Source organism: Drosophila yakuba, chromosome 3L, assembly GCF_016746365.2.
Source record: "Drosophila yakuba strain Tai18E2 chromosome 3L, Prin_Dyak_Tai18E2_2.1, whole genome shotgun sequence".
In the NCBI taxonomy this organism is placed as follows: domain Eukaryota; kingdom Metazoa; phylum Arthropoda; class Insecta; order Diptera; family Drosophilidae; genus Drosophila; species Drosophila yakuba.
In genome coordinates, this window is record NC_052529.2 from 22884356 (window position 1) to 23157308 (window position 272953).

General features: G+C 41.7%; 40 protein-coding genes, 8 long non-coding RNA genes and 2 other non-coding genes across 91 annotated transcripts; 28 read left to right on the top strand and 22 right to left on the bottom strand.

Moving 5' to 3' along the window:
• Nucleotides 1-2482: 2482 nt before the first annotated feature.
• Nucleotides 2483-3416, bottom strand: LOC6535167. Its single transcript, XM_002095793.3, has 2 exons — nt 3329-3416; nt 2483-3264 (listed from the first exon to the last, which is right to left on the bottom strand). Exons 1-2 carry the CDS (start codon nt 3404-3406, stop codon nt 2758-2760), a joined length of 585 nt encoding a protein of 194 aa, XP_002095829.1. The 5' UTR covers nt 3407-3416; the 3' UTR covers nt 2483-2757.
• Nucleotides 3417-3565: 149 nt separating this feature from the next.
• On the top strand, nt 3566-4599 carry LOC6535168. The gene is made up of 3 exons (XM_002095794.3): nt 3566-3772; nt 3835-4149; nt 4257-4599. Exons 1-3 carry the CDS (start codon nt 3707-3709, stop codon nt 4470-4472), a joined length of 597 nt encoding a protein of 198 aa, XP_002095830.1. The 5' UTR covers nt 3566-3706; the 3' UTR covers nt 4473-4599.
• A 4511-nt stretch (nt 4600-9110) lies between these two features.
• Nucleotides 9111-9559, bottom strand: LOC6535171 (protein new-glue 3). Its single transcript, XM_002095797.4, has one exon. It carries the CDS (start codon nt 9535-9537, stop codon nt 9190-9192), a length of 348 nt encoding a protein of 115 aa, XP_002095833.1. The 5' UTR covers nt 9538-9559; the 3' UTR covers nt 9111-9189.
• A 1302-nt stretch (nt 9560-10861) lies between these two features.
• Nucleotides 10862-11310, bottom strand: LOC6535172 (protein new-glue 1). The gene has a single exon (XM_002095798.4). It carries the CDS (start codon nt 11284-11286, stop codon nt 10945-10947), a length of 342 nt encoding a protein of 113 aa, XP_002095834.2. The 5' UTR covers nt 11287-11310; the 3' UTR covers nt 10862-10944.
• Nucleotides 11311-16150: 4840 nt separating this feature from the next.
• On the top strand, nt 16151-16612 carry LOC6535169 (protein new-glue 1). The gene has a single exon (XM_002095795.4). It carries the CDS (start codon nt 16174-16176, stop codon nt 16510-16512), a length of 339 nt encoding a protein of 112 aa, XP_002095831.2. The 5' UTR covers nt 16151-16173; the 3' UTR covers nt 16513-16612.
• Nucleotides 16613-18776: 2164 nt separating this feature from the next.
• On the top strand, nt 18777-19312 carry LOC120321500 (protein new-glue 1-like). The gene has a single exon (XM_039374103.2). The coding sequence runs from the start codon at nt 18781-18783 to the stop codon at nt 19141-19143; it is 363 nt and encodes a 120-aa protein (XP_039230037.1). The 5' UTR covers nt 18777-18780; the 3' UTR covers nt 19144-19312.
• Nucleotides 19313-20745: 1433 nt separating this feature from the next.
• Nucleotides 20746-21401, top strand: LOC6539823 (protein new-glue 1). Its single transcript, XM_002086670.4, has one exon. The coding sequence runs from the start codon at nt 20750-20752 to the stop codon at nt 21110-21112; it is 363 nt and encodes a 120-aa protein (XP_002086706.2). The 5' UTR covers nt 20746-20749; the 3' UTR covers nt 21113-21401.
• Nucleotides 21402-23375: 1974 nt separating this feature from the next.
• On the top strand, nt 23376-23990 carry LOC120321448. The gene has a single exon (XM_039373941.1). It carries the CDS (start codon nt 23586-23588, stop codon nt 23937-23939), a length of 354 nt encoding a protein of 117 aa, XP_039229875.1. The 5' UTR covers nt 23376-23585; the 3' UTR covers nt 23940-23990.
• A 13970-nt stretch (nt 23991-37960) lies between these two features.
• LOC6535174 (translation initiation factor IF-2) lies at nt 37961-39471 on the top strand. Of its 4 annotated transcripts, none has more exons than XM_015195572.3 (3): nt 37961-38188; nt 38286-38477; nt 38543-39471. In XM_015195572.3, exons 1-3 carry the CDS (start codon nt 38110-38112, stop codon nt 39334-39336), a joined length of 1065 nt encoding a protein of 354 aa, XP_015051058.2. In that variant the 5' UTR covers nt 37961-38109; the 3' UTR covers nt 39337-39471. The 4 variants fall into 4 exon arrangements, with proteins under 4 accessions (XP_015051058.2, XP_039229724.1, XP_002095836.2 ...); XM_039373790.2 differs by having other exon boundaries at nt 38558-39471; XM_002095800.4 differs by having other exon boundaries at nt 38307-38477.
• A 939-nt stretch (nt 39472-40410) lies between these two features.
• LOC6535175 (ADP-ribosylation factor GTPase-activating protein 2) lies at nt 40411-43088 on the bottom strand. 4 transcript variants are annotated; one of them, XM_015195575.3, is made up of 6 exons: nt 42799-43088; nt 42397-42720; nt 42140-42247; nt 41890-42036; nt 40998-41832; nt 40411-40942 (listed from the first exon to the last, which is right to left on the bottom strand). In XM_015195575.3, exons 1-6 carry the CDS (start codon nt 42877-42879, stop codon nt 40797-40799), a joined length of 1641 nt encoding a protein of 546 aa, XP_015051061.2. In that variant the 5' UTR covers nt 42880-43088; the 3' UTR covers nt 40411-40796. The 4 variants fall into 4 exon arrangements, with proteins under 4 accessions (XP_015051061.2, XP_039229723.1, XP_039229722.1 ...); XM_039373789.2 differs by having other exon boundaries at nt 41890-42039; XM_039373788.2 differs by having other exon boundaries at nt 41890-42039; nt 42131-42247.
• A 525-nt stretch (nt 43089-43613) lies between these two features.
• LOC6535176 (serine/arginine repetitive matrix protein 1) lies at nt 43614-45745 on the top strand. Its single transcript, XM_002095802.3, has 2 exons — nt 43614-43770; nt 43865-45745. The coding sequence occupies exons 1-2, from the start codon at nt 43690-43692 to the stop codon at nt 45698-45700; spliced, it is 1917 nt and encodes a 638-aa protein (XP_002095838.3). The 5' UTR covers nt 43614-43689; the 3' UTR covers nt 45701-45745.
• A 901-nt stretch (nt 45746-46646) lies between these two features.
• LOC6535178 (gastrula zinc finger protein xFG20-1) lies at nt 46647-47627 on the bottom strand. The gene has a single exon (XM_002095804.4). The coding sequence runs from the start codon at nt 47565-47567 to the stop codon at nt 46686-46688; it is 882 nt and encodes a 293-aa protein (XP_002095840.2). The 5' UTR covers nt 47568-47627; the 3' UTR covers nt 46647-46685.
• Nucleotides 47628-48473: 846 nt separating this feature from the next.
• On the top strand, nt 48474-50523 carry LOC6535179 (protein maelstrom-like). Its single transcript, XM_015195583.3, has 5 exons — nt 48474-48671; nt 48734-48941; nt 49002-49203; nt 49255-49811; nt 49877-50523. The coding sequence occupies exons 2-5, from the start codon at nt 48822-48824 to the stop codon at nt 50393-50395; spliced, it is 1398 nt and encodes a 465-aa protein (XP_015051069.1). The 5' UTR covers nt 48474-48671; nt 48734-48821; the 3' UTR covers nt 50396-50523.
• LOC6535180 lies at nt 50431-52336 on the bottom strand. 2 transcript variants are annotated; one of them, XM_002095806.4, is made up of 2 exons: nt 52070-52336; nt 50431-52018 (listed from the first exon to the last, which is right to left on the bottom strand). In XM_002095806.4, exons 1-2 carry the CDS (start codon nt 52252-52254, stop codon nt 51082-51084), a joined length of 1122 nt encoding a protein of 373 aa, XP_002095842.1. In that variant the 5' UTR covers nt 52255-52336; the 3' UTR covers nt 50431-51081. The 2 variants fall into 2 exon arrangements, with proteins under 2 accessions (XP_002095842.1, XP_039229885.1); XM_039373951.2 differs by having other exon boundaries at nt 50431-52002; nt 52070-52209.
• Nucleotides 52337-52848: 512 nt separating this feature from the next.
• On the top strand, nt 52849-58630 carry LOC6535181 (transmembrane protein 64). Of its 4 annotated transcripts, XM_002095807.3 has the most exons (4): nt 52854-53820; nt 56842-56965; nt 57774-57935; nt 58107-58630. In XM_002095807.3, the coding sequence occupies exons 1-4, from the start codon at nt 53141-53143 to the stop codon at nt 58224-58226; spliced, it is 1086 nt and encodes a 361-aa protein (XP_002095843.1). In that variant the 5' UTR covers nt 52854-53140; the 3' UTR covers nt 58227-58630. The 4 variants fall into 4 exon arrangements, 3 of the variants coding, with proteins under 3 accessions (XP_039230238.1, XP_043062990.1, XP_002095843.1); XR_001454146.3 differs by lacking the exon at nt 56842-56965 and having other exon boundaries at nt 52850-53820; nt 58107-58208; XM_043207055.1 differs by lacking the exon at nt 58107-58630 and having other exon boundaries at nt 52851-53820; nt 57758-57927.
• On the top strand, nt 54576-56331 carry LOC120321537 (xaa-Pro aminopeptidase 3). Its single transcript, XM_039374300.2, has one exon. It carries the CDS (start codon nt 54589-54591, stop codon nt 56158-56160), a length of 1572 nt encoding a protein of 523 aa, XP_039230234.1. The 5' UTR covers nt 54576-54588; the 3' UTR covers nt 56161-56331.
• LOC6535182 (alanine--glyoxylate aminotransferase 2, mitochondrial) lies at nt 58003-66985 on the bottom strand. Of its 4 annotated transcripts, XR_005561183.1 has the most exons (5): nt 66693-66891; nt 63174-63498; nt 60190-61264; nt 59655-60012; nt 58635-58770 (listed from the first exon to the last, which is right to left on the bottom strand). XR_005561183.1 is itself a non-coding variant. In XM_039374302.2 (4 exons), the coding sequence occupies exons 1-4, from the start codon at nt 66712-66714 to the stop codon at nt 58636-58638; spliced, it is 1557 nt and encodes a 518-aa protein (XP_039230236.1). In that variant the 5' UTR covers nt 66715-66985; the 3' UTR covers nt 58003-58635. The 4 variants fall into 4 exon arrangements, 3 of the variants coding, with proteins under 3 accessions (XP_039230236.1, XP_039230237.1, XP_002095844.3); XM_039374302.2 differs by lacking the exon at nt 59655-60012 and having other exon boundaries at nt 58003-58770; nt 66693-66985; XM_002095808.3 differs by lacking the exon at nt 58635-58770 and having other exon boundaries at nt 59046-60012.
• Nucleotides 64374-66686, bottom strand: LOC120321538. Its single transcript, XR_005561184.1, has 2 exons — nt 66506-66686; nt 64374-65221 (listed from the first exon to the last, which is right to left on the bottom strand). It is a non-coding gene; the product is annotated as an uncharacterized LOC120321538 (long non-coding RNA).
• Nucleotides 66986-67412: 427 nt separating the features above from the next.
• LOC6535183 lies at nt 67413-69781 on the bottom strand. The gene is made up of 4 exons (XM_002095809.4): nt 68907-69781; nt 68048-68844; nt 67697-67875; nt 67413-67642 (listed from the first exon to the last, which is right to left on the bottom strand). The coding sequence occupies exons 1-4, from the start codon at nt 69559-69561 to the stop codon at nt 67531-67533; spliced, it is 1743 nt and encodes a 580-aa protein (XP_002095845.2). The 5' UTR covers nt 69562-69781; the 3' UTR covers nt 67413-67530.
• A 541-nt stretch (nt 69782-70322) lies between these two features.
• On the top strand, nt 70323-77954 carry LOC6535184 (ras-GEF domain-containing family member 1C). Its single transcript, XM_002095810.3, has 5 exons — nt 70323-71079; nt 74719-76208; nt 76288-76431; nt 76493-76695; nt 76761-77954. Exons 2-5 carry the CDS (start codon nt 74802-74804, stop codon nt 77044-77046), a joined length of 2040 nt encoding a protein of 679 aa, XP_002095846.1. The 5' UTR covers nt 70323-71079; nt 74719-74801; the 3' UTR covers nt 77047-77954.
• Nucleotides 77955-78955: 1001 nt separating this feature from the next.
• On the top strand, nt 78956-111376 carry LOC6535185 (calcium-transporting ATPase type 2C member 1). 5 transcript variants are annotated; one of them, XR_005561185.2, is made up of 5 exons: nt 78956-79524; nt 101141-102854; nt 107171-107486; nt 107539-108516; nt 109020-111376. XR_005561185.2 is itself a non-coding variant. In XM_039374305.2 (4 exons), the coding sequence occupies exons 1-4, from the start codon at nt 79156-79158 to the stop codon at nt 108236-108238; spliced, it is 3099 nt and encodes a 1032-aa protein (XP_039230239.1). In that variant the 5' UTR covers nt 78956-79155; the 3' UTR covers nt 108239-111376. The 5 variants fall into 5 exon arrangements, 4 of the variants coding, with proteins under 4 accessions (XP_039230239.1, XP_015051076.1, XP_015051077.1 ...); XM_039374305.2 differs by having other exon boundaries at nt 107539-111376; XM_015195590.3 differs by lacking the exon at nt 78956-79524 and adding an exon at nt 90715-90993 and having other exon boundaries at nt 107539-111376.
• Nucleotides 82941-83937, bottom strand: LOC26536150. Of its 3 annotated transcripts, none has more exons than XR_005561187.2 (3): nt 83272-83922; nt 83132-83207; nt 82941-83057 (listed from the first exon to the last, which is right to left on the bottom strand). It is a non-coding gene; the product is annotated as an uncharacterized LOC26536150 (long non-coding RNA). The 3 variants fall into 3 exon arrangements; XR_001454147.3 differs by having other exon boundaries at nt 82941-83207; nt 83272-83420; nt 83493-83899; XR_005561186.2 differs by having other exon boundaries at nt 82941-83207; nt 83272-83937.
• LOC120321539 lies at nt 91398-92668 on the bottom strand. The gene is made up of 2 exons (XR_005561188.1): nt 92314-92668; nt 91398-91812 (listed from the first exon to the last, which is right to left on the bottom strand). It is a non-coding gene; the product is annotated as an uncharacterized LOC120321539 (long non-coding RNA).
• A 3072-nt stretch (nt 111377-114448) lies between the features above and the next one.
• Nucleotides 114449-115471, top strand: LOC6535186. 2 transcript variants are annotated; one of them, XM_002095812.4, is made up of 3 exons: nt 114449-114527; nt 114592-114627; nt 114707-115471. In XM_002095812.4, exon 3 carries the CDS (start codon nt 114728-114730, stop codon nt 115346-115348), a length of 621 nt encoding a protein of 206 aa, XP_002095848.1. In that variant the 5' UTR covers nt 114449-114527; nt 114592-114627; nt 114707-114727; the 3' UTR covers nt 115349-115471. The 2 variants fall into 2 exon arrangements, with proteins under 2 accessions (XP_002095848.1, XP_039230823.1); XM_039374889.2 differs by lacking the exons at nt 114449-114527; nt 114592-114627 and having other exon boundaries at nt 114757-114865; nt 114997-115471.
• Nucleotides 115444-143280, bottom strand: LOC6535187 (zinc finger protein 768). Of its 5 annotated transcripts, none has more exons than XM_039374886.2 (6): nt 141836-143280; nt 126963-127790; nt 126150-126897; nt 125375-125572; nt 124923-125326; nt 115444-124517 (listed from the first exon to the last, which is right to left on the bottom strand). In XM_039374886.2, exons 2-6 carry the CDS (start codon nt 127416-127418, stop codon nt 123945-123947), a joined length of 2379 nt encoding a protein of 792 aa, XP_039230820.1. In that variant the 5' UTR covers nt 127419-127790; nt 141836-143280; the 3' UTR covers nt 115444-123944. The 5 variants fall into 5 exon arrangements, with proteins under 5 accessions (XP_039230820.1, XP_039230822.1, XP_039230819.1 ...); XM_039374888.2 differs by having other exon boundaries at nt 124926-125314; nt 141836-143278; XM_039374885.2 differs by having other exon boundaries at nt 126066-126897; nt 141836-143278.
• A 3189-nt stretch (nt 143281-146469) lies between these two features.
• LOC120321623 lies at nt 146470-146962 on the bottom strand. Its single transcript, XM_039374890.2, has one exon. The coding sequence runs from the start codon at nt 146960-146962 to the stop codon at nt 146657-146659; it is 306 nt and encodes a 101-aa protein (XP_039230824.1). The 3' UTR covers nt 146470-146656.
• Nucleotides 146963-147085: 123 nt separating this feature from the next.
• On the top strand, nt 147086-148105 carry LOC6535188. The gene has a single exon (XM_002095814.4). It carries the CDS (start codon nt 147086-147088, stop codon nt 147683-147685), a length of 600 nt encoding a protein of 199 aa, XP_002095850.1. The 3' UTR covers nt 147686-148105.
• A 2766-nt stretch (nt 148106-150871) lies between these two features.
• Nucleotides 150872-151771, bottom strand: LOC120321625. Its single transcript, XR_005561344.2, has 2 exons — nt 151200-151771; nt 150872-151144 (listed from the first exon to the last, which is right to left on the bottom strand). It is a non-coding gene; the product is annotated as an uncharacterized LOC120321625 (long non-coding RNA).
• LOC120321624 lies at nt 151444-154829 on the top strand. The gene is made up of 3 exons (XR_005561343.1): nt 151444-154101; nt 154166-154304; nt 154650-154829. It is a non-coding gene; the product is annotated as an uncharacterized LOC120321624 (long non-coding RNA).
• Trnal-cag lies at nt 153442-153524 on the top strand. Its single transcript has one exon. It is a non-coding gene; the product is annotated as a tRNA-Leu (tRNA).
• A 2372-nt stretch (nt 154830-157201) lies between the features above and the next one.
• Trnae-cuc lies at nt 157202-157273 on the bottom strand. Its single transcript has one exon. It is a non-coding gene; the product is annotated as a tRNA-Glu (tRNA).
• Nucleotides 157274-162871: 5598 nt separating this feature from the next.
• On the bottom strand, nt 162872-164229 carry LOC6535191. Its single transcript, XM_039373886.1, is given in 3 exon segments — nt 162872-163240; nt 163242-163863; nt 164220-164229. Coding segments are annotated over 3 exon segments (963 nt in total). The 3' UTR covers nt 162872-162909.
• On the bottom strand, nt 164217-165712 carry LOC6535192. Its single transcript, XM_002095816.4, has 3 exons — nt 165386-165712; nt 165147-165332; nt 164217-165098 (listed from the first exon to the last, which is right to left on the bottom strand). The coding sequence occupies exons 1-3, from the start codon at nt 165587-165589 to the stop codon at nt 164427-164429; spliced, it is 1062 nt and encodes a 353-aa protein (XP_002095852.1). The 5' UTR covers nt 165590-165712; the 3' UTR covers nt 164217-164426.
• Nucleotides 165713-167929: 2217 nt separating this feature from the next.
• Nucleotides 167930-171493, top strand: LOC6535193. The gene has a single exon (XM_002095817.3). It carries the CDS (start codon nt 170830-170832, stop codon nt 171277-171279), a length of 450 nt encoding a protein of 149 aa, XP_002095853.1. The 5' UTR covers nt 167930-170829; the 3' UTR covers nt 171280-171493.
• A 1877-nt stretch (nt 171494-173370) lies between these two features.
• LOC6535194 (single-pass membrane and coiled-coil domain-containing protein 4 homolog) lies at nt 173371-173771 on the top strand. Its single transcript, XM_002095818.4, has one exon. It carries the CDS (start codon nt 173494-173496, stop codon nt 173668-173670), a length of 177 nt encoding a protein of 58 aa, XP_002095854.1. The 5' UTR covers nt 173371-173493; the 3' UTR covers nt 173671-173771.
• A 216-nt stretch (nt 173772-173987) lies between these two features.
• Nucleotides 173988-175941, top strand: LOC6535195. Of its 7 annotated transcripts, XM_039374489.2 has the most exons (5): nt 174056-174375; nt 174550-174558; nt 175223-175276; nt 175331-175413; nt 175804-175941. In XM_039374489.2, the coding sequence occupies exons 1-5, from the start codon at nt 174058-174060 to the stop codon at nt 175865-175867; spliced, it is 528 nt and encodes a 175-aa protein (XP_039230423.1). In that variant the 5' UTR covers nt 174056-174057; the 3' UTR covers nt 175868-175941. The 7 variants fall into 7 exon arrangements, with proteins under 7 accessions (XP_039230424.1, XP_039230425.1, XP_039230423.1 ...); XM_039374490.2 differs by lacking the exon at nt 175331-175413 and having other exon boundaries at nt 173988-174375; XM_015195593.3 differs by lacking the exon at nt 174550-174558 and having other exon boundaries at nt 174068-174375.
• LOC120321567 lies at nt 174299-174725 on the bottom strand. Its single transcript, XR_005561266.2, has 2 exons — nt 174644-174725; nt 174299-174565 (listed from the first exon to the last, which is right to left on the bottom strand). It is a non-coding gene; the product is annotated as an uncharacterized LOC120321567 (long non-coding RNA).
• LOC6535196 (ER membrane protein complex subunit 4) lies at nt 175887-176670 on the bottom strand. Its single transcript, XM_002095820.3, has 3 exons — nt 176501-176670; nt 176311-176440; nt 175887-176258 (listed from the first exon to the last, which is right to left on the bottom strand). The coding sequence occupies exons 1-3, from the start codon at nt 176554-176556 to the stop codon at nt 175944-175946; spliced, it is 501 nt and encodes a 166-aa protein (XP_002095856.1). The 5' UTR covers nt 176557-176670; the 3' UTR covers nt 175887-175943.
• Nucleotides 176671-177821: 1151 nt separating this feature from the next.
• Nucleotides 177822-181171, bottom strand: LOC6535197 (ADP-ribosylation factor 1). Of its 2 annotated transcripts, none has more exons than XM_015195596.3 (5): nt 181036-181171; nt 178908-179216; nt 178734-178843; nt 178417-178542; nt 177822-178297 (listed from the first exon to the last, which is right to left on the bottom strand). In XM_015195596.3, the coding sequence occupies exons 2-5, from the start codon at nt 179053-179055 to the stop codon at nt 178133-178135; spliced, it is 549 nt and encodes a 182-aa protein (XP_015051082.1). In that variant the 5' UTR covers nt 179056-179216; nt 181036-181171; the 3' UTR covers nt 177822-178132. The 2 variants fall into 2 exon arrangements, with proteins under 2 accessions (XP_015051082.1, XP_015051081.1); XM_015195595.3 differs by lacking the exon at nt 181036-181171 and adding an exon at nt 180552-180692.
• On the top strand, nt 181169-183175 carry LOC6535199 (tRNA (cytosine(72)-C(5))-methyltransferase NSUN6). Its single transcript, XM_002095822.4, has 2 exons — nt 181169-181478; nt 181559-183175. Exons 1-2 carry the CDS (start codon nt 181395-181397, stop codon nt 182813-182815), a joined length of 1341 nt encoding a protein of 446 aa, XP_002095858.2. The 5' UTR covers nt 181169-181394; the 3' UTR covers nt 182816-183175.
• Nucleotides 183176-183394: 219 nt separating this feature from the next.
• LOC6535200 (myb-like protein Q) lies at nt 183395-188092 on the bottom strand. Its single transcript, XM_015195597.3, has 6 exons — nt 187942-188092; nt 187249-187332; nt 186762-187187; nt 185768-186699; nt 184439-185705; nt 183395-183770 (listed from the first exon to the last, which is right to left on the bottom strand). Exons 2-6 carry the CDS (start codon nt 187304-187306, stop codon nt 183673-183675), a joined length of 2781 nt encoding a protein of 926 aa, XP_015051083.1. The 5' UTR covers nt 187307-187332; nt 187942-188092; the 3' UTR covers nt 183395-183672.
• Nucleotides 188093-188564: 472 nt separating this feature from the next.
• Nucleotides 188565-190219, top strand: LOC6535201 (general transcription factor IIH subunit 2). The gene is made up of 3 exons (XM_002095824.3): nt 188565-188725; nt 188779-189120; nt 189172-190219. The coding sequence occupies exons 1-3, from the start codon at nt 188661-188663 to the stop codon at nt 190079-190081; spliced, it is 1317 nt and encodes a 438-aa protein (XP_002095860.1). The 5' UTR covers nt 188565-188660; the 3' UTR covers nt 190082-190219.
• Nucleotides 190220-194583: 4364 nt separating this feature from the next.
• On the top strand, nt 194584-205281 carry LOC6535202 (cationic amino acid transporter 3). Of its 3 annotated transcripts, none has more exons than XM_015195604.3 (3): nt 194584-194905; nt 202790-203920; nt 203990-205281. In XM_015195604.3, exons 2-3 carry the CDS (start codon nt 202792-202794, stop codon nt 204679-204681), a joined length of 1821 nt encoding a protein of 606 aa, XP_015051090.1. In that variant the 5' UTR covers nt 194584-194905; nt 202790-202791; the 3' UTR covers nt 204682-205281. The 3 variants fall into 3 exon arrangements, with proteins under 3 accessions (XP_015051090.1, XP_015051085.1, XP_015051089.1); XM_015195599.3 differs by having other exon boundaries at nt 194584-194839; XM_015195603.3 differs by lacking the exon at nt 194584-194905 and adding an exon at nt 199807-199932.
• A 5004-nt stretch (nt 205282-210285) lies between these two features.
• Nucleotides 210286-211448, top strand: LOC6535203. Its single transcript, XM_002095826.4, has 2 exons — nt 210286-210437; nt 210585-211448. Exons 1-2 carry the CDS (start codon nt 210435-210437, stop codon nt 211275-211277), a joined length of 696 nt encoding a protein of 231 aa, XP_002095862.1. The 5' UTR covers nt 210286-210434; the 3' UTR covers nt 211278-211448.
• A 1753-nt stretch (nt 211449-213201) lies between these two features.
• On the top strand, nt 213202-216897 carry LOC6540170 (putative ATP-dependent RNA helicase BoYb). Its single transcript, XM_039374003.2, has one exon. The coding sequence runs from the start codon at nt 213209-213211 to the stop codon at nt 216581-216583; it is 3375 nt and encodes a 1124-aa protein (XP_039229937.1). The 5' UTR covers nt 213202-213208; the 3' UTR covers nt 216584-216897.
• Nucleotides 216898-226086: 9189 nt separating this feature from the next.
• LOC6535204 (myb-like protein AA) lies at nt 226087-238525 on the top strand. 6 transcript variants are annotated; one of them, XM_039374142.1, is made up of 5 exons: nt 226087-227366; nt 227448-227847; nt 229222-230301; nt 231433-231609; nt 238352-238525. In XM_039374142.1, the coding sequence occupies exons 2-3, from the start codon at nt 227540-227542 to the stop codon at nt 230246-230248; spliced, it is 1335 nt and encodes a 444-aa protein (XP_039230076.1). In that variant the 5' UTR covers nt 226087-227366; nt 227448-227539; the 3' UTR covers nt 230249-230301; nt 231433-231609; nt 238352-238525. The 6 variants fall into 6 exon arrangements, with proteins under 6 accessions (XP_039230076.1, XP_039230072.1, XP_039230073.1 ...); XM_039374138.1 differs by lacking the exon at nt 231433-231609 and having other exon boundaries at nt 226088-227132; nt 227198-227366; XM_039374139.1 differs by lacking the exon at nt 231433-231609 and having other exon boundaries at nt 226088-226889; nt 226957-227366.
• Nucleotides 238526-240649: 2124 nt separating this feature from the next.
• Nucleotides 240650-265121, bottom strand: LOC120321506. Of its 4 annotated transcripts, none has more exons than XR_005561146.2 (2): nt 264805-265121; nt 240650-240977 (listed from the first exon to the last, which is right to left on the bottom strand). XR_005561146.2 is itself a non-coding variant. In XM_039374145.1 (2 exons), the coding sequence occupies exons 1-2, from the start codon at nt 246700-246702 to the stop codon at nt 240659-240661; spliced, it is 345 nt and encodes a 114-aa protein (XP_039230079.1). In that variant the 5' UTR covers nt 246703-246723; the 3' UTR covers nt 240650-240658. The 4 variants fall into 4 exon arrangements, 2 of the variants coding, with proteins under 2 accessions (XP_039230079.1, XP_039230078.1); XR_005561145.1 differs by lacking the exon at nt 264805-265121 and adding an exon at nt 246380-246514; XM_039374145.1 differs by lacking the exon at nt 264805-265121 and adding an exon at nt 246677-246723.
• LOC26536052 lies at nt 240972-241658 on the top strand. Its single transcript, XR_001454148.3, has 2 exons — nt 240972-241434; nt 241491-241658. It is a non-coding gene; the product is annotated as an uncharacterized LOC26536052 (long non-coding RNA).
• LOC120321507 lies at nt 245726-246610 on the top strand. The gene is made up of 2 exons (XR_005561147.2): nt 245726-246336; nt 246396-246610. It is a non-coding gene; the product is annotated as an uncharacterized LOC120321507 (long non-coding RNA).
• Nucleotides 265122-265231: 110 nt separating the features above from the next.
• LOC6535206 lies at nt 265232-271558 on the top strand. The gene is made up of 3 exons (XM_002095829.4): nt 265232-265521; nt 265913-266213; nt 269885-271558. The coding sequence occupies exons 1-3, from the start codon at nt 265368-265370 to the stop codon at nt 270738-270740; spliced, it is 1311 nt and encodes a 436-aa protein (XP_002095865.3). The 5' UTR covers nt 265232-265367; the 3' UTR covers nt 270741-271558.
• The last annotated feature ends 1395 nt before the right edge of the window (nt 271559-272953 follow it).

The window sequence follows — 272953 nt, forward strand, 5'->3', positions numbered from 1 at the left end:
AAGCGGAGGATTTTATAAGATTCGCTTGGGAAACTGTTACCCACTGTCGTCGCCTGTTATTTTTGGCAATCTGTTTGTTTGTCGATTGTCTGTCAGTTATGCTACTTATGCCTCATCCTTTATTCTGTTCCCATCAAAAGTCCCTCGGCTCGCCCTGATTTAATAAGTATCCTTTTCCCCCGGTTCCTCGCAATTAACATAATTTTATGAGTGGATTTTCATAGTTGAACAATCTTCGGCCCGCGGCATTTGCGAAAACTTTAAATTTCAATTCACTTAAGCTCTTGTGGGACGAGAAACTTCCGCCAGGCCATTGAACTCAGGACGGGCATAATTTTCGTCATAGGTCTCTGAATATACAAATATCCAATTCATAGACCCAAAGAGACTTCAAATATAGTTTAACACTCTTTCCCCTTTCTTTTTGCCGCCAGTGATTACCACCCGAGGGCGTCATTAGCATTCCATTTGTGTGCGGTGCAAATTTTGTGATTTCGATTGCTGATCGCTGACCAGTAAATCCGAACGAACCGTGCTAACCCACAGAACAGAGACCGAATTCACTCGATTTCGGGGTTGAGGTCTTGGGGAAACCCTATTAAGATGTAGAAGGCGTCGCTGCACGGCACGAAAGAGATAGAAGACTCCGCTGTAAATCAAGACTATCAGCAGGTCATTGAACCCACCTCATCATAACTGGGTAGTGTCTGTCATAATAGCCAAGAATCCATAATTGCGCCTGGGAAATTTTCGCAATCTATAAGCATATCTAACCCAACTTTACCGTCCCCAATTCGCGTTCTTTCAACTGAATTTATTTTCTTGCACAATGTATGCACCGATTATTCCAAAAGAACTCTATTTAAATGCAATTTGGAAACGGATTTCAACCGACAAAGGCAATAGAATCGGGTTTTTTGTTTTGGCACCTGAAGTGAATTTGAGATTTGGGCTTACCAAAAATTCCACCTCTTGCTCTGGAAGCCCCAATCTGAGAACCCGAATCAATCTGCGACAATGTGACAATAATAATTGATAACCTTAAAGCCGAAAAAGCGCGAACTCGCTTTTAATTCATTCGGTGGGCAAGCGTCGAAGGTGAAGCGAACCAAATAAATTCAATAAAAGTCACTCAAATGTCGATAATTGAAATGCGTATACAAGACCAGCCACAGCAAATGCAAAAAATAAGCAACTAACCGGAGCTGGACGGCAAAAAATTCATTTTTATATACAAATTTAATTTGGACAATTCGAGCGAATCGAAAATTGCATACATTTCATTTGCAGTCATCCGTTGACGGAAGGACACCAAATGGGAAGTGGGCTGGAAAGTGGAATATGAAAGATTTCGACGGCGAAAGGAACTCGCCAAATCTGTTAGCTGCTATGGACCCTAAACTAAGGCGAACGGCCCAACGAAGCTCCATACAAACCTGCGAGTGTTTGGACCTAGTGCCGAACGTATCTATTATTCAAAGTAACGCTCTGACGTGTACTGGTCGCGCAATTAAGCTTGCGCCCCGAAATTATGTACTGAACGGGAAGCTCAAAGGAGCCGCTCTCTTCTAAGTTATTGCACTTTCCTACTGAAGATTTATAGCGCGATGCGAGCTCGCTTAGATATATGATGTGGGTAGAAATTTTTGCTTATTTCCCTCTTATCGAGTGACTCACGGGCCTCAACGCAACTTTAGCTGCTGTCAACGACTCTCGTCGCGAGCGATGTGCAGTGCATCCTTAATTAAAGATTCAATGTGAAGTGATATGGAGAGGGCGCGGAATGCGGGATGCCAGAAGATGCCCCTTCTAGGACTGTGCTTCGCGAAAAATGTTAAATATTCGCAAGTTTTTATTATCGCGCTCAAACTTGTGGGAAAGTTCCTTCCCCTGATGTCGTACGCCTTATTACGTGGCCTGTTTGGGTAATTCGAGATAGTTTAACAAGGGCCAACCATGCGGCTGTGCACTGAGGAGAAAATGCCTGGTTAAAGAACAAAACTCATGATTCAAGACTGACTTTTATTTCAATATTTAATTTCACATAATGTTTAAAGGCTAAAGTCCCGTGGCATTTAGTTGCATACCCTATTTATACAGCAATTAAAGAAACCCACTTTACAAACGTAATTGAAAGATTTAGTGATGTCTTATAGATTTCTGTAATTATCACGTGTCGATTTTATCTGGTTATTCATAAAACTTTTATGATTTTATCATGCCAATAAATGCACGGCAGTAACATTCAAGACTTGAACGATTCTTGGGCAAACAGATCGCTCCAGATTTCTGTTGGAAGATGTAGCCCTGCATTTCTATCTCTGTAGGAACAATATAGCTACGACTATCGCCCCTACTGGTATCAGCCCAATCAGCTCGACGGAATATGCATTTGCATGGAGCTCCTCTGCGCTCCACACACACCCTAAATCATTGTCGTCTGTTGCTCATCAGCAGCCCCTCAGACGCCATTATCGTCGTCATCAATTGCGCTGCCAGTGGCTGCCTGCAGACAGCTTGTCACCGTCGGGTAAACATGCGAATTTCGCAGTCGAGCAGGCAAACACGTGACAAGCGGCTAAGGACGATTGCTGGGGGCTGTTAGATGGGAGGACAAGACTAGGCGACAATGACGACGTCAATGGGGCGACAAAAGGCAGTTTAAGTACTAAAACAAGGCAGTGTGGTACGCGCATCGAGGCTTTATTGGATCTCCTCCAGCCATGAGATTCCATGAGGATCATGTAGGTGTATATCTTAGCCGAGACTGAAGCGCTTTAGGTTGTCGAATCCCTTAGATTTGTCGATGCGGCCGTAGATGGTCGACCGTACGATCATGCCGCCCTTAAGCGTCGAAACCATCATGGCGAAGCGGAACTTGGCCTCCGGCAGGAAGCTGGGCAGCATCTCCTCGTCCACCTTGTAGTTGTTTAGGCTGTAGGTGCCGCTCCGGATAGGGCACTCCTTAAACAGGGTGCCGTGCTTGAGCAGGTCCTCGTAGATTGCGCGAACCAGCGGGTCCGAATTGCGCTGCTTAATCAGCTTGCAGAAATTGAGGGTACGGTTTATCAAGGTGGAGAAGTTGCCCTTGTCCGTCTCCAGACCAAAGTCTACCATCAGCTGAACGTCCTCTATGTCCTGGTGCGTCTTTATGTCTATGCTCAGATTTGACTCGCCCGAATCGTTTTGCAGATCTACCTTGACATCCACGATTTTGTCGTTGGCCTCGAAGTCAATGTTCGTGAGGATGACCTTGAAAGAGCGCTGGCGACGGCAATTAATCAGACCTCTGTTCAATGCGGTCCAAGAAAGTTTCTCCCCAACTCACCCACGCTCCAGCCAAGGGCATGAGCACTACCAGAATCAAGGCCGCGGCACAGCAGCTTTGGATGAACTTCTTGCGCATTTTGCTCCAACTATCCACTGAGACTGGCTCTTATTCAATTAGTCAGTTTTTATATGAATGCAATTAAAATTAGTTAGGCCCCACTGAGCCACAAAGCGCTCCGAACATTAGGCCCATCGACGTGGTCGTGGTGAATTAAATCAACTAAGTGGGTGGACTTTGGAAAAGCATTCAGCTGTTTCGAAACGTTGTCAATTTTCGATAGGATCGAACTCAAAATCGGCCAGCTCATTTTCATATAAATAGTGCGTCGCTTGACCAAACCAGACAGTGAAGTTAGTTTATTGCAGTTGGTCCACAATGTTGCTGTACACCGCGGTGCTGGTTCCCGTCCTGATGGCCATGTGGCATGGCTCCCAGGCTGAGGTGAGAGTGCGCAGAGTAGCGCTTTGCCACTGGACTAATCCCTCAGCTGTCCTTTATTCCAGAAAATGATGAGACCCAAGTTCAAGGACATCAAGATCTGGAGCGAAGAGAAGTTCGTCAGCCACAAGGTGGTCTACGACAACAGCGACCCCCATCTGAACTTCACCATGGAGGTGCACCAGGAGCTGCACGACGTAGATATCCACCTTGAGGTGCGCATCACCAACAAGCAGGACCCATACTACACCACCAACCTAAACACCACCCTGAACGTCTGCCGCATACTAGGCTTCGCCAACAAATCGCCGGTGGGCCGCTTTGTGCACGGATTCATCCGCGAGTTCGGCAACATAGTTGATAACTGCCCAATCGCCAAGGTGAGTGATGCACTCTTCTCGGGGTTCCAGCTGACCCTCCCCCACTCTCGGTCACTTTCTAGGGCCGATACCATTGGCACCACATTCATTTAAAACGAAAATTACAGGGCTCCTACTTCATCAACAAGTTCTGGTGGCCAGAGGACCCAACCACCGCCATGCTGCCCGAGCTGGAGTTTGAGATCGTCTGGCAAGCCATGCACGTGGACGCCAGCAAGAAACGCACGCTAATAATGAACGACCACTTCGGTGGGGATTTCGTCGTCCAGGACGTCAATAATCTGAAGCCCGGCATCTTCGCAATGCTGCCCAAGATCGCCTAGAAGCTGCGCTAGGTTAGTTCCTGCGCGTGTCCCAATGGTATTTACTTAATGTTATTCAGTGTCACTTGGTGTTACCCAGAAAGCAGCAAATAAAGCTGTCGCAGAAAGAGCAAACTAATGAAAATAATATCATGGAGTTCGGTGGAGCTGGTGCCTTTTTAATCTAATGCAAATGACCATCGGCTTTCGGTACTAGTACAAAAGCTGGATTGGTAAGTTTGACAAAGATAAAGAAGATAAAGAATTTTCCAACGTCCAGGTAAAAACATAGTCTTTCCAAATAAATAAAGTGCAAAGATTTATTTGATACCCGAGTTTTACACAAAGATTTAGTAAACAAATTGCCAGATTGCATTTTAACGTACTTCGAAAAATGATATTAAAGTTATACTAAGTATCTTTATTCTTAATCAGCTTTTTGTATGCTCTTCCAAAATTACATTGTAATTATTTTATTGAATTTATTATTTATTAATATTTATTTAAAGTTTTTTAAATATTAAAAAGCAGCTTAAAAAATGCTTGTGAAGCGCATATAATTGGACCAATTGTCAGTTTTCCGTACAACCATCAATGTCAATTAATTATTCCCGTTACTCGTGGAGTGAAGGGATATACTAGATTCGTTGAAAAGTGTGTAACAGGCAGAAGGAAGCGTTTCCGACCATATAAAGTATATATATTCTTAATCAGGATCAATAGCCGAGTAAATCTGGCCATGTCCGTCTGTCTGTCTGTCCATATAAACGCCGAGGTCTCAGGAACTGTAAAAGCTAGAAAGTTGAGATCCAGCACACAAATCACCAAAGCACCACAAACAAACAGCGACGTTCACACTTTTCCAAAACTTTTTATAATATTTTTTCATTCCTTTATTATTATTATTCCAAAAAACACTAACGGTCACCAACGCCAACACTTTAAAAATGATTTCATATGCTTACACATTTTTGTTAGTCTTGTAAATTTTTTTCTATTTTCGAAATCTCTTTTTGCAACGGCCAACAACTATCAGTGTGGAAATTTCTCCTTCGCGTTTTCACTAGCTGAGTAATGGGTATCAGATAGTCGGGGAACTCGACTTTAGCGTTCTCTCTTGTTTTATATTTTTCACGTGCTGCTCTCGAATTTCGACAGTCGTCGATTTCGTGTTTTTAAAGCATTTCCAAATTGAATTAAAATGGTACGGATTCGAGAGAAACAAGAGGCCCACAACATCAAATTATTATTCAATATAGTCGCAACGAAATGTTTGTGACTTGTGCCATGCCTTTTGTGATCGGACAGTGACAGTTTGCGAATTTTAAACCGCTTCCAGCGATTTTTGCCCTAATGAAGGTGCCACTTGGTATGATTTATGCGAGTTTGAGTTTCCCGAGCTTTGGATTTGCCTATTTGGTTATTTGTTGATTGGCATATTGATGCAGTGTTGCTGTTATTGAGGAAGCAATAAAACGACAGCAACAATGAGGAATGCTAAAATGTTCTCGGCGCCACTGCCTCGTTATCTGACTCGATGATTCCTAATAAAATTTCAATTACCGGGTATAATAGGTTCGGAATAGAAATATAAATCTCTGGAAAAAATCTGCCCCAAACAACTTTTATCAATTACCCGACCAGAAGCCACCAAAAAGAGGTGTTAAAGGTAAATGCCTTTGTGTTAAGTTCCCGACTCTGGACCATGCTCGATGTCCAATCCACACAATGCATTTGTTTTCACTTTGTTAAACCCGTAAAACTTTATCCAAGCCAAGAAAAAGTTCAGGGGTCAAGCCAGCGGCCATTTCCTCCGCTTTAAGCTCCATTAGACAGGCACACAAAGCGACATAACGCCCTAGAACCCAAGGAGCAGCCCGGTGTAAGGAAATTCATTGTCCAAGTCGTCCAGCTGTGCCTCTTTCCTCCGCTTTAAGGAACCCAAAGGGTTCCCCCTAATCTGATTACAGCCCAGTAAATCTTGAAAAAATGCCATTCAATGCTAACGTTTTTTATACATTCATCAATGGGTTAGCTGCAACTCAGACCAAACAATACGAATTGCCCTACCTCCAATTTGAGGTTCCTGCACTGTTAAACAATAATTTGTTCAACTTTGTTGCGTGGTAATCCAAAAGCCGATTTGGCCAACTTTTCTCTCAGTGAACGTCAGAGCAGCACATATGCCACTGAGGCCAACAGCCCAGCTGAGAAGCACTCCAGCCAGCCAGTCAAATCTTCCCATTTGGCTAATAAATCCTTGAGCAGCTTATGGAGCAACGTCTGCGCATAAATATTATGGCTGGCAACTGGTCAAGAGGAGGGCCGATGTCGAAGTACGAGGAATGGCACCAAGGAACCGCCTGCACTCACTTTACACTCGAATACACTCGTCTGCTGCCCACACCCTACAATTTAGATATTACTTCCCTATATCATTTGAGCTGTGCTTTCCAGGCTCGCCTCAAACGTGTTAAATAATACTCTATTCCCAGATAGGAATATGAGTTCACAGAGTAACACAACCACTGCATTGGGTACAATTTGTGTACATATTCTGTATAGTATCGTCATCTTTATCGGTGTCCGATTCCAAATAGATTTTCATTTGCTAGAAGAAGTACCGCAAAGGTAAAAACATGTTGATGCTAGCCCTTAAAGTAACATCAGTACAAGAAATCCCACCATTAGCCAAAATAAAAAACATTTATCGTTTTTTAATATTGAAACTGGGTACGTATAAGAGCGTGTGAGTAATACTTGGTAGGAATATTTTTACAAGTATTAATTCGGAAGATATCCTCCACCCTAGTTGCCGTATTTTTTAAGAGGGCCAAAATATATAAGAAACTCAGAGTATTGAAACCTCGCTTTGTGTTACAAGAAGTCCATCTGTTCCCAACCGGAGTTCTTGAGCTGACATTGGATTTCAGTTGACTGTCGTGTTGGTATGCCTGCTGTGGATTTCTTTGCCTTCTGCTATGGTTGTTGCTGATTTCTTAGATATACTCGCTGCCCTAAAAGGATATGCAAATTGTTTGAATAGTAAAGGACATGCTAAACAATTTCAGAGCCTCGAGTCTCTAGTTTAACAAACAAAAAAGGAAACTAAGCTAACCAAAACACTTCCCTTTCCCAGCTGGTGAATATATATATTTTTTTGGCTTTGCTCTTTGTTACTGTTTATCATTGCAGCTTTTTGTTGCGCATTAAGTTGTTGCTAAAGGAACGGAAAACAATCACATAGCTAGCAGCTGAGGACATGCCTTAGCATTTCACACTAGCCTGGTATAAATCACAGATCCCCATGTTATTAGGCATTCAATTCCTTTTTCCAATGTCCACAACATGGAACTGTTGCTCTGTTGTAGGTTTATTGAATTCGTTGATAATGCCAAGGGCAGTTTGGGTACCCTTGGGCGGAAAGTTTTTTCTTTTTCGGGGCAATAAATCTCCTGTTTCCAGAGCTTACTCCAAACAATTTCTATCGCATTTAAATATTTTACAATGCCTATGTCCTGTTGCGGTGGAAGCGTGTTTCTTCTAAGTTTCAATGTTCTCTGCAGTACAAATCCAGATTATTTGATTTACTCACCTAAAACCACAATTCGGTAAAAAATAAGCTCCCAGTGTTCCAAAAATGTTCGCTTAACACCGCGTAAAATCCAATGCAAGTGTTCCTGAGCCTTAAGATTTCTCATGCTAAACAATTTTCAAGAAGGAGTTAGAGTCTGAAGGAAATACTCTGATAAAAAGAACATATTACATTCCCTTTTGTGCTTGGAATCGGCATTGAAGGCAAAATGCAGTCAATCTGGAAAATGACAACAATACGAGCTGGGCCAGCCTAACGTACTTTAGCTTTTGGCTGGCGGCATTTTGGTTATTTTCGTTTCCCTCAGTTGCTGCCCAGTCTGCGGACAAAGTTAACTGTAATGCAATTTTGTGAAGAGCAAATCCGATAAGAAATTTCTTTAGGCTGGAGATTGCCTTTTTCAAGTTCTATTAACATATAAAAAGCTGTATGCGACGGATCTGGGCAATTAATGGACACAAGGAAGTAAATGTGGATTGAAATATTGTTAACCGAACTTAACCCCAATCCTGAACCCCCATCCTGAACTGCTCACAAGCAGATTTGCAAGGGCCATCTTCCTTCATTCTACCCGCAAAAAGGGCAAAAAGAATTACTTCCCCTTTTCATTTTCTGGTATCTTTGGCTTTATGAACCGACGAAGATTATGATGACGTGCCGTCGCCAAACCGCACACTTTATATTTGCACACATTCAGCTCAATTTTTATTCACATCCAATAGATTTAAGTATCTGCGGCTTGGGTCGCTCCATCCATTCGTGAACAGCAGCACATTTATGTACAGTTCAAAGATCAAAATGAATATTTTATTTGATTTGATTCCAGGCTGGCTGACTGCTGGGCTTGTCTACAAGAAAGCATTTTTTAGCGCACAATCTCTGGCATAATAAACTCCAGGGATAGGGCCAAATTTCTGCCGCCTTGGAAATGCGCGGATTCCCCACTTGTCGAATAGAATATGTAGATGTGCTTGGGTATGCCTGCGACAATGTCTTAAATGCTCTAAATAGCAGAAGAAATTCTTTCTCGAAAATACCTCAAAAAAACAAGTTCAATATAATAATCTGATTAGTTAGTGCAGGGCTTATATTTTTTCGAAGGAAGAGTCCCGAGGATTCTATCTTAAGTGCACAAAACCGCACTTATCCCTGAAGCTGATTGATCAGGCGGCGCTGCCTCGCAAGTATCTGCTCCATCCTGCGCCTCCTCTTTTCCTGGCGCTGCCTCCGCTCCTGGCGACGACGGCGCTCACGAGCCAGGCGACGGCGGCGAGCACGTCTGCGCCTCTTGGCCTCCGCCGAGGAAGAGGAGGCAGTGGTCGTGGTGGTGCTGGAGGAGTCAGTGGTGGTGGTGGTGGTTGCGGATGAAGCCGTGGTAGTTGTGGTTGTGGTCGCGTCTGTAGTTGTGGTTGTAGTTGTGGTACTACTGCCCTCCTGAGCCAGGAGCAGGCACAGGAGCACGCCGAGGACTAGAGCGAATAGGAACCGCATTGAAATGTGTACAATTTACAAAATCAAGCGTTCTTTTATACGCAATCTGGGGCAGACATGATTGTAGTACCTTGTAGTAATACCTTATTGCTGCTTGACAACTATAGCTGTTTGCACAGTTTTTCTATTATGACCATATTTTCATCATGACCTCGAATGCCCTTGGGCTCTTAAGCTTAACAGGGCTGGGTAAAAATGTCATAATTGGTAGTTTAAATAATTCCAATACTGCATGCATTATTTGGACAGAGTTTCCACTCCTATAATAAATATTTTCTAGATAGATAGCCGAATCGATCTAACCATGCCCATCAGTTCATCGGTCTGTATGTCTGAATCGTCACGAATACATTTTTATACCCGTTACTTGTAGATTAAAAGGGTATACCACATTCGTCGAAACATACTTTTCAGGCCAAAGAAAGTAAAGCGTTTCCGACCATATAAAGTATATATTTTTGATCAGGATCAATAGTCGAGTCGATCTGGCTATGTCCGTCTGTTTTTCCGTCCGTATGAACATCGAGATCTCAGGAATTATAAGGGTTAGAAAGATTCAGCATGTAGATTCTAGAGACATAGACGCAGCGCAATTTTGTTGACCCACGTTGCCACGCCCATTCTAATGTAGAGATCTATAGATAAGTGTTGAAATTCTTTTAATTTTTTCTTTTGTTCTACCCAGCTGAGTTACGGGTATCTTACAGTCGAGGAAATAAACTGTAGAATTCTCTTTGGAGTTGTATATTAAGTGTTTAAAAAGTAATTTTCAAAAATAGTTTTTTTTAATTTGCCCTTTAAAAAGATCGATTAGCCATTTTGCCGTTTACCATAATAGTCTTAAACTTTGGGAAAAAAAAGGGAGAACGAGTCGAGTTCCCTCAATTACAAGTTGAGTTGCTCAGCTAGTAGTGCGTTAGAGTTAGCGTGGTAAAACTTAAAAAAATTCTGCGTGGCATTTATGTTTTTGGAATCTGCATGCTGAAGACTTACTATTTATTTATATTTTATTTATAGTTTCTCGAGGCCTTTATACGGACAGACGGATGGAAAATGACTCGGCTAGTAATAAAGTGATATACATATATACATAATCGGAAACGCTTCATTTTGCCTGTTATGTACTGTTATTCGTTGTTCGTTGCTGTCACTCAGTCAATACTTTTGTCAATTTTGATCCCGAGATCGCGGCTTACAAGCGGGCCCACGGACAGACGGAACAAATCATTATTTTCAAGGAAATATTCTCATCTATTAACAACTTTATACCTCGCTACTTGGCCTCTAAGATAAAATATTTTAAAAATTTAAAGAAAACATTTTGTACGTTTTAATTTACATTGATTTAAGCGATTTTGAACAGCATATTAACAAACGAACGAGCTTTCAAATAAATGTAGAATTTTTTTATCCGCGCAACTGTTTGATCTGCCTGCGCCTATTCTCCAGTTGCTGGCGCAACCTTTGAGTCCTGCGCTGCCTCCTGCGCTCCCTGCGCTGGCGCTGACGGGCCAGACGGCGGCGACGGGCACGCCTGCGCCTCCTGGCCTCCGCAGAGGAAGAGGACGAGGAGGAGTCAGTGGTCGTGGTGGTAGCATCAGTGGTGGTGGTGGTGGTGTCGGATGAAGCCGTGGTAGTTGTGGTTGTGGTCGCGTCTGTAGTTGTAGTTGTGGTTGTGGTACTGCTGCCCTCCTGGATAAGCAGGAAGCATCCTAGGACGGAAAGAACAAATACAATCGAGAAGCGCATATTGAATGTCTCTGACGCATGGAACCAACTACGCATGTTTTTATATAAAATTTGGATAATGGTAGTTAACCAGATGCGTGTAAACTAACAGGCCTGCTGGTTTGTTAGCTTTAGCTATGGTAAATGTTGGTAATGTTTAATCAGATTGAAAAAATATGCCATATAGTTTAAACCTTACTATTGAGACCTAATACACATAATATATGTAATAAACATAATAGTTGCTCAACCAAGTTTCCGGGTACAGTTCATCCCAAATCAGAAATAAAAATTGCTTAGAATACGATTCACATTCGTTCTTGGTGTTGCTCTTGCTCTTGGCTCTTCTCGGCTGCCTTCTGCTCGCCCAGCAGGGTATTGGTACTGGTACTAGCACTAGCAATAGTACTTCGGACACCTCCACTACCGCGTCTTCTGACACAAAGACGCCAAAGACGCCGCCGCCTACAGCAGCGCAGAAGACGTCAGCAAATACAGCGCAGGGGATAGGCGAATATCCGAGCCGAGGGGACTTGCAGCAGATTTTTGCTAGTCCAAGCCAAAGAATGGCATTTTAAGTAATTTGCAGCTGGGTTGCTGTGGGATATTCCGCTGCTTAAACGTAAACATCGTAAAAAATAAACTGCTTGAATTTACAGCCACAGTTTAGATTACCACAGGTGGGATTATTGAAATGGTATTTGTTTTTAAAGTCTGTTGGAGCATTCTGTTGGCGCAAAACTAATTTAAGGCATGAACATATGTTATCTACTTTTTAAATTGATGATTGTGCTGTGTCTTAGTGTTAAGCCCACCTAACACTTTGTTTAACTCTAAAGCACTAACTATCTTAGAGTCTATAATACGGTTTACGAAAGATGTTAAATGTATAAAGATGTCCACCAACATTTTGCATCAGAAGATTTCCATACGGATTCCTTTCAAACTTGTCGATTGAGCACTAGCGCTAGTGATACAATCGTATCACAGAAATCTCGAAAAGCACCTTCAGCGGGTAAAGCAGCAACGTCTAACAAAAATAAAAAGTGAAAAAAAAAAATATAAACAATTTAAGTTAAAACTATACACTAAGAAAATGTATGAAAACTAAACAAACTCGGTATAGATTTTTTAATAACATTTTGAATTTATATCTTTACTTTTAGATATTTTTGAATAATTTAAGGCCTGAATATCGCACCGAAAGGTAAAACACGAGGAACACTTTATTAAATAATGGATGATACATTTAAAGTCAATTATTAAATATAAACTATAGTCAAAAAGCTAATTAAAACCATGAACCACTCGCTTAAGTTTTATTTGTATATTAAGGGAACTGAATGAAAGAAAACCTATTAAACAAAAAAATGCGAAAATAAATATTTCTAGAAGTATAGGCAGAATATTTAGCCGTTGTAGTATCTTTTTAGTAAAAATTTTTAATATTGTAAATTTTAATCGATTAGCCAAAAACTGTTTCCACGCATACTCAAACCGCCCTATACCGCACGACCACACTTTTGAAAAATGTTTTGATATTATTTCAAATGTTGTTAATCTTATATATTTCTCTCGATTCGCAAAAAACTGTCAGTGCTGAAATTTCATCTTCGCACTTCCACTAGTTGAGTATCAGATAGTCGGAGAACATAGCATTTTAAAGTGAATACCCCCATTGTTCCGGTGTACGACTTCAAACGGGCCAGAGTAGGGTGGCTCCAATGGCGTTTTAACAGCATTGGTCCGGATGAAAACATAATAGCAACTGTCTAATCCTTTTGGACGAAACATCTCCGCGGAGATTAGAAGTGGTTTTCTCATCGCAACGCAAGTGATCGGATCAACCAAAGTCTTCTTCTCAAAAAACGAATAAAAATCAAAACAAATCTTCAGAAGAAAGCAAAAACAAATTCTGCACATAAACCGTTACAAAAGTTGCACACCGAACGCCGCAGCCAGCCTGAGACTGCTGCATGGAATCGACCGACGGACTTGAACTACCCAGCACAGTGCAACCACGGTAACTTTGTCACCTTGTATATATTTTGTATCTTACGACCAAAATCATGCATGTCAAAGAGATCTGATAATGTAGTCGCGGATGTATTTACCAGGCTACGTGCCAGAAATGAAGAACACCACCATTGAGTAGTGCAGGACCTGCCTTCAATATAACTCCAGAGAAGATCACAGTTTCCAACGACAGATTTAACCACGTTCATCTCTACGTAGTTTCATAGCACTCCATCAATATTTTCGGTACTGCCTTACCATGATAGACAGATTGAGTCTGCGCTAGGAGGCGATGTAGGCAACGGTCATAGCCAAAGTAGAGTATGGTCTGTTTCTAAACTCCCAAAAGCATTTTGAACAAATTAAAAACACCGTTCAACCCCGCTTTAATAAATAACTCACTCTATGAAGCAAATATTCCCTCCGTTTAAATGAAACAAGGTCTTAAAACACCCAAACTACCTCAAAACCTTATTTTTTCAAAAAACACCAATTTACAGGATTGTCAAGCTTAAAATATATAAAAAAAAACAACTGCCAACAATAGACCAGATTGTCAAATTTAGCCTAGAGCTTAATCTGACCTACAAACAAAAAACTTAATAAATACAGACCATCCTGGTTCATCCCAGATTTAATAGGCACATCACCCCGAACCCATAAAAATACAGAAACATCTCCAGCATCATATCAAAAACTGACAGATCTCACAAAAAATAATCTAAAACCGAAAGTATGTGGTTATTTTCACTGATGGTTCAAAAATTATCTCTACAATAACAATTGTCATCCCAACGGAAACAAGCATTTTGAAATGCGGCATACTGCCCCCATATTCATTCGAATCGAACTTATTAAGAACGGGAAAGGCAAATTCATTATCTGTTCCGACACTCTATCAGCAGTAGACTCAATCCAAAACTCAAATAACACCAGCTATTAGCTTAACAGAACTAGATCACTAGTAACACAACATGCTCCTAAAAATAAAATAATGTGCTTTTCTGGAAATAAAAGGAAACGAATTAACCGATCAACCTGCAGTCAATATGCCACTTATCCGCACCCGACACTGATAATATAACACATCCATTTGGCAAAAAGGTTTTTGGCAAATTGAAACAAATATTTACAAGACTAACAAAAATATGAAAAAATATCAAAAACTTTTTCAAAAGTGTGGTCTCCGTATCGCCTATTTTTTTAGAAGAAACTTAGTCGCTGCCAACTTTTATAATGACGCCTCATCAAAAGCATTTCCTGTCTATCAGTTTTTGCTGTTTATCGGGCATGATTTCGGATGACATGCTCTCGAAGACTAGCTTTTTAGGAACAAGAAGTCGCAAGTTGTAGCGAGGTTTGCCGGGCTGTAGTGCTGGTAGCGTCACCTAAGTACTTATGTATGTATGTTATATGATGTTGTGTATTTTGCAAGATTTTAATTTAGCAAAAATACTGCTTTAAGCTCGATCACGTCGGGGACACCACTATAGTTACACGAATGGATGAACTTAAAAATGCATTTTTATAGCCGTTACACGTTTTGTAAAAGAATATACTAAATTCGTTGAGAAGTACGTAACGGGCAGAAAGAAGCGTTTCTGACCATATAAAGCATATATATTCTTAATCGGCCATGTCCGTCTGTCCGTCCATCTGTCCGTATGAACGCCTCGATCTTAGGAATTGAAAAAGCTAGTTGAGATTCAGTATGCAGACTCCAGAGACATAAACGCAGCGCAAGTTTATCGGTTCATGTTGCCAAGCCCACTCTAACGCCCACATGCCGTTCAATACTGTCACGCCCACTCTTTTGAAAAATGTTTTGATTTTTTCCGGTTTATTTTTTGTTTTGCCAATTTCTATCGTCAACTGTCACTTCCACACTTTTTCTCGTTAGCGTATACATACATTATTATTATGTTTATTTTAAGCTACGTTACTAGTTTTTATACCCGTTACTCGTAGAGTAAAAGGGTATACTTGATTCGTTGAAAAGTATGTAACAGGCAGAAGGAAGCGTTTCCGACCATATAAAGTATATATATTCTTGATCAGAATCAGTAACCGAGTCGATCTGGCCCTGTCCGTCCGTCTGTCTGTCCGTCTGTCGAGATCTCAGGAACTACAAAAGCTAGAAAGTTAAGATTAGGCATACAGACTCCAGAGACATAGACGCAGCGCAAGTTTGTCGATTCATGTTGCCACGCCCACTCTAACGCCCACAAACCTTCGAAAACTGTCAGTGTTTAAGACCTCCTTCGGACTTCCACTATCTGAGTAACGGGTATCAGATAGTCGGGGAACTCGACTATAGCGTTCTCTCTTGTTTTTAAATTTTTACAGTGGTGCTTTTCTTAGATACAATAAGTGTCAGCTCTATATCTGCAATTTTGAACTAAATGCCTCTTTTTTGTCAATTCAATCAATGTAAGCAATTTACCACAAAATTTGTCAGTACATAGCCGATTTCGAAGGGAGAAATATATTAAATTCAATAAACATTTTTTTTAAGTAAAGCAGCATTTGTTTTAGAAGTAATAATTGTTTTATTTTTTAAACCAAATAAACTTATGTACAATATATGATTGATTATGTTTTTTTTTTCAAAGTTCGTATGTACATACGTCATGGAAATTACAAAACACAATTTTTAACGGTAATCTTTCTTCAGAATTTTAATTTGGGGATATTTCTCCTGTACAATACCAATTCTTGTAAGAATATTATAGAAAAATATTTGACTGCGAAAAAAACAAAAGAATTTAAATGAAAAAGCTGAGCAAACATATATGAATGTCAAGTGTAAGAACCAAATAACAACAAACTCATGTACTGCACAGATAGGTAGCTATAAAAGCGCTCACTATAAGCACCTTAGATACACTCAGCATGCGTTTCTCGATCGTATTTGTTCTTTCCGTCCTAGGATGCCTCCTGCTTATCCAGGAGGGCAGCAGTACCACAACCACAACTACAACTACAGATGCGACCACAACCACAACTACCACGGCTTCATCCGACACCACCACCACCACCACTGACGCTACCACCACCACCACGACCACTGCCTCCTCCTCGTCCTCTTCCTCTGCGGAGGCCAGGAGGCGCAGGCGTGCCCGTCGCCGCCGTCTGGCCCGTCAGCGCCAGCGCAGGGAGCGCAGGAGGCAGCGCAGAACTCAAAGGTTGCGCCAGCAACTGAAGAATAGGCGCCGGCAGTTGCGCGGATAAAAAAATGTTAAAATTTTTTGAAAGGTGGTTCGTTGCTAATAAGCTGTTCAAAATCGCTAAAATCGATGTAAATTAAAACGTACAAAATGTTTTCTTTAAATTTTTAAAATATTTTATCTTAGAGGCCAAGTAGCGGGGTACAAAGTTGTTAATAGATGAGAATATTTCCTTGAAAATAATTATTTTTTCCGTCTGTCCGTGGGTCCGCTTGTAAACCGCGTTCTCGGGATCAAATTGACTAAAAAGTATAGACTACGTACAGCAGCCAGGCGAAAGTTTTATCTAAGTTTTTTATCTTTTAATTTTTCGTTGCGCAATGCCCTTAGAATGTTAATTTTGTGGAATATTAAAACAAAATGTATCTGCGACAGTTCAGTGGTTTGTAGCCTTTGAAGTCATAGAGGCCAAACTTCAATTGTACATGCATCACCACAATCTGCATGCTTAATCCTATAATCTTATTAAATAGTTCCCGAGATACAGAAATGAAGACTGACGGACGAATGGCCATAGTTAAAATGATTCGGCTATTTATCCAGAATATATGTACTCTATGGGGGCGGAAACTCTTCTGCCCTTATTTCATTTCTGACCTTATTGGAGACTCATGTAGATCCGTCAAACGAAAGGATGATAAAATGAATTACCAAAATGAAAAAAAAAATATTTTAAAGTGTTTGGCGTGTTAGTTTTGGACGGTTTCTGGGTGTTATAGTGGGTGCGGCAAAAAGTTGTTTGGCAAATCGTTAAAAGTTAACACGACTAATAATTAAACAAGAGAGAACGCTATAGTCGAGTTTCCCGAATATCTGGGCGTTAGGGTGGGCGTGGCAAAAAGTTTTTTTGCTTATAGATAAACATTTAGATAGATAGATAGATAGATAGACATTTAATACAAAAATTAAAAAATATCAGAACATGGCAACATGGGTCAAAAAACTTGCGCTGCGTGTATGTTTCTGGAGTCTGCATGCTTAATCTCTTTCTAGCTTTTATAGTTCATACGGACAGACAGACGGACGGACAGACAGGCATGGCCAGATCGACTCGGCTATTGATCCTCATTAAGAATATATACTTTATATGGTTGGAAACGCTCCCTTCTGCTTGTTACATACTTTACAACGAATCCTGATACAACCCGTACAACGAGTTACGGTATAATAAAAAAGATTCCAGTTGTGGCGGTTTGTGGGCGTTATAGTGGGCGCGACAAAAAAATTTTTGGTGTACCGATCGAAATTTACAAGACTATTACAAAATTAAAAAAAAAAACAAGAGAGAACGCTATAGTCGAGTTCCCCGACTATTTGATACCCCTTACTCAGCTAGTGTAAGTGCGAAGGACAGTTTTTGGCGGTTTGTGGGCGTTAGAGTGGGCGTGGCCAAAAGTTTTTTGGCAAATCGATAAAAATTTACAAGACTAATACAAAAATGAAAAAATATTAAAACATTTTTCAAAAATGTGGGCGTGGCAGTTTTGGGCGGTTTGTGGGCGTTAGAGTGGGCGTGGCAACCTGAATCGACAAACTTGCGCTGCGTCTATGTCTCTGGAGTCTGTATGCCTAATCTTAACTTTCTAGCTTTTGTAGTTCCTGAGATCTCGACGTTCATACGGACGGACAGACAGACAGACGGACAGACGGACAGACAGACGGACGGACAGGGCCAGATCGACTCGGCTACTGATTCTGATCAAGAATATATATACTTTATATGGTCGGAAACGATTCCTTCTGCCTGTTACATACTTTTCAACGAATCTAGTATACCCTTTTACTCTACGAGTAACGGGTATAAAAATATCAAATCATTTTTCAAAAGTGTGGGAGTAGCTGTGTTGGAGCAAATAATGGGCGTTAGAGTGGGCGTGGCAACATGGACCAACAAACTTGCGCTGCGTCTATGTCTCTAGAGTCTGGATGCTGAATCTTAATTTTCTAAGATCTGAGATCGCGACGTTCATACGGACATGACCGGATCGACGCCGATATTGATCCTGAAAAAAACACTATATGGTCGGTAACGCTTCTTTTTGCCTGTTAAATACATTTCAACGAATAAGTATACTCTAGCAACCAATTTATGCAGTACTGAAATGATTCAATCTACTTAAGGGCATTCGGGGTCATGCTGGAAATATGGTCAAAATAAAAAAACTGTGCAAACAGCTATAGTTGTCAAGCACCAATAAGGTATTTATTGATTACGTAGTACCACAATCATGTCTGCCCCAGATTGCATATAAAAGAACGCTTGATTTTGTTAATGGTACACATTTCAATGCGGTTCCTATTCGCTCTAGTCCTAGGCGTGCTCCTGTGCCTGCTCCTGGCTCAGGAGGGCAGTAGTACCACAACTACAACCACAACAACAGACGCGACCACAACCACAACTACCACGGCTTCATCCGCCACCACCACCACCACCACTGACTCCTCCAGCACCACCACGACCACTGCCTCCTCTTCCTCGGCGGAGGCCAAGAGGCGCAGACGTGCTCGTCGCCGTCGCCTAGCTCGTGAGCGCCGTCGTCGCCAGGAGCGGAGGCAGCGCCAGGAAAAGAGGAGGCGCAGGATGGAGCAGCTGCTTGCCAGGCAGCGCCGCCTGATCAATCAGCTTCAGGGATAGATCAGGCCGACACCAAAAGTTTTTAGCAAAAGAAAAATTAAATTGTTGAAACTCTTTTTTACTTTTAGAACTTTGATTACACATACTAATTTTCAAATGTTTGCAGTTACATACATATGTATATAAAATATAATATATTATTAAAGAATTCAAATTTTGTTGCTATAAATTGAACAGTCTTAACTAAAAACAAGAGGGAACGCTATAGTATATTTCCCCGACTATCTGATACCCGTTATGTAGCTAGTGCAAGGACGAAAGAAATTTTTGTGGGCGTTAGAGTGGGCGTGCAAAACGGTTTTTAGGCAAATCGATAGATATTTACAAGACTAATAAAATATGAAAAAATATCAAAACTGTAAAAATATACAAATAATTTTCAAATGTGTGGGCGTGGCAGTTTTGGGCGGGTTGTGGGCATTATAGTAGGCGTGGCAAAATGGGTTAACAAACTTCCGCTGCGTCTATGTCTCTAGAGTCTGAATGTTCAATCTTTTAACCTTTTATAGTTCCTGAGATCTCGTTGTTCACCTGACCGACAGGGCCAGATCGGCTCGATTCTGATTAAGAATCGGAAACACATCCACATCCTTTGCAAGAAAAATGTAAAAATTATTTGTTCGCACTTCCACTAGCTGAGTAACGGGTCTCTGATATTCGGGGACCAGTTACTCGTTACTCGTAGAGTAAAAGGTTATACTAGATTCGTTGAAAAGTGTGTAACAGGCAGAAGGAAGCGCTTCCGACCATATATGTATTCTTGATCAGGATGAATAGCCGAGTCGATCTGACCCTGTCCGTCTGTCTTTTCGTGTAAACATCGAGATCTCAGGAACTATAAAAGCTTGAAAATTGAGATTGAGCGTACAGATTCTAGAGACATAGACGCAGTGCAAGTTTGTCGATTTATGTTGCCACGTTCACTCTAACGCCCACAGAACGCCCAAAACTGCCACGACAAAAATTAAAAAAAAATGTTTTGATATTTTTCATTTTTTATTAGTGCTGAAATTTGTCCTTCGCACTTTCACTAGCTTAGTAACTGGTATCAGATAGCCGGGGAACTCGACTATAGCGTTCTCTCTTGTTGAAAACAGCAGTTTTTGGCGGTTTGTGTGGGCGTGGCGACATGGGCAACATGACACACTTGCGCTACGTTAATGTATCTGAAATCTGCATGCTTATTATTAATTGCCTAGCTCTTATAGTTCTTGCGATTTCGACGTTCATTCAGACGGACAGACGGATCACCAGACGGACGGACATGGCCAGAACATGTCTGTTATTGATCCAGATCGAAAATACTTCTGCTTGTTGCATACTTTTTAACGAATCAGTATACCCTTTCAATCTATGAGTAACGGGTATAAAAATTGTATCAACCAATGTATGCAGTATTGAAATTATTAAATTTATCCACAATTTTACCCAACTCTGTTGACCTTACAAGCCTAAGAGCACTCAGTCATGCTGAATATATTGTCAGAATAAAAAAAACTGTGCAAACAGCTATAGTTGTCAAGCACCAATAAGGTATTTATTGATTACGTAGTACCACAATCATGTCTGCCCCAGATTGCATATAAAAGAACGCTTGATTTTGTTAATGGTACACATTTCAATGCGGTTCCTATTCGCTCTAGTCCTAGGCGTGCTCCTGTGCCTGCTCCTGGCTCAGGAGGGCAGTAGTACCACAACTACAACCACAACAACAGACGCGACCACAACCACAACTACCACGGCTTCATCCGCCACCACCACCACCACCACTGACTCCTCCAGCACCACCACGACCACTGCCTCCTCTTCCTCGGCGGAGGCCAAGAGGCGCAGACGTGCTCGTCGCCGTCGCCTAGCTCGTGAGCGCCGTCGTCGCCAGGAGCGGAGGCAGCGCCAGGAAAAGAGGAGGCGCAGGATGGAGCAGCTGCTTGCCAGGCAGCGCCGCCTGATCAATCAGCTTCAGGGATAGATCAGGCCGACACCAAACGTTTCTTGCAAAATAAAAATAAAATTGTAAAAACACTTTTTTACTTTTAGAACTTTGATCGTACAATGTCAAGTTTTGGTCCTAATACATGTAAAAAGCTTAAAAATTTTCCAATTTTTGCAGTTACATATATAAAATATAATATATTATTAAAGATTAAAAAATATTTTATATTGTTTCTTGAAACTAAACGGTCTAATCCAAAAGCAAGAGAGAAAATACCCGTTCAAACGAACATAAAATTAAAGTAAAGCTAAGAAAATTTCAAAAATGGTGGGTTTATGGTGTATGGGTAAATGGGGTTTATGCGCTGCTTGTGCGCATTAGACGGTACAAAAAGATTTTTTTAGCAAACAGAAACTTACAAAACCCATAAATAACTGTAAAAATATACAAATATTTTTTCAAAAATGTGGACGTGGCAGTTTTAGGCTGTTTGTGGGCGTTACAAAATGAAAGGCAACATGGGTCCGTTCGTCTGTCTGTCTGTACACCCGTATGAACGTCGAGATCTCAGGAACTATACGAGCTGAATAGTTCAAGATTTTTAATTGATGTTGTCACGCTCACTCTAACGCCCACAAGCCGACCAAAACTTCCACGCTTACACTTATAAACAATGTTGTGATATTTTTTCTTTTTTTTTATCAATCTTTTTTACAATTTGTATAAAACTTTTTGACACGCCCACAAACCGCTCGAAACTGCGACGCCTAAACGTTTAAGTAATGTTTAAATCTTTTTTCATTTAATCCTTTTTTTTCCAATTTCTTTTGATATTCTAGAAATCGTTGAAATTTATCGTTCGAACTTCTAAAGGGTTATCCAATAGGGACGCTCAAACTTTGAAAGCTCACTGCGGCCATGTTGTTTGAGTGGCAGATGTCAAGTGCAGGGAAAATAGGACTTCAGTTGGATCAACGTTTCACATCGCCTGTATTACGGTCGCGATGATCGTCCTGCGTTCTGCGTCAACAAGCAAAATTTCAGTATTTGGGACCATAACAATCCACACGAGGTTTACCAAATGGCAATGCATCACCGTCGATGGTGAGCAATACCGGTCGATAATAACCAACTTCTATTTGGCCTGAAATCGAGAATATGGATCTGGACAACATGTGGTTTCAGCAGGACGGCGCTACGTGCCACACAGCACAGGTTACGATGCATGTTTTGCACGAACTCGACTATAGCGTTCTCACTTATTTTCCATCAATCTTTCTTTCACCTATAGCAGCTATGTTAGTTATGTGATGCTAGCTTTTAGCCGGCCCGTACCGATCTGTATTAGAAAAAATACTTTTGGCATAGTTTAATGAAGATACATTTAAACTAGTTTGCGTAGAAACGATCGCGCAGACGGACATGACTATATCGACTCGGCTGTTGATACTGACAATTGTTAAAAATATCTTCTTTACTTCTTTACTAGACTTCTAATTGACCCTTTGCAAGGGTATAAAACAGACGGACAATGGTTTAACTTGGATATATGATTTAAAATTGTACTATCCGAAAAAATTTCAATATTTTTAATTCATACTCATGGTAAAGATGGAAACAAATTAAAATGTTGCGCATCCCGGCATCCTTCGCTTGGAGCCATTTTTGTTCAAATCCATAAAAGCGGCGCCAGCTTGAAGGCCTAACCAAGCTATGGTGCATTTTACACGCTTCGCTGGAGTTCTGCAACACGAATTGGCACAAAGGATGACGAAGCAGCCAGGACGAAAGCTTGGGAGAGACAGGAAGACTGGAACCCACAACGACCGAGTCGAAAGTTTCGGCCTGCAGAGCTGGCAAAAAAGTTTTGCCGCCGACGATGAAGCTGCATTAAATTTGGAGCCAAATATGATTTTCTGCTTTAAGCGGAGAAAGAGTTTTAAGAAACTATGAATGAATTTTATCTCCAATGCTTATGTCACGGATCTCGTCCTTTCACCTAACTGCCGCCTAAATGCGCCTAAATGCAATTTTTGTTACTTGCTGAAACTTTACCTCGTCTGCTTTACCTTTTTGGCAAAAGTTTGTTTCGAGTTATGCCTGTGCCCAGGAAATAGCCATGGCTGTGGGAGTGGCTTGGTCTGAACTTTTGTAATTATTTGATTTATCATATAGCAAAGGCTGTTCATGCTGAGCAATAAAGACGGCCGTCTTTACTTTTGGCTTCAGTATAATTTTATTTAAAAGTATGTTTTTTCGAATATGGCCCTAATTCCTTGACACAGCCGCCTGGCACATATAATCAAAAACATTGCGACATTGGAAGGTCAAGGGTAGGGCTAAGCTAACAGCTTCAAAAGAACAGAAAACACCGAACTAAACAAAAAACACCTGTGAGGTATGCAAACGGAAAGCGAAACTGCAGCTGCCTATCTGTTTCGACGACAAAAACACCACAGAGAGCGTTCGCCAGTTGATCACAGACTGCCTACAACGTTCGAGGCGGGGAATGTCTTTGGTCTGGGTCATTTTGCTCGGTCTCCTGGCCTGTGAGAGAAACACCTTTGGAGCCCTACCCGGAGCCAAATCCACTCACTGTCGTCTACGTAGCACTAGCCTTCCGGAGCTCAAAACAACGGCCGTTGGGCGTCAGTCATCACAACGGGTTGTGCCCATTACCAATTCACATAAAACTGCCGTAACGGAAAAGAATCGGCTTGGTGAACCATTTAATAACTCTATTTCGACAAATGATAGGATTAAGTACAACATATGGCACGCACTAAGAGCCGATGGAAAAGAGAACCTCTATATACTCTTTTTTGCCATATATATTAGCTACCTAGTGTATGTGCTATTCTAAGTCCGTGATTTATGCAATAAAAATGAACGTCATCGGAGGTGCCTCTTGCTATCAACCTTCTTTTTATTATATCCAGGAAAAATGTAAATATTTTTTAATTCGACGTACATATAAGATTTTTGAAACCACATTCATGGCCTACCTAAAAGAAAAAATGGAAACAGCATATTTTCAAAAGCAGTGAATTTATATTTAACAAAAGAGAACGTTATAGTAGAATCTGCCTGTTTAATCTACATTTTCTAGTATTTATTGTTTCCCAAATACAGTTCATATTACAACAGTTTATTACAACATTCATAGAACGTTGTAATATTTTTTTCCATTTAAAATTTAATTTCACTTTTAAAATTAAATTCTTCTTACTCGCGGGTACTTACGGGTAATAGAAAAACTGTACTGTACCGTTTTTATACCCGTTACTCATAGAGTAAAAGGGTATACTAGATTCGTTGAAAAGTATGTAACAGGCAGAAGGAAGCGTTTCCGACCATATAAAGTATATATATTCTTGATCAGGATCAATAGCCGAGTCGATCTGGCCATGTCCGTCTGTCCGTCCGTCTGTCCGTCTGTCCGTCCGTCTGTCCGTCCGTCTGTCCGTCCGTCTGTCCGTCTGTCCGTCCGTCTGTCCGTCCGTCTGTCCGTCCGTCTGTCCGTCCGTATGAACGTCGAGATCTCAGGAACTACAAAAGCTAGAAAGTTAAGATTAGGCATACAGACTCCAGAGACATAGACGCAGCGCAAGTTTGTCGATTCAGGTTGCTACGCCCACTCTAACGCCCACAAACCGCCCAAAACTGCCACGCCCACATTTTTGAAAAATGTTTTAATATTTTTTCATTTTTGTATTAGTCTTGTAAATTTCTACTAATTTCTACTACTACCAAAAAACTTTTGGCCACGCCCACTCTAACGCCCACAAACCGCCAAAAACTGTCCTTCGCACTTACACTAGCTGAGTAACGGGTATCAGATAGTCGGGGAACTCGACTATAGCGTCCTCTCTTGTTTTTGTGTACTGCCGTGTATTGTACGGTTCGATTCGCGAGAATATACATGCGATATAATAACCAGAACACGAATGAGTAAATATATAAATATTAGTAAGATTTAATTAAGCGATAAAAAAGGTAGTTATATTGCTTTACAATTATAGTCTGTAGGAGTCATGCAACTCAAAGTAAATCTACAATGATTTCAGTTTCTAGTGTATCTGCTTGGAATAGCGGAGTTTAGCCCACAAACCAAGTCGGGACTATCAACTTCACCACGAATAAACTTTAAAATATAGACTATTCCAAGCATCGTCCTACGATAAGCTAGGGAGGGAAAATTAATTAACATTAGTCTTCTGGAATAAGGAGGTAACATAAGGTTTGCATCCCAATTTAGGCGCCGTAAGGCAAACAGTAATAATCCCTTTTGAACCGATACAAAGCGGTCCGAGTGAACTAAGTAATGTGGACTCCAAGCAGGTGATCCATACTCAAGAATCGTACGGACTAGTGAAATGAATAAGGTTTTGGTTATCTTTTTATAAGTTTATGATTTATGAAAATTTTACTTTAGGATCCAAAAGAAAACCGAGATCATAAACAAGTGTTATTCTGTCCAAAGAGCACACACTTACAGTGTATGTCGCGTGACTCGGGTTGACACGACAGAATAATAACATTACACTCCGGGCCATTTAAGTCTAGTACGTTATCACGGCACCATATTTATAACTATCTAGATAGGATTGTAAGTCCAAATGACAAGAAATGTCCTTATACTGGAGACATAATTTTACATCATCAGCGCACATGAGTACTCGCGAATGTTTTATTATTAAGGGAAGGTCGTTCATAATTAAGGTAAAACGAAGCGGACCAAGGTGGCTCCCTTGTGGGACACCGGATTTGGCTCGGAGAATACAAGAAAGATAATTTTTAAATAGGACCCCTTGCGTCCTGCCATTCAGATAACTTAAATCAATTTAGAAGATCAACAGGAAAACCTAATAAATCAAGAAAGAGCCAAATGCTTTACTAATGTTAGTGTAGATGACATCTGTTTAGAGATTGTTTTTGAAGCTCTGAATTACCAGTGAAGTTAGTTCCAAAAGGTTAATGGTTGTTGATCTGCGTTTCATAAAACCATGCTGAAATGGTGCTACAAATGAGGGGTGATAAGATTTTCAAAATGCTTTGGGATAGCAAATTTGGAGATTCCTCTGTAATTGCTTGCATCCGATTTGCTACCTTTTTTATGGAGAGGGATCACAAAGGACTCCTTCCATATATGGGGAAACTGCGAAGATCTTAGAGACAAGGTAAACAATTAGTGGTAACGAAATTATAAAACTGTTTCAGATCCTGCGCGAACTGGAACTTAAAACAGTTTTAATAGTTCTTATAACACTGAGAATTAAGCCTGGTAAAATTTAAACGAGTACTTCAATATTTTGAAAGGATAGACTGAAAACCGGTATTTTTAAATTTCGTATAAAGTCTGGACTTATCTTAGGTTTGTCAACTCTTTGTTAAACCAAGGAGGTTTATTAGAGATTGACGGATAGTACATCGGAACACAAGTGTTAAAAAATGATGCCAGAAACTATAAAAGGAAAAATGTTGAGATTAAACATAGAGACGCCAGAGACATAGACGCAGCGCAAGTTTGTCGATTCATTTTTGAAATATAATTTGATATTTTTTAATTTTTTATTTATATTGTAAATTTCTATCGATCTGCAGAAAAACTGTTTGCCACGCCCACAAACGGGCAAAAACTGTTAGTGCTGCAATTTCTCCTTCGCACTTCCACTAGCTGAGTAACGGGTATCAGATACCCGTTCTATACCATACTATACCGTTCTTCCTTTTTTTTTAGTTTTTTGGTTTATCGATTGGCATTTGCATATGGGACGTAAAAGTTGTAGGTTTGTGGTCCAATCTGGAGCTATGTTAGGTATTTTGGTATCTTCGGATGGGCACGGCAGGTGATCCTGATCAAATATCAAATCATTTAGTTTACATGTACAGAACCTATTGAATAATATTCGATTATAATAAAATACCCTTTTAATGACTGGAATAATACCAAAATCGCAGTACATACAAATACATTTTACTGAACTACACAGTGGTAAAGCTATTCCTTAAGATCGTCTTGCTTATCAAATGAAAAATAGGTGTATTTGACTTGAGTGCCTTCTGCCAAACATATTTAAAGCTTTTGGGATCCTCGGCTGTTCCAGCAGTGCATCAATTCCTCTGCATGTGTTGCTCGCACGAACATACACATGCAGTATGCTAAGTGACCCCGCAACCTCAACGCCTGTCCAAAGGCATTCCGTTCGCAGACGGGAGCTTCGCTGTTGCTTTCGTCAACTGCGACATAATTTATGACGCTTTCATTAAAAGCGACAAGCGAGACAAACGCCCACACAATCACGGCTGGGTAACGAATGGCCAAAGGAGTTGCCCGGTTCATGTCCCCAGTGTGGGTGTGTATTTTAAATTTGTTTCGGTGCAGACCTAGAAGACAAGCGTACTCGCATGGAACTTGGCTACGTGTGCCAGACAGTTGTCACAGGCAAAAACATCGGTCAGGATTGGGGTTGCCACGAGGAGGAGGGCCGACGCTGGCAGACATTTCACCCCAAACGGTGTCAATTTTTTAATGTCAAGCGTTTAACCGGCGTACCGTTGCACTCTGTTCCTAGTCGGAGGCTTCCGCACTTTGACATAATTAAAGGCCATTAATCACGTGTGCTGATTCAACAACGCCCACTTTGCAAGCAGGTGGGAGCAGGCCGACATGGAACGGAGAACGGGACCCGGTGACCTCTCGAGGGTTAATACAGCCACTTCAGCCTCCTGGTGGAATGGCTCAGGTCGGATCTGTTCGGCCCTGGGTGGTTGGGCGAATCGATTTGGAGGAACATTTAAATTCACCGAATCCCGTAAAGACACCGTATTGCTGTCCTGCCACAAATTGTGCCCGACTGAACAATTTCCTTTTTTTTAGTTGCTCCGCTTCGCTGGCGATTTGCTTTTCAGTTTCGCTTGACGTTTTGGTTTTTTGTACAGGAGCATTTTGGCGTCAATTAACGTTCTTTGTTGTGGCGCTACATTGGACACATTTTTGGGGCCAGAGCCATGGCCACGGTCATATCGTTGGACATGGTCGAAACCATATAGATGCCCTGTAGATTGGAAAGGTCGCGTATGTGTTGCGCTTCATTGCGCTTCAGCTTGTGGTGATTCCCATGCAGAATTACGAAAAAAATTTACAATGTAAAAAATGTAACAGGGCAAATGCGAATGCCGGATCCCCTGCTCACATAAATGGTAAAAATTCTGCATAGAACCATTCTCTGATTTTAATAAGAACTCTATACTTCTATATTTCTTTCACATTTAAATTAAAATATCCTTTTGTTCTTCCGTATTATCGCATTTAGAATTGAATATAATAAGCTTCAGTGTATACACTGCAATAAGGACGAGAGGTGCACGATAGCACAAAACAAATTCCCATTATTCACAAAAGCTCCCGGATACACACATACGCCCTGAAGCCAGAAATCCCAGCAGAGACACAATGTACATAGATACCAAAAGATATCCCGCCATGACGGCAGCCTCGACGCTTATGTATACTTACTTATAGTCGCGCATATTGACCACGAGGGTAGCGGTGGTGGTACACCTTTGCTGAGCCACACCTCTTCGTCCGACTCCCACCGGGGATTGATTTTTAACGAGCATGAACTCTGTGCGCTATCAATTCGTGTTTTTTACCGACCCTACGCGCTTTAATTCGGGCTCAACAAAATTATGGAAAAGCTATTTTTAATAAACCCAAATGGCTGCGGAATCGGACAGCAAGTGTGTTGGATAAAATGGTTAAGCGACATACATCCACACCAATACCAACCACAGAGTTAACTAAAAAGAAGTAACTGATCATTAATTATGAGTTGACATAGAGACTTGTCTCTTGAACTGGAAGTTCCAAAATCAACGTGACAGTCAGCCATAATCCCTGGGCAGGCCAATAAAATTTTAAACACTCAAAGGAGCCGTGGTGCGAAGTGTGTTCCAAGTGTTTTGGGGGATAAGCCAGCCCAAACATTTAAAATACCAGAAAACGAAGCCGCTTGCGGCTTTAAGAAACAACAATGGCTCTAAGTAGCAAAGTAAACATGGCAAAGATGTCGCACTCGGCCCAAAGGACCAAGAGCAGTTGAGGAGGAGAGTGCTGCGCGGAATGCAGAAAGCAGGACCGCCCAGTGAGAACTTTATGCAGAGAATGCCTCACGGCCAATCCATATATACATATGTACATACATATAAACATAGTCCTCCCGCCTTGCACCCTGTCTACGTGTTAATTGGTTTCGGCGTAATTGTAACTTGACATGCATGCTAGGACAGCGGTAGAGCTTTCGAGGTAATGGGGCGACAGGTGGGGAGCCCAAAGCTGCCAAAAGTGTTTTAATTGAATTATTTTCATTGTCGCCCCAGCTCTAGTTTGCCCGCTGGCATTATTAACTTTTCTTGTTGCTGCAATTTATGCAAACTTTCTCGAAAAAACACTCTCGCCCACACACATAGCCCTAAACCCAAGCACAACAAGTTAAATGAGTTAAACGAGCAATTTCACGAGCGTGACGAAAGTTTTGCAAATGTTCCAGAAATACGAAAACCAAAAAGAATACGTAGCGTTCGATTGCTTTGGGTGCTAAAAGTTTCTCAACGTGTAGCTAGGGGTCAACTAATTTCATTCCGCCAGAGTATGAAGTATACAGTAAATCTACTTTTGATCCGGAAACTTATTGTCATTGTTGAACAAGGTGCGTTATGTAGAATATCACTAGGTGCATCTACATTAAAAACGTATAATGGTATCTGAAAGACCAGACACTCGCCTTCTTGTTCATTATTTGGTGCCGGAGTTAGATAATTTGGCTGTGCTAGCAAAGATATTCGTGGGTCTAGCTGCATCCCTAGATTTGTTGTAAGGTCCTAAATATTTTACTTTATCAATAAAAAAATATTTAATTCTTAAATGTAAGAAAATCGACTAGTCGGGAGCCAAGTAGAAAGGGAAGAAAAAACATATTTTGCGCACACACAACAAAGTTCTTGTATTTATATACGTATATCCGTTACTCGTAGAATAACGGTCTTGTAAATTTCCATTGATTTGCCAAAAAACATTCTGCCACACCATAACGACCACAGACCTCTCAAAACTGCCACGTCCAATGCCAGTTGAAATTTAAAATTTTTTTTACATTTTTGTTAAACTTGCAAATTTGTCTCGATATTCCAAAAATCTTTTTGCCACGCCCACTCTAAGGCCCACAAACCGCCAAAAACGGTCAGTGTTTAAATGTCTCCTTCGCACTGCAACTAGCTGAGTAACGGGAATCAGATAGTCGAGAAACTCGACTATAGCGTTCTCTCTTGTTTTCTATTATATTTCGGCCAAATGATCATTGCCAATAAATGCGATAACATTACCCTAATAAAGTGCAAGTGAATTATTGACTTAAGACTCGAGGAGTAAACGCATTCTAACATGAAACATCGATTTGCCTAGATCAATCAATAACGAATTAAACAATTTACGTATTTTTTCAAAAAGTTTAGATATTTAAAAAAAATGTATTGCTCTTCTACTATTGTCCTTTCTTATCGCATCAGTCGAAAAACATTTTCAATTTCGATGGTCTAACCGGTGGCTCGCATTTCTTTTTTGCCGGGAGCATGGCGCTTAAAAATGTTGGTCCAAAAAGGCCAAATGCAAATTCCGAAAAGCAGCCAAAAAGGCAACAAGGAAATAAGCCATTCACACTCTGCTGATATGGAATATGGGCGAAGGCGAGTGGCAGGGAAGGCAGAAGGGCGTGTATGTGGGCTCTAATTCAAAGGCCAAACAGCAGCCAAACTCCCCATGCAGCCCAATTCCAAAAGGATAGAACCAGGGGGAGGAGATAAAGAAGAGCCAGCACGATGTGCAAAATGTTCTTAATTCTCAATTCATATGCAAATTTATTTTATCGCCAGCGCTGGCTGCCGGCTGGAAGCCCGACCGGGTGGATAGCTGCCTGCAACAACAGGGAAGGAGTTCGGGCAGACCCTATCCTTTAGCCCGTCGAAACCCACAAAGCCATTTCAATCATCCGACACTCGATTGGAAGTCGTGAACGGTTGTGGCCTGGAAGGGGGGTTCCGTCACGTTATTGCTTGTAATTGTGCTTTTCACAACCAGCTTTTGGCCACCACTTGATAATTGATCGCTTGCATTCGCAGTCTCCTATGCGTGTGCGTCTTGAAAGCACAACCAGATTTTTGGCATTTCAAGAGAAATTTACACGACTAACAAAAAGATTAAAAAAATACCAACATGTGCAATCCGTTGCCTGCTGATCTGGTCTCTTGGCATTATAGGATACAAAAATTAGCTGCTAGGCAAAAATGGTTGATTTTATTTCGCTTGTGAAGGGTCAAGTGAAGGGTCAGACCACCCTTGCCATCACCCCTTCCCTCGTTATAAGTAACCGGAAGCAACCGGAAGACATGTCGTGCTGCAATGGATGCCGCCACCGCTCTCAGACAATTTTTTCAAGCCATAATCATTGGCACGGACACTCCGTACTGGTTGTATTCCTTTACGTATACGCCATTTCAAAGCAATTGCTTCATTTACCAGGGCGCATACGAAAGTGAAGCGAAGTAAAGCGGAAGTGTTTTCCTGGCTTTCTGTGCCCGACTTTGTCGGCCTTTTTGTAGTGAAAGTCTTTTTAATTGAAGTGGCTCGGACACACACCAAGCTGCATATTTTGAACTCAATGATGCGGCAGGCGGTCAACGCCTTCGACTGTCTGCACGAAGTTGGCTCCTTTAAAAGGACACCAGCCGGCCAGCTGGTGAAAAAACTGCCGAGACCATGAGGAAGCAACTATGCCGTATATCATTAAAATTTACTACAATCTATTTTGCTTTCTAATTGGCACTTGGCCATCTCCAGCTCAGTCGCTGAGGCCATAATGGCCATAATCGTAACTTGCACCGGGCAATTAGTGCCAGCCATAGGCCAACAATGGCATGTGCAACACGACCTAGCACTTGCAGGCCATACAGGAACAAAACATTAACCTGGTATAGCCGAGAAGTAAATACAAGATCGCAGCATCCGCTTTTCACAAATCGAGTCAAGAGCGCGGCTAACGCGAACACTTTAAGTCCATTTAAAATGTGGATTTGCATATGTCGAGTCTGGCTGAGTTTACGCTTCATCTTAACCACATCCCATTGGTTGGCTTGTTTGTCGTGAATCCCGCCCAAGTACTTAAAGTGCGGCCTCGCACTGGATTCCATTACTAAAATGCTAATTACGTGGCGGCAGATTCCGCGACAACAGAAGCTGCGCCAAATAACTGAAGCATAATGAAATCGCGAACGGACCGCAATGTGAGTGCGAAACTTATTAGAAATTATTTACGGAGCTCTTCAAAAATACTGACTATTACACTTTGCAAATAATAATAGCAAACTAAAGTGTAATATCTCAGACAAAAACGGACACATTTTTAAAATGGAACGGAAGGTCACAGGTCTGAAGTATGATGCGTCCAGTCCCCATATGTCTTTGTTGCCTTAAAAACCGATTCTAAATCTACTTAAAGTGAAGTGCCTCAATTCAGGAAACATACATACGTGCTCTGCGGAAATAATACTCATGTAGAATCCCACGTTGAAATCCAAGTTATCAGCCCTTAAAGTTTTCCAGATCATAACACGTTCAATAGTGTGCCAAACCCAATACTATACATACAGGGCGTTGCTTGATACATCTTTGAAACAAGAGTGAACGCTATAGTTCCCCAACTATCAGATACCCAAATTTCTCTGGCATATCCATAGAAATTCAGGGAAATAAAATAATACAAAAACAATCTAAAAGTTTTTAAAAAGTGCAAAATTTTAAATGGGCGTGACCCTTTTGTGCGGTTTGTGGGCGTTAGAAAGAGCGGGGCCGTGTATTTCGTATATACCGATAGAAATTGGCAAGATAAGAAAACGAAAAAAATTCAAAACATTTTTAAAAAGTTTAAACGGGGGAAAACGTGTTTTGGCAAGTCACAGGAAATTTAAAAGACTAATAAAGAAATTAATAAAATAATAAAGACACATAGTCTTTACTCAAAAATACATATTAAATTTGTTTTAAGACCAAAAGTCTCACAGAAAATAAAATCTTAACCGCACTTAAACATAAAAAATGCTTGTCAAAATTTCGTCAAAATAATTGTAACTGCAGTGACTAAACGGAAACAACTTGCTTTATTATGGAATTTTTGTATCGGTCAAACTATCGTTCCATACTAACTTAATAAAATTCAAAGCCTCATTTTGCCTCGATTGGAAAGTTAAATACACTTAGTAAGTCCATTTGCTTTGCAAGTTTTTTTCCTAAAAGATGTTGGCATACCACCTAGGAGACACTTTGACAATGCAATTCCGAAAGCTTGACAAGTCAGCCCACCGTCCGAATGTGGAAAACATTGGCGGTCACTGGATCCTCCCGATGTGCCTTGCATTGTGGGCATCTGCGGCTTTTTTAGGTAACTTATTTGCCCTGCGGCGCAATCGCCATCCGTCCATGTCCTCTATCGCTGGTCCCGTAACATAGGCTCCCCGAGGGGAGGGTCGTGCCACAACCAGCAGCCGTTGAACAGGACACTTGCCGCAAAACCGATTGCAAGCGGCCCATTGTTTGTCACACTGCAGTGTTTTTTTTTTGTGCGGCGGGCTCTCCTCCACCTTCTGGCCACCCGGCCCCTTTCCCGGAACCAGCTCGACTTATATATGAGGCTTAGTTTCTTGGGCCTCTAACTCTCACTGTCCGAAAACCTTTCGTAATGAGCCTCGTACGGATTTGCGGTTTCTTCCACCCATCAGGAGGGGTGAATAGAAATCGGTGTGGAATGCCAGAACAAAAGGACAGTGTGATTGGCTTGGAAAAAGGTGCCACATCCGGCTTGCAGATACAAATCTTTGTCCGCACTCGAAACAATTCCAGCTCTAGACCCATTGTTGGTACCCGAATTATTTACACATTATCTGCGACCCCGGATCCAAAGGACGAGCACGGGAGCCCAAGAGGACTCTCACTCCACACGGAACAACATTAATGCTGGAGTCAGTAGTTGTTATTTTAATAGTTTAAGTAACCATAATATGTTGAGGACTTTTTAATAAACTTGAAACATGAGCGAGCGTGAGCCACAAGGACACCAGAGACCTGCACGATGTGGACCAGGACCGGTTGCACTCGGGCAGAGATTTATGCAAACCGAAATGTTGCCAAAAATTACAGTTTAATGGAGTAGACTCGAGGAGTGTGCGTTGTCCCGGCCATAATGAGCAGCGAGAAACTTGCAACAAAGCAAAGTTCGCTTTAGACAAAGAGCCCGGGGCCAAGCAGAGTTTCGGGGCCAGGACCAGTTCCAAATGTAAGCAAAAGCAACTTCTCTAATTTCGCAGGAAATATGAAGCCATTAAAGTGCAGCAGACAAGGCTAAACATGGCAACATCTTGACTACTGCGACACTCACATACTTAGAGGAGGCGCCTGCGAAATGGTGGAGAACCTGGTCGACGAAATCAGGAGTCGGACCAGGAAGCCTGGCTGCAGGATGGTCTTAACACTCAGGGGCCATGTGGCGCGGCCAAAGTTGTCCTCAAGAGTGTGAAAATAAATTCTGAAAAAGTCGTAGAAGTGAAAATGGCAACCGGTTAGCATGCGACAGCCGCCGCACTCCGTGTTGCTGATCCTGGGCAAGCGGTAAACAGCTGTGGCGCGTTTTTTCCTATTTCTACAATTTATATCCAAAAAAATACAAAGAGGTCCTCAGCGCTCATAGACCGATATATGTATGTGCATATCTTTAATTGCCAACTCGGCCACTAGCTGCGAGAAAAATGAGCCCCAGCAAGTTAAGCGCGGCTTTCTGGGCCAGCTGGAGTCCGATGTCCGGTGTTCGTCGCTAGTTGCACTTAATCACTGACCAGTCCAGTCGACATCTGGTGGGACCCAGACTTGGAAAAACGAGTGTACATGAAAATATATATGTACAAAGCTCTACATGCAGAGCTTAAAATGCGTTTGATTATTTTTTATTTTAATTTCAACCTTCACGTTTCTTTTAACCAGCAACCAGGTAATTATCCATATGCCTGGAAAAGTGAATGTTACAACAGGCGGCTTTCATCGAAATACGTTTAGAAGATATATATCTTTTAGAATGAAACTAGGACCACTAGAAGTATAATAATAATTTGTCAAAATTGGATTATATGTTGTAGAATATTTTTATCCATTCTGAAATGTCCTTTCACTCTAAAACAGCCAGTTAAAAGTAATTATTTTTATTTAGGAATATTTTTTAATGGAATAATTTTTAAACCAGGCTGTGGAGCACCGATGATCGTGAAACCAAATGCTTCTACAATCATTTGGGATTAAACCCAGTATGGAAGGCAGGATACGATGACTGCGAAGTCGAACTGCCTGAAATAAAATTAATTTTAATTTGCGATGATTAATTGCATTGTCCAAAGGGAAACCTTCTTCCAACAGGTTGGGGGTCTGCTGAAATCGCAAGGCAAGTGTTAAGTGTCGGAGCAACACTTAATACAATTTGCGGGCATATTGGCGTCAAGTCGACCCGAAATACAAAGTATTGTGTATTGCGCGGTGCGGATGTGATACCGGACAATGGGTTTTGGAGGCATAATTAACTGCGCTATCCATGAATATCAAAGTGTGGCGTTTTGCCACGGGTGCCTACTCGAGTTTCGGCATCCGCCCAATCGCCCATCGTCACCAAATGGCTTTTAATCTGCGCGCATTAAAATTCCGTTCGCATATCCACAATAATGTCGAACATTAGGCGGTTGGTTTTTTTGTGACCACTCTTCGCATTTTGTTGTATCGAGCTTCTACTATCTTGTCGTGCGGACATTCGATTTAATGATTTTTGGTGTTCCAAATTCTGAAATTAAATAGAACGTAAAAACAAGACTCCAAGGATGATCCCTCAATTTGCATAAATAACCAAAGAGGGTATGTTATAAGCAGGTGTCGAACAGGATATAAAATTAAATTATTTTTGTTTTATTTATATTTGTTTTGCTCTTCCTAAGATCATTTTCTGTTCGGGTATTTTAAATTATTTATTGAAAACATTAGTTACTATGGACCCAAGATTCTAACTTAAATTAAATTTATGCAAATGAGAATGATATGCGAATTCGACCCCTTTACCTCCTGTTCAAAAAATGATTTTTAAAAAGTAAATTTTTTACTCGTGATACTCGTTATGTAACTAAATTCGTTCAAATGTATGTAATATTTCATGTTTTAAAGATGCCATTTCTTGCATTGCGCCTTTTCTCAGCATACAAAATCAAAACAAATTGAAACCACATTAATAAACAACATTTTTTAAGTCCCCCAAAAAAAATGTGTTAGTCTTCCTCTGCTTGAGGGTTTTATTGTTTTCAATTTGTAAATGGCCAATGCCAACTACTTGCCAAATACTATATCTTTAAAATCGGAAAGCCTATGTGTTAGGGCATTCATACTGCGATACAATGACTTACCTCTTGTTTTCTATTTTGCTCCAGTCGAAATAGAATATTGCGTATGAGTAACACAATGTAGGTTTTTGTCATGCAAAGCACAAGTCACGAGTTTGCGTTCTAGAAATAAGTTAGAATTTTAATTTTAATTTTCTCTACAAATGCGCTATTGGGCACATGGGTGGTCTACCGATAGATTATTTCCTTAATTTTATTCAATTAAGTTATTTCTGGTAGTAACTTATAAGATGGCAATGACTATTCTTTCATTAGGCTGTTGAGCTAATTTGAATTTAGCAATCAATCCCGAGACATATTAAGTCATTTTAATATGCAAATAATCGATTTAATCTGCGAGTACCGAGCAGATGTCGCCGCCTTTGAAGTGACGGATATCAGAAGCCGTTTAAAACAGAAACTTAAAAATCGCTTATGATGAGTAATCAGAATTACATACTGTGCAGTTACCTAGTTACAGCCAATGTTGCACCACGCATTATTTTGTATATTCTCCACGTTAATATAAAGCTGTTGAATCAATACAAATTGGTTTTAACGTTTAATTGAAAAATAGCATTGTAATAGCTTAATTGCAATTTAATGTACTTGATAATTTACTTTACTTCAAATTATATATCCCTTTCATTATTCTTAAGATTTCATATTTTTTCATATTTCAACTCAAAATACCAGGTATTCAAATTAATCAAAGATAATTTTCGGCCTTCTGTCCCGCAGTGCGAATGATTGATGCCTCGAAGACATCACTTTTTCCTGCAAAGTGGAGCGGGGGAGTGTAGTAATTGACATTTGATATGCAGCTTCTGGCGCCTCCTCAAAACTTTCGTTGACTTCAACGAGGCGGTGAGTCACGGCCGGGATCCTTTTCCTCAGATTGATTATGCACCGCATGCCTCAAGCAGTCTACTTCAATTCTCTAGGCGGCGCTCTTATATCTCGGCGATAAAGGCGCACACGCACCCATAAACCTTAATTCCACCCGCCTTTCGAGTCTTCGAATGACCTTAAAACTAAATTGCCAATTGCGATTTTATGGCCCACATGTGTCCCCAGCGGTGTGTATATTTTTGCCGATCCAGGTCCGATCGCTTGGTCCGGTGCCACCCCCGCCGAGTTCCACAGACCGTCAGTCACTGGGATGGTGGATGGTGCGAACTCCACGTCATCGTCCAGCGATCGGAGTTGTCAGGCGGATGGTTCGCACGTTCCCGCGAAGATCCCCGTTGCATACTAAGCAGGGATCAGTCGCGTCTATGGGTATATCCGATTTTTTTGAGCCTCTCATTATGCTCGATGTGCTGGCCTTTTGCCTGGCTCGTCGCGTATATAAATCTAACGCGCTGTCCCGATCAGACATCACTTCTTTGGTGGAAACTTCAGTAACAAGTTTAGCTCCTGCTGTGATCAGCTCGCCATTCCGTATCCCATAATCGCAACCGTCGCCCGTAAAAGGATTTAAAAAACTACTTTTTCCCCTCCAAAACTAAAGTCAGTCCAACATGAAGTTCTGTGCTGCCGTGGCTCTACTACTGGTCGCCGGCATGTTGGCCAGCGGCGATGCCCTGCCCGCCAGGAAAAGTGAGTTCGCCGCCCAAAGGATTACCCATTCCGCTAGCACAATCACCCTCTAATCACATCATCTGCATCCATCCATCCCTTCGCAATCCTACTGAAGACCGGCAATACCTCGTTCCAGGAATGGTCTACCTACAGCAGCCCGCAGCCGCCGAGTGGTACGGATCCGCGCCCCATCAGCGCTTCATGTATATGCAGTACGTCCAGCCAGGTCGCACGCACGCCCGTTCCACCCAGGCAGCCAGTGCCCTCGTGGCCGGAGAGACCGTAGCCACCGGAACATACCTGAAGGGTAAGTAGTCTGCCCATCCGCCTCTCAATCCTCGCCAGCACTAACCACGCCCTTCCTAACCAAAGATTGCAATCACGCAGATTCTGATGTCAGCGCCGAAGGAGTCCCAGCTGAGGACGTCCTCGCTGCCGCCGGAGCCCACGGCGCCACCTCCGTGGCCGAGGCTTACCCCGACCAAGCCCCAGTTGTACAGGTGGCGAACGATGCCAATGTGGTGCCTCAGGTCGAGTCAGAGGCTGAACCCGAACCCGAGACTGCTGATGATGCCGCTAAGGTACCACGAGACTTCAACTTCGCCGCAGACGAAGCCTCCGTTGCTGCTGCTGCTGAGGAAGAAACAGCTCCTCTGCCCGTTTCCAATGCTGAGCTCCCAGTCCCCGCTCCCATTGCCCCTGTGGCCGCCGTGGTGCCAGTGAACCGCTACCTGCCCGCCAAGAAGAAGGTGATCGTCGAGCTAGACCAGGAGGAGGAGGAGGAGCCACAGGCCGCCGCCATTGAAGACGAGGAGGAAATAGAGAACGCTGTGGCCGACGACGTTGAGGAGGACGAGGAAGAGCTGTCCGTACCCGTACAACCTATTAACCCTGTGCGCGTTCCAAACGCCCGTCGTCCCGTAGCCCAGAAACCCGTAAAGGCAGCTTCTCCTGCTGGCAAGCCCTCCAAGAAGCCGGCGGCCCCCCTGCCCACTGGCACCTTCTTCCCAATCGACTTCGGAGGCACCAACGGCGGCGCCATTGCCATCGCCAACTCTTTCAGCACCGGAGAGGGCGGATCTGCCACCAGCCACGCCATCGCGTACGGCTCCCCCGAGTCCGCAGTCCGCCGTGCCCGCCCGAATCCCAGCAAGTTCCGCCACTAATCCTCGAACCGCATCTTGCTGGCATTCGCAACTGCGAGAGCACCCGAATCAAATCAGTCTAAAAGGATTCTCCTGTAATTATTAGCAAATTTGTCCATCTTTGAGCGCAATAAATTCAAATTTTCTGTTTTTAAATATTCCGCATTAACACGGACTTTTGTCAGAGGTAGAAAATCACCCGTTGACTTTCCTAAGCACATTCCTTAACATAGATTGGCTGATCTGCAACATCTAAGTGAAACAGCTAATAGTAAAATAAAAAATAAAAGTAGCAAAAATCAATTGAAGTTAGTAAACTATCAGCCTTGCGGAGGTCGACTATAACGCGCCACCTAGCGGTGGTTTCATTTATTAATTACCACTTCCCGTATTTCCCACAATTACCACTTATCGTATATCTCAATTTACTTGTAACGTGCAAAGTAATGGACTGATTCGGGCAGTTATGGTTCCTTCCACTCAAGAATACGTATTAATGCACTCAATGACTATTATCAATGTCAACCTTGTAAGCTGAATGACCTGTTTTGCAAACTACATCAGTTAAAATAATAAATGTGTCAATACCATGTCTCTAAACTTGATTGACAGCAAGGTCGTAACATTTTGAACAAAGTATAATAATATAATATAATAATAGAATATAATATAATATTATACAATTTTGTTTTTTGCAACAATTAAAGCTCAACATTTTCGTACCAAAGTGGAATTTTCATAATTTTTGAACAGATAGTAATGTTCGGATTGTCTGCCTAAAAATTCTAAGAATGCTTTTAATAAATAAAGAAAACCCAGTGAATATCAGGTCACAGTTAATGAAACTACCTTTAAAATGGTTTATATGCTCTAAATATTTGTATTTATACATTGATAACTTTCTAACTCCAGTTAAATGCCGACGTTATATAGTTCAAGTTAAATTTAAAAGATCTTTTCTAAACTCCATAACACAGAAATATTTCCTATGCAGTCAGTTTTTCTATGTCACACTCTTCGCTTAATTTCATGATAAACGGAAAACAAATTAAAATAAGCCGAAATATAAATTCTTATTTCAAAATAAAGGCTCACTTATGGTCCGCAATAGATGAAAACAAAGTAAAACAATTTTATTCAGAATACAGTGCACAAACATGCGCCGCCTGAAGTCCACATGATGACCATCTAATAAGACCGCTGTATTTATGTATATTTAAAAGACACTACGCGTTTTTGTACAGCTGGCTATACTGCATTGATTTCGTTTCAAATTTAGATGGATTTCGTGTTTCTGCTATTTGTTTACAAGAACGATATGAGGCATGCGAAGTGTTTCCTCCTCTGTAACTAGACTAAGTGGCTATCTGCTTGGAATTCTTCATAACTTTCTGCATAATTGCGACAACTAATATATAAACGTTAAAATTAGACTGCTCCCCGACACCGCTGCCAGCACTGCTTTGGGTGTTTCGCTGATATCAGTAACCGTACTTGTCTTGCCAAGAGGTCATCACGTCATTGGCCAGGTTGCTCAGACGGCCAGCCACTTTGTGTACACCTTGACGTACGCTTTCTTTTACGCTTTCCACATCCAGATCCGGTGTACTGAAGTTGACCGAAGATGCTGCAATACATCCCATTCAGACCTCATAACTCTAGATCCGCCTTATTTTACTCACCCCTGTTGCCCCCACTGCCACCAGAAGAACCGTCGCCAAAATAGTCCGATGAAGATATGGCTCGCGATCCCTGGAAGCGGTTCAGGCTTGCGCTAACGTCGGCCGAAGATTGATCGCTGGCGAAGTACTGGTCGGAGCCGAAACCCTTGGAGTTGCCAAATTTTTGCTGAGCGATCACGGGATCTGTGCTAGTTCCTCCTTTGGTGTTGGTTTGTGAGGATGCACTATTCTTCTTAATGGGCGCCGACGTTTTGGGTTTGTCGTAGTTTTTGCTGGCAGAAAACATCGACGTTATATTGCTCTGACTTCCCCCAATGGGCTCAATTGTCTCGTAGCCCAGCGCATCAAGTTCAAACTTATCCAGCTTGCTGGTGCCGCCAACAGAGCTCTCCTGCTTTTCGCTAGACCCTCCTCCGCTGCTGCTATTGCCATACAGCGAATAGTCAGTGAAAAAATTTTCGCTTTCCAATGAAGAAAGTTTTGCTTTAGGGGCTGCCGACTGCTGAATAGTCTCCATATCCCCCAACGCGGAGTGGGCCATGTCGGATCCTCGCAGGTTAAAGCCCATGCCCAGCCGCTCCATCTGTTTAGCCTTGGCAGGATCCATTGTCTTAAGCTTGGCCTCCTCGCGGGTCTTCTGCATGGATAGTTCTTGGTATGCCAGGCGCATGCTGGCGACCGTCTCAAGTTCTTCCTCGGTCGTCTGTGGCTTGACCACAGGTGCTGCTCCAGCTGATGTCTTTTTTTCGTTGGCCGCGTTAGCACGAGCCTCGATGTCCGCGAAATTAGTCTTTACCTTCGTGGCTCCCAGGCCGCCCACTTTTCGAGCACCCAGCTAAAAGATATGAAAGTTGATTAGGCAGTGCTTCTAACTGCTGGCGTCAGCACGTACTCCACCCTTCTTCGGCTGCACCTTTCGAGCACCTATGGACGACGGCACTGCTGCTGGCACAACGGAATTAAGCAAATCCACGCTTGGGGCGCCACTTAGTTGCGTTTCAATACTTATGACCGGAGAAACGGTGGGAGGGTTTTGATCCTGCTGAAACAGTGTAAATCTTGCATCAGTTAACGGCTACAAAACGGATAATCATAAGCTGGTGCGAGTCCCCTGGCTATGGGTGGCGGCATACCTTACTGACATTATTGTTCTGCACATTGAAGTCTGGCTCATTGTCGCACTGAGCGAAGAAGTCGTCCTCTTTAGCGGCTTCGTTGCCCTCGTTCTTGTCCGTCTGATCCAAATGCAGCTGGTGGGTGTAATGTGTACAACAAGGAGGAGGAACGGTCAGGGGCGGGAACGAGCGGGCAGAGCATTAAAGCAAAGCAATTATCAGTTAGTGGGCTTAAGTGTAAAAAAACTACATGCACATAAACACAACGTGTGGTTTAATCTCACCTTTGTGCCGTGCACCTTCATGGCCTGCTGGGCCTGGGCACACAGCTTGTCCCTGTACAGCTGAGCCGCCCGCGAGTTGTACTTGACCTGGGCGTCGGTGCTGCTGCAGTTGTGGGCCCGGAAGAACTGCGCCGCGTTGGCGTTGCCGCCCAGTTGCATCTGCCTGAGCTGCTGCCAGGTCCAGTTGGTGTCTAGGTTAGTGCTGCGCACGAAGGTCAGGTGCACACCCAAATTGCGGTGCACGGCAGAACAATCGATGCAAATAAAGATGCCATAGGTAACCGAGGACCATGTGGGAGCCTTGGCCGCGCAGTCAAAGCAGGACTACGGAGAAGAGGGAACGAGGTCAGAGTCCCATTAGTCGGAACCTCAAGGGCGAACTGGCGAAAGTAGGCCACTCACTTTGTTGGCTGGCTGGGCGCGCAGGCGACTGAATACCGACTCGATCTCCTGCTTGGAGGGTCCTGCTGCTGGACTGGCCATGTCAGATGGTTCGAATTGAAATTTCTCAACTGAAAGACGTGTAATAGTCGACGTTGCTAGACGGTCTTTGAGGGCGCTTTCTGACCGAGGGAAGCCCTAGATACAAAACTCAAACCTTTGCCAAATTGCTTGACTTTTCGGAACGTACGTGGACGAGTTTTCCTGTCGTAGTACTAGACCGAACGAACCTCTGGGTGCTGTTAATTCACTCCGTGCTGTATTGCGCACTAGTGCTGGAAAGCGCAGCGGATCTCGGAGATGCCACGTTTTGCTTTTCGCGCGGGCCAACGGTTTTAAATAATTATATTTGATTAGGGGTGCTCGATGATTATTAGCGAATGTTATCCGATTATTAATATTCTCTTATTCCACCAAAAGTTTTTATAAGCTAAATAAAAAAAGGGTTGCCCTTTTTGTTTTTTTTTTTCCAATTTTGTCTATTTATGCACTCTTGTAGTGGTAAGAACGGACAACGTTCGCATTTGTTGAAAATTATTATTTCTAAAATAATTATTAAAATAAAAAACATTGCGCACACGTGATTCATTCAGGTGATTTTTCCCTTTCTCCCTCTTCACTTATTTCAGGAATTAAATGTTACCCATATTGGAACAACATTAGTTTCGTAAATTACTCCACGTTGGGCAAAAATGTATTCGACGTTAAAATCCGACAAAAATAAACACAAGAACACCTCCAATAATTTCGATAGCTTTGCTATTTTAAAAGTAAGCTATCGAGTGCGTTCAACTATCGAATATATAAACGCCAATGTGAACAATATATTTCATTCAAACTTATGGCAATATAATGAGAAGGCGAAAAGGCGAAACAGTCATTTCGTCTGCTGTCGGCTCTGACTTTCCGAGTAAAGAAAAGCATCCTCGCAAGGTGTGTATATCAAACGGCTTCGTCCCGTTTGCGTTCCTGAAAATTTCTGTAAATTCAACAGTTGCCTAAACGAAATATGATTCCCCATGTATAGCCCCTGTGCCACCAGAGCAGCACGCACAAAGATCATAGACGGGATAACGGGGACACAAAGGCAGATCTCCAGGACGAAGGAGTCCTTAGCTCAGAAGCCAATGAGCAAGATGGACTTCCACAAGAAGTTTATATTAAGAGCGAACCCTTATGCGAAGATCTTTGGGATGTCTTGGACGAGCTGGGGGACATACTGGATGAAGAGCACGCCGATATGTCAATTAAGAGGCAGGGCAACATTATTAATATGAAGCAAGGCGACATTGTGGATAAGGAACAGGGTGTCAGTATCTATAAGAATGAGGACGAGTTGGATGAGGAAGAAGTGGACGTGCCACCGGCGCCCTCCATCTCGCTTACCGACGATTCCTCTTTATTCACCAGAAGATCCAGGCGAGAAGCTGATGTTTTTCCCTTCAGCTTTAATGGGTCTTTATACGAGTCGGGAGAAATTCTTTCAAGTAAAGAAGGTCGATCTGCAGGGAAGAAACCAGTTTGTAATAATATTTTACCAGAAATTGCCTTAGTCCGGTCCCAAAAATCTCCAGAACAGAGCTCAAAACGCTGCATTATCAACGCTTTTCTCGAACGACGGTTCTCCTCGGAGAATAGGATAAATCGAAGAAGCACCCGCAGCACATCCAATGAAAAGAGTGCCTCACAAAGCAAATCGGTTAGTAGCAGCCGCACCCCAGGACACAGAAAAAGAAGGAACTCTAGGAGCCCCAAAGTACCCAAGCAAAGCTTAAGTCCGCCCATCCACAGAAGACGAACCAGTCAATCTAGAGACCACAATAGGTCCCGGAGGCGGAGCTACTCTAGGGACCGACTCGAGCGGTGCCGCAGACTTCCATCTAGGCGCAAACTTAGCTCAAGGTCCCTGAGCCCAGATCGTAGAAGTCGTTCCCGTTATGTGCGAAATAGTCCTTTAGGTAGAGAGTCAAAGGATGCGTCTCCCTGCCTTGGGAGCCGTCACAGATCACGAATATCCCCAAACGTTGGATGGAGGCGTGCCTCGAGGAATTCGCCAGTACACCACTCTCGGTATCGGTCTAGAAGTAACTGTAGGCCAACCAATACTGCGGTACAACATCAAATAGAAACCAGGTCTTACCTGTGCGATCGATGGAGGAGCAGGTCCCGGTCAGCAAGGAAAACCCTCCGAAAGTGTTCCAGAAGCAAATCCAAATCTGCAAGAATCACGCAGCAGGAGCATTCGAAAAGCTCATCTAAGTCGCGATCAAAGAGTAAAAACAGGCCATCGAAGACCGTGGCTTGCCAACATTCAAGAATCCGATCCAACAGTCCCCAGAATCGCTCGAAGAGTAGCTCTCAGCCTGCACCCACCCAACAGCTGAATACATTTGAAAATAGGCCCAGGGTGCCAGGCATAGTTACTGGGATAGTCGACGAGAGACAATCTCTTGACCAACCATTCCAAGCCTTCTCACCGCCTTTGCCCGCAATATCACCGCGCCCCATTTCTCCATTGGTTACACTTCACGACAACCGAGCTAGCTGGCCAAAGGAGATGCTCCAGTACCTCCTTCCCACCCCAAAGGTTCCACAAATTGTCTTCACGCAGACGCACTACACCCAAACTGAGTACAGTTCGCATGCGGGAAACTTTCCCAGTTCCTACGGACAGCCTTTTCCGGAGCTGGGGCCGTACGATCTGCGCCACCGCTTGTCCACGACGCGTTCACTTTATTACGTGGGGCCCAACGATCTGCGGCACAGTATCGGAGAAATCTACTCGCCCCAACCCGCTCTTAATGGCTACACCGAGTGGCCCACGGGGGTAACTGAGCAGTACGACCACAGTAGTTACTTCTGAAAAGCTCCTCCATTTGATTAACATTAAATTTTATTACGTGCAACATATACGACATAGTTATTTTATTCTTAGATTAAGGAGTTTTCTGGTTGCGTGTGTGCACGTAACCTCTTTGACGACGGGTCAATCCAGGTCGTAGATTTTGGTCAGGCTGGACGGCAAATATAGAACGTGTAAAATTCCGTCCGCAACACTTCATCCAAGGATGGGGATCCTTCAGAGGTGTGTCCTCGCCCTTGGGTGCTGAGGCTGATTTCTGATGTGGATCCCTATCCTCCATGGATTCGGCACGCAAGAATGCTAGACGGTCGCTGCTCATACTGAAGTCACTGTCCAACGGTTCCTTCTTGTTCTCGTTTCTACCGAGATCTAAGATGCACCGGTCAAATAGTAAAGAGTAATGTGAATAATCCTGCCGCTGGTCTTCCTGATTTGTAGCCATGCTACAATATTTTTATAAGACGTTTACGTCCGATTTCAGTAAGCACTGAGCAAGGAATAAAAGCTACTAGTAAGCAGGAGATTACAGGTTCCGATAAACAAAAACATGTATTCGGTAAACCTAGCGGAGATGCATTAGAAGATCGGTGCTTGTACTTTCTAATGGAATACTACCAAGGAATAGTCCCGCAAGACGGAGTATGATAAGTGTTGGAAAAGACACACTACACTACTTCTACCACGGTATTATGCTAACAAAACGCTTAAAACATTCAATAAAAAGGTATTGCTGCATTTCATATTAAATGTAAGCCCTATGTATGTATGTATGTATGTACCAAGCTGAGAGTGGTGTCAATATTCAAAGTTAAGGTAAAAACCTTTCCAATTTCGTATATAAGTACGTATTAAAATAAGTAAAGTAAGTCAAACACAATTGATTGCTAGACAACACTCAGCTCTTAAGCAACTGTGCGTCAGTGTTGAGCTGCGAAAAAGCTAGTTGTTACAACAAATATTGGTTTATTTGGTCGTTTAAAAAAATTTACTTAATTTCCAAATCAGAATCCTGGATCTGCCGAAGCACCGGAAGCAACGAAGAGAGTTCCTTGAGCAGCAAAGGGTCCTGCACAGTCCCATCATCAATGCCGCGAACAAGCTGCTCCATTTCGACCAGAAAGCGACAGTCTTCTGCCTGCAGATGGCAACTGGACATACTGTGGCTCTCCAGACTCCACTTGCTGAAGGAGACCCGATCGCACTGAAGGTTTCGGTCGGTTTGCTCCGGACAGCGATGGGTGGCAAAAAATTCCTTATTGGATAGCAGACTTTGTTCCTTGTTCCTATTATCTTTACGGTCCTCCGTCAGAGTATCTGGTGTTCCATGCTTGCTGCAGCTGATATGCCTTTGTAGGGCGCCCAAGTGCTGGTAGCTTTTTTTGCAAACGAAGCACACATGTCTCCTCAAAATTATTGCGGACTGACTATCACTGATGGGTGGCTGCCTCCGCCGACAACTGTGAGAAACCAGCGCTGACTTCAGGCGGTATTGCTTCTTGCAGGACTCGCACGTGTGGAGTCCTGTCATGTGCCTCTCCTGGTAGTGACGTCGGAGCTTCCCGATTTGCCGGAAAACCTGTACCCCAGGGCCATGCTGGTGAAATCTACAATCGCTGCGTGGACAGTGGAAGCAGTTGAACCACTGATGCTCCGGCACAGGTAATTTATGGGTGTATATGATGTGGTTGTGATATCGGACAAGACTCTTGTAGACCTTGCCACACCAGTCGCAACAGAAGTCTAGCTTCCCCAAAAGGTCACCCACGGCAACGACGGTGCACCTCCTGTTCTCCATTTCGGATCTTTCCTCTTCCCATAGTAAAACTAAACTGAAATGGCGCCGAGATACTGCCAGTGTTGGGTACATTTTTGCAAGGCTCGGCCAGTGATAGTAAATGGTATTGCCTTAGGTATAGTAATTTAGTTTAAAATCGACAACAAGCTGTTGTCCTGTTACATTCGTCATGACTGAATATTCAATTAAAGAGTGCATAAACTATCAAATTTTATATAAAGCTACCTAATACTAGAAGACCTTAGTGTCTTTTTCAGTCTTTAAAGTAAACTTTCGCAGTCACTAGATTGCTTTATATTCACTTTTTACCTTTAAAATTCACGAATTCTCTTACGGAGAGACAGACGGACAGAAAGATCTTGGTCAAGAATATCTACACTTTCTTGAACCTATTACATACTTTTTAAAGGATGTTTCCTGACTTTTTTTTTTTGAAAGGCTTAATATTGATTTCAAAAAGTGTAGCAATAACGATGCTATGACTTAACGTTTTTAGACTTAAGCATAAATTGACCAATTTAGAAAAATCGTACAATTTATTGATGTACCATTATGCAACCCCTTTCTAATAAAGAATTATTTATAGGCTTGAATTTATTTATGGAATGTAGGCTTGTATACAACTGTTCACCTCAAATATTTATACTCTAGTTTTACGATAAAGAAATTCGGATTTAAAAAATACCGATTTTGAATGGTCGATGCTTGACTATTAGCCTTATATACAAGTTTAGCTTAATTAAGCTGTTTATAGATACAAAAAACTTAAAATTTTAAACTTTAAAGTCTCAGAAGTACACAGTTAATCCATGTCGAAAGTTTCTTAAGCTTTGTGCCTTTTATCAGCATGTTAAGTTATTATATACAAGAATGTTATTGAACTCTTTTAATAAATACCACTCATTTATATTGAATACCGATTCACAAATTTGTATTCCATTTTAAAGAATCGATAGTTTTGGAGTAATACTAGTGTTGCGAAACGCCGAAGCAGCAATTAATTGATATTTGAAGTGTCAGCGGAATTAAAGTCTGACAAAACATCTACTTACTTAATTTCCTTAGAATTGTGTTATATTCTCCGCAGATCAGATCATTAGATGAGAAACCAACCAGTGGAAGAAGCCAATTGAACCACCCGCAACATTTTGAGGTAACCAGTTATGTAGGGTCAACGTATGTATATACATACAAATTACATATAATTATTCGTGCTGTTCATTGGTTACCGTCTTCAGTCGCTATCTCGCTCGCACTTGCACACGTGCTCGACACTTACCCTAACCCTTAAAAAATCCCGCCCTTCTACTTGCCACACCCGTTAAGATGGCTCCTAAGAAGCATAGTGGGTTTATGATGTTTGTAAACGAGTGGAGAAACCATAACGCCGAGGGCCGCCGAATGACGCTGGCGCAGGCTGTTTCCCACTGCGGAACCATTTGGGAGGTAAGTTTTGGGCTACAGAATAGCGTTATTTCCACCCTGAAATAACGGCCGCCTTTTCAGAAAATGACCACCCAACAGCGGGGTCCGTACAACTCAGGCGCCAAGGACGCAGACGTGGCGGATCGCGGTAAAAGGGAGCGTCTCAACTGTTACGGCCAGGGCATCGCTCAGGTAGACCTGGCCCACAAGGAGGCCGCCGAGAGTTTAATGCACATGAAGCGCACCACCGAGCGCCTCGTGATAAACGCCAAGAAGTCCTATGGTAAGGCACACTAATAGATTTGTGTTCGACTAACTCCAACTACTGCCGCAGATCTGGAGAATGCCAAGTTTGTCTTCGCCACCTTTAATTACTTTACTAAGGCTTTGACCACCGACGTCTATGTGCCCGCCGAGTTTGCGGCATGCGAATACTCATTGAAAGAGGGAGTACGGTCCATCTACAGCACCATGATTGACCCAGGTCAGATCATCTTTGGGCAAGGTAGTGATGCCCTGCATCACTCGTCAACCACACACGACCTGCCGCTGCCGCCCAACGCGCTGGGCGAGAAGAACATGGCCAAACTGTACCGCAACATTGTTTGCTACTTAACCAAATGCCAGGGTGCAGACAAGCCCTTAATCGTCTTTACACCCACCGAAAATATTGCCATGGTAAATTCATGTTTTCGCTATTTGGAGTGCGAGGATGACTCCGGGGACGGAGGCAGAAAAATCCAGGTGTTTGATATCCAGTACTTGCTATTCATATTAAAGAAGGCGGTCATGGATGTCGCCGGTTTAAATGATGAGAAAATAAACAAATTTGTAACGGATGCATTTTTTAAGAAAGACTTTTTTGAATTTACCTCAGGGATTGCGTGCCAGGTAAGACTCTGTTCCCGTTAGTGATGACTCTTATATTGACTTCCTTTCCTGATTACTGTTTGCAGTACCACGAGGATAATGATCGAACTAAGTACTGTACCCAGAGTATGGTGACTAGATGGGCGTATACCTTTAGTGATTTTATGTGTGGAGACCTTGCCATAACTGTCCAGCCCGGAAAGCATATACCAGCCGAGACAAAACCCAACTACCGTATCATATGCTCGGACGCATCCTCACTTGCCCACGAGTCCTCCTTCGAATCCTTTTACTCGTGTCCTGGGTCTCGGGTCAAGAAGGAAACCCAATCCGAAGATTTTTCGCTTTCTAGCAGTCAAATTTCTGTCGCATCTAGGTCCTACACGCCCACGGACCACACCTCCTTTACCACGGACTTAACCAAAGTGTGTGAATTCCCCAGCCTCGGCATGCGTAAATCCAGTAAGCACACCGGCCCCTCCGTTAGTACTCAGCGGGAAAGGAACGCTGGAGCTTGGAACTTACCGGCGCATTCGCGTTCTATTCAGAAGTATTCAGACAACGACTTTAGCGTAACCGACTCTGTTAGGAAACTTAAAAACTAAGACACATTGGACTTGAAAACGATGATTCCTGAATATAATATTAAGTATTTTCTGTATTCCACCTAACTGAATTCGTAATTTAATTTTTTCTTTTTTAATTTAATACATTATAACTACTGCGAATCTAAGATTTGTCTTATTTAGTTTTGGCAGGCGCCGGTGTAGAAAAATCCAAATTATTAATATACTTATTTTTTCCAGGTTTTACATGTAGTTTCGAATTTCGACGTTCATACGGATATGGAAAGCCTCGACATTTTCTTTATTTTAGTTAAATGACTATTTTTAATATATTTTATGAAATGGCAAGGAAAGGGAAAGAATGATTTTGATGGCAAAAAGTCCTCATACTGAACTCACAAAGAGACTACACAAAGACAGGTAGCGTTTAGCTGAGTGGGGGCCTAGCTCCAAATAATCTACTTTTAATGACCATAGAAACTGCTGCTATTAAACCCGTCTTAAATATAATGACTAAAAATTATGGTACATTATACTAATAAAAGAACTTCATAATTTTGCATTGGTTTATTATAATGCAAAATTATTGCAAATGGCAAAACGGCCTCCACTACTTGTAGCTTTTTGCAGGCCTTTTCCTGAAAATTGTGTTACATTTTCCGCAGAGCGCAACATTTGTTGTTTATTAAATTACAAAGTTGCAATGGAAAAGTACTTATAGCTTTTCAAGAGGTCCGGCTTTGAGTGGAGTCTTTGGAGTTGCGCGCCACCGATGCGATACTTTGCGGATCTTGTTGAAGCACGAGACGAGTAAAAGCTAAGCTGAGAAGAAGTGCCTGGCCTAAAAGTTCGCGCTGGTAGCGCTCTTGCTGCGAAAATAGATGGCGTAGGTCAGCGGGAAAGTGGACCTGTTTGTGCAGATTTATTGAGGACTCTGTTTCGGGGATCTGATGTTCCACGTTGTAATGTGTCCGCATCATGGCCAATATCGTGTCCTCAGAGGACACGCGCTCAGTACCTACCAGGTGATTAAACAGTCGGGCTGAGAGAAAACGTCTCATGTAGTAAACGTTGTTCTTTTGGTTCTCGTGGCTATCTGAACGGGCCATCAAGGAAAAGCTCATGATTGCATACACCTGTGCCTTTTGTATGTTTACGTTCTGCTGATCGATGCTCCCCGGGTTGCTGCTGGCTTGCGCCATTTGTGGACTCTCCATGACGTAGCAATCTGCATCCGGTATCTGGTGAAAGACATAGAGGCAGCGGCGGGAAAGTTCTGACAAATGCAGCTTCTTGTCGTTCAGCTCATGGTGTTGCCAGTGCGTGAGCAGACATGGAGCTTCGTCGCCCCCAATCTTCAATCGTGCCCAGCTTACACTGGTCACTCCGATACGCACCCCTACGGCAGATGCTATCCGGGAACGCTGTCCCTCGTCCATGGCCGGTGTTATAAAGGGCGCGACTCGTGCAGCTTTTGTCTTAATTTGGAGGTCTTCTGTAATACTCCCAGTGCTCACTGGTGCAAGCAAACTTGTAAAGAATTTGGTGGTCACCTTCAGTCCGAATCCCTCTACATATAGGATGTCACTGAGTTTCTGCAGCGGTCCATGACGGTCCTTCCAATTTTGAAGCTTCGTGGCCCTCGCCTTGGATATGTCGTAGCTGGGCAGTATAATAAGTCTTTATGAAGGACTACATAGGGTGGCTACCTACCTGGCTAGCTCATTCATGCCGCTTTCATTTATCGTCTTGAGAATCTTTTGACTATCTGTATCCGAGAAGGCGTGCAAGAGGCCGCTGGCTAGGTCATTTTCAGGCTGACCAGATGTGAGTTGCTGCGTAGACGAAAGCCGTAGGCATCTAGTCGTTACGCCCAACAATGAGCGTCGGCACAACATAATTGTCCGCTATATGATATAGATTTGTTGCTTAATTTAATTGTTTCTAATCAGCTGTTTGGTTAGTAGGACCAAACTTATGTTACTTATCGATATACAATGGGGTTATCGAAGTACAAAAACAATTTATAGCAACCAATTGTTGAGTAAAATAAAGGCTGTCTTTATACTTCACCCAAAGAGGAAAGTGGAATGTATTGCACACATGCCATTACACCACAATTTTTTTTACAATAAAATTATAATTTTAAAGCACATATTTTAATTAAATGGAAAATACATAAATCAGAAGGGAAAAAGAGCCAGAAACCGCTTTTGCGCTGGCGACTAAATTTAATCTCTTTGAATTATGCATATTACATAAGTTGTCGATGACTACAAGATACCCCATAATTAAATTTATGGAGGTTTCCCGTGTTTATCGTCTATAATTATTTAATTACAAATAAGCTAGAGAACTCCGTAAAATTTAAAAACCTATGTTCATAATATGAACCACATATGTATATATTAACCTATGGCTAGGAAAAAAGCTAAAAGCGCAGCACTGCACTCTCTCTGTGCTCTCACATTGTTTTCGACTCTCGATGCGGGAAGTCGAAGTTTCAATCGGAACGTCGAGTGGCAGTCGTGTGTCGATTGTTGAGCGGCGGTCGCACATATGTGAAAAATAAATATCTTAATTTTAATTGAATTAAGACAATAACAACAACGATTTCTGGGACTCGGTTGCCTTGCCATATGTGACACACAGCACACACATGCGCCCGTAAAGTCAGAACTCTGTTTCAGCGCGAATGCGGGTGCACAACAGTGAAATTTCGCAGCGACAAGTGGAAAAGAAAACGGAGAAAGGTAGCACAAGAGCCAAACGAAAATCCTGGTCATGTCGTTGGAATTCGAGATCAGCAGCTCTTGCAACCACAACAACAACACAAACACGTATGGCCATGCGAACAACAACTGCATCATGCTGAAGTTATTGCCCGCTTCCTCCGCACCCGCCTTCCCTCAGCTGATCCAGGCCAGCTGTTCCAATGTCGTGGAGTTGGATTCACCAGATAGCAGTGCGGGGACAGCAAACATATCCGAAGCTCCCTCCGCCGCCCAGCGTACACCGGACACGTCGGAGGACAGCGAATGTGACTCGTTTCTCGCCACTCGGAGAGCTACCCGCTCCTCCTCTGTGCTACGCAACCGGAAGCGCAACTCGTGGTGGGGACGAGCCCACAGCATTCTTTTCCACAACTGGTATCTGGGCTGCCTGGTGCCCGCCTCCATTCTGGGGGTTCTCATCTTTATCGGATGGACGACGCGGGACTACGCCCGCCAATTGCTCTTCTGGATCGAAATGCAGAACGCCTGGATAACATTTGCCGTCTACATGGGACTCTTTGCTCTGGTCAGCTTCCCCGTGGTGGTGGGATACTTCGTACTGCTCATCACCGCCGGCTATCTATTCGGCTGCCTGCGCGGTTGGGTCACCGTGATTCTGGGTGCCAATCTCGGCATCGCCGTGGCACATGCCACCATTCGCGGCTGCCGGCACCGCATTCCCGTGCAAAGGTGAGTGCTTTGCAGAAAACACATTTTGGGATGCACGTCACTTTAGCGAACGTGTATATATGGTTACTCCTTCCGTGCCAGCAGAACCAAGAATGGTCTGTGAAAACTTTATTAATTAGTGTTTAGTCCAGAAAAAACGGTTCGACAATTCAGAAACTATTAACCAACTAATGTGCACTATGCCTCTGAACTTGTCATACAAAAGCAACGATTACTTTGGATAGTCATAAAGCGAAGAAGTTGAAATGCAGAAATGGTGACGTTGAAGACTCGAATCTCTATTGTAATGTAGAGTTTATTTATCTGTTCGTTGAGGAGTATTAAATACCACGCACACAAATACGAAACTGCGGAAAATTGGGTTTACGATCTTTTAAAGTCATGTGCTTTTGTCGTGGAGGTAGGCGGTATGTCGGGGTGCAGTTTCTAGTGCCGCTTGCAAAGCTCAAGTTTATTTTAAAACATCACCAACAGCAAAAACTTGCCACAACTACACTCGTTAAAAATGTTTGATTTGTTAAATTATAATACATTGATCTTGCTAATATCTACCTATCATCAGGAAACATCTTACGGAAAAATGTGGAAAACATTATGCGGCAACATGATCTTTATACTGATAATTGTTACAGAGCCCATATGGGCTTTTTACGACCAGTACATAAATTCAAAATTATCGCGATCAGGGAATCCTTTCCTCCATAAGTCTCGCTTTCTCGTATCAAACCAAATATTACCCTCTGCTCTGTGTGCTGTTTCTATTCTTCAATGCTGCGATTCCTTCGAAATTTTAAGTATTACGCATGGCATAAGGTGCGTCGTGGTTGTTCCGCAGTGGCCACATCGGATCTCAGTGATGTCCATCTGGTGCTGCCAACGGTCTGGCCCTCCGAGCTTACCAAGAGGATCCATCCGCTCCCAGTCCCCGACCTGATCGAAAAGTTTTCTTGCGACGCCCCCGGTGGCCAGTTCGCCACAATGTCTGAGTATCTGCGCACCGATCCACGGCCCGACGCAGTTTTCCTGCCGGAGGAAATTGATCTGCACCGAAAAATGTCCCTGGATGACCTTAATTCATATATGTACGCAAAGGACGCATTCAAAGAGCCACATAGAAAAAAACGGATATTTTCGCACGTTCTTGTGGTAGCTGGAGCTGACTCAGCTGGTAGTTACCCCTTTCGGCAAAGGCCCGAGTTTCTCTATTTTTGCGACTGCTTGAGACCAGGGGCGGCATTGGTTCTGACCCGCAGCAGAAAGCGAAGGACTAGTGCGTTGCTATTTCTTTCCCAGGAGGTGGACTCTCAGCTGTGTACCATCTTTAGCCATATGCACTACGTGGACGACGTTCTGCCCCTCGCCATGCTTAAGAAAAGTTTACAGTGGCTGTTAAGGGATCACTCGCCCGAGTTGTGGCACTTCTGCGAGCCATCGAGTCCTGTCAGCTTTATAGTGCAAGAGGTGGCTAATGAGGCCAAAATTGCAATGTGCAACCCCCGATACATCCTCCAGTACACACGCACCGTCAAGACGTCTCGAGAGTTGAGAGCGCTGCGTCGAGCTAACGCCATTGCTGCAGACTCCATGGCAGAGGTAATCGCCCAGAATCATCAGAATCCACAGGAGCTGGTCGCATTGTTTGACTACAAATGCCATATGCGCCACGCCCGCCCCGACGGTACGAAAATTTCGTGCGGAATAGATGGCAAAGGGCTGTGGCATATGGACGCTGGATGCCAGTACGGCGGCTACGAAGGCGGACTGGCCAGGTGCTGGCCAAGCTCGGGGCGTTTCACTCCGCCCCAAAAAATGCTTTACGGTGCGCTGTTGGACATGCGTCGGGACCTGTGCTCGTTGATACAGTCCGCTGGAAGTGAGGGTACCGTGCGCACACCTCTGGAACTGCATGCGGCCTATTTAATCCTTCTGGCTCGTCACTTGAGAGAGCTCCGCGTGTTATCAAAAGGTGTCAGAAGTGCAGCAGAGACAGTGGAGGTGGCCCGCAAGTACAACTGCTCCCCAGTCGTCGTCTCGCACGTGGGTCTGGGAAAGCGAGACACCAGTCGCAGACTCCTAGACTATCCCTTCGCTCCCGGAAACGTGGTTTCGCTGCGCCTGTCCATTTCTATTCCTGAGGATTGCTGCCAGGCCTACCCCGAGTTCCGGGGCATTCTTTGTCAGCTTGGCGACACCCTGCACATCCGGGATGACTCCGTGGAGCTACTTACCGCCGCTTGCCCCAGCGAGCCCCAGGATATTGAAGTATGTCTACCTGCAAGCAGAACCAGGTCCCACAGACTGCGAAATGACGGGGATCATGGTGGACCTTCTGACACGTGACAATAGAGCGAATAAAATTGCTCAAGAAATGCCTTATAATCGGCAGTTATTCCGCGAAATCGATATGGCATAACCACATCGTCGGCACATATAAGTGTGTTGCATGTTTTGTGTATACATATGTAGGTACTAAAACCTCATTTGTCATTAAACCTGTTTGCAATTAAGAAATACTTCTTTAGACAAATGCCACCTTTGTCGCTCGGCCAGATTTGAACTCCTTATCAGACATTTAGCGCACCTGATAGCAGCAAGCTTACATTTCCGGCAATTACAAAACTAGGTTCTCCGGGGTGCTTAGTAGGCACTGCCTACAAAATTTTTTATGAGGGAGCATAAACTGTTTCACCGATGAACGGTGGAACTTTTTGATAGCCCCAATTATCATTTCCTGATTGTTGGATAAACTCAATTAGAGCCCGTTTTAGTAATAGGTACCGTACAGTTAGGCCTAATTATGTGTAAACAAAGGACTCTAAAAATTAAATGCATAACAGACGGCCAAATGTTTCACAAATCGCATTCCTCGATTCCTCAATTTCAACCATTTAAACGGGGACGTTTCGAAATACTTTAATAATTTCAGATCTCAAGAGCTCGACGTTTATATGAATAGTGTAGTAATAGTGTATAATAACGCCATCCTTTTCATATATCTGATTCGATTGCATCTATTTGCAGGCTGATCAAGAATGACACGGGGCGAGCTATTCTCCGGGTGATATCTGGCCCAAAGGCATTTCGGGTCGTTCTCTTTACCCGACTTACCCCCATTCCTTTTGGAGTACAGAATGTAATATTCGGAGTAAGTTACTAGATTTTGTAAGATTTAAATTGTGCAAGGTTGAAATTGTTCAGAAAGAGGTGAATTCGAGATTTGGATATTCATTTATTGATTGATATTTTTATACCAGTTACTCGTAGAGTAAAAGGGTATACTAGATTGGTTGAAAAGGAAGGAAGCGTTTCCGACCATTTAAAGTGTATATATTCTTGATCAGGATCAATAGCCGAGTCGATCAGGCCATGTCCGTCTGTCCGTATGAACGTCGAGATCTCAGGAACTATTAAGAATTAAGATTAAGAATACAAATTGTAGAGACATTGACGCAGCGCAAGATTGTTGACCCATGCTGCGACGCCCATATACCGACCAAAACTACCACGCCCACACTTTTGAAAACTGTGTTGATATTTTCCACTATTTTGGTACTCTTGTAAAATTCTCTCGATCTGCGCTCACAAACTGGAAATTTCTCACTCGCACTGCTACCAGGTTAGTAACGGGTATCAAATAGTCGGCCAAAAAGTGTGTCAATTATTGTCAATTTATATGTATGTATGTATAGTTACTTATCAAAATATTTACTGAACTACTTAAAAAGCTAATTATACGGATAAGAAAGCGCGTTTAAATCCTAAAACTAAGAGACGTATACGATATAAAATTAATATATGTATGCATATTCGCATATTCGATTAATTTCACTGCAGTTCAACTAAACAAAAACCAGTTTTTCCTAAAAGTTCTCCCCGCCTGACTCTGTCGTTGTTAAAAAAATCATGAAACACTTAAACCATTATATTTCTATATCAGTCTATTATTTTCCCAGATCAGTTCCATTAATACAAGAGACTACCATGTGGCCACGCTGATTGGGTTGCTGCCAGCCCAAACCATCAATGTTTACTTGGGTTCCACGCTGAGGTCTATGCACGAAGTGCTTAGCGATAACGAAACCAAACTGACGGGATATATCAGCTTTGTGTTTGAGGTAGGTTTGCCTTGGATGGCAATGGTCCTTTTTTTAGGTAGTATGCTTTAGAATTAATACATTTGCATTTTTTTATTACTGTTGTTTTATTAGTTAACAGATTACAATAGTTCTTTAATTATCCTTTAGTATCTTAAAGGATATCTACTATATCTACTTTGTATCTTAAAGGTAATTTGTGGCGTGGCCTTGATGTTCTGGGTATTGCAGAAGGCAAGGAAGGAGCTGTCTGAGACGCTGCTTAACGCTGATTACAACAACGAGGGCAAGCATCCTGACGTACAAGTTTAACAGGACCCACTTGGAGAGCGGAGTCCCTCAGGACTCCCAGCCAAGGAGAACCTTCTGGACTTTTAAACAAGACTGCGTTTTTGCATTAACTAGTTTAAATTAAGGCGATCTTCGAGTTGCTTTTTATTTATGCTCAAGGCAATGCCACTGAAACCAAACGTTAAGTTAGTTTTAGCAGATACTGATTTGAATCACCCTCTTTCCCTAAAACTATGTACGATTGTGTAATGCGTCACATCACACATTACTTTTTACAACTCCTGAGATGTACATTTATAACTAAGTTAAAGCTTCGCTCGAAAATTGCTAGCTCTTAGACTCGATTGTTAGTCATAATGCTGCTCTATAATGTTGTTCAATTACTAGTTTGTAAGCAAAGCGAATAAATGAGCTCTGAAGTACAATTATTCTACATCATCCTTGGGCTGTTTCTCCAATTTCGAGGGGTTTTACCCATATGAAACTTAAAGGCTTCCTCCAGTGTTTCTAGGGTAAATTCCACGTCTTCTGCACATAGACATAGGGGTGGTCTCATACTTAGCACCTAAAGAAGAGAGGAAACTATAAATAATATCTGACAGTGTAGAAGCAAAAATGTAATCTGAATCTACATTGTACGCCACTTTTACACGTATTACATTTGCTATTATTTAGTGCATACTTTGTAGTTCACATTTTGTCGTCGATTGTGTCGATACTGCGCTATCCCTTATTTGTAATTCTTCCTATAGATTCATCAATAACTACTTCCTTTTTGATAGATTCCTATATAGTATTTTAAAATGGAAGCCCATTTGTTTTGGTAAAATCCAAATTTAATACACAGAGACCATTTGCGACCATTTAATATAAAATATGTATATTATTTATCAGGATCAATAGATTAAACATACAGCTTCCAGAGGCAGAGACGCAGCGCAAGTTTGTTGTCCCATATTGCCACGCCCAATCTAACGCCCACAAAGCGCCAATAACTGCCACTCCCACACTTTTGAAAAATGATTGATATTATTTTTATTAGTCTTGTACATATCTATAGATTTGGCGAAACAATTTTTTTCCACGCCACCGAACCGCCCAAAAATACCACGCCCCAATTTCAACCGATATTCTAGAAAATGTTGAAATTTTTCGTTTGCACTTTCACTAGTTAAGTAACGAGTATCTGATAATCTAGGAACTCCACTCTCTTGTTATTTTTTATAATATGTCAATGTTACTGGACTTTTTAAATAGCTTGGGAATATCTTCTGATGAGTATATAAACAAATGGTTATAACGATTATTAAGTTCCGAAGGAATAGAAGATTAAAGTCATATAGCCAATCAAAATGGATAGATATTATTATGATTTTAGAGCATTCAAGAGTGAGTTGTGTGTAAGTTTGGCATGAGCGTTTGAGGGATTAATATGGAAGAAATGTTTACCCGCAGTAGGTAATTGTAAAGATGCAAGATAATCTGGCTGGCAGTAGGCGGAGGGTTTTCTGGTGTGGTTTCCCCCGTCCACTTTCGCGCTTTCGGATCGCAGTAATGTATAAAAACCAATTCTTTTAATTTTTGAATAGTCGACGACTTAAGGATAAAAAAATGCATAAGACTTTGCTAGGAGTAACTACTTAGATAGATAAATGCAACTGGGACCATCCTACAAACACTCTCTCGTCTTCGCAAATCTTCGTTAATTATTCTCGGGTAGCGACTCCGTGATGGCCCGGGCCAGCACATCCACGGCGAAGTTCGCGTCAGCCAGCGTGATGCACATGGGAGGCTTAATGCGGAGAACCTGTGGAAATGGAAAGGAAAAAATGCACGAATAGAGACAGAAGGAGATGATTACGGAGTTGTGCTCGGCTGCGGACTCTTCAACAGACAGGTTTTTTGTTAGACAGACGTGCAGAACGAGGACAGACGAGCTCAAATGGATGAGGATGAGCTTAGCCCATAAAAAGGGCTTACTTACGTTTCCATGAAGACCCCCGCGTCCGAAGAGCACTCCTAGGTCCTTACACTTCTCCCAGATGTCCAGGACGTGGGGCGTAGCCAGAGGGGTACGCTTTTCTCGATTTCCCACCAGCTCCACGCCAATCATCAGGCCTTTTCCCCGCACGTCGCCAATGATCTCGAAGCGCTGTTGCAGTTTGGCCAGGCCTGTGAGAAAGTAGGTGCCCACTTCCAGCGAGTTGCGCTGCAGCTGCTCCTCCTCGATTACGTCTAGCACGGCAATGCCTACGGCACTGGCCATTGGGTTCCCTCCGTAAGTGTTGAAGTGCAGGGCCTGGCCCAGGGAGGCCGCGATCTCTGGCGTGGTGACAACAGCGGCTAGCGGGAAGCCGTTTCCAATGCCCTTGGCCATGGTGACTATGTCGGGTAAGTAGTCGTGGCCCTCGAAGCCCCAGAAGTGCTCACCGGTTCGCCCAAAGCCAGTCTGAACCTCGTCGGCCACAAAGAGTCCTCCGTTAGCCCTTACCAGAGCTGCTGCCCTCTTCAGATACCCTTTTGGGAACTGCACCGTTCCGCCGACCCCCTGGATTGACTCTGCAAACATGGCAGCCACCTTGCCGCGCGGCAAGGAATACTTAAAGGTCTCCTCCAGCTCGTTGTAATAGGCGTCGCTGGCCTGGCAGCCCACGGCGCACTGGCAGTCTCGGTTGGTCTGCACAGGCGAGTCCCGACAGTTTGAACCGCCCCAAATGCCCTGGTACGGATCGGGGTTCATCACGTGCACAAGTCCGTTGTTCACGCCCGGCAGGGGAAAGCGCCAGGTGGAGTGCGCCGTGAGGCCCATGGTGTAGGGGGACATACCGTGATAGCAGTTGCGCAAGGAAAGGATGTCCTGGTTGCCTGTGTGAAGGCGCGCCATTAGCATAGCCAGATCGTTGGCCTCCGAACCGGAGTTCACGAAGCACACGCTTTTGAGATTTCCTGGGAACTTGGCCACTAGACGCTCGGCATACTCGTGGATCTTGGGGTGCATGTAGATGTTAGTCGTGTGCCAAAGTTTGGCAGTCTGCTCGCTAAGCGCCTGGTTAACCTTTCTATAAATTAACAAAATATTTCATTAAATACACTACAAAAAAAATATATTCTAAAAAAAATAAAAACAAATATGTACTCGGTTTTAAGTTATACAAGAGATACCCGTTGTTCAGCTAGTCCGAAGGAGATACGAAAAAATGAATTAAATTAATAAAAAATGTTTCAAAAATATGAGCGCGACAGTAATGGGCGGTTTGTGGACATTGCAAAAAGTTGTTTGACAAATCGATACAAATTTACAATACTATAATAAAAAGACAAAATTTTAACACATTTTTCAAAAGTGTGGGCGTGGCAGTTTTGGGCGGCTTGTGCGCGTTAGAGTGGACGTGGCAACATGGGTCGTGTCACTGCGTCGATATATAATATATGTTATAAACTTTATTATTGAAGGTAATCTAACCAAACTCTGTCCATGTTCATTTATACCCGTTAATCGTAGAGTAAAAGGTCGAGTCGATCTGGCCACGTCCGTCTGTCCGTCCGTCTGAACGTCGAGATCTCAGGAACCGTAAAAGTCAGTTGAGATTTAGCATGTAGGCTCCAGAGATATATACGCAGTGCAAGTTGGTTGACCCATGTTGTCACGCCCACAAACCGACCAAAACTTCAAAATGTTTTGATATTTTTCCACATTAGTTTTGTAAACTTCTATCGATTTGCCTGCCCACGCTAACGCCCACACACAGCCCAAAACTGCCACGCCCACACTTTTGAAAACTGTTTTGATATTCTTTTTTAATTTTGTAAATATCTCTCGATTTGCCAAAAATGATTTTGCCACGCCCAAAAACCGCCAAAAACTGTCAGTGCGGAAATTTCTCCCTCGCACTTCCACTAGCTGAGTAGCGGTTATAAGATAATCAGGGAACTCGACTATAGCGTTCTCTTATGTTTTATTATACCCGTTACTCCTAGAGTAAAAGGGTATACTAGATTCGTTGAAAAGTATGTAACAGGCAGAAGGAAGCGTCTCCGACCATATAAAGTATATATGTATATTCTTGATCAGGATCAATAGGCGAGTCGATCTGGCCATGTCCGTCTGTCTGTCCGTCCGTATAAGCGCTGAGATCTCAGGAACTACAAAAACTCCAGAGACATAGACGCAGCGCAAGTTTGTAGATTCGTGTTGACACGCCCACAAACCGACCAAAACTGCCACGCCCACACTTTTGAAAAATGTTTCGATATTTTTTCATTTTTGTATTAGGCTTGTAAATTTATATCGACTTGCCAAAAAACTTTTTGCCACGCCCACTCTTACGCCCATAAACCGCCCAAGGCTGTCACGCCCACACTTCTGAAAAATGTTTTAATAGTTTTTCATTTTTGCATTAGTCTTTTCAATTTCTATCGATTTGCCAAAAAACTTTTTGGCACGCCCACTCTAACGCCTACAAACAGCCCAAAGCTGCCACGCCCACACTTTTAAAAAATGTTTTGATATTTTTAAATTTTTTTATTAGTGTTTTAAATTTCTATCGATTTGCCAAAAAACTTTTTGCCACGCCCACAAACCGCCAAAAACTGTCAATGTTTGAGACCCTCCTGCGCACTTTAATAGCTGAGTAACGGGTATCAGATAGTCGACTATAGCGTTCTCGCTTGTTTTTAATTTGTAATTAAAGAATAATAATTATCACAAAATTTGACTTTGGGCATTATCAGTGTTGACTAGCCTTGTATTTGTATTTGGTTTAATCGAAAAGACCATTCCGTATTTACTGAATCCGAAGTAAACCAAATTAATCTCATTCTCTCTTCGAAATTTTTAGCTATCCTTTTCTTTTTCTTGTAAAATAATAAATATATGTATAAAGATATGAAATATATGAAATTAATAATAAATAATATTATTTCCGTTTCCCGTATTAGATGCAACTAATAATTTCCCCTCCTTCTTACGGGTGGCAATGTCCAACGGACACAGTAACGATTCCGCCAAACATGTCCAGGTAGCGCCGGCCCTCGTGATCGTACAACCACTGCATGTGACCAGCGTGGATCACAAGTGGCTTTTTGAAGTGGGCCAGCAGATTCGGTGTCAGGTGATTGCGTCGGGTCTTGAGGATTTGCTCGTAGCTGGAGCCCTTGTAGGCCACCGGGCGGTGGTCGCAGTCGGGCATCTCACTTTGCTTCTGGGATATCATGGTGGGGGCTGCCTTTGATTGCAGCGATGAGCTGGAGCTGCTACGATCTAAGGATCTTGGAAGGACTCGCCTGGTCTGAGCTGTTAAGCGAAAGGGAGGAAAGGGCTCAATTGCAGACGATCTGGTTAAAAATGAATATCTCTTTCACTGAAAGGGAAATTAACCTTTTACTTTTAAAGCTAAGAGCAATATTACTCCAAACCACAGTTTAAAGTTTCTTTCTATCACTAGTACTAGATGAGTAAGGAGTATCTGACAGTTAAGGAAATCGTTTTCTTTGTTTGTACCTGTACTGCTAACTAAACACTCGAGGTTTAAATTCTTTTTGATACGATTCAACAATGAAGATACATGTGAAAATCACATTTGTCGCAAGCGAAAAAAAGTGGATTAGGTTGCTTATTTTTATGCGTTCTTATTTGAATATCGTGCTCAGAGGAACGATCTATGCCCTAGAGCTTCAATTTCAATGCAAGAAAATTATTAACTACCTTCTTAATATTTATTACGAAGGAAAACTCAATACAAAAGGAACGAAATAAACCGCAGAACACTTTTTGCCACTGGACGTGGCAGCTTCCGGCGGTTTCTGGGCGTTAGGGTGGGCGTGGCCACATGGGTCAACAAACTTGCGCTGCGTTTATATCTCTGGAGTCTGCATGCTGAATCTTAACTTTCTTTAGTTTATAGTTTCTAAAGTTCCCCAGATCTCGACGTTCATACGGACAGACAGACACGCTGACGGACATGGACAGATCGATTCTGCTATTGATCCTGATCAATAATATATATACTATATATACGAAAACGCTTGCTTCTGCCTGTTATATATGTACATTGCAATAAATCTAGTATACCCTCTTATTTGTAGAGTAAAGGGTATAAAGAGAGTTGAAAATGTTGTTTAATAAGAGAGTAAAGTCCTCTGAAATATTCTATACTTAATATACAATTGTTTAAGTTTTTAAGACATTTATTAGCACCAAATCTATAAATCTATCTTTAAGGGAGACTTATTTCTTATTATATATATTTAAATATATTAATATATCCCTTAGCAAAGCGCGCAATACGCGCTTTTCTTGATGACGTTGTTTTAGCAATTCAATGGACTAGTTTTCGTTTCGCTAAGAGTCTGTATTTAAAATTAATAACGTCAAAGAGGAATAATGTAGTTGGTTGCCCTCGGCTATAGAAAAAACTATTCCCTCTGTATAACATTTTTGGCAATTTATTTTACACCAATAAAGAAAATGGTAGTTACGATTGCAAGTTTTAATAGTTTAAATATCATTTTTGTGGCGAACAATGTTTCAACATTTGACCGAATTTATTTTATTTTTTTTTTATTTACATATATCAGTTGTAAATAAACAGTTTTAGTATGTTGATCTGATATCGTGGGATGTTGCTGTATTGTGAATTTAGGTGTTAGTTTGGTCTATGGATGATGTATTTTAATGAAGTGGGGATATTGTTTATAGAATTTTTATTGAACTCTCAAGAGGATGCCATCCATCTTTTAGGCCGGCGACGTTGATATGTGGAGTAACAGCTAATGGGTTAACGTTTTCTTTCCATGTCAGCTCGGTGTGAAGGGTATGTACATATGTATGTATGGGTATGTATTCTGTGGTATGACTGTGCCATTTATCAAAACAGGTGGAGAGATGCCTGCTCTTAGAGTGAAAGTGGTGTTTGTCGATTTGACTGCATTTATTACGATGTTCCATTTCAGTAACCAGGAGTGCAAATTATCCAGAGTCTGCTGCAGTTCTTGCGTTGCTATATCAAGCGTGTCAGCTGATAAAAAAAATGGTGTATCATCAGCATATGTGCAGTTTGGTTACTTTTAATAGTCATCGGCATATTAGCAGTGTACATGGAGTCCAATATCGGTCCCAGTACCCTGCCCTGAGGTACCCCAGCTTGCACTTCTTGTATAGGAGATTCTGCTTGGTTGAATCTTACATAGAAACTTCTATTATCAAATATCCTTTTAAGACCAAGTAGTAAGGTGTAGGAAGCTATTGCTGCAGCTAGTAATCAAGTAATCCTTGATGCCATACTCTGCCGAAGGCTTGTCTAACATGTAGAAAAACTGCAGCACAATACATTTTGTTTCAAAAAGCATCTAAATTCCTGCTCATATGACCCCTTTAAAAGCCAAACCGGCGGTCCGGAATGATATTTTTCTCTTCTAGTATTGGCATTAGTCTCTTTAAGAATAGCTTCTCCAGAATTTTTAACAGGATGATTGAAGGCCTGTTGGACGACAGTTTAGAATCCGGCTAGCCCGGTTTCGGGATAACAATGATTCATAATTACTGAATTAATATACATAGTTCATTTATGTTACTCACTACTCACTAAGTAGTAAGTAAAGTTTGATCAGGACATCTATATGCCTTATCACTAATTTCTGTATACTAATAAAATACTAATTTCCTGAAATATGCAAAGACCCCAACTCCTGTGTCTGCTTCAATTATTATTCATTGAAGCTTTAATGCCATTGTTTACTAATATAACATTGATTACATACTTGTAGTAAACTCCCACGGGTTATAATTTATCAATCATATGTATAAAAGATGTTTATTTTCCCAACTGGCAAGGTAGCACTGTTGATATTGGTAAAATTAAACTAAAACGCAATTTCCTAGTATACTTGTGTTTGATCGGCGTATTCACTCAATCAGATACAGGTTGGCTTCGAGTTTTAAACTATGCACAATACACAAAAAAGGGTCATTGACCGGGAATCGTTCTCCAATTGTCCGTATTCAGCTTCAAATGCGCAATTGGGACCACAATTGGGTTGTTTATTAGGACTAAGCAGATCTACGCAATTCAACTGATAAGAACTGGCCCCCCTGCCAACAGCCTAGGAATACCTAGTGAGATTGGGACCAGCAACCTGTCAAATTAAAAACTTCTCTTATCAACACCCTTATCTGAACAAACACTATATTTGACCAAACGTAGCGGATCAACAATAAAATGGTGTATAAATATTTTCTAAAATATCTATATTAGTATCTAATTAATATTATTTAATTTCTAAGCAATTGCATGTTTGATTACCAGACACCTGTTTTGTTGTGTTTAAATTACGGATCCAAAAACGTAACAAAGAACTATATTTCAACTCCGATCAGGCGATATTTTCCTTAGTTTAAATGGGAGGAATGATTTCATTTCCCAATAAATTTTGTATAGTGTGCAGCAGTCGACAAAAGAGGCCAAACGTATTAACCTGCAGAAAACTTACCCAACAAACACGTGGACATCATTTTTAGTTTCGGTTGTTTTTTTATCACACTAAAATTATAACGCTGTATTTAAATTATTTGGATTGAATGCACTATTGGAACTCGGATCAACCACGTGTTCTCCGCGAGGGCAGTCGTCCCCCAGTATCGGCGGTGGTGGAGCAACTGACAGGCGAACACGATTCCAATTCCAGTGCCGGCGGAGAAAGCTCGATCAACGGAGAGCTTTGGTCTCTGTTGTCGGTTTGGAGAGCAAAGTCAAGGCCGCGGATAAGCATTCTCCTTCTCCCAAGGGGAAACTGTTTGAAAAGCGATTGGAGGTGCCTTGCACAGTGGGTAAGCAGTTTGTTTTCTTTAATAATAATTTATTTCAATTTTTGCTTGCTACGTACTGAAGCACAAACTACTGAAGTGCACAGGTAATCCTTTGTTCCTAACAAAAAATATATCGCATTTGCGCTTCTTTTTAATAGCTGAGTGTCCTGCCCCGGATTAGATTCGCAGATTTTCTGGAGTGGCTGACATTTAACAATGCAGTGTATTCTCCACTAGCCGTTGATATTAGTTATTTTCTTCAATATGCTACATTGATTTATCAAGTATGAATTATATATTTTGCTTTATCAACCATCATCACGAGTTTGCGCTTTGATTCTCACATTGCCCATCCCCCCACCACATATAACCGAATGCAACAGATAATACGGAAACATAAAATGTTCGCGGGGTCATCTAAAAACAAGCTCTATGCGAAGCCGTGGGATACAGTGTTTACACAAAGAAAAATAACCTATCTTCGTATATAACGTCCACTTTAAAGACTTCATCCCGGAGTATTCATTTAAAGTCAGTGTACAGATCGGGACTTCTGGGCGATGCTGTTGGCTGGCCCGGTTGCTCGAGGCTAGCTGCCATCTGTCGCAGATTTTCCACGCCAGTTAACAATTGCCTGCAAGGAATGAATTATCATCTGTCATCGTCATCAACTGTTGGTGCAGCTTACCTCAGGTTCTGTTCAGCGGTGTCAGCCGCTCGCAGTAGATCCCTAGACAAATGGTGTGTTCTGGACGGTCGTTGTGCACTGATCCCGCTGTTGGTGGAGCTCTCACTGTCCCTAATAGGTGTCGCCACTGGAACTCCTCCTGTCGCACTTCCACCGCCTCTTAGAGAGCTAAGCTCCGCCTAAAAAAAACGTAAGAATTTTCGAATTGCTAATATTGCTGCATTTATACATTTTCCAAAATTTGGGATAAAGCGAACTATGCCAGATCGTTTATATGGCATTCGCCATAGTGAGTATTAGGTCATGACACTTTCAACTTTCGGGCATTACATTACCGATTGGGCCACTCACCTCTAGTTGGGCCAGCTGCCGCCGTAGAAGCTGCGTGGCTTGTGTATTGGTCGTAGTGGCCAGGGCCTCCCGGCGCCGTGACGTCTCTGAAAGTTGCAGTAGCTGCTGCTCAAACTCGCTGGCCCGTCTGGTCTGTATATTAAGTTCCGTACGAGCTTCCTGTAGCTCCCGTTGTAGACGTTCATTTTCCTGTCTCAGTGTTGACAGTTGCAACGTACCTTCGGACTCCTGGGGAGGCGAGTCAATAAAGTTGGAGGGCAGACCGATAGCTACGTCAGCTAGTCGCTGAGATGAGTGAATTATGGAACCGTCGGACAGAAAGTCAGGCAGCATTTTGACGGTAGAGCCGGCGGCTGGTTCGCCGGTCGGACCCGGGAGGGCGGCAGCACTGGGGCCTCTGGTTGCGTGCGAAGACGGTAGAATTCCCACTGCTCCGCTCGACGCTTCAGCTCCTCCCAGAGGCGAGTTTGGCGGAGAGCTCAGGTCATCCTGACCGGCGCACCAAGCATCCGGCAAGTGATCCTGCACGAAGTCTGGCAGGGCTGATGCTGAAGCACCGCCACCACAGGCTCCGCCACCCACTGTGTTGCATGTATCCAGGGGCAGGTCAATTTTTATCTTGCTGCCGGCAGATAGCACAAGTCTGGTGGGGCGTTGGTCACGGTTTCCGGACGGCCGACGTCGAGGAGATGACGAAGAGCACGGCAAATTATGAGGCATATCGTAGTTGGAGTACGAGCGTGGCACGTAGCGCGAACCAACGGAGGGTTGCTGGTTGGCAGCGGATGGAAAAATATCTGTCAATAAAAAGGAGTGAGTGAATGGGAGAAACAAATGGGAAGTTGTATTTCAAACTCACCGTCGTCTATTCTTTCATCGTAATGCCTGTTTGTGTTACGCACCTGGGCCAGAGCCACGTGGTCGTCATCGTCGTTATCCAGAGCATCCTCAACAGCGTCGTGCCCCAGCCGAAGATCTGGCCTCAAGCGGTGAGACTGAGAACCGCCGCTGCTACTGGTGGCGCCTCCCCCACATGCTGCGTACTCCGCCAGACTCGCCTGCGAGTCAAAACTGCTGAAGCGCGGAGATCGCTTCATCCTGGAGGATGCACTGCTGCCGTTCACATCAGGCGGCTGCATATGGGATGCAGAGGCTGACTGGGGTACCTTAGGTCGTGCACCCGTCGACGTCTGCACGGCGGCCGAAGTTACCGTGCTGGTCGGAGCCGTCACCGTTCCGGTACTGCTGAGAAAGTGTTTAAAGGAGAGCGATGACGAGGAAACTGATGCCGGTCCCGCTCCTCCCGTGGACGTGGAGGTCCGTGTGCTGGGGAACTCCACTCCGCGGCCGTTCATGCACACGTCCGCCACAAGATCGTTTACTCCCAGAGCGGCGGGCGCAGACTCTTGGGAACCCATTGTCGTCTCGATAAAGAGCGCTTGCTTTGTGGCTTGCGGAATCCTCTGCTGCGGGTTGGCCGTGGCCGCCGCTTCGGTCGCACTTCCATTTGCCATTTAATTGTAAACGCGGACAAGGAGCGGTGGACCGTTCTGGTTGCCGGTTGCCTTTCTTTGTTTCGGCCAAGCTGGGCGGTTTGTGAACGTCCTACTGTCTGTAGGCCGTGCTGTTTCACTGCCTCCTGTGGTCTTGTTCTCTCCTGAATCTCAGTTATTTTCGCATCCCATTTTGCCCTGCGACTTTTCACTTGGGGCTATTTCTGGAGTGTTGGAAAATTGTGGAAACTGTGCAGCGACTTACAGCACTGGCTCGTGTTTCACGAGCTATCGATTGAAATAGAGGAAACATGAATAAACATTTTTCAAACTTACACAAGCAAGGCTGCCATAAGCAGAGTCATTACGAATTATTAATTAACTTTCCGTAAGCTATAATAATTTCCTTCTTTTATGGTTATTATCAATAATTAAGATAACTAATAAATAAGGCATATAGATTCATAAGTTAACTTAAAATATAAAGAATATATACATATAAGAGTTTCATTTTAAAAAACGAGAATTTCTTGAACTGACCATGTCTTTCAACGAACTTGTTTTATAATGGTGGCCTATAAACACTGCGTGACTGATATTTATCAAGCCTCCAATCAGAAATGATTTTACGATCACGTGGGAAATTCTCGAGTTTTTGACCAAATTATCGAGTTATGTATGTTATCGATATGAAGTTCCGCTCAGTGGGGAAATCATTGAACATCCCTATCATTTCGCAATGGCATACGCAGTACTGTTGATAGCCCCGCGGACAGTGTTTGTAAACGCAGTCAGTCCAGCCATAGTAAACAAAACGCGACGTTTGGCACGCTGCGCATTTTTAATGCAATAAAAGCGAAAGGATAGCAAAAATCACGCAACTGCCGTTGCGTTTTCGTATTTTGCATTAAATGTGGCATTCACCGTTATATATCGGGGTCAGACTGCACGTCATTAAAGTGTGTTCTTGTCCAGCTTTTGAGGAAAGAAAAATCTGCGTAGCAAACAAACCGGTCGGTGCTTTTGTACATACATTATATATACACTATACACACAGACAAGTTCAGACGTGTACATGGCCGAGGAAAAAGCGTCGCAGTGCATTTTGTGTGGAAAATTAATTGCGCCGAGGGCGTCGAAAAACGGTGATTGCCTGCCGAGTTCTTAGTTTTTGGTGTCCATATGCAACCGCTCTGCCAAGCCTCTGCCGCGGGGGTGAGGGTGCATCCATGTGAGCCTACAACTGCGTGCGTGTGAGTGTGAAGTGGTGCGCTCAAACTACGCGTTTTGTGAATTGCCGTGTAAACACACACATACACACAACCAAACCGCCCGCCCACTGGAACACCCCTTCCGCTCCAGCAAAAACATCAACGGCGTGTGTTCCACTTTCGACTGTCCTGATTTCTCTGCAGCACTGCCAGGAGAGCAGCTTCTTTCGGGGCGTATTCTCCGTCCTGCCGCAAGTCCAGGCAGCGAAGCCGCCGATCAAAAGACTCCTGCCAGGGTCAATTGCAGCATGCACGGAGGCTGCGACAGGTAAGCGCCTTGGAGTCGGTTCCAATTAGACACTTTCAAATCCGATTAGAAAAATACATATTCTGTGGCCACGGCCCCATTTATCGACTCTCTCGTCCTCTCTATCCGTTTTACTCCGGATGACTTCTTTGCTGGCCTTTTGCTTTTCCCCTGCATTTCCACACGGCTCGGTCTTTGAGTTTCTTTTACCTTGCACAGTGGAGCTTAAAAAAAAGAAAAATCGGAATTCGATTGGCAGTTGCTTCTATACAAACTAACCTATCTACCTAAATACCATTTTGCAATAAGACAGCGAAAAGAAAGAACGAGGGAAAATCGATTCTCTCGACATTGCATGAATGCAATTGATATAATATGTTACAACCTATTCAAGAAATCTAATATATCTACTATATTGAACTACGAGAAATGGGTAATAAAATTTGTATAATTCGAGGAAGCATAAGTATCCTATCAAAGTATGTATGTCATTAAACCCCTATGGGGGAGATAAACGTTTATGTTTATAATTTAAAGTATAAGATTAACGAGTATCGCAATTTTATAAGTCGATTACCCATATGTATTTGAAAGCCAACCAATTGCCAAAAGAGTTTTATCCCTCCATTGAAATCTGATTTCACTCCACTGTGCCGGGCGACTTAACGTTTCTCGTCTGTCACTGCTGTCTCTGCTTTTTCTTCTTCTTGCTCAGTTTTGTATACAAATTATTGTGAGATGTTGTTGTAATTGTTTTTACAGTTGCTGTTGCTTTAAGCTTTTATGGGCAGTGAATTCCAGTTGTTTCTTGTTGCTGCTGCTGTTTTGTTGGCCATGTACAAACGTTTTAAATAAAAACGTTTCAAAATTGATTTTGTCTGGTCTGCAGTAAATAAATTTGTATCCCCTAGTCCTCCCCATGCTGTTACCTACTGTGCTGTGAAGCGTGCAATATATGAACTATATGTAGCAGGAAAAGTGAAAATGCGGCCCTTCATTTTTTTGTTTTCAGGCAGGTGGAACTTAGTTGTTGATGCTTGGACTGCTTTTTTGCCGTGCGTCTTAATAATTCTATTAACATGTTCAGACCACCCGTTCGGCCCCCACCTCCCACTTCATCCCCGAGCCCAACACTTTGTTGACCCATATTCGAGCGTTTTTGTATTGCTGTTAATTAATATTTGTAATTCTCTGGTTTCGCTTTGACTGTGAGACAGTCAAACACAGTGCTGTTCGCTGGCCTGTGATAAGCCACTATTGGGTTAATTTTCAAAACAAATTAGCAGTTAGTCGCTCCATAGGGCTTAATGAAGCTGGGTTTTTAAAATTGAAAACTGAAAATTGAATTGTATACGCAAGTTTACCCATCCTTTATAATTTTGAAGAAAATTTAAATAATATCGAGCTTATCAAAGAAATAAGCGTTTGCCCATATCTGAAAGTTAAATACCTTTTCTTTATAATAAATACTATTAACACCTCTTTTTCAATAAAAAAACGTTTGCCACCCTTTAAAAGTTGTCTTATCGTTTGCACACCCTTTAAAGTAATTAACTTAGTTTACCTCTTTTTAAAAATAATTAAATAATTTCGTTTGCCCACCTACTAAGCAACTACATTTACACATATGTATGTATTTTCAGTACGTTGTGGCGTCGTCTCATGTATTAAGATCTGCCTACGGGAACATATAAATGTACATACTTTAGAACTGCCCAAGTTTAAGATAATTCTGAAACTAGTATTTATACCCGTTACTCGTACAGTAAAAGGAAAAGGATGCGTTTCCGACCATATGAAGTACAATATGTATTCTTGATCAGAATCAAGACCGAGTTGCACGGGCCATGACCGTATTAAGGCCTCGAGCTCAACTCTAAAAGTTAGAATTTTGAGATTAAGTATGCAGATTCCAGAGAAATTGACGCAGCGCAAGTTTGTTTCCAAATGCTGCAACGCCCAAAACTGCCACACCCACAATTTTTTGATATTTTTTAATTTATTCGTTAGTCTTGGCATCAATTTCGAAAAAACCGTTTTCCCACGCCCTCAAACCGCCCAAAACGTCCGCGTCCACTTTTAAAAAATTGTTTGATATTTTTATACCAGTTACTCGTAGAGTAAAAGGGTATACTAGATTCGTTAAAAAGTATGTAACATGCAGAAGAAAACGTTTTCGACCATATAAAGCATATTGATCAAGATCAATAGCAGATTCGATCAGTCCGTCTGTCCGTCCGTATGAACGCTGAGATCTAAAAAAAAAAAGCATAGCACACAGATTAAGCATACAGACTCCAGAGACAGACGCAGCGCAAGTTTGTCGATTCATGCCCACGCCCACTCTAACGCCCACAAACCGCCCAAAACTGCCACGCCCACACTTTGGAAAAATGTTTAGCGCTCACAAACCGCTAAAAACTGTCAGTGTTGAAGAGCCTCCTTCGCACTGTCACTAGCTGAGAAACTCACGTATATACAAATGTTAGAATTTGTACTACAATTTATTATAAAAAACTTTTATTATTGTTATAAATAAATTCCCCGAATTTTAAAGATCGACATATTTTAATTTAATGGACATATATTTCTCTATTTATCACTCCCATTTTTATAAAAAATATTTTATTACATATATAGTAACTTACGTTCAAATATCAAATAATGATTCCAATTAACAACGATTTTTTTCCTTTTTTATTTGCATACTTTTCAAATAATCGAGTATACACTTTTAAATGAGGTGTCGATCGGTATGTTGAGAACAATATGCGATTATTAAATATTTATACCCGTTACTCGTAGAGTAAAAGGGTATACTAGATTCGTTGAAAAGTATGTAACAGGCAGAAGGAAGCGTTTCCGACCATATAAAGTATATATATTCTTGATTAGGATCAGTATCCGAGTCGATCTGGCCATGTCCGTCTGTCCGTCCGTCTGTCCGTCCGTATGAACGTCGAGATCTTAGGAACTACAAAAGCTAGAAAGTTGAGATTAAGTATACAGACTCCAGGGACATAGACGCAGCGCAAGTTTGTCGATTCAGGTTGCCACGCCCACTCTAACGCCCACAAACCGCTTAAAACTGCCACGCCCACATTTTTGAAAAATGTTTTTATATTTTTCCATTTTTGCATTGGTCTTGTAAATTTCTATCGATTTGCAAAAAAACTTTTTGCCACGCCCACTCTAACGCCCACAAACCGCCAAAAGCTGCCACGCCCACACTTTTGAAAAATGTTTCGATATTTTTTCATATTTGTATTAGTCTTGTAAATTTCTATCTATTTGCTAAAAAACTTTTGGCCACGCCCACTCTAACGCCCACAAACCGCCCAAAGCTGCCACGCCCACACTTTTGAAAAATGTTTTGATATTTTTTCATTTTTGTATTAGTCTTGTAAATTTCTATCTATTTGCCAAAAAACTTTTGGCCACGCCCACTCTAACGCCCACAAACCGCTAAAAACTGTCCTTCGCACTTACACTAGCTGAGTAACGGGTATCAGATAGTCGGGGAACTCGACTATAGCGTTCTCTCTTGTTTTCTTCTTTGATAGGCACTGCCTAACTAAGTTAAAAAATTGTCCCAAAATATTTAATCTGCACTTTCTTGGACTAGACTCATTTTTCTCTTTTGGTATTTTATTGCCGTAGATCTCCGCTCGGCTGTTCCACAAGTCCCGGACATTGATCACTTGCCTGCAGGATACGCTTGCCTTGGATTAGACGGCGTCCAGATGTCGTCAAGTAACGGTGGTCTCAGCAGTGCCACGAATGGCCGCAGCGGCAGCACCGGGAGCGCCAAAATTAACCTTAATCTGAAGGTGCATGAGAGGTCCATAGGAGGGGCTCTTGGGGCTGGGGCATCAAGTGCCACGACCACGTCAATTACTCACAAAACACTGCCAGACCTGAAGACGCAGAGAAGCAATAGCGCCTGCCACGCACACGAGTCGCTCTCCGCTCTTCGCCGTATCGCGCTGCCGGAAAAGCCGCCCGAAAAGTTGCTGAGCTATGGCGCAGTCCAAAGCCGGATCCTGGGCCAAGAGGCTAGCGAAGATTTCCTTGTATACAGCGAAGGACGATTGCACTCAGGTCCGCTGCAATCGCTTATCGCCCATATGGTTCCCACCCACGAATACTATCCAGATGAAGGATTTATCTTCGCTTTCCTTCTCAGCGCCAGGCTTTTTGTGCGCCCCCACGAGCTATTGGCGCAGATCTCACAAACCTGGGAGCATCAGCAGCAGGATGTGAGCACTGGCGGAGATGTTGTGGATGATGCCGGTCAGGTGCCCAGTCGCACAAAGATGCTCAGCATAAACTCTGCTTCACCGCTAACGCAGCGGAAAGGAAATGCAGCGGCCGCCGCACACAATTCGGAGCTTGAACCGCGTCTTCAACTGCGGACAAACACACAGCGCTCTGCTCAACACTGCATCAGACTCCTATCAGAATGGATAGAGATTTTCCCTTACGATTTTAGAGATGAAAGGCTTATGCAGCAAGTGCGCATCCTGGCGAGAAAGTGCGTCTACATTGATAATTCGCTGGGAAAGCAAGTTTCGCGGATCCTGCAGCTGCTCGTGTCTCGACTTACGACGCTAGAGCAGTATGAGGAGTTTTTGCAGACGCTTAGTTCCGAGGAGGCACAGAGTCAACAACAGCAGAACCACCACCACGGACACCACAATCACTTGCATAATGCCTTCCAGAGCTTTTTGGGGAGCTCTTTACATGCCAATGGAGCAAGTGGCGGCGGTGGATCTGCCAGCGGAACCTCTAATTCGTCCTCAAGTGGACCCACCTCATCCGCCTCCACATCTAACTCGATCTCCACAACACCCCAACCGGACGATGTGTTTGGCATCATGGACATTTGTCCGAGCTGTGCACACTTGGCACACCAGCTTACGGCCATCGAGCTGGAGCGCTTGTCGCACATTGGCCCAGAGGAATTTGTCCAGGCCTTTGCAAAGGATTATCAGCAGCAGGCCAAGGATGGAAGCAAGGAGGCCAACAAAAGCAAGTGTAGTGGAGGCGAAGGTGGTTCGTTGAACGACATGAAAAAGACTCGCAACCTGGAATCGTATGTGCAGTGGTTCAATCGGCTTAGCTACTTGACAGCAAGCGAGATTGTCAAGGTGGGTAAACAGTAAAATATTCATCAACGGATCAGACAAAATATATTAAATACTATTCTATTTATTGTGTGCTTTTTAGTACCCTAAGAAGAAACAGCGTGTGCGCATCATAGAGTATTGGATAGAAACAGCCCGCGAGTGCTTTAATATTGGCAACTTTAATAGTCTGATGGCCATAATAGCAGGTCTAAATCTGGCGCCCATAGGTAGACTGAAGAAGACTGTAAGTTGGATAAAATGGTCATGTTATTTTAGCTTTGACACTTTGTAAATTTAATACTTAGTGGGCCAAAGTGCAATCGGCCAAGTTCTCCGTGCTGGAACATCAAATGGATCCAACATCGAACTTCAACAGCTATCGCTCTACACTTAAAGCTGCGATGTGGCGCTCAGAGGGCGCTACTGAGGAACGCGAACGCATAATCATTCCATTCTTTAGTTTATTTGTTAAGGATTTATATTTTCTGAACGAGGGATGTTCCAACCGGTAAGTAGGACTTGTAGTTCTCTTTATGAGCGGACCAAATGTCTTTTTGCCGATATATTGAACAGGCTGCCGAACAATCATATCAACTTCGAAAAATGCTCCCAGCTGGCTAAACAAGTGATGGAGTTTAATGAATGGAAGAAAGTAAACTGTCCGTTCGAGAAGCTTCCCAATGTCATAGCCTATCTTCAACACAGCGCAGTACTCAATGAAAACACTCTTTCCATGGCATCCTTCGAGTGTGAGCCACCGGAGAACACGGAGGAGAAAGATCGCTACAAGACCGTAAAGGCAGAGACGAAGCAACAACTGCTACAGCAGCTGCAAGAGCAGCATCAACAGTCGCAGTAACCCCTATGCAGGGGGGTAGACTAAGCTACGCCTAAGCGCTTGCCATGATTATTTTTTCTACTAGAACCGTAAGACCGGAGATATTTTATCCTAAGTTAGTAACCCGATGAGTTCACTGAGTTACCAAGACTAATGCACTCATTAACCCCTGCCTGCAAAAGATAAGCTTTTGAAGCTAGGGTCGCCAAGTAATACTCTGTCAATCATTTTTGTTTTCATTTATTTCTGTTATTTTTGTGTTCCTGTTTCAAATGTGTATTGACGGGCGGCTTCAAGTCTTTTTAAGTTTATGCTGCGAGACGTTGCCAGTAATTGTATTTATTTAACTAGACTATTGGGAGGATGGAAAGAAAGAATCACTGTACTTAAAGCCTTATATGGCTAACAGCTAATACAAGTAATTTGGTTTTTAGCGCAAAATACTTGGTATATCATAGTTTATTTTTATTTTAATATAATTATGACAAAAATCCATTTGACAAAGCTGCATGAGTACGCGATATCCGTACGTGACCAGTATTTATTATTTATATATATGTATACAATTTTATAGCTAAATCAAATCTTTTTGATATTCCGTAATTACATCCGGGTACATTATAACGGATTTCATTCTGATTCTGTCTCGAGGCTTTTTTGCATCAGCAACATACATCGGCCTACTATCAGTCGCTGGGCATTAATACTTTCGTATAAGGAAACCAACAAGTAAGAAAGAAAACAAGAGGAAGTACACTTCGTGCTTAAACAAAGCTTCTTCTTTATAAGAATTTGATTTTTAACAATGCAGTTGTAATATTGTGGATAAAATCATAAATGATATTAACTATAACGGGACTAAACACACCATTAATGATCAAAACGGCTTTCGAATAAAATATATGACAGATCCAGTTCCCAAAACAAAACCTTGTATGCCTTTCTTTTTTGGAATTTTTAAGAAGGGTAAGAACTTTGCAGTTTAAGGTCAAACTATTTATTATAATTAAATTATCGTAAATGGTACACTGTGTTAATTTAAATTTCTGTTACATATAAAAAAAGGTATTTTAGACTCCTGATCGGCATCATCCGTTCATATCTCTGAGTCTAACACATCTATTAAATTCAAATTAGTTATTTGGATTATGGTACTAACATTTCTTTAACGCCTATAAATCGACAATTAATTTAAATACATTTTACAGCGTTTTTGGTACAGGCCAATTATATTTTGTAATCGAATATCCATATACTTACTTCTTTTTTTTAATGGGCAATTTTTTTGCCATCACGAATATTTGCGATTAAGAAGTAACAATTTAAATATAAAATATGTTCGAAGGGCAAAATTTCATTAACATACATAGTAGAATCCATTTTATAGATGAGCAAATTATGATATACATAAATTTGTTGAAAAGTTTGTAAAAGGTAGAAATTGTTTTAGGAAATACTCTCCTAGTCGATTTAGCCATGTCAGTCTGTCGATCCGTATGCCCGTCGAGATCTCTATAGAAATTTCGATATGCTAAAGCATTTTAGCCCACGTCCGCCCTAAGCACATATATATTTTTTTAATTTTATAACATCAGTTTATTTTATTTTCGATATGTAGAATATTGTCCAATGCAAATAGACTATTGCTTTAGATTACTAAATGTCTTAGATAACTTTGAAAAATTAGTAAACCCAAATTACTTGCAATAATAAGATCGTCTATCTCAGACTGTCAACAGTCAAGTTCCTCAACATGTTGTAAAGTAAAGTAAAATGAAGAAAATGGTTGAATGTATTCGTCCTCTTACAGTAAAATATCCCTATCGGGCAGTAACAGAAGTGAGTGGTATTTTTAAGGAATCCCATTTAGTACATTCCAGTCGAATGGTATATTGCCTCGGCCCAATAGTGGCCACACTAAAGCTGCCTGCGAACGTGTTGGACGCGACCGAGCACGCACTTCCATTCGAAAGCCTGAAGATGTGCCACCTTCCGGGCCGTTGTTGACGCGGTTAATCGAGGCGGAAAAATCGATTGTGCTCGTGTGATTATTTTTGTTTTGATTTGCGGCCTCCCGCTCTCGTAATCCCCGCGCGGCCTTGGCCACATGACTCATGCCAGGCTGGAACAATGAAAAACCACAATAAGTACATCAAGTTGCCCCAAGACCTTGATCTGAGTTTCCACAGTGATTTGGACCTGCTGCCGGATACGGCGGCCGACATCGACGTAGAACTAGACCCGGCTGCGGACACGGATGTTACCGCGCTCAGTGTGAACGTGCCTGCGTATCTGGGCCTGGACGAGGACGACGACGTGGTAATCATCGCCCCCGGCGGAGAAGGCCTTCGACTGGCTCCCACGACGGCGGAGGCAGTGTCCGCACGCAAGCAGCAGCTGCAAGGGCAGCAGCGCAAGCAGCTAAAGAATCAGCTGGATCAGCAGGAGATCCTGCCCAAGAGCAAGATCTGCGGACTAGGCAGCGACAGTATCTTCAAGGTGAGTTATTATCAGGAAGGAAGAGCACGATTCTGTTGAAAGTACAGGATTAGCAGTTTGGTGCTACATAAAATTATTTTATCGATTCGGGCTTCTCTGACGCCTGCTACTTGTGGCTGACGGAGATTCCTCGGCCCTAGGAAAACTCTGGGAAATTCGAGGCGTATCAAAACAAAACAAAGAGCGGAAAAATCGATAAGCGACAAAGAAGAATATTGTGACAACCCCGAGTTCCGCTGGCAAAGGTTTTCTCGTAAAACCCTGTTGACTTTTTAATCGGCGAGTGGAAACGAGGAGCACGGCGGATTTGTTCGAGTGAAGTTTTCTCTAATGCTAATGAGCTCTTATATTAATGGAATTTGTGTTGACACATTCTCTAAGAAGTAATTTGGCTTGGCCAAGCCGTCAATTAGAACAAGTAGGACGGTGTTATAGAAAGACTTAAAAAATCAATTGAAATATCTATAGTTCGCTCGCGTACCTAGTTTATAATTCATTTTGGCATGGGACGTACTGTAGTATCGACTCCTTTGCAATCAATAATGCGTCAGACCCGTGTCAATCATAACCCTGCCCCTCTACTGACGATAAAAAGCATAGTTAATTGTGTCGAGCAGTACTGTTTTGGTGAGAAGTATTATATAGAAAATGAAGTTAATGAGCTAATTTAAATTATTTCGCCTAGAACTGGGTCAATTCTTGAAAACCCAGTTTTTAAAGCCCATTTCGGACCATTGGGACCCGTTTTCAAAATCGTTTTTATTTCCAGCGCTGGTATTTATACTGGTTTCACCTCGAATGACACGTAAATAATATATAATTTGTTGTATACACCTTTTTTTTGGGTACAAAGGCTAACACAAGCCTATTAGTTTCATTGAAGCATATTTTGAGTGTTTAGCAGAAGGTGCTGTAATAGATATCAACTGTAAAGATTAAATCGAATCATTTGAAAGACTAAAGGTTTTAATAACTTCAGATCCGATACTGAAGTTTGTGATAGAATTTTTATTTGCCTTAGGAATCAACTTTTCCTTAAAATACTTATTTTTGGTCGAGATATATGTACATATATGTATATTATATATGCAGAATATGTAAGTAACAGTAGACACGATTGCCCTGCTTCATCAAAGACCTTATTTCTGCGTCGCTTCGTCCTACATTCAAGTTTGCAAAAAATTAAAGGACATTCGTGCTTTTACGCCCCATGTACCCCATAAATGTGGGTTTGTTGGGCCTCAAGTCACTGTTATCTAACCTAGTTTAAGTCACTTTTTATAACACGTATACGCCACGTTCATTGGGCTTAGTTTTTTTTGAGGCCAAGTTTTAAGCATCGCTCAGGTAAGCTGTTTTTCAATTTGTTTCCCACATAGTAAAATACTATGGGATACAATTTAGAGCGAATTAATTAATTTATTATTAATAATTTATAATTAATTGGTAGGTTAATAGTCGAGTTTTCCGACTATCTGATACCCGTTACTAAGCTAGTGGAAGGGAGAAGGAGACTTAAACACTGACAGTTTTTGGCGGCTTGTAGGCGTAAGAGTGGGCGTGGCAGAAAGTTTTTGGCAAATCGATAGAAATTTACAAGACTAATACAAAAATGAAAAAATATCAAAACATTTTTCAAAAGTGTGGCCGTGGCAGTTTTGGGCGGTTTGTGGGCGTTAGAGTGGGCGTGACAACCTGAACTTGCGCTGCGTCTATGTCCCTGAAGTCTGTATACTTAATCTCAACTTTCTAGCTTTTGTAGTTCCTGAGATCTCGACGTTCATACGGACAGACGGACAGACAGACGGACGGACAGACGGACGGACAGACGGACATGGCCAGATCGACACGGCTATTGATCCTGATCAAGAATGAATTTAGTATACCCTTTTTCCCTACGAGTAACGGGCATACATATATTAATCCATTAAAATCATTTTTTTTGCATACATTTTGTTTTTTGGGTTTTTTGCATACGAACCAAAAACAAAATCGTTTTGTGAATATTTGTTTTGGACAAATGATTTAAATAATTTTGTAACTAATATTTTTATATTTATTTTATTTAGTGAAAGTGCAGTTAAAAAGAGGTGGCTTACAGCTAAATGCTTTTACGGACTATCTATGTACATACAAGAGTTATCTACGTTTTTTTGGCAAGGCAATCGAGTTGCTTATCACTGTCTGCAATTACATCTTATATCATCGTTGTAAATTGTCGCTACAAATCAGCTCACAGTTTTCCCTTTCCAAATAGTAAGCAGCCAAAACATTCAAGGTTTGCTTTTTACACACAAAAATTGCGGGCAAAAAAAGATTACAAATTAAATTAATTGCGTTCAAAAATTCCAGAAAGCGTAGAGAGCACAAAGCCACTAACTGTTGGTTAACACCCTTTTCAGACTTCCACCATGTTTATCACCCCTTTCTTGTTGTCGCCCCTTTTAGAATTCTTAGAAAAATAGCTGCTAGGGTCCTTGGTTGAAGCGGCATCCTGTTAAAAGGTGTTTTCAGGGAAGTTATGAATGAAGGGCATCTAGAGGAGCACTGAGACGAAAGGCTGTGGAACGCTCGGAGAAGCAATGACTTCGACGAGAAAGCATTAGCATAACAACAGAAGCGAAAACGACTCCGAATCAAGGGAGAACGCTATATTCGTTTTCCTCGACTATCAGATACCGTTACTCAGCTGGTGAGAAAAACAAAAAATGTTGTTTGGATATCAAAATAGAAATAACAAGTAAAATATTACAAAAAAGTTAAATATGTTTTTATAAATTGTAGGCGTGACGGCGGCCAGATCTCACCATCTCACATCACCATCACCATGCATAAATATTTTTTAAATATTTACTCGTTTCCCGAAATAAGAGAGTTAGTTGTGTTCACGTGCCCCGCATTTTATGACACACAGCTCATCTTTCGACCAAAAGACACACATGTGTTAAAAAACTGAAAACTCTACATCTGGTTTTTATACCCGTTGCTTGTGATATTCAAGGAAGTAACCCATTCTCTCTTGATTTTTCCTTGATGGCTTTCCCTTTGCCTTATAAACATGCAAAATGTTTAATTACGGAACCAGCCAGAAGCCAAAACATGATGAAGAGGGATGGATATTACTGTAGGTCATCATTTTTTGAAGTCAGTAGGAATGGGCATCATTTTACCTTACGTCGCCGAGAATGCTCCCTGTCGGTCTGGATACTAAACAAATATTTTAAACATTTATTTCGTAGTCGGAAATGAAAAGCTGGCTTTTAAAATCAATGCCAAATGGTTGTTCCTTACTTAGCATTACATTAAGCAGTCACGTTAATTTGACAAAGTTTATATAAAACTGACAACATGTCAGCTAATTTATTTTGGATACGATATTAATAAGCTACTTAAATAACCTATCTTAACAAACCTTATATAATAAGTGATGTATCAATTTTTATTCGTTTTTTTTTCATTTATTTATATGTATGTATTATAGTTAATTAACACATTTGAGAACCCTACCGTTCTTCGCTTCAGGTGAATACAGTCTGCAAGCCAAAAGTTAAGAAACATAGGTTTAAACCAAATTATGTTTTGGTACCACATTTTCATAAAGCTGTACCTTTCTTTTTTTTTATCAAAAACGATACATTCTACATCAAACTCGTTTCGCAATCTCATTTCCAGTTTCAGCATTTCTGTAAGGTAAAAAAATTGCTGTTTCTTTAAGTTACAAGTACCCAGATATTATGGATTTCTTACAAGGATCTTATTCTAGGGCGCTAGACTGGGCGTTGCAATAGCCAGCTCCAAACAAGTTCCTTTTGACGGCTTAATAATTTCCAAGATGGGCCGAGGATGAAAAATGAATGTATTCCATTTCTCTTATGGCAATCTCTTGATATAACAAACTTAAATAGATTTTATTGAAAAAGCTCATATATCAGAATATATGTACACTGTCATTTTTAAATTCGTCATACCCAAAGTTTAATAGTATTTAGGGGACTTTTGCCATCAAAATGTTGAACCCGGAATATCTCCGTTAAGAATTTGTTGAAAGACAGGTGACAGCTGTCATTTTGGATACATCTCATAGTAACAAGTTGAGCGTTGACGGCCCTGCTGCTTTCAATAGTGACTTTCTCATAAACCTTGAAAAGTTCTCAGGGCGATATAAGAAGTCAAAAGTGCCTTAAAGAAAGGGAAGTAAAAGTTAATAGACTTATATTTTCTTCACTGTTGTTTTATGAATTGAAATATTCTACCCACACAAATGACTTACGCAAATTATGTATTGTGCTTTATATTCCCTTAAAATTTATTTTAGTCACTAAAGCTTATGATATAATATTATAATTTTTCAGAGGGTAGCATTTATGCGCTATTCAACTGAATTTTTATACCCGTTACTCGTAGAGTAAAAGGGTATACTAGATTCGTTGAAAAGTATGTAACAGGCAGAAGGAAGCGTTTCCGACCATATAAAGTATATATATTCTTGATCAGGATCAATAGCCGAGTCGATTTGGCCATGTCCGTCTGTCCGTCCGTCTGTCCGTCTGTCCGTCTGTCCGTCTGTCCGTATGAACGTCGAGATCTCAGGAACTACAAAAGCTAGAAAGTTGAGATTAAGTATACTGACTCCAGGGACATAGACGCAGCGCAAGTTTGTCGATTCAGGTTGCCACGCCCACTCTAACGCCCACAAACCGCCCAAAACTGCCACGCCCACATTTTTGAAAAATGTTTTAATATTTTTTCATTTTTGTATTGGTCTTGTAAATTTCTATCGATTTGCAAAAAAACTTTTTGCCACGCCCACTCTAACGCCCACAAACCGCCCAAAGCTGCCTCGCCCACACTTTTGAAAAATGTTTCGATATTTTTTCATATTTGTATTAGTCTTGTAAATTTCTATCTATTTGCTAAAAAACTTTTGGCCACGCCCACTCTAACGCCCACAAACCGCCCAAAGCTGCCACGCCCACACTTTTGAAAAATGTTTTGATATTTTTTCATTTTTGTATTAGTCTTGTAAATTTCTATCTATTTGCCAAAAAACTTTTGGCCACGCCCACTCTAACGCCCACAAACCGCCAAAAACTGTCCTTCGCACTTACACTAGCTGAGTAACGGGTATCAGATAGTCGGGGAACTCGACTATAGCGTTCTCTCTTGTTTTTTTTTTCAACAATTTGTTGTCCTGGAATTTTTTACATTTTAAATTTTCAAGGAAAAGTGGGAAGAAAAACCTTGAAAACCTCCTTATATGACTGTACGAGCCCCAATCACTATTAATTCGAACAGCATGTGATTTTTGCAGTGTGCAATGTTCAACACACGATAGTTTCGATACTATTACAGATAGCGTATGTCAATGTATTTTTTCTTAAAGAGAATTTTGTTCTCTTTACGATGATAATATTATTGTATTTATTTCTTGTATTTACAACAACAACAAAAATATGAGTACTTTATTCAAAACGTAGACTTAAGAGATAAGAAAAAATTGACCACTATTAATTCGAACGCTGCTTAATATAACAAATTAATATAAATTAAAATTGTGTAACGTCACCTTTGGCCTGTTTTACACATTTAATACGTTTTGGCATTGATTTCAACAAATTTTGGCAATGTTCTCGAGAAATCGAGTCCCACATCTCTTGCAATTTTATTTTAAGGTCAGAAATGTTCCTTTGTGGCTCATTGCGAAGCTTTCTTTTCATTAGCCACCAAATATTTTCAATGGGGCTTAGATCAGGACTATTTGCTGGCCAATCTAAAACCTCCATTTGTTTATATTGAAGCCAATTTTTTGTTGTTTTGCCTGTGTGCGATGATGCTCCGTCCTGCTGAAAGGTGAATTCACCACAGTCTGCCAGTTTTGGTATTGATGGCAGCAAACTATCTTCCAAAATATTAATATATTTTGCAGCGTTAACCGTTCCTTCAATAAAATGTAGTTTTCCTAACCCTTTGGCAGACATACATCCCCATACCATAAGGCTTGCAGGAAAATTTACTGTCCTTTTAAGGCAGTCTTTATGATATGCTTCTCCCTTTGTACGGATTACTCGTTTTCTTGTATCGCCGACACTTACATCAAATATGATGGTGTCCCATTGTCTTTGAGTCCAAGACATCCTTTCACGAGCCCATTGCAAACGCTTTTTTTTTTGACGAAGCGTAAGCAAGGGTTTTTCCTTGGCCTACGAGTCAGATAAGTTATTGGTTATGATATAAAAAGTATAATAAAACATACTTTATAGAATCCATATCCAATATTTTTTAACTGCTGTCGCGTCCATTCTCGTTTCACAGTTTTTCCAATTTTCTGCGACCACTCTGAAGCCAAATTTCTTAAAGATTGGCGACGATCAGACTTGACAATTTTGGCCAGTTCCCTTTTGTCACGGGGTGTTATTGCTGATGTTCGGCCTCTTTTTGCGATATTACTTTCAATGTTCCCAGTTTTCTTGAACAATTGAATAACCCCATGGACCGACGACTTAGACAAGTTAAGTTGTTTGCTTATATCTGTGATTGTCTTCCCAGATTTATAATCCCTAATCAATATTCTGATTTCGGTGCAAATAGGTTTACCACGTGCCATCGTTGCTAAACTTTGACTGATCTGCAGTAATTTAAATTTTTTTGCATTCTGCATTGTGTTATTATTTGCAGATTTTAACTAGATAGTGATTCCGTTAGATTGGTTGCTTTTGTTTTGTTCTTCTTTTGAGATAACGGTAAGCTTGCGCAGCGTTCGAATTAATAGTGGTCAATTTTTTCTTATCTCTTAAGTCTACGTTTTGAATAAAGTACTCATATTTTTGTTGTTGTTGTAAATACAAGAAATAAATACAATAATATTATCATCGTAAAGAGAACAAAATTCTCTTTAAGAAAAAATACATTGACATACGCTATCTGTAATAGTATCGAAACTATCGTGTGTTGAACATTGCACACTGAATAAATCACATGCTGTTCGAATTAATAGTGGTTGGGGCTCGTACTTTTCGAAGCTCCTGACAACCTATTTTGTTGGCCCACTTCATATCCTAACAAAAGCTTAAGCCAAAACCCAGAGAAAAATATTAAATCGTATATTGTTTATATTTTATAGCCCCTTTCTCTAAGTTTTCTCTTCTTCGTCGGGGGAATCACTTGTTTCCAGTTTACTTATGTGGGAATGGGTCTGGCATCACTGTTCAGCCGAACACATAGATGAGTTGTGACGAGGAAAGGAGATTGACGAGGAGATGAAAAGCGAGGGGTAAAAAACTACGACGAAGATATATCAAACGATGTTAAATTCTGTTCAAACTTACATTATATTCTAAAATATCTTATCCAATATATTTCGTTGATAATTTTTAGGGTGGTTGAGAATATCACTTTTTTGCCGATGATAGGTAGCTGTAATCAAGTGGTTCCTACGGCTTATTTTCATTCTGATAATGGTTTGATAATTTGTACAGTTTGCATTCGAACATTTTAATTAGCTATCCATTTTAATCTCCACAAAAGCATTATGGGCGAAATTGTGCTGGCCAGAATCATTGATTGGTTTTGGTGCGAAAACTTGAATCTGCGCGATACAGAGATTGTCCTTTGATTCCAAGCTTTTGGGATCATTGACGAGTAATCCCAGGTGCAGAGAGTGTACCTTCCTTTTCCCACTATTGAAAAGTGTATTAAATAAAATGAGATATTGGAGACGAATGCTGCGCAAACAGAACCCGAAGTAAATGTATAAAACGTGTAGAACGAACATAAGTACAAGACCTGGAATAATAAGGCGGCAGGAGGCCCCGCAGCTTGTGCAATGTAAAGTTACCACCACCACTACCAAAAGCCCTTCTAGCAGCAAGAGAACAGGAACCTGAAATCGTTTCTTATTATGAGCACTTGGAAACAAAAAATTATTATGCATTCAGAATAAAGTAGCCGCATATTCTTTATAAAATTTCGCAGGCGAATCCTACAATTTTCGACAGAGTTACCTTTAAAACTGAGGAATTTGCTGTTTAATTTTTTTAAGAATTTAAATATTTTATTAAATTTTTATTTTTTTACCTTTTGCAAAATGTAATCTGAAGTGTAATGAAAGTTGAAAAACTTCGGTGCAGGGGTGCAGGCTGTAAAAACAATTAAAATGGCCACATTTAAAGCGACATGTGAACATATTCACCTAGCGCCATTCCTGAGTCCAGTCATTTCATTTTGGCTTCTCTGTCGGAATGTTGATATGTGTCGCCTGGATCCGGTGTCTGCGTCAATAGCATAAGGCTCGTGTGGCGGAGGACATTGATCAAACCTCCCAGCTAATGTTTGACAAGCCTTTTAGGAGCTCCCGAGAGCATAAGCCCCATAGATTCAACGCGATATTTACTCAGTCCTGACGCGATTCTTGTGAAGATGCTTTGCAATGTACGGCAGATATTAAAGGATATTATATTTTTAGAGTTAGGAATCCGTTTTCCCTGTGAAGCCGTATTCATAATCAGATCGAGAGCTTAAGTCAAAGTAAGAAAGACATATGTATATCGCACAAGTACAATGCCGAAATGTACCCATAAGTATGTGCAAGGACTAACTGTTTACTGCTTAGTAGAAAATTAAATTCAAATACAGCCCAATGAAGCTTTTATAGTTGCTGATATCAAACTATTTAAAGTGAATATTAGGTTGAAATCTAGTACAGCTATTAAATAAATAGGAAACAATACAATATATATGGAATTTATTAATGGGCCATCTCTAGTGATTGCGAAATTTGTGTGTGGTAAACGGTAACCAAAAATGACTCGAGTTTCATTGGACTGGCTAAATCTACATTGTCTGCCCCGGATCCACAGCCAGATAAACGGACATCGGGCGAGGCGAAAGCGAGAAGTTATACAAATAACTGTGGCTCGTATCTGTCAGATACAGATGCACACAGTGCACCTTCTTCCTTTCCAGCTTGTGGGGAAAAATTCCCCTTTATGCCAGCAGTTATCTCAATTTTCGGATGTATTAGACGAAGGGGTGAGCAGTGAAGCAAAGTTGGGTGGTGGAGGTGTAAGCTGTGTTAATGTCTGTCAGCGGGGAACCGCACGCAGTTCCCCAGCTGATACAAATTTAGTAAGTCCTGTGTGGGAGGGTTGCTGTCTGGCCACGATCAGAATATTTTGGGATTTTTCTGTATAAGAAAATGTCATGAAGACTTTCTTAGCCATTGATGCGTTTGGCAGTACCTGCTTCAAAACGCAACTGCGAATACTAGATGTGGTGCATTTCAGCTGGATTTTTGGATACTCCAGCATGGGCTTTATATCTCCCCCGTTACTTTTATTTAAACACACCAGTCAACTTTGTGCGGCAATTACCCACGTTATGTTGGCTTATAAATCGAAATTAAAAAACTTTATTTGTCAGCTAGTAAGAGGAGCAATGCCTGTTAATGATTGCGCTTTATCTTTCGCCTCCAAACATCAACTTAAAACTTTTCCTGTTCGAGTTTCAAATGGTTTTTTTAACGGAAAGACTACTAATTAATGGGGCTTAACCTCTGACCATTTTAGAACAATCATAACGGTCAATAGTGTAGTTGTTGAGGCACTAATAGATTTGGGCCTAGGGAGAGCAATAATAAACAACCTTTAGTAGCGGTCACTTTATTATACCCGTTACTCGTAGAGTAAAAGGGTATACTAGATTCGTTAAAAAGTATGTAACAGGCAGAAGGAAGCGTTTCGACCATATAAAGTATATATATTCTTGATCAGGATCAATAGCCGAGTCGACTTGGCCATGTCCGTCTCTCCGTCCGTATGAACGCTGTGATCTTAGAACCTACAAAAGCTAGAAAGTTGAGATTAAGCATACAGACTCCAGAGACATAGACGCAGCGCAAGTTTGTCGATTCATGTTGCCACGCCCACTCTAACGCCCACAAACCGCCCAAAACTGCCACGCCCACACTTTTTAAAAATGTTTTGATATTTTTTTAATTTTTGTATTGGTCTTGTAAATTTCTATCGTTTTGCAAAAAAATGTTCTGCCACGCCCACTATAACGCCTACAAACCGCCAAAAACTGTGTTTAAGACTCTCCTTCTCCCTTCCACTAGCTGAGTAACGGGTATCAGATAGTCGGGGAACTCGACTATAGCGTTCTCTCTTGTTTTTATTTAATTTATTTTAGCAAAGCGAGCAGCTTTAAAAAACTTTGTTTTTTCTCCTTCGCCAGTGTTTCCTCAAGTGTCGTCCAAGTGTTGCCCTATCCAATAACCGCAGATCATGGGTAACACTTTTACCAAAGGTTTTCAGGGTTACGCCTTTTTCGCCTAGTTGGCGGTTGAATTTAAATTACGGCGGTAACAGTAGTCGTCACAGTATTTTAAAATGCTTCGTATAAAAGCAAGAAAGGAAGCTAGCTAGGACAAGCGGAAGCTTATATGTACTGCTACATCAATAGATTTCAATTATTTGCTTTGAAGGATTACAACCATTCTTATTCCATGATTTTTATTATTGCACACCATAAATCAAGACCACTTTCACATATGAATTTCGCAGATGTGCAAGCCCTTAAACACAGTCTAATATTGCTTGACACCTACAAACGGGGGGTATTTAATGGTCCCACCTCTGTATGTTTTAAACCCCTGCGCCTTGCGGCTCCGCAGCCGACGACCGCATATCTCGCAGTGGAACTTCAGTGCACGCAATCCACTTTTCACCCTCAAGGCTAAATAAATAACTTATCCTGTGCATATTAGAGAGTTGGACTGAGGCTTAGTGACGACCAACCATGTTCATAAAATGTATTCTTCAAAATTTAAACACATTAATTTTTAAAATATGTTAGGATATGCTAGTTTCCAATTCATTTTTTTCCGGTTTAGGCCTTGAAGTATAACGATTAAAAATACAGCTCCGGAGTGGATTGCTGTCCGGTATTTACTGTTCAAAACTAAATGGAGAATATGTTTCACCGGAAAGAAGGCGATTTTCCGTGGCGACGCCTAAGGGAGCTCACCCCTCTGTGTCCTGTCTAGTTAATAATTAGATTACGTATGGCCCCGAGATGGGTAATTCTATAAACCTTATTAACAGAAGAACATGCGTAGCACATTAAAGTAAATGGCATGGCAGTTTAGTACTCTTAAGGAGGCGGCGCCCTCTGCTTCATTGAGTCTTACTTCAGTACAAATTCACCCAAATGTCCCAAACTTCGACGCCCTTGACGTCCAAGCGTAGGACCTCGCCGGCAAGTCCTGGCTCCACGGTCCTGGTTGAAAGTCCAACAACTTCGAGTGGCGTACGCAATCGCCGTTCGAAGATCAAGGGCGTCAGCAGTAAGCTTAACCCACAAAGGACTATCAGCCACGTCAAGGACTCACGGTCTGCTTCACAGAATGTGAAGCCTCGCGTAGTAGCAGCCATGAAGGATTGCAAAGAGCCGGATGAGGACCATCTGGTTCAGGTGAGAGGCGATGAAAAAGGTGTTGAGCTTGGGTTATTTTTGACTACGTGGTTCGTTTAGAGAATTCATGTTCCTTGACCAATTCTAAATTTTTATTCTAAAATTTATGCTTCGGTAACCTTTTAATTAATATATTACTTTGATGGGATTTTGGTACTCTAACGTCCACAAACCGCCAACAACTATCATTGTGAAAATTTTCCTTCGCAATTCCACTAGTTGAGTAACGAGTAACAGATAGTCTGGGATCTCGACGTTCTTTCTTGTTGTTTTAATGTAATAGGTACAGGATTTTTTCGAATGGCTCCCCAGATTTCATCAGTGACGTGCTATTGAGGCATGTGATATATACCTACCTGTATTTTACCTTAGACCAGAGTACCTCCCTGCACAGATAGACATAATTGAAGGAACATCAATATTTATTTCGGTTCATCCAGGCGCGGCTTTTGTTTAAATACGCCTGTTTGGAGCGTGGCCTTAAATGAACACTTTTCCCAAGTCGATGAGAAACACCTCGTCCGTGGTCCCTCCCCCTGCAGGCATATTATTTCTTGCGGCTTCTCCGCCTTTCTTTTCTAATGGAGGTCTTTGCAACTCCTTGGAATGAGTCAGATTCTGGGAGGCACTTAACGGCTTTCGTTGCTTTGGATGAATGGCGTTGCCGAGACGTGCTAACGAACTTTATGGAGTTGCAAACTTGTTCCAGATGATGTAAGTGGCTAGAAATTACAGTTCACAGGGGCAGTTCTTCCGCTTACTTCCATCTTTTTTGTGCAATCGGGTGCATTGTGGGTTCTCTATCACCGTCTAAATATCCTAGAACGGAGAAAAATTGATTTTTCAATTTGGTATCTAGTTGCAATTCGTTGACCTGGATCTTGAATTTAGTACTTGCTTTTATCGAATACCACTCAAAAAGCAGTGTGTATATAAAAATGTGAAAATTATTTAACTCGCCTCGGCGTGAATTCATCTTTAATCCCAAGCGAGCAATTAAAATTAAATTCACTCTGATTGCACTTGTTGTCCAAAGATACTCGTTAAAACTAATTATGTATACTCCGGTCGATAAATTTAATATACGTGGATTTTTGCAATTACATTTAAGTTCATTTTATTTTTTTTTAGCCGCGGATTATTTATTGACCATCAGACTTGTTTTGTGCACTAAGCGTTTCTGCTCGCGGTGATTGAAGCATTTAAAAATGTATAATGTGCATCTCTGGTCTTAAATTGCACACATAATTATTATTTAATAAAAGATTCGGTTAAACTTTAATACATACATATAGATTGCATTCTTTAGATATACATTACCTCGGGTATCCGCATGTCCGCATGCTCCTATTGTTTTAAACTGTAGTAAAAACACCATAACCACCAAATAGTTCTGGCGGTTTTCGTTTTTTTTCTGTGTGTGTTAGCTGTAAACACGATTAATTATAGTGTGGGCAAAATTTTTTTTTGCTGTTGATTTTACTAATTGAAAAACAAAATTAAATGAGCCATCAAAGTCCAGCCTGCAAAAAGTGCACTTTTGATTGGAATGAAGGAAATAAAATCATTTGCGGGAAATAAAAAAAAAAGGTTGAAACAGCTACAGTATGCCACGCCCACACTTGAGAAATGTTTAGATATTTATTCATTTTTGTATTGGTCTTGTAAAATTCTATCGATTTGCCAAAAAACTTTTTACCCCGCCTACTCTAACGCCGACAAACCGCCAAAAATTGTCAGTCTTGAAGACTCTCCTTCGCACTTCTACTAGCTGAGTAAGGGGTATCAGATAGTCGGGGAACTCGACTATATCGTTTTCTCTTGTTTTTCTTTAAAATGTATTTATTTTTTGTTTTTAAAACATTAAATATGTACCATATTAGCATTTTCAGAGAAAACGAATGAAAAGTATTTGTCGAAATTGGATACAAATTGAGAAAACTTCCTCTAAAAACATTAATTTTCGAGTATAAAATCTACTATTTATCACACCATATTGTATGACCACTTAATCGAAAGGGTTATGATTTTAGTAAAGCAAAAGTAAAATTGAATGCGCCACTGGGCGACGCCTGGCCTTGTCACTGTAAACCGTCGTCTGTGCACTCCGAGAATGCGACTCCAGGACAAGATGAGGCAACCCCCTTTTCCTAGTTCCTATCTGCTAACGCATTCTGTTCGTCTGCTTTTTTTATCTCTTTGCGGCTCTCGATTGTCAAAGTCAAGCTGTCTTACTGCTGCAGGCGTGGAAAACAAATGTAATGGCCTTGCCACCCCATTCGCCCCCGCGATGAAACTTCTGTAGGATTTTGCTTGTTTTGTTATTTTCTTTAAACGCACTTTCTTTGAAATGCACATATTCGAGAGAGAAAAGCATCACGTGTTGCAAATATATCTGTCATTCAAGATTTATTCTTCCCCATAACGTATAAACGTATCCCCATTTGCATTAGCTACAACACCCTGCTCAAAAAGACATGCAAATTCCCAGACGAAACCCACCCAGATCAATCTATTTATGCTGCCACTGTATATCGCAATGTATTGAACCTTAAGTTTTCCCCTTAAATTCTGGGGCACTTTTTGACCAGTATGATGACAATGTAACTGACGAGAGTTATATAAAATGACAGGGGCTTTCTAAACTCACTGTGCAACCAAGAAGGTGCATATGCAGAAAAAACTCTCCCTTCTTACTTTGGACTTCCAACTTTTTTGCCTGCTTGCCACTCGACTTCCTTCCTCCGTTTTTAATAGAATTTCTGATTCGGGGCCAAAATTGACAGCCTGCAAATTATTAAGGGTTCCATTAAGGAGCTTCCATGCTTGCTATGAAGAAGGCCTCCTGCAAGGTGCTGGCAAGTTTGCAACGGCGTTACCTGGATTAGATTGCAAATCAAATTCGCCGCATTTGTTTGTCTTGGCTCGACTCTGCTGGGCTCGCAACACTGAAATTGATTCGGTTGCGGGTCCAACTGAGCCAAGTTAAAGTGGGCCGGCTTTAACTGCTTGCCGCTGGGCTGCACTTAATGATGCATAAAATGTTGGGATTCCGCCGTGGGATTGTCGACCTAAACAATGTTCCCGGTCGAAGCCATTAGGCTAAGCCGCTTACAAGCCATAAACTATGTGACTAAGATGGTAGCAGTAGACCACTTCACACTGAGGTCGTGTGGTCGGTTCACTGTATGCATTAGTGCGACCCTAGACATGCTCCAACTTCTAATGGTTTGTGATAAACCGTGAGTGCGTTACTTCAAGTTATTAAACGAAACTCAACCTTACATCGCGCGTCCGATCGAGTACTCATATCTCTTCTACCATCAAAATGTATGGCATTTCGCATTTGCATTTGCACTGGCATCTTTAAAGAGGCTATTTGCTCATCATTAGCGCCCGAGTCAGCACCTTTCATCCGAATATTGAATGTCGAATAAAATTTCAGTTGTCGAATTTCCGATCATCCCCCCATAGAAACTGCATTTTGCCGCCTCTTAGCTTGTCATTTCTGGGCATTCCTCAATTTTCCGTGCACATCCGGTAAGCTCGTTAGTATTCTCGTCCTCTGCGGGCGTTTTTTCATGAGGCATTTTGCCATGAGGCATTTGCTATGCAAACTAACCAGTGACCCAAGCCCTCCAGCACCGAGGGCAAGAATAATGCTCGCACTTGCTACCCATTTTTTACGTCCAGGGAGTCCTGCTCCAGCCCGTTAAGTAACCCACAGTTTGGGCCCGCAGTTTCGCGTTACGTGGCGTGGCCACGCCCTCAACTGCATCCACTGCTTCTCATCGTTGTCGTCGTCTGGCCAGCTGAGGTATTACATCAGGATGATGAATGCGTCCCATCTAGTGGTCAGTTTTTAAGTCAATCTGTAAAACTTATAACTGAAAGTATTGTGTATCTGCGTAGCCATTTCTGCAATTTCTGGGAATAGAAGGGAGCATTTGATATCTGACAACAATTTATTCGAGGAATAATTGTCTGTAAAATTCGGTGAGCGAAATAGCGTCACCTCCAACTACGGACTTAAAGTGATATATTTTAATCAAAAATATATTGCGAAATCTAAACGATTTAGTAAAGAGTCCAGCTTGCAAAACATCGGAACGCGAGTATATTTATAATGCTTTAATTAACTTTTATGTATCTCTTTAAAATCTTCACATTTTCTTATCTGAATAATGATATTTAGTTAACATTTTTATACCCGTTACTCGTAGAATAGTAAAGGGGTATACTAGATTCGTTGGAAAGTATGTAACAAGCAGAAGGAAGTGTTTCCGACCAAAAAGGGATATATATTCTTGATCAGGATCAATATCCCAGTCGATATGGCCATGTTCGTCTGTACGTCTGTCTGTCTGTCCGTATGAACGTCGAGAACTCAAGCTAGAAAGTTGAGATTTAGCATACAGACTCCAGAGACATAGACGCAGCGCAAGTTTGTTGATTCAAGTTGCCACGCCCACTTAAACGCCCCCAAACCGCCAAAAACTGTTAGTGTTGAAGACTCTCCTTCGCATTTCCAATAGCTGAGTAATGGGTATCAGATAATCGGGGAACTCGACTATAGCGTTGTTTGTACAGTGTACTAAAAATTGTAGACGTGGCACAGTCCCTTTCATATTTTGTAGTTTATAACTTTTTGCATTAATCTAATCTAACCAAAAAACAACTGACTTGGTGATATTGTTTGTATATAAAATTATTTTACAAAAGTTAAGAACAATAATAATACTAACAAGAGAGATACCAACAAGTCGAGTTCCAGTATTATCGGATACCCGTTACTCAACTAGTGGAACTGCGAATAACAATTTTCAAATTTTAGTGTTATGTTGATAGAAATAGGGAAAAACAAGAATTGAATGTAATAAAAATAAAAAATGTTTCCAACGAGTGGGCGGGCGGGCGTGTTAGTTTAGCGCGCTTTCTCGGTGTGGCATAAACATTTTTCGCAAATCGATAGAAATATACACCCTAATAATAAAATAAAATAGTTTCAACAAATTTTTTTCGAAACTGTGGGCGTGGCAGCTTTAGGTTTGTGGGCGTGGCAAAATGTATCAACAAACTTACGCCGCGTCTATGTATTTGAAATTTGCATGCCTAATATAAATTTTCTAGCTCTCATAGTTCCTGAGATCTCGATGTTTATACGGATGGACTCTAACGCCCACAAACCGCCTAAAACTTTTTTGATATTTTTATTAATCTTGTAAATTTCTATCGATTTGCTAATTTGAGATACATTTTCAAGTGTTGATGAATCAATAATGCAGTTCGAAGCCATAAGCTAATGGCTTATACAGGAAAAGTTCGCAAAATTCGAGGGCCTGGAAGCTCGATAAGAATGGTATTGAATGGTACTTACCCTGCACTGCCAGGTAATTGGTGCTAGAAAGTTGGTGCAATCATCGAGTAACCCTCAAACCCCTCGAAATGCTATAGCCCTTCCCCTGGTAAGCTTGTGTCCTTCCATGCACGCAACGTAAATTAATAGCAACGCGCAGAAACCGCAGTAATCCTCAAGAGGTTTCTTGTTGACGGCTTTGTGGTCGGCCGTCATCACGCCATCATTAGTCAATGTTGCATTCGCCCATAGAGGCGAAAAAGGTTAAAGTAATCAAAAAACCCGCTGTTTCTGCTGCACACACAGTAACTAGATCAATAGAATTTGAACTCACTGAATGCTCCACTTTTACAAGACCATCCCCCAACACATTATTAAGAAGATCTCCCTCACTCATTTTCATTGAGAAATGTTCCTCAACTGTTGGAAGCGCGAAGGCGACTCATCAACACTAACAGTTGGCGGTTGGTGGGCGTTAGAGCGGGCCTACATGCTAGTGAAGTCCCCATGCTTTTATAGTTCATAAATCTCGACGTTCATACGGACAGACGGACATGGCCAGATCGTCTCAGTGGTTGATCCTGATCAGGTATATATGAATATACTTAATATGGTAGGAAACGCTTCTTCTGCCTGTTACATACTATTCAACGAATCTAATATACCCTTTTACTCTACGAGTAACGGGTATAAAAAGACAGAATATTCAAGGCATACCACTATTAAATCATTTAAATATTGAAAATGGCTTGCGTAATCTGAATTATTGCTGGAATCACCTAATTGTCCTCGCTTATAACTGCTTATGCAATGCCGAGGAAGTCAAGCAGAGCCGAGGCCTCTGGAAATGCGATGCGATTGTTCGTTGTAATTATACATTCCACATTGGAAGGGTGCGATCAGAAAATTTCACATGCTGCCGCGTAGACATTTGCATATGAAACTGGCCGGTGTGGCGGCATCACATTGAACAGACTTTCCCAAAAAAAGCGATCGTTGCAGATAGCGCATTTATGTAATTGAGTTATCAGCTGTGGCGAAACAATTGTAAGGGAAACCGCCTATAAGTGCACGTCACCCGACTGAGATCATCCGATCATCTCACCAGCATTATCATATTTGATGTATCTACATATGTGTGAGCTTATATTATCAATTTGATCAATTATCTTGCAAAGAGCTGTAACAGTTCTGCAATAAGTTCGGAACGCAAGGAGAATAGTACTTCTTTCCGTCTCTTTATCTGTATTAAAAGTTGTCCATGTCCTTTTGAAGTTATTATTGGAATAGTTGGTAGACTGAGTGTTTTCATTCAATTCAGAAAGACTCAAATGTGAACTTGACCCACACAGCTTAAGAATCCAGCAGGAAGAATAACAGAGACCGGATTCTAATTGGAGAACAGCTGCATCGCGGCGGCTCTCGCGACTTTGGGCTTGCGTCACAACAGCACACACAGTGCTGTTAGTGGCTCCCTCTCGCTCGCGCACTCTCTCCCAGTGTGTACACGTCGCTCGATCGCATTCGTCATTTTTGCTGCGTTGCGTGTGTCTGCCGTCAAAATATCGGGAAACAAATAAGTGAAATAAGCGATACCTTTTTTGTGAATCCATGTGACACATATGATAAAGCCTCCCCCGCCCCCCTGCAAGTTGTCGCGTGAGTCTTAAGAAACGGTGCTGTCTGCGCCGCTGTTAGTAGTGTTGAGTCTCTCTCCCGTATTCTCGGGAACTGATATTGTTGTTGTAACGTGATTGTCGCCTGTTTTCCCTATTCTGCTACCGTATCTCACCTAGCGACATCTGTTGTTATTGTCGCTCCCACCCACTTCATTTCACCGCACTCCGGTGCTCCCACCTCCCGATTCGCAATTCAATCAATTCATTTCAATTTTCTAACAACCGGCCCCGATACCTGCTTGTTTAGTCGTGTTCCGAACTTCCGACGCAGCAATCAGAAAGTTACTCCGCGCGATCCCAGATCTCGAGCTTGTGTTCCGGAGAAAGTGTCCAGTGCAATAGTGTGGTGCAATATCTTCTCCTCTTGGTCGGTCACTCAAATAGCTGCGCATAGTCTGGGCCACGTTATCGGCTTCCTAACGAGCTGAAGAACTAGCCCACAATTCTTTAGAATTCTTTGTTAGGCTGCGTCGGGCATTCCAAGAGTCAGTACGCCGGTTCAGCTGAAAGAATTTTTTCGCCTGCTTTCCATGCCCCTTACGGTGAAAATTGGCTAAGACATATGTACATATGTAGTTTAGCGAGAACATCGCTACTAAAGATGTTTTGGTCAGTGTGTCAGTAATCTAAGTGATCAAATTGTATTATTAACTAAAAAATAAAAACATTTGAGTTATTCTTTATTCTCTTTACAACGTTAAAAAAACAAAAATTTGCCACGGATCTATTAAGACTTGTTTATTGTGGCCGAGTATTCACTGTGTAATACTCTAATGCTGTAAAACTTAGGCCTTTTGACCTTTTTTGGCCTTTTGAGTTATTTCAAAAAAATCAAATAAAACGGAGAAGCCACCGAGTGCTGTCAACGTCGCCCAATTGCGATATTTGATTTAATATTTCCTTATCAGATTCGCCGACCGAACACTTTTTACCCATTCGAGGGTACTTCAAACAGATAGCTATTGCTGACAATGAGAATTGCCACTGGGTGCCGCGGAACTGAGCGATCTCCCCGGCTGTAATACCGGAACCACTCGCTTCGCAAAGCTCCACCGCCGATCGAATCGCACGTACCATGTGCGGAGAGGTATTTGTGGCAGGCGAACTTTAGTATTCATGCTGCCACCTAGTTCGTGACCGAACAGGTAGAACAAGCTCCCACCAGGCCCAGAATCGATTGGCGTGCATCCCGAATGCGAATTGGCGGGAGGCTCAGAAGGTATCTAATCCCGCGCTAATAATAAGAATTCGTCCCATCGCAGTCTTTTTCTCTGTTTCACCGAAATGATAGTCATCAATGCCTCTGACGTAAGTGGCCCTCATTAACTTGTAAATGTACCTATTGTCATTTGTGTTCACATATGTTTGGCTAAGAGGTGGTGGTTTGGTTTAGGTAAATGTTCATCAGTCATCGCACGGATGTCTCCTAGTACTTAGTGTTCCTCTTCTTTTAGAAGCCCCGAAAAATGCTTTGACTTAGGCGCACTTTAAGTATTTTGATTGAGTAGCAGGTACAGAATTTTTAAGTGTTATAAGTCGTACATTTGAAGTTGTAAAGGCTGCTGAAATGGGGAATTAAAAAGTGTCGTAGTTGAAGTACTGGCTATAACTTTGCATTGCTAATCTAAGCCGATCTGTTAAAATTCATAGCCCGAGCCCTGGGTGCAAATTAGATAAGTGTGGCTTTTGTAATGATTAGTCCCCCTTCCATCACGTGAAGTCTATCCGGTTCTCCGGACAGGTATTGCTAGTACTAAGCGATTAACTTGCTTAGATATCCGGGTAACGTGGGAACTATTTACTATAGACGTTATTTGGTGAACTGTTTCTATAATTTCCCATTGGATTTTTGGACACGAAACGTTTGATCGCTGAAGCTCCAAATATAATATGTCAATCACGTTTCGCAATCATTTGTTCAGAGTGTCTGTTCTCTGAACCAATGCACTTCACAAGCCCTATTTATTTGCCTTTCAAAAAGCCAAAACTGTAAGCGAGTTTTGGTATTCAGTATTCGAATACACAACCCAATTATAATACCCAGTCTTAGGGTGTTGTAAAGATGCTAGCAAAAAGTAAGAGTCTGAGGCAAAATTTATTACAATAAAAAACAAGAGAGAACGCTATAGTCGAGTTCCCCGACTATCTGATACCCGTTACTCAGCTAGTGTAAGTGCGAAGGACAGTTTTTGGCGGTTTGTGGGCGTTAGAGTGGGCGTGGCAACCTGAATCGACAAACTTCCGCTGCGTCTATGTCCCTGGAGTCTGTATACTTAATCTCAACTTTCTAGCTTTTGTAGTTCCTGAGATCTCGACGTTCATACGGACGGACAGACGGACGGACAGACGGACATGGCCAGATCGACTCGGCTACTGATCCTGATCAAGAATATATATACTTTATATGGTCGGAAACTCTTCCTTCTGCCTGTTACATACTTTTCAACGAATCTAGTATACCCTTTTACTCTACGAGTAACGGGTATAAATATCAAAAATTTTTCAAAAGTGTGGGCGCATCTAGAGTTGTGGGCGTGACAAAAAATTTTTCTGCAGATCGATAGAAACTTACAATATTAATATAAAAATTTAAAAATATCAAAACAATTTTCAAAAGTGTGGGCGTGTGGGCGTTTTGGAGGTTTGTGGGCATTTATGTCTCTGGAGTCTGCATGCCTAATCTCAACATTCTAGCTTTTATAAGGCCTCAGATCTCGACGTTCATACGTACGGACATGGCTAGATCGACTCTGCTATTGATCAAGTTTTTTTCAATTAAAAAACTTTAATTTATTACTTTAATTTAAAAAAGAATTTATCACAAAAGTTGAAACCAAATTTAAGTATGTTGAAGGTGCGATTGTCACTAGTTTTTTTCTCGTTGGGAGGTGGTTTTGTTTGAGTGATCTAACATTTTGGTTTTATAATGTGCTAAAATATTAAGTGGGATATAAATTGTTTGATGACAAAACTAACTAGAAATCGGTATAATTCGCTACCAGGAATTGGTGGTCGAAAGTGGGCCTTGCACGTTGGGAATTCCTATCAAATTAAGCAAATACATTTTAAGAATTTTTAAAAAGTATTTAACTATCCCATTTGCTTTCCTCAGACGGGCCTAACCCTCACACCCGAAATGCTGTTATCCACCTCGGAATCATCGACCCACAGTGCCTCCGAGGTCGCCGGACGACTGCAGGTCGACGTGCGTACCGGACTCAAATGGTCAGAGGCCAAGTATCGAGCCAAGATCATCGGGCATAACGAGCTGCTGCTTGTGGCAGAGGATCCCACATGGAAGAAGTATATAGAGCAGTTTAAGAACCCGCTCATTCTGCTGCTTCTCGGTTCTGCTCTGGTATCCGTGATAATGAAGCAGTTTGACGACGCCGTAAGCATAACTATTGCCATCCTAATCGTGGTCACGGTGGCCTTTATCCAGGAGTACCGCTCCGAGAAGAGTCTGGAGGAGCTCAAGAAGCTGGTGCCACCTGAATGCCACTGCCTGCGGGAAGGTCGGCTGGACACCTTTCTGGCACGCGAACTTGTTCCCGGGGACATAGTCCACCTTAACGTGGGCGACCGGGTGCCCGCCGACGTGCGCCTTTTTGAAGCTGTTGATCTGTCTATCGACGAGAGCAGTTTCACTGGCGAAACAGAGCCGGCGCGCAAAATTACTGATGTTCTGTTGAACAATACGAACGTTAAGGACCACAGCAACATGAAGAACATTGCCTTCATGGGCACTTTGGTGCGATGTGGCAACGGCAAAGGCATAGTTGTCAGCACTGGGGAGCGCAGTGAGTTCGGTGAGGTCTTCAAAATGATGCAGGCAGAGGAGGCTCCGAAGACGCCACTGCAGAAGTCGATGGACATTCTGGGGGCTCAGTTGAGCTTCTATTCCTTCCTAATAATCGGTGTCATCATGCTGCTGGGCTGGCTACAAGGCAAGCCGCTCTCGGAAATGTTCAACATCAGCGTCTCCCTTGCCGTTGCGGCCATCCCCGAGGGCCTCCCTATCGTGGTAACTGTGACTCTAGCACTTGGCGTAATGCGAATGGCCAAACGAAATTCCATCGTTAAAAAGCTGCCTACTGTTGAGACTTTGGGCTGCGTAAACGTCATTTGCTCTGACAAGACGGGCACTTTGACCAAGAACGAGATGACGGCCACGATCATCATCACTTCCGACGGATACATGGCAGACGTTACAGGTGCCGGTTACAACGACCAGGGTGAAATCCACATACGGCATTGCAACAATGTGGAGATGGCCAAGACCAACATTACGAATCTTCTGGAAATCGGGGCGGTCTGCAACAACGCCTACATTCAAAATGGCACACTACTAGGACAGCCCACTGAGGGAGCACTTGTGGCGGTAGCCATGAAGAACGGAATGTACGCCACAGCTGAGAACTACGTTCGCATTCAGGAGTATCCCTTCAGTTCGGAGCAGAAAATGATGGCTGTGAAGTGCATCCACAAGTACAACAACAACAAGGAAGAGATTTTCTTCGCAAAGGGGGCTCTCGAGACCCTGTTGCCGCAGTGCACCAAGTATCAGTTCGGTACCCAAACGGTTCCACTTACCAAACAGAACGAAGCCGAGTTCCTAGCCGAGGCGTACGAGATCGGACGGAAGGGGCTTCGCGTGTTGGCGTTGGCCAAGGGCCGGTCAATGCAAGATCTGATTTACTGCGGCCTCGTCGGCATCACTGACCCACCGAGGCCCCTTGTGCGGGAGTCCATTGAAATGCTGATGCAGAGCGGGGTGCGTGTCAAAATGGTGACTGGAGATGCCCAGGAAACGGCCTTGGCCATTGGTAAGTAATTCCAAATTCTCGTTAGATACATTTTTTATAGTTTGTTTAATCGTTTTTAATAAATTTCTGGGTTGTGTAACATCTTCAAGAATCAGTTTTCCTTTTCTGGCGAGCTCTAAAAACATCATCTTTATCTCGACCATTAGATGATGACTAAATTCTATTATACGTTCTTTAGAAGCTTCTTTTTCGGACCAATCCATCCGCAATATTCTTGTTTATATCTATTGTGTTCATGTTGTAAACGAACAAGTCCTTGGCTCCAGCAAACCCTTAGCAAACCACACCGAGGACATGGAAGCGCGTGAAGAGCTCTTCTTAATGGATTGTACTCCACTAAACAGAATTAATTAAACATTGGCCGTTGACCAGCCAGACAAGCCAGTTATTCGACCAAAAACATTTTTCTTGTGGGATATTTTTTCAGAACAGTTAAATGTGATTTAATTTTTGAAGTTATCCACCCAAAGCTGTAGTGGAAGTAGGAATAAATTCTTCTTTCCAAATATCAAGTGTTTGTTAATGACACATGCGCTGGTTTAAGCATTCAACTCGTCAGGTTTTGGGAAATTTAAAATATTGCCTTTTGCCAAAAAAAACGGACAAATAAAATGCTAGCTTAGATTGGAAAGATAGCGCACACAGACCACAAAAGAAACCGTCAAAAGGAAAAAGGCTATGGAAGAAAACAATCTCTCGGCAGCAGTTCCCTTGCTCCTTGGCAAGGGAGGAGTTCCATATGAAATATCCTGTAAAACAGGAAAGAATAGGAGAGTGCATCGACGTCGTCGTCAGCAGTCAGAAATAATTAGTCTCTCTCCGCATCCCCCTAGAGCTATCACGAAAGCAACATCGTCTGCATCGTGGCTATCATATGCGCATCTGGGGCGGGCAGGATCCTGGCACTGTCCCTGAAATTTGTTTTAAGTAGTTAAAGCTTCAGCTTGAACCACCTCCATTGCTTTGCCGTTTTCATTTCTTGCCTGTTTCTGCCCCCTGTCATTGTGAAGGCAGTGTTGTTCAGTCCCTAAAAGGAACTATTTGTGTAAGGTTTTAGCTTGAATGTTTTTAGGGACTGACTATCCCAAGCACTTTTGACGAAATATAAAGTAATTAAAAGGACTGTGGCTTTTGAAAATGAATTAGAAAGCTTTTCTTATTTTAATACTTTTGCCTATTTCGGGACATTTGCTCGCTGATTAAGATAAATATATATATGTATATATATTTCCATGCATTTAGACTATACATATTGAACTTAATCTCCTTTAAAACAACAAAAAACTTTTCCCCATATTATCAGTCTAAATTTCCATTGCATGACAAACTTCCTTCCAATTAGCGAAGTGCGTTTTGATACGCAGCCAAATATACTCGTCCAAATAATCCTGTAGTTGATTGCGTGTGTTTTTCTCCCGGTATTTATAATGGCCATTTCCAAGAGTTGCAGGAAACAAAGCGGAAAACAAAGTCTGCAACCATCCGAATGAAGCCGTCACGTACATGAACTGACTGAACAATTTTGACTGATGTTCCCCCAGCTTGCAGGGACGATATTTGCAGACAAAAATGCAAACGACCGTGGCCAGTAAAACGCTCCTTACTGTTTCCAGACTTATACGATGGCTTAAATTACCAAATATGGTCTACTGTTTTTTCTCGACAACTTATGCTTGTTATACCCGTAACTCGAAAGGTATGTAACAGGCAGAAGGAAGCGTTGCCAACCATATAAAGTATATATATTTTTGATCAGGATGAATAGCCGAGTCGATCTGGCCATGTCCGTCTGTCCGTCCGAACGAACGTTGAGATCTCAAGAACTATAAAAGCTAACAAGTTGAGATTCAGCATGCAGACTCTAGAGACGCAAGTTTGTTTACCCATGTTGCCACGCCCACTCTAACGCCCTTAAACCGGCAAAAAGTGTCAGTGTTGAAGTCTCTCCTTCGCACTTCTACTAGCTGAGTAACGGGTATCAGATAGTAGGGGAACTCGACTATAGCGTTCTCTCTTGTTTTTTTTTAAATATTGGGCTAAATTTTGCTTTTATTTTGAACGCCAACTCCACTTTGAGCCGTTTTCAACTCTTATGCCGTGCGAAGTTTTCTTGTGGATGGCTGAGGTTTTAAGTGGGATTTCAAATGCTTATTGCACAGTTTTAGGCGCTTGCCATTTTCATACACTGCAGCTACTTTTGCACCCGGTTGCACCCACAATTCTTTCTAATCCGACTTTGGCTTGCGGTTATGCTGGGCTTTGTCGCTTTACATTTTTGCATCACATGCAATGCCCAAAATATGTTCGGATTAGCAAGTATGTCTTAAAATATGTTAGTATTTTTATTTTAAACCATCTTGTGAAGCGGAATTTGATTTATCGGTTTTTATACCCGTTACTCGTAGAGTAAAAGGGTATACTGGATTCGTTGAACAGTATGTAACAGGCAGAAGGAAGCGTTTCCGACAATATAAAGTATATATATTCTTGATCAGGATCAATAGCCGAGTCGATCTGGCCATGTCCGTCTGTCCGTCCGTCTGTCTGTCCGTATGAACATCGAGATCTCAGGAACTACAAAAGCTAGAAAGTTGAGATTAAGCATACAGACTCCCATGACATAGTAGCAGCGCAAGTTTGTCGATTCATGTTGCCACGCCCACTCTAACGCCCACAAACCGCCCAAAACTGCCACGCCCACACTTTTGAAAAATGTTTTAATATTTTTTCATTTTTGTACTGATCTTGTAAATTTCTATCGATTTGCCAAAAAACTTTTTGCCACGCCCACTCTAAGGACCACAAACCGCCCAAAGCTGCCACGCCCACACTTTTGAAAAATGTTTTGATATTTTTTCATTTTTGTATTAGTCTTGTAAATTTCTATCGATTTGCAAAAAAACTTTTTGCCACGCCCACAAACCAACAAAAAACCGTCAGCGTTGAAAACTCTTTCCCGCACTTCCACTAGCTGAGTAACGGGTATCAGATAGTCGGGGAACTCGACTATAGCGTTCTCTCTTGTTTATTCTGTTGTGATTGTCGGATCTGAATGAGTGGTACACCAATGGAAACTATTATTGAAATAGCATACAAAGAATTTTTGAATGGCATAGGAAACATATTCTGATGTTGTTGGTGGGGGTACAACGACACCGCATTTCATTTGTTAAAGTAATACGAATTTTATATAGTATTATGGTTTTTTTGTTTGATTTTAAAATATCTGTAAGAAAGAAAATATACATGTCTTGAGATCGTATTGGTTTTATATTTATATTATATACTACCGTTACACTTGACACATATACTATACTCCTATACTGGACATATATGTATTTACAAGTCCAGTGAAACATAACAGGACAAAAACTGTTTCTGCAAGCTTAAAGCAGTCCTACGGAGAAATGAAAAAGGGGAATATGGTGGGCAGACGGCTACTCTGCCCACCTTACAACGACGACGGGCTGCTTTTAATTGTTTGGGAGACGGGCGATTAGGGATTCGAGTCGCTAAATATGTTTTAATTACGAATCCCTTTGCTCATTTCACCGCGCATCTTTGCGTTGGGAAGACCCTGTTGCTTTTGTTGGAGATTTTTATTATTTACTTTAGTGCACTCTGACTAAAATTTTGCACAAACACGGCGTACACTGGGATAAGACAGGGCAGGACAAATACGAGGGCGCCATAATGAAAAATAGCGACGCGACTTTTCGCAGAAGTTCTGCTGATGCTATTTTTGTTCCTGTCTTCTACAGCTGCCACCCATTGAGCGCACTTCATAAACGCGCTCGAGTGCAAAAGGAATGGTGGCGGGAAAGGGTGCGGGGACGTAGGTCGTTCCTGCTTAAGTTTTTTAACTTTATTTCTGAGCTTCAATTGAATTCTCATGGAGCAAACAACTCGTTGCCTGCCTGCACACCCAAATTAACAATTGTTGTTAAGCTCTGCGGGGATTAAGATCCAAGTCGACGGGTTCAAGTTGTGCTGGTACACACGCGACTCTGAGCCTAGCCAGTGGCAGGTGGGGGCACCAGTTGCAGTGGTTTAGCCTGTTGCTCGACAAATTGCTTGGAAAATGCAATGAAAGGAGATTTACTTGACTGCCTTGGTACTACAGCGCCTGGCTCTAGTGCCAGGTAAGGAGGGTGCAAAGCATTAGAAGTGGGCCCACGAACAAAGGGAAGTGGATCGTAACTTGTGAACCGTGATGACTCACCTCTACAGTCTGCTTTAACACAGATTCGTTTCGATAATGTAGGACATTTTGTATTAGCTTGCGTTATTAAACAAGATGTGTTTTTTACTCTCAGCGAATCTCATCGGTATCGATACAATCCACCACCAGACGCTTTCCGGTCAGGAAATGGATCAAATGAACGAGCACCAACTGGACAAGGTAGCCAACAACGTGAGCGTCTTCTACCGCGTTTCGCCACGCCACAAACTGGAGATAGTCAAGTCCTTGCAGCGCAGTGGCAACATAGTCGGCATGACTGGCGACGGGGTGAATGACGGAGTGGCTTTGAAGAAGGCGGACATCGGCATAGCTATGGGCAAGAACGGGACAGATGTGTGTAAAGAGGCGGCTGATATGATTCTGGTCAATGACGATTTCCACACTATAATGTAAGCGGATTACTTAATCAGTTCAGTTTTGCCTAATTTTCTTTTCCTGCAGCGCCGCCATCGAGGAGGGCAAGGGCATCTTTTACAACATTCGAAACTTCGTGCGCTTTCAGCTAAGCACATCAATAGCTGCCCTGGCCCTGATTGCCCTGGCTACTCTGATGGACATTGCTAACCCTCTGAATGCCATGCAGATTTTGTGGATCAACATCATAATGGACGGCCCGCCCGCACAGTCTCTGGGTGTGGAGCCCGTCGACCACGATGTGCTCAAACAGAAGCCACGGAATGTGAAACAACCGATGATCACAAAGTCTGTGGTGGTGAACGTTCTGCTTAGTGCCAGCATAATTGTACTGGGCACGCTGTGGGTGTTCCAGCGTGAGATGGCCGACGGAACGCTGGGAAAGACCAAACGAGACACGACAATGACCTTTACTTGTTTCGTGTTTTTCGACATGTTTAATGCCCTGTCTTGCCGCTCGCAGACAAAAAGTGTCTTCACCATCGGACTCACAACCAATCGGATGTTCTTGCTGGCCGTCGCCTTTTCGATCATTGGTCAAATGCTGGTTGTCTACTTTCCGCCGCTGCAAATGGTTTTCCAGACGGAAGCACTTACGCCGTATGACATATTCTTCCTGGTCTCCCTAACCTCCTCTGTGCTGGTTGTTTCAGAGATAAAGAAATGGTTCGAGCGTACCATGGAGCGCAAAATGTACAGCTCCCGCTCCGAGCTAGATTTTGTATGACAAAACGCAAGCGCTAGAGAAGATTTGCACCCCAAAGCCGAGTAAATTAAATAACTAACAAAAAAATCAATAAAAAAGTAAAACTATGCCAAAACAAGCGAGGAGCGCGGCGAAGTAAAGTCAGAGAGTTGCAAAAGCCGAAACAAGAGCTATGAAGCAAGGATGTGTGTGTTTAATTTTACACTTGACTTGACCAGTTAAAAAAATTTAATTGTCATTGTGGATTTTCAATCAGGTTGCGCAGCAGAGATTTTCATAGATTTGAACTAAGATTGAAGGTTTGTTCTGAGCTCTGTAATTTTTGAATTGTTTTATAAATAGCAAAGAGTTTGGTTTTATTTTGATGTATTTACTATGTATGTAGCCGTATATTACTATTCTTTTTTAAGATTTAGTTATTCACACATGGTCACGTATTAAAAAGAAGGCGTACAATTTATTTGTTCTTTAATGGGCTGCAAAACTACTTTTTCTTTACCTTTATTTATATTTTATCTCTAAGTGCTTCTCTAGTTTCTTATGCTCATCGCGCAATTTGAGTCAATACGAAGTGTTTATTAATCTACAAAAAGGTCGGCGAAAACAGTTTAATGTGATATTATGTTAAGCACATGAACCATATCATCTCACTAGTGTGCAGAATGCAAATTTTTTATTTTTGTTTATTTGCATCTAAGCTTTTGAAACCAATTATTACAGTTTTGAAAAATAAAACTTTAACTCTGAAGAAATTTGTGAAATTTAATTAATCAAAATAGATATAACGTACTTTTTCCCACAGCTAAGCAACCGGATTATAAATCGAGTGAACACCTACTTCGAGTATGTTCACCTGGAAAATGCAATACCACTATGTCACAGTAAACATACATAAAACTAAAACGCAAGCGAGTCAAAAAAAGGCATGAAATGGACAAAACTAAGCGAGGCGTAGTAAAGTAAAACATGGTTTTTTTGGTATTATTGATCAATAATTTATTCGGTATTTGAAAAGCAAGCATTCAATTTGTGTGAAATTGAGGCAAATCAAAACAACTCTAGCGTGCTAAAAAAAATGGACAGTCAAGATGGACAAAAGATTTTTGTATGTAATCAAAAACGCTATTATTTCCTGTGGGTGTTAATTTGACGCTTTGGTATATAAATTGATAATTAATCGGATTACCAAAACGGAATAATACACCAACCATATGAAAAACTTTACAAAGCAAAAGCACCACATTTACTCGAATGTAAAGCAATTTTCGGTCATATATTTAAATAAAAATAAATGTAGATAAATGCATGGAAACTTGTTTAATTCTGTTGTTTCATGTTTAAATTGAACTCTGATGCAATAATTAGGTAAACGGCAACAAAAGTATACAAGTATAACTTATCAAAAAATGACAGATTGTAATCAAATGTATGCATCTCAACAACTAATCAATGAATTTTGAAAAATAAATTTGGATTTTACCGAAACTTGTCTAAACCTTATAAATAAACATTTTAAATATCATTAATAACATAATTCATATCATACCAACTCAGAGTTCACTGTTGCACTGGAAGCATATCACAATTTGTCCATGTTTTTATACCCGTTATTCGTAGAGAAAGAGGTAATACTTGATTCGTAAAATGTTAACCCTATTTAAGTATGTATATTCTTGATCAAGATCAATATCCGACTCTTGCCATGCCTGTCCGTCCGTAAGTCTGTTCGCATGAACGAAGAAATCTCAGCAACTACAAAGATGAGATTAGGCATGCAGTTCCTTGAGACGCCAACCCTTGAAAAGTATTTTAGTAACTTAAGCCTTGTCCATTTCTATCGATATGCAAAAGAAATTTCGGCCACGCCTACAAAGCGCAAGCAATTCTCACTCCGGCAATTTTCAAAAAATGTTTAAGTCTTATTATGATTCTAGACAAATTCTGTCGATATTTCAACACATTTTTGAAATATATTCCTCGTTCTCCCACTAGTTGGTTGAGTAACGGGTAACTATTATCCGAGGAATTCGATTATTGCGTTCTCTTTTTTTTATCCAAACGAGCTTACTATTTCAACATATTTCACACACTTCAAACTTTGCTGAAAGCTATTTGTTTTCACACCGCTGATCGTATTTAAAGGACCAATCATTAAAGAATTAATTTGATCACATTAATTTTGATCAGCTTACGCTCGAAAAAAAGCACTCATATATAACGGCAAAAAAAAAAAAAATGAAAAACCTTGCAAATACAAAAAAAAAAAAGGAAAACTAATTTATAAAAACAGCTCCTTCAACAGGGCCAGCCATTGAGGGCTACCATACCAAGCTAATAATACCAGCGCATTAAAGCATACTAAAAGTACATAAGCAGAAAACCAGATACACACAGACCCACACATGTTCACCCACATTTCATCCACAATGGTAACAATAATTAGAAAATTAAGCGTATTTATATAGAGTAAAAAAATATGAATGTCTAGAGGAATAAATAAATTGCATCAAATAATATGAATATATTAGTCAAAGCAGGTATACATTAATTTTTGAAATTTAAAATACACTTTACGCAATGCTCTGTGTAAGGCAAAGTCCGAAATTAGAATTATATTAAATGATGGTACTAAACGAATTCATAACCACAGAAATATTCATTGATCGTCTATTAATATATGTATGTATGTAAGTTTGAATGTCTAACTAGACCGCCTAATTTAAGAGCTCAAAAAATATGTTGCCTAATTTCAACATTTACCAAATATTAATTATTTTAAAGAAATGTACAACTGATGGCAAATGTACGAGTTCTTAAAATTCTTTTCTAAAAAACGCTTAACCTATATAAATTAACTATAACTATCTGTGCTATTAAATTTAAGCTATAATAAAGAAGTTCAATAGCAAGAGTAATGCAAGAGTACATATATACTGATATCGAGATAATACTAAGAACTTTACCGTCAGAAATGACAAAGTAAATTGAACTATCCTCGATTGTGTTTCACTTAAGCCATCTCCAAAAAGTTTATATCATTTTAAAAATTTTACCATATTGGGGCATAAAGTGAAGTATGCAGTGGTTACCATATATTTAATATTAATCTGCAGAATATCGTAAGTTTACTGAATATAATAAACTTTATGTAGTACATCATTTTTGAGCTCATTGTCTTTACTATTTTTTTTTTAATTGGTGTTTAGGCAGCACGATCTGCACCAATCGAAATTACTATACACCTATGCATATGAACCCTTAATAAATGAAATAAATTAATAAATAGAACGTTGCAGCTGTTTGTGGCAGTAAAAGTGTCAGATTTCGCATTATTATAATCTTGCCACAAGGCAACAAACCCCGTTCGCTTAAATTTGGAAGACAGAGATGCATTTTTTCTAGGTTTTGCAAGCTTCTAAACCTCCTCCAGAAATGTGCTATAAATCCTTAGAAATTTATTTTGGAATATCGATTAAATTCTTTATTCTTTCGGTCAGAAGCCTACAGCGCAGTTAAGAAATTGTTTACCATTTTTTGTATACATTTTGGATCAGTATTAGCCGAGTCGATGTAGCTATGTCCATCTGGGCGTCCGCCCGTCGATCCGTTTCTACGCAATGTAGTCCCTCAGCCTTAAAGCTATCTGTATGAGATCTGTCCAAAAGTCATGTTTTTTTAGCAGGTTGTATAAATTGTATAAATAGTATAAATTGGAAAGGACCACTTTATCATATAGCTACCTTAGGAATCGGAAAGCGTAAGGGTGGATAGATACTTATCCGGAATAAGCCAGTTGAACTGTTTGTGCAAGGATATTTTTGACTCCACTTTTGAATACACGTTGTAATTGCAATTACGATTTGATTTTATTTCTGCCGCGGATTTTTTTTTGACCATCAGACACGTTTGGAGTTTCGCTGGCGGCGCTTTTAAAAATAAATAATGTGGTCTGCGATTGCACATATAATTATTATTTAATAAAAGATTCAGTTAAACTTTAATACATGCATATAGATTGCATTCTTTAGTTTTAAATAAGCTCGGGTATCCGCAGACTGCCATTGTTTTAAACACCTATTTTTATAAACAAAAGACCATAATTTTTTGGCGATTTAGGCGTGGTAATGTTCTGAAACAATCTTTTGCCACGTTGGTAGCTCAAAAGCTTTAGACATTGCTCTACATTGTTGCTCTTTTGTGCTTGTCAATAGCCTGCATCGGACCACTTGTCCGAGGGGTGCAACCGTGCCACTGTTCGATGTCCATGACATTATGGTTACAAGTATACTGCAAATGACAAACGTTGCCGGCGACTAATAATTGCAGAATAAGTTTGGAGGAGTTCCGCACCATTCTAACCGTGTAGGTCGGCGGCACACCAAATCCGTCTAGTGCGTCTAGAATCCAGTCCCAACGCCCAATAATAACAGCTTTTCTAATGGCACGGGTGACTTTTATAATCCTGCTAGAGCGTCTACTGCAGACCGAGTTTGTTGGGTTAAACAGGAACCGGTACAGGCTTTCTTCGTAAATGACAGTGTGTTCCTTACGTATTACTCGCAAAGTAAAAGGGTAGACTAGATTTGTTAAATGAAGCGTTTCCCACTAACGTATTTTCCTGGCCGCATATACTTTTTATCGAATCTACTAAACCGTTTTACTCTATAGTAACAGCTCTCATGCCTTGCTTCCGAACGATACCTTAACGCTTAAAAAACTGCCACGCTTAGATTTTTTTAAAAGTTAAAATTTGTTTTTGAAAGAAGGAACGTCATATTCCTTTTTTCCATTTGTCAAAAGAAATCCGAAATCTCTTTCTCGCACTCCCATTATCTAAGTAACAGGTATTTAATACCTGTTTGATTAAAATGCAGTCTGACCCACAATATTAGTTAAATTAAAATACAGAGCATTAATATAACCAGAAAATATACCAAAACAAGAGAGAACGCTATAGTCGAGTTCCCCGACTTTCTGATACCCGTTACTCAGCTAGTGGAAGGGAGAAGGAGAGTCTTAAACACAGTTTTTGGCGGTTTGTAGGCGTTATAGTGGGCGTGGCAGAAAGTTTTTTGGCAAATCGATAGAATTTTACATGACTAATAAAAAAATGAAAACATATGAAAACTTTATATGGTCGGAAACCCTTCCTTCTGCCTGTTACATACTTTTCAACGAATCTAGTATACCCTTTTACTCTACGAGTAACGGGTATAATTAGTTTTTCTAATTTCAAAATAGGTAAAATTAAGTATTAAATAAGTTTTAGTGGCCAGAGATTTTTTTCGAGGGAACATTACTCCCTGGCAGGTCAGACGATTTTTTAGCGATGGTAGGCCCGATGGGCTTAGTTTGGTAGATGACGCTCTGAATACATTCTTAAAGAAATAAATAGTTTCGATTCAATAAGTCCTTATATTTAGCGTATTGAGGTGACCATCCACACGCACAGTATTCAAGAACAAAATAAATATACATATGTATGTATATGTGTTTCATGGTGTAGGGCTCCGGTAATTCCTTTGACTAGCGCATGACGAGTTTAAGAAGCCCTTTACCTTACTAACAATGAGATCGTCAAGGTATACATTGTGGTTGATTGATGCATTCAAAGTCTCACGTCCCATTGGATGTTTATAAACATCTCAACATTCTTTTAGAAATACCAGAATATATGTATATAAACCAGTTTGTGATTGAATTTTTTGTTAACATGGCCGAGAATTTTAAAAGTATATGTTTTTAAAAAGCCATAAAGCCGTCCTGTGCTAAGGCGATTATTGAGCTACACTGGTGCTGTAGCTGGGCTGGGCAGTGGTTTACATAACGCACCAGCACAATTTTTAGGAACACACGTTCGGGACAGAACGAAGGAAATCTTGGTTGCTTGAGGATTTTAAAAAACATCATCTCTATTGATTAGGGGCATAAATATACAGTTAGCACGAGGAATTGTCGAATCTAACAGACGAATACAAAGGAAAAAACATTTGCCAAATAAGTTTGCAATTCAGAGTCATTAGAAGTGGAAACAGTGTGATGATGATGAAAGGATGGAAATTGTTAAGATTTTCTTTTGAAATTGATACATGCACAACATGCACTCCACTGATTAATGATGATGATACTTGAATGTATTTATGTATATAGCTGGTAGATGTATCCAGGTAGCCTGGAAAACAGTTTTGTTTTCCACAGAAAACATACTGTTCATCACAAAATGCAATTTTGAAAGCAGCAACAAAATATTGTTTTTTGAGTATATTTCAAACGGATGTGAGCATCCTTCATCGCCCTCACACCTTCACTAGTTGAGTATTGGTATCTAATAGTCGAGGAAATTTTCTATAATCTATAATTTTATTTCTTGATAGTTTATACTTTTGGAAGGGCCAAATCCAAAATTATTGGTAAGCTAAGAAGGCCAAGCCTTTGATTTAGTTACATATATTAGTCGACCTTGTACATTAAATACATTGTTTGATTTAGCTTTTTTCGTATTGGCGAGAGATGAATGGCAACAGCCAAAAGTCGCTGGCGGACGATATGGCCTCGCCGCCTTACGGCAAGGAGGTGCTGATTGGAAACTGGGCGGAGCGTCGCTACGCTGTTGAGGAGCAAAGCAATGCCATCCTGCCAGGACTCCGGGTGAGTGGATGCGAGCTCCATAGGTCGCTCTGCCACGACACATACACTACTGCACCCTTCGTTGGCGCGGAGACAGTATCCTTGTTTGTGGATCATCGCAAGTTGGCTTATCAGAACTTTATAAGGAACAGGCAATCTTGCTTGAACCTGGTGGACGAAGAGCTACTCAAAAGGAACTTCACAACCACCAACACCCTGGAGTTTCAGGAGATTCCTCGACTGCGTCTTATACATGCGAATGGGGAAAAGGACAAAAGCGGTCCTCCGAAGCAACCGGCGGACGTGGACAGACTGCAGACTTTCGGCAATCTCACGAAGACACATAACTACCTCGTTCGGTTCAAGTGTGAGAAAATTCTGGAGGAGATTAGCAACATGCAGACCACCTACTCCGCCAGCTTTAACCGCCCATGGGAAAAAAAATCCATCTTTGAATTTGGTCCAGACTACGACGGAGTCGTAAAGTTTGACTTGACGTGCTAGCTACCATAACTATCTTTTCTCCTCAGATTACGTATGGGAATCTACAAATAACTTAAATAAAAATTGCAAGCGTGTTCCCAAAAAAACTCATTCCCTATATTACAAGATTCAATTTATTTCAAATCATTTTCTTGTATAATAATATGGGTTCGTATTTTAGTAGTTCTATATTTTGGATGCCAGAAATTCTTTGATTTTTTTTGTTGCACTCGTCGTAGCATTGATTTTTTCATTTTCATATTTGGTGAGCTATTTTAAATTGGTTTCTTCTTTCTTTTCGAAATTAGTAAGTTAATAGATGTTTACAATACTTTTGCGTTTACCATTTTTTTTTGTTTGTTACAGAATATATATTTAAATGTTAATTAATTATTACAAAAAGTAAAATGTACGACATTAAACTAGACGACGCAAGATTTTGCATAAGTTTACTTGCTTAAATATTTAATTTTTGACGCGGTAATATTTGCTTGCCTTAAAATCTTATTTATTTTTTGTGAGTTCGATTAATTTTGGACTGCCATGATAGGATTCTTTTTGTGTTTTTCTTCATTTTTTGGCTGACGATTAAGTTTAAAATGATGCTTAAAATCTAAACCAATGGAAGTTGTGTGGGGGTGAGTGTGTGGTGGATAATGTTAGTGTGTAATTTGGTGGTAGTTGCGTGTCCCATGGTGTTTCCTTTTTGTATATGTAATCTTAGGGATTACTTATAGTTTGGCTGGTGTAATGAATTTTCTGGATATATGTTTGCATATATTGTGCTTTTATTTGCTTATAACAATTATAATTTTGAATTTTATGTTTTTTTGGAGTTAGTAGTTTTTATTTTCGTGTGAACTTTCCTTATTCATTTTTCGTTTTCCTTCTAAAATTTTACTTTTCGATCAGGCTCAAAGTTGCTTATCGCTTTTTGGATGTCCTCTTTTCTTTCAAATAATTTTTGCTTACTTTAAAGACCTAGAGTATTTAATTGTATTATTACTTAATTTGTATGTAAAAAATGATGCTTATACATTTGGCTTAAATTTAATTTTTGGTTTTGGTTGCTCCGAAAAATGGAATTAAACGTGAATTGTCTTTAAATAGTTGCCCAGACTTGAATATACATTGTTTTATGCAATCAATTTTGCAATGACCGAGATTAGTGTTTTTCCGAGAATTTTATTTGAAATTTCGCCGAGAAGGTATACATCAATATATTTATAATTTCGATGTGTTACTTGTATCAATGCCAGTAGTTTAGTCACCATTTCTTTTTCAGATTTTGATATCTAAAGACTTCGGTTTTCGATTGAAAACAAGTTTTTGTTGCCAAACTTTTATTCGTAAGGTTTACAATGTTTTCTTTTTAAGTTCCTCTCTAGATTGTAATGTAGAATATGTTTTCTGAATAGTTTAGAGAAACATTTATTTTTATGCAAATTTGTATATGGTATGTCATGAACCTCATGAACCTCATTTTTGATTCAGCCGAAAAGAATATGATTTAAGCATTCGAAATATTTGCCAGGGGTGTTATATCTTATGAAAATCCTATCCGTTTGTTCCGGTTGTTGTAGTTGGAAGTGTAAAACTAAATCAACAATTTAACTATCAAAATATGATTGGTTTAGATTATAAAATTATACTGAAGATTGTACAAAATGCGAACAAAATTTTTACATCATGTGTTGGTATTGATGTCGGTAAGCCAGTTTTATTGTTTAGGTGCAATCTGTTTTTATTATTTTTGTACCAATTAATTCAATTTTTACCAGGAAAGTGAGATTTTTGTTCTAGTTTGTTTCTTGTAATATAAAAAAGATTTATATTCGTTTATTTTGATTTTCACTGCATAGATTTTGTATTTATATGTATAACTTGGTTTATACATTTTATCGATTCAAAATGATACAAACTCAAATATTAAAATGCTTAACAACTTTTAGCTATTGTTACTTCTGCTCTCGGTTTTACATTTGCCTTTTTAAAAAATATATGTATATAGGTATTAACCTTTTTTTTGCTTTACGTTTGTGGTATACTTAAAATTGCCTCTGTCGCTATTTCGGTAATCATTTTGGATTCAGTTCAATCGGCTTTGTATCTTGCTATCCGCCATCATAACTTCTATTCTCATCTTCTGCTGCTTTTTTATTATTTTTCAATTGGGTTATGTTGTTCCTGTCGGTTGTATAAAAGTCGGTCGATAAGAAAAATGTGTTATTATTGTACTATGGTTGCTGCTGCGGTATCCGTTGCATTTGTTGTATATCTTGTAAATTAAAAGATTTGTTCGGTTTATTGTTATTTACTTGTATCAAGCTATTGGCTATTGGCTGGCCCAGGGCAGGTACTCGTCCTGATCCTGGTAGTATAGTATCACTATTGCTTCGTTTGATTCTATTTTGGTTTTGATTCGGCTTAAGGTTTTGATTAAAAAGTTTGCTGTTTGAAATTCTCACTTTCTGATAAAAATAAATTAAAGTTTGTTCTGGGTGTTTCACAAAAACGTAATCGGCTATGGTAGCAGTGGTCAGTATTTCTGAATGGATATGTCGTTTTCAGCTGATTAACTCATAGCGAACATTTTTGAAACTCGATCGTACCTTCTTCATTCAGCTGAACGACTGTCGTTCTTGTGGTGATCGGTGATCTGTAATCTTCGTTTTCTTGTTGCATTAGCTATTTGTTAGCAAAATTAGTGAAATAATTGATTTACTTACGATGGTACTATTGCATTTGCAGTTGCAGTTTGTGATTGCTTATGTACAGTTTCAGTTGAGTTACAATTAACAATAAGTGCATTCCTGCTCGCTTTCGGGGCGGACGCTGATATTTGCATAAATAAAATTTGTTTCTATTGACACTGCTCAGTTAGTATTTCTATGGTAGTTATTAAATTGTAGTCCCTGTCAATCGTTCATAATAATTACAAACGTATATATAAAAGTAATTCCAACATAACAAATTGTGTTCGGTTCTTTCTTTAATCTGATCCATCCATGGGGATATTGAACTTATCGTATTTCATCGATTGTGATGATTGGGTATCTCTTCTTCGCTCGCAGGCAAGCGAACGTTTTAAAATTAGTTTTTCAGTTGCATACTTTACTTAACACTTAATGGAATACACTTTAATGTCTGTAAGTAAATGTTACTATATATTCTCCTTTTAGTTTGTTTTTCGGCGTTTTCGTCGACTTTTACTATTTTTTTTGCTGTTTTTCTCAGTTGTATGCTGTCTGATTGGTTTATTTTAGTACCACGGCTTGTGTTTGCTGACATTCTGTTTCCTATTTATTTAAGAGCTGTATTTACTTGTTTCGTTTGCTTGTAAAATTTCTGTAAAATATTTTCGGTACTATTTCTTTCGGTTTGTGGTTTGTTCCTGTTGCAAAAACAACTTCGTATATAATATAAATAATATATTTGATTTCTGTTTGCAATAAATTACTTGTTCTATGGGCACATGGTGTATATTGCAAAAAGTGAACGTACTCATAGGCATAGAATGAGTTTGGGGCCATTGCCTTACAAATTTAAAACGATGACTTTACAAGTGGTTCTTGCTTTTCGCCAAGATTCCAACAGAACTTCACTTTAATTGTTCGCTAGAAGTTTTAGCTATATGATTAGGTTGCGTATCTTTTCTTGATCTTTACAGCTTACTTTAAAAGAAGAGTAATTTTTTCACCACTTTTAGGACACTGAATACACTACTTTCTATGCCTTGTTCGTTCAGATTTTTTGCAATAATTTCAATATAGAGTTTTTATCAATATCGCCATAGGCGTAGTTAACAACTAACGAGGCTATTGTTGTTTTGTTTTGGATTTCATTTCGTCATTTTAATTCACTTTTAAGCCAAAAACAAGGTGTGGTTGAATTTCTGTGATCTGTTATTAGTTTTTTAACTGGCGTTCAATATAAGTGTGTAATTCCTTCTATTTACGCATCTTGCTGCTGTCACAAACTTTTAAGGGTTACGTTAAATATAAGTAGATATTTCATATATATATAGAGAGTATGCCTTAAATAGGTTTAAAAATATAATACACCATACATATAATTTAAGAGTTTAGGGTTTTCCATATGCTATACGCTATTTTCTTTGTTTTTTGTAATTGTTTTATTTTTGCTTTTCATTTTCCTTTTGCTTTTGAATTTGATTTATATTATTTATTATTTTGAGTGACATCAACCCATTTTCTTGATAGGTAATCGCTTCCCTTTTGGATATTTGGTAATTGAACTAAAAATATTTTTGTAACTCGAAATGAATCCGTACGCTTTGTGGTTACAATCTTTACAATCTCAAATCAAATCAAAAAGATGTTGAATGGGCTTTTGTATGTTTTTAGATATTATTATTTTTATTCTCATCAAGTTCTCAATCAGATTCAATTTTATTTTAATTTCTATTTCAATGTGTATTTGTCTATTTTTTTTTTAAACCTTGTTAGCTGATTCTCTTGAATTATATTTTGTTTGTTGGATGCTTTTATGCTTGGTGGTTGACTTAAAAACTATTATCACTATTGCAAAATGCTGTACTCAATTATAATGCATTCGCTTCTGGAAATTTTGGGATGAAGGACTGTGTTTTCCTAAGATTACACTGCCCTAACTATCCCTAACAGTTTTTGTGTTGAGTTTGCTTCATTGATGTTTGCATGTTGGTTGTGGGCATTTTTTTTATTAATATTGCTTGTATCTGGTATTAAGCTTGGTATGTATTTTCTGAGTCGGAAATGTAAGCTGGCAATGTAAGCCTGAAAAGTAATCACTTTTGAATTATTCTCAAATATTATCCTGACGTGTATATTTATTATTTATTGGTATTATAATTTGTTTAATTTTTAAGAAGAAAGGATTTTTCATGTGTTCTTCACTTTGGTTGTTCGTTTTGGATTTTCAGGGTGCCATGATTTCGTATCAAAACGCAGAGTCTAGATAAATTTACTTTTGTCATGTCTGATTTTTCTTTGTCGATTTTGATGTGCCAAGTTTAATATTTTTCCTTGCCTCCGTTATCTTGAGTGATTGTGTTTCTTGGGATGGTTACATGTTACTTAGGTTTAATTATTATGGCTCTTTGATACTGCTTTTAAAATTTCTGCTATAAAAATTACTTGTATTTGTACTCTTGGTTATTTAAATTGGGCTATTGTTTTTTGTTAGGTATGCTTGTAACATTGATTGGTTTTCCTATCTCTTTCTCAGTTATTATCTGTAGCATTTATTTCCTTCGACGGTTAATCCGGGATTTACATTAATATGATTCTGTTCTGTTTTGGTCTGGTCTATTCGGGTTGTCAAGTTTTAGCCCCTTTGTCATTCTAGGCTTGAGTCATCTCAAATATTTCCCCATCTTAGACATTCTCATATAGCTTAGAATGCAATTTCTATGTTTGTCACGGCCGGTGTGATCTTCGGTCTTTACTGACTGATGCTTCTTAGAAGAATTCTAAGAGCATGTTCCACTGAAGCAGTTGGTGTACTTCATTGTGCAGCTTTCTTATAACTCATGTTTTCTATTTAGTTTGGTCAGCAACTATTAAAATAAATAAACAATACAAAAACCAACCAATGATGTAAATAAAATCCAAATTATATTTAAAAATAAGAATTTGGAAAAATTTCGCAATTTACAGAACATGGTAGAACAATTTGTAGTCCCGGGATGTTCTGCAAAATAATTTTGGAGCATTTAAAATTTTGTTCTTAGTCTCTGTCTTTATGCTAGATTTTGTTCCGCCTAAATTTATGATTTTATTTTTGATTAAGAGTATGCTTTAAATTTTGCGTTAATGCCTAAAATGTACAAAAGTTTTACGTTTAGGTTTGTTTTTAATTTGCATTTATCACAGCGACATTCAGTCTAAATTTTGCTTTTATTGGAATTATAGCATAATTTGCCATAATTTTCTTTGATATAAACGTTCTCATAAACATTTTAATTTTTTTTTAACTAAAACTAAAAATAATTTTGATTTAAAGCCAAAAGGTTCTTGTGTGTTTTCGTCGTATTTTCATTTCATCGATTTTACATTTTCGATTTTTTTAAAGCCGAAAGGATTAATAAAATTTTGTCTAAAAGGCCTAAAGGTTTGCTACAGCTTAGAGTTAAACATTGTGTTTTTATTGCAAATCATGCTGATAATTCTGATCAAGTCCGTTTTGTCTAATTCCAATAAAAGCCACCATATTGGGTTCCATATCAAGTTTTGGATGTTAGTTGCCTGTGCCGGAGCATGCAATATTTTTGTAGTATTCGTATTGATCCGCTCTCAATTTTAGTTTAGATGTGCAATTTTTATAGGCCTAAAAAGTGATTTTAAAATTTTGACTAAATTTACCGTAATCGTAGGCGTTATTTTATACTTTACAATGTCAAACAATTTGATCAAACTTTTAATAAAACTTTTGCTGGTAGATTTACATTTAATATTTGCCAAAACATTCTATGTACAATTTTGAATAAACCATTCTTGCCGAAACTTTTGCAGCGACACTCGTATCACAAAAACCAGACGTTTGCCCAAGCCGAAAAGTCGTAGATTTATATAATGCCAGAATTTTCTGAGTTGCCCCTTTAAGAAAGGAAATCATAAGAAATAGACCTCGGGAAGGATAAAGGGAAATAAAAAAAATTGCAAAATAAAGTTTGATAAATCATATAGTTGTTTTATTGAAATAATTAAATAAAATATCCAAACATAATTGATAAACTTTAAATTTAAAACAGTGAAAACAAATCGTATTCGGAGCACTTGCTTTGATTGCAATAGAAACTTAATTGACTAAATATTAAATTTATAAAATAATGAGTAGATACTTGATAAGGTGAAACGCCTAACTGAATATATACATAAAATATGTATACTTCTACATAAATATGTATATATACTTTTACACAAAATATGTATACTTTTTAGGAAACATATTCTAAATATCAATTACAGTTATAAATGCTTTGACGGTACATTGGAAAATTTATTAAGAAACTAAATTTGTCGATTATATCCACACAGTTGGCAGGGAAGAACTTAGATGGTGGGGATCGGGTCTTCAATACGGTAGGTTATTCTGAGTAAAGGTTGGAGGATTGGTACGTGTTTACTCATAATATTTTGACTATTAATTATGTTTGTGTATGGCACCTGAAGAGTCACTTTCGAATTTGCCTGCTTGCTAAACAAGATGTTCCAGCTTATTCCTTTTGTCTGCCTTGTGTGTGCAACAGTGTGGACATATTTGGGTTAAACATATGCATGCCTAATTACTAAATAAAAACTCAACATAAATTACACATAATTAGTTGGGGAAGACAACAAATGAATCCTAGGTCAATTTACTTAAGGTTTTATAACATATTCTTGATTTATCGTATCATTAAATTGCATTCCAGTATTCATATATACACTTTAAAAATCACATATCAATTGAAATGAAAAAGAAATTTCTAATCAGAGTTTGGTGGTCTTGGCGGATCCCCTTGGCTTAGCCAAGCTGTTCCCCAGCGTAATTCGATCATGCTTATAAACAAAAACTCCAATACATCGAAATATCTAAAGTATAGAGCTAAAATTTAGATGCTGCTACGAAAATTATTAATTCATCGCCAACGCCTTCGTATCCCCATCTTCTTTTTTCCCATCAGAACTTTCCCCCTCCCACCTGCACCCCAAATAGCTGCCCTTTCTATCACGTCACATGTTACTCATTGTATCGGAGCTATCGTAGTATTACGCCTAATTCGTATATCCTCGATCGATTGTATCCAAAATTAAGGGTTACGAAATTCGACTGTTCTTAAGTGTCCATGTGCTTGTGTGTATATAAATATTTTATGTATTTGTAGTCTTAAAAGTTGTTGGGGTACTAAAACAAATAGAAATCGTATAACGTTGTGTTTTGGCTCTCGTTTCTCCTTTATTCTGCTCATTACTTCTCTTACACATTCCCCATTTGCATTTCATGTTCATGGTTTATTTCAAAGGAGTTTAGAGTCCTTTTCAAAAAGACTAGTACTCGTCCTGTTTGCGTTCTGTTCAGCTCCTCTCGGTTCGTTTGTTTGCCATAGCCAAACTGTATTTTGTGGTTTTAAGATTAGCTTTAAAAACTAGGAGAATTTGTTTTGCGTCTAATACTAAAGAACTAATCGAACCTAAGAAATATGATGAATAGTTTGTGTTCCTCAACTTTGAATTCTCGCCTCCTGCTCTAGTCTCTCTTACTGATGACATCATAGAGATCCGAATATAGAGTGTATGTGTGGATGAATGGGAATCGCGTGTGATAGAGTTGGCGGCGGAGGCGCTACTCCGTTAGCCACGCCCGAGTGGCCTGGATGTCCTGGGTGACCCGGGTGGACCGTATGAGGGGCCGGTGGCGGCGGCAGCGTGATCGAAAGCGTCACAGTCTGTGGCGCCGCAACTGGTGAGCCGTGGGCGGATGAGGGTGTGACCGCGGTGACAGTGGCGGCCGCTGCTGCAATGTGATGCGCGGACGACGTGGGCGGAGGTGGCGGCGGATGGTGTTGCTGCTGCGGTGCCGACGGCTGCTGTTGCTGCTGTTGTTGTGCCCCAGTTGCTGCAGTGGTGGGATGTCACTGGGCCACCACAGAGGCAGAGCCATTCTGCTGAACCACCACGCCAGATGCCACCGTATTGGCCACCGTCACAGTTACGGGCGGAGTGGGTCCTCCGTTTGCGTGAGCCACGCTGGGCTGCTGGGCCTGCTGGGCCTGCTGCTGGTGTGCCTGGAAGGGATGCTGAAAGGGTGGTCCGTAGCACTGCGGAAAATAGAGCTCGTTCTTTACCACCGACTGCTGCACAACCGCGGCTGCCGCAGCGTTGGATGCTATACTGCGCACCGGAAGGATGTTGGCCTTGTTGTCTACTGTCGATGGGTTATTGTTGTTGAGAAACTGCTGGGCCGCCAGGCTCTTGGCATCGTTCATTAGGTGATTGGCCACCTGGGTGACAGCGTTGTTCTGCTGCTGCTGTTGCTGTTGTTGCTGCTGCTGTTGCTGCTGTTGATGCTGCTGCTGTTGCTGTTGCTGTCGGCGCACCTTTGTGGTGTTGGGGTTCATGTGGTTGTCGATGTGCTTGGTAACCTCGTTCTCCGTAGCAAAGCGCCGACGGCAATTCGGCATCGGACAACAGAATGGACGATCACCCTGCGTGTGAAAGTAAATTGATGGGTTAGAGCTCTGACTAGAGTAGTTCATCCAGGAACGATTTCTCAATTTCACGAAATTTTAGTACGATCTCGAAAAGGGCCAACTAATATAATTTATAAAATAATTTATAAATTAATATATAAAACAATCTTATTTTTTTTTTAATAATTAAAATTGGGTTCTTTGGGTTTCCTTGTGATTTAGAAAAAGTTATAGAAGGATGTGAAAAAAGTTCAGTAAACTGTGCAAAATGTAAGTTTTCGAGGGTTTGATATACTTGTCTATAAGCATTAAGATCATCGAGGTCATTGAGGCTTACAATTTTGAAATTTTAAATTTGCGTTCTCCACTTAAATTGATTTTGAGAAATCGAGCCTAAGCAGACTAAGGCCAGGCTACAACTACCTGGTGGGTGCGCGTGTGTTGGTCCAGGATGGCCTTCTGACGGAAGTCCTTGCCGCACTGACCGCATTTGTACGGCTTTTCGCCGGTATGGATGCGCAAGTGCTGATTAAGAATAGTCCGCTGGCGGAAGAACCGTGGACAGTACATGCAGCCGAAGGGCTTCTCGTTGGTGTGGATACGCAGGTGCTGCGTGAGATGCGACTGCTGTCGGAAACGCTTCCCGCACTCCGGGCAGGGGTACGGCCGTGACTCAATGTGGATGCAACCGTGCTGCAACAGCGTTGTCTTTTGTTTAAACTCCTTGTCGCAGATGGGGCACCGTACGTAGAGCGGCATGTTTGCCGGTCTCACACCGATATGCTGCAGCACCTCAGGCAGTATCTTTTGGCCTGTGCGAGGATCTGATTAGAAGGTAGCCGCCTCCAAAAGCGCCTGACAGGAGTACTCACCCTTGCCGTCCTTGAAGTATGAGGGGTAGTGCATGCCACCGCTGCCATCAGGTGTTCCTTGGGAGTCCTCGTCGTGGTAGCCGCCGCCCGTGCCGGCGATATCCCCCTTTGTGTCGTTGTCCTCGCCAGGGAAGGGTACATCCGAGGGCCATAGGGTCGGGTGCGGCCCGTTCTTGAAAATAAGGTGTGGCGAGACGTCTGTGTGGGGGACGTGTTGATCAGCAGTGTCACATGGAAGTAATCAAGCGAAAGAAAGGTACTGTTAGCAGCGCTTAAACTTGGCGCGCAGCCGAGATACAAATTATCGAAAGAACTGCCTAGCTCTCAACTTGTTAACGGTCGAATTTTTCTGGCTGCCGACTGGCTGAGACGATAGAAAAGTTGGAACCTTGCTCTCCTGAATTAAATTGGTTTCAAAGCTGTTCGCTTTCCGTTTTTACGCTCAGCGAGTCCACATGCCAAATAGGTAATTCAATAGGGACAATTTCGATATTCGGCCAAAAAGTTCGCTTAATTGCATAGGGAACAAAATTTTGCAGGGAAATCGGGTGCCAAAGGGAATGAGATAAGCCAAGCTTGTGAATCAGCTGGCTAACCGGTGTCTGATCTAGCACTACTCCTATCTCATAAACTATTCGAATCTGTATCTGCATCTGCATCGGTATGTAATTTATCTGTATCTGTCGCTCGCCTTGGTGGGTGCGCACATGCTGATTGAGGATGGCTTTCTGGCGAAAGTGCTTGCCGCACTCGGGGCAGGCGAAGGGCTTCTCACCCGAATGGATGCGTATGTGCTGGTTGAGAATGGCGCGCTGCCGGAAGCTGCGCGAGCAATATGGGCAGGTGAAGGGCTTTTCGTTGGCATGGATGCGCAAATGCTGTGTAAGGTGCGACTGCTGGCGAAAGCGCTTGCCGCACTCGGAGCACGGGAAGGGACGTGCGTCCGTGTGGATGCGGTCATGCTGCAGCAACGTGCTCTTCTGCTTGAAGTCCTTGCCGCAGGTGAGGCACTTGAACAGCCGTAGATCGCTGTGAGGCTTGTTCTTGTGCGGGCGTCCTGGTCCGTTGCCCGTCCTTCCGCCGCTTGTCACGCCCACCGATCCTACTCCCGTGGCACCGCCTACTCCTCCGCTCCCATTGGCTCCCGCACCGCCTTCATTGGCATTGGTGTTCGCCGGTCCGGAGTTCTGCTGGCCGTTCTGCTGCGCCGGAAGCAGTTCGGGAAGCGCGTAGGCCTCACCCCCTCCGCCCCCACCGCCTCCGCCAGACTGTTCTATTGGCAAAACGCCCTTGTTAAGATAATGAAGCGGCGGGAATCCAGGCGGTGCCAGCATCCCTCCTTGCGGTGCCGCGTGGCGGGGGGCATAATAGTCCGAAGTCTGAAAACTGTTGGCGGGGTCGCCTTGCGTTCCGCCATTTTGCTGGACGTGCGGGTTGCCCGACTCGCCCGCGTTGGATCCCGAGTGCTGGGGGTCATTGCTGCTTTGGCTTTGATTGGGAGTCGGGTTTTGCTGGTTGGCGAGCTATAAGAAGTTCAAAGACGTTAGTCAAGCCGTTGTTCAAATATGCAACTGAAAATAAAGCCTACCTGGTGGTTCATGGGGTCCTCGTCGCCTGCCCCGTTTGCTCGCTGCTGCTGCTGGACAGAAGGATACGGGCTTGAGGAAGGCGACACCTGTTGCTGGCGGCCGTCGCCGCTGCCGTTGTCGCGGGCCTCCTGACCGCCAACCGGCGGACTTTGGGGCTGTCCCGCTGCCGCGGCCACAGCTGCCGCCTGGGCTGCTGCCTGCGCCGCGTTTTGCTGCTGTTGTTGCTGGGCGGTTAGGTGCTGCTGGGCCTGCTGCTGGATGTTAGGGTACATCTCGCTGCCCCACTGGGCGGGACTGGCACCTATGGCACCGGGGTTCCGTTCAGCGTCCTGCGAGTCCTTATAGAGCACGTATGGCTGGCCCGTGTCCTGGGTGATGCAGTACATAATCTGGCGCGGCACCTTCAATCCGGCTGCTATGCAAGCAGCAAAGGAAGCCGAAAAGTTGATGGCCATTGCTTGATTCACTGTTCAATTGGTAAGTGTTCAGGAAAGGGCTTCTGCTTTCTCAGATTATTAGTTGTTTGTGCCTGTGGCTTTAATGGCGTTTTAAACTATTTCAAAGTCTCCCTTTAATCACTTTTGATGCACATTATAAAGGGGTTTCTTGACTTTCTATGTGGGTCTTTTCGCCACTGTGGTATCTGCTGGTTATTTGTTTCTTTTCATGTTGATTCAATTTTAAATTCCTTTCTTCTTAAGTGTTTCATTTATTTATTTAAGTTTATAAACTTCTTTTTTCTTTAAAATAAAATGTTACCCTCTCCTTTGTTGGTTTAAAATTGGTTTCAAAGATATTTTAATTGATGCGAATTTCCTTTGGTTCAACTGAAAGATAAAAGGTAATTATTCAAAGATGTATCAAGAAGATTGGTTCAATAGGTCCACAATTTCTATTAACCGCCAATAGAAAAATCAACTATGTTGCTATGTGGTCGGTTGGCATGCAAAACACATCCATCCAACTCCCAACCTAACTTCAAACCCACAAAAAGTAAAAGACCGACGACATTAGCAAAAATGCCAGGCAAATTAAAAACAATGAAGATCACCAACGGCTGATTGGGAGGAGTGGCGCATAAATGCACACCGCATGCGAGGCAGGCGAGTTCCTCTCGCCGCCAAATTCCTCCAGTACCGCCTGGCTACCCACAAAGCGACTGTCCACATGTTTCCTTCTTTGTTGTCATGCCTTGCCGGTCTGACTTGACTCACTTGTCTCCCTGGTTCTCGTGCCTTTCGTTTTTGGTTTCGGTTCGGTTTTATCTTTGTGCCGCGTTATTTTTGTTGTTTAACGGCGGTGACGGCGACGTGCCAACTTTTTAATGCGGGATCAAGGTCTTGTAGAGCGTACGCCTCGCGCAACACAAGCAAAACGCAGACGCGGGTAGGGCGCAGACATACATGTATACCCGCATGGTGCCTGTTGACTGATCCACCATGCCCCATTTCCACGGCTTTTGTATCAATGTATGATTTATCAATAGCCAAATAAACATTTTTCTTTTATATAAGGGTGCTAAAAGAAATCCCGGGACACTTACGAGACATGTTAGTCTAAAACAAAAGTGTTTTAAGTTAAAATTGTTTCATTGTATACATTGTTAGAAAGAGACGTCAAAACTGCTTTACCAATTTCAAAAATTCTAAGCTCCCATATCGATTATATATAAGCTTGATCATCTGTCCGACCGTCACCCATCCGTTTCTACGAAAGGCAGTCGATCAGTTTTGAACAAATCTGCATAAATCTTTCTTTTTAAGTCGGAATCACTATACGATATAAGAGCTATTCTTATATACGTAAAGGGTGCTATATACTGGCCCTAACTTTTATAGCTGCGAGATATCAACGTTCATACGGACGGGAAGCTGAAGGTTATTTAAAAACGTTGTTTGTATTTTTAAATTTGTTAAAACAATAAAAGCTTTAGTTTCTATGTACTATGTACTAAAAATTACGTTCCCTTTACTATTATTTATATATTGATTTGTTTTCAATATTTTATTTTGAACGCTGTTCAAGAAAGTAATGAACAATAAATTGGAAATCCATTATCGGGAGTCGGCTATTGAGTAAAACGACGCCAAAAAGATCCAAGCTCCATTAAACTCAGGCACAAGTATGTACGTAGTACTGGTGCGCTGCTATTTGCGAGTTGCTGCGCTTCATTGGCAGAGCAACAGCATCTGCAATTTATGCGTTCGTTGTCGTCTTCCATTTCGATTCCTCGTTACACTATCCATAAGCTCTTAATGTTTTGTTGGCGGAATTGCCTGGCTTATAACCGGTTCTCTACAGATAAAATTGGTTTAGAAAATAGCCTTCCCTTTTCTTGATCTGTTATTTATCAAGGCTGAAATTATAAATTACATGGATTAAGCTCAAAGAAGAAATTTTGGGAGACAGATGTGTTTTGTACATCGTAAAACATTAGAGTCTCTAGAAATAACTAGATCTTAGAAGTTCGAGGAAAACTCAAGAAATCAGGCAGTATTATTTTATCGTGAAAGAAATAGTTGTCTTACATATAGTTGTTCTTATATAGTGAAATATGGCATTGAAAAGGGTTTGAAATTTGTAGATAAATCTCAAATGTTTCCTTCATTATATATAGCATATGTTCAGGATTTAAGGTGCAACTAAAACTTTACAATTATATATCTAAACAAGTTTAATTATACAACTTGAGCCGCTCGTTCTGAGCGTTTTTCATTATCCAATATCTTTTCCCTAAAAGGGACCCAAATTATACACATATAGTGTTTGACATGTCACGCACCGAAACTGCGTCTTGACCTGAAGCACTCATTAAAGAAGAAAAACATGAGAGTCAAAAGAACCGCGAAGGAAAAATTTCAACACCGACAGTTGGAGGCGGTTTGTGGGCGTTAGAGTGGGCCTGCCAGCTGCGCTGCGTCTATGTTTCTGAAGGCTGTATGCTTAACCTCAACTTTCTAGCTTTTAGCCTGAGATATCGACGTTTATTCGACGTTCCATTTTGAAAAGATAATAACTAATTTCAGAAAATACGGCATATCTCTGGAATTGAAACGACTTCTACAGGTTCTGACCTTATTATACGCTTATTATATGTCTGTAACCCTCAAATTTTTAATAACTTTTTATTTAGTGAGATCTGAAAAGTTTTTAATATAATTTTTGTAAATATATCTGACCGTGCAACACCAAAATTATAAGATTTTCAGTACCAATACGAAATACTTCCGTATCCATCCCCAGGTCCTTACACAACAATAATTATTAGTTTTAGATGCATATAAATCTAAATTGACTTGTGCACTAATGCGGGTATTGAAGATCGACTGTAAGTACTTTTGAACTCCATTTTTCAACCACTAATCGCCAGCGAAATTTCTGGCTCAGGCTGCGCTTGAAGTGAAAGTTGTCAACGAGCCCGTCTCCAGCTGCAGCAGTTTCCCCACCCACAAGTCGCCGTCTGCCTAAAGGGGAGAATGATATTTCAGTTTCTATTTATATTTGAATGGCGTCCAACAACGAGTCAGCCAATGGCGCCGCAGCTGATTGCCAATGGAGAAGCTTGCAGTTTTGCGCTCGTGTCTCCGTCATGTGCAATGCACTATTGTGCAGTGTGAAAATCTGGTGGTATATCTGGTGGTCGTGTTACTTGTATTATATATACTTAGCGTATATACTTGTTGCAGCGTGTTTCTTGTGCTTAGGCTGTTAGGTGTGAAGAAGGTGGAGCTTGTCCGCAATTGCCCGCCTAGATCTGCTACCATTTTTTGGTGAGGATGCATCTCGTTTGGCTAGGCTACACACTTATTATACGCATACCTACTATATGACTTTAAATGGACTGGTCTTCAAGATGCATTAGTAATCTAGATTTTGAACAATTAAAAGTTGTGTAGAACAACTGGATGAAATTTATTTTAGAATGTAATTTTAATCTCACATTCGAGTGTGTCGACTATCAGACACGCGTCACCTTAATAGAGAAAGTGCGAGAATACAAATTTGTAAGTTCGCTAAAAGCGGAGACGTACTAACCGGAGGTCCTTTCATATAACTTTGTATGGGGACCAACCAAGCCATCGAGTTTCTGTCGCAATAACCGGCTGACGCTATAAGCGGAGTCGTTATAACCGGATTATACTGTATTTTTTATTTGTTGGTCTTGTAAATTTTTATCGATATGCAAAAAAACTTTTTGCCACGCCCGCTCTAATGCCCACAAAACGCCCACTTTTTGGAGTCTGCATAAAGCACTCAACTTTCTAGATTTTATAGTTCCTGAGATCTCGACGTTCTTACGGACAGACATACGAACAATGCCAGATCGACTCGACTATTGATCTTATAGGATCGGAAACACGTCCGTCTACCTGTTACAAACTTTTCAACGAATCTAATATAATTATGCGTATTATGGGTAACGTGTATATAAGGAAATTTATAATCTTAATAAACCGAATTAGACTTATCAAAAGCCTCAACCTATCTGACCCTTTGACTTTTAGTAAGCTTTTACAAAAAATAAAGTATGTTACAGCTGAAAGTGCAAAAATATATTTTTTTTATTTTATTTTAAAATTTAAAATTTAAGCGCAAAATATATTTTTTTTATTTTATTTTAAAATTTAAAATTTAAGCGTCCAGTGAATCCCCAAAATACTTATGTACATATATGTATGTATACATAAACAATAGAAAACCTTTGTTCCAAACCACTTCAAGGTTAAGGCAATGAACAGAATTAAGCAGAGTACACAAATTGCCAAAAGTTGTTGCTGCACCAACAGCCACAAAAAATGAGCGGCAAAGCATTTTAGCGTAATTTGTGCAGCTATCTAATTCAATGTACAAAAAGCTCTGCCAGCGATACCCTCACACACACACACACGACGAAAAGCGGTACGCTTCGTCGAGGGGAAGGTGAGAGAAATGCGGAGGAGACAGCAAATTGAGAGCGGGAGCACGTAACTACAGCGACAGGTACAGAGATGTGAGAGTAAATAAAGTCAAAAAGAAAAATAAGGCAAAAAGTGACTCACAAAAACAGCAGAATGGGAATTTTTTGTCTATTTTTTTGTTTTGGAGAGCGTTGTGCAAAAAACTTTTCTGTTTTAGGTTATCTGCGTAGCTTTTTTGTTGCACACCAAAATAATTGAACATAGCCATTCAGATAAGCGCTCCAATGTTATGTGAGTTCTCCAATGCGGATTAATATCCTGGTTTAACGTTCGGACCTTAAAAGTGTAAGTGGATGGCCACAAGGCAATACCCCGACTCTGACAAATACCCTTGCATTTAATTGACGCCCAACAGAGGAGCTCTGTTGTGTGACAACCGACATTCAACCGGCAACGAACTTTTTGCAGAAGTATGTATGTAAGTTCCACAGCACGCCACACATGCATTAGGAGTTGGAGATGTACACATCTGTTAGATATACAAGCCGAAAAACGAAAGCCTACAAAAAAACTACAACCAAGACAGGCACACACGAACATACAACTAAGTGATTTTGCTTGTTTTGTTGCTAAACATTTTGTGGATTTTAGTTTTTGTGCAAAAACTGTTTTTGCTTATAATTCATCATATTCCTTTATGGCCTGACATTCGCACACATTCGCGAGTACGCAGACACACAAATGCCCTACTCTTTCGACCCCCGCCACCACTAACCTCCACCATCACGGCTCACACACTGGCGCAACACAGACACCAAAAATATAAATGAATTCAGCCCCAGGGAGAATTTCGCAAAAAATCGGAGAGCAAAAAAGCAAATAAAAATTGCAAATGATTTGTGGCAATTTTTGTTGTTGATATTGCCTTTAGTTTTTCGCTTCTGCTTTGGGCTTCTCTGCTCATTAGTGCCGCTTTGTGCTTGGTGTGTGCCCCCTCCGCGCCTCTTTATTCCGTCAGCGCCGAATTTCCTTTGCATTTGTCAACTTGATTTACGCGCAAGCATTTTTATTTGTATATCTTTAAAATTTTAGTTAGTTTTAATTCAATTTTTGCAACATCTGCCTCCATATTGCTTTCTTTTCTATGTGCGTTCCCTATCTGCAAGGTCCTAATTGGTACGGGACAGAATTCGGGTTTAGAAACTTTTTATCCCATCTGGTAATGTTCGGCGTCTCCCATATTATTATTTTCTAGCGCCAACCAGGATCTTCGGAGTTTTGTTTGCTACCCAAATAAAAACTGACTATCCCAGTTCTCTTGCCCATAGCTAAGAGCACCCAAAAATCATCCAGTTCCTCTGGGGGCTTGACATACTGTGGGTATATGTGGCCCAACGACTGTATTAGTATGTATACAGGGTATAAAGACACTAACCTCAAAATGCTGATTGCGGCAGGCAATGGCACGACTTGTCGAAGTTCAGAACAAGGGAGCCGGAGGAAGTAGGGGCGAAAAATTGCAAATTGCAACGGGCCGCGAACACAGACGCAGTTCCCAGCGCACACAGATGCACGTGCTCACACAGACACCCACGAAACGAGCCGAATTTCGCATAGATACCTCCACCAGCGCAGCAGCGTGGCAGATACACACAGATACGCAGCTGCAGTTGCAGTTTTAGTTGCAATGTTGCAAATAGCAAACTGCAGACGATCGCGAAATTAATTTCGAATCCGGTCAGCGGCTTTTGTTGCAATTCCAAAGGATCTGTCCTTTTTTTATTTGACGGTTCATCATTACACCTCTGTTTGCTCCTTGGACCCTCGACCTTCTGCTTTCTCTTCCCTCTAAGGGCGACGTTGCGTATACGCAGTGTTGTCCTGCACGTAAATTATGCGACGTTTATTCAACACTTGCCCTCCCGGCGATTGTTTTTGGTGCACTTTTGCGTTTTATTTCTGTTTGCGTCGCTGGCCGACGACATTTTTAGTTATTTTTGATGGCTGCCTCACAAGTTCTCGACCGGAGCGCTCTCTGCACATGTACGTACTCTGTGTACAGCTTTTTTATTAGATGTCGGCACGAAAAATCGAACAAAATGCCAAAAAATAACAAACCGAACGCGAACCAAACGCGAATATGAGTCCGAACACAAAACGAGACTCAACGCGACTCAACTTGACTCGCCTCTCAGCGATGCCTCGTTGTCTGAACGACTTCTCGTCTGCTGGCGTTGTGTGTCAGTGTCTTGCCTTTTTCTCTTTCTCTTTCTGTCCCTGTGCCTGTTCATGTGCCTGCAATAGTGTAGAGCGCTTGGGAGTCGCCAACCGGGAGAGGACAGGGGCCAAAACACGGAGAGCCTCTCTAAGCTTTTTTAGCCAAAACATTTGCGAATTTTTTCAACTTTTTGCCGGCGAGTGAGCGTGCGTGAGTGTGGGTGCCCCGCGTCTTACACAAACACCTTGGTGTTAGTGCAGTCTCTCGGAAAGCTCGCTCTCCAGCTCCGTTGTCATTTGCCTAGTGTTGGAGCAGCGGATCCGCAGTCGCAGTCTTTCTCTGCCGCAACACTCTCATAATTTCGAATGTAATGCACTTTTATTTTCAACATTAGCAAAACATAGAAACCTAAAACATATAGCAGTAAGAAGTAATATTTTATTCTAACTCGAATCAAATAGCTAGGTGTCCATTAAATGGGTATGTACAAATGTACCTATACATATGAAACTCTTTTTTATCTAGTAAAAAATCTTTAACTTATGTCTAAAAGCATGACTGCGCTAAAAACTCTCTGTAACCAACTATTTTCTTTTTGTGTGGGACTAGAAATGTAAATTCCAAATTCATCTGTAGGAAAATGCATACATACACATGTATATACTACTTGACCCTAGCCCAGTACACGTACTAAAAAGGCGCACGAGTGGAGCACTGGAACACTGCCGAATACCATTCATCAGCGAAGATTTTAAAATCTTCTATTGGAGTCCGAAAGAGGTAGCACAAAATTTTAAAAATGGCATACCAAGACTTAAAAAACTATATGGCTTAGGAGAAATAGCGGAGAAAAGGGAAAAGTACAACCATATGTACATTGAGGCTGCTAAAGCATCAGTCACAAAAAATGTTAAAGTAAAATTTAAAAAAAATGTAATTTTTAATATGATAATTTTTTGTCTGTTTATATAACCCATTATATTAGAGACCTGCCAAAATTGTGGCTATGCTGAACACCTAGAAACTATGTTTTAGTATAAATAGCTAAATAACGTCTAAGTTCCCAAGACTTGTGCATTTTACAATAGATAATTTAAAACATTTTTATTTCACTTTTTGTTTGAATTTTTGAATAAATTCTTTACAAAAGTTGATACAACAACCTGTTTAAAGTGCGAACTTTATTTTTACCTCGTAAAACAAATAACAAATTACATATAAAGTCGCTCCTGTTTGTGGGGTGAGGTACTTTTAAATTTGCCTAGAATGTTTAATCCTTCAATCTCTATAGTTGTATAGTCATACTTATAGTTACATATACATATATACGTATTGTTTTTATCTATCTATGATATAATAATAATACTTTAATGAATTTTAATATATCCCATTTAGAGGGGTACCAAACTTGGCACTTAACCTACGATACCCCAAACTCAGATTGCGGACACATGTAGTGCCTGAAATTGCAATACTCATTGGATTTCTCAGCTTTCCGGGTTAAAAGCGGCTTCCCAGCAACTGCGAGTGACAGGTGTGGTGAGGGGAGCAGAGTGGGGGTGGCAGCGTGTTAAAATAAAAAGTAAATTATTGTATGATGTGTTTGCATTATTGTATAAATAAACAGCGCTTTTTTTGTTTTCTTCATAAACAACAGACACAAATCGAGCAGATATAATAGCACCCCTTCCCGCGATACTTTTATACATATGTACATATGTATTCGGTGCTGACATTGTCTTTAGTATTTTTTGCTGGTTATTTAGTTTTGAGTTGTTTTTGATCTATTTTACAGTACCTGCATCGTTGCAGAAATCGAAAAACACGAAATATTACAAGTTATTTTTTAAGTTTAAGTTATGCTGCTCGAAAAAATAAAATTCAAAATGTCACTACGAAAGAGAACGAAGAATGGTTCGGAGTTCAAGATGGCACTTTGATTGAGATGGCCAAGAATAAACGAAAGATATATGTAATTGTATCTCTCTGATTTGCTTATTTTGCTCTTCTCTCTCTGTTTGTGCATGTGGTGTGCAGTTTGTAGTTTAAATTTAGCAGTTTTATTGCATTGTTGCTAAGATTTCTGCTTCTCTTCACCTCTTCGTTGTTCCTTTAAATTGTTTACCAATGCATTCAGCTGTTTTGCTTTCCGAATCCGCCTATGGGTCTGTAGTTGTACCCTGTAGGTGTCTTTGCGCCCAGCTTTTTGGTTCAGTAACCTATCAATTTGATTTTGTTTACCTTTCCGACTTGATAATCAGAAGCGGTGAGAAATTCGCTAGTCTGTAAAAGGACCTGAGGGAAGGAAAACGCTCTGTTTTGTCTTTGTCGAAAATATTGCCATATTTAATCATTCGTTTATAAGGCTCTAAAGGCAAGTTTGTACATAATTATTAGTAGTTTTGACTTTTTAATTGAATTACCACTATGGCTTGTGACAGCTTGCCTTTGGTTGTGTATTTCAAAAAAATTAATTCAAATCTTTATAAGCAACACTCCTGATTTATTTGCAAATTTACGAATAGTTCATGGTTTTATATGGGTGTTTCCCCTTCCACCGCCAATGTGCCCGATGCCGCTCTGGGCTCAAAGCAACATGTCAAACGAGTCTAATGCAATTACCTTAAATGACAGCAAAAATGCAATTTAGCGAAATATGCTTAAATCTGGGGAAACAGCGAATGGCCAACAGCTTAGGTGCCACAAGTATTCAAGAAAAGGGCCGACTCAACAGCCCCAAGTACAGTTGGCAAGTGTCAATAAATGCAGCCCTGCGTAATTCCACTGCGCCCAGGCTTGTCGTCAGTCGGTCCGCCGATCAGTCCATGCGTAAAGTGTGAAAATCCGCACGCACCCGACAAAAGCTCCTCAACGCAAACAGGAGCTACCAGCTAGTTCTGAGTCCTCGGCCCCACTTTAACGGACCGACTCATGGGTCTTACGTTTAATGGCATTATTGTAAGTAATAGGATTAGAGACCGAGGGTCGCACACCTTTTTACAGACCCTCAGTATCTAGTTTCAACGGAATTTCAAAATATAAATGCACCTGAAATCACATAACAAAATCACATCACAATAAAATAAAAGTATCTTTTATTTTTTTAATTCCTAAAAATGTGGCTGTACAGTGTACAAACACAGGCGCATTATTAGTTTATACATATTGAGTCGAATGTAGACGACTAACAATACCTATGAACGTACAGTATTCCCCATTTTATATGTATTCATAAACATGGCATTGCATAAACGAAATTGGGCGAATGTGTGGCCCACCTATTACCAAAATAAAACTACCCTAAGTTAGCACAAGAAAAGTGTACTATACATTTCAAAATAATATTCTTAATTAATTAATTCTTAATTATAATAATCTTTAATAGAGTCTTTTTAAATAAAACTTAATTCAGTTATAACCCGTGAAAGTTCTTCCCAGTGTATGAGGCATTTCCTTGAACACGGTTTCCCTTAATACCCCTTCCACTGCCACTTCTACTCCCAAGGCGTAAACACTTTCAGATGTTGTGCCAAAAATAACGTGGAGAACAAAATGTGTTTTGACATAGTTTCTCGGCTGCACAGGGTGCGGGGCGTCAACTGCCAACTTTTAAGGGTCATTTTGGGGAGTGTGTCAAATTTAAAGTGAACTAGGAATGTTTTGTATTTTTTTGAGCCTGTAATATTTCCTTCTACCTTCCAAGTAAAAGGCTCTATGAATATATTTTTGTTTTCCCAGTCACTGCCGCCTGGAAACTCTATAGCCTTTCTTAATAAGCTTTATCGCCTTTTCTACCTTGTTTGCCTTCCTTAAAAGTAAAAACTGCGGCATACGACTTTGAGTCTTCCCTTTGTTTATTTTTTCCACGCAGTTTACCGGCGGAAAAGTTTTTTTAGGCAAAAATAGTTGGACTTTATATTCATATTTGTGGGAAAAAGTTACATCGCAAGAGGCTAAAATTTTAATGCTATAGCATGTTTCAAATGGTTTGACTGCCTTTCCAACGCCCTCGCAACGTCCCTCTAGGCGGCAGTCTGCAAACTTACGAGTGTTGGGGCTGGGTTGGATTGGTTAGAGTCTGGCTGCATTTTCCCCGTTTTTCTGTAGTCGGGAAGAAGAAGAGTATTTCTGTGCGAGCACTCGAAATTTCAGAGAAACAGTGAAAAAGACAAAAGTGTGACCAGGGGGGAAATGTGAGGGCGGCTAGACTGCAATCACAATGCATGTGCAATTGCTAAAAGCAAGTTTTTGTTTTATTCAACGCGCTTCAGGGACTATGAATACATGAAAGGATTTTCATTTTTTGACAGCACATTATTATAAGAACACTTTTGCCTGTCTTGGTGTGGTGATAACTAAATCATCAATTGAGATTTAAAATCTGCATTTACGTAACTCGCTTGACTGTCTTACAATAAGAGTGTTATGGCTTCGACCTGATACCAGTTGTTTAAGGGCTCATTTAATCCATTCTTTTCTCAGCCATTGAAACCATCCGAACTTCGCTTTAAACCTTCCACCTCCGAACCTTTGTACGATGGCGAAATGTTTATTGCATGGCAACTAACGACAGCAACGCCATGTGAATAATGGCAGCCCCTATTCCACTCCAATCCCATTTTTGTCCACCCTGCCCGAAAACCCCAAAGTCAACCCCATTCCCTGTCACCCGTCCAGAGAAACGCGACCGGACGATCTCAGTACGGGCGTATGAAAATGTTACGCATACGCCCCGTGCTGCCTCGCGATAGGCTGTTGACATGCAGTGGCCAACCCTGGACCCCGCCATATTTTGTGTTGTTTATTTTAAATAAAATAAGGAAAACAGGAAATAAGTTTTTTCATCTTTTGTTGTTTATCCTGAGAGTGTGTTCGTGGGCGTGGTTGGAGGAGCTAGTAGAGAGTGCCTGATTTTTATCAACGCCGAACCTCGTTATAAATCCTTCTCTTCATTCAATCAATGGTTCCCCTACTCGTGCTCCCCACAGCATGTGAGGAACTCATTGCTCTAGGTACTGAATACTCCAAAAGCTTCTCAGAAACCAAATGTCTCGACCGGTCCATACACATTGGAACTCGGTGCTAAGAAGATACATATAATTCTCGGATGCCACCAAACTTCCGGCCCAGTTGCTCTGAGTGAATGAATACGACCATCTTTTTATTAAGCCATCTATGTATCTGAGAATCTATGTATATAGGCACCCACTCTACCACCCACTCAAGGCCGTCGAAAGCCCTCCATCGCAATTATGTAGGGAGGCACCCAACCATCCACTCCGCTCATGGGAGCTCTCAACTGCTGTCCTCCCCTTGGAATTTGCCACCAATATAGCCGTTCTAGTTGCTGCCTTTCACGACTTTCACTAGCGTGGCAGCTGAGGCTGATTCGCATGGATGTCAAGCGGAATGTTTGTTTTGAATATTCATGAAGCGCTCTTGAATAAGTTGAGGAAATAATTAGAGCTGGCTGAAATGGACCGAACGTTTTTACCGATGCACGTGAAGGACTCACGTGTGACAGGATTATAAGTACATAAATCAGGTCGAACCTAGAAGACTCGTCATCACTTTGTTTTAGGGGGCCGAGGCAACCTTCGACAGCGCGAAAAAACACCGACTTTCAATTAATTCTGATGTTATAAACAAAATCCAGAGCTGCCACCGCCACCGCCTCTGCCCCCCGTAATGATATGTCACGTTTGCTCTAGACTCTAGAAACTACATTCAATGACATGGCAAAAAACGCGCAAAGACAGAAAAATATACGCAGCAGCTGCAATAAAATTAAGTGAAATGGCATGAAAAAGAATGCAACCAAAAAGTGCAATTTGCGCGCGGTTCAGCGGGTTTGGTGGGTGGTAGGTTGGTTGAGTCGCTTCGGATGGGGTCTTTTGGGCGACTCCACTGTTGCCAACTGCAAGAGCAGCACCAATTTGGAAAAGGGGAAAAAAATTCGCAAATGTAAATTAAACTTGTCATTAATGACATGGCCCACACGTAAAGCTGCAGGTACAGCAACAAATCCAGATTCCCAGGGATAGAGAGCGAAAATATTATTATGCTCTTTTCGGCGACGCATCGTCAGCTTCAGCACATTAAAACTGCAGCAACTTGCTAGTGGAGAAGAGACGGGCGTAGATAGCGGGGTGGTGAATGGCAGACGCAGACACTCTCCGTCCCTTTTGCACATCCTCGTGCGGAAGGACTCTCGGCAACTGACCGTTCGGCCGGACAACCCCTTTCGAGGGTTCCCCATCAACACCCCCAACATCACCCCCATCGCACACTTCCTTCCCACGCCTCGGCCGCAGCTTTTGCCGCGGTCTCTGCGAATGCTGCTTGCCTGCCATTTTCCGTTAAAAATGTGTGGAGTCAACTGTACTTCAACAGCCATATACTCATACACACACATATGTACATACATACATATGTACGAGCGTTTTTATATACGAATTTTATTTCAATTCATTTAAAATACGTGTAATGGTTGCTTTTTTGCTGCTGCTGCTGCTGCTGCTAGCGCTCATCCTTTCGACCTTTGTATTTCGATTGCCAATGGCCACCCATCACCACCCCCGCCAGCTTTTAATGGACTGCGGGGTGGGCGGAGATGGAGCTGTATCGCTTCCGTCGCACATTTTTTTAATAATTAATTTTTTGCGCGTAACTGAAATTTGCATGTAGATGAGCACGCAAAGCTGTATATATACATATGTATGCATACTGTACATAGACCTCATATAGATACAAACATAAGCATATGTATGTACTGGGCACCAATAAAGATGCGCCTGTAGGGCTTGTCACAAAGGACCTCTTATATTAATTTTTGGAAGTTTTCTATTATGGATCAAATATTTTCGTAATGTATATCTCAGAACTATATATTGTTGAATTCGCAGTAAAATAGCTAAACGAAATCATTAAACCCGTACTCGTAGAGTAAAAGGGTGTACTATATTCGTGGAAAGTATGTAACACGCAGAAGGAAGCGTTTCCGACCATATAAAGTATTATATTCTTGATTAGGATCAATAGCCGAGTCGATCTGGCCATGTCCATCTCTCTTTCCGTCCGTTTGAACGTCGAGATCTCAGGAAATAAAAAAGCTAGAAAGTTGATATTAAGCAGTCTTGAGAATTTCTATCGATTTGCAAAAAAACATTTTGTTACGTCCACTCTAACGCTCACAAACCGCCCAAAACTGCCACGCCCAAACTTTTACAAAATGTTTTTATATTTTTAGTTTTTACATTAATCTTGCAAATTTCTCTAGAATAGTGAAAAATCTATTTACCATGCCTGCTCTAACGCCCACAAACCGCCAAGAACTTTTCTTTTTGTTTTGAAGAAGGATTTACTTCTTGGCCAATCCCAATCCAGAATATCTAAATACGACCAAAAAATAAATAAAATATTCTTGTGCGCACACAGAAAAATAGGGCTTTGGCTCTACATTGTGTACATATATCAAAAATAAAACGAGTCTGTACGATTTAAATATAAATGTATACATTAGAAAATATTGCTACATGACTTTGTCCTTACATAAATAAAATCTCAAACTTTCCAACTTTCACTTGGACGTTTAATACTCGAAATGTAAGGCTACGATTTTTTTCATCTCAAAAGTTGATATGGTTCGTTAAATTTGCTAAAGCATGCTTTGGCCGGAATTTGCAATTATAGTGTTTTTTATGGTAATAACTAGGGAAATTTAGGCTTTAGAGGATGGGATTTAAAATGTACTCACCAAATTGACATGCAAAGTGACTCCCCTCGAAGGTTTTCTTTTGGGTGTGTGGGAATTGTTAGCTTAAACCAGAAATACTCCTTCCCTATACTTTTAAGATCGTCAAAAACTTGTGTTTTATTTTTATAGTAGTATAATTTGATGTTTAGCCTAGATCGTTCCTCCCATCTGAATGGAATTTTATTTGGTTTTTGTATATCGTTTTCTCACTACTAGTGTTAGGTTAATTTCTTGTAAGTACGAAATGCTCTCGAAAACGGATTTTTTATGCCTTTAGATCATAATCATACTTGACTTTTGCCACGATATGAACAATTTTAGATAATTTGTATATGGATATATATTGATATTGTATAGAGATGTTCTTCGATCCGATTTATATTCTCCTCGGTACAACGTGAGCTTCTAGCACTGACACGTTCGACACACACATACACAAATGTACACTTGTGATTGCGCAACTTTGGCACAAAACTGTTTCTACAGTTTGTTGCTCTTTACTTGCGAAATGGTTTTCGCCGCTTCCTTTTTTGAATGCTTCACCTCTTAAAGTTAACAAAGTGTTATTCAGCTCGATTATTCAAACTTTTTCAGAACATTTTCTCGACCGCTTTTTTGACGAACACAAAATTTAAGGACTAAGGCGAATATGTAAATAAGCAAACGCAAGAGTTCAATTTGTTAAACGACAAATGTTTTTGACTTTATATTTATTTCCGTTATGTTTTAGTTACTGTTTTGCTTTTTTCCCGTTAAAAACACACAAAATAAATTTAACAAATTTTGGCTATTTCCGTTTTTGTATTTATTTTTTGTTTGCTTGGCTTTTGATTTTGAATTTCAGTTTTCACTTTTGCTGTTACATTTTCCTTTACTTTTTCTGTTGCTGTTTGTTTCGTTGCTCTATTTTCTATTTGTTATCCTGTTATCGAATTTAGTTATCGGTTGTATATGTTGAATTCTGCTATTGGTTTGGTTTGGAGGCGGGTTGTAAGGCTATTTCTGGTTGTGGTTGTGATTCTGCTTCGATTGGTTTTGTGATGGCTTGGGTTGCTATTTTCGTTTGTTTCGGCTGCTTTGTTCTTCTGCTGTTTCTGTTTCTTGTTGGGTTTTGTTGGCTATTTCGTGTGTCTATTTTCGTTTGTTTGCATTGATTTGTTTGCCTGGTTAGTTGGCTGTTTCCTTTTGGTTGAGTTATTCGTTATTTGTTGCGCTTTGATTTATTTCTCGGTTTATTTCGTTTAATTAGTTTCTTTATTATGGTTACAGTTTTCTATATTATTTACTTTAGTCGTATTATTTGTTCTATTTATTTTTTTGAATTTGAAGTTGTTATCGGTTGGTTGGTTGTTGGTGTTGTTGTCTTAGTTGCAGTGGTTGTAATTGTTGCTGTTGTTGTTGTTGTTGTTGTTGCGGCGTTTGTTGTTGTTGTATTCCAAATTTTGTTGTGAATTTTGTTTGTTAAATTTTGAGAAACTAACTAAAAATCACTTTTTGTTTTTTCATACAACTGAAAGAAAACTTTATTTTGTTGTACTATTTTCTTTTGTTGTTGTTGCTTAAATTTTTTGTCGTAGAATTGCGGGAGTGAAACTATATTCAAATCATTTAGTTATTTTTTAATAAGAATGTTTGAAATAAAAAGTTAACTGATGGCAAATAATTTGTTATCGTTGTCGTTTTATTTTTATTAGGTTTGTATTATAATATGCTCTGATCTTCGTTCCTTTCGTTTTGTATTAGGCTGACATTATTATAGTGGTTATATTATTATTTGTTAAACAAAACAATATTTCAGTAAGTATCAACAACGTTTTAACGTAATGTTTAAAAATGTTCCAAACAGTCAAAAAGCACCTGCAAATAGAAAGTACGTTCGATTGATTAGTAACCATATGAGAAAAGCATACCAGCAGTTTTTGGATCCCATCGACTTTTATCTTTGAAAGTGGTATCCGAAAACTGCCAACGACTTATAAAAGCTAAAGATATAGTTATAGAAATATTAGTTTATCGTGCCTCCAGGTTCTTGGCTCTGGGATGCCTTCTCTGAGTGTTTCCCAAACACAATCAACACATGGTTTAGATACCCCACACTCTCACCTAAAAACTAATCTATTTACACATACAAACACCAACACACCCACTGCTCCTCTTTTTCTAACCCTAGGTACCATTGTTTTGTATAGAAGCACGCATTGTCTAAACACCGGGTAGGACCTCAAAGAGAGCCGCTCGGAGAGAGCTGGAGAGAGGGCGCAGGGACAGCGCCGGAGAGCTGAAAACACTTAAAATCTAAACGACCAACTAAATTTTCAAGTTCAAAACGCCGCCAGACGATTAAATCGGGATGCAACAAAGCCAACCCCATCGAACTAAGCAAAACTGGCAACTGCGATACGATCTAATTAATACAACAACAGCCGAGAGAGCTGCGGCAACGCCAGGCCAGGCCAGCTAAATAAAAGTTATACGACAGCGACTGCACAGTGTGTGGGGCAGATTAATGGGTAGCGATACCAGCCCACACAAGTATATAGAGATCGCTATTTGCCATGAAGCACTATGGATGGTAAGTGGTTCGACTGCCGGCACCGCCAATTCCACCCGCTAAACACTGAATAGTTGAACAGAAATAGTTGAACCGCATCACGGAAAGACAATATCGGCAGATGCGGGCAGCTTGCGAGTTCTGCTTTAAGGCTCCGCAAACTAACGGGTGTATAAATGGGTGTTGCAGCGCTTTTGGCAGATAACTGCAACTTTCCAGAAGCAAAAACAAACTCCAGCATGCAATTTTGATTGCTTTAGCATATTCACTTCAGATAAAGCTTTCCGCACACTAGATCTCACAGAACCACAAGCAGCTTAGACTACCAATCTTCGCAAACCCCGAAAAACGTGTACAGTCAATTTTTCGTAGCTCGAAGCACTATATGTGACGAAAGAAGTTTAAGTCATAGAGCCTTCGGGTTGAGTTCTTTTTAACAATTTAGGGTGTAGAAAGTAGGAGCCTCTACAGGGCGAATAAAAGCCGATTTCTAATTCGAGGAAGTAAGGAGCGACCCTTCACCCAAAACGCAACAGATTCACTCAGAAACCCAGAGCCAGAACAGAAGCACGGGAAATACGATTTCTTTGGGCGCGCAAAAATGCTGGAAATTCGCGCGAACACTCCAAGAGCCGCAGAGCTCCGCGAAACGCACCGAAAACGGCCAAAAAGATGAATATGTGCAAAAATCTTTTGCATACGCTCAAGAACCCATGAAAGCAGTGATGGCCAAGTCGCAGTCGCAGTCGCGGTCGCGGCTGGCGTCGGCAGCATCAGGAGCCGCGAGAGCTGAGAGAGTCGAAAAGAAACTGAATAAACCTGACGACGGGCCGGGAGGGTGTCGGTTGGCGCACAAAGCTTTTTACGGACTCTCGCTCGGACAACAACAGCATTGCGAAAATCGACCGAAGCGAGCGCAAAAAGACGACGAGAACGAGAACTGCGCCCCATCCCATGAAACACCACCATTCCACACCCCCACCCACCAGGGAGTAGCCCTGTGAGAGAAGCAAGTGCTGCGAGAGCGCTACCACTACTCAAGACTCTGCTCGTGTGTGTGTGAGAGACAGATATAGATAGAAACGGGTAGAGGAGGCAAAGCAAACAATAAAAAGCATCCAAAGCGTCGGCAAAGAGTTTGCAAAAAGTAACTTAACAGGGAGGCGTGTGTGGATCTGGATGTGTATGTGGATATGGATGTGGTGTATCTACATCTGAGTGCACAGACACTCGTGTCTCGCGACTTACATGAGCCCCGCGGTAGACGCTCGCGTCGCTGCGACTGCGGCCTTGCGTCGCGTGCCTTTGCAGCTGAGGTTTTGTTGCCCCTTTCTGAGTTTCCGTAGGGGTATGCCAGGCCGTGGGTGGGAAAGGGACGCGTCTTGCCCCTTGGGGGCTTGGCCTAACCCTCCCCCTACACGGAACCCTAGGCTAGCAGGCTGGTGATGTGGTTGCTTTTGGTGGCATCGCGAGAAAGTGTTACGATTTGAAAACTAACCGAGCTTAGAAGTGGGTAAATCAGTCGCAGCCACCAGCATCGGTAGAGGAGGCAAGGCTTTGACGGGCCAACTTTAAGTCCGGAACTTAAAGCCTTACCAGCGGATTCTGTGAAACGTACCGCCCCTTGCTAACTACTCAAAAGGTTTTATTCTCATTCAAACACATTTAACAGGTTTTCTAATCTTCGATAAAAGATTGTAAAGCAGTAAAGTTTAAAGTAGACATTTGCGACCGTAAATATGCAGTAAATACATTTTCGCTCATACATACAATCACCTAAAACATTTTAGAATTATCATCCTGACAATTGGAGCTTTGTCCAAAGCAAGCTACAAAATTTTAAAGAAAATTAGGCAGGAACTTTAGTGCGAAGCCTGTGAATATAAGATTCGATAGTTATTGACTTATAAAAATTCAATCGTATTTCACGCGGCTTCGCCTATTACTCAATGGTAACATATGCTATTGCTATATATAAACTTATCTCCATCGACTGCGCTGGCTTAATCAGCCGCCGTTGTTTTTGCGCTTGGTAATGGGGGGCTCCGTCCTATCCGGTACTATCAGTAGAAAAACAAAAGTGTTCACTTATAATTATTTATTAAAAACAAAATGATAATGCCAATTGAATCGCAGTAAGACAACAAAGGTCGCGGCAAACGAATGCATTGGCTGGAATGGATGTATGGAACTTGGATCGCAACAGTCCCTCTGATCAATTTTAGTTTAACGGGAAATTTTTGACAAAACCCACACCACTTGGTGGTTAACTAGTTATCGTAGTCATTCCTCTTCTTGAAACCTTTCTGATTAGCGATGTCCCTGTACATACCATCCACCATTTTAATTATGTTTTGTTGGTGCTTCATAATGTCTTGAACTTCTTGCTGGATAGCTACGTTGTACGGCTCTCTGAGGTCAATCGAGCTATCGACTTCCGTAAGGCCGGGGGACGTCTTTCCCCGGCACACGACATAGCTTGGCTTCCCGCGAAGACTTACCCCAGCTACCTCAGAGACTTTCTTCGTGCAATTGTTGTGCGAGGACCCAAACATGTCAGATTTAGATTTACTCATCGTGTTTCTCAACGGATTTGCTACACTGTATTTAAATGAGACGTTTACTTGACACCTCAGGGAGCTAGAACTTTGAATTATACAGAAAAACACGAAACACTGTTCCAGTCAACTAGTCCCGCTATGAGAGCCTCTTTTCTGATTAGTCGAAAGCAGCCCTGGATGGGGCAGCTGCTGCTCATGGCCAGGAACAAGGCCCTGACGCTCCTGCTAAAGCTATATAGGCGGACTCCCATCTTCAGACCGCGACACCTGCCAGGAAGGAATCGAACCCAGAGTGGTGGACTTATCCGCGATAGAACCATCTTGCCCTCTGCCAAAAACACGAATCTTTCCTGTCGTTTTTCCCAACTAACTATGTTTGGCGGACTCGTGCATCTGGATGTGCTAAGAGAGGACGACTTCCTCAATGAGGACAGCGATGTGGAATTGGAAGCGGACGGAGAAATTCTTCTGGACATGCACAGTCGGCGGAGACAGGGTAACTTCGAGTTGGCTCTAATGGCGGGTGGACAACTGGACGTGGATTCCGAGGAAGACGAGGAATACGACGAGTGGGACTGCGAAGGATGTGTGCGGTACGTGAAGTACGGGGAGTGCGAGGGGGGGAGTGATCTCGTGCTTGAACGGATCGGGCAGAATCTGGAACATCTTGCAGATGCCTACAAGTCTTTCCACAAAGTATTTCCACAATGCGAAGCAACCTCCCCATCCAAGCCGTGAAGCGTGGCAACGCCGCAATGCCAACAATAGGTACTCTCGTTTGGCGCCAATACTAACGACAACAATGTAAAACACTAGAGCACTCTGGGAGAGGGCACGTCAAGTGCAGAGAGAGAGTCCGAACTCGAGTCGGAAAGGGGGTAGGGGAGCCAGGGCGGTCGGAGAGTGTGCACAAAAAAATTTGCCGGCAGCTTAGTTTTTTTACCGGTGCAAAAAGTCGAATGCGAGCGAACGCTAAAAGCTTCCACTCTCCCTCCGATTTAGATTGAGATTCCGAATCAAATTCACGTTGCCGTTCGCACTCAGATTCCGATTTCCAGTTCGACCTCCCCCCCCGGCACTACGGTACCTCATTAGCGTCATCACCATCGCCAAGTCACACACGGCGTATACATAATCCAAATAAAAAGCAAACATGAATAGTTGTTGCTCCGGCAACTGGCTTTTGTTATTTAAGGTATATGTTTCGCAGGGTTCCACGTCGGGGCAATGGAAGAGGATCCGTCCACACCCGTGTTTTTGTTTTCCTCCTTCTGGAACTGACCGAAATATTGCCACGGCAACAGCTCTCTGTTTTGCGGCCTATATGGCGATAAGGCGCCCTTTTCGCCCCAACCCGTTGTGATATGCTCTAATCTTATCGCGAGCGCATAGCGAACTCTTTTCATGGAGCACTCGCCAGTGCGAATTCTGTTCGCCTTTTGCCAAAGTAGTTAGCTCAAATATTAGGTCACACAAAAAGCCGGTTTCTGTTGTATTCGGCTGTTCTTGTTGTTGGAGCTGTTTTTTTTATGTGTGTGTGTGTGGGGGGGGGTTGCATATGTGGGTGAGTTTCGTTCGTGTGTGAGCTGGCAAGCCGGTTTCGTTTTTTTGTGACTTTGTCGACTTTGGCTATGTAAATTTGTGCCGGCCCGCTCCCCTCGAAGCATATGCCCCCAGTATCAACAGAAAGAGCAACAAGAGAAATAGAACCCGATAAAGACAAATTTGGCAGGCAGACCAGACTATGGGGTTTCCCTCATGGCCTTTTAAATTAGCATTATCAAGCATTATGTACATAGTATCATTACATATGCAGTATTTGATCAATCCAAAATACTTTCTTAATTACACATAATTGTAAAAATCGATAAATAAAATAAAATATAATTGTTGACAAAAATTTAATATAATGTAGGGTTTGAGACTATTCTAGGAAAGTCCTTAAATCCTATGGTGACAGACATTAAAGCATGTTAAGAGTACTATTTTCAAGAGAATTTATTTAAATGTATTCAGTAGCAAGTTGCGGTAAAGTATTATTTTATTTAAAGCTTACTTTTGTCTAATTTAAAAGTTTTGAATATAACAAAAATGCCAGTTGACATTTTGTTCTGTGATCCTAATCAGATCTCCTTACAAAGGGCTCGATTAGCATGGGCAGGAATTTAATAAAACCCGGATGAGGATGTGGACACATGGACGCGTGATTACCATTTTTGTAATTTGCAGTGAAATGCCTTTTAATTTGATGGGAAAACATAAACGAGTTGGCCCCAAAAAGCTCTCACAGAAGCTCCGTTCGGACGTAGGCTGCCCCGGGATAAAAGCCAGTGCCACACAACGCCACCCACCAACACCCACAGTTTGGGGCAGTGGATGGCTCTCATCAGGATATGCAGATAACTGTAAATAACCGATTATATGCACATATATTTCCTCACCTATGTACCGCACACATTCTTATGTATGCAAGTATGTATATCACGGCACATATGTACAGGGCAGAGTTTAAGCTCGTTGTCGCTGTAGTTGTTGTTGCTTAATTTACAGCCTTATGTCACTTTTTGGTGCATTACACTTTTTCATTATCGCGCAGCAGCACCCAAAAACAGAGAGAGCAATAGGGAGCGACGACCACTCGCACCCTCTCGCTCTCGCCGCTTCGACTGGCTATGCCCACCTCGCTCCACCAGAGTCCGTGGAAAAGTGAATAAGGAGCGGAGCACACATCAAAGGGAAATGAGTTTTCATTTAGTCCCACACAAAAGCGGAAATGAATCGAAATAAATAAATAAATTGCACCTGTCCCAACCCAACGCGCCCCGCGTCCCCTGCATTACATATGACCCCCGTCCCCACATACCCCCCATTCACGCACCCTTGATTTGCTCATCTACGGGTTGGAAGTTTGCGCATGCTCAAGGGAGAGAGAGAGAGGGAGGAAGGGAGAGAGCGTCAATGTCGCGAGAATGCAGCGTCAATCGGCTGTCTCGCTCTGGCGTGGCGTGCATTCAACCCGGTAACGCACCTGAGTAGGCCCCATCACCCAGTGCTGCCCACTGCCTCCCCTCGAGTCGCTTGCATTCTCGCGACCCATCCCTGTTTGCCTTCTCGTCCTTGTGGTCTTCTTGCGACGGAAAACCGAACAGATCGCGCTTCTTGTTTGTTTTTCCCGGCGACGGGCCCCCGTTTTCGTCCACAAGCCCTCCGTTTTGTTTTGCTTTAGCCTTATCAAAGTTTGGCGCTCTTTTTAGCTGCCCCAGCCCCCACCGACACCTCGTTCCTTTCGCTTCGTGTGTCGTTTTGTATTTTGTTTAGGTTTTTGTTGTTTTGCCGTTTGGCCGTTTTTACTTTGACTTTCATTCAAGAACAGTCTTCGTCGCGTCGGGAGTCGCCTCTTCTTCACGCGACACAGAAACGATGCCCGATGCCACAGCTAGAAAATAGATCACAAAAGGGTTAACAAAACTCTTCGAGGTCGGGAACACAGACGAGCACGCACACAGTCCTAATGAAAATTAAAGCGAACCGAGGACTTTCAAAGCGTGCAGAGACTTCCTTTTAGCCTGTCGAGATTTAAAGATACTTTGTAGTTTTCGTAAGCTGTTGCGGCCTTTCTTTTCTGTAACTTGAAACCATTAACTGACTTATCTAGCTACTAAATAAGTATCACACTGATGTTTAAGTGTAATCATTTAAGGTAATTTTTATGAATAGGCCTCCTTTTTCTGATGAAAAATCGACCGTACTTCCAAAATTAGCTTTCTATTCGATAAATTCACTCTGGAAGTTACACATTTGATTACAAGTGTCTTGCGCTTTGTCAAAGTTAAAGACTAGTATGTTCCTTCGTATCGCATACCATGACTTAAATATTTGGTTTTGCACTTTAGTAATCCAAAAATAAAAGCGGACGGCAAACACTTCTCTTCAAGTCATTCCGAATTCTAAGAATAACTCGTAATCATTTTATTTTTGTCGAAAAAGCGAACAATATTTGTTTGTTTCGAACGCGAGAGCGGAGTTTTCTAAACTAATTTTGTTAATCAGATGTATCGGCCAGCGCAGCTAACTAGCAGCAAAAACAAAACCGCAAGCACCAGCCACAACAACAGCAACAACAGAGACAACGCCGACGCCGACAATAGGCGGGCAGTGGGCGATGGGCGGTGGAGGGGCACCCTCTACGGTTTAGGGCTGAAATCTGGGTAGTATTTGCATAATTTACATCAAAATACAACACACATCTCACTTCAGCGGAGCTGATGCTGCTCTCTGGGCTTTTGGAATGCTTGCAGGATGCGCTTAGATTTAGACAGGACATCCACTGGCGCGCAGAAACACACACACACACACTCACTCATGTTGAGGGGAATTTCCCTTTTGGCAGGAAATCAGGAGAATTTTCCAACACAGAACCAAGTGGTGAGCCAAAGTTGTAAAGTGCTACTAACTCAGGCAAAATAAAACTTATGCGACTAAACCGAAAATTTTGAATGTGTGTTGCTGTTGACAAAGCATTTTCGAAACTGATTTTGCCCCGACATGATGCACTGCCGCATTTGTCGCAGCCCAAGCAACAAAACTGCAGCCAGAAAAAACTCATTATGAGAGTCGTCGACACACTAGGCGCCAAGCCACAATAGGGCTGGAATGGTGAATGTGGTGGCTTGGAAGCTTGGCGTTTGGGGAACGGAAATCCAGAAACCGGGCTTGGGCAGCAAACGTTAATAATTAGCAACCCTATTAATGCGAATCGCGAGCACCACCCCCAGCTTATTTGTCACCGCCCAGTGGGTGTCGATTGAGTTTTGTGTGCTTCTCTCTTCGGGCGTTTTAATTTATTCGATTATTTTGATGTTTGCGCATCGTTATCAACATAATCAGCGACTACAGCCTACGTGGACTGCAGCTGCAGCAGCAGCAGCAGTGCATTAATGCATTCCATCCCCAATCCCCTTTTTTGCCCGCACCCTGTCCCCAGCCCCAGTGGGCCGGACAATTGTCCGGTGGATTTCGGGATGCCGATCTCATACCACGTCTTCGTCTGCCATTTCATTCGCTGCTCTGTTTTTTATTTATTTTTAGGTGCGTTTGCACACAAAAAGTGGATTCTTTTTCACTCGGCGCCAATCATTCACAGTTTGAACTGGATCTGAACTTAGCTCATCGCTGGAGATCATTTTTTCCACTGGCTAAACCGAGCCATACTGATCATTGATCTCCGATGGACATGTTCTAGTTATCATTCTACTCATAGGGTTGTAAGATTTATCCATACACAGATTAATCTAGCGAAGTTTTTTCACAAAGTACTATTTTGGAGCTGCTGTAATATATAATTGTATAAGAAAAGTCAAGAACAGTTAAAACTTAATTTTAGCGTGGCTGTATTTTGCCAATAAATGGCATATTTTTAAGGGACTTATCCCTGCAACCCGACCAATCTTCCATAAAAAAGATATTATAATAAAATTTTATATTTTTATATAATTTTTTTTATATTTTTTCAGCTGCAGTCACGCAGCCCCGCCTACCAACCAAAATGGAACCACAAGAGGGCGGGACATCTGCAGCCGCCCATCAGCAGCAACGCATTATATTCGCGCTCGTTGTTTTCTGCCGTATACAGCACTTTTATTTCGAATTTTTTCCATTTTATGCTATTTTATTGTCATGCTGCGTAGCCCAAACCAGTACGGCCCACTCCACAGACTCCCGTGAGTACGACTCCCATATATGGCTTGTAAATGAGCTGCGTCTGTGTAAGTGCGTGTGCTATGTACTCGGTTAAAAATTGGATATTAGTAAAAAGCTCATCGGAGGACTTTAGCCCTCGGTCTACCCGAAATCTAGTAGTACATAAATCGGGAGTACTTATGTATGTATTGCGATGCATGCCTACACAATTGAATGTGGCCGGGCTGATTGATCGGTGATGGGGAAAATTATAATTAGTTTTTGCTGTTTTGCCATTCCCAGTCACTTTGTTTTGCAATATATGATTAACGAGTTATCCAATCATTGCAGCTAAAATAATCCACAATTGTATTTGCAGTGTAGAGTCCTCGGGGTCCCGCATTAAGGACTAACAAATTCCGCTTATTGACTAATTGCAAATACGAAACTGGCTGATTGGCTGCATTTGAGCATCGGTTGGTTAGCGGTTCTGAATGGAATCCATTCCGTATTTAATAGCATAAAGCAAAGAATGCAGAGCCATAAGTTGGGGCCTGCTTGGTACTGAGAGTACAGTAGTACAGCGCTGACAACCATGTTGTTAGTGATTTATTTTGACTATTTTTCTGTACATTTTCTATTTTTCAAACAAGCGGTTCTCGAAAGCGAACTCTAAGGCAAGTATTTTTGAAAGTTATATCTATAAACATATAAGGGAATAAATTTGTGTTCCTCTGAAGATCACCTTCCATAGCTCCTTAAAAAGGGAGCGTTCGAGCTATGCATAATAGTCACTGGGATCTCCACACACAAGTGTCAGGATGGCCGAGTGGTCTAAGGCGCTGCGTTCAGGTCGCAGTCTACTCTGTAGGCGTGGGTTCGAATCCCACTTCTGACAAGAACTTTTTGGCATTGCGTGTTTTTATTTTTTCATGGTTAATGTATTTTCAACGAAATAATGCAATAAAAATACATTTTACGCCGTTATATGCTGCCCTTTATATACACGCATTTTGCCAGCACAGCAAAAAAGAGCCCACAGACCGAATTGATTTTCCAAATGTTTTTATTAAACAAACCAATTTCATCCCTTACAAAAACCCGGCAAGCTTCACATATGTGTTTTTCGAGCCTTCGTTTTTTAATGATGCGAATTCGATGTACGAAATTTTCATTAATACTCCGTCCGAGCACCTTCGCTGGACGGCATGGAGAAGTGGCTGGGCGAGTGCGACAGCGATAGCGAAAGCTGTAGGCTTAAATGCGTCATGTACAGGTCAGGCAGCGCCCGAGTGAAAGGGATGGCCGAGGACATGGTGGAGCATATGCAAGGACTTGTACATAGAACGGTTCGTGCACCCAGCTATATCGTATATAGACTCCAGTGTTTATTCAATGCTGTTTACGGCCACCGACGGACCCACACCCACATCCACATCCACACCCGCATCCTCAGCAGAACCTGACCGACCTTTGTATGGCGTTTTAATTCTTTTTTCAAAAATAATTGAATGTTATATTCAATTAATTTTTCGTTAGTCGCCAGCACCTATTGCCACTCCCAGCACTGCAGCTGCAGCCTGGCAGCGAAACCAATTGGCTGCAATCGCACTGCACCTCGATGAGCAGTGCCTGATAGCTAATGGATAATATGACCCCGTAATTGGATTATCGTTGAGTGAGTAACCCGCCAAATTTACTGTCCTTCTGTCTGGATAAATTTCAGTTAAGATACATAATATCCTAATAATTATTAACAAAGATGCGCTCCATCTAGAAAAGCAATTTTTTGGAAATTGCTTGTCTTACTTCTAATTCTCTATGGAAGACAGGAAAGGAAATTTAAATTTAATAGTCGAGTAACAGCGAATTCTAGATTTTATACATAATTCTTATTTTTGTCTTGCAAATTTCTCTGTTTTTGAAATGTGTAACAAGTAAAGGAAAACGTTTTCAAGCGTATGAAGTATATAATTCGTTGGTCTAAACTGTTTTTGTAGACAATCTTTTTATATCCTTTCAGGCCGTACGTCTTCTCGTGTAAACGTCGAGATCTCCGTAAGTAATAAATCTAGGAGCTTGAGAGTTAACTAGTAGACTTAAAATAAAATAAAAATGTACTATGTGTGCTTGTTCAAAAGGTATTCGCATTGAATATTTTTATGTCGGGTATAAATAAATTTGTTTCCGACCATATAGTACATACATATATCCTTATATAAATATAAAAATACATATACATGATATATATACGGATATAGGTATACATATACATATATCCGAATCGATCTGGCCATGTCCTTCTGTCCGTCCGTATGAACGTCGAGATCTCAGGAACTATAAAAGCTAGATTAAGCATGCAGACTCCTAAGACGCAGCGCAAGTTTCATTGACCCACGTTGCCATGCCCACTCCAACGCCCACAAACCGCCCAAAGCTGACACGCCCAAACCTTTTTAAAAATTCTTAGATATTTTTTCAGTAGTCTGTAAATTTCTATAGATTTTCTAAAAAACTTTTTGCTACGCCACCTTAACGCCCAGAAACCGCCCAAAACTGCCATTATTGAAAAATATTTATAAAAGGTACAAATCCTGCATACCTTAAAAAAAAATATTTACTTCCGAAGATTTATACAAAATTCTGTATCTTCACTAGACTCTTTACTGGTCTGGCCATGACCGTCTGTCTGACTGTCCTCATGAAAGTCGATATCCAAATTCTGAACATCCGTCTGCCCTGAGGATGTTTTTTTGCAATTGTTATCAGTATGCTAAAAATTATTTGGCCCACAAAGCTCTCGAAGCCAGGAAAAATATTAAAATTTCTTCTTGTACTCCGGATAAGTAATAGGTGTCCTGTAGTCGAGGAACTCGACATTAGCGTGCTCTCTTGTTTTATGTGTGTAGGGAACCCGAAACTGTTGCACAGGACTCCTGAGTCTATTTAATACTGTTTAGCAAAACAATTATAAATTCCATTAGATAGTAATAGTTATATTACCATCATTATATTTCAAAAGTCTATCCGAGAATAACCTGTAGAGAATTTGTTGAATAACATCCGTTAAAGATATGAAGATTAAAGGTATATATGTGCTGCCCACTTGACTTCCCTTTCCGTTTGGAATTAGAGCACTTCAAATGCAAGTGCCTGGGTTGGTTCGTTCTCTCATCTGAGATACCCCTTTGAGGGCGATAAAGGACTTTGCTCCACGTGCATGGATACAAACTTGGCTTACGAACTGCAGCAGGCTGGATTCTGCAGGAACAGCAAACAAAACAAAGGAAACAGTAGAGTGCATTTTAAATTTCGTTGCTATCGATTTTCGTTGCGGAAAAAAGGCAGCATGAGTGCTGTGTTTAAAGTAAGAGAGAGATAGATAGCCGGCATCCCCGTGTTGCCGTGGACATATGTACATGCGTCCACATCCCCACTTCAGCATGCATACATACATATATGGAGTAAACATAAAAAATGCAAATGTGCATGGACATAAAACCCACCCCATCGGCCACACTCTAGTCCTGTGCAGCGTCGATGCATCAGACCGAGGCCTGATCCACGGCCTGAGCCTCATCCTTAAATGCACCCAAAAGGGTTCGACCGACGAGAGCTCTTCCCGGTCAGGCATATGCTCCCCGGAGGAGACCACTTCCCCCGCCCTCCGAGAAGGCGGGGGGCCGGGAAAACGTCTAATAAAGTTGGAAGCCGGTTGTCAGCTGCATCCAACCACCCACTCTGTCGGATGTGGAGGCTTTGGGGTGGCGGGCGGATGGTGCATGTTGGATGGACCTTGTTCGATGTGTTGTTGGCAATTCAACCACACATAGACGATTGCCAATTTTGGATGCACGTCCCCTGGACGTGCATGAACACATCCTGCGTGCAATATCAGCAACAAGAGAATTGTGAATTTTTATAATATTGCAATGCCTTGCTTGCGGCAAAGTCCCCCTTAATTAAAATTGCAAATGAATGGGCATTTCGGTGCTAAAGCTTGCGGTCTGTCCTAAAGGAGTGCTCTTTCGGATTGCCGAGGCCTATTAGGTAAATACACGTGGCTGCGTCCGAAACCTTTTCTCTAGGCTCTCAGTTTACACACATTGATAAATCAATGCACTTCAAACGCAATTCGGGGGGAAGATCTGTACTGTCCAAAGCAATGAATGGAAACGGCAGAGCCCGTCAACAAGCCCACTCTTTAACTTCTGCTCATATCATAGCGCTTTCCATTACGGATGGACGTAAAGAGTTGGTGGTAACGCTCTTTCAGGTAATCATTCCTCAGATGACAGAAACCGGCAGGAATTCCCACGCAGGCAGCCTTTGGATGGACCAGCAGACAAGCGGCAGATGAATATGGATATGGAAACTCGAATAATAGAAGAAACGGACATTGATGCATCTATGGAATATTAATCAAAATAAGTTTCGGCAGTGTGCAGAATGGACCGAAAAGTTAATTACAGAGCTCTAATGTGAGTGCCACCACCATTAAAAAGTCTTCTCAAAACAAAAAAAACAATGGCAAACCAGCTAAACTACAATATAAAAAAATCTTTTAAGACTGACTTCCCATACCGGGAATTGAACCCGGGCCTCCCGGGTGAGAGCCGGGTATCCTAACCACTAGACAATATGGGATGCACAATTTTTTCGTGTAAACTAACAACATGTGGCACATTCAACTGTTCTTGTACTTTAAATAAAAATTCAGGCACAGGGAGACTCGTGCACATCGGATCGAATTCGGACGGTGTTAAACAAATAATTAAAAATACAAGCTTAAAACAGTACCGTAATTAAACTTATCATGCTGGAGAGAAGGTGGGAATGGCAGTATTCGAGGGACTTCTTATTTCGGCACATATATGTACACTTATGCACATATGTATTTTAACGCCGCATTATTTTTCTGCTCATGAAGTATGTATGCAAATGTAGCCCCTGGACTTGAACGCAACAACAATAAAGCCCGAGCGCAAATGCAAAGCAAATTGCAACGAAACACATGCGGAGTGGAAGTGGGTGACGATGTGGGTGTGGAATTTAGCTACAGATCGCCGTGCAGGGGTTGACTCTTTCAGGCGCTGACTGTGAGCCCCACTCGACATATTGAAGCATATTAATTAAAAACATTTTCATTTATTAAAAGAGCAGCACGGCGCTAATGGAAAGGTCGTCAGGTGTGAGGGCGAACGAACGTGTGGCATCTGAAAAGCTGCAGCCGTTTCAAAAGAAGATTACTGGCCATTTAATACATCATGGTTGGTCTTGTAACGTGTGGACAATATTTGCACACTTCTTAAAATATCTGACTTTAAATAAATGACTCTTCTTATTACGGCATAGGAAAATTGTATATTATATACATACATATTTTTATTAGATATGTATATGCATATATAAATACATATGTATGTATATGTGCATAATTATTAATATGTTTAGAAAAAGTAATAGGCTTGATACAATAAAAAGGATTTATTATACCTGTTACACGTAGAGTAAAAGGGTATACTAGATTCGTAGAAAATTATGTAACAAACAGAAGGAAGCGTTTCCGACCATATAAAGTATATATGTACATATATATTCTTGATCAGGATCAATAGCCGAGTCGATCTGGCCATGTCCGTCTGTCCGTCCGTCTGTCCGTTCGTATGCACGCTGAGATAACACGAACTACAAAAGCTAGAAAGTTGAGATTAGGCATACAGACTTCAGAGACATAGACGCAGCGCAAGTTTGTTGATTCATGTTGCCACGCCCACACTTTTGAATGTTTTGATATTTTTTCATTTTTGTATTAGTTTTGTAAATTTCTATCGATTTGCCAAAAAACTTTTTGTCACGCCCACTCTAAGGCCCACAAACCGCCAAGAACTGTCAGTGTTGAAATTCCTCCTTCGCACTTCTATTAGCTAAGTAACGGGTATCAGATAGTCTGGGAACTCGACTATAGCATTCCCTCTTGTTTTATTCTTAAAATGGTGCATATATCATTTGTAAACTACTGTTTATTACTTTTTTAAAAAAACTTAGTTACAGAAATTTGTTTATTAAAATCGGGTAGTATTAAGATTAATTAAAAAATAATAACTTGTTATAATTATCAAAAATTTATTCTTCATATATAAGAGTTTTTACATAAATAAAAAATTATATTATACTTAAAATAGTTTAATTACCATATTACATATGTAATAGGAGAACTTGAAAACAAACATTCGTTTATGCTTTCTCGATGATATACCCGATTTTCTTGACACCCAGATTTTTTTTAGTGTTTCAAGTCGGTAGCTTTCAGAGCTTCCAGCGATTTTCCTGCATACACCACAATGACAGCAGCTTGCTCCTGCTCATGGCCCATTAGATGCTGCTTCAGCATCTAACAAATTGGCCAACTACATCACAATGGATGCCGTGGCCATGATCGAACTGCAGCTAGTGGTCGCATGAGGTATGTGTGTAGGAACATAACATAAATTAAAATGATAATAGCGAAAACATACATTGCCACTTACTTTGTTGCTAAATGGGGTATAGGAGACGACTTTACTCTAATTGAAATACAACACAAGCCGCGGACCCAATTCCCCAACCCGCTGACCCGCAGAATTATCAGACTTTCCCGCAGAAGGCTGGTGTACTGGAGACGGCTTTTGGGCTGTCTTCTGGCAGGTGAACTTGTTTCTCTTTTGGCGCTGCGCTAACCAGACACCATTTATCATTACGGGACCGAACTGGGAAAACTAGATTTCTCTGCCGCCAACTGACTGAGTAGAGACCTCGGCCACAACTTCCAGAGCCAACTCGCTGGAAATCATTGCTCGTGGCTGGTTGGCGCTGCTCACTTTTTGATGATTTCCGAGATTTTGCGAAAATTAATTTTAATTACCCAGCAATGTTGCAGCCGAAAACCCCTCCGGCCGCTGTTTTGTCAACTCTTTAAAGACAGCTGATCAATAACATTTTCTTCTGGCATTTCCGCTTCTAATTAAGCTCCAAGCTGATAGCAGTTTGTGCGCTGATGGAACTCAAATCAGTAATAAAACACATAAAAACGTTTTTCCCAGCGATGAGTAAAAAATTGAATTTGTTTACATTTAGTTGGAATAAATGTTTGAAGCGATTTATTGTAGTTTAGGCAAAAACGGAAGCTCAATTCGGCGTACAGTCCCTACTTTTATTCCTTTAATAAGACCCTTTTATATTTACACGATTTCCTCATAATGTCGAAGCAAACCGACTTGTTTTAAGGCAATGTTGGAGAAGTTTACTCGGTGTGAAAATTTTGATCGTTTTTACTCAAATCCTATTCTTCGAAAACGATTTTTTATATATTTAACACTAAATAATTCATAATCATAGTGCTCAGCTCCACCCGCGTTTCCCTTATATACATATATATATGTACATATATACTCGGAAATACCCTACATGGCCTTTCTCTCTCTGTTTCAAATGTAAGCTAATTCTAATTTTTTAGAATACAATAGACATTTTTGTCCCAGGTACACTGCGCAAAGGCCGGACTACTTTTAAAACAATCAACATTTATTGTATTGCATTTTATAAATGTGTGCAAAAGCTCAGCAAGTCACGATATATTTGGCATTCATAAAAACAGACAAAAACAAATACGAATTCACAACAAATAAGGCAAATGCTTCCGATTTGAAAAGATCAGCATTGAGCCGACAATACATAACCTCACACGGTGGTAAGGAATCGTCTTAATGCTATCGCTGAGAATTTCCAGACCATTACAAGCATCTGGTACCACACGCTTAGCAAGGTCGTCAGGTATCAGCTTAAGGACACGCGTCATCCGAAGCGAATATCTAAGCCTCCAAGGGAATGAGAGAAGAAGAAACCCGCAGAAAGTACATACAGACAAACCATTTATCAAAAATCTCATCCTATTACTTGTAGAGTAAAACACTTTACTAGACTCTCAAAAAATATGTAACTGTTGTAAGGAAGCGTTCCCGACCCTATAAAGAAAGAAGAGAATTCACTTGCTTGTGTGAGTAAAAACAATAAGCAGAATATTGCGTATGGCAGCGTATATGTGCTAGGAGACGATTTTCGATTTTTTTAGTAAAAGTCGCCACTTGAGTTAGCTACCGTTCACATACATATGTACATTTAAATGTTTATTATTAATAATATGTAATAATTGGCACCCAGGAAACACCACGGGGAGACCATTACAATTGTAATGAGGTCGTTTATTTATATGACCTTCGAGACGACTTTAAATATTTAAATGTTAAACATTATAATATTTCGAGGATCGTCTGTCCGTCCGTATGAACGTCGAGATCTCAGGAACTATAAAAGCTAAAAGGTCGAGAAGGTCGAGCATGCAGTCTTCAGAGACATTAACGCAGGGCAAGTTTGTTGACGCAATGTGGGCGGGGCAACATGGGTAAACAAACTCTAAGCACCTAAGAATTTCTGCCTTCAACTATTTTTTACACGTCGCAAGCTGAATACTTTACCGACAATTTTTTTACGAAATTTATTATAAATTATTATGTACATAGTTTCGGCTATTACTATTTCTATGCTGTATTTAAATAGTAAGTAAGTAAAGTGCAATTTTGCCACGCCTACGAGTTAAATTTTTTCTATAATTGCTTTGCCAATTTCTTGAGGTACTGGAGGAAGAGATTTACATGATATTGCATGCGACACCATAAAACCAAAGACATTAGAATAATGTTTTCAAAAGTCTTGGATAAAACCCAACTGTTCAACTCCTCCTAGCTTTGAGTCCTAACTCTCGATCACTTTCTCTCTTGGACTATATCCACGATATGCTTGGCTTTTAGAACTATGTAAAATCTCGGCAAACCTTGTTCAAGATCTTTTATCTTGCCTTGGCGCATCTGCTATATCTTTTATGAAGTTTGTTGCCAAACATTTTTTTGTCACTTCTGGTCTCCTTCTCCAACTCCCCGCCACTGCCCATCCCAAGTCCCAACTACCTAAGTGGCACGCCGCTGCAATGGCTTTTTCCTGCTTGTATTTGGCTCTAGTTCGTTTTTACGGATTTCACTTTTTGGCCATTTAGCATTACTTTATTTGCTAATTTCAGTTTGGCTCTTTTTTTAGCCGCCCAGTGAAGAGCGGTGAGAGCGGTGTTTCATGATGCAATGACCTCGTACTTTTGTCACTTGGCATTTGTTTGCCGTTTGAAGTTATGACTGGGGCTTTCGAATATTTCAGTTTCGATAAGGAATTGTTGCTTGGTAGCCCTCGAGCCAAATGGACAACCCCACGCCCATGCCTACACTCTCCTGCTCTCACCAACACTTCTGCAGTGCGCATACCTGCAGGAGAGAGCTCCCCAAATTGCGCTCTTCGCTGCCCACTGCCCACTGCGCTGCGACTGCGATTGCGACGCCTGCATCGCTGGCGGTTGCTCTCGAAATCTAAATTTCAAGTTCGTCTCCCGGACAATCCATCCTGGCAGGGGGGTTTTTGCTTCGGCTAGCTCCTACTTCCCCTCCCACTCCCACTGTCACTTCCCCTCCTTCTCCATTGTCTGCATCTGCGGAAAGCAAAAACGATGCAATAAATACATAGGAAAGGCTGCACAACAAAGGGACGTCCCCGATCCCTGTCCCTCCTCCGAACCGTTTCGTTCCGTTCCGTTCGGTTCCCGGGCCTTGTTCTGTGCTGGTTGAAAACGAAACCGGATTTTGTTTTCGTCGATTTTCGCTCATTCTGCCACTCTGCCACTCCACTTGGTTGAGCTGCCCTTTTTAGAAGTTGTGAGTTGTCTCGTGCTGCGCGCCGCCTCACTGCCGTTTTTGCATTTGACTGAGTTTTTGGAATGCAGTTTTGTTTTATTTGCCTTACAGTTCGTGCCATTCCTGCCTTATTTGTCTGTTTACGCTTATTTTCGTTCTCGTACCTCTCAGCCTGATTCACAGTTTCCGTGCAATGTTTTGCATATTTGCGTAGGGGACAGGTTTTACTTTTATTTATTATTTGTGTTTTATTTTTAACTTTCCGCAACTGGCAAAAAGAGAAGAGAAACTCTTTTGTTTTGGTTTTGAAACGGAACTGGTTTTCTGAGTCAGTTGGTTGCTTGGCCACACAGTGAGGCGTGGAGAAATCTCTTGAGTTGCAGGAGTTTCTCTTAAAAACCATATTCTGTAAGTTCGGGGTTGCTACAAAATGTGCAGGGTTCAATAAAATTGATTTTAGAAACGAACATCCAAATAAAAAGTTTAAGGTTGCTGTTATTTGTCGCATAGAAATCATACACTGGGGTCTTGGCAAACTTTCGAGAAAATAATACTATCTGGCAGAGGTAAAATAGAATCAAAATTGGTATTCCGAGTCAAGCGACTTAGGTATATGATTCCCCTGCAACTGCATTTTCGAGCAATACCAGGCTTTCGGGCCACGTCCACGTTGTACAGCCGGAACTCAACATTTCGGCGCCGCACTTTGAGCCGCACATTGACCACCACGAAGTAGAAAATCATCTGCAGCTGCTTGGCCAGCAGCACGTAGGAGGCGTCCATGTCGGCCGGGAACAGGGGTTCGTCCCACGTGGAACATTCGAACAGGAAGTAGCCACCATCATAGGTGCCGTTCCTGGCACTCCAGGACGCCACACTGAAAACGCATGAAATAGTAGTTGAGGCCTCCAGAAAAATCATTTCGGTGCTGGCAGAGGAGCTATACCATATACATACATACATGCCCCAAAGGTCACCAGCTCAAGTTGCACCAGGAATCGTAGGTCCACTTTGTGAACTCGATGCACATATCGTCCACACACAGATTAAGGTCCCAACGCTATCTCAGCTCCACGCTGGCGCGGTAGTAGCGGTCTTTATTAACCACCATAGCGTCCAGCAGCTTTCCGCTCCACTCGCCAGGGTGGTGGAATGTACTGGCCACACAACAGGCCACCACGCAGCATCCCAATGTTTGACTCCCACGCACCTTCCCGTCGAACCAAGGAGCCCTCGGATACAGACCGCCCCAAAGCGACCAGAGTCATCCCGTCACCTCCGCGTCGAAGTTCTGGATCCGAGTAGCTTTGCAGTGCCGCTGGCAGCCCTCCACGTTGCGGCTCAACCGTCGGCTCCAGATGGGCAGACAATTGCACGTCATCGAGCAGGTCAGTTGCCTTAATATGCCGCCGGTATAGGCACACTCCTCCATGCACATTTTTCACATTTTCCAAGGCACCGGTTTCCCTCAGGCAAGATGTAGAAACGCGTCGTAATCGTCGGAGGACTCTCTGAAACCAGCCAAAAACTGTCAGTGTTTAAGACACTCCTTTTTCCTTCCACTAGCTGAGTAATGGGTATCAGATAGTCGGGAAACTCGACTATTGCGTTCTCTCTTGTTTTTATGTCAGTTTATATCGCTATGCCAACAAAATGTTGAAAAAGCTAGCTACGTAACGGGTATCAGATATTAAAAAAAAAACACTATAGCGTACTCTTTAGTTTTTTAACAATATTAACAATAATATTAACAAAACTTAAAATAAATAAATATTAGTGCACTACATTATTATTCTTTCTTTGAAAAATTTGTCGGCATATACAATTCTTCATATTTTATTATTCAAGTATGGTTATAAAACTTATGTTATCGGCTAATGAATTTCACATACCAAATGCTCATTTGGACGGCACAATTCTGTAGTTAAATAATAACTATTAGTATTACTTTGAAAGGGTTTTTTAACCCGATTTACTGGTAATAATCAATAAACTGTTGATGTGAGCTACTCTCGTATAAACCACAACAATTATGATCCAAAACCAGGATTATTGCTTGAAAAAGATTGATATTTGCTTTGGAGTTTTGGGTTCCTGCCCCTTTGAAATATATGCTCCTTGGCCTTGCGAAATTCCACTTCCATCTGGCTAAGGCGTCGGCCGATTTGATCGCGTTCCAGTGCGATAGCCACCATTTCCCGCTCCACTTGCTCTTTGGTTTTCAAGCTGCGATTGAACTTGTCGCTAAAGTCATCAATGGAGTGGTCCAGGGTTAGCATCTTGCATTCGAGACCTCGGATATTTTTACGGATATACTTGGCCCGACTGCTGAGGTCTTCCAACGGCTCGTTGGTGTATGATGGTTCTGAAAATTTGACAGCGTCGATTTTGCTAATTGGTCGTTCATGGTCTTTTTCTTCCGGCTCATTGACGCTTACATAGTACTTATGTATTTTCAGCAGGCTTTCCCGGAAATGAGACCAGTCCGCAGTGTTCGGATCATTGTCAATGCCAGAAGTAAACTGATTGATTTCATTAATGAGCTGGGCGATTTCACCATTTTGATTGTCGTCGCCTTCCCCTAAAGATGTCCTCTTTGATTTGCCCGCGTTATTTTTACGCCCTAAAATCTGAGATTCATCTTCGGTCTTTTCTTTATTCTGCAGAATAGGATTTTCGTCGTTTGGTTCCATCAAGCCTCTCTGGAAGTGTAACATTGAGGAATACGAAATTCTACAAGAAACTCTTACCTTTATCAGGATTTCCTTAAAGCTCTTAGCCTTAGAGGTCAGCTTATTCATGAATTCGTTTCGCATTTCCTTGACTATTTCAGCAATTCCTCCACGATCCGCCGACCTGGACAAAAGCCTCGAATAGTCCTCTGTAAGGTCTGTGGCCGAGGGCTTGTCCAATGAGTTAATGTCAATTAAACCTTTCTGCGGCGACAGATTTTTATAAACTACCGAGCGTCCGTGTTGGCCATACAAACCTCTACTAGAAGACTCAGGTGAATGTCGTCCGAGCTAAGATCGGATGGATCAACTAACTCATACTCGGATGGTCTTATCGTCTCTTGGCTTCCGCTCTGCTTCAGGGTAAGCAGGCTGTCTGACGATCTCACATCACTCCACGGTTCGGGCACATCAATTTCCTTTGAGACATCGCTGAAGGGCAGTTCTCGTTCCGGATCCATTTAACAAAAAATTTCCAAATTACCAACGCTTGGATAAGTAGAAACCTATCACTGCAAATTTTAAATATGTAAATTCTTGCTGAAATACTTGACTCAAAATCTTTGGCTCTGACAGTTGATACGGAGTCTACTTCCTCCCCTTCATCAAAGTAGAAAGGGGTGTGACCACGGCTGAGGTCGTGATAACCAGTCCTGAAGCACAGAGAGCGAAAATTAACTTCGCGTTTCTGTAACGCATTAGCACAACCAATAATTTGAGGCATCGTAAACACGTCGTAAATTTTGCACACGCAAATTTAGGTCTTAATTTTCTATAGCGCACAACAGACAAGCAACTTCCAGGCGTAATTACAGTCCATTAAATTCGCTGCGTTTGCTGCATTGCTATTTCTTCTTTATAAACGATAAGTGCCACTTGCAGCCAACCTCCCAAGTGATGGTTTGCTTTAATGAAAACGTTTCTATGTGGCATGTAACAGTCTTTGCTGAGGTGTAACTTATGTCCTACCCCTACGCAGGCCACGCAACTAATAAACCAGAAGAAAAGCTATACTTGATCACTTCGTCTAACAGATGCTCCCTCGCTTCTCGGCTAATCAGTTGTTTATTAAGTCTGCGACGCTCTAGTGCCTAGCGTATCGTATCGTGATACTTTTAGGCCTGTTTGGATGTCCATCCATCCTACCGTCCGTTGGTTCGATTTCTTTTCGATTTATGCTGCCCAGATTCGGCCATACGCTTGATTAATGGCAAGGTCTTAGATTTAAAAAACAAAAACTATTTATTTGGTGACTCTTACATAAAAGGGAATATTAGCCAACGGGTACCAAAGGTACCAAAGGGTACACTAGATTCGTTGAACAGTATGTAACAGGCAGAAGAAAGCGTTTCCGACCATATATTGATCAGGATCAATAGCCGAGTCGATTTGGCCATGTCCGTCTGTCCGTCCGTCTGTCCGTATGAACGTCGAGATCTCAGGAACTACAAAAGCTAGAAAGTTGAGATTAAGCATACAGACTCCAGGGACATAGACGCAGCGCAAGTTTGTCGAATCATGCTGCCAGGCCCACTCTAACGCCCACAAACTGCCCAAAACTGCCACGCCCACACTTTTGAAAAATGTTTTAATATTTTTTCATTTTTGTATTGGTGTTGTAAATTTCTATCGATTTGTCAAAAAACTTTTTGCCACGCCCACTCTAACGCCCACAAACCGCCAAAAGCTGACAGTGTAGAAGACCTCCTTCGCACTATCACTAGCTAAGTAACGGGTATCAGATAGTCGGGGAACTCGACTATAGCGTTCTCTCTTGTTTTAGTTACATATCTCCTAAACCAGGAGTTTTCGTGGGCTATCAACCTTCTTTTCTGGAAAGGTCAGGGATACACGCAGTCGGTAATGTGGCTCTTCGGCTGTATTAGAGAATAGTTCCCTTGACAAGAGTTGTCATTGTTTTCTCGATTTCTGTTGAAATAAAACATTTGAACTGAAATCAGAAATATTTGCCTATACATGTATCTTATGCAGACTGCAAACTCATTAAATTGCCAGAATACCGACACAGATTACAGACCGGGTGGCTTGGTTTTTGAACAAGGGGGGTTTTATTTTATTTGGCATCGCATCTCTTCGTTCGGTTTCGTTTTGTACGCCAATTGGCCATCCGAACTTGAAATTTGATATCGGGCATAGAGCAACCTGTTGTCGTAGCACCAGCTTGAGCGAAAACCCGATGTTGTTGCGCTGTCGCCAAGTGTTTCTGTTTTGCCCACGTGGTGTCATGAACTTGCCAATCTAATGCAGTAAAAAAAAAGGAGAAATTATTTTGTGGAAAGTCTGAGCGTACTTTTGCCATGCCACTATATTTCATGGAAACCTCGAACGCTTAACCTGGGAAATTAATAGACTAATATACCGGGTTGAGTTCAGTAAAGCACATGCGACACTTGTTGTCCAATCGGAAGCCCTTAAAGCAAAGAAATAACAATAACAATGACATACGAGACCTAATTAACAATTAAATACTAAGTTATAATGGAAAAATTGTATTATCATTTTTTAAATCGTCCTAGCATACTTCAACAAAATAAATACATGTTTCTATATACTTATCTGTACACAATATTTTTATTGCCAGTTGGTCGTAGAGTAACAGCTTAGAAGGAAGTACTCCCCACCCTATAGGGTGTATATTCTGCCGATTACGATCACCTAATCCTTAAGAATGCAGCTTTTAGTCCTGCCGCATTTAAAATTCAAGTTGGCGGCATAGGCTGAAAGGAGCAACTGCAACCGACACCAAACAGATCCACGCGCTGATGAGTAACCACAACAACCCAATGCAAATAATGTGGCACTCACCGGAAAAAGAGGAGGGCGGTGACAAAGGCACCCGAATCCTGCCTTGAGTTTCAAGTGATAAGGTGCCGGGATAGTGGCACACCCCAGTTAACCCACCACCGACGAAGGACACGTGGCCAAGACATCATTAGCAAGTGGCTAATTAGGACTGGCCCTCTTCCAGTGGGTACTCGCAGCAGACTTTTCAGTGATGGGCAAATCTAAATGGCAGCTAATTTGGCGCGTAGGGGAAAGCATTTGTTGAGCCATGTACATGCACATGCATTTACCTTAGACTTACAAGCAACCACCGTTGCATGTGAAGTAATTGAAAAGATGCGTGTTCCACGCTTGTTTAAGAACAGGGGTCCCCTATTAGTGATCGGGTTAGAAATCGGAGCTTGGACTTGTGTGGTCTTGTGCGATGATAGTTGTCAGTGGTGAAGACTGACACCTTACACCGTGCCATTTACGTATGTCTTGGATTCTGGCAGTCTATTCTGGGTCTTTTCGCCACCGCTTCCCTGGCGTTATTTGTCAACGATTTTAAATGGTTGTTAGATGGGTCTCGAAGACCCGTCCTGGCCAATGCAATTATCCTAGCGCAGCGCTTCCGCGTTGACCATCACCGTTGGCAACCATGACGGGCAAAACTCCATGTACCTAACCCAAATAGCGACGCATTGTCCGGCTAATGAGCCAACTGCATTCCTGCAACTCACGCAGAAGTGTGCGCAACTTTAATTTCCAGCGCCATAAATCAAACCGCGACCCAACCGACTGCAGCGCGAAGGCATTCGCTTCTAAATGAAGTAGTTACCAGTGACCATCGCGATGGATCGAACACCGGACAGGTGGCAATCCTCGAGCAGACTATTCATCTCCATCAGCATCGTCGCGGCCGTCATGCAGGGAATTCAATTCACGCCCGCCAGGAATGCTATTCAAAGTCCCACTCCCAGACCCGATCCCCTATGCATCGCATGAGGCGATAATTAGTGCGCAATTGTCGTTAACGCCGCCTTTGTCTATTTCTGCCACTTGTCCACTTGCCTGCTTGGCCATTTGCGGGGAGATGGGCATCCTGAGTCAGCAGATCGTCGTCGACCTGGAACGTGACGGGCAGCACAAGTGTAGGCTGCCGGTGGTGGCAGCCGATGTGGTGCAATAGGAGGATCAGCTCGAGCTCAGTGCAGCACAGTGCAGGGCACAATACTAACGCACGAGAGCTGCGCTCGAATGGTGGCTGCATAAATCATAAAATAAAAGACACTAAAAAGGAAAATAAATCAAGTGATAGTGCCTGAAAACCGGGCGGGCATTAGAGAAATCTCTGGCCCGGCTACCAGCTTCCAGCTACCATCTCCTTGGTCAGCCCGAATATTAATTGTGCACGGGGCGTATCAATTCAGAGCTGCAGCATCCACACAGAATCATCGGAATGGAGATGAGGATGGGGATGAGCCTGGGCATAAGCCTGAATCTGAAGCTGGGGCACAGACGCATGCGTGACGCTGGAGTGGCCTCCGAATGCGTTGAAATATGACGACCAGTTTCTGCTTGAATGTGAAACCTGATGGATTTCCGAGAAGAGCTTTTCAAACATTTTTCTTATTGACTAAAATATATTAGATGGATGGAAAACACTTGTGAACAGCAATAAAGTGGTTGACCAAATATATATTACCATTGTATGGTGTACACGCACAGTACAGCCATGTGAATTATAATATATGTAAATCGCACTGGAAGGCGTTTCGATTATTCATATGATCCCGGATGTATGCGGCTAGGAAGCTGGCGCACGCAAGCCCGATTGGAATTCACCACAAATTCGCACCCATCATAGATGAGATGACGCATGGAAATGCTCTGGAAAGCCAATTTCGGGCTGCAGATGGCTTTCGAGTTTCGCCAATTAACAATGGCAGAACGTTAATCGAAACGAAGTACAGTTTCCCCGGCTGCGCTAGAAGCTTCCGACACGGATGGCCAGCACATGCTAATAACGCCACATGGCTCGTTTTCTCGGCCCAAACGCAGTTTCTATGGCCCATAAACTGATTGCCAACTACCAACTTCTGTCCATTTGTGGATGCCTCCCGTTGAGTCGGGAAGTGGACGGGGACGGGATGGGCACGGAGATGGTGAAAACCGGCAGACAGGCAGCAGGCACCAGGCATCAGGCGCGGCAAAAAGTGGCAAATGTAATTTAATAAATTAATTACATCAATTAGCCGCTGCATTTTTATTGAAGTTGCTGTAAATATTGGGCTAGACATCTCGAGCAGCCAGCAGCCGCCATTTTGCGGGGATTTATGGTGCATTTTTCATCGCCGTTTGCTGGAGGAGAGTCTAACTTATGGCGAGTTGTGCGACATGGTCCGGAGAAGTATCCTCCTGGCATGTAACCAAATGAAGGCGCTTTGTATTGATTAGCGAGCGGTGATCCGGACTAGTGGCTTGTGGGCCGGGCCATGCTATTTGACAAAATTTTCCATCGCCAAGCCGCACGGAGAGATATGTGCACTAAGTCAAATGCCCCATCCCATAAGCACGCCGGAGTAGATGGCTTAATGTACGGTGTCGCGCGCGGACGTGACTGAACGGCTACCACCTCCATCTGCATAATCACCTGGCTACTGACCACTGTGCACTGGAAAATGACCGAATCTAATGGCGACCGCAATCGGGCCAGTATTAGAACATTGGCTGCATATTGATGGAGCGCCAAGTGCACTGCTCGTAAGGTGCATGAGGTGATGGATTCGAGCTTCGGGCTTCGCTTTGCTTTTGGGTCAATGTCAAAATTGTTTTCGGTGAGACGCACAGTCCGAATCCCAAGCAGTTTGTATAAAACTGGGCCCCGCCGCCCCAGCGCCACATATTCATCGCAATGGCACTCAGCTCGACGGTTGTCTGTCTTCTCGCCGGACTCAGTCTCGTCAGGGCGGATGTGGGCGTGGCCGCGCAGCATCTTCGCCCAGCGGACCAGCAAAAAGAGGCTTTGTATCCAGCAGCCGGCTTTAAGCCTTCTATACAGTTTGGCCTCCCGGCAGCCTCCCAGCAACCAAAATCCGCTCGCCTTGTGGTAAACAGTGAAGCGCAGGAGGATCTTGACGACGCCGCCGAGGAGGTGGAGGTAACCCAACCCAAGGCAGATCCTGTGCCACGTCGAATTCCTGCTCCAGGGCCAGCACTGCCGGTGAATCCCACCATCGCATACTATCCTGCCGGAGCCGTGGGATTCGTCCAGCCAGCTACATTCGCCAAATTCATCGGAGGCCCACAACACACGGCACCATATGTTGACGCGCCCCAGTACTACCAAGCCTATTTTGGATGAACAGATTCAGATACAGAGTACATTAAATAAGGACTTTTGGCTTAACTTTTAGTTAACTGCATTAAATTGTTAAGCCTGTGCTGTTTCTCATAGTAAGCCCACTAAACGTGTTTTCAACGAAAAATGTCATAATAGTAACGGATTTTTTCCACCCTATAACGTACATATGTATATATTTGAACCCAAATAAAACAGCCAACTGTATACGAGAGCATATGAAGTGTGGACTTTACTGATAATTTCCCATAAAATAAATGAATCCTTCCCCGCTTTCGTTACAAATATTTTGAGCGTTATATTCTGATTACTTTCCAGTTGCAGATTTACCTGCGTTTAATTATGCGTTTGATCATTCGCATAATGCGATTGGAGGGCTTGTAGTGAAGCATGCTCCATCAAAATGCCAAATCTTCCGACGACAGCAATTCTGTCCGCTGGCCAAACGGTAGGCCGGGCAGCTAAAGGGAGGGGCAGCTCTGACAATGAGCGAGCAACGATAATCTATTATGACCGTAACAAGAAATGAATCCCAACTCGGTAATCCATCATTTTGCGGCTTAGCAATCAAAACAAGGAGTTTAGCTAAGAGTTGGTCTCCCGGCCCCAAGGACGGACAGGTGGACCGCGCTGACGGACGGCGGCCTGGCTAATCAGCGGCAAAACACATACATATCTGGCCAGCGAGCTAACGAACAGGCCGATGGTCGCAATAGTCGCAATGGTCGCAATGGTCGCGTAAGCGCTGGCCAGAACCAGGAAACTCAGAAACTCAGATTGGACCTGGCGGAGAACGACTTTCGGACAGCCGTTTGCGCATTGAGGCCAATCTGTGTGTAACGTGAGGACTCGCCCGGGCTGGCAGGTCTATGCCTTTAGGGGCCCGGCTAAATAGTTGCCAATAATCCGTGTCCAACTGATCGGATTGCCGTTTATGGTGATGGGCAAAATTAGATGCCGAATGTGCGATGGCCAGCGAGGCTTCATTACCGATGCACAAACTAGGCAGTGCGTCCCGACTGATTGACCACTCGGCCACGGTTGCCGGCCAGCGGTCTGCATTGTTATTGCTTCATCAAGTGTGCAGCAGCCAGCGTGTCCAGCACGTCCGGTGTCCACATTGTACACAATGTCCGTAATGTCCAGCACTTGCGGCAGAAGCCCAAGCAGTGACTGCGTGGCAGAGACCCGACCCCTGAGGGTATTGCGAACTGCTCAAACATTTTCGAAATCGCATTCATAGGTGAAGGTGCAATAGTTGCTGGCGTATCTGATTTCGGCGGCCCCCTGCGCAGTTAAGGGGCTTAAAGGGGCGGCAGGCCAGTTAGGGGAAAATATGGGTTAGGTTCTGCCGCAGCGCTTTACCATCGGCCGTGTGGGTGGCGTTTGCTTAATACCTATACAAATCAAAATCCTGATCGGGTTGTATACTATACAATGTATAGCCACAACAGATACTTAACGAAAACACTTACGCGTTCAGAAGAACACAAGTTGCGTAGCTTTGACAAACAGCGAACTCAAAATCCATAATATATATAACAAATGTGTTGTTATTCGCTGCAAGAAGTTTGTAATACTTTTTTGTTGGGCGTTCATCAATTCCAACAACCACATACCAACTAACACATACAATTTATTTAATTTTTTCATTTACCTTTTACCTATTCTTGTCCTCAAACATTACATTTTTTCAAAGTGGTGTTTAAATTCGATTGGTGTATAGTTATGATCGGACAACCGCAGCAAATTTTAGTTTTATGTGTATATATTATATATACAAAAATAGCAACAACAATTGTTCATATTTATATTTGCTTATAGTATTTCTGTCCCAATTTTCTCTCGCTAGAAAATGTGTTTGTGTGAACGACAAACTTTAACATTTATCACAGATGACGTTTACAGGCATAAGTTTATTGTTGGGATTACATTTAATAAATAAGTTTTTTTAATTTTTTGACTTTTTTAAGCGCGCGCTTATCATTTGCAAATACACTGTTCAACACTGCTCATGGTCAGCTGATTAGTAAGCAGGGTAACCCGACTTAAAACTACATGAAATATTAGGCAGCACTTTGCAGTCAAAAGCTGACTGGTCGAAATCAACCCAGTCCAACGTTTCTTCTTCTTATTTGGCCCAGAAACAACTTGTTGAATCGAGTCCCACACGTCACCAGGTTAAAGGAACAATTGTTAAAACTATATGGGATTAAGATGCGTCAGCTGAAGGGAAAGGTGAAGGAGACACGCAAGCAGAAGAAGGAGCGTAAGCTGGACAACCTGAAGAGCCAGGCCAAAATCCGCACCGTGGTGCTGCCGGCGCTCGGCGTTTTGGCTGTATTCCTTGTGCTGTTCGTCTATCTGAAGACCCGCCCTGCGGTCTTCGCCTAACGTTGTCATAAATTGTAGTTCATAGTCGCGGGCAGTGCAATTAAATCCTTGTAAAGACATATAGCTTTATTAGTAAGATTAAATCGCAGTTCGTCCATCCACAGAGTCTCTTTTATTACATTGTATCTTCCATGACACGAACAACTCTCTGCTGACAAGTGCAGTTCATGGGAATTGGGGGCCAAATGTATTTGACCTGCGTGCGTTGGCAGTGTTGAAAACCGTCTAGCGCTTTGGCGGTTAAATCAAAATAGCACTAGGAATCGGTAAAAATCCTACAAGAGCCACATATATATTGTAGGAAAGGCATCCAAGAACAGGTTTTATTTTTGGCCGTTTAGCGTTTAGCTTTTAATCGCGTTGCCTATGATTCAGTTTCACTAACGCATGTTCACCGAGAAATCAATTCAATCGTCAGTGACCAAAAACTTATATAATTGTTTATACATATGTACATATGAACATATAATTGAAGTGAAAGTTCAGTGCTCAAAAGGGAGTAACTGCATCGTTATCAGAGTCCGCCAAACTCGATTACCTAACCACACACAGAAATCGCAGTGTGCCAGTCAGCTGCTGTCAGAGCAGCCGAAGCAGCGTCGTTTGACGTTTCTTTTTCACGTTCTCACTCACGCTAAGACTCTCACGCTGGCGACTGCGGGTGACAAGGGCTCCTTCTCTTATTCGACAATGCTCAAGTTTCTGGTAAGTTTTCCGGTTTCCCGGCTCTCTGGTGTTTTGAAGCTCCTGTTTCACGTATGAAATACTGCACACCTCAAAGTATCAGAATGTATGCATATTAAAGATGGGATACTTTGCTTTGCTGTTTTGTTTTTGTGGTTGTGCTGCTTTTTCCGGCGATGACGCTTCTCTGCACAGTGGGATAAGGTATTGTCTAGCGGATGAAAATGAAAACCAATTATTTGATTAAAAAATGCTTAAATAAAATACATTTAAAAGTGTTTGAAAATACCGTCCCAATGTATTACTTCAACAAATAAACAGTCCTACAATTTAAAGCACTTTCAACATTTGCTCCGGCAACGCAGTTGCCAAAACACCAGTCAGTTCATTTGAGCTTACTTCCCAGTGTGCGCTAGTTGATACATAAAAGTGACTTCCGGTCAAAGGTTATATAAGGCCTGAAAAACTTATATGTTCAAATAAATCAAATAATCACCTCCTCCTTGGAAATCATGTCGACCTCTGCCACTCAATTCAGGAGTAAACAGATCCGGACTCTTCAAAAATCAACACAAGCCTCACCAAATTGATCGTTTTTATCGACTTGAAACTAAAATGAAACTGCTGGGACTTGGGGCGCAGGTTTTGAGGCTCAAAACTGGCGGGCAGAGTCGCTCTGCGAAAACTTGCCCCCCGGAAATTCGCGAGCCCTTGCCGTGCTGTCCCAAAAAACGCTTTTGGACTTTCAAACGAGTGCTATGTTTCTCCACGGTTAGCATACGAAGTCCGCATCTTTAGAAAGATTTTCACCTCAAACTTCTGAATTTATTCACGACATACTCTAAAAATTCTCCTTTTTCATTTCCAGTTAACTTTTGGCGCCGGGGTTTATACTGGTATCTATGTCTCACAGAACTATGAGGTAAGCATCCTGGCTGATTTTTGTGTTTTCTTATAATTCAATCGTTTTGCTAAGGTCCCCCGAGTGGATGATCCCCAGAAACTGATCCAGCGTTTCAACGAGAAACTCAAGGAACTAGTGGATCAAACCAAGAACAAGTAAAAGCATGGTAGTTTTGTACAAGGATAACGTTGCCGTCACTAAATTCAAATTTCATAGACAAACCTTTGTAACATAAATTGTATAAAACTTATGATTTTAACTTGGTTTTTTGCGATATCTGATATAGAGCTTTCCCAAGCACTTGTTTCACAAATGATAAAATAGGAAGTGCTAAAAAAATGCGGGTCCTGCCGTGATAAGTGGTGATTTTCAAATTTTGTACGCCGTATCAATCCAAACAATTTATTTCCAGTGGTTGAATGATTTCTTTACTAACTTTTAAATTGGAAATCAAAACTCGTTGCCAGGAGCTGAAAAAAGATTGAAAGACCCCGATTATTGCAGTTCATTCTGTATCTAAAATGTTGTATCATTTCCATTAACAGATCGGCCGGCGAGAAACTAGTGGATGACATAAAAAAGGAGGCCAAGAAGATTTTAGACGACTGACTGGCGAAATAAGACCACATTTGAAGTTTAAACAAATTTATCTATGATCAAATAAAGAGAAGTTAAACGTGTAATACTAGACAAACGAAACTCCTCCGCCGTAATATTCCAGGCGAGTCTGAGGCTGAACAAATGCCAACCAATCGGAGGCGTGGGTGGGTAAGAGACCCATGCTGTGGCACTTATAGAGGGCCAAGGCCACGTTTGCTAGGTTGCCCAGGAAGTAGACGATGCGCTGGCCAGTTCCCTGGGCTCCCTCCGCCATTTTGGAGGTCACCTGAGTGGTGAAGATGGCCTTGATAGGCCGGATTAGCATCATGCCGACCATCATGATGGGGAAAATGGATATCGAGTTTCCGGACATGTACATGATGAAGAGATTCATTGGAATCTATGGAAATCCAAAGGTTATCCATGGGTCTTTACAAATGGTTGCTACTCACGTTTTTAAGGGGTCCCAAGGCAAGGTCCCAGGACTTCTTAATGACCAGACGCTGGTCGCGAACCACCTCGCTCTGGTTCACCAGGGCAGATGGATTGTAGCCCAGCGGCGAAGGAATATCAGCATTTTTGCTGCGCGAAAAAGCAAATGAGGTAAGAGCTTGCCCCTCCGCGCAGGCTAACAATCCTTACCTCACGTTGAAGTCCAGCGCCCACTTGAACTTCTTGGAATTTTGTTTGGCCGACATGCTGTGCTTTTCTTTTATTTATTTTGCTAATTTACAAAATGAAATGATGAAATTATTTTTTCCGACAATTGGTCGTTTAGTGTTGTTCAACGTTAAATTCCGAAATTCGAGCACTGCTGGATAGTTCGATAGGCAACTGATGCGAATGGAACCGGGGTATCGATAAGCAGATATGACTTTGCGCGGACTTTTTGAAACGCTTAAAATCAGAGTTAGTTGTATTCATATTGTTGGTTTAGTTTTAGTGTTTAATTAGCGATTAGCGTTCTTCGATTGGTTGGACAGCCAGTCGAGTCCCTCGTAGAGCCCATCGCCGCTAGTTGCACACGTCGCCTGAATGTACCAGCTACGGTTTCTGAGTGAGTGCAAGTCGAGCTTGCGGTGATTTTGGCCGCATTCATCGCATTTGGCAGATCCTAAAATGATCCCAGAAAAGAGAGAGATGTGCAATAATGGTATAGCAATATAAGGGCCAATCAACTGGCAAGTATACACAAACCGGGCTGCTGATAACGACAATCTTAGCTTGGACCTACCTGTTTGTTTGCGAAGATTAGGTAAGAACTTGGCCCTCCGCGCAGGCTAGCAAACTTTTTCCTGACGTTAAAGTCCAGCGCCCACTGGAACTTCTTTGAATTTTGTTTGGCCGAGATGCTGTGCTTTTCTTTTAATTATTCTTTTGCTAATTTACAAAATTAAATGATGAAATGATTTTACCGACATTTGGTCACTTAGTGTTGTTCAACTTTAAATTTCGAAATTCGAGCACTGCTGGACAGTTCGATTGGCAACTAATGTGAATGGTACCGGGGTATCGATACACAGATACGATTTAACCCTGACTTTTTGAAACGCATTTTCAAACATCTTAAGCAGAACAGGAATTTCCATTATATAAATTTTATTTCAAATTACCTTTTAAGTAGTAATTTCCTTTTTAATATGACCTTATGTATATGCGCGAGTTTTAATGGATTTTGCGTGGCCAAGCGACAACAAGAAACAGAAGGGTTAAAAATTAAAATGGTATTTGTTGTATTTTTAAAGAGCAATTACAATTACAGTTTTTTCTCATTAATATTACTTTTATATTTATAAAATTAAAAAGAAATATATATTTTGATGAGGGGGGGGAGAGGACAAAAATAACTTAAAAAAGACATTTTTATACCATATACTATAGTTTCCTTTCTCGTGTGATTGGTTGGGCTTTTCTTTAACTCGTTTTGCTTTTAAACATCCAATAATTATGTATACGAATTTAATTAAATTATAGCGTTCTTTATATGCTGCTTGAAAGGTTATGTTTTTGCAATTCAATAAACAATTTCAGTTTCTTGTTTGGAAATACGGACATAAGGAGCCCTTTAAGTTATGCGAAGATCTGCTGCTCTTGTTGTTGGTGTTGGTGCCGCTGCTGTTTTGTGATAATTCCTTCTGATGTCGATGTACACCGCTGGATGTTGGATATTCTTCAGCCGCTCTTTCTGTGGTTTTGGTTGCTGGTTAACTGCTTCGCCTTGCTTGAAATCAGAGTTAGTTGTATTCATATTGTTGGTTTAGTTTTAGTGTTTAATTAGCGATTAGCGTTCTTCAATTGGTTGGACAGCCAGTCGAGTCCCTCGTAGAGCCCATCGCCGCTAGTTGCACACGTCGCCTGAATGTACCAGTTACGGTTTCTGAGTGAGTGCAAGCCGAGCTTGTCGGTAATTTCGGCCGCATTCATCGCATTTGGCAGATCCTAAAATGATACCAAAAAGAGAGATTTGCGCAATATTAGTATAACAATATAAGGGCCAATCAACTGGCAAGTAAACACAAACAAGGCTGCTGATAACGACAATCTTAGCTTGGATCTACCTGTTTGTTTGCGAAGATTAGTAAGACTGCATCCCTCAGCTCGTCCTCTGCCAGCATGCGCATCAACTCCTCTCTCGCCTCCCCGATACGCTCTCGGTCATTACTGTCCACGACGAAGATGAGACCCTGGAAGAATTTAGATGAAAACTTTACTCTAATTGTTCTGGCTTAAATCGTAGACAGTAGATATCTAAGGTAATAGAGTCAGTCCCGTCTTGAAACAAAATAAACTTTGAATAATCACAATGAATAATCATTACAAGTTGTTAACATCATGTAGTACCTGGAATCTGGGGAAAAGCCAAAATAACACTTACTTGTGTATTCTGGAAGTAGTGCCTCCACAGGGGACGAATTTTGTCTTGGCCGCCCACATCCCACACTGTAAAGCTAATATTCTTGTATTCTACAGTCTCCACATTGAAACCTAGAGGGAGAACCATAGGATGTTAGATTTGGGAAAGAGGCAGTAAAGGGGCCAAGATACTTACCAATGGTAGGTATCGTTGTAACAATTTCGCCTAATTTGAGTTTGTACAGAATTGTGGTTTTACCAGCGGCATCCAAACCGACCATCAATATTCTCATTTCCTTTTTGCCGAATAGGCCTTTAAACAAGTTCGCAAATACGTTTCCCATGGCTGCTGTTTGTCTTTCGCTTGCTCAATAGTCGTAGGGAGTTGGATCTCAAGTTGGTCTGCTCGCTGCCTGCTGGCTGGAATTATGACAAGTTCAAATCCGAGTTGCAATACCGATCAGAATATGCAAACTGCGGACTTGTGTGCATGGACTGGGAGTATCTGTGAAGAGTCAAAAAAATCGACAGTTGTATTCGGTAATTTTTCGTTGCAGACAGGCAGGTTCTGACTAGCTTAGAACACTGGAACTAACATAAAGAACTAGTGTAGCAAATCTCGTCTGTTGCTTGATTCACTTTTGTGCTACCCGATCGCTCTGACGTGTTGCTGTTAGCCACTCTGAGTCATACCAAAAACCTAAAGAGCCTAATCGCTAACGAAATTTATTTTGTTTATTGTAATGAAGACGTTTTTAATGTGTCAGTGTGCGAAAATCAGGAAATTTTATTAATTACACACTTATTAATAACGCGAAAGGGAGGATGTATAAAACACAAGTCGTTTGCTTTTAGTGTGTGCTCCGCTAGCGGCTGCTGATAAGATATCGATTTTCAGTATAAAACGATGACGACTCTGTCGGCGCTCGGCGCCGCCTTCCCAACTTCCTCCGCCCACTTTACTCATAGTATGCAAGAAACGTGCGTGCTGAAAAGTGCGTGAATGATAAGGGAAAAGGCCAGGAAACTTGCAGTTTTCGGCGAACTTGCTGGGCGAGGTAAAGCTTACCGAACTCTGCAGTGAGTCACCGCTTCCGCCTTTTGAGCCCTGCAATCGAGCCGTCTGCAACCGATGGCTACGCAATTCACGTTAAAATCCAGAAACCCAATAAACCCATTTCGTTCAAACACAAAATGGCTTTGTGTTGCCAGCGAAACATACAGAAACCTTTCGTTTGCCAGCAATCTAATACTCAAATAACAATTTATAGGGATCCCAACAAGCCAGCATTGGCTGTTGCCTACCGGTAGTGCGCAAAGATAGGTGCTCTACGTTACTGAGAAGAGGCTGATGCCAGCTGACGATAGTTGGCTTGAAAGCAGCCGAAATCGAAAACTACACGTAGCAGCTTTTAATTTAGTGCTGAGGGAAGCGGGGCACTCCACCATCTCACACTCACACACACATCAGCAGGCGTCAGGGTTGCCAACTGCGTTGAGCGGCCCTGCCTTTGCTGCCTTTAATTCCAGCTTAAAAGTAAGCTCCCGGATGCCGAAGTCGCTGTTCGAAGATAAACGCTTCATCAGCCCAAATCTCATCTTCAGACATTTCGCGACTAGCCCACTTTTGATTGGCTTTCGGATCGAGATCGGACAACTTTGAACTCTATACGTGGTTGCCTACGTCTGTGTGAGTGACGTACGCTTTTTTTTAAGGTTGGTGAAATGCGGCGGCCGCCTTCCCTTATTTTTTTAAGAACACAAAGAACCGTCCGAAGTAACTCGGTCTTCTTTTAACGGAGATACGTTTTCTTCAGAAACACTTTACACGTCCATTTACCGATTAATCTGCCTTTTTTTCGTGGACTTTTCTTTGATTAAATTTTCTCTGCTGCCAAACACACCACACACCGAATTGCGAATAGAAAAATAATGGGGAGAAACGTATCGATAGCACCCCCTTCCGATAGTCGATGAGCACAAGTGACTGTTCTCTGTTAAGCAGAGTTGTAAAATTTTTGCCGATTATATAAGTTGCCTAATTATTTGATTAATGACGGCGTTAGTGATTAAAAGAGAGCTCGTTCTTGTCTCCTCATACGAAATTGCCATAAACAAAACACTGACGATAAATTTGGGCAGCTTCCAATACTAATATTTCCACTATTCACCACTGCCGCGTTCGCTGCGTGAGTGTGCGTGGATAGCCTACACTGAACACACACACCAACAACCTTACATTGGTGCGGAAGTTCTTTAAATCAAGAAAAAGTACCTTCGCCCTCATATACCACCCCATACTTCAACTGAAAACACATACGCACCAACTACTTGAATCAAATGCACACGGGTAGGAGCGGAAATTTTAAAAACTTCTGCTTGGAAATGTCTAAAATCACAGAGCAAAATAAAACTTGACCGAGAATACACTTGCTGTTGAAAAAACTGCAAACTCACCAAATAAACGTTGCCGATAGAGATGGTCGCAGAGCGGGGCCTATGGCCCATGAGCTAGTGCGGGATGGCAATATTGCGCAGTCCCGTGGTAAAAACTCGGAAAATGCTGCCACGTCTTTTCTTCGCCACCTCGGCTAGAGTTGCCAACAATAAGGATTAATCGATTCATCATTGTCGCACTATGCAGAATCGATAGATTACTATCCAGGTGATTTGAACTAATTTAATGTACGATCATATTTTGATGTTTTACCCTAAAACACCATTGTTGGGAAAACCGCTTTTGGAAGCCGATATCCTTAAAGTGAATGTACGTACTATACACTCCGTATTTCTAAAGAAAATTTGGCTTTCCTATTTGATTAACTGTTGGTTCTTGGTTTAATCAAGTCGGATGCACTTGCTCCGCTGCTGGAATGGCTGTGCCTTACTCCCAAAGTCACCACGTACAGGGTCAATACTCTTCGGTGTTCCGTTGACGCCTTTCGGAAAAAGATAGAAGAAAAACTTGCCGCTCGCTACGGTGTAAAATCTCCAAGGGTTTACTGCTTGCCAAACATACCCGAGATGTTGTGCATTGATCCGCTAGACTCACGGCTTACCAAAGCCCATGCCGACTCCAAGCTTAAGGAGATAATGGTGGACAGTAGCTGCGGAGCTGCACTATTGCGAGGTGCCCATATATACGCCCCTGGTGTTCTAGCTATGGAGTGTAACACCGAGCGGGAGGAACTCGTCAATGTCTACGCAGATCTGGATGGAAAATGTAAGCGCGGGGCAGTTAAGCGGTACGAAAGCCCGCATAAGGTGTTCCTGGGTACGGGCAAGGTGTTAATGCAGCGGTATCAGCTGTTCAACAACGCGGACAAGCCCGCCACTGGAGTGGCCGTGGAAATGCAGTCCACCGTCAGCGGAGTGCCCTCGCTGGGGGATCTTAGCAGCGAAGACGGCCTGTTGCAGAACCTGCCTTCTATTGTGTGCGTCCGCGTCCTAGATCCGCAGCCCGGCGAGCGCATTCTGGACATGTGTGCTGCTCCGGGTAACAAAACGAGCCACATAGCTGAGTTGATAGGCGATGGGGGATCTGTTGTGGCCCTAGACAATTCGGCAAGTCGCGTCCGCAGCATGCTGCTCAAACTTAAACACTACAAGAGCATTACGGCGCATGTTTTTGACTCCACTAAGGCATTGGCACCGGAAGCTCCATCTGCACCCTTTGGAGAATTCACTGCGCCTCCGTTTCCATGTGCAAGCTTTGACCGAATCTTGATCGACGCGCCCTGCAGTGGCCTTGGCAACCGGCCACAGTTGTCCTGCAGCATTAAGCAGGCCAAGGTCTTGTCGTCATATCCCAATATTCAGCGCCGGCTATTCGAACAGGCAGTGCCGCTTCTTCGTCCTGGCGGCATCCTCGTGTATAGCACATGCACCGTTACAGAGGATGAGTGCGAATGCATTGTAGCCTGGGCACTGAAAAAATTTCCCGAGTTGCACCTAACAGATGCCACTCCCCGCTGGGGCGGTTCCGGACTTCCGCTTCCCGGTTTTGCGACATGTAAGTCTCGTCTGTTGCAGCGCTTCGGTCCGACCGGAGCAAATGCGGATACGGTGGGCTTTTTTATTGCAAAGTTTCATAAAAAGTTATAAATAAATTAAACTTTACTGAAATTCTTTTGTTTATTGGGCTCGATAATTTAAATATTCGTTTTGATTTGCAATAGTGGGCCGGCCTTTGAGAGATATAAGTGAGACAAACGCTGTGAAAAGTATTTGAAAATGCAGTCTGATAACATTATAAGTTTAGCTCTCCCATAGCTGCTTACGTTACGTTTATAGAGAAACATGATGTTATCCTTTTGTTTTCTAGTTTAAAAGTACTTAAATAATTTACAATTCATATCTGTTGTAATCTTACTTACTTCTAAGTACGTTATTGTTATTTAAAAAAAGCACATTTTTGCATTTCGGGAACCATTAAAACTTTCTACGAAAAAGATTTACATATTATTTTGACGAGTTGTAAATTAGGAGGAAGTCCATAATATTACCAATCATTGATAACGCCCTAATGAATGCATTATTTATTTGTGCTTTAGGCAATCAAAACTAATTCAAAATATGAGAACAAACATAAAGGCTGTTAACCCTGGCGGAATCTCTCAACTTGGCTGCAGTCACTAATATCGTAAAACAGCTTGCCGCCCACAAATAAATAATGTTTTTAGATAAGGTATTCGCATAATTTATTTAATCGTTCTTGGCGCATTATTATGTTTCGCTGGTGGTTCAGCGTTGTGGTTCCCGGTATGCTTTTGATAAAATAATATTTACTAATAGACAACACGACCCTCAGTCATTGGTGGTGCATACTCATGGCCAACACAATTGGATGGCTAGGGCAAACAAAAGTGGAAATGGGAAGAATATAGCCACGTCATGTTCTTTCAATATGATCGGCTTATAAACTAAGCCTAATTATATGTACGGTTTCTATTAACATGATTTTACGTTGGGATGTTGAGAGTCTTAAACTGATCTTCGTGCATCTCAGTCATCATGAAAGTGCCATCCTGTAGCAACAAAACAACGCGACGTGTACCTCCTGAAACAGATAGAAAAAAGAACAAGTAGTTACACATTAAGTTTTAAAAAATTAATCACCTAATATTAAATTACAGGCAAATGCTTTTATGTGGTCCCAGAAAATGTACAGATAAGTTCAAGTTTTTAATTATTTAATTAGTTGTCAGTTCTGATTGACCACACTTATTGTTTAATACTCTTACTAAAGGGATACAAAGTTTAGAAACACGCCCATATATACCCATATATCAAATCAAATGTATATTTTGAAAGAAGAAAACAGGAAGCATGCTATATTCGAGTTCATCGACTATTACATACGGTGTACAGACGGTGTGGACATTTGGTTGGACCTGTCATTCTTCTGAAACAAACTGCCTCCTCGTCTCAAAAATCTTCATCCTTGATCTTAACATTCTAGCTTTTATGGTTTTCGAGATATCACGTTCATACGGACACACAGACGGACATTCCCAGATTACAAGCCGTCGTGTTAGTGTCAACAAATATATATGTATGTACTTTATATATTAATCACTTTAAAAAGAACCAAACGCTTATGTATGTTACATACTAGTTACTATTAACTGAAAAAAAACCAACAGAAGCTGCCTTAGTCAAACCTTACTGTTGATACCCTAAAAGTTTTATGAATTTTTATAATTAACGCATAAAAACACTACTTACCCGGTGAAGGCAGATCAGCCTGCACCACCTCGGCTGGTATCTGGGATTCCGTGCCATCGCTGTCTGAGGTCGTGATATGGATCTGAGCTGTGGGTGGTGTTCCGGTTCCGGCGGCAGAACCTTCTACCTGCTGAAGCACCTGGTGTTGCGCTAACTCCTCCTCCGTCATGGATACGAGAATCTGTTCACCGTCCGCCGTAGTCGCTCCGACACCGTGAGACTCAACCTGTTCCCCTGCCTGAACGGCCTCGGCCACTGCGTGGTCAAGAGAAAGAACATCCTGGTCTTCTCCCTCTGCGGCTGCCACGTACGCAAATTGCTGTTCTCCATCCGGGCCCTGGGTAACAAGAATCGTTTGTCCCTCCGCATTTTTTCCCGCTACCTGGTAAACAGTACCGTCTTCTCCCCGCACTAGCAAAGCCGAGCCGTCCTCGTTGGTAAGAACTTGTTGATCGCTGCCCAAAAGGGCCTGCGCCGCGGCCTCCAACTGCTCGCGTTGTTGCTCCTGCTGTTGCTCCTGCTCCATTTGCAGCTGTGTCTCCTCCTGACCAATGAGCTTACCGGTGATTGGACACAACTGAGCTTGGTGCTGATGAACCTCCTCTTCCAGTTCCATTTGCAGGGGCGTTGGCTGGATTGCTGGCTTGGGAGCTATCCTTTGCCGGCCAGGAGCCACTTTCTGGATTTGACTGGACTGCTGCTGGGACAGAGCCTGTCGCTGGCGTGCCTGGGCAGATCGCTGAGCCAACAACTCTTCCCGGGTCACTACTTTACGCGTCACTTTCAAGTCCCCTGACTTTGACAGTTGTAAAATCTTTTGCTCTGGCGTGACTGCCTTGGCACCCTGAGAAGTTTGCACTTGCTGGCGTTGTTGCGGAGTTCCGACACCGGCGCGTGCAAGGACTCGACCACTTGGGTGGGCCCGGCCGGGCGTCTGCTGCAAATTTTGGCGCACATGGGATATACCACCCACCCCAGGACGGCGCTGAACTGCTGCCGTGGCGGGCGCTTGTCCGGGGGTGCGAAGCACCTGTTGTCGCTGGCCTACTGTGATGGGCGAGCTAGCGCCTGAATGCGCAGGTCTTGCCATTGGTAAGCGCTTGACTATACCAGTGGTGGGCGGCGCGGCGTTCACCTTTTGGGGCGCGGGTGCAGGCGAAACTGGTGCCGGCGCCTCAGAACTTTCAACCCGAAAAACGCCTCTTGTGCTGCTGGCCACCTCGGAGCGCGAAAGATACCGCACGGGACACTCTGTTTTCTCCTTTTTCTGCAACGAATTAAAAACATTTTTAATAAATGACTGCTGCGTAAAAACAGAATTTTTTATACCAAATTTATGGTGTTTGGCATCTCAGGCTTGCGAAACATGCCGGAGCTGGTGCTGTCCTCAGTATAGATGATTTCACCCATTCTCTGTTCCGTTACGGATGCGGAAACGGTGGAATTGCCATTCATTTTAGACTGCTGCTTTTCCGTGGGCTGAATCCGTGGCTTGTTCAGCTGCACGGAGCTTCCTCCGTTTTTTAGACGCTTCACGGTGTGGGACGGAAGATCCTCTTCAAGGTCCTCTAGGTCCATCGAGTCATTTAGCCCGCTCCCCTCCATGCTTGAGTCTGTATGGTTGAGCTTTCGTTTGATCGCTCCTGAAGACGGTGGCCATTCTTGTTCTGTGGCTGATTCATCTTCGTTTGCCGAGGAGGGCGAGGAAGATCCATCCCCGCCGCCGGTTTCATTGACCCACTGCTTAAAGGAGTCCATGGCCTTGGTTTTGGAAGTGCGCGAGGGTCGAGAAGATGGCGATACTTGCGACGACGCCGTAAGTGGGCTGAGTGGGGTGGCAGTATCTGCCTTTGCGTTTGTCCCTGATGGCTGTATGCGCTTCAGAGCGTCCAGACCCTTCTCTCTAGTAAGTTTCTGCCGCGCCAATTGCTTTTCGAACATCTGTAGAAAGTAGGGCACACGCTCTAGATTGGCCATCACCTCCCAGGTGTTTTCATGGTGCGATCGATCAACCCACTTAACCAAATACTCGTGGGTCTTACGGCGCGGATTAAAGCGCTTAGCGACTATCTTCTCCACTGGCTCTTCGGTGCGCTGCTCTGTCTTGGAATCGATCCTGATGGCTATACGGTTGTTGGGCTTGACGGGCCCGGCAGAGGCAACTGAGGGAAGCGTTGGTGTGCCCGGCTTGGACTTGGGCCTTTCGTTTTCCGTATCCTTTAGTTGATTGGCTAACGTGGGTAGCTTACCGGCTGGGGATTCTGTCAATTTGAATAAAGTTTAATATAAACATGTAACATTTATTAAAACATATTTTTATTACTTCTGGTAGGGGAGACGCTCGTGTTGTTGTTGTTGCTGTTTGATGTATTATTATTGTTTGGATTGACCACAGTCTTTGTGATCCGCACGGGCATGTCTTGAAGTTGTCCGTGTGCTATTTTTCCGAAAGACTGTATGGTCTTACCGGCCACAATCCACGGCTCGCGGACGCTATCCTCCAGTTTTACCCAATGCTGGTACAAGGCCCACGAATTGCCGGACGCGTCCTTGCGAGTGTGCAACTGAGTAGCCTTCCATAGCGTAAAAGCCCATATGGTGGGCTTGGTGTCGAGCGACTCCTTTAGATTTGCGTTTTCCTTCTCGCAGGCATCTTCTTTATGGGCCTGAAACTCTTCCACGAAGTTGTAGGCCCGGAGACATCGTCCACACACAAGAACGTCCATGTTTGCCAATTCCTCCTGGGCAGCTGCAGGGTAATACATAAAATTGATAATAAAAAGAATTAACCAATGTTTTTAGCCACTCACCTCTGATAATGTTTGCGTGTTTGCCGATTTCTGTGGGTGCAATCTCCTGTGCCAACATTATTCACGACTCCAGCGCCCAAGCCTCTGTATAGAGCATTGAAAGAGTGACTTTTAAAGATTGCTAAATTGAGTCTGATTATTTGTTATTGCTTGGTTTTCAAATATAGGTAAACGGCAAAGAAAAAGTACAGTGCCGTGGTGTGTTTGCGCCAACTTTAACCAGGTGGCAACGCGAACGGTCGCTGTCTGCGGTGTGTGTACGATATGGTGAGTTCAAGCATATGTACATCTGCAATGAGCAAAATGCAGCGCCGCTAAGGCAGCCGAAAAAAAAACACTAAGTACCACATTAAGATCATTAAGATCGAGCCGCCGAACTGTTGTATTAAAAGCTATAGGGAAACACATAAAAAGCACGATTTATGCGTAATGCGCCTTTATTAACATAAGTTTATCTTTTACAATTGCAATTGTAGCCCAACAAAACTAAAAATAAAATAAAAAATACACTTCGTCTCAATATAATTGGTTCTCATTAAAACAACATTTTATAAATCGTTTAAATAATATCCTAGTACAACATTTCATATTGCCCGCTAAAACTTTGATGCCATAAATATGTAGGCTGTTTACAAATAGGCCTCATTCAGTTAAATTTTTTAATCCATTTCTTCAGCACACTTTGGTACACACCTTCATAAACAATTTTGGATAAATATCAAACTGTATACTGTTTTGAACGGTTATTTTAATTTAACTGACTCCCGATTTTTCAACACGAGCAGCTCTGCTGCTGCTCACAATTGTAAGCGCGAACTCTGAATGCCAAACGCGAAATTAGTTCGGTTGCACGGAAAGTGTCGTGATTATTTTATTTCGGCTATGCGGATTTTTGGATGCGCTTCTTTACTAAAGATAATAAAACTTAATATAATTGAGCGTGCACTAGCTGTTGATAGCTTTAAAGTAATTGCAGTTCAGTTAATTTAAAGATTTTAAAGGTTTTTTTCGAATATATTTTATATAAATACGCGGGCTTCAATACTTACGCGGGTTTTAATACCCAAACCTTTGGTGTAGCGCTCTTTTCAGTTCGCCCGCGTGGCGGTGCACTTAGTTAGCCAATCACGTAGCGTGGTGGGAATACTTACCGATATGGCAACTTTGGGCACTATGGAATAATAATATTATTGTAATTTTCGTTAATATTAAATACGATTAAAATATTTTTTTTATGCATCGCTTTATTTGAAGAAATATCTATATATATATTATGGCCCTTACCCAGTGTGGCAACCCAGTACATTGTATTTATCGCAGGCCCTGTGTGTACACACTGTTTCATTACCCGGCGCATTTTATTGAGTGTTGAATGCATTTCTTGCTTTGACTAGTGCATTAGGACCGCAAAGATGGCCGACGATGATCATGAGGACCAGAAGGAGTACCGCTGGGAAACGGGCTATGAAAAGACATGGTGCGATGGTGTGCGTGACAATGTAAGCCCGCACTTACTTCTAATTCTATTAGGGAGGCCATCAAGGACGACGAGGATGGGATGCTGGATGGAGCTATCGCCGAGATCATTCAGAAGGCCAAACGCCAGAGGCAAGCTCAAAAGACCAAGCAGAACCGCCTGGGAATGATGCGCCACATGTTCCTCGTGCTAGACTGTTCTGAGTCCATGAGCGTACCTGATCTAAAGCCCACACGACTGCGTTGCACCGTCAAGCTGCTGGAGCTGTTTATCGAGGAGTTCTTCGACCAAAACCCCATCAGCCAATTGGGAATCATAGCGCTAAAGGCTAAACGAGCGGAGAAGGTAACCGAACTTACTGGCACTTCGCGAGTGCACCTCAAAGCGCTAGAGAGGTAGGTTTCAAATAAAATCAGCGCTCTCCATTTATTTTCTTCTTTTTTTAGCCTGGCCAACGTGTCCCTGACCAGCGAGCCGTCGCTTCAAAACGGCTTGGATTTGGCGCTAAAATCGCTCAAGGTGGTGCCGTCGCACGCCTCCCGCGAGATCGTCATTATTATGGGCTCGCTTACCACCTGTGATCCTGTCGACATCAACATCACGATCGACGAGTTGAAAAAGGAGGGCATACGCTGCTCGGTTATTTCCCTGTCGGCTGAGATTCACGTGGCCCGCTACCTCACCCAGCAAACAATGGGCACCTTCGGGGCTGTTCTGGACGACGCACATTTTCGAGATCAACTCATGTCCCAGGTAGATCCACCGCCCGCCGCCAAGACTCAGCACAACTCGCTTATCCGTATGGGCTTTCCGCACACCAAGAACGAAGTTGAGGGCAAGGACGCGCCGTTGTCCATGTGCATGTGCCACATAGAGAACTTGGAGGAGCCTAGTGAACTCACCACTACTGGGCACCACTGCCCGCAGTGTAACAGCAAGTACTGCGAGCTGCCCGTGGAGTGCCAGTCCTGCGGACTCACTCTGGTTTCCGCGCCGCACTTGGCGCGCTCCTACCACCACCTTTTCCCGGTGCCAAACTTTGAGGAACTACCGTTTGAGGCGATGCCTGCTTCGTCCTCCGACCTCACTAGCGGGGTTAGGGAGTGTTACGCGTGTGCCAAAGCCCTCGGGCAAAGCGTCGACAAGGTCGCCGATAAGGTCGTCTACAGATGCGGTTTCTGCAAACAGTATTTTTGCGTTGACTGCGACATCTTCATTCACGATACTTTGCACGCCTGCGTGGGATGCAACACCATTCCCGGCGTAGACGGCCTGGTTTACCAGCAAAGTTCCAAACCTGACCAGGTTGATGCGCACCCAGGGCCCTCGAAGCAGCGCGCACAGTTTGGGATGTAATTGACTTTCTAAAAATATGTAGATATTTTGAACTTCCATTTAACTGCGCATTTGGGGCAAACAAAATACATTTCAATTTGAAAGGGTGTTCGTGAGTTATGTCAATTAAAATCTGGTTTTATGCTTAATAATTGTAAAGGTGTGCGTAGCATTATTATGGCCGTTGTGTGAAACCCTCTCAATTGTAGAGCAAATTACTTGGTCGTAGGCTCTCTGTGCAGCTTTATGCAAACTTGGCGCACTTTTGTCTAGAGCTTGTTTGAATTCATCGTCAGCGTTTGTCGCATTCGGTCGGTTTTAGTTTCGATTCGATGCAAAAGCTCCCAACATCCACAGGTGTTCTCGTTCGAACTTTAGCTCTAAAGACGTTAACCCGCGTTGGTGTTGTGAATTTGGAAGAGCCAGCACCTTTGTTCAGAGGGAGACTGATTTGGAGTGGATATATTGCTCTATGACACCATAAAAAATTTGATATTAATGACGCTGTTTTAAACGAGTATTAAACCAGTTAAAGCCCAGCTAAACCGCCACAACAGTCTATTCATTTCTTAAGTTAAAAATTTAATTTAAGAGTCATAAACATTGTGAAGGTATTGAAATTAAATCTGTATGTATTTTGTGTTATGCTTGGAACGTTAAACCTAGTAATAGTATAATACTAGGGCAGTAAAAAAAAGGTCTAATACGTTTCTAATCGTATTTGTCAATTTATGTTAAAATGATTGAAACAGCAATTTGTTAAACTTATACTGTTTGGTTTTAGAGTTAAGACACAAAAACGAGAATGCTACAATCGATTTCCCCGACTATTAGATACCGGTTACACTAGTGGAAGTACGAACGAAAAATGTCAACATATTCTGGAATATCGGTAGAAATTGAGGAAAAAAGTTATACAATAAAAAAAAAGAATTAACAATTTTCCAAAAGTTTGGGCGTGACAGATTCGAGCGGTACGTGGGCGTAAGAGTGGGGTGGCTAAATTAGGAGACAAAATTGCGCTGCGTCTATGTCTCTGTATTCTGTATTCTACAGTAAACGACAATAGGATTAAAAACAACAAAGACAGATTTTGTACCGATCGTTCTTTTGATCCTTCCCATGCGAGCCCTTCGATCCGGACCCATACGATAAGGTTGCGTGGAAATGGACGGGCGGGTGGTCATGGTTAGATTGGCTTCGATGGCAATCAACGATGAATGTCCTTTACAAACTTTACTACATTGTAACTTGAATTATAATTAACAGTAAATTAAAATTTCAAGTAAATCAAAGATATTTTATATACAGCCATAGAAAGCACTTGAGTTTAACATACGCGAGCATTTGTAATCCCAATTTTGTTTTCAACAATTAAATTTGATGGTTACCATAGTTATTAAAATCTGCCATAGAATTCATTAACAAAGAACTTGAGCTTCTGAGGCCACCTGGGCTACACAATTATTCGGAGCCCGTAACAACCTGAACAATATCCGCCAATTAAAGCTGCCTTAAACGCAAACCGACTGTTTAGTCTGTCTTGTTAATTACTGACTAGCCCAGCATCATGGCAGCTTTCATTAATTTGCCCGTATGCATTTGAGCATTATAAAGACGTTTCCGCATCACACCCCACACAAAAGCGAGAAATCACAATCACAAATCTGGTGATAATTATATGTGAAAGTGGAATGAATCAGATAATAATTTTGCTCCTCATAATATTTACAATTGTGTGTATATATGTACATTTGTCGTACGGAGATTCGCGGTAATTAAAGGTCGATTGCGTTGGAGTAAAGACCAAGTTGAAGAGTAATGAAAAGGGGTCTGTTCTAGTTTCCTGCTATTGCTGGCAGAATAGCTTTGCTAATTTATTCAAAGCTATTTGGGAATAACCAACTGAAATTAGGCGCAATAAAATTTGTGCGAAAATAGCCCCAAAAGAGTGTTCCCTAACTTTGCAGGCGTGTTCGCGAAAGGATTTAATGTAGACGGATGAAGATGGAGGCGGATGGACTAGATGGGATTTAATGTGGAAAAGTTCTGTGCGGCTAATCACTTATTAATGTATTTCATTAAATGGTTGCAGGTGGCAGAGTTATTTGCATTGTTTAGAAGTCGTTTAAATAGCTTGGAATTGCTTGTAATTTGCCATCGCTGGTTAAAATTGGACGTTTGCAAGTCGACTTCAAGCACAATAAATTAAAGTGACGAATAATTAGGTTGTGGTTGTGAATACTTAAGCAAAATCAAGACACCCAGACGGAAGCGCAAGTCGGAAGAAGGAGAAACACCATGGGCATTATGTTTATTTTGGTGGGATGTGGTTTAGAGCTTTTGGGGATCGGGCCCATATCGTGCTGGTTTAATTTTAAATGTTGTTAAATGAATAAGTCCAATGGCGAAAAAGGAGTGGAGCGTTTATTAGCAGATTTGCATCGGAGCTTTAAATTATTATATGGCTTTATAATTAAATTAGAGCGAAGCCGTAGGCGAATTTTTGTTGTTTACAGCCGCATTAATTTTGCAAACAAATAGAAATTAACCATTCTAGTTGTTTTTCAGCTGCTTTGTTAATCAACCACAACAAGAACTCCCCCTTCATTTCTCCAAAACAACATAAACAACTGACGCAAATGACTTCCGGGCAATTGAAATGGAAATGATAATCCTATTTTCCCACCCCCAATCTCAGCCCCACCCACATGCATTTTAATTTATTATATAAAAATAAGGATTCAACAAAAACCCACCGATTAATAACTTGTTTTTTTCATCCCTACAACTTTTAATTATAAATGTTGAATTGCTAATTTGTCGTAATGCAAATCGCTGGGCCTTGGACGGCGTAAAAGACTAGCCTCTGCCACGCCGCTGGGGGAGTGTATACCCATGCAGAGGGTATATTGATTTCTCTCAGAAGTTTGCAACGTAGCTATGGAAACCACTATATAACTATATATATAAACGGCCGAGTCGATATAGTCATATTCGTCTGCCGGTCAGTCAGTTTTATATTATTTTTCTATAAGTCAAAACTGGCAGGTCGGAACGAATATATAATATATCTGCTGTTATTAAAAAACAAGAGATAATGCTATAGTTAAGTTCTCCGAGGCCCTATGTCGATGCCATGCCACGCCTACTCTAACGGCCACACTTTTGAAAATGATTTGATATTTTTTCATTTTTTAGTTAGTCTTGTAAATTTCAATCGATTTGCCAGAAAACTTTTTGCGTAGTCTACTAAAACGGCCACAAACCGCCAAAGACTGTCAGTGCTAAAATTTCTACTTCACGCTTCCACTAGCTGAGTAACGGGTATCAGTCGGGGAACTCGACTACAGCGTTCTCTCTTGTTTTTAATCCTGTTTCTCAAAGTGTAAGAGGGTATTAGATTCGTCGACTGAAGTGCTCGCTCCTGTTTTGGTTTATAAATTCTGCAAGGGTATATAAGCATCGGCTTGCCAAAGTTATCTTCTTTCCTCGGCTTTACCTAAATCCAACTGCATTAATGTGTGAGCAGTAGACTTGGTCGCTTGCAGTATGCAGCGGCACGTAACAGCCTTAACCTGTTTTTTACGGATCGTGGGGAAAACGCAACGCTCGGGAAAACCCTCTATTTAAAAGATGTGGCTCTTAGATGTACATACATATGTGTATTTTAGTACGAAATCGTGTGAGTTATTGGTTTGCCAATTGTCAAAATGTACTTATGTGTACATTAGCGTATTAATATCTAAAATCAATTCGCAGAATTCGAATACGCTTGAACATACACACAAATATACGTTTTATAAACATCCAATTTATACTCCCTAGCAGTCGTTTAAAAAGTAATATTAAAGCGTGTTTCTAAATTTATATCACTATACCCGTTACCCATAGATTAAAAGGGTATACTAGATTAGTTGTAAACAGTTTGACAACGCCCCTTCTAATGCCCACAAAACCGCCAAGATTGTCACGCCCATACATTTAACAAGTTTTAATTTTTCTTCAATTTTTTTTATTTTTTTCCTTAATTTTTATCGATATGCCAAAAAAGAGTCTACCAGCTGAGTAACGGGTATTTGATAGTCGGGTAACAATACTTTAACCTTCTCTCTGGGATTGTCCTTGTGCACGCTCTAAGATAATTTTAAATATACTTGTAGTAAATGTGATTAATGAACTATACTAAAGTACTACTTCTGCATGGAACCAGTGTTGTTGATTACTGTAGTATTAACTGTTACCCATTTTAAATTTTAAACCCCTTATATACCAGTTTTGTAATTATTTATTGATAAATTAATCTAAAAATTGATATTATTGATATTGATTTTATTTCTTACTTTATCTTAAAATTGATATGTTCAAAGCTTAATTAGGCTATGGTATTCTCATGCAGCAATTAAAATGCTACCGACTGTGTTGTCCCGTTAGTTTTTGCGCGGATCGTCACACCTTCTCTTTATTCCTCTTGATTCCTCTTTGCATTCGTTGCTAAAACGATGTGCGACACAAGTATTCGTCTGCAGTTTGTTTTGTCGCGGATTGGGCTTAATGCATTTCGGGAGGAGCGCGGGAATGGAGAGTTAATTACTGTTGTTGTACCTTGACGCGATCGCAGGCTTGTATGTAAAATAAAGCGAGAATTATTTACGAAAAGTGCTTTCAATAAAGTGTCGTTTGACTGCCGATTGCCGTAATCCCAATCCGCACTGCTGCACATCACGTAAAAGTTATAACCTATCGAACCTGAAACACAGAAAGTTTAAGTAAACTACGGTAATTCCGGTTTTGGAGAGCAGTCGACTGCTTTTTTTCGGCATTCTGAATTTTTATTACCCCCTGGTACTTTCTTTTTGTTTTTGTATTCCGCATATACTATGTAATGTACAGTATTTGCGACATTGAAAATGTGAATATTAGTTAACATATGTGCATATTTCTAACGATTGTGACAGACTAAGAATTAATAAGAATTATGCTAGAAATAACCATATTTTTGTACACGTTACTCGTAGAGTAAAAGGGTATACTAGATTCGTTGAAAAGTATGTAACAGGCGGAAGGAAGCGTTTCCGACCATACAAAGAATATATTCTTGGTCAGGATCAATAGCCGAGTCGATCTGGCCATGTCCGTCTGTCAGTCCGTCTGTCCGTCCGTCTGTCTGTCCGTATGAACGTCGAGATCTCAGGAACTACAAAAGCTAGGGATTGAGCATACAGACTCCCAAGACATAGAAGCAGCGCAAGTTTGTCGATTCATGTTGCCACGCCCACTCTAACGCCCACAAACCGACCAAAGCTGCCACGCCCACACTTTTGAAAAATGTTTTGATATTTTATCATTTTTCTATTAGTCTTGTAAATTTCTAACGATTTGCAAAAACACTTTTTGCCACGCCCACTCTAACGCCCACAAACCGCCAAAAACTGTCACTGTTGAAAACACTCTCCCGCACTTCTACTAGCTGAGTAACGGGTATCAGATAGTCGGGAAACTCGACTATAGCGTTCTCTCTTGTTAAATATATATTCGTTGAAAACTATGTAAGAATTAAAGGGAAGCGTTTCAGGATCACTTGCCGGGTCGACAAGACTATTTACATATGTATGTACGTCTCTCTGCCCGTCCGTAAGAACTTTCACATCTCTTGCCAATTTCTATTGCTATGCCAAAAAATGCTACTGCCCAAAACTTTCACGCCGACACCTGTAAGAAATGTTTAAAGGTTATTCATTTTATTTTTCTTATTCCCAACCAATCGATATGCCAGAAATATTTCTCGTTTGCACTTCCCCTAGCTGAGTATCTGATAGTCGGCAAGCTGGACTATAGCGTTCTCTCTTGTTAATAACTGATTTTAAGAAATTGAATTATAAATTACGTTTCAAGTTTTTTTGCTATTTACAGTGGTGATTTTTTTTTAGATTCAAGAGTTAATTATTTTATTATTTTACAACAATTAATCTTACCTATGGCTTCCGTTTTTCCAACAACACCATTTTTTACTGTAATATCTCATTTTGAATTTTAATTTCGGGATTATTGGAAGCAATTCATGTATGAATATCATAGAAATTAATCGTCGAGAAAAAACGGATCTGAATGTCAAGTGTAAGAACAAGATAATTAAATTGTAAAATTTCTCGCTCACACTCCCACTAGCCGAGTACAAAGTATCTAATAGTCGAGGTACTCATCATAGCGATCTCTCTAGTTATAATTGGATTAGCTTTTTCAGATTTTGAAATCAAAGAGAGCAATGTGATTTGATTTTTATTTTGGTAGAGGTCGTTACTGGGTACAATTAAGGTCATCAGCGATGGCTTCACCTTAGACGTGGATTAGCGGAGTTTTGGCAATGATGATCTGTACTTGGAGTAGGTTAACACTAGGTTGAAGGCTTACTTTCCTGCGATCAGATAATTTACGGCACCGTATTGGCCCGACTATCGGTGAGAAGTAGGTCGGTAAACGGCACTTGGCAACCGAAGCTGATAAAATAATCTGTTCAGGAATAGGAGTGATTTGTTGTTCTCCCCAAAACCAGATTTCAATCAATAATTTTAACAGGCAATCTTAGCTGATTTCCAGAAATATTATCAGTATCAATTTAAAGAATTTAAAGTACGCCGAAAGCAGGTAAATACATTATTCTCTAAGAGCCGTATCAGAGTAAGATTACTTTGTAATCGTGTAATCGGTGATTTACAGAGATAACAACAAAATTGTTGTGGTGGGTAGTTGGCTTTGGCTGGGACTCAGATGGCTGTGATTCACCCCATTGCAATTTCTTGTTGTTTCCCCTGTGCATTCCATTTGACTTGCTTTTTAGCGCACCATTTACATATGTAGCTATTTCGCAGTTACCCTTACAGTTCCAACAGGCTTCGCGAATGTCAAGTCAAGAAAACTTCTCCCGCTCGACGAAAAAGGCAGCTTAAAAGTCACAAACAATTTGCAAGCAACACTGAGCACTCAACAAGCCGTATTAAAAGAGAACCCATTGTTATAGGCACGTTAAATCCCCACAACCCGCACGTCCTCGACGGCTAATGAAAAATAGTCAAGATTTGGAGTACGCAAAATGCTCTCCCCGTTCGCTGTGAAACTTTCTGAAAAGTCCGAAAATGCACAGAGTTCGCTGACTTCTACGTAATTAGACGGCTTGGGGTAGTGGATGGTAAACGCAATCTCGGTGATAAGAGATGTTCATACGTACAAACAGGAACCTAAACACTTCTCCGGTAATAACGTCTAACGGTATTGACAAATAAATCTCAGAAACAGCCAATCAATCAATTTCAAACTCATTGTCTACTTATTGTTCCTTCACAAGTGTCAGCGCAGCGTGCGAGCTCGAAAACTGTTGATAATGGAAAACAAATTCTGACAAAGTATTCACCATAATCTTTTTTTCACGAAATTTAGGTCTGGAGTGTCTATCAAATGGAGCCCGTTGACAGGAGAATCAGACTAAGGGACGGGCTCGTACATTGTCTATTCTTGGTTCCTTGGAGCTGTAAGGACGGCCTCAGGAATTGGTAAAGGCCATGCCAGATAATGTTCAAGATAGTGCGACGAGGAGTGAGTGGGCAACACCCTCTCCATTTCTGTTATCTCTTATCAGGTGAACTCACGAGTCGCGGCCAAATACAATATGGGAATTGCTTGTTTCAGTGCAGTTATCTCTTATCGCGAGTCTTGCCAAATGGATGAGGGCCTACTTTAATTGCATCAGATATTAGGCAAATGAAATTATATGGCACCGCCGACGCGACGGAGGCCGACTTTGCACTAAGCCAATGCATGGGTGCGTCTTCTTGCCCCTCGGATTTTTGTAGGCCCAAAAATCTCGAGCGATTAATCTGCCGCTGGGGAAGATAACGTATGTTTGTGTGCTCCTGAACCCGTGGGATTATACAATTTGACTAATTTTTATTGTCCGTCTGGGAAACGCTATAAAAATGCTTTGATCCCATCTAACGAAAAGGAAAGATGAAATAAAATTGAAAAGATATTTACAATCCTTTTGCTAATTGAGGGCCATAAAGGCAAGAAAAGTGTCAAAGGAAGTGTTTATGAAGTTTTCATTGAAACGAGCCAGTCAAGTGCTTTGAAAAGGTGGCTAGTGGAGGGCAGGTCGGCAGTTTGAACGCAATCGTGCTGGGATCGTAAATGCTGGGCCGCAGTTGGGGGCTCATAAATTAAAAAGCAAATATATTGTGCGGATCGTAAACCGATTTGGCGTGCCATAATCCCCCGATATCGCTTCCCAACTGCTCCATTTTGGACACGTAGTGGTGGCGCTGGCAAGAGAGACCAAGTCCTACCTACCTACACAAGCCAAGACGTCTGGCGAAGGTGTGAAAATGTTTAACCATGGTCAATGAATTGTTCAAATATTTGCAGGCAATCGATTAAAATTAGCGATCAATTACTTCATCTCCGGCAATCATTTGTATCACGCACCGGTGACGTCACAAAACGACCATCTGACGTCAAAATGCCTCGACGAGCCCTGAGAAGAGTGGTACCGCCACGAGATGGCCGTTAATAACACATCAAATAGAGACGTTGGGATTTCGCTGTTTATTATTCGCCGCCACCCCGTTGCATTGGCGCACATGTAATCGCAGCATGGCGATTGGAGTCCATGTCTCACTGCGATTCACATTGCAAAGAAGTAGGCCTACTGGAGGTAGGTAGGCTGGACTATGGACTGGCAAACGAGATTTTAAGATGTTTGGGGCTTTGTGATTTGTTTTTCGAGTTTGACTAGCCCCTTCCACCGCCTCGGCCCCTTTGAGAGCCAGTCTCGCCTCTGTTTGGGCCGTGCCTTGCCAGGCAGGCAAGAAGTATTTTGACAAGTCATTGGTCATGGGCCGTAGCCTCCGCTTAAAATTTGAAATCGGAACCCAGTGGTGAACCGCCTGATCAATTTGATATGAATTGCGATTTGGACCCGGCTGAAGAGCCGTCTAGTCCAAGTCGAGGTGTGGAAAAAAACTGAGCTGCGTGATGAAAAAGTTTTCGTAAGCCCGAAAGGTGTTTCTCTATCAAGCAGAACAGCTGGCAGATGTTTTCAGAACATTTTAGTGTCTTTCGGGCTTGGAGTTGCAGGCTGCGCTAAAGGCCCCCAACAGGGTCAAGGTCGGATGCCAGGTGATCGCCGTAGCCACGCGCGTTCATTGGTATGCGTTTTATGCGACTTGACTGTATTTTGTTTACGCGAGTTTACGGCTGAAACTTCATGGCTAACGGTGGCGAAGCTTGCTCGACTCGCATTTTTCGGTGTACCAACGTGCCAATGTAGCTTTTGCGGGAGCGGGACGGGCACAGTTCACATTGTCCGTCCTGCAATCCACAAAATAATGTGGCCCGAACCGCTCGACAATGGCTTATCGATGGCACGAGCGGCGGTCAAAAACAGCTTATCGCGGTGACGTCAGGCCGCCGAGGCTAGTGCAGCTGCTAACACCCGCTATTAGGCGACATATTTATGTAATTGGGAGTGGTTGCCCGAGTTCAACATACGGCTCTGAGACCAGGTCTCAGAATCTCGGCCAGTCCTATCGTCTCGAAAAGCAACATTATATTGCCCTCGGCCACGAATCGGATTGATCCGGAAATCCAGGGCGACACGGCTTTCGTTTCGTTGGGAAAAAGTGGTTAGCAATCTGCCGACGCGTCGGCCAAATGCGAAACCAAAGCTTTAACCGATCCGCCAGCAGCACACGACGATCAGAAGCACTTTGGAGAGCGTCGCGCGCGGTTACCTGATCGGCAGATATTTTGTTGGACTTAACGCGACTGAAGTGAAACGGTGCGACTTTCAACTCGAGCCGGCGTAAAAATAAAGAGGAAAAGTATGTGTTTTTCAGGACCCAACTTACCGACTGTGTGTATTGGTATTGTTCTTTGAAGTGTGAAAAAACTCGGTGCCTCGGTAACTGGCGGTTCGTTATAAGATTTGTTATCATTAGGCCCAATCCCCAATCTGTCTGAAAGCAAAGAGAATTATCATAAACTTAATGGCGAGCTAATAAAATTGTGTAATTCATAATTGTCATCCAGAACAACGTGAGCTTTTATCAAGAAAAGCCCAAAAATAATGAAAAATAATTGTAAAAACAGTAAAAAACACAAAAAGAAATAAAAATCCACACCGATGCAGCATGTTCGAGGAATATTTATGCTTCGCTATAGGCGTCAACTCTTAATTAGGTATAGACACGATTTAATTTTATGTTCTGCCTTGGCAATCCAAATGCTGTTCTATCGACCTACAAGCTTCGCATCTAGTAAAATGTTTGACAGTCTCTAGAGTGTATTACATTTTATTACGCGGCTCCAGCTCAGGGATACACTTTTGTTTTTACAACCCAGTTGACAACCGTACGCTAGCAGATAAGTCTGTGAAAACAGGTTATCGATATCAGTGCAAGTATTGGCTGTAAACTTGTAACCACTCCGTCGGCCGATTTGACGGTTTGTTAGTACTCGCACTTGCAACGTCCCAGCGAAAGCTCATCATCGGTCCTCGAAAGAATCAAGGCCGGCTTTTGCTTGCCACCCTCGAAATCTATCCAATCGATCCACTCTACAGCCTCTTGAGTTCCTCGACATTGATCCTTGCTTTTACAGCGATTTCGCCAGCTAATCTGAGATTCCTACATTGAACTTCGGCCGATAAGATAAAGCCAGGCGCGTGCTTCAATGGCTGCTAGGCGGTTTATCGGCCGGTGGGGTTGGGTAAAGCCAAATAATTTGAACTTGTAAAACAGTCAGGTACTAGCCCGATTACGGCAACTATGTCGTTAATATTATGATTATTACTGGGTTTCCCAAAAACAAGTCACGAGCTGACAAACTCCAAACCTAATCGTTTCTCTTTTCCTTTTGACAATTACATTTATGAATGTAACATCTGATTTATCTGAGAAAAAGTCTTTAAGCGCGGAATTCGAATTGCCAATTATATACGGAATAATTTTCAAAACTATGACAAAACAGTGCGATAACAAATCCATTTGCAGTTCGAGTTCTATGACACATCAATGTATGTTTTTAAAAGCTAAATTTGTTAACGCTTATAATGCAGAGAGATTTATTGACCTTATAATATTCACGATCATTGTAGCTTTAAACTATAACTTTCTTGAGAAGCAAATTGGAGGCTAATTTAAATTAATAATTGCTGTGCTTTGGGAATTTTAAGTGCTAAAAGACTTTCAAAGTATCAATAATTATACGTTATTCGTAGAGTAAAAAGTATGTAACAGGCAGAAGGAAGCGTTTCCGACCATACAAAGTATATATATTCTTGATCAGGATCAATAGCCGAGTCGATTTGGCCATGTCCGTCTGTCCGTCCGTATGAACGTCGAGATCTCAGGAACTACAAAAGTTAGAAAGAGATTAAGCATACACACTCCAGGGACATAGACGCAGCGCAAGTTTGTCGAATCATGCTGCCACGCCCACTCTAACGCCCACAAACCGCCCAAAACTGCCACGCCCACACTTTTGAAAAATGTTTTAATATTTTTTCATTTTTGTATTGGTGTTGTAAATTTCTATCGATTTGCCAAAAAACTTTTTGCCACGCCCACTCTAACGCCCATAAACCGCCCAAAGCTGCCACGCCCACACTTTTGAAAAATATTTTGATATTTTTTCATTTTTGTATTAGTCTTGTAAATTTCTATCGATTTGCCAAAAAACTTTTTGCCACGCCCAATCTAACGCCCACAAACCGCCAAAAACTGTCAGTGTTGAAGACCTCCTTCGCACTTTCACTAGCTTAGTAACGGGTATCAGATAGTCGGGGAACTCGACTATAGCGTTCTCTCTTGTTTTTGAGTTGTGCTGATATATGTTTACTTGCCTTGCTTTGAAACGCTATCAAATATTAAATATACACAAAAGCATTTCAATGGCAATCGCAACAAGCATTAATTATCCAAAAACACGAGACATTGTACTTTGCTGGAGCAGTTTAGAGTGATTAATAACTTATACAATCCGGACGTAGCCAAACAAAACAATAAAAAACGCTATATTCGAGTTCCTCGACTGGCAGATACCAGATAGTGGCAGTGCAAACGAGAAATTTCAAACACATTCAAACATTTTTCACAGGTAGGCGTGACAGTTTTGGGCGGTTAAGCGTTATAGTGGGCGTGGCAAAAAGTTTTTTTTAACAAATCAATAGAACAAAATATCAAAACATTTTTCAAAAGTGTGGGCGTAGCAGTATAGATTGGTTTGCGGGCTTAGAGTGGCTTTGCAACATCGGTTAATAAACTTGCACTGCGTCTATGCCTCAATTCAACTTTATAGCATTTATAGTTCTCAACGTTTATATGTTCGGAAACGCTTTCATCTACCTGTTACATACGTTTTAACAAATATACTATACCCTTTTACTTTACGAGTGACGGGTATAACCACGACAAGTGAACAATCTTGATTTGAGAATGATATTCGATTATAGACTACTTTTAGACTACTGATTAATAAGCTTACGCATCTGTTTTTTATCGAGTAGAGGGATAAAATGGTACCGAATAATTTAGGATCTAAGTATGATGGAAAGCGATTTAAAAGCGAATTAAGCTTCGATCGCAGAAATCGAAGCAGGTTGTTATGGTTAGGTTTAATTGTCCAGCTCGCTTTTATGTTATACAAGTACATAATTATGACCGATCTGATTCTTTTAAGCCATGACCAAACTGTGGATGGCACTTACGCGTCGCAAGACGGAGGACGTGAACGAAGGCGAGTCCCAGTTGGCGCGAGTTCTGAACCTCTTTGATCTGACTGCCCTGGGAGTGGGCAGTACTCTGGGACTGGGAGTCTATGTGCTGGCTGGTCAGGTGGCCTTCAACACCGCCGGGCCAGCGGTGACCATTTCCTTTCTGATTGCGGCCATCGCGTCTGCCTTCGCGGGAATCTGTTATGCGGAGTTCGCCGCCCGTGTGCCCAAGGCGGGAAGTGCCTACGTATACAGCTACGTGACCATTGGCGAGTTCGTCGCCTTCACCATAGGATGGAACCTCATCCTGGAGTATGTGATTGGCACAGCTTCAGTTGCGCGCGGCCTGAGCGGCTACTTCGACTCTCTGATCAACAACACCATGTCGAAAGCATTGAATGAGTCGATGCACATCGATGTAGAGTTTCTGGGTGACTACCCCGACTTTTTGTCCTTCGGAATGGTTCTGCTCCTGGCAGGCATCCTTGCCTTTGGCGCCAAAGAGTCTAGCTTCCTGAACAACATTTTCACCACAGTCAATCTGGTTACGATCGCAATCGTCCTGGTGGCCGGCGCCATGAACGCCAACGTCGACAACTGGCGCATCCCGGAGAAAGACGTTCCTGAGGGCTTTGGCACGGGCGGCTTCATGCCGTTTGGCATTGCTGGAGTGATGGCCGGGGCTGCCAAATGCTTCTACGGATTTGTGGGGTTTGACTGCATCGCCACCACGGGCGAGGAGGCCATCAACCCAAAGCGCAACATTCCGCTCTCCATCGTGGTGTCGCTGATCATAATCTTCCTATCCTACTTCGGAGTGTCCACAGTACTGACGATGATGCTGCCCTACTACCTCCAGGATAAGGAAGCACCCTTCCCGCACGCTTTCGATGCCGTCGAGTGGTACACCATTAAGTGGATTGTGACCATTGGCGCTGTGTTTGCGCTCTGCACTAGTCTGTTGGGCGCCATGTTTCCACTGCCTCGCATCCTCTACGCAATGGGCAAAGACGGCATATTGTTCAAGAAGTTGTCCACAGTGAACAGCTACACGAAGACCCCGCTCCTGGCCACCATTGTTTCTGGAATCTTTGCATGTAAGTACGCTGTCAGAAAGTGTCCCTTTCGTCCTTTTACTTATAACTCTACGTCCTTCCCTTCCTCAGCAATTATGGCCCTGCTTTTTAACCTGGATCAGCTGGTGGACATGATGTCCATTGGAACCCTGTTGGCCTACACCATCGTTGCAATTTGCGTGCTAGTGCTGCGCTACCAAGACGAGGATATGACCAAGTTGGTGTCTGTCAAGGCTCCGAACGTTTTCCGGCAATTCTTTAACGGCAACTCCTTCCGGGTGCCCAATTCTATGACCTCGTCAATCACCAAAGTGGGCATTGTAGTATTCGCCATATTTTGCCTAGTCTGGTGCTCCTTCCAAAAGGTCTTCGACCTGGACAGCACCGGCGGGATTGTGGCCCTCAGCTTGGTGGGCGCACTGTTAATCCTTATTTGCGTGGTGATCGGCATGCAGCCGGTGTCGACCATCGAGCTTACCTTCAAGGTGCCGCTGGTGCCGTTCGTACCCTGCCTTAGCGTGTTTGCGAATTTGTACCTGATGTTTCAGCTGGATCTGAACACATGGATCCGCTTCCTTATTTGGATTGTGATCGGCTTCGTGATTTACTTCTGTTATGGCATGCGGAACTCAACGCAGATAAGCAGGAGTCGCAACCACGCCGAGGTGGCGGCAAACGCTATGCAGAACCAGGAGCAGCACGAGAATCCTGGCTTTGAGCCGGACTACAAGGTCGAAAACGGCCAACTGCCCCCGCCGTACGAGTTCTCGGAGAAGCTGTAAGGGCCAGAGGCTCTTTTAGCTGTATACACTGTAACCCTTTTCAACAGCTTAAACTTTATTCGACTTTGCATCTTCTTCTGAATAGAACCAAGACTCATCTGCCTTCTTAGCTAGCACGTTTATGTGAGAGAGATGAATAGATTGCGCATGGAAATTAAATAGATCTGCACTCGGCCGGCTATATTTTTCAGGCCCTTGGGATTTGTTATTTCTGTGCGCCTCAGGACTTCTAGAGAGAGCTCAGAGCAGACTCTATTTTACCATTTTATTGTTTTACCCCTCCTTCACCAACCAAATTTTAATCAAGCCAAACGATTCCGCCGCAATGCCCTATTTGTTGTGATATTTGTAAATATACTTATATATAGATTAATATTGGTCACATATTTGTATGTTTGTCACAATTAATATCGTTATGTTAATGGAATTGTATCATAATATGTATGTCATCGCGGATATGCGTGCAGTTCGCCGAGCGTAGCCGCACTTAGTGTTTAAGCTTTTTAGCTGCTAAGCCTCCCACATTTGTTATTATTAGCCAAAAGAGAAACGAATTTTGTCCCTTCTTGTTTATTAAAAATGCAATGATTTTCAACATAACGTGGTTATTTTGTCTGTAACGTAGAAACAAAGACAAATCCTGGGGACACGAAACGGAATGAGAGCTCATAAATATTTATCCACGGACTGGTGCAGTCGGTCTTTGAGCTCCATTCTTTGCAACTTTGCAGGTCTCAACGACAGAACCAAAACTACTTTTTGGGCTTGAGCAGCCCATTCCGAGCGTATTTATTTGTTCCTTTTGGCAACGAGGACTGGGACTGCCGTACTGTCCCAAGTCCAGAACCCACTCTGTTTGCTAACCGGCTTAGTTAAATGGTAAAGAATCTGGCCTCCGACGCTCTTCGTGTCCTCCACTTTCTCCACTCCTCCCAAATATCTAAAGCCCTGGGAAACTTCAAGAGTAAATAGTCGGGACGGGTCGAAAAAATCGCAGCGCATAGCCAAAAAGCCAGACAAAAGTTGCTTGGATAATGCAAACAAGCACACACACTCAGTGCAGCACATATGAATAGATGGGACGGGTCCTGAATATGCCAAATGGAGGATTGCCATCGCCGGATGGTCCACAAAGGCGTCCACTGAGAAAATACAATTGTTTTGCCCGGATTTCGCCTTAACCCCTTCTATTTCAATCTCTTCCCAGTACTAATTTATGCACTTTAAAAGCATATCAAATGCTTACGTGGCAGAGAATGGCTGGCGGAAAGAAAAAAAAAAGGATATTGCGGAGAGGAGTGTAATTTGACTTTTGTGTCTTCGCTGCGCACATATGCGGAAAAATGCAATTTTTCACACGCTGCTATTTTAGCATTGGCGAGCACAAGCCCTCAGCACATTTCTCTCCTATTTTTCGGGCTAGCAAGCCAGAAATCTCCTTTAAGTATGCTTTAAGGCCCAGTTTGATACGATCAGATCGCTGCAGCGACCCGTACAGTATGGAGCGCGGTTCTACGCGCCAAAGAGTGAACCAGAGTGTAAACATTGTGTATTTATCAGAAATTGGACCTCTTTACATGGTCGATTCGTATCTGACGGGTGTAAATGCTGTCGTGCAGCTGAAACTTCTGTCATACCGAGTGGATGGCGGTATTAAATGGCCATATTCTGCCGGCTTTGCGGATGCAATTTTTATTTTATCGATTCACATTCCCCGAAACCGCTCTGCCGCTAGCCCTCCCAGTATGCAACGCAATTTGCGCTGCACTGGGGATCAAATAAAATTTCGGCCTAAAAGTATCCGTTGCGATGCAGCGAAAGGTAGATAAATAAACAATAAATGCCTCAAATGGGCACTGTCCATAGCTCTAACGGTAAGGGACGAGGGGGCGGAGATCCAGCCATTTTAGGCGCTTATTGCGCGCACTCTACGTTTGTGGTTTCATTTGTGAGTTTTAATTAAATACGTTTAAATATTTGTTATGTCCGACAGGCAGACAATCCGAAACGAACCGAAAGACCAGAGCCGGCAACAGCACAACAAACAACAAGCAGCAAAAGGGACGCGGGGCAGAGAATTCCCCTCGGCATCGTTGCACCTGGTAAATATTAGCGAAAATTAGCAAAGTATTTTAAGCGCAACATGTTCGTCCTGCGGCTTTCAACACCAACATCCCTAGCATCCTCGGGAACGGCCCTGTGGGTTGCGGTGCAGAGAGCCGGGGAAGTGGACTGCACGTCATGGGCAAAGTTTTCGGTGCGTGAGCATTTTATTTATTTATAAATAATGCATAATTCATTTAAAATGCGTGCGTAAAATTGTTGCTAAGTGCTTAATCCTGTAATGTGTAGCAGGAAGGGAGTCGGGCCGCAGAGGCAGGCCGCTGGAGTCGACCGGATATTGAGTTCCATGCATTTCTCATGAACCTATCGCCTATAGAGCGATTTGGGATAGGAGTTCAGAAGGCTGACAATTATTCATTTGTTTTTAATTAGAGAAGCCCTTTAGATGGCCATTTATGGCAGAAACTGGGCTCATTTTCTTTTTTCCCATTGTAAACGTTTGTTCCAATTGTATCGGTAAGCTGGAAACCAAAATGAGACTGTTCCTTGTTGGTTCTATCCGGCACTCTGCAGACCAATTAACACAAATTTTCAATTTGCAATACAGAATAAAAACCGAAATTGCTAATGATTCTGGTTACTCCATTCGCTGCCCACCAGCCGCCAGGGTGCTCATGCTTCTGCCCAATGCAATTTGAATCCGCAATTTTGTCAAAGTCAAATAGTTCAAAATGTACATGCGGTCAACAAAATCAAATTAACTTCTAGCGCGAGAAATTTTCCACAGCCACAGCGCGGGCGCAGTTTTAAAATTTAAATTTCGCATTCATTGGCCGATTGCTGGCAGCTGGGGCTTGTGCACATAATAGGCGATCGACATCAATTAAGAAAATAATCCGCGCATTATGCGAATGTAAAAGCGAAGGCAACTAGTATATAAATATTGTTTGACACCGTCCGGGGCATCAGTGCAAAAAACGGCTGTCGAGTGGTCGAAATGGGCGGAAGGTGGTCAGCTGGGCCAGCTGGGGATTTGTGAATTAAGCGGACATATTCAGCATATGCTAAGCGGGCGAAAAAGGTCGTAATGATGACACTCCATATGTGGGTAGACCGACCACGATGACAGGTGCTACATCCAAGGACATGGCATTTATGAACTCGAGTGCTCGAAACTCGCGTGCTCGGACACTGGCAATAGTGGGGATAATGATAATCCGAGCGGACTGGCTGCAAGGCGTACATATATTTTCAATTAACATTTTCCAGATGCTCACACTAATTGCTTTTTACGTGTGTCATCGGTATAGAGCCCAGCTACTAAATAAACACACCATGTTCCCTATTTATTTGCGCACAGTATGTGCCTGATGTCAAAATAAACGAAAATTCGACCTGCGTTCCTGTGAACACGTAAGCTGCGGTAAAAGCGCATTTTAGTTCCGGCCCAAATCGTCGACGCAGCGAGCCGTTTAACCAAATTGATAATACGCACTGTTGCACGGCTCGCACCTCTTGATTATTTCAGATACGTGGACAGCCCACATGGCCGTGAAATCGCATTTGGCCTTTGTGCAAATCAAATCATTGGAATGAGGCGCTGGTGGGTGGGGTAGGAGCTGGACTTTGTGTTTTTTGATGGCTGTAATGAAAAGATCAAACCCCCATTAAATGGCCTTTTGGACAATGGGAAAAATATCATCGGCATGTGGAGAGCATAAAAACAATACTCGTCGCATTGGGCCACAAAGTATGCATAAAATTTCGAGCGGGTTCGCTTACAACACGAAAAATAATGGAGCTTTTAAAAGGGTTATGTAAATGGGTCGTAAAGCAGCTTTGGATAAATCTCGAGATGGATGTGGTCCCAGAGGCCTGACGATGGCACCTAATGGAAATCAAATTTCACATCCTCGGCCCTGAATCAGAACGCCCGCCCCTCAGTTTACACAATGTTGCCTTTGACTGTCCCAAATCCAAATCCACTCAACTGTCCAAATTAGTCCGCTGCATGGGACACAGTGCGAAAACTCAATTTGCTCCGGAAATGGATCGTTCTGCAGCTTGGCCCCATACCCGTTCGTCAACTGCCATCAATTTGACTAACAGTATTCACGCCAATTAACAAATTAATTGCCTACTTTGTTGACTGTATTTGAAGGAGGCGCATAAACCTGCGGCCAATTCCCAATGGCATCCTAGTTTTACAAGCAAGCACAGCAGAGCTCAGCACAACCACAAAGTATATACGCTAATGAAATTTTCAGCCCAGGCGGCCCTTTGGTGGTTCAGTCGGCCGGGGGTGGTGGGCGTTGGGGGGCGATGTGTAATAAGTGGGCGTGACTAGGCGGAGAACCAGGGGTTGCGCAACCTGTGGGCGGTAGGGGGCGTGTTTGCAAAGCTTTTAATATAATGACACATTATCATAGCAATGTCGGCGATGTCAAAAGCAAGGCGAGTACACACTTGAGCCCTTTAAGTGCTTAAGCCCTTTCACTTCACCAGATTGCCGGCTGCAACGGTGAACAGGCCCACGCACCGGCAGGTAATGCGATGGGCAGGAATCGACGGCTCCGTTTAACTTCGAAAAAGGCGGTGCACGATGTTTTATGGCTTGCAATGCACACGGACCCGAGGGGACATAAGTTTCTTTATGAGGTTAGAAAACTAGTTTTAGTAACGCCTACGTCAGTGCAGGTTTCTTATATAAAAAAAACCTAAATAAACTGTTTCAGTGTCGAAATAGTTGAGGACACCGCTACGTTCTTGATTCACATTAAAAACCAGTTGCAGCAACACTTATTCCTGCAATCAGATAATTCGGTAATTATTGTTACTGCTGATTGTCGGTGTCATCATATATATTTGTCTGTTGCTTGTTGTCTGTTTTTGTCGAGTTCTATTCGAAATCAGATGGCTTATCGCTTTGTGACCGATGGATGGAGTGTCCTAGGCGGGAGTTGTAAAAATGTTCTTGTGGGGAGCACCAAAATAGACATTGTGGAGTGATCTGCACCCATTAAAGCGCTTTTACAAAGGTTCTGTCACTATTTAAAACTATAATAAGCAACATAAGTACATGGATGATTGTACCTGAAGAGACTGTGAGGTAATAGGGAAACGAATTTGCAAATCGTGTTCAAGGTCAGCTTTCAAGAGCTTCGCCGAATTTCTCTTGTAAACTGGCGTAGAACTTGTTGAGTGGATGGCGTGTGGAGTGGTCGGCTGAAAACTGGTGAAACGTTCATACATAGACCCGTTCTTGCTTCTCGCAATGCTCTTCCACATTAGCTCCATCGAGCTCTTACAATTCATCGCCGACGCACGAATGGACACTTCACTTCGTAAACCAGATCCAAAAATAATTGTGCTCAAGTGCGTGGTCGAATGCGGATCGACAAATTCGGCAACCGAAGACCAGAGTCACTGTCATCGCCTAAGTGGTTAATAGAGTTTGTTGTTGGTTTTGATGAGCACTCGACTCGGCGGCTATAATTTCATCTCGACTGAGTTTAACCTACCACAGAGATTGGTAATGAAAACTTTATTCCAGCAAGCCTGCCAGGGTCCGGCTATAAAGACGCGGCCGAATTGGAGCAAAACATCATTGGGTTCAATACTAACGACACAGCAACATCTTCAGTCAGTTCGAATAGTTCTAGAATTAACTACAGAACTATAGCTTCAGAATGGTAAGCTTCATTTCGCCCTAAATGTTTCGTCCTAAAATATTTAGTGGTGATATGTATTCAACTATTTCTTAACTATCAAAATAAGTTATCGAATATTTTTTGAATTTTAAAGTCTTTGTTTACGTTTTTGGCATACATTCTTAACAGAAACTCTTCAATGCCGTCCTTACCATCTGCCTAGTGAGCTTCGCGGCCGCCCAGTCCGCAGATCTCCTTACCGCACTGGAGCCTTCCTCCGAATACCTGCCACCCGTCGGCGAGGCGGAGGCCGCCCAGCTCTCGGAGAACGGATATAAGTACAGGACCGTCCGCCGGCTTAGGTTGCGGCACCGCCGCGAGGTACCTAACCAGGAGTACCTTCCGCCCGTGGAAAACGCACCTAGCCAGGAATACCTGCCCCCCGTAGATGCCGCAGCCATTGGGGACACCAAGGTTGCCGACGACGGTTACCGCTATAAGACCGTGCGCAAGCTTAAGTTCCGTGCTCGTCACCGCCGCGACGTCTCCGAAATAGCTGAGCCCAGCAGCGAGTACCTGCCACCCGTACAGGTTGAGCTTGCTCCCGAGCTGAAAACCGTTCTGGGTGATGATGGCTACAAGTACAAGACAGTGCGCCGGCTCAAGTTCCGGCGCCACCGCCGCGAGGCTGTCGCCGAAGAGGGTACCGCAGAGTCCGCCCCTAACGGAGAATACCTGCCCCCCGCCGAGGCCGCCGCTGCCGCCCCAGCTGCTGCTGAGGCTGAGCCTGAGCCAAAGGCCGTTGTGGAGGGCACTGAGCTGGCCAAGGACGGCTACCGCTACAAGACTGTGCGCCGTCTGCGTTACCGCTACCGCCACTAGGCCTCTGAATCGAAACTAGGCAAATTGAACCAAATTGATCCTGAAAGTACATTTAAGGAGTAGAGTCGGACGGGCCTCAGCCATTCGACTGACTTCTCTTTTTTGCGCTTCCTAATACTTATTCACTCAGTTGTCCCAGCATATGGAATAATAAAATTTATTCACAAAAAATCAGTGGTGGAGTCCTCTAACGTATTTCCTTACGAGCCGTCAACCTAGAGCCCCACGAGAATGGGATCGAAATTAACATACTCTCCAAATTGCACATTAAATAATGATATTCGTATGGAAAAAAGGCTCGACTAGAAGCTAAAGCCGATGGGCAAAATGGAATTGAAATCAATGGCCAAGCAATTGGCAAAACGCAAGCGGAAAAACGTTTGGCCCTCGCCAAGAGGGAAAAATTCTATTTTCAAATTAAGTGGCCGGAGCGCAGGCACTTTGAGTGCAACGACTTTTCATCTTTTGCTCGACTGTGCCGGCATCTTTTTACGGTCAACTTTTCGTAATATTATTTTGCATTTATTTGCACAAAGTTGATTTTTCTCTGACTTTTCTGTTTTCTTTGGTTGGCTTTGCAGACTGCCAGCCAAATTACAATATTGTAGCGGTTCTAGTCGTTGCTCCTGATATTAGGTGCTTGGTTCTTGGTTCTTGGCTGGTGGTCCAGAGCCAGGGAAGGACCGAATACAGCTGCAAAAGAGTAAATAAAACAGTGATTTTGCGCCAAACACAAAGTTTCGTAATTGAGCGCTTGACTTTTGCTAGCTGGCCCTGGCCAAAATGTTATCAACGTGTTTAGGTGCAGTAAGGGATCGATGAGCTTCCCAGGCGATCGTTGGAAAGAAGCATTTAGACATTGTATATTTAAAACCTTTTTTCGGGTAGTATATATTTTTTAATAAATAAAATTAAGTGGAGCCTCTGTGAACTATGCCAATTAAAAATAAAGAAAAAATCTTACAGATTACAGGTTTTAAATAACAGCCTTTAAAGCAATCAGAGGTTTCCGTTTAGTGAAGTAGGTGACTGGTAAAAGGAAGTTTTTCCGGCGCTCAAAGCCGCCTGCTGCCGATATGCTTAAAGAATTCATCAATGGTTAAATGGTATTTATTAGTAATACATATATATTATTTGCTATAAGCTACATATATCTTTGTTTAAACCTAAAGAGCAGTACACCTTAAAACAAGAGAGAACGCTATAGTCGAGTTCCCCGACTATCTGATACCCGTTACTCAGCTAGTGGAAGTGCGGGAGAGAGTTTTCAACACTGACAGTTTTTGGCGTTAGAGTGGGCATGGCAAAAAGTTTTTTTGCAAATCGATAGAAATTCTTGTAAATTTCTAATACAAAAATAAAAAAATATCAAAACATTTTTCAAAAGTGTGGGCGTGGCAGCTTTGGGCGGTTTGTGGGCGTGGCAACATGAATCGACAAACATGCACTGCTTCTGTCTTGGGAGTCTGTATGCTTAATCTCAACTTTCTAGCTTTTGTAGTTCCTGAGATCTCGAGGTTCAACGGACAGACAGACGGACGGGCATGGCCAGATCAACTCGGCTATTGATCCTGATCAAGAATATATATACTTTATATGGTCGGAAACGCTTCCTTCTGTCTGTTACATACTTTTCAACGAATCTAATATACCCTTTTACTCTACGAGTAAGGGGTATAAAAATGTCGGACCATAGTTCGTAATCTATAATATTAAGTGCAATAAATTTAAAACATGCCGATTAGTAATACAATGTTTAATAGTTTACATACATTTTTTCCCCATTTATTTTGTTGACAGGTTTTCCCGTTCAAATTTAAATGAGGAAATTTACATAACAGTTCATTAATGAAAGCATTGATTTACTGCAGCCGATGAAAAAATTGGCGATCGAAAGCTTATCGATAAATAGTCGAATTCCAGCTGATTCCATGCTTTTCAAGAACTCTAGAAAGTGCGATCATATTTTCTGTAATATATTTTCCAAAACTCCAGAAAGTGTAATTATATTTTCTGTGGTATTTTATTGCAAGATGATGAAAATCAGCGATGAAAAGCTGGCAAACATAATGGAGAACCTTGAAAAAACCTGGCAGAGGATCACCGTCAGCACTTCTTCGAGCAGCAGAGGCTCAGACTACGAGCTTGGCGACTCGTATTGCCCCCAGGATGTCGTCCGGCCCCTGGTGGCCACTAACTGCTCCGAGTATGCGGTGGCCCATGCAAACTGCGTGTTGCGTCCGGCTCGTCGATTTGCGGAGGTTTTTCTGCTGCCGCACATCCTGGAAACGATGAGGAATTTGGGCCTAAACCGGTTGCTCCGACTGCAGAGCTACACATGGCCACACTTGGCCGGAGGATCTGGGCACGGGGCGATGATTGTGGGGGCTCCGGGCAGTGGTCGCACTTTGGCTTATGTACCATCTGTTTGCCATGCCGTTTCCAGCACCCTAATGGAATGCACATGCCAGCGCAAGGATGTGAAGCACGAGTGCTGGCAAACGGATCAGTATGGGCCCCTAGCCTTGATCCTTGTGCCTGATCTGCGACGCGTTCACCAGGTGAGCGCCTTGTGTCAAGCAATGCTGCGCAAGGCGCAGAAAAAAAACTGGCTTACATTGACCCTCAATATTTGCTCCACGAAAGGTACCCAGTTCTTTCTGAAGCTATTGAACGGAGTTGGTTGCCTGGTGGCCACTCCTGCTCAGCTGGTATGGTTTTGGCAAGAGGCCCCTGGACTAATGCGATTCCCCTGCCTGCAGTTCCTAGTGTACGACGACTTGGACCTGATGTCCAAGGAGCAGCTACAGAATGCCCAGCAGGTGCTTCAGGAGATCCTCCCTCTGTCACACTCTCCCCAAGTAGTAATGGTTTCAAAGTCATATTGTCCCACGCTGATGTCTAAACTAAGAGCGGTCACCGATAAGCCGGCTATTGTATTCGGCGATATTCTGGAGGCGGCCGTTTACGGCGGAGCACGTATACGGATCTCCATAATCCAGTCAGAAGCTAAAGTTAATGCAGTGGTCCAAATGCTGCAGCAGTGGTCTCCCGAGGAGTACCGTACCGTTATATTTTGCAGCGATGACTGTGACATGCAGTGCCTTGTGGCAGCTCTGGAAGACCGAAACTACAGCTGTCTGCCTTACTACCAGACTTCAGATCTGGTGGTTCGGGAGCAAGTCAATAACTGGCGGAAAAGAAGCCACGGTGTTATCCTGCTGTGCACAGACAACTGCCCGGAGCTGGACATCCGAGATGCGCACACCCTAATCCATCACAGTATGAGTAAGTCGTGGAGCAAGTTTAAATTAAGGCACCTCAAAATATCCGACAATCTGTGCAATATCGTGGATTCCACAGCAAACATTGTTAAGATGCCACTGAATTCTCTGGTGCTCCTTGACAATAACAATCACCGTCAACTGCCGCGTCTCGTTGACTTTCTTCAGCTGCACCAAAAAGTGGACTACTACTTGGTTGAGGTGGCCAAACGGGTACGGCAGGAGTTGAGCGAAGCCAGGAACGACCAGCATGCGTTGTGCGACCAAATCCTACTCCTGGGCAAATGCTACGATCCTGTTTGCGAGAGCCGTCATTACCAATCCCATTTGGATAGGAGGCCTGACTATTTGCCTGCGTCTGGAGATGTTAAAGTTCAGTTGGTCAAGGTTTACTCGCCGACACATTTTTGCGTTCGCCTACTTGAACACCTACCGATCAAAGGCACCTGGCAAATGATGGAATACTCGGCTGTGCAGGAATTCGGTATGCAGCTGATGCAGAGCAAGGAGCCCCGACGCTACTGGCCACCTGTTGTCGGAACAATTTGTATGTACCACACCACATTGACAAAAGAGCGGGTTCGCGTCCTGAAAGTGGCGACTATTAAAAACCCTAATATAGTTCAATCCGATTTGACGGTTGAACTCCAGGCCCTAGATGTTGACACGCGGATCTTCTCTACCAATTGTGGAAAACTGTTTGAGTGTCCGGAGACGTTGCAGCAAAAGGCGCCGTTGGCCTGCGATCTGCGGCTTTACGGTTGTGTGCCTTATTCCGGGGAGCACAGCTGGAGTGAAGAAGACTGTCGTAATGTAAAGTACATTCTTACCCAATTTCCAAAGGATTACTTCCTCCAGACCAAAATACATTTCGTCGCCGCAGGAACTTTGTTTGTCCAGGATCTGGTGGCCATGGTGTATGCTGATCAATTTAAGGCTCATGTGCGGCATCTAAGCCTATTACGGTGTCTTGTTGAAACCAATTTAGCCAAAAAGTGTGAGCATGCTGCCAAAAGGATTCGGGAATTTTTTGTGGAGGTGTTATTAAATAAAAAAAAAGATAAGAACGTTCAGGAAAAAACGAATAGCAAACCAAACGAAGAAATTAAAGATGCGATGACCGATCAGCCAGGCAAACTGCACAGCCAGCCCGGTTTAAGCGGAAGGTGTCTGAGACTGGCCAATATTGCTCACGAGTCAGGCAAGGAGAACGAGCTGCTTCAGGAACTGCAAGAAACACGATCTAAAACACCAAAAGCACCACACCAATCCAACGAATCTGACAGGCCTCAACACAATGAAGACGAATTTGCCCAACTGCACGAGTGTATCATGAAATGCGCCTATCTGCAGATAGAAGATGGGGGCAAACCGTGTAAGAATTCGGACCATGTGGTCAGCGATGCAGTTGAATTCCTTAACATTGTGATGAACGGTGCCTTTACAAATAATTACAAGCCGAATACAGCCAATGATGCTACACCATTGACTTTGATATCGCCTGACCATACCCATGAGAAGATTCCATTATTTCTACTACCTACTAATGTAGTGCGTCCGACCGTGACCTACTATCAGACCATGACTACCTTAGAGTTACAGGTGTTTCTTCCAGAAGATAATCAAGAATACCAGGTGCAACTGCTCAAAGCACAGTTGCTCTTCAGGGCCATTTTCAAGTCCTCAGATATAATACTACAGTTTATCATGACCCTCAGATTTCCATACAGCACCATGAGTCACCACATCAGCGGACGGACCGTGTACATAAGTGTCACAAAGGTGCTGGCCCTTATTGATCCTTTGGCATTTGGCCAGTATCGATTTCTCAAGCCTAATCATGATATGTTCGATAAAGTGGATCACCACCGCCTGATGACACAAAACCGATTGGCTAGTTTCCTGGAGGGTATGGATTATGTGAAGCAAAGTTGTGAGGCTCAGGGCGATGTCAGTGAGGACGAAGAAAGGAATATGGAAGGAATTGAGCGTCCAGACTGCCATAAAATATGGGACTCATAATCAACAACTAAATGAGAAGGACATTTAGAACCATTGTTCTTTTTTTAGACCTAAAAAAAATTATAAGGTTGTTACTGCCCAAAATTACAACATTTTATATCTCTTAAAATTGTCATATTTTTAAATCAGTTAATCTAAACGCTTGCGGTAAAAGAGAAAGTTGAAAAGCATGAATAGTATAAAAAACTTAAAATGAGGTACATAAAAAATTTAAGTCTTATATTAAAACCTGAATAACTTTTTGGTCGCCTAAGAATAAAGGATAGAAAAAAGCCGTTGTAATTGGTATAATAAATTGTGGAAAAGGTCCCAAAGTGCATTGTATTTTCTCAACGCAGTTCAGCTGCATGTTTACCTTAATTAAAATTGTGAGATATTTCTACCTTTGACTAATACGCAAGGGTATATAGCTTGTCAAAGGTAATTCCTCTATTGCTCTATAATGTACGCAGTCCGCAAAGTGATGAAGCGCTCCAGGACTTATGTATAGCATATGTACATAATATATACACGAAGAAAGAAATAACTTCTGTGCTTGATCGATTTTTACGAATGAGTTATGAGATATACACCAAAGTTAAAAAAATTAAGGAGTTATGCCAAAGGAGTGTATGCCAAAACATTAATATTAAATAATTAGGGCTCTTGAAAAATTCTTGTTAAAAATACTTGTCAATTGATGAGTCACATGTCACATCATTTGGTAAAATCAGATGTTACCAAAGATATTCTTTTAAAACAAAGTTTTGGTGAACTCAAAGTAATCCTTTTTGTAGGTTTGTTTGTCTGCCTACAACATAACGTAATTTAATTTAAATATTATTTTTTACATTCTTTCTTCATTTTAATAAAAACTAAATAGGCATGCAGATGAGTAAATTTTATAAATTTTAAAGCCAAGTGCAAAATTTAATTTTAAAGATTTAATTTGAAGATTAAATTTTCCTTCTCTTTGCTACAAAAGAAATTTGTATTATACATGTTCTCGTTGAAAAGGATTTAACAGGTAGAAGGAAGTTTATGTATTTATATTATTGTAATAAATGTATTTATTTTCAATATATACATACAGCTGCGAAAAAAAAAAATAGCAGCACTTGCCCAGTAAAACTTTGAATAAGTCTCCTATCTACAATTTAGGGCTTAAAAGGACCTGAAATACCTTTTTAGAAAGGTTAAACAATTCGCTTTTTAGGAAATAAAAAATAACTACAATTGTTTTATTTATTCTTATCTTAAATGAGGATCTTTGTTAAAAACGACAAAATTAGGCGAAAAATAAAATAGCAGCACTTCATGAAAAATGCTTAAACTTGATAGTAAAAAATTCACTAATAACAAATGTTTGCGTGCTAAAACTACACCCATCCCACTAATTCAATATTTATTACTAATTCAATATTTATTATTACCAGTAACAGGATCGCAACGTTTTGGCATGGAATCAACCAGTTCCTGGCACCGTTTTAAGGATATTTTGCTCCAGGACTCCTTAATTACACCCAAAGTTATTCGTTGTTAGTTGGCTTTGAAGCTACAACTGCTTTTCTTATATCTGACCAAGAATTTTTGATGGGACTACGGCCTGGGGACTGTACATGCCAATCCAAAACAGGAACAGATTTATTTTGGAACGAATCCTTGGCTTTCCTGCTGGTTTACTAGCGGTCATAGTCTTGTTAATAGTATTCGGAAAAGGGTAGCATCATCGTCACCAAAATATCCACAAACACATGTTGATCCATGATGGTTTTTATTCATGGTATATTATGGTATTGCCCCAACTACATAGTACGAGAAACACGCCCATACCATTATACAGAATCCTTCGTGTTTAATTGATTCTACTGTGTGGTTTGGCTTATATTCGGTGTTCCTAGGGTGCCTTAAATGCGATCAAGATCCATTGCCACCAAAAAAACCCACCTTGCTCTCATCTGACAATAAAAAGTTCGTCCATCTTTCGCATGGCCAATTTAAATGTTCCTTGACGAACTTAATGCGCTTGGGTACATACCCAAGCTCTCATTTAAAAAAAATGACTTTCCTTGGACTACAGCCTTTTAAACCATGTTCCCTTATACATGTGTGAACTGTTTGCACTGTTCCAGATATGTTGAGATCCTTTTTCAGTTCGGTAGGAGCCTTCTGAAGAGATGGGTGCCCAATGATTGTTTTTCCCACGTTTTTCGGGATTATCGTTGTAGGTGATTACATTTCCTATAATTTTGTTTTAGCATTGAAGGATTAGACCAATATTTCTGTGTTAATTTTCTTCAGAAATTGGTTTTTTGACCATGTCACGTTTATCTGAAGTGCAATGTTCTCCTCGTCCCATTTTAATATTTTTTTAAGGTATGTTTAAAATATAATGTTAGAAATAGGAATATAAATGTCAAGTTTTATAACCATGTGCTTTTCACCACAACAAAAAAATCGATAGTGCTGCTATTTTTGTTTTCGCTGCTTGTTAGACCTTGGTGCCCAAAAAAAATGATAAAAAACAAGAGAGAACGCTATAGTCGAGTTCCCCGACTATCTGATACCCGTTACTCAGTTAGTGGAAGGGTGAAGGAGAGTCTTAAACACAGTTTTTGGCGGTTTGTGGGCGTTAGAGTGGGCGTGGCAAAAAGTTTTTTGGCAAATCGATAGAAATTTACAAGACCAATACAAAAATGAAAAAATTTCAAAACATTTTTCAAAAGTGTGGGCGTAGCAGCTTTGGGCGGTTTGTGGGCGTTAGAGTGGGCGTGGCAAAAATTTTTTTGGCAAATCGATAGAAATTTAAAAGACCAATACAAAAATGAAAAAATATCAAAACATTTTTCAAAAGTGTGGGCGTGGCAGTTTTGGGCGGTTTGTGGGCGTTAGAGTGGGCGTGGCAACATGAATCGACAAACTTGCGCTGCGTCTATGTCTCTGGAGTCTGTATGCTTAGTCTCAACTTTGTAGCTTTTGTAGTTCCTGAGATCACAGCGTTCATACGGACGGACAGACAGACGGACAGACGGACATGGCCAGATCGACTCGGCTATTGGTGCTGATCAAGAATATATATACTTTATATGGTCGGAAACCCTTCCTTCTGCCTGTTACATACTTTTCAACGAATCTAGTATACCCTTTTACTCTACGAGTAACGGGTATAATAAAGGTATGGACAATTCAAATTTTTTGTTTTGATTTTATGATGGGAAAAATATCTAGCATTATGCGAAAAATCTGTATTTCGTACCTTCGGTACCGCAACCTTAATTTATTTGATCGACAAAAATACGTAGTGGTGCTGATATTATTTTTTTTCGCAACTGTGTACATATGTATTAATTTATTTTATATACTCTTTTATTGTTTAGGGATGCCTAATTATTATCAACATGCTAAAAATAAAATGTCCACGCCTCTACCGCCTATAAACCGCCCAAACATACATTTTTATACCCGTTACTCGTAGAGGCAGAAGGAAGCGTTTCCGACCATATAAAGTATATATATTCTTGATCAGGATAAATAGCCGAGTCGATATGACCATGTCCGTCTGTCCGTCTGTCTGTCCGTCTGTATGAACGCTGTGATCTCAGGAACTACAAAAGCTAGAAAGTTGAGATTAAGCATACAGACTCCAGGGACATAGACGCAGCGCAAGTTTGTCGATTCATGTTGCCACGCCCACTCTAACGCCCACAAACCGCCCAAAGCTGCTACGCCCACACTTTTGAAAAATGTTTTGAAATTTTTTCATTTTTGTATTGGTCTTGTAAATTTCTATCGATTTGCCAAAAAACTTTTTGCCACGCCCACTCTAACGCCCACAAACCGCCCAAAGCTGCTACGCCCACACTTTTGAAAAATGTTTTGAAATTTTTTCATTTTTGTATTGGTCTTGTAAATTTCTATCGATTTGCCAAAAAACGTTCTGCCACGCCCACTTTAACGCCTACAAAGACTGTTTAAGACTCTCCTTCACACTTCCACTAGCTGAGTAACGGGTATCAGATAGTCGGGGAACTCGACTATAGCGTTCTCTCTTGTTTTAAATTGATTTGTGTTTAGGTGGCAATTTTCGCTGTCGCGTTACTAAAGGATCTGAAGTTATTAATAGACGGTAAAATAAATCGGTGTTTGTTGTCGAAATTTTTTTGTATCCCTATTTCTGGATTCAGCAGCTTCCTCTGACAACTCGCCGATCGATATGAGAGCATTTTCAATTATGGCAGGCCCGTGTATATTCTTTTGTGTAAGATAACTCAGACATCTGCAAAGTTCTGCAGCTGAAATTTTTTAAAACATTATCTGTAAACATTGACCAATATTTTAAAATTAATTTCATCGTGCTATCAGGTGCCCATCACTTTTGAAACTCTAAGTGAAAAATAAGTTCACCCAACATTTAATACTTAAAAAAACACAGGTTTCACAATCACTTAACAAACAAAAACAACACGTCAGAAACTCTAACACTGCAAAAAGTTACAGTAAATACCTTTATTTGTAATATTAAATGATTCCATTTTAAAAACACTTTATATTTAACGCGTAACAAAGGACAAGCAGCAAAATACGGCGAAAACTTGACGTTGAAGACTGCAAGACAGCTTGAGTTTATTATTGCTTAAACGTATGTTTGCAAATATTTGCAGCTAGACTTACGATTTTTATTTCCTTAAAACATTGACAAATACAGTTTTAGCACTCATTAAGGGGGGGTCGGAGGGCAATATATCTAAAAGTTTACTTAAACTAGAAAAATGACGTTCACATAATACACAAAAAAGGTATAATCCATCAAAAATTCACCAAATATGATTAATCAATTCAATGAATTTCACAATAAGAATTTATTAAAGTAAATACCTGAAACTTTAAAATTCATTTTAAATAATTAAAATTGGACCTATCAATCGCACGTTTTACCACTTTGAAATTCACTTTTGTTGCGACGAAAAGCAATCAAAACTTCGCTGTGCTGCAAAAATGAACAGTTGTTCTCCCTTTACACTATATTTTTAGAATGTCCCGTTAGAGTTAAGACAAAACGGTTTTGCCATACATTTTAGAGACAATCTAGTTACTTTTCGTAAATATTTGGAAACATTTTTTTTTCATTTTTAGCGCAACCACTGTGCACTGGTAGGCATACAATTGACTCTTAGCCAAATAAATCGGAAGCCCGTTTGTAAAAACAAACTCTTTATGCTTGTTTCTAGGCTCTGTACTCGTGGAGTTTACTAGATTCGTTGAAAATAATGTAACAAGTAGGAAGCGTTTGCGACTCAATAAAGTATGTATGTATATAGATTCTTGATCAGGATGACTAGCAGAATCGATATGCTCATGTCCGTTTGTTTGTCCGCGTATCCGTTTGAATGTCGTGTCCTCGGGAACTATAAAAGCTAGAAGGCTAAAAGATTAAGAATGCAAATTTTCGTGACACCTTGGTGGTGCAAGCTTATTGCATATCGTTTGCCACGCCCACTATAACTCTCAGAAGCCGTCAAAAATACTACTTATGACAAAAAAGGTTCTGGAATCCACTTTTGACACGAAAAATGATATTACATTTCTGGGCATAAGTACGTTTAAAAATTAACATATTGACCATAATGTACACTTACAGTTTGGAGGTTGTTGAAGTGTTATTATTTTAATAAATCCTTGTTGATAAAAAAAAATATTATTATTATTTTGTGGTCAATTTGGAATTTGTCTATTGAAACCTACTGGTTAGTTTCAACCTCATTAATGTTAATTTTTGGTGTTACATAGTACTGTTTAAATAATTGTACTTTTATTTTTAATTATTTTCCTTCGCAAACACCTGAGTACATTTTTTTTTCACTACCCCATATTCACATGAAATGGATAATGCAGTCGATTTTGGAGAAGCATTAAAAACATATTAATAGCTAATATAAATGAAAAACGAGAATGTGGCTAAGGTAAATTTAATACTACAAAATCGTTTGTCAGTGTACTTTACGACGCAACTCACATGTCGATAAGCTTTTAATCACATAACCGCTTCTCCAGCATACAAAATTTCTAAGATCAAATATTGTGACAAAAAATGGTTTGCACTTGAATTTATTAAATACTTACTTGTCCATTAGAAATTTCTATTAAAGCGTGTCAAATAAGTAAATTTTTTTGATAGTGTACTTATACATTAATTTGCAAATTCATAATTTATTTCAAATCGTCCTAATTATTTTCCTCGTTGGTGCTTTAATGCTACATATCAATAGGTGCAGAATTTGAAGAGGTTGCATTTAAAACAAGCGATTAACTTCATCTTGATGATAACTTTAAATTTACGGTATTTAACCAACTAATGTATACTTTACTTGTTAAAAAGTATGTGACAGGCAGAAGATAAGCTTTATCAATTCTGCTTAAATTTGCCAAATCGTTAGAAATTCACAAGATTGGTAAAAAAGTACAAAAAAAATCAAAGGGGTTTCCAAAAGTGTTTACGTGGCAGTTTTGGGCGGTTTGTGGGCGTGGCAAAAAGTTAGTTGGCAAATCGATAAATATTTAATAAATGAATTAAAATGAGATCTTCTTATCTCCGATTGCAGAGGGTTGCAAAAGATGCAATCAGAGATTTTTTTTGTAATTTTTCACCAGTCTTGTGAATTTCTGTCGATTTGCCAAAAACCCTTTATCCATGCCCACTCTAACGCCCACAAGCCGCCCAAAACTGCCACGCCCACACTTTTGTAAAATGTTTTGATATTTTTTCATTTTTGTATTAGTCTTGTAAATTTCTATTGATTTTCCAAGAAACCTTTTGCCACGCACCACCCAAAAACTGTCAGTGTTGAAGACTCTCGTCCGCACTTCCACAAGCTGAATAACGGGTATCAGATAGTCCGGGAACTCGACTATAGCGTTCTCTCTTGTTATACCCGTTACTCGTAGAGTAAAAGGGTATACTAGATGCGTTGAAAAGTATGTAACAGGCAGAAGGAAGCTTTTCCGACCATATAAAGTATATATATTCTTGATCAGGATCAATAGCCGAGTCGATCTGGCCATGTCCGTCTGTCCGTCCGTATGAACGTTGAGAAACTAGAAAGTTGAGCATACAGACTCCAGAGACATAGAAGCAGCACAAGTTTGTCGATTCATGTTGCCACGCCCACTCTAACGCCCACAAACCGCCCAAAACTGCCACGCCCAAAAACCGTCAGTGTTGAAGACTCTCCTTCGCACTTTTTCTAGCTAAGTAACGGGTATCGGACAGTCGAGGAACTCGACTACTCGTAGAGTAAAAGGGTATACTAGATTCGTTGAAAAGTATGTAACAGGCAGAAGGAAGGGTTTCCGACCATATAAAGTATATATAGTCTTGATCAGGACCAATAGCCGAGTCGATATGACCATGTCCGTCTGTCCGTCTGTCTGTCCGTCCGTATGAACGCTGTGATCTCAGGAACTACAAAAGCTAGAAAGTTGAGATTAAGTATACAGACTCCAGGGACATAGACGCAGCGCAAGTTTGTCGATTCATGTTGCCACGCCCACTCTAACGCCCACAAACCGCCCAAAGCTGCTACGCCCACACTTTTGAAAAATGTTTTGAAATTTTTTTATTTTTGTATTGGTCTTGTAAATTTCTATTGATTTGCATAAAAACTTTATGCCACGCCCACTCTAACGCCCACAAACCGCCCAAAGCTGCTACTCCCACACTTTTGAAAAAGGTTTGACATTTTTTCATTTTTGTATTAGTCTTGTAAATTTCTATCGATTTGCCAAAAAACTTTCTGCACGCCCACTATAACGCCTACAAGCCGCCAAAAACTGTGTTTAAGACTCTCCTTTTCCCTTCCACTAGCTGAGTAACGGGTATCAGATAGTCGGGAAACTCGACTATAGCGTTCTCTCTTGTTTTTTTACTTGTCTTGTAAATTCCTATCGATTACCCAAAAACTATTTATCACACCCACAAACAGCCCAAAAGCAACAGCCCCAAACTCCAAATATTTTTTCATTTTATTAATTTTTCTCAAATTTCTACCGATATTACGCTACCCCAATCTTTCATGGCCGTGACATGCTGTTTCCTGTCCGAAAATATCTGTGTGCCACGGATTACATTGCAGTAATTGACTTAATTTAAGCTGTGGACCGTGTTCGACACAATTGCAGATCCATCAGCGCCCAGAACGCATACTGATACTGATAAGTCGAATCAGAATCAGACAGAGCGGTGTGCTGTGTTCTGCTCAAAAAGGAAAGAGAGAGCGAAAACACAGTATGTCTGTGTTGGTGCGATTGATAAATACGAGTGCGTTCTTAAAGCTTATTTTTCAGATGACCAAGCGGGAGACAACAACGAGTAAACAAGGGCAAGAGCAACAGCAGCAGCGGACAATATAGCTGATTGCAGCAGTGGCAAATTGAATATTTGCCAGCGCGTATGTGTGTGCAGCCCTTGTGTTTGTGTTTGTTCGCATTGTTAAATGTCCGCACCAGCAGAGCAGCCAAATGGGATGATAGATGCCGAATGTCGGATAGCGAGCAAGCAGAGCGAGTGGCTACCATTGTTAATCCGCAGTTCGCTCTCTGTGCCCTTTGCCTCCGCCTCCGCCCTCGTCTTCTCAGCTTGCTACCAAAACTCAACTTCAACCCTGCTCTCTGGGAACTCTTATTTTCAAGCTGTTGCTTCAGCTTCCGCTCATCGTTCAATTGTTGCTCTGCGGATGCAGCGCTCTCTGCCGGGTGCTGCAACTTCTGGGTCCGATCCGTTCATTATTTATCCGGCTAGTGGAAAGCAAATACCGCGCACAAGCCACTTAGTACTATCAATCTTGGATTACTCACTTGGCACGGCGAGGCGATAACGTGCCACTGCCACAAACGGAACCGCAACGGCGATAAATACTTTCCACAGCGAAAATAACACTGCTTTACAAAATTACAAATTCTGTGATTAAAGCATTTACACATTTCACTTATACAGCACTATCAGTTATTTATGTTAGAGGAGATGAATAGAACAATCCCTTTTATACAACGATTTTCGATAAATAGAAGTATGTACATACATATAGTTTATATTTTTCTACTACAAATAACACCTTTCCCTAATGAAATACGTTACTCCGCTAAGTTGTTCTTAAGAAAACGACTTTTAAGCTTTCATATAACTTCGAACAGCGCTATCTGTGGTTTTTATACATAAAAAGTTTATAAAACGAATACTTTCAGATTGGATGCGTAATTACAATATTTAAACAACCCTTTGTGGACCCTCGCTATGCCAATTTTTTATGTTGTGTAGTGTAATTGAGCATTGGATTGACAGCCTCCGATTGTTTACATCGGCGTAGGCGGCACAGCAACAACAACAATAGCATCCTCCGTTCTCTTTCTCTCTCTCTGGCGCGGAGGAGAAAAGAAAAGCGCTATTCGCTCACTTTCTCTCTCTAGCCGGCTCTCTTTGTGCTGCTGCGCCAATTTGCAAGAAAACTAAGTTGGTTTGCCGTGCAGTTGTAAAAATCAACGAGGAGAGCATCGGCGCACTCTCCGCAAGGAAGCTGCCAAGCCAACGAACAGCCAAGTGAGAGGTGACAAGTGAAAAGTGGCAAGTGGCAAGTGGAAGTACCAAAATATGTCGTGTCACTAGTACTAATCGCAAGTTAGCTGCCCGTTTGGCTGCAGATTTTCGTCAAAGTTCGCTATTCGTGTTGGTTTTTGTTGTTTTCGCCTCTCTCGACAGCCCGCTTAGGCAGTGTGTGTATACATATCAGCGCTTGCACACCGACAACAGGGACGGGCGCGTGTATGAGTGTGGTTAATTTTGCCGTGTTGCCGAACATCTGTATCTGTATCTGTGGCAGCCAATAGTTGTGGCAAGGCCCTCGAGCAACTCACAACACAACCCATAGCATCAGCATCCCCAATAAGTGGCAGCAACTACGTCGCATGGCAGAGCACCAACGGCCGCATTTGTTGTTAATTGAAATAAATTGAAATAAATTCCCCGACATTGCTGCTCATATTGTTAATAAAGAGTAGCCGGAGCGACGCAACAGCGAATCAGAAGCAGTAAACAAAACTGTGAGCAAAAGTGGTTTTAGTTCCATGCCAGGCGTCCTACGACTTTGTGTGCAAACGACGAAGTAAGAGAACATCTAAGGAATTCCGAGCGAATAAAGTGAATAACATTGGTATCACAAGCAATTCGTGGCAGTAACGAAAAAGAGCACAGGCGTTTATTTATAGCCCCCAGTGTGTTCCCATTAGTGATTGTGTGACGTGCTGTGCATTGCAAATGAGTTTAAGCTGCAGCCGAAAAGTATGAGGCGTCTTACCAATGCCAATCCTTGTATAGTATAATTACCTCAACTATCATCTGCTCGCAGATCCACAGTAGCAGCTGATATCCCTTGATCGTCCCATCGTATGTAAATACTTTTCCGCCGACTCAAATTCCCAGAACGCCAGTGTTTACACTATTCGATTATTGTTTAGCAAACAGCCTCTTATGCGAACTTCAACTTGTATACAAGTGAAATACATACATTAGTTGGCGGTGGAGGTGGGGTTTGGATTATTGTGTGGTTTGGTTTATGCATATTTCATTTGTTCCCTCTATTCTCCCAGACTCGGTGGAGCCCATGCTCCCAAAAATCAAATGTATTTAACTGTGTGCATATGCGATAACGAAAACAAGTACCACAACTCCTGCTGGGGTCATTGCACTCAAGGTGCGTGGGTGCGTGAACCAACACTTTTGAACGCCTAAGCACCCACCCAAGAAAGGCGCCGGAAAGTATGCAATGAACTTGGCGACCATCAAATGCAAAAGCAATTGTAACGATTTTCTCACTTCATTTCCATACTTACTTTGCAGCGCAGCATCCGGTGACACAGGACATGCGCAGTGGCCTTTTTGGTAGTTGAATTTTGGTCAACAGCGTCTGAAAGAGCTGAGAGCGGAGGACCATGGCCTTTTCCCGTCACAACATCGAGAAGCGCCGACTCATCGAGCTTGTGCGACTCAACCCTATCCTCTGGGACTGCCGCCTGCCGCACTACAAGCGCTCGGACAAGCGAAAGGCCATCAAATGGAACGAGCTGGGGCGGCTCTTCAACGTCAGTGGGGAGCGGGTGCAGCGTACGTTTACTTCGCTCCGCGAGATCTTCCGCCGGGAGCTGAACCACGAAAAGATGCTGGGCACTACGCGTTTCAAGTCCAAGTGGGAATACTACGATGCCATGGCCTTCCTCAAGGAGGTCATTCGGGAGCGCAAGTAAGAAGATATTTGACCTGCCCCAAGCTATTAGCTTATGAGATAATCCTGCTTAAAGTCAGATGCTTAGGGTATAATTACCTTTTTCCAATGTCCATTTTGGACATTTCTTTTATTCGATTAATTCGAGTTTGTGGTTTATACAACACGTTGTGATACGAAAGAAAATTAAGTTTTATTTAGAGAAAACGCGTTAGATTTCTATTGTATACATAATTTAATTATTTTTCCGAATCTAATCGCAGAAAATTGTATTAAAACAAAGTCGGAGAGTGGTTGCCACGAATTATATTTATACATATATACCTAATATGTTATTAATTTGGTCTGTACCAAAAAAACTCTTCAGATTCAGATTGAACATTTAGATTTTCACTACCATTTTTATACCCGTTACTCGTAGAGTAAAAGGGTGTACTAGATTCGTTGAAAAGTATGTAACAGGCAGAAGGAAGGGTTTCCGACCATAGTATATATATTCTTGATCAGAATCAATAGTCGAGTCGATCTGGCCATGTCTGTCTGTCCGTATGTCCGTCCGTCAGTCCGTCCGTATGAACGCTGAGATCTCAGGAACTACAAAAGCTAGAAAGTTGAGACTAAGCATACAGACTCCAGAGACATAGAAGCAGCGCAAGTTTGTCGATTCATGTTGCCACGCCCACTCTAACGCCCACAAACCGCCCAAAACTGCCACGCCCACACTTTTGAAAAATGTTTTGATATTTTTTCATTTTTGTATTAGTCTTGTAAATTTTTACCGATTTTCCAAAAAACTATTTGCCACGCCCACTCGAACGTCCACAAACCGCCCAAAGCTTCCACGCCCACACTTTTGAAAAATGTTTTGATATTTTTTCATTTTTGTATTAGACTTGTAAATTTCTATCAATTTGCCAAAAAACTTTTTGCCACGCCCACTCTAACGCCCACAAACGCCAAAAACTGTCAGTGTTGAAATTTCTTCTTCGCACATCCACTAGCTGAGTAACGCGTATCAGATAGTCGGGGAACTTGACTATAGCGTTCTCTCTGGTTTTAACTGGTTTTTATAATTAGTAAGCAGGATTATTATAGGGCGGTAAGAAAATAAATGTCTAGATAGTTTACACTGATTGTGTCCCCATCTAAATTTACATAGATTTTGCACATATACATAGTTACATATGTTATACGTACAGATTATCTTACTACTTTGAAGTCGTTTCAGGGGTCTAGAAATTTTATAACCACGTATTTATTAACTAACTATATAATAGAATCACTAAGAGGCAAGGATAAAATGTTTGCCAGTGGACCTGCAATTTAGGCTGTCTGCTACGCTTGAAACAGCCCCCTGTTCCTGAAACGGTAATAACACATGTACCTTTTTAGATCCCGCGAGCGCATCAAACACGGTACTTTGGATCACGCACCAGTGACCACAGGAAACAAGAACAACAGCATCAACAACAACAGCATCAGCATCAACAGCACCAACAACAACAACAACAACAACAACAGCGTAAGCCGCAATAGCAGCAACAACAACAGCAACGGTGCGGTCCTTGACGAATATCAATACTTTGCTCCCAGCGACCCCAACAACCCGAACAATCAGCCGCAGCCCGACCTAAAGAGTAGTCTGTCAGTGACTACTACCAGTCTAGGTCTCAAACTTAGTCAGTTGCCAGCTGCCCTGCAGCAGCAGGCCCAGCACCTCCAAGCCCTACAGTTGCAACCGGATGTGACACTGACCTCCCTGCAGAAACAGCCTTTGGCCACTTCCCTTTCCATTACCACACCCGTGCCCTTAGCACAAACCTCGCCCGCCCAGGTGTTGTCCAGCTCGCGCTCCTGCAGCTCTTCGCCTTCCATCTACATAAAGGACGAGCCGTGTTCTCCGTTAGGGGGTTGTCCGGAAGAAAGGATGACCGGAAATGGTCTAGAGGCGACGCGGAAGAAGCTGGCCACGATTCGTCCGCAGACCAAACAGCAACTTAAAGCGCGTCTGCAGCTGCCCACGCCCAAAAACTCATCCGCGTACGCTACGTCACCGCCCCATTTGATCATTAATGCCAACAACGAGCTTATTGACACCGACGCCGGGGACCTAGAGGAGGATCTGGACGACTTCGACGAGGACGACGACGTGACCGGACACTGCTCACCAATCGTCGGTCAGTCGGACATGATGGGTGCCGACGGCAGACTCTCGGTCGGAAGCATTTATATCGGAGAGGATGGCGACTGTGGAAGAGGTCTGGGTAGAGCACACACTCAAGCGCGACACGTGCCTACCTCCAGAGAGCTGCTCTACATGAAATTCGGTGAATTTCTTGCCGCCAGATTGAACACTTTGCATGAGACTGTAGCTAATGAGCTGATGAACAAGATGCTGCTGCTAATCGCAGAAAAGTGAGGAAAGCGGGAATCGATGTCAGCTCCAAAATTATGGGATTCGGAGTGGCGTAGGTAAGTACATTGAAATATTGAAAGTCAGCTTACATATTAAGTAATTAAATAAAAACAAGAGAGAATGCCGCTACTAAGCTTGTGCGATTGCAAACGAGTAATTAAAAATTGTTTTTGGCATATTGGAGAAATAGGGATAAAAAAAGAATTTCATGAAATACAAGAGAGAACGCTATAGTCGAGTTCTACGACTACTTGATATATACATTATATGGTCGGAAACGCCCCTCCTTATTAAGTAGCAAAAAATCCGTAATTCTAAAACCTTTTAGAGCAATGCGTTGTGTATGAAAGTATCAGCAATTTAATATTCTTAATTTAAATTATGAAAAAAAACTCAAAATAACTTTTACGACCTTTTTAACAACCCTATATCTTTGGCAGAAAACACCTACAATTTTATTTCCTATTAGAAGGGAGCGTTTCTGACCATATAAATATAAATAGTCGTGTAGATCTGGCCATGTCCGTCTGTATGAACGTCGGGATCTTAGGAACAACCAAAACTTTCTGTCGGTATACCAAACACATTTTGGTCTCGCCCTCTCCAGCCACACAAAACTGCCACGCCCTCACTTTGCCATTATAATCGTTAAAACAGGCAGAAAAATACGATTTGCAATGCCCACTCTGACGCCCACAAGCCAACCAAACTGTCACGCCAACATTTTAAAAAATGTAATTTTCATTTTATTATTATTTTCCCAATTTCTACCGATATTCCAGACAATTTTGAAATTTCTCGTTTGCACTCCCACTAACAGAGTAAAGGGTATCTGATAGTCGGGAAACTCGATTATAGCTTTCAGTTTGTTGGTTTTTTTTCACTATCTGCGAAACGGTTATCTAATACCGAAAAATATCGACTACTGTTTCTCTCTTGCCACGCTTACTTTAATATTTTAAGGTTACAAATTTTGTAAATAATAAGTATGTTAACACATTTACATTGTTGAGCTTGTTTCCTCTGGGGAAAAGAATGTTCTCATCAATTGCAATATGTTGCATGTTTTTTCTTTGGTGCTTGTGCCAGAAACTCTTGAACAACGTGGCTCACTGTACAAATTTATTGCTCTGACCAATTTATTCAGCAACACACACATACTTAAATTTCGAGTTTTATTTACACAGCAAATACCAGGTCCATAAAAAAGTTTTAATTTCCGGACGCTGAAGTGGGCCCCAGACATTCACACGGACTCACAGACACGCGGACTGCTAGAATGGACTGTACCACAATGGTACAGAACGATGCAAGTTTGGAGATTTGAAAGCATTTCACGCATAAATAAAATGCCTAGGACCATGGTAAATGGCAATCCCCATCCATCAACTTCCCAGAAGCCCAGAAGCGAACTCACTACGCACAATGAGCCCAAAATAGGATTTAGAGCCAAAAGGCTCCAGCTATTTCGCATACAGCTCTTAGCGTTGCCTTTTGACTTGAATTCGGACTTGGGTATGGCCACATTTACCCATTGACTGGTGTTGGTTTACAAAAAAACAAGCTATTTTTTGGTATGGGGCAGGAAAACACTCTGGGTACGCATTACAAGCCTTGAATGCTAAAGTATTGTTTTGATTAGGAATTTTAATAAGTGCTGTGTTCTCGTGATTTTCAGAGTAAATGAATAGCCAACCATCCCATGGGATGGACCTTTACATTCCTTGATGGGGATTGCAAGGAGAGAGTGGGTGCAAATTCAGACAGATCATCTCATCCGTCCTAACTTTAGTAACTGTGTGAATGGTTCAGCACTCGGCACTTTCAAGCGTCGCAGCCATGGGGCCTGTGTGTTTTGTAGTATTTATGGAGCAACGCCTTTGGTGTGTGCTCTTTGGTTGGCATTGCGGCTCTAGGCCACTTTTCTCTTTCCCAGAATTTTACGCGCGACCACCATTTCTGCATTCAAAGCCCGTTTGCCCACTCTTATCTACGATTTGGCCAAGTATCTTTACGAGCAAGGGGGGCTGTGGTTGGGAGTGACGCAGACATTCGCTGTCACAGTGGGTGGCTTGTCTGACCTTTTATGGATAGTTACAGCAAGTTTGTTGGCACTTACAACATTATAAATTTGCCATAAATTATAGTTTTATGGATTCAGCTGATGGCGCGACTCTCAAAAAAAATACTTTTGATCCAAAATGAGCAGTAGCAGCATCGCAACCAGCTGCTGAAGCTTCCATTTTCGAAGTATTATATGGGTGATCGATAAGTTTAACAAAACTGACATCTCTACCACAATGTGTTTTGCCCCCACATGCGACCGTTCCCTGCACTTTTATCTCAGCTTTGCGAATTTCGCAGTAAATACCCTTAACATTTCCTTGTCTTGATATCAGGGAGTGACTCCTAAATGGATCTGTGTCTGCGCCCAGGCTGACAGGCTGAGTCCTGACATTCAAGTGATAGCTTGCCAATTTTCACAAACACTTTTTACACTTCCACCATTCCATTTGAGTTTCCGCTTAAAAATCAATTCTGTTTTGGTTACAATGTCTGCGGAAGCTGATATACGAATTCCATGCCTGCTACAGTTCCTTCAGTAGCAACGACCCCTTCCCATCCTGCGGTATATGGCTCAGAGTAGCGCGGCAACCTAGTCAATGTGGCAAGTTTTAAATGGCAGCCCTAAAAAGTATTGCATACCCTGCGGCTCGCGTTCCCTCTTACACATAAAATGCATATGCAAGTTAATGTTTACAATAGTCGTAAAAGTTTAATGGATTTTTCAGTCACTTGCGGGGCAGGGGTGAAAACGACGGCTTAGAATCGTAACTTTCGAAATCAGTTTTTTTTTTCGAAGGGACGTACTCCATCTGTATGAAGTAATGGGCGTGAAAGCGTGTGTGTGGAGGTTGAGGAATTTGTTAAAAATGGTACGCCCATATCCCCCTACAAATTTGTATAATCAAAATGCATTTATTTGATTAATGTACAAACATCGTTCTCCAGCCGTTTTCCGAAAGATAGGGAGTAACATTTGTTGGTTTAAGTTTAAGGATTGTTTTTCTATTGACTTTAATACTTCTCTCCTCCTGAATTTTCGGGTATAAAATGATTTTAGTGTACTAATATTTTGTGGCTGGCAACGGATAAACACTTAGGTGAGCTCGCCACTGTTGGGCTTTGCGAGGTACATGTTTCCGATGAAGTGGCAAAATCAATTTATTAGGATAGAAGAGTTGACAAATTTTGAAATCGAAAACGGAACTAAACATATACATATACATTGTATATGTTGCAAGCCCGTCAAACAAATTTCTGCAGTGATTGAATGCATTTCATTCCGGTCGACTCCCCTCCATCATCTATTAAAAAGTATACGCAAAGCCATATCTTTAATCATTTGTACTGCCATGCCCAAATTAAAAAGGCGACAAAAAACGGATAGTCCGGGCCAAATCACAGATCCAATAACAACAGCATTAGCAATTTCCGCCGAAACTGCAGCTGCCTGATGCAGTCATCATGAGCATATTTACAAGTAGCGAAGCAAGTCCCGCAACTGGCAACAGAAGCTACGGCGGTCAGGAAGTGTATAATGGTGATCGAATGCTAGATACCCCATATTTATTCCATGCATAACCAATATTTCCCTCTTCTCCCAGGCCCATCATAGAATTTACATAAATAATTTATTGGCTGGCAACTTCCTCCGTCTGTCTAACGCCCGTCCCGGTCCGGAATACCCCGTTGGTCCTGGGAAATTGGTAAATCCAACTGCTCAGTGTGCGACAATGCTGGTACGTAGGGAACGTGGCCAAAAGGATGCGGAGTCGATGACAATGCCCGTACCATAGCACATGTCGATGGCTATAACTATGAGCAGTATCAATATTGACAGCCATTAATATGGCATTGTATGCAATAAGCTGAGACATTGATAGAAGACTGGAACTGAGAGGCTGGGGGGCAGTCTGGGACTGGCTCCGTCTCCTGCCAGTGCTGTATTTTTAATGAGCAACAGTGCAAGAGGCGCCTTGCTTTAGCTTCCGCTGCTGCCTGGTGCTTGGTGCCTGCTGGCTGCTGGCTGATGACTGCGAACTGCTTTCGTCTGCGATTGGAAATTTGCCAGCCGTCAGGAGAGAGCAGTTAATTTGAGAGGTAGCGGAAGACCAAGCGGAAACGTCAAGTCACTCACGACCCGCAACCCGTCTTGAATTCCGATGTCCCGGGGCTCCTTCGTATTAATGGTCGCAGGACATGTCAAAGGAACGGGAGCTGAGTCGGGCTGCGAATCTAGCTCGACGTGCGCTGACTGCAATCATAAAACTTCAGCTAGTTATTGTCCGGCCGCCTCCCCGTTTTGGCCCCACCCTTATTGCATTTGATTCTAAAGGACTATCTTGCATATCAATCGGGCATAAAATCGACGCCAGATGACGCCAGATTTCACAAAGGGAGCAGCCGAAATAATCGCTGGGATTTTATCGCAGGTTCACCTTATGCATCTGTCTATCCAGGCGGCAAGGTAATACTATAAATTAATATTTTTGATTGCCTCGTGGATTTAAAGCGAAGTTTCCCAGCCTCTGTTGCCTAAGTTTTTCTCCAAATATTATCATTACGGCTGAAACTTGTCTCTTTGACGGTGCGTTTATAATCATCGGGCTGCGCAGGTCGGAAATTTCAACTAGGCCTACAATAACTAATTAAGACACACAGGTGCCCGAAAATTGACTGATTTCAAAATAAAATAAATCAAAGAAAAGGCAACAACAAATATTTTATCATATTTTCTATAACTCTGGAGAATCTTCACTGATTTTGTTTATCTGGGTGGGCCAGCGAAAAATTAATATTTTCCCAAAAATGAAAAACAGTTTTTCAGTAACTGTGGTGCCGTTCAAAAATGTTGTTCTCTTTTTGATTGGGATAATGACACCTTTTATATTATAGTAACTCAACACATGTCTTCCTATCTTTACAATACAATATGATGATGTTAGATTTTAAGTTTCTAGTAACTGTGTGCAGTTGTATGAAACTACCAACATCTTTAGAGCGATTAAAACGAATTTATTAAAATCGTTACAGGCAGTACTTTCTTTTTACTGTGGTAATCGTCAGCCCACTGTACAGCATCTGAAATGTGAACAACGGCAATCCCAACTGACATTGACTTGAAAGATTGCTTATTCGAAGTTAAGCATTATTTGCCATAAATAAGGGAAAAAACTAATAACGCTGCCAAAACAATTTGTTCAACAATCAAAATGCTCATCAATAAAGCAGACTTTGGCTGTTTAACTCTTCAGCTCGAAAACTCGGCAATATGGCCGAAACATGTTGACAGCACACAGAGACTGTCCCTTCAGGTTGGCACCGGCTCTTAAGAAACAAGCAGCAGGGAGTGAAAAGAGAATTCTGTGGGAGGGCCACTGGTTCACTGCTTATGCATTTCCCTAATGAAATGCAAAGAAAACCAAACGAGCTACGGCCCAGAAATATTTCAGTCAAATTTGAGAAGAGCTCTTGTCGGAAATACTTGTTTTTGCCGTAGTGAGTGGTAGTTAAATATTACTTTTCTCCTGCAGCTATTTGCTTTGATTAGTATCTTACAGAAAAGAATAGGGTAGCTTGGTAGACTTACCTTTGCTTAAATATTCAAAAATTGCACTTTGTTTTCGGTTTTATTTGTTTTGAACTGACGGCTGATGAACTCAGTATATGCATTTTCAGCTAAGGGAGGAAATATTTGAGATCTTGGGTCACAACGCCGCCAAAGCCTCAAATCGGTGGCACTGTTACTTTTCCACTCTGGGGGGCAACCGCATATTCACTTTGCATATTGACACGTCTCCTGGTCGGCATGAGTAATTTATTATTTTGCAGGTCAAGTCTCAGGGCGCCAGAAGGGAAGCCCAGGCAGAACATGCTGGAAGCCTTGCATGCCAACGGCCAGTGGGACACATTACCACATCATTACGAGACCGCGGGGAACAACTTGACCTCCAAAAGGGCCAAAAGCTGCAGTTTTCCTTACCGGACAAACAGCTTCTATCGAACTACAAATGCATAAACAGGAATACTGGGGTCGGTTGAAGGATTTCAGATGCATCATAGCGTCATTAGGTCCATTTGTAATAGCCTAGACGCAACTTAATGTCCAGCCAGGGATTAACGCTGTCAGTTGTCGAAGGCCTCGCTTGGGCCCCAGAATGGACTTACCAATTATCCAAAAATACCAAAATACAAAAGCGATCCCGTAATAAGAATGCAGGGGCCTGAGGATGTGGGCGCTGCTGTTGCTGGCCAAAATGGATTGCGCTTTTGCGGTTGTGTTAAGTTGATTTCCGGCACGTCAGGCCCACGCCCTGACCTCATGCCCTCGTCTTGCGTTTTCACATAACTCTGCCTTGGGGCTTTCGAGATGTCCAACACCAATTATGCGCTCGGCTCCACTGCAGCCCATTTCTGTTCCTGTCGACGTTGTATTCATAAACAGACGCTCCCTGCTGTCAATGCCGTATTCATCCCACCCGTTTCACTCAACATCCCCATTGTCATGATGGGGATCATCATTTTCTGTCTCCTGGCAGAAGGTGTGGACCACCAACTGCCTGGATGGCCCAAACACCACCCAAAAACCCTTCCCCTTGAGGTGTGATGTAAATTATACGCTTTTGCGTTTAGCCTCCAACCTCGAAGTCTGGTCCAGCCCTAGTGAATCCCTTTCTCCGGGCTTACAGTTTGATGTTTTGCGGTTGTGTTGACGTAGCCATCGCTTCAGAAAGAGCAGCCCGGTAAAGTGGCCTCCCAAGTGCTCAGCTTTATTATTTAAAGTACGCTTTAAGGCTGGAGTTTGTCCATTATGCTTCTGACATGTTATGGTCCTGCGCTCTGCGGTTTTCAGCCAATTAATGAGAATTTTGCACTGCAAACATCGAAAGATGGACCTTGTTGCGAAAGACAAATGCCTTCTCATGAACGGCAAAATCCTAGTAGGGTTCTTCTTAATATTTATTTTTTATTTACTTTAAATAGCTAAGGTCATTTGAAAGGTACTTTTCGCATTATACTTTCAAAAGGCCTTTAAATAGTCAGGGCACAGTCAAAAGGGGGGCGAGCCTAAATAATTTTTCCAAATACAAAATATGTCCCACCCACTCGCATTCTGCACGAGGTAGTCAGTCTGAAATTTTCATTAGCTGCAATTTCTATCTGATCAAAGAGTTGGCAACCCGATCGTTTTTCACCGCAAGGTGGTTGGTGCTGGTGCAGGTGGGAAAGCCTCTTTGTCATTTGTTATGTTATTGGTTTCGACATTTTGGAAATAGCTTATTTAGCAATACGTAAAATCCACACGGTCCTTTGCCAGTTCATCCTGCTCCCTACGGGTCTCTTTTTGCCGAGGCCGCACACATGTCAAGGAGCAGGATATTCTGTTATTCCGTGCTCCTTTGCTTCCGCCTCCTTGGGTCTGCTTGTCCCTAGACATTTTTTGCTGACCTGCGTTGCTATAGACTCAAAGTTAACAACGTGTCAAGCGGTTAGAACCCCACTTCTCACTACTTCATTAGACTTTTGGCCTTATGTTCGTCGGGTGGGATGAGCGGGGTCTTCCTGACCCTGGTCCTGAGCCCGAAACAGGTTCGTTTCAATCTCTCCAATCCGCTACCCCCAAAAGTTTGAAAAGCATCAATTCAATGCCATTTCGCCATTTGCACCTAGCCTTAATCTTTCCAGTTATCATTTTCATTCTTTTTCCACTCTCATCTGTCTCCAGAATAATATTTGTTTTTCATTCTGTGCCATTTCCTCCTAGTCCTCGTTTTTATACGGCGCCTAATTGCCTGCCTTTAGCATTTTTGATAGAGGGACTGGAGCTATTCGGAGTGTGGTCAGAAACTTTTACTGCTAATATTTTCTGAGGCTTTTTAATTAGGCGAAATGGTCGTAAAAATTGATTTATTGGCCATGATGGGAATCGTTAATTGGGGGCTTTTCGATGGGGAATGGGCTATAGTGCGGAGCCATTCAACTCATTTCTGAGCTACCTAAATAATGTTCGGTTTAATATATTATTTTTTTGTCTCTTTGCAGCTCCGATTACCAAGGCGACGACATCGCATTAAGTTGCACGAATCAAGTCTGTACTATGTGCCATATAAGCAACTCTAAAGCGTAAATAGTCTATTATTAAAATCAATGGAGTAGTCTTTAAATCAAAACAGTTCATAAAATGTGACAAATAAAATTACACAATTCAGAACTCAAGGTTTCCATTTATCAATTTAATATCATTTCTTCTATTCTGGGTTCCCAGGTTTAATAGGTTGGCAGGCCGCCAGCTTTTATAGCTTGAAGTGAGTGGCAGGTCGGGAAAGTTCGACTCGCCTGGCCACTAAACAGTTGAACTTTATGCAAAATAAGGAGCTAGAGTCTTCAACCAAAAAGCGATTAAACGTCATTAGCATTATAGTACCATTCTACTTTTGCGCTTTACCGGCTTTACCTTGAACACACCTTTCTGTTTGTCCTGATCCGTGCCCGGTGAACTCCTGACCAGTCTGTCGGTCTGTCTGCTGAAGTGTCTGGATGGATGGGTAGCTATTCATCTTAATGGCGAAAACAAAAACAAAATGACGAAAAAAGTGCAGTTCCTTTTTAATTGTTATTAAAGCGATTATTATAGGAGTGTACTGCCGTTTTTTGCTTTCTTGCGTTCATGTCGTTAGCTCTGTGCTTAATTTTAGCTTCTTGGCACAGGCAGCTTATTTTCAATTTTATAATCCCGCCAACTTTTTCTATTTACCCGCACTAGTTTTGGTATCGGGCCTAAGGGTTTTAATGTAACTGGGGCGAGTTCAAAACTGTTGCAACACGTATAGAAAAGTTTTCTCACTTGTTTTGCAGATGTACCTTGGAGAAAAAGAAGTTATTGCTGGTATCAGCTTTCGTATGTCATGACCACATGTAATTTGTACTTAGCGGACGGACTTATGGACGGTAAATTGCCGACATATTTGCTATTGGACTTAAATTGATTCAGTATCTTAGAGGCGGCCTGCTGTAACACGGAATACGGAGATGTTATATGAGACTTATAATTTGCTATGTTCAAATGCCTGGAGAAGGTAATTTCACTTTGCGCAGAATACGGCGTTTTCAGTTTGCACTTTAGGCTTCCACTTATATCCATTTGGAAACTCGGACTACAGAATTCCAGCCACTTTAGCCGTACAACATCACAACGCAAACAGCCTTTGGTTGGTCTAATTTGTGTTACGATATTTCCCAACAAAGTTAAGCAGAGAAACTCATTTCGCATAATTACGGAATAGTGTTGGGGTGGGAAAGCCTGCTGAAAACGTGTAATTAGTGGTGTAAAATTGGTGTTATCCTGAAGAGAAGACGAAAAGCGGCACGAGGAGATCGGAGTGCAGGGCAGCTCGTAAGTGAAATGAAACACACACCCTGATAGTTTTTTAATGTGAGCTCGTATCTGTTGATGTATGAAAGCCACGCGCAGATGCGCCGCCACCTGCAAAAAATACTTCATCAAGACCTGCACCAAGCAAAGGTGACTGCCTGGTTGCAGTGACGGTGTAGTAGGGGTTCTATTGAGCCTTTGGAACAAAAATATATACGTTGCTACCGCTTTTTTATACTATTTTACTAATTTATTGCCTACTAATCCACTGGAAGTGGGGGAAACCACTCCCCCTCCCACTCTTTGACTGCCATAGGCTTTGGCAATGCCGCTAGCTCCACTAGGTTTTTGGGTCAACAGTCGCGTCTACACTCGACTTGCATTCGTGTAGATGTGGCTTTTTTTCTGAACTGTTAAAATTCCAATTAGTGCTGATTGTTTTGATTTACCGGAAAGCGAACGCTGCGTGTAAGCTTTGCCTGTCTTTAAGGGGTCGTGCTTTAACATGCCTTGGGCCCTATTGGCTCGAATCATTTGAATCAAAGGCAAGAAAGAATAGCGGCTTATCTCGCGAGTCAAGTATAATTTAAATCAATAATTCATGCACTTCACTGCACACGGTGAAAGAACTGGATTCCCGACTGATGTATCGTATCTGGCGCTCCTTCTTGATCTACCCGGAACTACCAAATCCTGAGCTATATTGAACTGATGCAAAGGTATTTGGAGCAAGAACTCTTTTTATTACAATGGCAGTGTAGAAAACATTATTTCTGTGAGTTGATTTCTAATTGCACTGCAGAATAAGGAATAAGAGGTGCGACGAAACTTATTGAAAGCAACTCTATTAAACTAAATGATCCAGTAATTATTATTCCGTTACACTAGATTCGTTGAAAAGTATGTTCGGAAACGCTTACTTCTATCTGTCACATACTTTTCACCGAATCTAGTATAAACCATTTAAGTTTTCAAATTTAAAATTTAAACAATTTATTTTTTGGGGTTTTATCTTCGCTTTTTATATTGATTATGTTGTTGCATGTGTCAACGCCCATGTCCAACGTCTGGGGGAACCTTTTGGCGGCACTGGCATTAACGACTCTAGAGTGCATATACACATGCGGCTGCCTGCCAGCCGGAGTCCAGTCTGGGGTCCAGAAGCCATTTCTCGTATCCCCGAACTCGGCATCCAGACACCGTGTATCCCGATATCCTCTCGATGTGAGATATCGGATGGCTCCCGATGCAAGCGTGCTTGTGGCTCCTCCAACGTTTGGCCCCACATATGAAAGCCTGTTAAATATTTATGAGTATTGAAATGTTGCCTCGATGCATATTATAACAAATGAAACGTCAATTTCATGCAAAAAATGCAAACAGAAGCGACATCCCAAGGATGGCTGATGTAGATCTGCCCCACCAGACAGAAAAGGACATGGAGCTGGACATGGGCTGCCAGGAACTCTCCAACTCCAGTACCTAGGCGAAATAAGGTGCAGTTGCCTCTGCCGGCACGTGACAGGCCTATGACCGAAGGACAAGTGGGTGTCCATCTCGTTCGGATCCGTCGGCTCCTCATTGCGGCGTCCCTTGGTTTTTGCACAATTTTATTTTGGAATTGCATGCATGGCCCTGAGGACTGCAGCACATTCAATTTGGAAGCTCAAGTGGTGTTCGACCACATAAGACATACATTTCATGGGCCTTTGGAATAGACAATGGGATAGGACGGACATTGGCCCACAATGAGGTATAATAATAATAATTTTTTTTGTAGATACAGCCTAAATCAAGCAAACCCATTAGAAAAAAAACCCAAGAAGCGCTAAGAACTTAAAGAGCAAACAGATGCAATGGCAACCCGAAAAGCAGCAGGCTAATTTGTGAGGGAGCAATAAAAATTGTTTATTGAAACGAAAAAAGTGTGCGCCAGAGAAACTTGAAATATACTCCCCGCGTCTCTCTACACACCCATATATCTGTGTAGCTGGAGCAGTCTAAATTTAATTAAAAATGCGAGCACAGCTATGTATTTGCCTGGCTTTCCCCAGCTGCAGAGTAGCCGGGGACAGTGCACTTGAACTGTCAAGGCATTGCAGGCGCAATAATTTCCATGTTAGATGCCAAAAGCGTGCAAAATGTTTTCCAACTATCAGACAATAGGCTCGGGACAATTGAGGGGCGGCAGGGATGGGGCAGCTGGGGTGGGAAGTTGGCCCTTCGGCGGCGGAAACTTTGCTCAAAGGACAAAGGGGGCGGGCTCGCGCTGCTAGGTGTAGTCTCTTGTTGGAGAGAGACGAAATCAACAGTTTATAAATAATCATTTTCCTCGCTTTCCCACAGGTCCCCCTGCCGTCGCAAGGGTTGGGAAGGGCACCAAGGCCACATTTTCATCGCCCCCAAAAATAACAATAAGCTGAGCACAACAACAACCAAGTGAGCATAGGAGGAAGTAGGGAAGATGCTTGAGAAATGCCACCGGCAGTTGATAAAGTGCCGACCGCCAGCCGTTGCCAGGCAATGAAGTTGGTCCGCCCTCCCGCAAATTACCACTCACCACCTACCATAAACCACCCACCAGTCACCACCCACCGCTCAGCAACCATTCTTTAAGAATGGTCACACCTGTCTCTTTGGGATCTTAACCGTTTGTCTGCCCACTTTTCATTGTTTTAATTGTTTGTCAGCTTTGCGCCGTCCCTCGGCGCCTGTTCTTCGGAAAATTTACGACACAAATTCTACCTTTGTTCCTGTTTTTGTTTAGCTCCCTAGGTCTTGGCTCGGCAATCTCAGGGGCAGTTCATTCAATTAGGCATATTTATTAGGCGGAGTCTCCTAAAAGTTTGTGTCACGGTCTGATTTGCCCCGTTATCAATGGCAGTCCATTAAGATGAGGAATCATCAGTTGATGTGGGTCATATTAGTTATGTCATTCACATGTACATTATCTTTAAATTTAAATTTAAATTTACTCATCAGTACACAGGCACAGTAATCCGTGCCTAACGTAGACGAGGACGGCAAAACCAATCGGAGCACTGACGGCAGGTGAAAAAAGTCGCACAAGGCACATTGTTTGCAGCCGCAGCTGGGCAAAGACTGTGTGCCACTGCCATGGACCAGTTATTGTCAACAGGATGCGGCAAATATGCCACTTTTACGGCACGCTTCCGTATCCGGTTCCCGCCAGTGGAGTTCGCTAGCAGCGTGGCACCCATTGTAATTCGGGTGTGTATTGAGGCAGGTAGCAGGCAGGAGGGAACATGCGCCAGGCAGCAGGGCGTATATAGTTGGTAAATTACGATGGCAGCCTGTGCAAGTGCTCCATGCAAAATCGCAAAGTGCAAAAACGCAAGTGCCGTTGCTCAGGCTGCATTCGGGCCACTTGGGCCAACCAGGCAAGGTGAAAAATGAACTGCGAGCGAGCAAACAAGGCAACGCGAATACCCTTTGCAGAGCGATTCACTGCCAATTTCCAGATCGCAGCTCGCCTGGTAAGTGGGCGCCAGCGGAGCTGCTTCGATAGGTTTCGAAATTTGGTTTGGAAATCTCAAGGAGCCACCTGGCATCGCAAATGGCCCGATAAGACTGAAAAGTCCCATCGTATAGAGTTTGCGACGGGAGTGCCCTAGAACGTTGTCTTCAATGGCAACTGGTATTGATAGCAACAGTTGGTGCAGGACGCCGTGTGGCAGCAGGGAAGTTGGCTGCAGCTGATGGTGCGGCATTCTTAAGTTTTACGTGTTGCACGTGCCCCAAACGGGGGCAGTCAAGGATGCCAAAATGCAAATGCAATGCAAATCTGAGACTAAAACTGCGACGTGCGTCCTGGGTGCGTTGTTTTTATTTTTTCCCATGACTTTCAACAGCGCGTAAAACTAAAGAAAAACTGCAAGCCCATAAAAGCGGAGTGGGTGGGGCAGATGGATAATCGCCCATGGTACCATGTGCGGTACTTTAAGCTGCGGCATCCAAGAGCTAGGGACCGCGGTATTTAGGGCTGCTGAGTAGATGCAGCCGCATTCACTTCTCCGTTTGATTGCGATGGTGGGCCAATACGGCACTTTTAGCGACAGAGTGCAGGATATGCATGCCACACTTTTGGAGGACCAGTTAAATCACAGGCACCTTATGATCGCCCACGATCCGATGCCTTCACGCTATAACTCTTATTCATGACCACTCACTTATGCACGTAATATCCTGCCGCTGGGCACGTTCTGGGGACTCAATTCTAGCACTTGAGCCCCGAGTTGCAGGTCAAGTGCCCGGGACATTACAAAGCGATTGACCGGAAGAGGACACGGCACGCACGCAGCACACTTGCGGCGGCCTGAGATGGCAAAGTTTGTCGATGAGCAGCAGGCTTCAAGTTGCACCCGTCTAGGAGGAGAAAGATCCTTCGCCAGATGGGGTTTTGAAGCGTCAAGCAAACACTCCGCCGGGCGACTGTTGTTGCAAGTGGCAAGTTGAGTAGCGAAATGCCGGGTCCGAGGAGTCGTTGCGAGATGCGACAGCACGGGTCTTAAAGCGTAAGATGCCCCTCTTGTGTTCGGTTTATTCTTGCGCCACGCCGTTCTGCAGTGAATGCGCTTAAATTATGCGGCATTTATAATGCAACAGAGTCGAGGATGCACCGTCTTCTTTGACATATTCCCTTCAGAAACTGTTGCTAAAACTTGGCAACAAGCCGGGGCAGGGGTCTTAAATTTGATGCACACTCACACACACATCGCATACACACTCCCATCTGGATGACTGCTTCTGGTACCCGCTAAAGCCCAAGTTAATGCCAAGGCTTCTGGCCCATTATTTCACCGAATTTTCCGCTGCACACTGAAGTGCTAGTGGCCTCCGGCTTTTCAGGCATGGCATCTCAGCCAACAGTGCTTTTTTGGTTTTTTCATATTCTATTTTATTTAAGAACTTTTCCAGGGTAATGGTAAAGTCAAAAAAATGTATTTAAAGTTCAAAGTTTTCCCCTTTTATTTTATTTTACTGCTCCTTGGTGTACTTGCTTCACATGGATATTAAAGCACGCCCCATCGACGTATACCATAAAAATTGCAGTGGAGCCATTAGGGTGTTAAAAATTGTGACTGCCAAATAGTTCAACGATGCTGCATACTTGTTTTAAAATTAATATTGTTGGATGACAAATAAGTGCACTATTCTTGCTCAGCTGTTCATGTTTTCATGTGTCGTCGTATCGAGATGGATAGTATTGTTGCAATGAAAACCTAATCTATTTTTGATGAATCGCAATTGTAAATTTCAACAATTGCTGCGAACCTAACGCTTCAAAGAGCTTCGCCGAATTATTGTGCACAAAATATACATGGCCATGTTCGTGAACGAGCAATGTCCCATGCACTGCAATTTGTGACAGGCTACATTTTCCTTTAAAAGGAAAATATCCTGAATACTCGCTGGTTTCGCACTGACTAAAAAGAGTATCTCTCCCGGTGGCTACCAGTAAGTTGACTCGTTGTCCTTCCCCAAGTTAAAAATGAGTTTTGTGGGTTGTTCACCGAATCGGCTTCAGAATGCAATTGAAATGCATATGTGCGCCTACCCTCATTGTTGTCTGTTGTTGATTTGATGATTATATTTGAGGATACTGATTCAGATGTCGAACTGATTACGTATGCAGAAAAACGTTCGAGTAGCAGAAGGAAATTGTCATCAATAGCCGAGTCGATCTGGCCATGTCCGTCTGTCCGTCCGTCTGTCCGTCTGTCCGTCTGTCCGTCTGTCCGTCCGTCTGCCCGTCTGTCCGTCCGTCTGTCTGTCCGTATGAACGTCGAGATCTCAGGAACTATAAAAGCTAGAAAGTTAGGCATACAGACTCCAGGGACATAGACGCAGCGCAAGTTTGTCGATTCATGTTGCCACGCCCACTCTAACGCCCACAAACCGCCAAAAACTGAGACTCCTACACTTTTGAAAAATGCTTTGATATTTTTTAATTTTTGTATTAATTAGTCTTGTAAATTTCTATCGATTTGCCAAAAAAAACTTTTTGCCACGCCCACTCTCACGCCTACAAACCGCCAAAAACTGTCAGTGTTGAAGACTTTCCTTCACACTTCCACTAGCTGAGTAACGGGTATCAGATAGTCGGGGAACTCGACTATTGCGTTCTCTCTTGTTTTCGTATCATTTCGTATCTGATATTTCGCTATTGCGAAGTGAAACCACTTAATGAAGACTGATATTAGGGTTCAATCAAACATTGCTTCAAAACCTTTCCGCCGTGCTTTTTGAAGATAAATAGCATTTCTGCTCGAGTGCCTCCTTCATTTCACCTACACTTTTCAAAAAATCTTACGCACTTACGTACTGTCGAAACCTTTCTCGTTCTACCTGTCAGTTTTTGATGTTGGCTAAATTAAAAGAAAATAATATTAGTGCCCACATATTTTTCCCAGTATCAATATCGATGGAAGTGCACTGCATAAATCATAAAGTTTGTAAGTGTATCATATGTGATGCAAGAGGCAGGAGAGGATGAAAAAGTCCTATGAGCTGAGCCAATTGTGTGGAAACTATGAATGCTTCTGAAAAGTGCAACCCATGGGACGAAGTAAACTCAAAACAAATAAATTTGGCGTGGGAACTCATTTAAAAGCTCAAACAAGTGCAGAGACATGTAAATGAAATGGATGTAAATAAGTTTGCGGAATATCACCGACCGCGTTTTTTAACTAGACTTATACATCGGTATGCTGCGGAACGGGTGTTAAATTGCCGAGGACCTCATCTGCAGCAATATATGTGGTTTGCCTAAAAGGGCAAACTGTCAATTTTCCAAGATAAGCCGGTATCACCGGCAGGACAGCAGGATTATATAGCTATTATATATTTCATATTACATGTTGTGCATTATGACAGTATGCCACAACCAAACTTTTGAAAAACGTTAATTTTATCGATTTTTATACCCGTAACTTGTAGAGTAAAAGGGTACACTAAATTCACCCTCCACTAACATGTAGAAGGCATCGTTTTCGACCATATAATTTATATATATATATATATATATATATATATATTTATATATATATATATAAGTTTTTGGAATCTGTATCTTAACTTAATCTTAGTTTTCTAGCTTTATTAGTTTTTGGGACCGAGGCGTTCATACGGACAGACGAAATATATATATATTATATAGATTCCAAAAACGTAGGCGCACCCAAGTTTATATTCACGCCCACTCTAACACTATAAACCGCCCAAGTCTGCCACGCTCACTCCTTTGAAAAAGTTTAGATTTCTTACACCCGTTTTACTTTACGAGTATAGTACATTTGTTTAAAAGTATGTAACAGGCAGAATGAAGCGTTTCTGACCATTTAAAGTATATATGTACATATATGTACATATATTCTTGATCAGGATCAATAGCCGAGTCGATCTGGCCATGTCCGTCTGTCTGTCCGTATGAACGTCGTGATCTGCCACGCCCACACTTTTGAAAAATGTTTTGATATTTTTTCACATTTTTGTGTAAATATATCTAAATTTGCCAATTAACACTCCAACGCCTACAAACCGCCAAAAACTGTCAGTGTTGAAGTCTCTCTTTCGCACTTTCAATAGCTGAGTAACGGGTATCCAGGGAACTCGATTATAGCGTTCTCTCTTGTTTTTCTTTTCTTTCATTTTATTATTATTTTTTTCCCCAATATCGATATTCCAGAAAATGTGAAAATTTCTCGTTCTCACTTTCACTAGTTGATAGATAGAAGCGGCATTCAACTATAGCGTTCTCTCTTATTTGTCTTGCCAATTTTTATCGGTGTTCCAAAACATTTTTCCTATGTCCACTCCGAGATAGAGACCAATTTTTGGCAGTGAGTATTCGTTTAGTTAACATTTATCGAAACACTCAAAACATTACAGTCTGAAGTCGTCAGAGTGTCGTGAGTAATTTAGGTAAGGCCCTCGTATGCAATCTTAAGAAACTGTTCCTGTGTTTTTCTTCATCTCCCTCGCACTCTTTTAGCTGAGTAACGGGTATCTGATAGAAGCGTTTTAAAAATTATAAGCCAGTGGGTATAATGTCTTATTACGGCAAAGCAAAACCAGTTTAGTAATTTCTGTTCACATGTTGAATTGGATGTTATATGCTAAAGATTTTAAATGCAAAATATTAGTGTTACACGAAAATATTCTTTTTTTGTTAGGTCCGTCCTAGAACCTTAAGTATAAGTGTGACTTTGGACTTATGTTACTTGTGCTAGAGCACTAAGAAAGTTTTCATCCACTGACAGCTGTTGAATAAATGAAGCCCAGTTTCGTGGCAAATCGGCAAGAGCAGTACTGAAGAAGAATCCGGGACATTTTGAATTGTAAATTATGGGCGTGAAGTGTCTGCGAAAAAAGAGGTGCCCAAACGAGTAAGCGGATGGAAGCTTAGTCGGATAGATAAATGATGCCTGCGGCGCGACTGTCAAATGTAGCAAACAACTTTCGGAGCTCCTACACCATATGTGGCGACACAATAGCGTCACCTGGCACAACACGGTCGCCCTATCTCCTCTGAAGCTTTCACAGAGATCGCACTCTTCTTTCATTTACTCACTAAAAATGTAAAATCTCTCAAAATTTCCGTCGTTGCTGCAACTGCAATGCAATTTGCACTTGAATACAAAATGTTGCGTGTCTCTTCCCGGCTATAAAAAAGGAAACGCAAACATAAACCTGAACCGGAAACATATCTATCGGGCGTCCTTGTAGTTCTATCGTGGGGCGAGTTTCGGGGCCTGCAGAACAACAAATTTCTATGCGAAAATGCAAAAACTCTGGTGGCACTCACATGCACAGTTGCTTTATCGCAACTGCGCATATTAATTTTGAACACTCCCAGTTGCTCCCGCTGCCGCCTTGGGCCTAAAGCCGGATAAAGGCTGAGTGGAAACCTTGATTGGTCAAAAAAGTCGTTAATACTTAAGCCAATTGGAATTGCTAATAAAAATTTTAAAATAAGAAGAGTTTTAAAGTGGTAAAATAATGTCATCGTTGCGTACTTCATCTTTGTAAGCAAACTGCAATTAAAAAACATGTCCCCGACTATTAGATATTTTTTTAAATTTTTCTGGCATATTGATAGAAATTGGAAACAACAAGACTCAGCATGAGTCCTGAGATCTCGACGTTCATACGGAAGGACAGACATGGCCAAATCGACTCGGCTATTGATCCTGATCAACGCTTTATTCTGCCTGTTACATACTTTTCAACGAATCTAGTACACCCTTTAACTCTACGAGTAACGTGTATATTTACCCTTCTAGAGCAAGAATGAACTTTATACCGCGATCGAAGATTAGGAACATGCATCTAGTGGTAAATTATGTTATTACAGTTATACCGCATAATAGTAGAATAAAAGGATATACTCGAGTGAAAGGGTATACAAGATTTGTTGAAAAGTATGTACCAGGTAGAAAAAACCCCAAAACTGCCACGCCCCCACTTTTCAAAAACAATTATGTTTGACTTTTAATTAACTCTCGATTTGCCAATTAACTTTTTGTAATGCCCACACGCCCACAAACCGCAAAAAACTGTCAGTGTTGAAGCAAAGACATTAGAATAATTAATATAGTGTCATCGGTTGAAGTCTCTCCTTCGCACTTGCAATAGCTGTGTAATGGGTATCAAATAGTCGGGCTATAATAGTAGTAGCGTTCACTCTTGTTTTTATATACGTTACTCGTAGACTAAAGACCTAAACTTAAAGGACAAAGCTAAACTAATTATATGGCTTTTTGTCTGAGTTATACCTGAGTGCATCGTTTTCTAATTACTTTTCTTCCACAAAAGCCCATACATTTAAAAGGGTTAACCTCCCCGTGTTCACTCTGTTTTCCTAACTTTCGGGCGAAAGTTTTAAATGTTCACACGCAGAGAAGCTGCACCTAACAGAAGTCACACCTCCGTTCCTCCAGCAACTGTACACCCTCTAATCATTTTAACAGTTGCCGATCATCATTATTGCAAGAGTTGAATGTTCCTTCTCACCAAGACTGTCGCTTTTTATACCCGTTACTCGTAGAGCTAAATGGTATACTAGATTCGTTGAAAAGTAGTAACGGTACCTAGTACCTGATAGTCGAGCATCCCGAATTGGGGATCACGGTTAGGAGGTAGTCCGCATAGTCGGTCGGTGACCTACGATTGGGCCACCCGAAATTTGCAAGGCATTACAAGCTGCAACTATAAAACCACCAATTAGCAATGCGATGTCAATTCACTATGCAATTCACTGTGGAGGACCACACTCGCATCCCGTTGTACGGAACCCAAAGAAGGTGGTAGTCGCGTTCGGTGAGTTCCCAACAGCGTTTCGCAGGACTTCAATTTTTCATTTCGCTCTTTGCTAGTGTTAACCACGCGTTTTAAGCCAATTAACCTGACGAATCAGTATAAACCACGTCAAAGCATTTGCCACGTTGAGGCTACAAATTTCCTTTTTTTTGTTGCTCTGCGATTAGCTTGAATTCTGCCGTGTCTGGCACAGCGCCTCCTAAGCCTGTCCATTCGTTAAATTCGTCGATATAAAAACAGCATTTGCAGTTCCATGGCAGGTTTTCTCCTTTCCGCGCGATAAATCCAATCAAAGGGGAACAGCATCCAAGTCCGCCATTCCCAATGGTCACAGGAACGGACTGCGGCTCCCACTCAAAAGGAAGCACTCAACATCCGTCCATCTCACAGCCGGCAAAAGGCACTTGCTGTGATAAGTAATCCCCGACTAACGTGCTAAAATGTGTAATTTAATTTAAAGCACGAATCTCATTTCCCCGAACATTTGCCGCTCATGCTGGTCTTAAAGTTTACGCTGAGGGAAACAGAAGCAGCAGAGATTGGCATTTACCCGGTAGAAAAGTTTATCAAAGTGTTCTTCTGACCACTACCATAAGCAAAGCAGGCAAGAAGACAAGTAGAAAAAATCAGCATTGACAACTGGAAGGCGGCAAGTTTCAGAAGTTTCGAGGGCCCAGCTCAACTTTGGTGGCCATATGTCAAATTGCTGTTACAACAAGTACTGTGGGTCTAGCAACCACCACCACGTTGAAAGTTTGCAAGCTGCGGATTCCCCACTCAATTTTAAAGATGCCTCTGATTTCTGGATCTGCCGTCAACAGCGACTAGTGTAAAAACTTCCTGAAGAACTTATGCCCCTTCCGGCCAGAGTACTTTTTTCTAATAAATTTCATATAGGTGAAGAAAGGCCGGACTGTGATTTTCGATTGTGAGTTCTAAACGACGCGTTGACCCGAGGCCCGTGCAGGAAACGCAATTGTTGTTATTCCATTAACAGAATAGGTCTGGGAAGGGGAAGCAAAATAGAAAGTCAATATAATGCTGACAACTTAATGACTGGTGCGCAAATAGAGCTATGTTTGTGCGCTTGGTTGATTTTTGGATTTTAAAAAAACTGGGGAAGTCCTTCTGGACGCATTAAATTTAGGATTTATGGTTGCCAACGCAAAAATGTTTCGGGTGAGAAGTTTCCGGCAGAAAAGATTAGACTGGGAAAAGCTGGATTTAGTTCTTCGTAGTTCATTGCATGACTAAATCGGTTTAGTACATCCTACGCAGGAAAAGCGGAGTGCTTGTCCTTGCCATTCATGATTATTTCTATAATTTATAGGAAAGGGATGCAGCAACCACAAACTTTTGCGGTGGCCATACATATTCTTCCACTAAAGCTTTATTTTATTTTCAGTGTTATTATCCGATTGCAACGCGTAAACTGCTTAAAGTGGTAAAGTGCTTAATAGTGGTAATGCTCAAACCACTTGATCCTGGCCCGTTCTCTGGTAACTGCAGAAGTAATTTTTTTAACCAAAACTGTTCAGGAAACACAGGTAACTCACACATTTATGGCATTGCTGTGATGGCAATAATGCCAATTTCATCGACCAAAATGCTGATAAAAATGGCAATTAAAAGCGAACTCAATGTCCCACTCCTGCATACACGTGCAGACACGACGTATGCGTAATTTATCATATTTTTACAACCATTTTTATTTGCATTTTCCACCATGGCAAGCACTTTTATCCTACTTTAAATTCGATTTATAACAATTTGCGGCAAATAAACTTGCTTCATAAATTGCATAATTGCGTGGCGTGATAGAGACCTTTATTTGGCAGGCATTTTAACGTAAATTTATTAAAGTGCAATGCACTATGCACCATTTTATTGCTTGAGAATCATCGACCCTTCTGACTCATAATTAATGCATACATTATGCATAACGATTGCAAAGGCTGCTTACAATGAAAGGCATCCGCTTGTCAGTAATGCTATGGCTTGTATATACTATTTTACATGGCCATTTAACCGTAGGCGATTCAATACTTCAGGAAAGATGTGGCTTGCATATCGGATGATGCTTTTCATTCCCAGTAAAATAAAAAAGCAAAAGATTTGTTACCATTAATTTAATGGTAATGCCAATAGATTCAAAATTCAAAAAGTCACGTGTTTCGTTCACCTATAAACAAATTCATGCTGGTTAGCCAACAAAACTTCCCAATTTTATTGCTGACAACTGTAGGTTGTTTCTAAATTAGACTCAAGTCGATGGAACAAAGAGGGACAATAGATATAGTCGTTTGCGTTAAGCAAGTTGGAAAACCATTAGCCAATTTAAATGTTGTTAGAACGAGCCACAGACAACAAACGCATCGTTATAGAGTAGACAAACCGAACAAAGCTAAGACAAGAAGGAAAAAGTTGCGACCAAGAAGCAAAGCAGCAAATCTCTTTTGGTACCACGGCAAAGGCGAGCCCCGTCGCATCCATGAAACATACATACATACTAAGCGCAGGGACTTGAAAAAACTGAGATCGGGGTAAATTTAGTTTATCGTCCCTTCCTCCAACCACACTTCACTTAATTAGATTGCGCTCTGGGTGCATGTTTACTTTGGCGGGTTGTAACAAAAAATCTTGAGAAAGACTAGGGACCGTGGAAAAAGTGGGGGACAAATGAGGCAACAGAACACCCAGTAAAAGGAAAGGAGAACAGTGAGAAAACTTATAAAGCACATAGCACATGAGCCAAAGCTATCCTCGCTGGGAAGAGTGTGGTTTATTTCAATTCAAGGTCTTCGGTTCCGACTTCGTTTACCTTTTATCTAGCAACAATAATAACGCGTGGAAATTGATTCCCCGAGGTAAGCTTCTTGTCGTCGTGGCTGGCAACTTTCTTTAGTGTGTGACAACAAGGACTTACTTTGGATTGATGTTGCGTGGCAGGGATATATGGGCAAACAGCTCATGTGCAGGTGAAGTCCACCCCGAGGACTTTGAAAATCAAATTTTGCTATGGCTAGGAAACTAGTTCGCTGCGACAGGGGCACAGACTGCTTTTTTTCTACGAAGCTTCTCCCAATTTAGAAGTACGAAACAGCAGTCAGCACATGTTGCCAGCCAGTCCTGCTCAACATTCTGGTCCTTCCTTCTGTTTTTGTCGCTGCTGTTGGTCCCCGCGGGCAGTTTGCCTTGATTATGACAGTCGGGTTTACATGTCAAAAACAACAACAATACCAGCCGCAACAGCAATTTCGGCCAAAAGGAGTGAGCTTTTGATTTTGTGGGTTGGTCAATGGTATACACTGCCACCTCTCCCACAAGGACACGCTATATTCGACACTACACATGTTTATAAATCTTGGGATGAAACCCGCCCTCGCATGCTAACCTAATGGCGGCTGCTTCGGCTAACAATTCCCCATACAAACGCCGATCTAGGCTTCCATTTCGTCCCAATTTCTATTACATGATAGTGCGCCTTCTTGGCATGTTCTCTTGTAATTACTTGCCAGTTTCCTCAGATGGCTAAGGGTGGTCCTTCATGCTTTGCGACCTGCCTCCGATTCTTGAGTGATAAGTTGTTGTTGCAGTTGTCCGTTGTCTGTTGTCTGCTGCCTGCTCTGAACATGACAGCTTTTCCTCGAGCGGAGAGTCCTTAACTTACATCTAACAACGCGCCCACTCCCTAGCTTTCTTGTTGCCAACTAAAACCACCTCACCATACCCACTCAGTTTGACTTTTGCGTCGTCATCAGCACCGCGGTGGCGTTGGCTTTCGGTCTTTGTTTTGGTGTTTCAAATGTAGCGCCAAATTGTTAATTAAATTTTTTAGTCCTATACTCTAAAGGACGTGTGTAAGCCCCTACGGCTAAGGTGGTCCGGAATTTGACTGCACATAGTCTTAAAATAATTCAGTTTTTTTAACAAACAAACCAGTTTTCGAAAAAACGCTTAAAGCTGTTAATTTTATCTAAGTATTAAATATGTACCATAATTCTTAGTTTATAATGAAAAGTTATTTACTTTTAAAAAATAATACTAGTTAAAGTACTTTTTAATTAAACTTTTGACAAATCGTTTAAGAAAAGTTATTATTAATTTAAAAAAATTAATTTTTTGAAATTATAGTTTTTGAAAGAACAATAACCGATCTGTTTTCATTCTTAGCAATGCTAACCCGACTGTCATAATCAAGGCGAATCGCCCACGGGTACGAAAGAAAGCGACAAAAACAGAAGGAAGGACCAGAATGTTGTGCAGGAACTGGTTGGCAGCATATGCCGACTGCTGTTTTCGTACTTTTAAATTGGGAGCAGCTTCTAGGAAAAAATCAGCCAATTCCGCTGAACCATTACCTAGCTATAATTTAAATTTAAGTTCAGGAGCCCTCGGGGTGAACTTCACTAGCACGTGAGCTGTTTGCAATTTTTAATTAAATAATAATAATAAATAATGAACAAATCTAAATGAAATTAAACGTGATTATACGTTTGTATGTTACTCATTACACCATTCGAAAAGTAACTAACTTAAGAGTATTTTTTTTTTTTAAGAATACTTTGAATTTGTTTAAGCAAGGATAGTTAATTATTATTTTAAAGTACTTTTAAAAATTTCTAACTCATTTTTTTTTACTAAAGTTCGCAGTTTTAATATTAATTATTTTAAATTTTGTCATTAACACACTCTCTAAGAATGTAATCCGGACCGTTGTTTACCGTAGCCCTTATATATTTAAAATATATTTCGTTTTAATATTTAAACTTCTTGTTTAGTACAAAGTCTAATATTTTCTAGCAAGTAGTCGTGGCAACATATAGTTCCTGAGATCTCGACGTTCATGCGGACAGACGGACGGACAGACAGGCTAGCCAGATCGACTCGGCAATGATCCTAAACAAGAATACATATCGATTAAGTCGATCCATGTTGGACTTTTGTCTCTCCGTCGTGCAGAATGTAATGACGTCTACGCAGCAATTTTGTTTTAAACTATAAAGATCATAACGCTAAAGTCCATCTGGCGCCCCAATGCCTAAAGTATTTGTTTCGAAGGTATTTTATTCATAAATGAGTAAAACGGTTTTTTATTTAATATAGCCAGTCAGGTGCCAAAGTTCTTCAATTCGTATTAAAAAGGTAGTTTTGGGCTTTTGTGGGCGTTAGAGTGGGCGTGGCAACATGAATCGATAAACTTGCGCTGCGTCTATGTCTCTGGAGTCTGTATGTCTAATCTCAACTTTCTAGCTTTTATAGTTCCTGAGATCTCGACGTTCATACGGACAGACAGACGGACGGACAGACGGACATGAACAAATCGACTCGACTATTGATCCTGATCAATATCGATCGGAAACGCTTCCTTCTGCCTGTTACATACGTTTCAACGAATCTAGTATACCCTTTTACTCTACGAGTAACGGGTCTAATAAACAAGAGAGAACGCTATAGTCGAGTTCCCCGACTATCTGATACCCGTTACTCAGCTAGTGAAAATGCGAAGGAGAGTCTTCAACACTGACAGTTTTTGGCAGTTTGTGGGCGTTAGAGTGGGCGTGGCAAAAAGTCTTGCAAGTCGATAGAAATTTACAAGACTGATACAAAAATGAAAAAATATCAAAACATTTTTCAAAAGTGTGGGCGTGGCAGCCTTGGGCCGTTTGTGGGCATTAGAGTGGGCGTGGTAAAAAGTTTTTTAACAAATCGATAGAAATTTACAAGACCAATACAGAAATGAAAAAATATTTAAACATTTTTCAAAAGTGTGGGCGTGGCAGTTTTGTGCGGTTTGTGGGCGTTAGAGTGGGCGTGGCAGCATGATTCGACAAACTTGCGCTGCGTCTATGTCTCTGGAGTCTGTATTCTTAATCTCAACTTTCTAGCTTTTGTAGTTCCTGAGATCTCAGCGTTCATACGGACAGACGGACGGACAGACGGACATGGCCAAATCGACTCGGCTATTGATCCTGATCAAGAATATATATTCTTCTGCCTGTTACATACTTTTCAACGAATCTAGTATACCCTTTTACTCTACGAGTAACGGGTATAATTAAGGTTATATCCATCCAAAATTTGCTAAACTCACACACTCTCACATATCTCACCAACACTACCTTAATTAATGCCCGGTAAACCTCGCGATCTCTAGCTTCCGAAGAAGCTAATCTTTAAGATCGACGAATTCAAAATCATGTCCAATGGAAAGGAACAACTGCTGGTCAGGATCAAAGAGCTTTAATCTCAAGATGAGGCGCTACACGTCAACTCAGCTGCAGGACCACTTGACAAGCGACGTGGGCAACAGGCAACAACTGTGGTTCGCCCAGGTAGAACGGTCTTTTCGTTTGCATAGCGTCAACGATACCGACGACACGTTTGACTCCATCACCGTGAATTGATCCAGAAGTTGTTTTGACCGTGGAGGACCTAGTAGCGCATCCGCCGGCCGCAAAACAAATTTGAACGCTAAAAAGCCCGTTGCGTGACAGATTTGCAGCGCGTGCAGAGTCCAAACTACGTTGCTTGCTACAAGGCAGATATTGACACAGCGACGGCTGGTTCCCGAGTCCAGAAGCAAACCAATAATTCGTACGCTGATTCTTGATGAGATGCCCCAGATCGTTCGACCGATCCTAACAATCTGGGACAAGAACTTCTCTGGCCATTTGTTGTAGATGAGACCGAAGTAGTTATCACTGGCCCAGATTTGTTGTCCCCTTTTTATTTCAATAGTTTATTGTCGATATATTCCGCGCCTTCAATTTGGTATACTATTGATGATATCCCTATTGGGAGGAACAAAAAAATCTTCTTCGAACCGTCTTAAGGTTCATCGCAAGAATTGACTTTGAATCAACCAAAGCAAGTGCCAGTGTATCAAGCCGAGGTAAATTTTCTTAATTCTGTCATTAACAAGCAAAGAATATAACTGAATATAAAAGTAAACGAAATCAATGGCGCGGAATGGACATACTCTCTATTCATAAAGCCATTAAGCATTTTAAAAACTGCTTCAAGGATCAAGCATTTTGTATCAAAACGGACTACAAAAGCGTCACCAAGGCAACTTCATCATCTTGGATACTTTTCGTAGCTTACGACCAAAATCATGCATGTCAAAGGATCTGATAATGTAGTCTGATAATGTAGTCATTTTCCAGGCTATGTGCTGTTACCATGCCAACGTCTGTCAGTTTAAAGCAACTCGAGGAAGCATAGGCATCTGATTACGAGATTTCACATCTAGTGCAAGGAATTACTTCGTTTAAACAACAACTTTCGTCCGTATATACCCAATTCTCTTCGCAAACTAATTTTCTTATTCGTCCACAACCCTTCACCATTGAATGGAGGAGGACCTGCCTTCCATGCTACGTGTAGTTAAGCCAGATTAATCATCTAAACCCAAAATAGGTCACAGTTCCCAACGACAGCTTTAACAACGCTCATCTCGTAATAGTCATGCCATTTTATCAAAATGTTCGATGTTGCCTCACTATAATAGACAGATTTTATCACTGGCCTGAGGCTATTGCTCTCACAAAAATTACAGCGGAAACAGTGGCTACAGCTTTTGGTCGCAATGGGTTGTACGTTTTGGAGCACCTTAAACAACTACACCAGATCAAGGCACTCTGTTAAAATATGCGTGTGGGCGTGGCAGTTTTGGGCGGTTTGTGGGCGTGGCAATAAATGTTTCTGTAAATCGAATCAAATTTACAAAACTAATAAAAATATGAATAAATATCAAAACCTTTTTCAAAAGTGTGGTCGTGACAGTTTATGGGCGTAAGACTGGGCGTGGCAAAAAGTTTTTCTGCAAATCGATAGAAATGTACAAAACTAACAAAAAAAGTAAAAAATATCCAAACCTTTTTCAAAAGTTTGGACGTGTCAGTTTTGGGCTAAACTTGCGCTGCGTCTATGTCTCTCCAATGTTTTCGTCGGGACCGATACCGCCATTGGAGCCATCCTACTGTGGCCCGTGTGAAGTCGCAAATCGCAACAAACATGAATAGGAAGGAAAAAGGAGACCCTGTCGATAACATTAAGCCGCACTTTATGGTTCGAAATGATGCCCAAATGTATGCTGGACCTGAGTTTATGTCTCAGCCATAAGTGATAAGACCAGTTTAACACGCTGTGACTTCTGTGGCGGCCCAGTGTTGGATATTCAAGCTGGACTACAATTACAATTATACAATACAATTAAGGTAAATAAATATAGGTTACATACATCCGCGTGTAATACAGTTGCTTTACTACTTGTATGCCTGCATCTGCCTTGCACGCCCTTCAGCTAAGTAACGGGTATCTAATAGTTGAGGATCTAGACTTGCTTTGATATTTAAGAGGTAAGTAACAACTAACTGGTAGAGCACGCGACTACAGGGTCCCTTCTTGCTCTGCTGACACTGCCCCGTCGTTAATCAAGACTTCATAGGTTGTTTAAAGATATGAGGTTGTGTTGACCCCAAGAAACTGTAAAAAAGGAAATATAAAAAAGAAAAGAAAGAGAAGCCGCACTCGAACAGATTGAAACTGAAAGGCACACACAGCTGAATATTACGACATTGGAATGGGGTTGGGTCAAAATTTAAATATTCTGCTGAACGAGCTGCAATAATAACAAAGTATTTAACGGCAACTGACTTTTCGCTTGAGCCCGCCCGATCGTCTCAATTCAGATTTCGATTCAGTCTCGACTTCAATATAGATTTGGTATTGACTTTAGGCTCGTTTTGCTTGAATTGGCAGGGGTCCAAACCGATTATGTATTCTTTGTCCCCTTAGGAATTTTTTGTATCTAAGCAGCTGTTATTTGCGGCGTCTCAGTCGATTGGTTCATCAGAAAAACTTGGTTAAAACTGATCTCAAATTGGTCTGGATTGCTTACCCATATTGTTGACACTTCATGATCCCCCATCAGCAAACTCCGATCACGGCGCTTGAAAGCGTTTATTCATTTTATGACCGGTTTCGGGTCGACTTGGGTGGGGCTCTTAAAAACGCTGAATTTAGGGTTTCTTTTCGTTCTTATCGAATGGGTATAAAAACGGAAAAAATACAGTTACCATCGTTCATGTTGTTACGTACAAATGCTCATCCCCTGAAAGAGTCTCTCTTTTCTGACATTTTGACCTAAGTCAATATTTATCAGCTTTCTACTTACAGCCAAAACATTATTTGCATTATTTAGCGATTACATTTTCTGATAAGTGACCCAAAGCGAAATGAAGGCCATTAACCACAATTTATATAATATCAACAAATACTTTTAAATAAAGTGTAGGCATACTTTTTTTTGACAGTTGCGTTTTGTCAAGTAAAACTGCATTTAGGTTACTTGTTAAAACAAAACTAAAATCTAGCTATGTTCGTTACTCCGCCTTCTGCCTGGACGTTTGTGCGTGTAAGCGTAAAGATTTCGCCTACCCGTCCTTTCTTCTATCTATTGGCATGGGTTGGTATGCAGTACCAGTTTTAGGCCTATTTAGTGAAACTTTATTTCAAAACGTTGCTACGTACTCTACGGACCTTCAACCGCACAAAGCTGTCATGCGCCGTCGGTCATGTCCGTCTGTAAAAGCTGGAAAATTAGGATAGAGCATGCAGATTCTAGTGACGTGTATAAACATGGTCTGACCGATTTTTAATTTTTTAAAGTATTCGCAACGGCCGCTCTACCGCGCACAAGCAGTCCTAATTATTTTTCTTCTTATCATTTTAAATATAAAGTAAGAAAATAGAAATGCATATTAATGTGATCAGAATAGTTTTTTTAATGGAATATTATTCTACCTTAAAAATTAACTAATTCGTTTGACCTCGTTTATTTTTGACCTTCTACTCCAGCATTCGCAAGTGGTCTTTAGTATATAGGCCACTGTATATGGACAATAGCTATAACCGTTACTTGAAGAGTAAAGGGATATACTAGATTTGTTGAAAAGGATATAACGGGCAAAAGCGTTTCCGACCGTATAGAGTATATATACTCTTGATCAGGATCAATAGCCAAGTCGCTAGACGCTAGAAAGTTGAGATTAAGCATGTAGACTCCAGATACACAGATGCAGCGCAAGTTTGTTGCCACGCCTAATCTAACGCGCACAAGCCGCCCAATCGCCCAAACGCTCACACTTTTGAAAAATTATTGATATTTTTTCCTTTTTTTACCCGTTACTCGTAGAGTAACGTCTGTTCGTCCGTATGAACGCTGTGATCTCAGGAACTACAAAAGCTAGAAAGTTGAGATTAAGCATACAGACTCCAGAGACATAGACGCAGCGCAAGTTTGTCGATTCATGTTGCCACGCCCACTCTTACGCCCACAAACCGCACAAAACTGCCACGCCCTTTTGAAAAATGTTTTGATATTTTTTCATTTTTGTATTGGTCTTGTAAATTTCTATCGATTAGCCAAAAAACTTTTTGCCACGCTTACTCTAACGCCCACAAACCGCCCAAAGCTGCTACGCCCACATTTTTAAAAAATGTTTTGATATTTTTTCATTTTTGTATTGGTCTTGTAAATTTCTATCGATTTGCCAAAAAACTTTTTGCCACGCCCACTATAACGCCTACAAACCGCCAAAAACTGTGTTTAAGACCTTCCTCCTTTCCACTAGCTGAGTAACGGGTATCAGATAGTCGGGGAACTCGACTATAGCGTTCTCTCTTGTTTTTATTATTAGTGTTGTGAAATTTTATCGATGTGCAGAACAACTTGTTGTTCGAAGAATATTAACCATTATACAAAAATCTTATTAAATAGCAAACCTTACCAACTATTTGGAGGTATAAGAACCGATGGTATAACGTGGCTTTTATTTGTTTTAAAACTGAAAATTATAAAAAAAACCACAAGAAAATAACATTTATGTATATACACTCTCTATGTTCGTCTCTAGAATCTTTTACCAGATGGACACGGCCAGGCCGACTCGGATAGTTATCCTGAGCAAAGTCTCCGCAAGGGCATAAAAGTATTGCGTGACAAAGAGGACTATTATACCCGTTACTCGTAAAGCATATGAAGTATATATATTCTTAATCAAGATCAAAACCAAGTCGTTCCGTCAGTCCGAATGAACGCATCTATCTCGGGAACTATCAAAGCTGTTTCAGAACGTTGCCACGCCCACTCAAACGCCCAAAAACTGCTCAAAACTGAAAACATTCTTGTTTTTCTACCCGTTACTCGTAGAAAAAGGGAATACAAGATTCGATTAAATGTATGTATCAGGTAGAAGGATTCGTTTATTATTCGTTTTCATTTTATATAATTTTGTTTTTCAGTTTTATTCCAGAAATTGTGAAAATTTCTTGTTCGCACTTCCACGAGCTGTGTAACAGGTATCTGATATTTGGGTTACTCGACTATTGCATTCTCTTTAGTTTTTTTTTCATTTCATTATTTTATTTTTTATTCTCACTTACAGTTTCAGACAAAAGTTTGCTAATCTGGATAGGAAACCTTTTTCATTTTGTATAATATGGTAAATTGTGGTTCAAATAACCTTGTACACTTTTGCACTCTGTGAGCAAACGGGCCAATCGTTCATTTAGGCAATCTTTATATCAGGCCAGATGCATACATATGCATGTAGCTGAGGGTAAGGAAAGACAGCAGCGGAAGCAAGCTATTGCCTTGGTGAGAGGGTGGGGAATCAGATATAGGGCGGGGATCGCAGAGTTTTGCCGGAAAAATGATCGTGGCAACGTTTGTGCGGGCACGTTGTGCTGCCCCAAAACGGAATACATTAATTGACACTTGGCCGGAAATAGTTCATTAGGCATAAATTACGTACAGACAAAGCGTTTTCATTTTGCTCTGGTTCTCTGTTCGCCATTTGCCTCCCTGCCGACTCGGTTGTCGATTGCAGTTACTGGATTTCAGCGGCTTAAATGATCGGGGGGCAAAATAGACAACCTCGGACGGTCTTATCTGTGCTGCAACTCACACACACATACTTGTCGATCGCCTTCTTACTCTAATACTCTTTGTCCCTCCCTGTCGCTCTTTGGCAAGACCAACATGTGTGATCCAAATGTTCATTTGTAAATTCTATAAACGGGGAAATACGATAATGAACTGAACTTCGACTCTACAACTGCAGCAAACGAATACGGCGAAAGACGGAGTCCACAAAAACACACGGATACTAATACTGATAGAATACTAACCCTCCCTTCAACTGTTCGTTGCTTAAGATATGGCCGGGACCCCAGGAAAAAATTTAGAATCTTTAAGACGACTCGCCGCAATTGATGTAATCAGATAGACCACTAAGTATATTTAGCACTCCTTACAAGTAACAAAAAATATTTGGGCTCTAATATTGTAAACCTAACATAAATTATTTTCTATTCTATTTTTTTGATAGTTAACACTCTAAATTTCGATTCCAGAGCGCAAGTTTGTTTCCTGATGGTGTCACGCGCACCCTACCGGCCACAAATCACCTAAAACTGCCACGCCCACCATTTAAAAAAAAATGTTTTGTTTTTATTTCAATATTTGTCTTGCCAATTTCTATGCCACCATTTTTTTGGAAAAATGTAATAAAGTTTTTATATCCGTTACTCGTAGAGTAAAAGGGTATGCTAGATTCGTTAAAAAGTACGTAACATTCAAAATGAAGCGTTTCCGACCATATGATGTATATTCTTGATTACGATCAGTAGCCGAATCGATCTGAGATCTCAGGAAAGCAAGAAAGCTAGATATTTGCCTCGCTCACTCTAACGCCCACAAACCGCACAAAACTGCCACGCCCACACTTTTGAAAAATGTTTTACTATTTTTTTCCATTTTTGTACAAGTCTTGTAAATTTTTACCATTTTGCCAAAACCTTTTTGCCACGTCCACCTAACGCGCACAAATCGCCCAAAACTGCCACACCCACACTTTTGTAAATGTTTTGATATATTTTCACATTTTTGTTAGTATTGTAAATAAATCTCGATTTGCCAAAAAACTTTTCGCCACGCCCACTCCAACGCCCACAAGCCGCCAAAATGTTCGGTGCTGGAATTTCTTCTTCACAATTCCTCAAGCTGAGAAACGGGTATCAGATAGTCCTGGAACCCGACTATAGCATTCTCTCTTGTTTTTGTTTTTTTTAATTTATTATTTTTTTTTCCAGTTTCTATCGATTTGTTCGCACTCCCGGGTAACGATTATCTCGTGGTCGAACAACTCTCTGCAAAATTCTGACTGCAGGGCAAATACCCTCTGCTAGGATATTAAAAAAACGACAGAACGCTTAAGTCAAGTTCCTGAACGTGAAGATCTCCGAAACTGTTGATCCGAAAATTAAAATTTATTTTCCTGCAAATGCGTATTGATTTACAGAAAGTTCGTTTTTATGCATGGTTATGTATATTAGAATAAAAGTCAATTCAACATTCCAGGATTGGACAATTTAGACGAATTAAGTGTACTGCATATTAATTATACCCGTTACTCGTAGAGTAAAAGGGTATACTAGATTCGTTGAAAAGTATGTAACAGGCAGAAGGAAGCGTTTCCGACCATATAAAGTATATATATTCTTGATCAGGGTCAATAGCCGAGTCGATCTGGCCATGTCCGTCTGTCTGTCCGTCCGTATGAACGCTGTGATCTCAGGAACTACAAAAGCTAGAAAGTTGAGATTAAGCATACAGACTCCAGAGACATAGACGCAGCGCAAGTTTGTCGATTTATGTTGCCACGCCCACTCTAACGCCCACAAACCGCCCAAGACTGCCACGCCCACACTTTTAAAAAATGTTTTGATATTTTTTCATTTTTGTATTGGTCTTGTAAATTTCTATCGACTTGCCAAAAAACTATCTGCCACGTCCACTCTAACGCCCACAAACCGCCCAAAACTGCCACGCCCACACTTTTAAAAAATGTTTTGATATTTTTTCATTTTTGTATTGGTCTTGTAAATTTCTATCGACTTGCCAAAAAACTATCTGCCACGCCCACAAACCGCCCAAAGCTGCCACGCCCACACTTTTGAAAAATGTTTTGATATTTTTTCATTTTTGTTATTGGTCTTGTAAATTTCTATCGATTTGCCAAAAAACTATCTGCCACGCCCACTATTACGCCTACAAACCGCCAAAAACTGTGCTTAAGACTCTCCTTCTCCCTTCCACTAGCTGAGTAACGGGTATCAGATAGTCGGGGAACTCGACTATAGCGTTCTCTCTTGTTTTTTTTTGTATTATACTCATAATGCATGCAAATATAAATATGCAAAGTAAATCAAGTTTGTCAGGGCCCTTAAATATAAAACATATTTATATGTATATATATATATATATATATATTTATATAAACAACTAAATATATTAATATCTGCTTTAGAATTTTCTACTCGATTCCCTGCCATTATTAATTTTTCGCGTGTTTTCGCTACGTTTTCTTTGGAAAATGTAAAGATTTTCTCTTATTTTATGTACCTGGACGAATGTTTTATCTCGATAAAGTGTATGTACATAAATGTGTTTACCCACACAAAACATATGTATAAACTTCTGTACTCTTGTAATTAATATTTTAGTCTAAGCCCTGTCGCTTTTAAGATTTAAAATATAGTAAATAACTCCTTAAATTCTTTACAATGTTTCCCGACATGCGAATTTATGAATCGCAGCTGATATGACCAAAGTGCAGTGTATATTGCCAAGAAACGCTATCCAAGTAGTTGGTACATATGTACATGCATGTGTATATGGTACATTCATATACATATGTACATACATACGTACGTTCGCTCGACAATTCCTCTGCAAAAAACCAAAGGCGAACGCGTCAACGGATTTTTGTATTACACACATTTTCTGATGTTTCGTTCTGCGCGGTCCGCTAGTTGTGAGTGTGTGCGACGCCGCTTTTCGCTCGCTTTTACTTTCTGTGGCTTGTGATTGCGATTAAACGGGGTTTTCATCCGGAGAGTCGCGCTGTAGGCAGCGCCCGGAGAGCGCTTTAGACCTACATGCCTGAGTCTGAGACTGGGGTCTGGATCAGATAACGGGAACGGTGGCAGCGAGCCACGGCCGGAGAGAGGCAGAGAGCGCAAATGCGCGTGATTTCTTGGCTCTGAATGCGGGCTCGCTGCCAACTGCGCTGCTGGCTCGGCGTCGACGACGGCGGAGCGCAGCTCGCTCGCCGCGGTGGTTGTTATTTTCTGGTCTTGGTTTTTAGTCGCCGTTTAAACTTGGTCGTGAGAGGGTAGCAGCCCCGTCATCAGCCGCCCGCGATCGCGTCCAAACGAACGAGTACATTGAGAGCCCTGGCCAGCTCAAGTCTTCAAATCCTCCAGAACATTCTGATGGCGCCCGTGAGTGGCTGTTCGCCTACCGCCACCCACTCGCTGCAGGACATGAGTGCTGCTGCCGCGGCAATCGCCCTTGACATGAAGCCCAAGTTGGAGCCCCACCCCTCGGCCGCCGCAACTGTCCTGCCCTCGCAGAAGATCAAGAAATGTGCGTACACAGATTTATTCCCCCACAAGCATGCAAACATACACACATATGTATATATGTACATTTTTATGCAAAATGCAGTCGAAAGTCGATACGTCGAACAAGCAGTAGAATATATTTTATCGCTTCATTGCCTATTCAAATAGTTCAGTTCACCGTATGTGCAATGTACATATATACGTACACACATACATATGTACACATGGATTAAGAAAGTTCGACTTATAGAAGTTTTGCTGTGCCTGTACCGGCAGCTATTCGGCTGACAAAAACTCAAGGACGTTCCTATTTAAAATAGAAAAAACACTCTTTTTTGGAAAACGTTGCCAATTTTTCGATTTTAATTTTTAATAACTTATATGTATTTGCGTTCATTCCTGTGTCCTAACAGTGGTTCGGCGCAACGCCTCCGACAAGCTGAAGCTTATACAAATGGTTCACGACAACCCAATTCTGTGGGACTCCCGCCTCCCAAATTTCAAGGGCGCCGAAGAGGAAAAGAACCGCGCCTGGGAGCACATAGGTCGCGAGTTCAACGCCCCCGGGCGACGCGTTGCACGGGCCTTTAAGTCTTTGAGGGAATCCTACCGCCGGGAACTCGCCCACGTCAAGTTAATGGGCAATGGCTTCAAACCGAAGTGGAGTCTCTATGAGGCCATGGATTTCCTGCGCGATGTCATCAGAGAACGAAAGTAAGTAAAAGGCGTAGTATTGAAGCGATATGGTGCCCCTGAGTCGCTCTTGAGTTTAGAACCTACAAAAAGTTTTCATGCCACTACCGACTCCTGGGGTTGATCAGTGATATACGTATATCCCGAAACGTGCAGACCTTTCCATTCTCTTCTCAACGCAAAATTGCCACACAATCATATATCATAAATCATATCATTAATAATTATCTAAATCCAAACTGTTATCTGTCCTCCATCAATCCGAGGGAATATAAAAAGATATTGTAAGGAAATTTATTTCGAGTAGTCGAAAAAACTAAATAAATTAATCTTACTATGGGGAAAATAGCAACGCCTAACAAGAGCGAAACTTTAAATAAAATTCAAGAAAACAACATTTAAAGTTAAAACTTGTTCATAAATACGAGTAATGATTATGATACGTACGTATATCTCTTATTTCAATTACAAATGACAAGTTTTTTTCTATGTGTTTTGGTGGTCAAACCGAAAACCAATCAAAAACGTGATACCGTTTTTTTATAGAGGCGATTTACGACTTCAAATCTTTAATATTATTTTGCTAAATAATATCGTCTTACATTATGACAATTTTTTGGGTCAGAAGTACATTTTGCTACTTATATTACAATAAGTTTGATAAGCCTCTAACCATACATAAACCGAACAACGGTCAAAGTTCAGCTTGAGTCGTGGAATAACAACTTTCGGTTATTGATCGGTTATCTTCTTATAGGTTCTTTGTCTTACACGGATTGATTCATTCGAAACAACTACATATGTATATCAGTTCAAAGCCTAGCATACTTATCTTTTGCATTATGCTTTTCTGTCCTGTGTCTGGAAAAGGTTTTCCCGAATTTGTCCCCCTAGAATTATGTATGGTTGTTAGTAGTCAATGAAGAGAACCTTGTTTAGCGGGGGTTTATAAATAAATTATTGTAGAATATTCCAAGAATCTTATCATTTCATGCGAGTAGCTACTTCAGCTTATATGAGCCCATGAGTCATGACTTAGATCTAATGTTGGACAAAAAATTTAAATAAATTTATTCGGTAAATCACGGAGGATAAGAGTATTTTGTATAGATCAGTCGATAAAAATAATCCGGAAATCCCGAAATATATTAGGATTGATTAGGTCAGCACTCATAGAAGTCGATTATGCACGAACGATTAACAAAAGAGATCTAAATTGTCACATAAATACATGTGGTAACCAAAATATAAATATAAACTTACTTACTTACTACGAAACTCGTGTAAATATTCGTGAGCACTACCATTCGAGTCTTCAGACAAAACGCATCCCTTAGCCCAGTCGATTTGCATAAACGCTAAGCAATTCAAACAAATCTCAGCACTGTGTCTGGTCTGAGGAAACATCTGCCCAGCGAAAAAGAATAGCCAAAACAAGGCAAAGGGGCATATGGACACTAAGGAGCGGTAATGTGGAAAAAACCAATCCGAACAAAGGAATGACCGGGCCAGAGACCCGCAAATGGTCTCTGTCGAGAGTCTGCCCCGTCCAATGTTCTGGCTCATATGGAGCCGTGCTCGAGCTGCGTGCGTGTGTGTGTTGTACTTTATGTACATATTTATATGAAATAAGGCCATTTCCTTTCAATTGACTGTACCCACATGGGCAACAAGCAGTCGACGGCCCCGACACATGCCCGCGCACACTCACCCATGGTGTGTGTATATATTTAAATTTTTATTATTGTGAGCTGATAACAGACAGCTCAACGGGCCCGGCCAGTCGGGCAGCGCTTGAGCCGGAGCTATAGCCCCAGCTATAGCCACAGCCATAGCCATAAGACAGATCTCGCCAAGCGGCGAATATTATACAACGCCGCAGCATCGTAGCTACTTGAACCAAAAACGAAATTGAGGGAAGCTGCAAACGCAAGCCCAAGACCATCGAATAGAGCTGTCAAAGGGAGGGGGACTATGGGAAGGCGCCGAGAGAGCGATAAATTAATGAGAGCACTACGAAAATGACAATCAGCACCGAAGAATATGGATTGCGAGTGGACCAAGTTGGGAAAGACTGGCAGCTCATGAGCGAGAAAGGGGCTGGTAAGGGAAAATGAGCGAGGTTCTGCCTACATACACATACACATGAGCACGGAACATTCGTACAGATCGCTGTATGGGTGAGCTGAGTAATTGAACGAATCGCTCGGTCTGTCTTTGGCCAGGGTTAAAAATATGCACACGACCATAAGCCAGCCGCATCGGTCCCGGCCAAGGGGATGCTCAGACCCAGAGTCGGGGTCTGGACGCCTCTTCCATGCGCCCTGGCCCACATGCAGTCAGCGTTCAGGCCTCTCTTGATGTGGGGCTCTCGTACCCACACACACGGGGCCACTTGGGTGTGAAAGTTCTGCTGGGCTCTGTCTGTGTCACGCTTATGATTTAATAAGCAAATGAGCTGCGAAATTGCTAAAATTGTTGGGTTCTCCGTCATCCCCACAATCCGAATCTCGCTCCACGCCCCGAAATCACTGTCCGCCGTATTTCGTATTGTAATGCTTAAGCCTATGCGTCACGGAAAAAAAGTGGGCGTTAGTCCGTACTTCCATTTTGATTCTTGGGATCTGTGCGTACCTTTGAATGGGAATAAAGCATGTATAATAAAGATAATGAAACCATTTTAGTCTACACAAATCAAAAGTGTCATACGGATAATTATTACATTTAGTTCAGGTGTAGTATATTCATGGAGTTGTTTCCAAGTGCAATTGGACGAGATCTTAGATTACAGACCCAAACCTCAAAAACCCATCTAAATACGCCACAGACTCGGCAACGGCTTGGGACCCAAGCAAGAGCGGAAGCAAATATTGATAAGCCGAGACACTCAAAACCCGAAAAGAAACCAAGTCAAAATAGAGTCGAAACCTTTAAAGCCGCAAGTAAATAAAGCCATTCCCGATGGCGAAACATGTGAAAATATTTTTCGACGTGATTGGTCCTGCGAGTTTTTTGGGCTTGGCTGGCGAACGAGTATCACTTTTCAAATTTTCCAATTGTCAACTACCTGCAGCAGATTGCGGTGATAAGCATGTCTGCGAGGTCGCCCATGCCCTTGCCAGTGGTGGCCTACTGGGCCAGGCTGTGGCATACGGCAAATAACTGAAGACATGGAGGAGGCCTAAAATAGCCACGTTTTGATGTTCTTTGAGCACCCGGTCTAGGCAGCTGCATTGCCTGGGAAAATGCTCTTGAAACTTGAGACGGGAAGCGATAATACACTGAAATGAAATACATTTACATGAAAATACATTTTGTGCGTTTTCGAACTCAAAGAATGCATTCTTTATCACAATCATTTTCTAAGATCCTTAAGGGGATATTTTAATAATAATGTATTTTACTTGATGTGTTTAAAATTGTATTATATATTTAATCTATGGTAAACAGCATCCTCCAACGATTCTGATGTGATTATATTTAATTTAAAGTTTGCTTGAATTCGATTAAAAGAACACGAATGCAAGTATAACCAGCCAAAGTATATGTAATTAGGTTATTAACCCTTAGATTTATAAGTATTAATGCTTGATGAGTTGGAGTTTATATTGAATGAAATATATACATAACAAACGTTTGACGGAAATATGTGAACTAATTTAGTCTTCAAACATATGTTCTTTTTATTATAGGGGCGCAACTCATGCAACCGATCTTAGCCTGACAGCCTATGGCCATATTAGCAATAACAACAATAACAGTAACAACTTGGTTGCAGGCGGAAAGGCAATGACCGTGAAGCTGTCTAATTCGTTCAACGAGTCCGCCGCAGTGTTAAATCTCTCCAAGTGCTCCTCGCTTAATGTAAGCGGCGATCACTACTACTGCGATTACTATGTGAAGCCGGAGCTGGATCTCTCGGTGGGCGGCGGGGGCGGAAGTAGCACAAGTGGCAGTAGCTCCGGCGGCGGACAACTTCCTCTGCCCGCTCACCAACACCAGACTCACAACGACAGTCGGGTGAGCTCAACACGAAACGAGCATCGGGCTCTGCAGCACAGCTATGAAGACATTGACGACAGCTCGATACGCAGCGGGGACGAAGATACCGGCCTCACATCCGACGTAGTGGAGGAGTTGGATGCCATCGATGCTGACTTCCCTTATCCTCTGATCCTAGATTCCAACTCACGCGGTAGCCCGAATGCTGGTGTGGACGAGGTGGTTTTGTCCCGCAAGCTCCGTCGTACCGTCGATCAAGATAGTTTGGACGAAGGCAACGGGCACGGCAATGCGGTTATCGATGGTGATGATTACGAAGAACAAATGCTGCAGCAGCACCGCCATCTCCGGCAGCAGCAGGGCGTCGCAAGCGGAGTTCTGGATCTGCCGCCCCCACAAACTGTACGTGAGGTCTTGAACTCCAAATTTTGCGGCTTTATTTCCGCCAAGTTAAACAGCATGGACGACTCGGACGCGGACAATTTAATGAATCGCATTCTTCTGTTACTGGTTCAAGTGCAGCAGTGCGAAGGGTCCTCAAAATAGATGGTCTAAAAAAAGAGTGCCAAGTGTACGGGTGTGTTTAAAGTAGCCAAAAAAAAGTTCAGTATGGAATGAGGTTGCTGGTCAAAGCACTTACAACTGATTTTTTCTTGCCATTCTATATCACCTCCCCTTACCAAACACGATTTTACTTGCCAATACCAAATCTGTGCCATACCAAAAGGATCAATTAAATATGAATGATTTACTAAAACATTCTTTAATTTTCGCTTCTATTTTCAAAAAAAAAAACCAAACTCAACGAAAAGACAACACAAAGACGTAAACCAAGAAATAGTCAAATAAGAAGAATAAATTAATTAAGCTTTAAATGTTAATTTCGTTTTAAGTCGATCAACTGAAGATCATACTCAAGCCAACGTCTCATCACATGAAACAATAGTTTATATAACCTATTATTTTATCAAGATTATTGCAAATCTTATAATATAACTTCTTGTTAAGTTGAAAAACCTTAATAAGAAAAGTTTAAACATAAAAAAGCGAGCATATTACTCATAGTTTTATATACAGCGATATGAATATTAATAATTTCTGAACACTAAATAAGAAAACTTTTTACAATTTGTCGATGCTGACGTTTTTGAATAAAACACTATATATGACAGTAATTATGTTTTGGTATTGATAGACGTCGTCCATATTTTGGACATTTAGCCGTATATAAAAATAGGACCGAAAATATTTATTGTAAAAAACTAGTGTATACATAATTAGGAAACTTTGTTATCAAAAACAGCGCAGGCATGGCACCATAGTCAGTTGAAATTGATCAAATATACACCTTATACGATCGCAAATGATCCTTTACTATGTTGCAAACATCTGACCAAAATCAATATACCCTCTGGATAGACAAATCATTAATAATGCGAAAATGTCAATTTTTTTGTTTGACTTTGACTTTTGTTTATGGACTTTGGAATGTGAGTGGACAATGTATATATATTTACTTTGCGTTTCGTAATAGTCGCTTAAATCTGCATGCTGTTTTCTATCTTTAAAGCTCTTTTACTTCCTAAGAGTCTGACATTCAATCCTGATAATGTTGAATGTGATGCTTGTCCTTGAAGTACATGACTGTTTTAAAAATATCTTGAAAGTAATAACAAATTAAAAGCCTACTACAACAGCCCAACAGCAATGGCAAACACACACAATTTACCTAAAACACATTCCATATAGCATCGATCAAATTCTGTTCAAGTGAGACTGTAGGGATACCATTTATTAATACAGAAGGCGTATAGGCAAAGAACAAAAGACTATTACAGCGTTTAAGCCAGGGTATGCGATCCTCGCGCTTTGAAAAGACCAGGGTAAGCAGATGTAGGTAAGCGAGGTCAAAAGAACTGCGAATCTAGGCTGGGTGTCGCAGAATATGATAGAAAACTTCATTTAGATAAATACATAGCCACATCGAAACTACGGTAAGCAACCCTTATCAAGAGATTCGGCCAGGCCAAAGCAGCTAACTACCTCAAACCCTACAGAAATAGCGTTGCGCATGCGGGGAAATTGCCAAAACATGGTTGGCCTTGTCACATCCCAAAACTGGTTTTCAATGTTGAATGGATTTATTGTAGTGCCCCTAAGGGATGCTGCCTACGTTTTGACCTCTGTTGCTTAACGAATCGGGTTCAATGACCTGGGCGGCCGCCTGAAACTTAAATAAGGAGCCAATATTTTCGTAAGACCGAATTTGATATCTTGGTGCAATTAGTTTGTAACTTTAAACTCTAATTGGTTTAAATGAGCTAACTTCAAAGCTATCTTTGGCTGAATAGGCTGAATGTACCGAGTAAGGATAGCTTATAATAATTTTTTTTCTTATATTTAGAATTCATATTCCGACTGATACTATGACAGATATATTTAAATTAAAATATAATTAAAGTCAATTTTATATATTTGCCTGCATTATTAAAAATAACACAGGTTTATTTCTTAAGATTTATTTTTTTTGATAATATTTTGGAAGCGATGTGTTACATTTTTTTCCGGCCTTTTCCATTTTTACCTGAACTACCTGAAAAAGATTTTGGAAAAGTTGTTTGCAGAAAACCTTAAAACTTTAAAACTGAAAGACTATTTGCGGACGGACAGACGGCAATGGCTATTTCGACTCCCTTGTTGATACAGATCAAGAATATACGTGAACATACATACATACATACATATGTACATATATACTT

What these genes read in the sequence shown, in the direction of transcription:
- LOC6535196 (XM_002095820.3), bottom strand. Translation starts at nt 176,556, where the DNA reads ATGTCGGCCAAACAAAATTCCAAGAAGTTCAAGTGGGCGCTGGACTTC. An exon ending in GCGCTGGACTTCAACGTGAG is followed by an intron (nt 176,441 to 176,500) that starts GTAAGGATTGTT and finishes TTTTTCGCGCAG; the next exon opens with CAAAAATGCTGATATTCCTT. An exon ending in CCTTGGGACCCCTTAAAAAC is followed by an intron (nt 176,259 to 176,310) that starts GTGAGTAGCAAC and finishes GGATTTCCATAG; the next exon opens with ATTCCAATGAATCTCTTCAT.
- LOC120321506 (XM_039374144.1), bottom strand. Translation starts at nt 246,702, where the DNA reads ATGGTCGAAAACGATGCCTTCTACATGTTAGTGGAGGGTGAATTTAGT. An exon ending in TTTTACTCTACAAGTTACGG is followed by an intron (nt 240,978 to 246,628) that starts GTATAAAAATCG and finishes AATATTTAACAG; the next exon opens with GCTTTCATATGTGGGGCCAA.
- LOC6535167 (XM_002095793.3), bottom strand. Translation starts at nt 3,406, where the DNA reads ATGCGCAAGAAGTTCATCCAAAGCTGCTGTGCCGCGGCCTTGATTCTG. An exon ending in TGCCCTTGGCTGGAGCGTGG is followed by an intron (nt 3,265 to 3,328) that starts GTGAGTTGGGGA and finishes TGCCGTCGCCAG; the next exon opens with CGCTCTTTCAAGGTCATCCT.
- LOC6535204 (XM_039374142.1), top strand. Translation starts at nt 227,540, where the DNA reads ATGGCCTTTTCCCGTCACAACATCGAGAAGCGCCGACTCATCGAGCTT. An exon ending in GAGGTCATTCGGGAGCGCAA is followed by an intron (nt 227,848 to 229,221) that starts GTAAGAAGATAT and finishes GTACCTTTTTAG; the next exon opens with ATCCCGCGAGCGCATCAAAC.
- LOC6535183 (XM_002095809.4), bottom strand. Translation starts at nt 69,561, where the DNA reads ATGGCAAATGGAAGTGCGACCGAAGCGGCGGCCACGGCCAACCCGCAG. An exon ending in CGATGAAAGAATAGACGACG is followed by an intron (nt 68,845 to 68,906) that starts GTGAGTTTGAAA and finishes TTTTATTGACAG; the next exon opens with ATATTTTTCCATCCGCTGCC. An exon ending in GGCAGCTGGCCCAACTAGAG is followed by an intron (nt 67,876 to 68,047) that starts GTGAGTGGCCCA and finishes CGTTTTTTTTAG; the next exon opens with GCGGAGCTTAGCTCTCTAAG.
- LOC6535172 (XM_002095798.4), bottom strand. Translation starts at nt 11,286, where the DNA reads ATGCGCTTCTCGATTGTATTTGTTCTTTCCGTCCTAGGATGCTTCCTG.
- LOC6535179 (XM_015195583.3), top strand. Translation starts at nt 48,822, where the DNA reads ATGGCTCCTAAGAAGCATAGTGGGTTTATGATGTTTGTAAACGAGTGG. An exon ending in ACTGCGGAACCATTTGGGAG is followed by an intron (nt 48,942 to 49,001) that starts GTAAGTTTTGGG and finishes CCGCCTTTTCAG; the next exon opens with AAAATGACCACCCAACAGCG. An exon ending in AAACGCCAAGAAGTCCTATG is followed by an intron (nt 49,204 to 49,254) that starts GTAAGGCACACT and finishes CTACTGCCGCAG; the next exon opens with ATCTGGAGAATGCCAAGTTT.
- LOC6535192 (XM_002095816.4), bottom strand. Translation starts at nt 165,589, where the DNA reads ATGGATCCGGAACGAGAACTGCCCTTCAGCGATGTCTCAAAGGAAATT. An exon ending in ACCTGAGTCTTCTAGTAGAG is followed by an intron (nt 165,333 to 165,385) that starts GTTTGTATGGCC and finishes CTGTCGCCGCAG; the next exon opens with AAAGGTTTAATTGACATTAA. An exon ending in TTAAGGAAATCCTGATAAAG is followed by an intron (nt 165,099 to 165,146) that starts GTAAGAGTTTCT and finishes TTACACTTCCAG; the next exon opens with AGAGGCTTGATGGAACCAAA.
- LOC120321623 (XM_039374890.2), bottom strand. Translation starts at nt 146,962, where the DNA reads ATGAGTAAATCTAAATCTGACATGTTTGGGTCCTCGCACAACAATTGC.
- LOC6535184 (XM_002095810.3), top strand. Translation starts at nt 74,802, where the DNA reads ATGTCGTCAAGTAACGGTGGTCTCAGCAGTGCCACGAATGGCCGCAGC. An exon ending in TAGGTAGACTGAAGAAGACT is followed by an intron (nt 76,432 to 76,492) that starts GTAAGTTGGATA and finishes TTTAATACTTAG; the next exon opens with TGGGCCAAAGTGCAATCGGC. An exon ending in AACGAGGGATGTTCCAACCG is followed by an intron (nt 76,696 to 76,760) that starts GTAAGTAGGACT and finishes TATATTGAACAG; the next exon opens with GCTGCCGAACAATCATATCA.
- LOC6535188 (XM_002095814.4), top strand. Translation starts at nt 147,086, where the DNA reads ATGAGAGCCTCTTTTCTGATTAGTCGAAAGCAGCCCTGGATGGGGCAG.
- LOC6535182 (XM_039374302.2), bottom strand. Translation starts at nt 66,714, where the DNA reads ATGATGTCCACGTGTTTGTTGG. An exon ending in TCCGTTGGACATTGCCACCC is followed by an intron (nt 61,265 to 63,173) that starts GTAAGAAGGAGG and finishes GTTAATTTATAG; the next exon opens with AAAGGTTAACCAGGCGCTTA. An exon ending in GCGGGGGTCTTCATGGAAAC is followed by an intron (nt 58,771 to 60,189) that starts GTAAGTAAGCCC and finishes TCTCTTCTTTAG; the next exon opens with GTGCTAAGTATGAGACCACC.
- LOC120321537 (XM_039374300.2), top strand. Translation starts at nt 54,589, where the DNA reads ATGCTGCGATTCCTTCGAAATTTTAAGTATTACGCATGGCATAAGGTG.
- LOC6535175 (XM_039373788.2), bottom strand. Translation starts at nt 42,879, where the DNA reads ATGGCCAGTCCAGCAGCAGGACCCTCCAAGCAGGAGATCGAGTCGGTA. An exon ending in GCGCCCAGCCAGCCAACAAA is followed by an intron (nt 42,721 to 42,798) that starts GTGAGTGGCCTA and finishes TCTTCTCCGTAG; the next exon opens with TCCTGCTTTGACTGCGCGGC. An exon ending in TGGCAGTGGGGGCAACAGGG is followed by an intron (nt 40,943 to 40,997) that starts GTGAGTAAAATA and finishes GATGTATTGCAG; the next exon opens with CATCTTCGGTCAACTTCAGT.
- LOC6535178 (XM_002095804.4), bottom strand. Translation starts at nt 47,567, where the DNA reads ATGTACCCAACACTGGCAGTATCTCGGCGCCATTTCAGTTTAGTTTTA.
- LOC6535199 (XM_002095822.4), top strand. Translation starts at nt 181,395, where the DNA reads ATGTACGATCATATTTTGATGTTTTACCCTAAAACACCATTGTTGGGA. An exon ending in CCGATATCCTTAAAGTGAAT is followed by an intron (nt 181,479 to 181,558) that starts GTACGTACTATA and finishes GGTTTAATCAAG; the next exon opens with TCGGATGCACTTGCTCCGCT.
- LOC120321448 (XM_039373941.1), top strand. Translation starts at nt 23,586, where the DNA reads ATGTCTTTGGTCTGGGTCATTTTGCTCGGTCTCCTGGCCTGTGAGAGA.
- LOC6535176 (XM_002095802.3), top strand. Translation starts at nt 43,690, where the DNA reads ATGAGAAGGCGAAAAGGCGAAACAGTCATTTCGTCTGCTGTCGGCTCT. An exon ending in AAGAAAAGCATCCTCGCAAG is followed by an intron (nt 43,771 to 43,864) that starts GTGTGTATATCA and finishes CCCCATGTATAG; the next exon opens with CCCCTGTGCCACCAGAGCAG.
- LOC6535201 (XM_002095824.3), top strand. Translation starts at nt 188,661, where the DNA reads ATGGCCGACGATGATCATGAGGACCAGAAGGAGTACCGCTGGGAAACG. An exon ending in ACGGGCTATGAAAAGACATG is followed by an intron (nt 188,726 to 188,778) that starts GTGCGATGGTGT and finishes TAATTCTATTAG; the next exon opens with GGAGGCCATCAAGGACGACG. An exon ending in CACCTCAAAGCGCTAGAGAG is followed by an intron (nt 189,121 to 189,171) that starts GTAGGTTTCAAA and finishes TTCTTTTTTTAG; the next exon opens with CCTGGCCAACGTGTCCCTGA.
- LOC6535193 (XM_002095817.3), top strand. Translation starts at nt 170,830, where the DNA reads ATGGCACTCAGCTCGACGGTTGTCTGTCTTCTCGCCGGACTCAGTCTC.
- LOC120321500 (XM_039374103.2), top strand. Translation starts at nt 18,781, where the DNA reads ATGGTACACATTTCAATGCGGTTCCTATTCGCTCTAGTCCTAGGCGTG.
- LOC6535187 (XM_039374885.2), bottom strand. Translation starts at nt 127,418, where the DNA reads ATGGCCATCAACTTTTCGGCTTCCTTTGCTGCTTGCATAGCAGCCGGA. An exon ending in AGGACCCCATGAACCACCAG is followed by an intron (nt 126,898 to 126,962) that starts GTAGGCTTTATT and finishes AACTTCTTATAG; the next exon opens with CTCGCCAACCAGCAAAACCC. An exon ending in GCATGTGCGCACCCACCAAG is followed by an intron (nt 125,573 to 126,065) that starts GCGAGCGACAGA and finishes TCCCCCACACAG; the next exon opens with ACGTCTCGCCACACCTTATT.
- LOC6535195 (XM_039374489.2), top strand. Translation starts at nt 174,058, where the DNA reads ATGTTCACCGAGAAATCAATTCAATCGTCAGTGACCAAAAACTTATAT. An exon ending in ATGTCTCACAGAACTATGAG is followed by an intron (nt 175,277 to 175,330) that starts GTAAGCATCCTG and finishes CGTTTTGCTAAG; the next exon opens with GTCCCCCGAGTGGATGATCC. An exon ending in GTGGATCAAACCAAGAACAA is followed by an intron (nt 175,414 to 175,803) that starts GTAAAAGCATGG and finishes TTCCATTAACAG; the next exon opens with ATCGGCCGGCGAGAAACTAG.
- LOC6535169 (XM_002095795.4), top strand. Translation starts at nt 16,174, where the DNA reads ATGCGTTTCTCGATCGTATTTGTTCTTTCCGTCCTAGGATGCCTCCTG.
- LOC6535200 (XM_015195597.3), bottom strand. Translation starts at nt 187,306, where the DNA reads ATGTTGGCACAGGAGATTGCACCCACAGAAATCGGCAAACACGCAAAC. An exon ending in ACACGCAAACATTATCAGAG is followed by an intron (nt 187,188 to 187,248) that starts GTGAGTGGCTAA and finishes ATTACCCTGCAG; the next exon opens with CTGCCCAGGAGGAATTGGCA. An exon ending in GGCTGATCTGCCTTCACCGG is followed by an intron (nt 183,771 to 184,438) that starts GTAAGTAGTGTT and finishes TATCTGTTTCAG; the next exon opens with GAGGTACACGTCGCGTTGTT.
- LOC6535174 (XM_015195572.3), top strand. Translation starts at nt 38,110, where the DNA reads ATGAAGTTCTGTGCTGCCGTGGCTCTACTACTGGTCGCCGGCATGTTG. An exon ending in TGCCCTGCCCGCCAGGAAAA is followed by an intron (nt 38,189 to 38,285) that starts GTGAGTTCGCCG and finishes ATCCTACTGAAG; the next exon opens with ACCGGCAATACCTCGTTCCA. An exon ending in CACCGGAACATACCTGAAGG is followed by an intron (nt 38,478 to 38,542) that starts GTAAGTAGTCTG and finishes TCCTAACCAAAG; the next exon opens with ATTGCAATCACGCAGATTCT.
- LOC6535197 (XM_015195596.3), bottom strand. Translation starts at nt 179,055, where the DNA reads ATGGGAAACGTATTTGCGAACTTGTTTAAAGGCCTATTCGGCAAAAAG. An exon ending in ACTACTTCCAGAATACACAA is followed by an intron (nt 178,543 to 178,733) that starts GTAAGTGTTATT and finishes AAATTCTTCCAG; the next exon opens with GGTCTCATCTTCGTCGTGGA. An exon ending in TAATCTTCGCAAACAAACAG is followed by an intron (nt 178,298 to 178,416) that starts GTAGATCCAAGC and finishes GTATCATTTTAG; the next exon opens with GATCTGCCAAATGCGATGAA.
- LOC6535168 (XM_002095794.3), top strand. Translation starts at nt 3,707, where the DNA reads ATGTTGCTGTACACCGCGGTGCTGGTTCCCGTCCTGATGGCCATGTGG. An exon ending in GGCATGGCTCCCAGGCTGAG is followed by an intron (nt 3,773 to 3,834) that starts GTGAGAGTGCGC and finishes CCTTTATTCCAG; the next exon opens with AAAATGATGAGACCCAAGTT. An exon ending in ATAACTGCCCAATCGCCAAG is followed by an intron (nt 4,150 to 4,256) that starts GTGAGTGATGCA and finishes CGAAAATTACAG; the next exon opens with GGCTCCTACTTCATCAACAA.
- LOC6540170 (XM_039374003.2), top strand. Translation starts at nt 213,209, where the DNA reads ATGCTTTTCAAGAACTCTAGAAAGTGCGATCATATTTTCTGTAATATA.
- LOC6535185 (XM_039374305.2), top strand. Translation starts at nt 79,156, where the DNA reads ATGAAAAACCACAATAAGTACATCAAGTTGCCCCAAGACCTTGATCTG. An exon ending in GCAGCGACAGTATCTTCAAG is followed by an intron (nt 79,525 to 101,140) that starts GTGAGTTATTAT and finishes TGCTTTCCTCAG; the next exon opens with ACGGGCCTAACCCTCACACC. An exon ending in GACGATTTCCACACTATAAT is followed by an intron (nt 107,487 to 107,538) that starts GTAAGCGGATTA and finishes CTTTTCCTGCAG; the next exon opens with CGCCGCCATCGAGGAGGGCA.
- LOC6535194 (XM_002095818.4), top strand. Translation starts at nt 173,494, where the DNA reads ATGCGTCAGCTGAAGGGAAAGGTGAAGGAGACACGCAAGCAGAAGAAG.
- LOC6535202 (XM_015195604.3), top strand. Translation starts at nt 202,792, where the DNA reads ATGACCAAACTGTGGATGGCACTTACGCGTCGCAAGACGGAGGACGTG. An exon ending in TGTTTCTGGAATCTTTGCAT is followed by an intron (nt 203,921 to 203,989) that starts GTAAGTACGCTG and finishes TCCCTTCCTCAG; the next exon opens with CAATTATGGCCCTGCTTTTT.
- LOC6535206 (XM_002095829.4), top strand. Translation starts at nt 265,368, where the DNA reads ATGGCGCCCGTGAGTGGCTGTTCGCCTACCGCCACCCACTCGCTGCAG. An exon ending in CTCGCAGAAGATCAAGAAAT is followed by an intron (nt 265,522 to 265,912) that starts GTGCGTACACAG and finishes GTGTCCTAACAG; the next exon opens with TGGTTCGGCGCAACGCCTCC. An exon ending in GATGTCATCAGAGAACGAAA is followed by an intron (nt 266,214 to 269,884) that starts GTAAGTAAAAGG and finishes TTTTTATTATAG; the next exon opens with GGGCGCAACTCATGCAACCG.
- LOC6539823 (XM_002086670.4), top strand. Translation starts at nt 20,750, where the DNA reads ATGGTACACATTTCAATGCGGTTCCTATTCGCTCTAGTCCTAGGCGTG.
- LOC6535180 (XM_002095806.4), bottom strand. Translation starts at nt 52,254, where the DNA reads ATGTTGTGCCGACGCTCATTGTTGGGCGTAACGACTAGATGCCTACGG. An exon ending in GGCATGAATGAGCTAGCCAG is followed by an intron (nt 52,019 to 52,069) that starts GTAGGTAGCCAC and finishes TATACTGCCCAG; the next exon opens with CTACGACATATCCAAGGCGA.
- LOC6535181 (XM_002095807.3), top strand. Translation starts at nt 53,141, where the DNA reads ATGTCGTTGGAATTCGAGATCAGCAGCTCTTGCAACCACAACAACAAC. An exon ending in CACCGCATTCCCGTGCAAAG is followed by an intron (nt 53,821 to 56,841) that starts GTGAGTGCTTTG and finishes ATCTATTTGCAG; the next exon opens with GCTGATCAAGAATGACACGG. An exon ending in ATATCAGCTTTGTGTTTGAG is followed by an intron (nt 57,936 to 58,106) that starts GTAGGTTTGCCT and finishes TGTATCTTAAAG; the next exon opens with GTAATTTGTGGCGTGGCCTT.
- LOC6535186 (XM_002095812.4), top strand. Translation starts at nt 114,728, where the DNA reads ATGAATGGCAACAGCCAAAAGTCGCTGGCGGACGATATGGCCTCGCCG.
- LOC6535171 (XM_002095797.4), bottom strand. Translation starts at nt 9,537, where the DNA reads ATGCGGTTCCTATTCGCTCTAGTCCTCGGCGTGCTCCTGTGCCTGCTC.